A 288,358-nucleotide genomic window follows, 5' to 3' on the forward strand; every position below is an offset into this window, starting at 1 on the left:
CATTGGTGCTAGGCAGCCTAGTGTGCGCCAGCACAAAGGAAAGCACAGCGATGTGTAGCATTGTTGTAAATATGACGCATCCCTGCACTTTCCTAATGGCGCAGCTCAGCGCAGCAAGCAGTAATGGCCAGCATGGATTGGGGTGGTGGGGCGAGTGTCAAATGGGGGGGCGGGATTATAAATTTACCGCCGCGTCTCTTTGTCATCTCTCCTTGGAACAGGGAGCAGACAGCTAGGCTCCCCTGACCAATCACAATGCTGCAATGATAATGACGGTATACAGTCAAAATATCGAGGTTTTTTTATCGACTAGACACAATATCGAGTAAAAAATATTGAATGGACATAATATCGACTAGGCATAATATAGACAACAAAAATATCGACTAGAACATTTTTATATCGAATAGAATGGACATAATATTGAATCAAAAACATAGAATGGACATAATATCGACTAGACATAATATAGACAACAAAAATATCGAATTTAAGGTAAGTTAATATTATTTATTATTTTTTGTATAATATAATTCTGGAGCGGTTGTGGGTTTAAATGGGAATAGGGTGGGAAGTAATTTAATTATAATTAATTAAATATGTTAATATATTTATTGTTATTTATTTAGAAATAATTGTTAATTAATTAATAATTAGTAATTAATTAAAATAAAATTGGTAATTAATTTTAATTGATTAATTGATAAATATTTTAATTTTAGTAATATTATTTTCTGTAGCGGGTTGTGGGTGTATAGGGGAATAGGGTGGGAAGTAATTTAATTATAATTAATTAAATATGTTAATATATTTATTGTTATTTATTTAGAATTAATTGGTAATTAATTATTAATTGGTAATTAATTTAAATATAATTGGTAATTAATTTTAATTGATTAATTGATAAATATGTTAATTGTAGTAATTTATTTTCTGTAGGGGGTTGTGGGTTTATAGGGGAATAGGGTGGGAAGTAATTTAATTATATTTAATTAAATATGGTAATTTATTTATTGTTATTTATTTAGAATTAATTGTTAATTAATTATTAATTGGTGATTAATTAAAATAAAATTGGTAATTAATTTTAATTGATTAATTGATAAATATTTAAATTTTAGTAATATTATTTTCTGTAGCGGGTTGTGGGTGTATAGGGGAATAGGGTGGGAAGTAATTTAATTATAATTAATTAAATATGTTAATGTGTTTCTTGTTATTTATTTAGAATTAATTGTTAATTATTAATTGGTAATTAAGTAAAATATAATTGGTAATTAATTTTAATGGATTAATTGATAAATATGTCAATTTTAGTAATTTATTTTCTGTAGCGGGTTGTGGGTTTATAGGGGAATAGGGTGGGAAGTAATTTGATTGTAAGTAATTATATTAATTAAATAGTTTGTTTGTGTATACTTTTTTTATATTGTATATTAATTTATTGGTAATTGCTGAATAATTATTATTTGTAGGTAATTATTATTATTAGTTAATATTAATTTGTAATTTTAATTGAATAATTAATATATTATACAATTTGAACATATTTAATTATTTTCTAATTGAAATTTATATTTATGTTATTGATATTTATATATGAAGTATTTACTTTCCCTACTATTGCACTCACTGGAGTGGGCACAGTAATTTTTACCCATACGCTATCCAACGCTTTCCCTACTGTTGCACTCACTGGAGTTTGAATAGTAATTTTTACCTCTACGCTATCCAACGTTTTCCCTACTGTTGCACTCTCTGGAGTTGGAATAGTAATTTTTACTTCTACGCAATCCAACGCTTTCCCTACTGTTGCACTCTCAGGAGTAGGAATAGTAATTTGTACCCCTACGCTATCCAACGCTTTCCATACTGTTGCACTCACTGGAGTGGGAATAGTAATTTTTACTCCTATGCTATCCAACACTTTCCCTACTGTTGCACTCTCTGTAGTGGGAATAGTTATTTAAACCCCTACGCTATCCAATGCTTTCCCTACTGTTGCACTCTCTGGAGTGGGAATAGTAATTTTTACCCCTACGCTATCCAACGCTTTCCCAACACTGTTGCACTCCATGGAGTGGGAATAGTAATTTTTACCTCTACGCTATCCAACGCTTTCCCTACTGTTGCACTCCCTGGAGTGGGAATAGTAATTTGTACCCCTACGCTATCCAATGCTTTCCCTACTGTTGCAATCTCTGGAGTTGGAATAGTAATTTTTACCCCTACGCTATCTAACGTTTTCCCTACTGTTGCACTCTCTGGAGTTGGAATAGTAATTTTTACCCCTACGCTATCCAATGTGTTCCCTACTGTTGCACTCTCTGGAGTTGGAATAGTAATTTTTATCCCTACGCTATCCAATGCTTTCCCTACTGTTGCACTCACTGGAGTGGGAATAGTAATTTTTACTCCTACGCTATCCAACGCTTTCCCTACTGTTGCACTCTCTGGAGTTGGAATAGTAATTTTTACCCCAACACTATCCAACGCTTTCCCTACTGTTGCACTCAGCGGAGTGGGAATAGTAATTTTTACTCCTACGCTGTCCAACACTTTCCCTACTGTTGCACTCTCTGGAGTGGGAATAGTTATTTAAACCCCTACGCTATCCAATGCTTTCCCTATTGTTGCACTCTCTGGAGTGGGAATAGTAATTTTTACCCTTTCGCTATCCAACGCTTTCCCTACTGTTGCACTCTATGGAGTGGGAATAGTAATTTTGTACCCCTACGCTATCCAACGCTTTCCCTACTGTTGCACTCCCTGGAGTGGGAATAGTAATTTTTACCCCTACACTATCCAACGCTTTCCCTACTGTTGCACTCTCTGGAGTTGGAATAGTAATTTTTACCCCTACGCTATCTAACGTTTTCCCTACTGTTGCACTCTCTGGAGTTGGAATAGTAATTTTTACCCCTACGCTATCCAATGTGTTCCCTACTGTTGCACTCTCTGGAGTTGGAATAGTAATTTTTATCCCTACGCTATCCAATGCTTTCCCTACTGTTGCACTCACTGGAGTGGGAATAGTAATTTTTACTCCTACGCTATCCAACGCTTTCCCTACTGTTGCTCTCTCTGGAGTTGGAATAGTAATTTTTACCCCAACACTATCCAACGCTTTCCCTACTGTTGCACTCAGCGGAGTGGGAATAGTAATTTTTACTCCTACACTGCCCAACACTTTCCCTACTGTTGCACTCTCTGGAGTGGGAATAGTTATTTAAACCCCTACGCTATCAAATGCTTTCCCTACTGTTGCACTCTCTGGAGTGGGAATAGTAATTTCTACCTCTACGCTATCCAACAATTTCCCTACTGTTGCACTCACTGGAGTGGGAATAGTAATTTTTACTCCTACGCTATCCAACGCTTTCCCTACTGTTGCACTCTCTGGAGTGGGAATAGTTATTTAAACCCCTACGCTATACAATGCTTTCCTTACTGTTGCACTCTCTGGAGTTGGAATAGTAATTTTTACCTCTACGCTATCCAACGCTTTCCCTACTGTTGCGCTCACTGGAGTGGGAATAGTAATTTTTAACCTTTACGCTATCCAACGCTTTCCCTACTGTTGTGCTCTCTGGAGTGGGAATAGTAATCTTTATCCCTACGCTATCCAACGTTTTCCCTACTGTTGCACTCTCTGGAGTGTGAATAGTAAATTTAACCTTCTCGCTATCCAACGAAAAAAATATTGTATATGTTTTGTTAATAATATGTATATATATATATATATGTTTTAACATTTTCTTTTTTTATTAAAGTTACATTAATTATTTATTAATTTTAAGTTTATTTAAGTATTTTAAGTATGTTTAAATTAATTATATTTATTAATATATTACTCTATAATTACTTTTAAGATATTAAAAAAATCGATATTTTGATAGTCCATATTTTTTCCTATCGATATTTTGGAGTCGATATTTTTGTACTTACCTGTTTTTAGATAGGAAGTCGATATTCTGTCATTCTATATTTTGACCTCGATATTTTTGCAAGTCGATATTTTGACAGTCGATATTCTGTCAGGGATTCGATAATGACAAAGCACTAAGCCGGGGGCTGTAGGGATGGGAATGTTCTCCACGCAGGCTTTAAAGCAGCCTGTATGGAGAACACACGAAGTGGGCATGACAGTTTTGGGCGGCCGAGAGACTGGCTAAACAGTCATTACGCTTTTAGGAGGGTGCTGATTCTCGTCCTGGGCCCTCTCAGCAGAGTGGCCTCACCCCGTCAAGCAAAGCAGCTGCAGAGAGACAACATGAAATGATAATAACATTATGCTATTATCATTTTATTTTTCCTTTCTTGCACTGCTTCAAAGTAGTGGCGTGATGCTACTCCGCCATAGTGGAGGGGTCGCCCCTTGCAGCAAAATGGCTTGTAATGCCGCGCGGTGTCATTATCTTGTAAATATGCCTCTCAGTTTATATTTTCACTGTCCTTTATGTTGAGGTCTCTGCAGATTTTAGCGCAGCAAACAGAGGTGCTTATTCACAAATCCAATACGCTGCCGGAATGTCACTTTTAATGATTTTCCAGTGGTGCACTGGTCTTACCCATATCTATGAACCTGTGTAGCTTTTTATGACCTCATAGATATAGTGTGAGTCAATGCAGCACAAGTGTCTGCGTTGCCTCACCCTGCGATGAGAGGCGTGCCATGGGCATTACGGTGGGGGTTTCCACATATCGTGTCAAAAACAATTTGGGAGAGAGTTAAGGGATTTTATCCACCTCGAAGTGGACGGAATAATACTCCTGGTCCCCTAGGTTAGGTATCTTAATTAACAAAAATAATAAGGAGTATCACCAGAAAAAAATGCTCAGAGAGCGATTTTCTACGGGATGATTCGTTAACAGGAAGAAGAAAGTCCTTCTTTTATTAGGAACCCCTCACTCACCGACCTGGTCGGTGACATGCTTCATCATCGGGGCCACCCTGATGGCCGAGTGCCATCAAGGTGTGCTGCGACACCTGAACTACAGTGGAGCTGGTATGTGGGTGATGAATGCAAAAAGAAAAAATAGTGGGTGAGTTAAAAATTGTCCTGGTATGACTTATGTGAAAAAATTTTTATTCTTAAAGCTACTGGACAATGTTAAAATATAGATGGCGATACTGTTAGTGGTGTGATTATGACCAAAAGTATCTGGATATATGTGTGGTGGGTCTACATGTTTCAAACCGTGTTTGGGATTACCGGTTTTTCTTCAGGACCAAAATCAGGGAAATGGGTGGTCAGGGTACACTAACACCCTGTCGTGCCTACAGATCCCTGTGCCTTTGCAACAAAATTAGTGGTGCTAGGCGAAGAAATAAATAATAATAACCCAAAAGTGGTTATACAAGACAAAAAAAACCTGTGAAGAGAAAATACAGTAATCACAATCAAACTAGTTACAAGCCTGCAACGTAGTGAAGTGACAGGTTTCTCGTGTCCTCGTATTTCTTGAATCATCCCATGCTGAATTATAGATGGTCTCTATGGTGCAGGAATTCCGAAGTGCACAGTGTGGCTTTATCAGTAGGTAAAACTGATCTATAGCGCAAATAAGCCTTCAGTTGAAACCAATCACACCTATCAATCGTGGCGTGTTTTCGTGGTTTTTAGGCGTACGTATAATGTTTAATTCACAGGCATCAAGAACTACTCGTGCGTGGCTATGCAACACTCGTATCAAATTGAGGTGGAGGGCATAGCAAGGTGATAGCTATCTATCGTCTAAACAAATGACAATACCAAACACACAACATAGAACACACAGAATTACACAAGATAAAACCATGCTTACTCCAATTGGAGAATCACAGGGCAGCACGGGATTTGGGAGGGGCGGCCAGGTTAAGAAACATATTCTAAAAAGAAGAGAGGAAATCAATGGAGTCAGGAAAGGTTGCCCAATGACGAGGTGAATGGCTGTGCCATAGCGCGAGGCACAGGGTCCTTTCCGCTGGTCTGTACTTACAGTTTCACCGGCTAGCGGTAGCAATGCACCTACGTGGTCCCTCCACGAGCCCGTGAATGAAACCGGGTGACTGCCGGAGATAAGGAAAATGCTAGCGCGGTAACAGGGGGCGTGGCTAGGCAGACGCGCTGACGTAGTGACGTCATTCTGAAGCGCTACGGAGGTCTGTCAGGGACAAAGTTCCCAAACGAGTCGGTGTGCCTCATAGTTACAGTTGCTAGGAGGGGGTAGCATTACGAGGGAAACACAAGAAAGCGAAAGGGCTTGAGAAATATTAATAGCGCGAGCCCGTTGCATGCATTAATCACTATAGATACTGCAAAGCAGTGTCAGTGTTACTTGAGAGAAAGGATTTTCACTGTGGTCAATTGCATATTTTTATGAATGACTGGTCAAGAATAACCATCAAAAAATATAAAGAGTTATTAAATATTTAAATGCTGAATCCCAGATCAATGGGGTTGTTTTAACAGGGATGGTCAGTTTAAGGGTAGATGCTAGGGACTGGGACATAGCCCGGGATGGGAGAGGCAGAAGGAGATCACAACACATTGGCCCATTGTATATTATCGTTCAGACCATTAATGTGTGTGGACAGTCTGTACACCCATCTTTGCTCTTTTTCATATAGGCGTTTCTGTAGATTTGGCCCTGTTGGTAGTTGTTCTATGACCGTCCACACCATATCATTTGGTGTGTGATTTTCTTCCAGGAAGTGATCGGTAAGTCTCGTTGCACTTTTCTTGCAGCGGATGGTGCTCCGATGCTCGCAGATCCGTTGTTTGATCTTCCTAGTGGTCATTCCGATATAACGTTTCTTGCAAGTGCATTCAATTAAGTAGACAACATTGCAGCTGTTGCAGTTTGTATGAGCAATTTGTCTCCATTCTTTACCTACTTCCAGTTCAAGTGTTTTTGTGTTTCTGGTGAGGTGACACACGCTGCAATTGCCACAGCGATAGTGACCTGTCACGGTCGGGAGTCCCCAGGCTGCAGTAATAGATGGAGTTGCCGGTGCTGTCTTTACCTTTGGTCTGGTTTTTACCAGAGTGTCCTTCAGACTTTGAGATTTCTTGAAGGAGAAAAGTGGTTTCTCCCAGTGGAGGTTTCCAGAGTTGATGATTGCCCAATGTTTGTTTATACTCTTGGTCACCTGGTTAGATATAGCGCTGTATGTTGTCACGCAGGTCAACGGTATGGGGTTGTCAGCTTTTTGCCTTTCTTCCAGGAGTACGTCTCTTGGCTGATTTCTAGCCCTTTTCTGGCATTTATTTATGATCTTATTGGGGTAGCCACGACTCTGTAGCTTCTCTGTTAGATCAGTAGCTTGTTCCTTGTACTCTGCCAGTTTGCTGCAGTTCCTTCTTAACCTGAGGAACTGTCCATATGGAAGATTTTCCCTCAATGGACGTGGGTGGAAACTCTCAAACCTTAAAAGGTTGTTTTTTGCAGTTGGCTTGTAATGAGTACGGGTCTCCAGTTTGTTGTTCTCTTTGCTAATCACAACATCAAGGAACACAATTTGTTCACTGTCATAGCAATGGGTGAATCTCAAGTTGTCATCGCAGGTGTTTATCCAGGCAATGAACAGGTCCAATTGATCAGTGGGTCCTTGCCAGATTGCAAGGACGTCGTCAATATAACGCTTCCAAAAGATCAAGTTATTGCGGAAGGGGTTTGTGTCTTTTAGAATGAATCTCTGCTCAAAATCATGGACATAGAGTCCGGCCACGCTGGGAGCAAAGACACTTCCCATAGATGTCCCCCCAGTTTGTAAATAGAGAGTGTCTTCAAATGCAAAGTAATTGCATTTCAGAGCCAAGCGTGCACATTCCAAGATAAACGATTTGGGGGTATTATGTGGCCAATCTGTGTTTGCCAGGGTTTCTTCAAGAACTCGAATGGTGTCATCCTGGGGTATATTTGTATAAAGGCTTTCTATGTCAAAGCTCAATAATATAGATTGGTCATCCACCCTCAGGTTTTGTAATAGGTTAAGAAGGCTTTTAGTATCTTGTAAATAGGTTGTTGTACTTTGTACTATAGTCTTCAGAAAGAAATCGCAGAATCTCGATAGAGGTTCCAAAAGAGACCCAATTCCGGATACAATAGGGCGTCCAGGTGGTGGTAGTCTGCCTTTATGCATTTTCGGAAGGATATAAAAATAGGGAATTTTCTCTTCAGTTTTACAGAGATAATCAGCTTCCTGCTTTGAGATTTTCCCAATTGCTTCAGCAGATTCCACTAGTTGTATGATTTCTGATTTTAGATCACTTGTGGGGTCCATTTCCAACCTTTGGTAATGTCTTTCATTACTTAGCAGTCTGAGGCATTCTTCACGGTATGTGGTCATATCCATGACCACCAAACCTCCACCCTTATCTGCAGGTTTTATAATGATGTTTTCATAGCTACGTAAGTCGCTAAGGGCTCTGTTTTCGACATTGCTCATGTTTTGAAACTTAGTAGTGTTCTGCATTTTTTCAACATCATTGAACACAGCTTGTTCAAACGTGATCAATTCCACTGGTGTAGTATGGGTGGGTGGCGTGAATGTAGATTTGGTCCTTAGTCCAGTCTCATTTTCCACCTCATTTTCTTTTGGGGGGCCTTGTTTTTCAAAGAAAGATTTTAGTCGTAATTTTCTAAAGAATCCGGCCAGCTCACAATGTAATTGGAACTTGTCCATACGAGCTGTCGGGACGTAACCTAGACCTTTGTTCAGAACCCTCTCCTCAATAGTTGTCAGAGGTCTGGAGGATAAATTGGTAACTAAGGTTTCATGTTGCTTGGGCCGGCTTTGCTCTTTGTCCGGTTGCTGACTGGGTCTTCCTCTTCCCAATGTACTTGGTTTGGTTGTCTGTTTCTTCCTCTCCCCCGTCGACCCCTGGGAAAAAAAGGAATCTGAAACTGATTTTGTTGAAAAGGCGGAGGTTGGAAGTGTGGCTGAAATGGTGGCTGCCATCCGTACATGGGAAAATTAGATGGATGGTTGAAGGGGTCTGGAAACATAGCAGGATTGAAGGTGAGCCAATTATTTTTACCTCTTCTCCCCCCTCTGCTTCGTTGTCTATTGTTGCCAGTGTTTGACCCACTACTATTGCTTGAAGAGTTGCTGGAAACATCTGAATCAGACTGAGTTTTCTCCGGTTGTTTGTATTCTGGATCTGAGTAGGGATAAGTGTTCTTGAACGTGAATCTTTTCAAGTCTTTTTTAAATTTTGTGACTTTTTGTTGAGTTAGATTTTCTTTATATTCATTGATTTCCTTATTCACTTCTTCAAGCTTCTTTTTATATCCAGTGATGCTGGTCTTGATGTGCGATTCTGTCTTTTGGATTTCGATTTGGATTGCCTCAGATAATCTCAAGGCTGTTTTTAGGATTAACACAATCCAATCGTGGGTACAATGCCAAGCTATTAGTGCCCAATCTTTCCGGAAAACGGGGTCATTAAGAAATATCCGCGGAGCGTTTGTCACCAGCAGTCCTTTAGGTGCCATATCGTTCGTTAGATATTCTTTTAGGATGGTGCCATGTAGAATTGTTCTAATGCGTTCTCTCTTCATTTCTGACAGTTTTTCCCAATCATCTGTCTGTGATATAGTTTGTGAAATGCTAGCGTCTGAGAAACCTGAGATTTCGCCCATGATGGCGTCTATCTCTTCAGTAGAATATGTGAGGCCTTGGTTTTCTCCCATGGTGTCTAATGTGTGTTCAGTGTGAGGTGAGGAATTACAAAGTTAGAAAGAAGGACAGTGCAAACTCTCGCAGCTGTGCGCTGCCAAGGTATGTCAAAAACAATTTGGGAGAGAGTTAAGGGATTTTATCCACCTCGAAGTGGACGGAATAATACTCCTGGTCCCCTAGGTTAGGTATCTTAATTAACAAAAATAATAAGGAGTATCACCAGAAAAAAATGCTCAGAGAGCGATTTTCTACGGGATGATTCGTTAACAGGAAGAAGAAAGTCCTTCTTTTATTAGGAACCCCTCACTCACCGACCTGGTCGGTGACATGCTTCATCATCGGGGCCACCCTGATGGCCGAGTGCCATCAAGGTGTGCTGCGACACCTGAACTACAGTGGAGCTGGTATGTGGGTGATGAATGCAAAAAGAAAAAATAGTGGGTGAGTTAAAAATTGTCCTGGTATGACTTATGTGAAAAAAAAATTATTCTTAAAGCTACTGGACAATGTTAAAATATAGATGGCGATACTGTTAGTGGTGTGATTATGACCAAAAGTATCTGGATATATGTGTGGTGGGTCTACATGTTTCAAACCGTGTTTGGGATTACCGGTTTTTCTTCAGGACCAAAATCAGGGAAATGGGTGGTCAGGGTACACTAACACCCTGCCGTGCCTACAGATCCCTGTGCCTTTGCAACAAAATTAGTGGTGCTAGGCGAAGAAATAAATAATAATAACCCAAAAGTGGTTATACAAGACAAAAAAAACCTGTGAAGAGAAAATACAGTAATCACAATCAAACTAGTTACAAGCCTGCAACGTAGTGAAGTGACAGGTTTCTCGTGTCCTCGTATTTCTTGAATCATCCCATGCTGAATTATAGATGGTCTCTATGGTGCAGGAATTCCGAAGTGCACAGTGTGGCTTTATCAGTAGGTAAAACTGATCTATAGCGCAAATAAGCCTTCAGTTGAAACCAATCACACCTATCAATCGTGGCGTGTTTTCGTGGTTTTTAGGCGTACGTATAATGTTTAATTCACAGGCATCAAGAACTACTCGTGCGTGGCTATGCAACACTCGTATCAAATTGAGGTGGAGGGCATAGCAAGGTGATAGCTATCTATCGTCTAAACAAATGACAATACCAAACACACAACATAGAACACACAGAATTACACAAGATAAAACCATGCTTACTCCAATTGGAGAATCACAGGGCAGCACGGGATTTGGGAGGGGCGGCCAGGTTAAGAAACATATTCTAAAAAGAAGAGAGGAAATCAATGGAGTCAGGAAAGGTCGCCCAATGACGAGGTGAATGGCTGTGCCATAGCGCGAGGCACATGGTCCTTTCCGCTGGTCTGTACTTACAGTTTCACCGGCTAGCGGTAGCAATGCACCTACGTGGTCCCTCCACGAGCCCGTGAATGAAAACGGGTGACTGCCGGAGATAAGGAAAATGCTAGCGCGGTAACAGGGGGCGTGGCTAGGCAGACGCGCTGACGTAGTGACGTCATTCTGAAGCGCTACGGAGGTCTGTCAGGGACAAAGTTCCCAAACGAGTCGGTGTGCCTCATGGTTACAGTTGCTAGGAGGGGGTAGCATTACGAGGGAAACACAAGAAAGGGAAAGGGCTTGAGAAATATTAATAGCGCGAGCCCGTTGCATGCATTAATCACTATAGATACTGCAAAGCAGTGTCAGTGTTACTTGAGAGAAAGGATTTTCACTGTGGTCAATTGCATATTTTTATGAATGACTGGTCAAGAATAACCATCAAAAAATATAAAGAGTTATTAAATATTTAAATGCTGAATCCCAGATCAATGGGGTTGTTTTAACAGGGATGGTCAGTTTAAGGGTAGATGCTAGGGACTGGGACATAGCCCGGGATGGGAGAGGCAGAAGGAGATCACAACACATTGGCCCATTGTATATTATCGTTCAGACCATTAATGTGTGTGGACAGTCTGTACACCCATCTTTGCTCTTTTCCATATAGGCGTTTCTGTAGATTTGGCCCTGTTGGTAGTTGTTCTATGACCGTCCACACCATATCATTTGGTGTGTGATTTTCTTCCAGGAAGTGATCGGTAAGTCTCGTTGCACTTTTCTTGCAGCGGATGGTGCTCCGATGCTCGCAGATCCGTTGTTTGATCTTCCTAGTGGTCATTCCGATATAACGTTTCTTGCAAGTGCATTCAATTAAGTAGACAACATTGCAGCTGTTGCAGTTTGTATGAGCAATTTGTCTCCATTCTTTACCTACTTCCAGTTAAAGTGTTTTTGTGTTTCTGGTGAGGTGACACACGCTGCAATTGCCACAGCGATAGTGACCTGTCACGGTCGGGAGTCCCCAGGCTGCAGTAATAGATGGAGTTGCCGGTGCTGTCTTTACCTTTGGTCTGGTTTTTACCAGAGTGTCCTTCAGACTTTGAGATTTCTTGAAGGAGAAAAGTGGTTTCTCCCAGTGGAGGTTTCCAGAGTTGATGATTGCCCAATGTTTGTTTATACTCTTGGTCACCTGGTTAGATATAGCGCTGTATGTTGTCACGCAGGTCAACGGTATGGGGTTGTCAGCTTTTTGCCTTTCTTCCAGGAGTACGTCTCTTGGCTGATTTCTAGCCCTTTTCTGGCATTTATTTATGATCTTATTGGGGTAGCCACGACTCTGTAGCTTCTCTGTTAGATCAGTAGCTTGTTCCTTGTACTCTGCCAGTTTGCTGCAGTTCCTTCTTAACCTGAGGAACTGTCCATATGGAAGATTTTCCCTCAATGGACGTGGGTGGAAACTCTCAAACCTTAAAAGGTTGTTTTTTGCAGTTGGCTTGTAATGAGTACGGGTCTCCAGTTTGTTGTTCTCTTTGCTAATCACAACATCAAGGAACACAATTTGTTCACTGTCATAGCAATGGGTGAATCTCAAGTTGTCATCGCAGGTGTTTATCCAGGCAATGAACAGGTCCAATTGATCAGTGGGTCCTTGCCAGATTGCAAGGACGTCGTCAATATAACGCTTCCAAAAGATCAAGTTATTGCGGAAGGGGTTTGTGTCTTTTAGAATGAATCTCTGCTCAAAATCATGGACATAGAGTCCGGCCACGCTGGGAGCAAAGACACTTCCCATAGATGTCCCCCCAGTTTGTAAATAGAGAGTGTCTTCAAATGCAAAGTAATTGCATTTCAGAGCCAAGCGTGCACATTCCAAGATAAACGATTTGGGGGTATTATGTGGCCAATCTGTGTTTGCCAGGGTTTCTTCAAGAACTCGAATGGTGTCATCCTGGGGTATATTTGTATAAAGGCTTTCTATGTCAAAGCTCAATAATATAGATTGGTCATCCACCCTCAGGTTTTGTAATAGGTTAAGAAGGCTTTTAGTATCTTGTAAATAGGTTGTTGTACTTTGTACTATAGTCTTCAGAAAGAAATCGCAGAATCTCGATAGAGGTTCCAAAAGAGACCCAATTCCGGATACAATAGGGCGTCCAGGTGGTGGTAGTCTGCCTTTATGCATTTTCGGAAGGATATAAAAATAGGGAATTTTCTCTTCAGTTTTACAGAGATAATCAGCTTCCTGCTTTGAGATTTTCCCAATTGCTTCAGCAGATTCCACTAGTTGTATGATTTCTGATTTTAGATCACTTGTGGGGTCCATTTCCAACCTTTGGTAATGTCTTTCATTACTTAGCAGTCTGAGGCATTCTTCACGGTATGTGGTCATATCCATGACCACCAAACCTCCACCCTTATCTGCAGGTTTTATAATGATGTTTTCATAGCTACGTAAGTCGCTAAGGGCTCTGTTTTCGACATTGAACAAGCTGTGTTCAATGATGTTGAAAAAATGCAGAACACTACTAAGTTTCAAAACATGAGCAATGTCGAAAGCAGAGCCCTTAGCGACTTACGTAGCTATGAAAACATCATTATAAAACCTGCAGATAAGGGTGGAGGTTTGGTGGTCATGGATATGACCACATACCGTGAAGAATGCCTCAGACTGCTAAGTATTGAAAGACATTACCAAAGGTTGGAAATGGACCCCACAAGTGATCTAAAATCAGAAATCATACAACTAGTGGAATCTGCTGAAGCAATTGGGAAAATCTCAAAGCAGGAAGCTGATTATCTCTGTAAAACTGAAGAGAAAATTCCCTATTTTTATATCCTTCCGAAAATGCATAAAGGCAGACTACCACCACCTGGACGCCCTATTGTATCCGGAATTGGGTCTCTTTTGGAACCTCTATCGAGATTCTGCGATTTCTTTCTGAAGACTATAGTACAAAGTACAACAACCTATTTACAAGATACTAAAAGCCTTCTTAACCTATTACAAAACCTGAGGGTGGATGACCAATCTATATTATTGAGCTTTGACATAGAAAGCCTTTATACAAATATACCCCAGGATGACACCATTCGAGTTCTTGAAGAAACCCTGGCAAACACAGATTGGCCACATAATACCCCCAAATCGTTTATCTTGGAATGTGCACGCTTGGCTCTGAAATGCAATTACTTTGCATTTGAAGACACTCTCTATTTACAAACTGGGGGGACATCTATGGGAAGTGTCTTTGCTCCCAGCGTGGCCGGACTCTATGTCCATGATTTTGAGCAGAGATTCATTCTAAAAGACACAAACCCCTTCCGCAATAAGTTGATCTTTTGGAAGCGTTATATTGACGACGTCCTTGCAATCTGGCAAGGACCCACTGATCAATTGGACCTGTTCATTGCCTGGATAAACACCTGCGATGACAACTTGAGATTCACCCATTGCTATGACAGTGAACAAATTGTGTTCCTTGATGTTGTGATTAGCAAAGAGAACAACAAACTGGAGACCCGTACTCATTACAAGCCAACTGCAAAAAACAACCTTTTAAGGTTTGAGAGTTTCCCCCCACGTCCATTGAGGGAAAATCTTCCATATGGACAGTTCCTCAGGTTAAGAAGGAACTGCAGCAAACTGGCAGAGTACAAGGAACAAGCTACTGATCTAACAGAGAAGCTACAGAGTCGTGGCTACCCCAATAAGATCATAAATAAATGCCAGAAAAGGGCTAGAAATCAGCCAAGAGACGTACTCCTGGAAGAAAGGCAAAAAGCTGACAACCCCATACCGTTGACCTGCGTGACAACATACAGCGCTATATCTAACCAGGTGACCAAGAGTATAAACAAACATTGGGCAATCATCAACTCTGGAAACCTCCACTGGGAGAAACCACTTTTCTCCTTCAAGAAATCTCAAAGTCTGAAGGACACTCTGGTAAAAACCAGACCAAAGGTAAAGACAGCACCGGCAACTCCATCTATTACTGCAGCCTGGGGACTCCCGACCGTGACAGGTCACTATCGCTGTGGCAATTGCAGCGTGTGTCACCTCACCAGAAACACAAAAACACTTGAACTGGAAGTAGGTAAAGAATGGAGACAAATTGCTCATACAAACTGCAACAGCTGCAATGTTGTCTACTTAATTGAATGCACTTGCAAGAAACGTTATATCGGAATGACCACTAGGAAGATCAAACAACGGATCTGCGAGCATCGGAGCACCATCCGCTGCAAGAAAAGTGCAACGAGACTTACCGATCACTTCCTGGAAGAAAATCACACACCAAATGATATGGAGTGGACGGTCATAGAACAACTACCAACAGGGCCAAATCTACAGAAACGCCTATATGAAAAAGAGCAAAGATGGGTGTACAGACTGTCCACACACATTAATGGTCTGAACGATAATATACAATGGGCCAATGTGTTGTGATCTCCTTCTGCCTCTCCCATCCCGCGCTATGTCCCAGTCCCTAGCATCTACCCTTAAACTGACCATCCCTGTTAAAACAACCCCATTGATCTGGGATTCAGCATTTAAATATTTAATAACTCTTTATATTTTTTGATGGTTATTCTTGACCAGTCATTCATAAAAATATGCAATTGACCACAGTGAAAATCCTTTCTCTCAAGTAACACTGACACTGCTTTGCAGTATCTATAGTGATTAATGCATGCAACGGGCTCGCGCTATTAATATTTCTCAAGCCCTTTCCCTTTCTTGTGTTTCCCTCGTAATGCTACCCCCTCCTAGCAACTGTAACCATGAGGCACACCGACTCGTTTGGGAACTTTGTCCCTGACAGACCTCCGTAGCGCTTCAGAATGACGTCACTACGTCAGCGCGTCTGCCTAGCCACGCCCCCTGTTACCGCGCTAGCATTTTCCTTATCTCCGGCAGTCACCCGGTTTCATTCACGGGCTCGTGGAGGGACCACGTAGGTGCATTGCTACCGCTAGCCGGTGAAACTGTAAGTACAGACCAGCGGAAAGGACCCTGTGCCTCGCGCTATGGCACAGCCATTCACCTCGTCATTGGGCGACCTTTCCTGACTCCATTGATTTCCTCTCTTCTTTTTAGAATATGTTTCTTAACCTGGCCGCCCCTCCCAAATCCCGTGCTGCCCTGTGATTCTCCAATTGGAGTAAGCATGGTTTTATCTTGTGTAATTCTGTGTGTTCTATGTTGTGTGTTTGGTATTGTCATTTGTTTAGACGATAGATAGCTATCACCTTGCTATGCCCTCCACCTCAATTTGATACGAGTGTTGCATAGCCACGCACGAGTAGTTCTTGATGCCTGTGAATTAAACATTATACGTACGCCTAAAAACCACGAAAACACGCCACGATTGATAGGTGTGATTGGTTTCAACTGAAGGCTTATTTGCGCTATAGATCAGTTTTACCTACTAATAAAGCCACACTGTGCACTTCGGAATTCCTGCACCATAGAGACCATCTATAATTCAGCATGGGATGATTCAAGAAATACGAGGACACGAGAAACCTGTCACTTCACTACGTTGCAGGCTTGTAACTAGTTTGATTGTGATTACTGTATTTTCTCTTCACAGGTTTTTTTTGTCTTGTATAACCACTTTTGGGTTATTATTATTTATTTCTTCGCCTAGCACCACTAATTTTGTTGCAAAGGCACAGGGATCTGTAGGCACGGCAGGGTGTTAGTGTACCCTGACCACCCATTTCCCTGATTTTGGTCCTGAAGAAAAACCGGTAATCCCAAACACGGTTTGAAACATGTAGACCCACCACACATATATCCAGATACTTTTGGTCATAATCACACCACTAACAGTATCGCCATCTATATTTTAACATTGTCCAGTAGCTTTAAGAATAAAAAAAATTTCACATAAGTCATACCAGGACAATTTTTAACTCACCCACTATTTTTTCTTTTTGCATTCATCACCCACATACCAGCTCCACTGTAGTTCAGGTGTCGCAGCACACCTTGATGGCACTCGGCCATCAGGGTGGCCCCGATGATGAAGCATGTCACCGACCAGGTCGGTGAGTGAGGGGTTCCTAATAAAAGAAGGACTTTCTTCTTCCTGTTAACGAATCATCCCGTAGAAAATCGCTCTCTGAGCATTTTTTTCTGGTGATACTCCTTATTATTTTTGTTAATTAAGATACCTAACCTAGGGGACCAGGAGTATTATTCCGTCCACTTCGAGGTGGATAAAATCCCTTAACTCTCTCCCAAATTGTTTTTGACATACCTTGGCAGCGCACAGCTGCGAGAGTTTGCACTGTCCTTCTTTCTAACTTTGTAATTCCTCACCTCACACTGAACACACATTAGACACCATGGGAGAAAACCAAGGCCTCACATATTCTACTGAAGAGATAGACGCCATCATGGGCGAAATCTCAGGTTTCTCAGACGCTAGCATTTCACAAACTATATCACAGACAGATGATTGGGAAACACTGTCAGAAATGAAGAGAGAACGCATTAGAACAATTCTACATGGCACCATCCTAAAAGAATATCTAACGAACGATATGGCACCTAAAGGACTGCTGGTGACAAACGCTCCGCGGATATTTCTTAATGACCCCGTTTTCCGGAAAGATTGGGCACTAATAGCTTGGCATTGTACCCACGATTGGATTGTGTTAATCCTAAAAACAGCCTTGAGATTATCTGAGGCAATCCAAATCGAAATCCAAAAGACAGAATCGCACATCAAGACCAGCATCACTGGATATAAAAAGAAGCTTGAAGAAGTGAATAAGGAAATCAATGAATATAAAGAAAATCTAACTCAACAAAAAGTCACAAAATTTAAAAAAGACTTGAAAAGATTCACGTTCAAGAACACTTATCCCTACTCAGATCCAGAATACAAACAACCGGAGAAAACTCAGTCTGATTCAGATGTTTCCAGCAACTCTTCAAGCAATAGTAGTGGGTCAAACACTGGCAACAATAGACAACGAAGCAGAGGGGGGAGAAGAGGTAAAAATAATTGGCCCACCTTCAATCCTGCTATGTTTCCAGACCCCTTCAACCATCCATCTAATTTTCCCATGTACGGATGGCAGCCACCATTTCAGCCACACTTCCAAACTCCGCCTTTTCAACAAAATCAGTTTCAGATTCCTTTTTTTCCCAGGGGTCGACGGGGGAGAGGAAGAAACAGACAACCAAACCAAGTACATTGGGAAGAGGAAGACCCAGTCAGCAACCGGACAAAGAGCAAAGCCGGCCCAAGCAACATGAAACCTTAGTTACCAATTTATCCTCCAGACCTCTGACAACTATTGAGGAGAGGGTTCTGAACAAAGGTCTAGGTTACGTCCCGACAGCTCGTGTGGACAAGTTCCAATTACATTGTGAGCTGGCCGGATTCTTTAGAAAATTACGACTAAAATCTTTATTTGAAAAACAAGGCCCCCCAAAAGAAAATGAGGTGGAAAATGAGACTGGACTAAGGACCAAATCTACATTCACGCCACCCACCCATACTACACCAGTGGAATTGATCACGTTTGAACAAGCTGTGTTCAATGATGTTGAAAAAATGCAGAACACTACTAAGTTTCAAAACATGAGCAATGTCGAAAACAGAGCCCTTAGCGACTTACGTAGCTATGAAAACATCATTATAAAACCTGCAGATAAGGGTGGAGGTTTGGTGGTCATGGATATGACCACATACCGTGAAGAATGCCTCAGACTGCTAAGTAATGAAAGACATTACCAAAGGTTGGAAATGGACCCCACAAGTGATCTAAAATCAGAAATCATACAACTAGTGGAATCTGCTGAAGCAATTGGGAAAATCTCAAAGCAGGAAGCTGATTATCTCTGTGAAACTGAAGAGAAAATTCCCTATTTTTATATCCTTCCGAAAATGCATAAAGGCAGACTACCACCACCTGGACGCCCTATTGTATCCGGAATTGGGTCTCTTTTGGAACCTCTATCGAGATTCTGCGATTTCTTTCTGAAGACTATAGTACAAAGTACAACAACCTATTTACAAGATACTAAAAGCCTTCTTAACCTATTACAAAACCTAAGGGTGGATGACCAATCTATATTATTGAGCTTTGACATAGAAAGCCTTTATACAAATATACCCCAGGATGACACCATTCGAGTTCTTGAAGAAACCCTGGCAAACACAGATTGGGCACATAATACCCCCAAATCGTTTATCTTGGAATGTGCACGCTTGGCTCTGAAATGCAATTACTTTGCATTTGAAGACACTCTCTATTTACAAACTGGGGGGACATCTATGGGAAGTGTCTTTGCTCCCAGCGTGGCCGGACTCTATGTCCATGATTTTGAGCAGAGATTCATTCTAAAAGACACAAACCCCTTCCGCAATAACTTGATCTTTTGGAAGCGTTATATTGACGACGTCCTTGCAATCTGGCAAGGACCCACTGATCAATTGGACCTGTTCATTGCCTGGATAAACACCTGCGATGACAACTTGAGATTCACCCATTGCTATGACAGTGAACAAATTGTGTTCCTTGATGTTGTGATTAGCAAAGAGAACAACAAACTGGAGACCCGTACTCATTACAAGCCAACTGCAAAAAACAACCTTTTAAGGTTTGAGAGTTTCCACCCACGTCCATTGAGGGACAATCTTCCATATGGACAGTTCCTCAGGTTAAGAAGGAACTGCAGCAAACTGGCAGAGTACAAGGAACAAGCTACTGATCTAACAGAGAAGCTACAGAGTCGTGGCTACCCCAATAAGATCATAAATAAACGCCAGAAAAGGGCTAGAAATCAGCCAAGAGACGTACTCCTGGAAGAAAGGCAAAAAGCTGACAACCCCATACCGTTGACCTGCGTGACAACATACAGCGCTATATCTAACCAGGTGACCAAGAGTATAAACAAACATTGGGCAATCATCAACTCTGGAAACCTCCACTGGGAGAAACCACTTTTCTCCTTCAAGAAATCTCAAAGTCTGAAGGACACTCTGGTAAAAACCAGACCAAAGGTAAAGACAGCACCGGCAACTCCATCTATTACTGCAGCCTGGGGACTCCCGACCGTGACAGGTCACTATCGCTATGGCAATTGCAGCGTGTGTCACCTCACCAGAAACACAAAAACACTTGAACTGGAAGTAGGTAAAGAATGGAGACAAATTGCTCATACAAACTGCAACAGCTGCAATGTTGTCTACTTAATTGAATGCACTTGCAAGAAACGTTATATCGGAATGACCACTAGGAAGATCAAACAACGGATCTGCGCGCATCGGAGCACCATCCGCTGCAAGAAAAGTGCAACGAGACTTACCGATCACTTCCTGGAAGAAAATCACACACCAAATGATATGGTGTGGACGGTCATAGAACAACTACCAACAGGGCCAAATCTACAGAAACGCCTATATGAAAAAGAGCAAAGATGGGTGTACAGACTGTCCACACACATTAATGGTCTGAACGATAATATACAATGGGCCAATGTGTTGTGATCTCCTTCTGCCTCTCCCATCCCGGGCTATGTCCCAGTCCCTAGCATCTACCCTTAAACTGACCATCCCTGTTAAAACAACCCCATTGATCTGGGATTCAGCATTTAAATATTTAATAACTCTTTATATTTTTTGATGGTTATTCTTGACCAGTCATTCATAAAAATATGCAATTGACCACAGTGAAAATCCTTTCTCTCAAGTAACACTGACACTGCTTTGCAGTATCTATAGTGATTAATGCATGCAACGGGCTCGCGCTATTAATATTTCTCAAGCCCTTTCCCTTTCTTGTGTTTCCCTCGTAATGCTACCCCCTCCTAGCAACTGTAACCATGAGGCACACCGACTCGTTTGGGAACTTTGTCCCTGACAGACCTCCGTAGCGCTTCAGAATGACGTCACTACGTCAGCGCGTCTGCCTAGCCACGCCCCCTGTTACCGCGCTAGCATTTTCCTTATCTCCGGCAGTCACCCGGGTTCATTCACGGGCTCGTGGAGGGACCACGTAGGTGCATTGCTACCGCTAGCCGGTGAAACTGTAAGTACAGACCAGCGGAAAGGACCCTGTGCCTCGCGCTATGGCACAGCCATTCACCTCGTCATTGGGCGACCTTTCCTGACTCCATTGATTTCCTCTCTTCTTTTTAGAATATGTTTCTTAACCTGGCCGCCCCTCCCAAATCCCGTGCTGCCCTGTGATTCTCCAATTGGAGTAAGCATGGTTTTATCTTGTGTAATTCTGTGTGTTCTATGTTGTGTGTTTGGTATTGTCATTTGTTTAGACGATAGATAGCTATCACCTTGCTATGCCCTCCACCTCAATTTGATACGAGTGTTGCATAGCCACGCACGAGTAGTTCTTGATGCCTGTGAATTAAACATTATACGTACGCCTAAAAACCACGAAAACACGCCACGATTGATAGGTGTGATTGGTTTCAACTGAAGGCTTATTTGCGCTATAGATCAGTTTTACCTACTGATAAAGCCACACTGTGCACTTCGGAATTCCTGCACCATAGAGACCATCTATAATTCAGCATGGGATGATTCAAGAAATACGAGGACACGAGAAACCTGTCACTTCACTACGTTGCAGGCTTGTAACTAGTTTGATTGTGATTACTGTATTTTCTCTTCACAGGTTTTTTTTGTCTTGTATAACCACTTTTGGGTTATTATTATTTATTTCTTCGCCTAGCACCACTAATTTTGTTGCAAAGGCACAGGGATCTGTAGGCACGGCAGGGTGTTAGTGTACCCTGACCACCCATTTCCCTGATTTTGGTCCTGAAGAAAAACCGGTAATCCCAAACACGGTTTGAAACATGTAGACCCACCACACATATATCCAGATACTTTTGGTCATAATCACACCACTAACAGTATCGCCATCTATATTTTAACATTGTCCAGTAGCTTTAAGAATAACATTTTTTTCACATAAGTCATACCAGGACAATTTTTAACTCACCCACTATTTTTTCTTTTTGCATTCATCACCCACATACCAGCTCCACTGTAGTTCAGGTGTCGCAGCACACCTTGATGGCACTCGGCCATCAGGGTGGCCCCGATGATGAAGCATGTCACCGACCAGGTCGGTGAGTGAGGGGTTCCTAATAAAAGAAGGACTTTCTTCTTCCTGTTAACGAATCATCCCGTAGAAAATCGCTCTCTGAGCATTTTTTTCTGGTGATACTCCTTATTATTTTTGTTAATTAAGGTTTCCACATATCACCAATGGGATTTGAAACATTTCTAGATTTACAACAAGCTGTAAGCCTGTGAATGCATCAAAAACCTACGCCTCCCCAGGGGTGGCATGAGGGTTGTTTTTGTGGAATAAGGTGTCCCTTCCCCCACAAAAACAACCTGATTTCAATGCAGACACCCTTGCACCATGGTGCAAGGGTGCCTGCGTTGGTGCATATTACCCATTTGCGCGCCTGCAATGTGGAAGAGAACAGGAATGTGTCGTATTTCATAGATACAGAACATTCCTGCCCTTTTCTTTTGAGTAGGCAAGCACAGCAGAAAGGCTTACGGCGCTGCCCTGTGCCAAAATATTGTAAATGAAGCCCAGAGGGTATAGAAAGAAACTTTGCAATGCACAAAACACCACTCTTCCGCTTCCATACTTCGGAAATAAGTGAACCAGGGTTAACATGGCAGTGGTGAAACCTTTTGCAGCAGTGTATTTCTTATAAATATTTCCAAAGGAGTCACAGAGATTGCAAAAAAAATCCTAACTTATGAGTAACTATTAGGTAAAAGACAGCTGTCTTATTTTTCAGAAAAAAAAGCTTAAACTCTTAACTTAAGCTCTTTACTCGATAAATCGTCTTCTCGGTGTATTTCTGGTGTTGTTATGAACAAATACATTTGCTGAAAACTACCTACATTTTGAGCTTGCAAGCCCACTGGCATACTGCGCGAAACTCACATAATGTTAACAAGAGCCTCTGAAAGGTAGAATAGAACAACAGACTACCCAGGCGACAACGTGAGAAATCAATAAAGCCTCCAATGAATTAGAGTAAGGCACATCAATAGTGTTTTAGGGTATTCTCAGTGCTTAAACTTGTGCTTTGACTTTACTGGGGCAAATGTGATTTACTCTATTGCAAACTTTTATTTGCTATGTGAAATGTAGGGAAAATGAGGATTAGGCCTCTATGCGGCAACAAAAAGCAAACAAAGTCCGTTCTTTCAGTAAGACGTGAGAACCTAACACAAACGTAGCCTTTATGCTTCTTCGCTGGCCGTGATGCAACAACAAACAGAGATGAGAGCTGAGTGACTGGCCGTCATCTGTTTTAATTAACAGCTGTCCCTCGTCGTGCTGTTGTTATGGGCAGTACTACGCCTCTGGAGTTTGAACACGATTTCTTTTTCACCAGGGTGAAGGAGGAACAATCCCAGAAAGAAAAGTGGGGGCTCAAATAAAAGACACAATTTCAGTGGCTTGAAAAGGCATACGAAATTTAAACTAACGGGGGCAATAAAAAACACTAGTACTTTCCTATGACTCAACAGACTTTCATTCATTAACCTTCCCTTTCAGAAGCAGGAGCATGTTTGAGCTCTTTAGATAGACATAAATAAAAACATTCTAGGGACTGTTAAATATTTAATTAAACAAACATTATGATATAATGTATTAAAAATACCAGCAAGTATGAAAAAGAAGGACGACTTCGATTTAAGAAGGTTAGTCATGTTAAATATGGGGAAGACCTTTTATTAAGGACACTATTTGAGGGACTGTGATGCAAAAGACGTGCAAAGCTATTTTTTCTGAAATGCTTGGAAGCAAGCTCATGCCAGAGGAAACATCGTTGTTTTTTTTCAATAAAAAGAAAAAATATATGTGAAAACAAAATTAGCCGATATTAATACGGGAAAATGTACATACAACAATGCAGTGCAGGACATTGTAAGTCAACGAGGAGATTTGAGACCATGTAGAGCCATAGGCAAAGGGCATTTATAAGGTGACATCCCTTGAGGTTACATCCTTTTCATATGGGGTGGGGTTTATTATTTCTCATAATATATGGCCCTGCAGCTTTACCTGCTGCCCCTCACACCCATCATAGCTGCCAAGTTAATCAAGTCAAAATTGACACCCTTAACCTGTCAAAACCTTTTAGCCAAGTGTAATTTGCATGATGGAATTTATTGTGTAAACATATAAACCACAACTCTCAGAATGCAGTGTGTTGGTTACTACAAAATCGGCACTGGCTCAAGGCATCAACTTCGCCTTGGATCAGCAATTGAACAGAGCCTTTGTAAATCTCTTGTATCCAGAATGTAATGAACTGTAAACATTGCATATCTGATTCAGCAGGGACTCAGCCTTCACCATGTGCTGCTTTCCTGATCTTCTTAGCTCAGCTCGATATGCAGCTGGTTTTGTGTACTAAGCAAGCCAAGGCTTGGTCTTTTCTTTCATTGTGGAAAGGCGCCCATGCTGACAGGCAGAAAGACTGCTGTGGAACATGAGGAGGCAGACAGATGCATCTTATTCCCGTAGAAAGTGTCAAGGGGCAGTGCACAGCACAGAGTTCGCCTGTGAGACAAAAGAGGTAAGAGTTTGTGTTGTAACCCCTGTTTTAAGCATACACAGACTATGATTTGGCAGTGCACACTGAAGAAAGACGTCAGTTTGTGCTGCTCTGAAAGACGGGGCATTCTGACTTCTCTTCGTGTTTATAATAAGTTTTAACAAGCGAGACGAGATGTGCAATTATTTTATTGTGTATCATAAATTGATGATCCTACCTCTGAGAGGAGTAAGTCATTTTGTTCTTCGAAGATATGTCCTTCTACATAGCAGAAATACTGAGTCACCCTAATATTAATATCGCTCATTCTTTATTATAGGCACAACTTGACTTCAGAACCCGCCTGTAATAATTTCTCAGGAAAATAAAAGTCTAACTTCTGTTTAGGAAGTCTTTGTATTATTGAAAAGAGACATTAAGAAACATTTTGAAGAAGTATAAGGGCTTGATTTAAATGCTGGCGGAGCGGGGAGTCAGTCGCAACGGCAATTGAATCTTTGTACCAATGGTGGAGACTTCTCCATCTTTGCAGTGGGACACCCTTCAGTTGGCCTGAAGGAGTAAGGACCGTTATAGCTGAAGCTGTGTGTCTACCCAACTAATTTAGATGATTGGGCAGTCAAACGATTTTCAAAGCCTGTCACTGCCAGGAAAAACCTGGTGGTAAAGGGCATTGAAAAGTGGTCAATGCCCGCCTCACAATGCGAGGAACCTACCGTGGTGAGGAGGTCATTATTTTGTATTAAAAAACATAATCTGCTCTGGGATTTTCATTTTGAAAATAAAAAACACAGCTTCGTCATGTTGGCAAAACCGTTGGTCAATCTTGCAATGCATTGACAGGAACAGTAGTGGCAGGAGTTACTGCCAAAACTATAAATATCCACTGGGTTGACTGACATTTTTAAATTTGGCGGATGGCACCTCCGTCAGGGTGTCAGATAATTTACTCCTCGCTGAGATGGAGAAACGGGTCGCCTAGCAAGATTTTGATTAGGCCGCACATTTCTTTCTACAGTAACACCACAGAACCCATTTCCCACTGGCTAATGGGCCAGATCTGGGTTTAGTTTGGGTAATCACATCCAACAGCAGCATATCACAGAGCTGTATCTGTAACTCTTGGAATGTTTTCAGCTGATGTCAGTTTATGACTATGCCACGTGAAATCGAGCTTATATTTATAGACATGCTCAACAATGTAATTGAATGTAGGTTCAATGCAAAGAATGATTTTACTTGCCAAGATTTGTGCATTTGAAAGTAAAACAGCCGCTTTTCCTAGAAATAATACTGGTATTATTAAGATTTTTATTAAAGACAAGGAAGTGATTGTAAAATGGAAATACCTATATTAATGGCATCCCATGAGCAATTATAAAAGAAACTAAAAGAATTACAGCATCATGGTAACAAATCTCATCAATTACACCAGCTCCCTCATGACAGCCATTTTATTGCCCTGTGACATCTAGTAAGGAAACCCCATGGAATAACCTCAAAGAAAAAGCCCCTCCAGTAAGAATAAAAAGGAAGGATATTGACAGCGGATTCCAAAGGACCAACCAGCATCTAAGAAGAGCCAGCAGGGAAGAGTAATAAGAAATAAGAAATCCACAATTTAATGCAAGACAAGGCTGTCAAACAAAATGTCTGTGTAAAGCACTTTGAGGTTTCTGTTATACGTGCTACTAGCTCAAATCTTGTAGAACATCTAGAAGGTAGCTTCAAAAGTTCAATCCACTTTCCTGAGAATAACTTTCAACCTTGTGGCACTGCAGAAGGCTTTTGAGGTCATAAGATCAATAGATATGAATCCCACTAGATACCATTACTTCAAATACCCAAGAGCTAGATTCAGGAAGAAAACTGACTAGTGCAGCTTTCTCATGGTGAATGTTAACTAATTGGAGAAGGGGACTCTTATGGGGTTGAGGGAAAGAAGGAAATAGAGGATTACAATGTGGATCCATAAGGGGTAAAATGTTGGCCAGAATTGGTCAGAGAGCTAACATTTCAATTCCTCCTGTAAGAGACAAGACAGGGGACAAGACAGGGGAGCAGCATGAGTTTAAGAGAAAGATTCTTAGGAGAGAGACAGAGAGAGAGATAAGAATGAAGGGATCTCCTGAACATGAAAGATAGACCTAGAGAAATGTCACAGGTAAAGGAGCACAGGAAAATGGGAGCCGCGTTCAGGTGAATTCCTTCCATAATGCTGCATACCTGAGTATCTTTTTTACTTGAGATGAAATTCCAGAGGAAGAGGTATGTACAAATGGCTGAGTAATTGCAGCGAAGCCAAATCTTCTACAAAAAATTCCAAAAAGGAGTGATGAAGGAGAAAATACAAGGAGCTGCAAACCCCACCTAATTCACCAACGAAGCTAAGCTGATCAGGCAGGTTTATATGGAAGCCTGGAGCTTAGAAGTCATCACCAAGTCAACGACAAGTCACGAAAGGCAGCTGTTTTCTTGAAAGAGCAAGTTGAGATGAAGACCTGCAGAATTCAGAAATCAAAAAGAGCAAGAAAGTCAACCACAAGGTACATATTATATGGAAACTATGCTTGCAAAGTCCGCCTGAGTTGAGCAGAAAAAATCCTTCTCCTCATAAAGAGGAGGAAGACCAGAAAGAGGAAACAAGCATTTTCAATTCAATAGGTCTCGCATTTTAAAAACTTTGACCTATTGGCACAGTAAATGACAATGCCTTTTATTATTGAAGTTTTTTTAAACACATAAATAAAAGGCATTGTCATTTACAATGCTAATAGCTCAAATCGCACAATTGCGAGACGTAATGCATTGCAAATGCTTGTTTTGTTTGGACCTTCGGAATGTTGGGGAGATTTCTGAAGATGGGAGTTGCAATGGGATTTCGAACTGAAAGAACATGCTGGCCTTCCTCCTTGAAATAAAAGAGTTAACATTTACCTCTGCTTCCCTGCCGTTACTACAGCATGAAACTTCACGATATAGAAACTAACAAGTAAAAGACCAATTTCAATATTACAAAAATTATAAAAATCTGATCAAGAGTTATGCGTTTTAAAGGAAAATGCTCGCTTCCAAGAAGCCTTTCACCGATTGTTATCCAGAGTGGCTGCTGGAAACAGGTCCTGCAACAAGTCACTAGCGAGCTGCTTGATCTTACATAGTCAAGGAGGTCTAGGACAGAGTCAATTGCCTTGTTGGATGGTGTCCTCTTCCTTCTGAGAAACGGAAATACAGGCAATGTCTTCGTCCTAGTAAGCAAACAGCAGGCTTTTTGGTTCTGCTGAATCTTGTTGCCTGCAGAAATGGGTGGGGTGTCTGCAGTGCCACAGATCCTTGCAGCATCTAATGGATGTTCCACACTAGAAACAAGAGCATGTAGTCCACCACAGTCCTTACTATCTTACTATAGTTCTAAGCTCTCTTAGTCTGATAGGAAACTCACTCTTCATGGAAACAGTTTTCCAGGGTACCAGAATTCATCCAGGTTTCCAGGGCTAAGCAGCCTCTTCACGAGGGTGGGGAGCACATGCTTCGCAAAAGAGGATTCTTCCACGGCCTGGCACAGCAAACTATCTCCAAGTGTGCTGCAAGTCCGCCTCTCATTTTACATCGAGGATGGACAGGGGGTTGCTGCTGTTAATCCTGGGTAGAGAGCTCAAGTCAAGCTGAGAGTTACAAACGAGAAGAAGGAACTTGCACTAGTCCTCCTGACATGGATCAAGAGCCAGGCAATTCCATCTATTAGCTTCCAAAGACTCCTAAATCATTATCTGCCCCCTTCCTCAAAGTGCAAAATGTCTCCTCCCAATTGCTGCGTATCCCTAGTTTTAGGGTAACGATGGTGATACTTCAGAGCCTTAAACATAAATCCACCTGATCCGTCCCATCTCTACACTCTCCACTTTCAGCACTGAACACTCACCTGTGCCTAGGTATTAGAATATAAGTGGCAAATGTCAGCTCATATTGCCAGTTTTAGGACATCTTCGCTAACTAAGCTGTTCTACAGACCTAATTCAACCTCTTTGAGTCCAAAGTTCTGAGTTTAGAGGAAGGGTACAGACCATTCCTACAACAGGGTACCAGCTGCTTGAACCTGAGTACTAAGGATGATTTCTGAATTCTCTTACTGATCGACACGGCAGCCTCATTTTGGTATAACACACATGAATGTTAAGCACCCACACGTGGTTTTATCTTAGAGAAACTTCAGGAGACTTAATATTGGCAGATATAAATAGTAAAGATTTATTCTGAAATGTTCTAGCTACAGCAGTGTAGGTTGCAGCGTTTGGGACAGATTCTCGGCTGTCCTGCAGTTCCCCTAGGGCACAAGCAGGCATCCACTTCTGCCATTACAGCTGATCGCAGCAAAAAGACAGCAGTGGATGCCTGCTTGTGCCCCGGGGGGACTTACACGTGCTGACATCAGGGTGCCCCTGGCTTCCTCCCGCAAGGGAATAGCTCAAACGTACATGCGTTGCATTCAAAGCAATGCAACGCATGCACATTTTTGCCTCAAAAAGGGAATCGACAGCTAGAGGTCTTTCTCCTATTCAGCACATGCGCCCTGCGTAGGCGAGACCTAAAGAGGAAGGGAGGCCAGGCATAGAGTTGAGCCCCTATCAGTGTAAGAGAAAGGCATACTACCCCTAGACATCAGGATCTGGTCACTAACACATTAACATTAAAAGCTCCCGGTTTAGATGTGGCCCAAGTGTATGTGGTCCAAGAGATCAGAAAAGGCCAGAAACACCAGAAGGCGTAAACTCCAGTCACTCCAACTCTACAAGAATAGTGTGCTCATCTTCTAGGCAGTATGCTACCCTCCCCGTCTTCCATAAAAGTTTCTGCTTTAACCCAGAAGCAATGCACAAGATATACATTTTTTTTACGGAGTTTTATAAAGCGCAAATTTGACCCGTAGGTATCGGATATCAGAGCGCTTCACATAGCATCAGTTGCGTTACATGAGGACACATTCAGTTTTGTTAGGCACGGGGAGATTAAGTGATTTGCCCAGAGTCACAGGATGTTCAGCGTCATTGCCGAGATTTGAAACCAGTTCCCCAGATCTGAGGTTGACCGCCCTAGCCGTTAGGCCAACTCCTCACCCCAATTTGTGTCCCTAACTAGAAGTGCACACTATATATATACTCCCTGTACCATACAACCATTCTTGAAGACTCGAGATATTCACTTCTTTTTGTAGTCTATATTGACTTAGATAAGATACATCCTGCAATGGGACTTCAATGTTTATAGAATACATTTTACTATTGCCACAGGCAGATTTAGTGCTCTTGATTTAGTACCTCGAATTCCTAAACATCATTCACAGGGAAATAAAGCCTCAGTGTCCTAAGGATAACAGAGTAGTTGAGAGAACCATGAGGACGCTAAACAAGCCATCAGAATTTGTTTGAGCAACAAGAGGGAGTTGAAAATGACATTTCACAGGCTCCTGGGGGCCGAAAGAATATCACCCCCACTGTATCACAAAAGGGATCCCTGCTGTCATCATGTTTAGACATGCCACTCACAGTGTCATTCCCATGCTGAATCCTGGTCTCCACTTCCAGTGGATGAGCATGTGAGTTATCAGAGAAGCAGATCCAACAATAGAAAGGCCAGGAGAAACTGGAGATGTAGATAATCTAATATCTGGGTTAGTGATTGGGTCCTTGTGTGCAACAGGGTGAGGGCAAATTCCATTGAGGTTCAGGAGATGTAGATAGTCTGATATCACGGTTAGTGATTGGGTCCTTGTGTGTGACATGGTGAAGGCAAATTCCATTCCCATTTTGAAAGATACCCTCTTCTCATGACAGACAGGAAAAGAACTATGGTGATTGTCAGCAGAGATGGTGTCTCAGACACTTGGACCAACTTGATTTTTTCAGGAAGTAGCAGTCCCATCATGGGTAGAAAGCATTGTCCTAGAACCTGACATTGCACCTGTTGATCTGATATGTAGGGTCAACTTCCCAGAAGAGTTGAAGACCTAGTTGAAAATCCACCCCCACATGCTGAAATTAGACCGAGTGCTGTCTCATATAGAGGAGAAGGGAATACCAGTGATACCGTCATCAAAGCACAGCAGACACTCACCCAACTTGAGCCCCAGGAAAAGGATGCTGATAAGATTTGATGACTTTGAAGTTTGACACTTCAAAGTATCAGTGGAAGTGATCTAACCCAAAGGGGGGAAGAGCTACACATTGAAAGGCTGGTGTTTGATTTTTTTGTTTGTGTTTAGGTTAAAATAAAATTAGGGAGGAATATGGTGTGTCATATAACACCCAGGGGTGATGTCAGCGTGCCCAAAGTTTTCCTTAAAACAAAGGCCTGCTGCTGCGGTCATCCTTGCTGCCATTGATCACCACTATAGAAAGATCATGGTGTCCCTTTTGCTTGATTCATGGGCAAGGAAAACCCCATCAAAGCTGCAGGTCGATCCCTGGCCTTAACTCAGAAGTTGAAGGCTCAGTTCAGGATCTGAGGATGGAGAGCATTTCTTTTTCATTACAGCAGGATTGAGTTGGTGATAGCAGGACAGGAATTGAGACATTTGTGAGCAAGGTCAGTCTTTCCTTACAAAGAGGATTACTTCAGCATATCCTGTGACTGCTCATGATGTCAATCAATCAATCAATCATGCCATTTGTATAGCGCACTACTCACCCGGGAGGGTCTCAAGGTGCTTGGGGGGAGGGGTATGCTACTGCTCGAACAGCCAGGTCTTGAGCTGTTTCCTGAAGGCGAGATGGTCCTGGGTCAGCCGAAGGTGGATGGGGAGGGAGTTCCAAGTCTTGGCAGCCAGGTAAGAGAAGGATCTTCCGCCGGCGGTGGCTCTTCGGATGCGTGGTACGGCTGCGAGGGCGAGGCTGGTGGACCGTAGCTGGCGGGTGGGCGTGTAGAAGGTCAGGCGGTCGTTGAGGTACTTGGGGCCCAGGTCGTGGAGAGACTTGTGTGCGTGGGTGAGGAGCCGGAACGTGATCCTCTTGTCGATGGGGAGCCAGTGCAGGTTCCTCAGGTGGCTGGAGATGTCGCTGCATCGGGGGACATCCAGGATGAGTCGGGGGGAGGCGTTCTGGATGCGCTGGAGTCTTTTCTGTAGCTTGGCTGTGGTTCCGGCGTAGAGGGCGTTTCCGTAGTCCAGTCGGCTGGTGACGAGTGCCTGGGTGACAGTCTTCCTGGTCTCGGTCGGGATCCAGCGGAAGATCTTGCGAAGCATACGCAGGGTGTTGAAGCACGATGAGGAGACGGCGTTGACTTGTCTGGTCATCAAGAGGGAGGGATCCAGGATGAAGCCCAGGTTGCGTGCGTGGTCGGTTGGCTTGGGTGCGGTGCCCAGGGCTGGGGGCCACCAGGAGTCGTCCCAGGCGGAGGGCGAAGATCCCAGGATGAGGACTTCCGTCTTGTCCGAGTTCAGTTTCAGGCGGCTGTCCTTCATCCACTCGGCGACGTCTTTCATCCCTTCGTGTAGGCAGGTTCTGGCGGTGTCGGGGTCTCTGGTGAGGGAGAGGATCAGCTGGGTGTCGTCGGCGTAAGAGATGATGTTGAGGTTGTGCTGGCATGCGATGGCTGCGAGAGGTTTCATGTAGATGTTGAAGAGGGTGGGGCTGAGTGAAGATCCTTGCGGGACGCCGCAGATGACTTCGGTGGCCTCGGAGCGAAACAGGGGGAGGCGGACTCTTTGTGTTCTTCCGGCGAGGAACGAGATGATCCACTCCAGTGCCTTCTCTTGGATACCAATGTTGCTGAGGCGCTGGACAAGGGTGCGGTGGCAGACCGTGTCGAACGCAGCGGAGAGGTCCAGGAGCGTGAGGGCCACTGTTTCCCCCTTGTCGAGCAGGGTCCGGATGTCGTCGGTGGCTGCGATGAGGGCGGTCTTGGTGCTGTGGATGTATCTCACTTAGAAGCCTCTGTTACCTACTGACACCTCTCAAGTCTCTTCTGTGCAGTCTGCCATGCAGCTTGTGTGCAGCTAGTAACTTTCTGACCCTCTGTAAGACGGTCATTGTACAATGCGTATTGCTGCTGCTCAGTTTAGTGCACATCATTAGTGGGCAACATTCACTGTTAGGGTACATTCTGCTAGTGAGTACACCTGCACCACTGCACCAACTCTAGAATCTGAGGTGGGGGGGAGGAGGTCTGAGTTTGCCTGGCTCAAAGTTGGCCGCAAACTGAGCGAGCTCCAGAGACCATTTTACCGATCCGTCAAAATCCAACATATTCCCTCATAAATTCAGGTGCTTAATAGAATGCTTTTGATGTGTGGACCCCTCAGGTGTTGAGTGGAACTATCGGTGAGTAAAATGGCCCACCGGTGATGAAGATCTACAAAGGTGTGTAGCTGCTACGAGAACGGCCTGCTCGGTGGTGGGAGTTGTTGTTCCTGATCGAGGGAGTCACGCACCTTGGCCGGAGGAGCCAACCTTGACTTGCTGGCTGTGTGGACTGCAGTGGCATAGGCTGGGGCCCTGTGCATCATTGGGCTTGACTTCAGGATTGCCACCTGAGCTTCACTGAACACGGCTCACCCACAACGGCTTGGGATTGTTGGGGGCCTTCCTATACGGGCATAACCGGATGCCGCTGCGTTCCGTGCCGTGACTGAACTGCTTCCCTGTTGGTGTGGCAACCTGCCTGGAGGGCCAGTGCCGCCACTGGGATTCAAACCATGCCCCTCAACGAGACTGCACCCAGGTGAGAGGGAGTGTGGGGGAGATTGTGACATGGGAGCTCACTGCATAGCAGGACTCCCATTACGATCTCGCATTTTGTGTGACAGACTCACAGATAAGATCGTGCAGTGACATTTTGGTGCATCTGGCCACAGCATACTGTTGAGGACTACTGCAAATACTACTGCCATTGTTGGACACATCATAATAATAATAATAATAATAATAGGGAGTCTTGTAGAGCGCAATGGTGACGCACAACGGCGTGTCCACGCGCTGAGATGTGAGCGTGTTCAGAGGGTGTTCAGAGGGGACGGCCCGCTATCTGGCATAGAGAAATGTTTTCAACTTGGCTCTGAAGATAGCCTCTGATGGTTCCAAACGCAACGCTACCGGAAGTTTATTCCAGCAGGATGCGGCGAGGTACCTGAAGGATCTGCCACCCATCCTTGCTCTGGACACCTTTGGAATAGTCAGGCGCCCTGAGCCAGAGGATCTTAGCGCACGGGATGGCTCGTATTGTGTCAAGAGACCCTGAAGTGGAAGGGGTGCCCTGCCATTAATGATCCGATGACAGGTGCAGAGGGCCTTGAAGTCTACCCTGCTCCTGACCGGAAGCCAGTGCAAGGCCTGGAGCGCGGCTTTGGAGGCTGATCTTCTAGGTAGTCTGAGAACTAGCCGGGCAGCGGCATTTTGCAAGACCTGTAGGCGGCTCAGATTCTTCTCAGGGGTTCCTAGATAGAGAAGGTTGCCATAGTCCATCTTGGACGTGACTAAAGCATGCACTAGTGTTCGGCGGGCTTTGGTGGGAAGGAGCTCCAAAACCTTCCTGAGGGTCTTAAGGATCCCGAAACAGGTGCCGACCACCCGGTTGACCTGGGGGCCAAAGGTGAGATCGGAGTCGAACCAGACACCTAAATTCCTCGCCTCAAGGCAGGGGGTAGGTGCTGGTCCCAAGCAAGGAGGCCACCACGCTGACGTCCACGCCGCCCGGTCACCCCCTACCACCAGCACCTCAGTCTTGTTGCCGTTAAGTTTAATGCAGTTGGCCGACATCCAGGCAGCAAGATCTTGCATGCATGCTCTGAAGATGTCTGCCGCAAGGCCGGGTGCGCGCGACAGGGAGATGACCAGCTGCGTGTCGTCAGCGTAGGACACCATGCGCAGACCGTAGCTCTCCACTATGGAGGCAACCGGGGCCACATATAGATTAAAAAGCGTCGGGCTTAGGGCCGAGCCCTGTGGTACCCCCTGGTCCAATGCCATTCGCCTGGAATAGCAATCGCCCTGCCTGACTTGGAAACCTCGGCCCGATAGGAACGACTGGATCCATTTAAGCGCTGCCTCACCCATCCCTGCTTTGTTCAGACACTGTAGCAAGATGGAATGTGCTACAGTGTCGAACGCAGCGCTGAGGTCCAGCAGGATCAGGGCCATAGTGTGGCCCTCGTCGCCCCCCTGCCTGATGGATTCGGAAGCCATGAGGAGTGCCGACTCAGTCGAATGTCGAGGTCTGAATCCAAACTGGGTGGGATGAAGGAGATTTGACTCTTCCACAAACTGCATTAGCTGCCGATTCACCAGCTTCTCAGCCACTTTCGAGAAGTAGGGAAGGAGGGAGATGGGACGCAGATTTTCCAGCTTTTCGAAGCTGATATTGGGCTTCTTGCGGAGGGGGAGCACAACTGCTTGTTTCCATTCCCAAGGCACAGTGCTGGACCTGAAGGAAATGTCCAACAGGTGTCTGATATATGGCTCTAGTGTCGTCAGGCTGTCCCCCAGCCGTTTAGGAGATGCTGGGTCCCGTGGGGAACCTGATTTCACTGATCTACATATGTTGATCAGGTCTTCAGCTGGCGGGGTAAGGAAATTGAGCAGCAGATTGTGACCATCTTCTTCTCTAACTGATTCCTCGACCTTTCCATCTGCCGCTGGTTGGGCAGGGAAGGCGGAATAAATTTTGGACACTTTGTCGCTGAAGTAGTCGGCAATGCGATTGCAGGCAGCCATAGAACAGTCCTCTGAACCCGCTGAGGTTTTAGGGACAGCAAGAGATTTGTATACACAGAACAGTTCTTTCGCTGAGTTCTCTGCATCCAAAATTCTTTCGGCATAGTGGGCAGTTTTCGTTATCCTAATAAGATTATGATATGCTCGTCTATGGATGAGATATCTCTCTCTCGCCTGACTGTCATAGGCTTCCCTCCACTGCCTTTCCGCTCGCTTACACTCCCTCTTGGCACCACGCAGTTCCTCGTTAAACCAAGGTGCCGATCTCTGTTTACGACCACCCTTCTTTGGATGGTCTAACGGGGCCGTTTGGTCCAGCGCAGCCGTGATGCGGTCGTTAAGTAATTTGTTTACCGAATCCGCATCATCGCCTCCAGGGGGGCCATTGGCTGTAAGAGCCTCATTAAATTTGGGCAGAGAAAACCTAGCCCATTTGCGCCTGGGATGGTTAAGGGGAGTGGGAGCGGTGACCTTGTTCTTAGGGAGAGAGATTTCAAAAGGCACCAAGAAATGGTCAGTCCACGGGAGAGGCACTGGGGGCGCCACCCTAACTTCCTCCCAGTTCGCAAAAACTGGGTCAAGCAGATGACCATGTTGGTGTGTTGGAAGGTGGCCCTTTAGCTCTAATTGTAGTGCTTGAAGATCCTGCCGGAACTCCATCGCTCCCTTGTCTAGTGAGTCTTCGAGGTGCATGTTGAAGTCTCCGAGTAGCAGAAACTTGTCTCTCCGCAGCGCCATCTCTGTGGCACACTCTATGAGAGTGCCCTTAAACCTTGCCAGGGGGCCAGGCGGGCGGTAAACCAAATAACCCTTCATAGTTGTACCCCCATTTATTTTTATCGTGAACATCCCCACCTCACTTGCCGCCAGCTGGACTGCTTCAATTTGACAGGCCAGGTAGTGTTTAAATGCAAGCGCTATGCCTCCTCCTCTGCCCTCGGGTCTATCCAGTCTTACCATCAGATAATCATCCGGTAGTGCTTGAATGATGTCAGGGTCAGAGTGTATATCCAGCCATGTTTCTGTAAGAAACAACAGGTCAAATTGTCTGTCCACGAGTAAGTCGTGGATGTCGAACTTATGGCAGCGCAGCGACCTCACATTAAGCAAGCCGCACGAAAGGGGGGGGCTGTCCTGGGTATCTGCCATTGCAGTGCAGAACCGGAATTGGCAGAATCTGCAGCCTGTGTCCACCCCTGTATGCATGATGTGGAGGCCGTGACTGCATGTGGCGGAGGACAGATTCAACAACTCGTCCCTACTCCACCGGATCCGGTTAACAGGACCAGGGGCTTTGGCCCTGGGCCGTGTCCGGTCGCGGACGGGCGCAGACGGGCTTGGCTTTGGCGCGGCTTCGGCGCACGCCCAGCGAGCCCGCTGCGCTCGTCCGCTGCGCTTCCTAGGCCAGGGTACCATTTTGTAGAGTCAAGGGCGGGCGGGTCTGAGCACTAGAGTGCTCGCCCAGCTCGTCCCCCTCACCCAAGATGGCGGGACCGGTGAGGAGGGAACGGGGGTTCGCGCCCTGCTTTCTACAGTGTAAGTTTATAAAACACAGTGGAGCAGTTTATCATACAGCATTCTGTATAAAACCAATGGCAGCAATTTAAAATAATAGCAGCAATTTTTGTGAACATAAAATAGTCCCGGCTTTCCGCCTCAGGACAGCACTCTTACCGCGCTAACAATCAGCGAGGGTAGGGTGCGTGGAGCTTTTGTAGAGTCAAGGGCGGGCCGGTCTGAGCACTAGAGTGCTCGCCCAGCTCGTCCCCCTCACCCAAGATGGCGGGACCGGTGAGGAGGGACGGGGGTTCGCGCCCTGCTTTCTACAGTGTAAGTTTATAAAACACAGTGGAGCAGTTTATCATACAAGCATTCTGTATAAAACCAATGGCAGCAATTTAAAATAATAGCAGCAATTTTTGTGAACATAAAATAGTCCCGGCTTTCCGCCTCAGGACAGCACTCTTACCGCGCTAACAATCAGCGAGGGTAGGGTGCGTGGAGCTTTTGTAGAGTCAAGGGCGGGCCGGTCTGAGCACTAGAGTGCTCGCCCAGCTCGTCCCCCTCACCCAAGATGGCGGGACCGGTGAGGAGGGAACGGGGGTTCGCGCCCTGCTTTCTACAGTGTAAGTTTATAAAACACAGTGGAGCAGTTATCATACAAGCATTCTGTATAAAACCAATGGCAGCAATTTAAAATAATAGCAGCAATTTTTGTGAACATAAAATAGTCCCGGCTTTCCGCCTCAGGACAGCACTCTTACCGCGCTAACAATCAGCGAGGGTAGGGTGCGTGGAGCTTTTGTAGAGTCAAGGGCGGGCCGGTCTGAGCACTAGAGTGCTCGCCCAGCTCGTCCCCCTCACCCAAGATGGCGGGACCGGTGAGGAGGGAACGGGGGTTCGCGCCCTGCTTTCTACAGTGTAAGTTTATAAAACACAGTGGAGCAGTTTATCATACAAGCATTCTGTATAAAACCAATGGCAGCAATTTAAAATAATAGCAGCAATTTTTGTGAACATAAAATAGTCCCGGCTTTCCGCCTCAGGACAGCACTCTTACCGCGCTAACAATCCCTCTGGGACATCAGGGTCTGACATTCATTTATCAAAAGCATGCTACCAACATTCTTCTACCTCTTTCACACTATCCACAGCGCTATGGGGAAACCAGACAAGCTTCAGCCCAAACTGCAATTTGAGCAACGCAAGTCCACCAGGTCCAGGGATGAGGACAGAGAGGTGGTGCCCTTGAAGCAGGGTGCCCTGAGCACTGATATTGGCAGAGATCTGAAAGCCATACTCACTACCATGCAGCAATGCCTCACAATCATAGATGGCAAAATCGACTCCCTCACACACCGCATGTACCGCATGTCCGAAAGAATGGACAAGCAGGCTGAAAGAATCGACATGGTAGATAGAAGAGTGTCTGATGCTGAAGATCAGCAAATTGCAATCTGAGGCTAAAGATCAGCAAAGTGCAACCACAGGAGTGCAGAAAACATATGGAAACACTGATGGTGCTGCTGAAAAATAAGGCTATGGACTTAGAAGTGCGTTTAAGGTGTAACAATCTGCGTATAGTTGTGTTACCCGAATCCTCAGACACTGGGAACATGAAACAATTAATTGAACATTTTCTCATAACCTTGCTGGGTCATGATTCATTCTCACCTGTGTTTGTGGTGGAGTGGGTGCACCGTTCACTGGCCCAGGGCCTCCTCTCCCCGGTTCCCTCCCTCGCCCAATAATCGCTAGGGTAATAAACTACAGGGACAGCGATGCAGCACAGTGGAGTGCCAGGGAGCTCCGAACACTATGCTGTGAGGGCTCTGAACTATCCATGTACCCATATTTTACTTTGCAGGTCCAGGAAGCGTGGAAACAATATGCTCCCCTGAAGCGAAAACTGAGAAAACTTAATTTGGAATATGATATCCTTTCTCCTGCGAGACTCAGAGTTTATGTGGAGAAGCGTGGCTCAGTGGTTAGAGGCGGCAGACCCGGAAGCTGAGATCAGCGGTGGACCAGGGTTCGATTCCCGGGTCTCGGGCTCAAAAATTCCACGGACTCGACAATTCTCGCTCCGGTGCCTAACGGGGTCACACTCTGCGACTCCGGGCAATAGCTTGCTTAATCTCCACTACGGCCCCTCGCGGCGGGATGCCTGGCTTTCACCTTGTGAATACCCTGCCGGGGTATCTCACAGGGGAATACCAGGACGGGTTCCCTAAGCAAGCGCCTTGAGACCCCTGGGTGATTAGTGCGCTATATAAATCGAAATACATTTACAAATAGATGGCATAACTAAGATTTAGACTAATGCAAATAGTCTACAATGGGCACTCAAAAAACATCACAATGCCAAATCTCAGAAACTTTCTCACGGCTTGGAAATAGAGGATGGTACCCCCTGCAGTGATTTGGACTGCCAGGATTAACAATCTTGTTCATAGATTGAAGAGTGCACCACATAGGTGCCCGGGATGCTGATTGCCAACGCTACTAGTGCTAAGACATATGATGTATCACTTATAATAGTCATATGTGCAACCTGACATGTCTAGTATACTATCTACTTATTACAGTTCTTGCATACTCGTATTGGCACCAACAGTTTAGCGTGCTATCTTTTGCTTAGAAGTTGGAGGTTTACATTTGAAAAGAATTGGTCGCAAACTCATACAAAATGGTGTACAGTACAGGGGTACTCATCACCTCGGTGTGTATCACACACAACAGTAGGCCTACAAGGGTGGGAGGTGCTATGGGGGGACTCAGAAGCAGTGTCATGGGGAAGTAGACATGGCATGGGAGGAGGTGAGGGGTGTCATATATTATAGTTTATTGTCCTTAAGTAGCCAAATGAAGAAGTCCAGTTTGGAAACTAGTTTTAAGTTTACTGTTATAGGACAAGAGAAGCAGGCTGCGTGACAATCATGCTCAAAGTGCTCCATCAAACCCAAATGATATTAATGTAAGTTTTTAAAATGAAATGTCAGGGGTTTGCACAATCAATGTAAAATCTGAAAAAATTGTCCTTTATCTGTAGAGACATAATGTTGATGTTGCTATACTGCAAGAGACATATCTAGCACCTAAATGAGGACGGCTTACACAACGTAGAATGAAGGGCACCTTTGTAGCAGCTGGTTTCACATTGCATGCGAGGGGGTTCTGATATGGGCCCGTCGTGTTGCAGGCATACAAATCCAAGCGGTATATGTTGACCCTGGTGGGAGATACGCAGTGGTGCGCTGACGTAAAGATAGTCTTGATGTGCTTCTGGTGAGGGTTTGCGGTTCCATTATTATGATCCCCAATTTTATCGATCCCTCAATGAGAAACTCACTACATATATTAATATTTCGCAGTTATGGGGGTATTATAACTGTGTTTTATCACTTGGATTAGATAGATCTTGAGGACCCCCCCAGGCGACCTTCTGCTGCGGCAAAGACAATCACCGTCCTTGCAGAGATTGGTAGGCTGATCGATGTCTAGCGATATCTATCACTACAAGGCATGGAGTATACCCACTTCTCCTCGATACACGACGTATATACACAAATAGATATTGGCTCATCTAAAAAAGCCTATTCCCATATATAAAAGAGTGTTCACATCTGCCCAGTACATTCTCCGACCACTCTCCTGTTCAGGTCATCCTCGCACTCAAAGGTATGCAACCTAGGTCCCTGGCTTGGTGATTCTAGCAATATTCTTTGTGGGATGCAGTGTTTCGCGAGGAACTGAAGCAAGCAATAGACGAATACTTCCACACTAATATTGGAAGTTCACTTCGAATGGCCACCATCTGGGATGCATTCAAGGTTAATATTCATGGGGTGGCAATCTCGAAACAAGCCGGGGTTCTCCGGTCCATATAGGACCGAATGCTAAAACTTGAAAAAGAACTAGCGGTGCTGGAGTGTGAAATTCCCAAAATGTTAGAACCTGAGAGATTAGCACAGATTACACGCAAAATCGACAAATACACGTTAGCGGCCCTGTCTTGACCAGCCAGGAGAGTCAGTGAACTGTTGTCTCTTCAAGATAGTGTTGGTACGCAGGTGTAGAGTGCCCCACAAATAGTTAAGCACTTTTGAGTGTACTATGCAGAGCTCTATAGCTTGAACGAGCTAAATACTGACGAATCAGTTGAAGAATACCTAGCACACATTGCTATGAAATGGCTGACCAGTTCACATAGGAATCACTAATGGCACCTCTTCGCCCCACTGAAATCACTGCTACAGTTAAAGAAATGCAGAATAATAAAGTGCCGGCTCGGATGGCCTCACTGTGGCCTTTTATAAGGCCTATCAAGATAGGCTGGTCCCTCACTTGGTTAATGTATACGAGGAAATGTCTAAGGATGGGATAATGCCCCCAACAATGCAAAAGGCCAACTGGTTACACTGCTGAAGCCTGGTAAGGCATACACACAGTGTTCCTCATACAGACCATTGTCTTTGCTCAACACGGACACCAAGAGTTTTGCGAACATTTTAGCCAATAGGATCTCACCACTGTTTCCGGGATTGGCGGCACTGGAGCAGTCTGGCTTTTTCCTAGGCTGTTCCCTCACAAGCACTTTACGTACTCTATTCTGTTGAATTGCGCAACTAGACCCACATGTTCGTGCAGAAGCTGCCTTCATGGATGCAGAGAAGACGTTTGATTCGGTTAAGTGGAGCTTCCTCATGGCAGTGTTGAGACGGGTCAGAGTGGGTGAGGTATTCATAAAGTTGGTGGAAGTGTTGTTCGCAAGGCCACTAGCCCAAGTATGTGTTATTGGTATGCTATGTGCCCCAATAGCAATCGCAAGGGGCACCAGGCCAGGGTGCCCACTCTCTCCATTACTAAATGCACTGGTGGTCAAACCCTTGGCTTGTGCGATGCAAGAGTACAATTCACACTGAGGCACATGGTTCCCACAATACAATCTCGCATATGCAGATGACACTATATCATATGTGAGAAATCCAGAGCACAACCTAACTCCAATACTACAGGAAGTAAAGAGATTTGGCAGTCATTCTGGATTGAGCATTAATTGGAGCAAATCACTTATATTTTCCACTAACCCAGTGGAAATGGTCTTCCCATTAGGGGGACCACCAAAACTGTTCGGTATCTAGGTATCCAAGTGCATACAGATTTGGAGATAGTTATTCTTGAGAATCATGGCAGAGCAATACAGCACCTCACAGAAATTATAGAGAGACGGATCAAGTTACCATTATCACTGATAGGACGCATAGCCCTTATGAAGATGATAGTGTTGCCTTGGTTTTTATTTTTCTTCCTCAATAATCCCATCATGTTACCTAAGTCATTGTTCCACACTCTCCACACCTTATATATCAGGTTGGCATGGGCGTGTAAGCAAACCAGGTCACAATGGGCCATATTGAGGAGACCATACAACACAGGTGGACTCAATGCCCCCGCCCTTGAACAACATTATAGTGCTGCACAACAAGCCAACGCTTATGCCTGGATACACGGGCCATCGAATTTGCCACACTTATCCTTAGAAAGAGTTGAGGTCAAGCCACTCAGTCTCTACCAATATCTGCTCACTAAACCACAGAGGCGATACCATGTTTTTGATCACTGGGGGTTACTAGGTACCACATATATGAAACTGCATGCAGGTAGGGAACCACACTCCCCTATTCCCAAAAACTTTCTGTGGAATGGTGCAGGTAAGGATACTCGTGAGGTATCACTATTATCGAGTTAGACAAGCTCTCTGCACCTAGTTAGGTAAGAATATGTTGGAGGCTAAGAAATTTACATTACTGACATATCTATTACAGACTTAAACCTCACGAAGGGGAATGTCAATTTTATTACACTCTTGCTAGGTCCGAGGGCAACCTTAACCAGACGAAATTGTGTCAGGAGTGGCAGAATGAACAAGGCATTGTTATAGCTGAGGCCCAGTGGTTATATTGTTGTTCCGTCACAAAGTCCATTTCACAGAATGATAGACACCGTCTATTACATGTTAAATATTTTCACAGAATCTACTACACTCCAGTGCTTTGTATGGATATGGTTTGAGGGAGGATGACAACTGTATGATGTGCAGAATATGAGGTGCCAATTTCACTCACTTAGAATGAGACTGCCCAGGTGTTCATGTGTTTTGGTCGGAAGTGATCAAGGTGCTTCAGGACATAACATAAATACCATCACTTATCACCCCTTTAGTTGCTCTTCTGGGTTACGATCAAGAAGTTCCCAAAGCATACTGCAGACTGGTTGCACTTGTTATGCTACTTGCAAAACAGAGAGTGGCCATGCGCTGGATGAAAGGTCCTCTGCCAACATTGGATGAATGGCTTAAAGGTTTGTCATACTGCAACACACAGTCTGATAACTAAGATGCCCTAAGGCCATTAACATGTAGACCAATTGATATTTGAGCCGTACCAGGCGTATTTAAGGCATAAGGCAGCAAAGGATATGGCTGGGGCAGATAGTGTAGACAGCAATTTAGGCTAAACCCTTATGATGTCTCCGACCACATGTGAGTCTCCGACTAAATGGTGGGAAGAGGAAAGTCGGAACTCAAAAGAGTGTGAGATGTACAAATGTCAAAGATTGCTGTCAAACTATTGTGATTTTACTCGTATAGGCCCATTTTATTTGAATGATCATCTCTCTGACATTTATTTATAGTATGCTGCTCAATGAGCTCTGGTAATATCACTGTGCATGTTATCACCTTTTTGTTTCCAGATGTTTCTTCACATTATATATATCAAGATACTGCAATTCGGCTACTGTAATAGATAAAATTGCGATACAATGATAAATAAAGTTTAAAAAAAAGCAAAAACCTCTGCAATATGGGCAGCGTTTAGCTCTGGCTCCATCTATAGATCTCCACAGTTCATTGGCTTTCCTATGTAACAATATAGTGGTTGGGAAAGTTGTACCCGACTCCTAAAATGAGATTGTGACGATATACCAATTCGGTACTTGAAAGATGTGTATTTTGGGTGTCCTTTCTAAATACCAAATCTGAGCATTATGTGTCAATGGTTTGCAACTTTAATTTCAGTTGCACACCCATTGAAAAGTTACCGGCCCCCGGGTTGGGGTGGTAAAGGATTTGGAAATGGGAAGGGGTCCCCTTTGCGAATTATGGAAAACGTTTTAGGAGGAAAAGGCAATGGGAATGGGAATAGACAATGGAACTACTGCTAAATCTCAGAGAAACTTTTACAAAATACAACTTTTTAAATAAAAGCAGCCCTTTAAGGAAAGTGGGCGTCTTTCATTTTTAAAATGTTTCTGTTTTTTAAATGCAGTCACAGCCATGGTTTGCTGACCCTGGCAGTCCATCATGTCTGCGATTCTATTCCATCAGATTGAGCTGCAATTTGGACCTAGTTAATGTATAAAAATTATATAGGTCAGATTGCACACCACTCCATTTCAGAATTTTATGAAACAAAATATTTTAACTTTAAAAAAAAAAAAATTCTGTCCGTATTAAGCCATTTACATTTTTTGCCCATTTTATCTGTATTTATCCATATTTATGTTATGTTTTGCAAATAAATGTAGTAAAATTAAACATTTCCATATTTATTTAACTGATAGACACACACTAATACGTTGATGTCTGTCACGTTTTAGCTATTTAAGCTGCCAAATATTACATGCAATACATTCACCTGTAAATATTAGCAATATACAACATATACATGCTGACATATGCTGTTATTTAAAGACATTTCAACCTGTTTTCTTTAATTTGCCATGCTGTCCATCTGCTTAGCTGTTGACCTGTAGTTCCTGACAGACAGCACAGAGAGTCACTTAAACAGTTTTCTGTATTTATCCACTTTCAAAAACAAATGCAGACCGAATACATTTTTCTGTCTGTTTTCTTTTTTCTAAATCAGTAAAAACAGAAAACTGAAACCTTATTCACGATTTCCTACCCTGAAGATGATGAGGGAGATTTTCAAATGACTCTAAACCATCATGCCCAAACTCGTCACAAGCAAGTAGGGCTACGGGAACACCCTCTATGCTGGAATGAATACAAAGCTCAACAGAAGGCTGCAAACCATTCGGAACTCAGCGGCTAGAATCATTTTCAATCTCCTACGGCTCGCTCACATCACACCATAACTAAAGGGGCTCCACTCACTCCCCATACCCAACAAGCACAATTCAGACTCTTCACTCACACTTTCAAGGCACAAACCTTCCAGACATCTCAGCTTGTCCCATCTGCCCACATCTCACGCATACCGAAAAACAGATCTGGCAGGCGATCCTTCTCCTACCTCACTCTGGAAGCGTGGAATGACCTGCCACTACACATGAGAGCCTCCTCCTACCTGTTTCCATTCCGCAAGAAGCTGAAAACCTGTTTTTTCGAGTAGTCTACGAGGCCCAAGGTTTGACTAAACTCACACATGCACTGCACCAGGACCCCCTCCTGAGTGTGTTCTAAAAATCTGTATACCAACATATGATGCAAAGGGTCCTCTTATCAGAAAATGTTGATTTTATCCTATCTTGGAACTCTTGCATCAATCAGCACACTAGAATTGTTCTCGTCGCTACTGGTGATAGAGCGCAAGCTCACCTGCTCAACATACTCACCTGGTCCCATAAAACTATATATATATATTTAAACAGGTAAACCTACACTCAATCAATTTTACATTTCACCAGAGTAACTAATTCAAAGAAAATAATGATTTGTATTCACTGCGAGTAACTCCCTTCCGTTTACTCTTCATACACTACAAGTAGATCCCTTCTGTCTACCTTTCACACAAGCATAGGAGAACCTGTTACTCCCTCGGGCTTACCCTTTTCAAGGTGATATAAGGCTGAAGTTTCACCAGCAAACCCTTTTGCTATCAATCAAGCTCAGAAGAACCTGTTACTTATTTAGTGTGACCCTTTCTAGGTGATATCACACCAAGGTTTTACTAGCGAATTCTTTGCTATCAATTATTCACACATTTATACAGAAAGTCCCTAAAACAGTGCTTCCGGTTTTACCTAACCATGCACTTACTTCCACAGACAAGAGACCTCACTACAGAGTGGCTTCCATTTACCATCTGTTCTTTTGCCCCCGGGGATTCCAAAACAAAATATATAACAGGTACGAACAAGTTTGGTTAATACATAAAAATCAAATACATTTTTATACACAATGCAATTCAATTCAACCAGCTAACTACAACTAACTACCTATCTTAACTAAACCCTAACCATCACGCTGCTACCAAATTAACTGATAGAGTGCAAGCACCATTCAGAATTTATACCATTTGACTTACCAATCCTAGTCATCGATACCTAATGTCCTAGAGGATCAAGGGAGTTAGCAAGAAAATAGGTAGTAAAATAACATTTAGCATTTTGTAAATAACCACAAACTCGGGAAAGATTTAAGATCTTTTATCTAAAATAATGTAGAAACCATTATAATTCCTTATTCTATTAAAATGAATGAAGATTGAAACAAACATGTGCACTAATTTTTGAAGAAATATCATTAAGCATTAAACACAGGGTAGGGTAGAAAAGGGAAAACAATACAATGACAAACCCACACTTTATAGTTACCTAGAATGGTGTGAAGACCAACCCTGGCCACCGGCTGAGTCAAAGGATAAGAATCCCAAAGTGCAGGTGTCAGCAAGAAAGAACAGGTGCAGACCAGAATCAGGAAAGGTTATGGACCAAAGTGGATCAGGACAGGACCACCACAGGCTAAGACCGGCACCCACAGCTAAAGTGCAACGCCAGCGTCACACCCCTCTCTGCAGCTGACAGCCGAACCCCGATTGGGTCATCAAACTCCTCTCCAGAACCCCGATTCGTTTATTGAATCTTCTGACAGAGTGCTCCGCCAGCACCTCTGCTCTCAATCACCTATTGAATGCGTTGGGTCAGTGACAGGTCAGCTATTTAGACAAGTCGGAGAATCTAACTAACTAAGCCTACCCTAGTTATACTATTTTGCAAGTCAATGTACCACCCCCCAATCTTGCAAATGTGTGAATCCCACAATTTTATTGGACAAAAGACGAGGAGAAGTCATCAAAAATATGAGGTAACTTGTCAATCATGTATTTAAATGTTCCCTCCCATGACTTTATCTTCCCATGTACTTTTATTCCACCCGGCAGTGAATGTAACAATAACATACAATATTTTAACAAATTATTCAATTCAGCTTCCTCTGGCAGGGTGAGGAAGTCACTTTTCTCACAGTTTCCCAGTTCATGTCAGATTCTGGCACTGGTTCAATGCCACAGCTTCAATAGCCTGGGATTCTTTGCACAGGCACAGTCTCTCCAAAGATGTAGTTCAGAGGTACATTTCAGGCCAAATGCGATACATGCAAAAATAGAAGAGAAACAGTTTTAGAGACCCAGAATAAATGAATGTACTGTATACCACTTATCTCCATTCTATTCCCATTATTTTATTTTAACTATTGCATTAAAAGTTAAGCAGAACGAACAGCTTAGCAAAGCAGCAATGCAAACTTCTTGCACGTTAGGACACAGAACAGCCATCTTAGTTCTAGTGCGTAGAAGCAAAAGTTTCCCACCAAGCGAAATAACACATCATGTCACGTGAGTTGTGACAGACGCATGCGCAATAGAAAATTCCCTGTAGCAGCAGCCATTTTAATGCAAGCGGAATATAGTTAGTAAAAGCACATTGTCGAGCTTCCCCTAGATACTAGAAATGTCATATAATGCAATATTAATATAATGAAACATGTTAGTTAGTACATTAATATTATTTTCGAGAGGGCTGACTACAAGCAAGTCACTTTACGTGTGCAACCTTGCTCCATCAATCCCCTCTTTGATGATATTTTATATCATCACTAATTAATGAAACAGATGCCAACTTTTACATTTCACCCAACTCAATTCCTTCAAAGTTTCTGTTAAAATTCTTTTCATTTTTCATGTGAAGGTCTTTCACTTTCTTGTACAAATGTCCATTATGCTCTTCTAATTCAATTTCATTAATATTTCTCTTATTTCCTCTCTTATTCACTGTATATGTCTTTTTAGGCTTGTGACATTTGCAAGAAGTTATTATCCTTAAAATCAGTAGGGCTATACCCACCATTGGCATCAGTATTCTACCTACAAATCTTTTTACTACGTTAAAAAACCAACTACCTATAGAGGAGAGACCATCTGTAAGTCTCTTCCATGCACTATCAACCTCCACTGGTTTGAGTTATTTTTCTAAATGTGTAATATTCCTTACATACCCATTAATTTCTACACTTTTGTCAGGTATGTAGGTGCAACAATGTTGCATTTTCAGCATTCGGCAGACTCTACCCTCTTCTGCCAACAATGTGTCAAGAGCAAGTTGATTTTGTAAAACCATTGACCTTACCGCAACTAGTTCAATATTGATCATTAAGAATCCTCCAGCAGTGTCAGTCGATAAACGATCCACCACTGTTGACAATTTGAAAATTCTTTGAGTATTCAGAACCACTCCCACTGAAGGTATCAATGCACTAAATATATCACCTACAATTTCTGCAAAACTTGCTCTTTTACTACGCATTATTCCATCAGTTTCTTCATTGCTTCCAGTGATTTTGTTTACATGATATTCCTTTGGGAGAGACAGTGGAGGAAAAACTATGACTTGGCTGGAAAAGAGGCATACAGACAAGCCATTAAGGCCTACCAATTATCATGCAAGCTAGCAAAGTCAAATTTTGTGAAAGAAAATATTCTGGCTGCACAAAATAATCCCAGACTTCTTTTTAAATTAGTAAAGAATTTAGCGGGTGCAGCACACCAACCCGAACCCCCCCACACTGTCCACCGTCCAATGCAACTTATTGGCGAATTATTTTAATGTTAAAATCTCAAAAATCTACTCTGACTTCAGGAAAACGGATGAACAAAATCAACCTTAACTTCAACATCTAGCAGATCCATTGAGCCGGGAGATTCGCTTAGGAATTGCTTATAAGTTGGAATTTAATAGATCCCACATCCTTTACGAAGATTTTAAATAGCATTAGATCTGACTCACCTAATGATCCCATCCCGGCCCATATCCTAAAACAACTTGACCCAGGCATCCTTAATGAAAGCAGAGTGCTACTCAATGCATCTCTGAAGGAAGCATCGGTACCAGGCACCTGGAAACATGCTATGGTCCTACCACTACTTAAGAAAGCGAATGGGGACCCAGAGGTTTTTGTCGAATTTTCGCCGTCTCACTCCTATCAATCTTTTCTAAAAATTATGGAAAAGCATGTGAACAACCAACTGGCAGAATTTGTTAACACCAACAATCTGCTGCACCCATCACAGTCCGGGTTCAGAGCTGGATATTCAACAGAATCCACACTACTGGGAGTGACGGAAACTATCTGTCAGACAATGGACGAGGGTGGCACGGTGGCACTCATTTTATTAGATCTAAGTGCCGCCTTCGATACCATCTCCCATGACACCCTGATCTAGACTCTGGAAAGGATAGGGGTGAGTGGCTCGGCCCTGAATTGGCTAAAAAAACTTCCTGTCCAATAGATCATTTCAGGTATTTTCTAAAAACAATAACTCGAGCACTCTGATCTCCCCTTATGGAGTGCGTCAGGGTTCGATCTTGAGCCCCTCGCTTTTTATTATTTACATAAGTCCGCTAGCGACAATAGCAGAGGAAGCAGGCCTCACAATATTTTCCTATGCTGATAACACTCAGCTTGTCTTCAACCTATCAGCAGCAGAAAAGTCGGAGGCATCTCCCTTTCTTACTGGGCTTCAAAGGATGGCGAAATGGATGCATGCCAACAAATTGAAATTGAGCGGTGACAAGACAGAGCTGCTTATTTTTGGAGAACAAAAAGAGCTGTGGGGGCCTTTGCACTGGCACACTGAAATGGGTCCTACCCCGATACCCGTGCAGTCCGCTCGCAATTTGGGCTTCGTGATCGATGACAAACTGTCTATGCGACAACAAACTGCAAAAATTGCCTCTATTTGCTTTGCCATTCTAAAATGGCTAAGAAAAATCCTTTGGCTGCTTCCTGAAGGGGCACAAAAGACAGTAATCCAGGCTCTCATTGGCTCAAAACTGGGTTACGGTAACATCCTATATTTAGGCACAAACAAAAAAGTCACGCGGCGGCTACAAATCATTCAAATTGCGTCAGCCAGGGTACATCTCCGCCTCCCCAGGCGGACACATATCTCTGACCATCTCCACAACTTACATTGGCTCAAGATGGGCAACCAATCAGATTTTATATTTTAATGTTTTATGTTCAGAATAAATACGGGGACGGCCCCCAGCTACTTATGTAAGCTGGTCCAAAAATACATCCCGACCCGCAACCTTCGCTCTTTAAATCAGGCGAAATTTGTAGTCCCTAGATTCAAGCGAGCGCGAATGGGCGGCCGCTCTTTCGCTCAGCTGGCTCCGGTCCTATGGAATTCTATCCCTCTTCCATTGTGACTGGAACCGAGCTATATAAGATTCCAGAAAGGCATCAAGACCTGTCTATTCAGTCAATAAGCCCTTTGATTTAATAGCCTAGCGACTCCTCCTGGTTGAGTACTGATCCACGGCGCAGGGAAACCCTCAGGGTAGCTGTTGCGCCATAGAAATTCAATAAATAAATAAATGATAAGGCAATTTGTAATATGCTTTGTTCCCACATATGTAATAAATTCCAGGAAATACTGCCTCAGTTCCATCTTTGAAAACCCAACCCCCAATTACCTTATAATTGTGTTCACATTCACTAAAATCATGGAGTATATTGTTATAATAACTAGTTCTATTCCAGTAGAGACAGAATTTCCCTTTCTTTTCAAAGTCCAGCAACATAGCAGCACGAGTTTTTCCATTCAAAATGTATTCTTTATTTTCTGCCCATTTAGGAATTTTTCGTTTCTGTTCTGTAGCTTTTCTCTGGGAATCCTCTCTCCTTTTCTCAACTAAATTCAAAAATATCTTTTCTTCTTCATGTAAAATGCATGTTAAATTGTTCTTGTGTGCTTCAGCTATATCTATTGTACCTATTGTTAGAAAATATTCACCCATATAACAAGTTATGTCACCCTTAGTATGTACAGGATTTAAGTTACTATGAATAGGAAGTTCAGAGAAAATCACATCTGAGTTAGAATAATAATATTGCAAGGGTCCTTTTTTATGAAATAAATTAGCTAAAATACTACATGAATTCCATAGGTCAGGGGCAAATGGTGATAAGTGACACCCTCCGCTACAGACAACGGTAGCTTCATACAAACATAGCAATCGCTTATTTCCATTGCCTCTACATAATGTACTAACAAATTTGCAAATACGTTCAAGTGTCTTCTATTTCTAACGTTATTGTAATGCAATTCTTCCTCATCTGATGCTTCTAATTCTACTTTTTGCTGCCTAAAATTACCTATTCTTCTAGATATATTTAACTTTTCAGGTGCATCTACTTTCTCATGAATATTAGTGTTATTCTTCTCAATTTTATTCATTAGGTAAGGAATATCTACTGTCAATCCTAACCATACTATGTGTATTATTACTATACTACATGTGCATATTCTACATCATGTTTTTAAGCAGTTTCCTTTTTGGTTTACCATTAACATTATAATCAGCCATTTTTTGATTAAGGAGACTTAGCCCCTCTTTGAGACTTTTCACAGAATTTTAACCTGTGAAATTTTCAAGTTGGTCTCACTTCTTCATCTGTTGGATCATTAATTAATTTGTCATCACTTTCATCACTCAGTTCTAGATTTTCAAAGTCTTCAAGGATGATATAGGTCCATTCAGGGCCTCTGAACTTATTATTCAGTCTTTTCAGCCGTGGACTCCTCCTTCTTGGTTGTTCTGTGGAAAGCCCAGTTTGACTTGATATTTCATTTACTTGCTCTGGTTCTTCATTTATTGACTTCAATCTTTTGACAAAACGAGGCCACTTATCTCCCTTTCTGAGTCTTTTAGCTGGCACTGGGCTTTGTTTTTCTTCAATTGCTCTTTTATTCTCGTTCAGTTGTGGCACAATTTGTACATCTTTATTGTCTGTATCCCTCTCTATCTGACTTGGTCCAGGTCTTGCTTCTGTTTCTTCTGGCTGGATGCTAATCTGACCTCGTTCAGGAGTGTACTGCAATTAGCTTTGATTTTGTTTGTTTTCTTCTTCCTGAACACGTTTCTCTACATCTATTAGATCCTGCTCAGGTATAACGATCTCTTGTTTTTCTTCTTCCTGAGCCGTCGCCCTATTACCTATCTGTCCCTCCTCAGACTCTGGAACTGTGACAGGTATCTGAACTGTCTGAGTGTATTGCTCTCTCCTTATATGTTTCTCCTTAGAATAACTATTGGCTTTGATTTCTGTAATCTGAGTACGTTCATCTATTCCTGTCTCATCCTCACTATCACTCTGTCTATCTAAATAAGTCTAGCTTCTGGCTCTCACAACATCTGCAGGAATGTCAATCACTGGAATCCATTCATCCTGACTGGTGCTTGGTTGTTCAACATCAACTACTTTGGAATCACTTTCCTGGGACTCCTCAGCTGCACAACCTTCAGCTTCAGTTTCATCAGGTTCAGCCACTCTTTTAGTGTGACTTGCATTTATCCAATTTGGAACTCCCCTGCACTTTACAGATGTAGTGGTGACCAATATCACTTGTTTTGGCCTTCCCCACCTTGGAGCTAGGCAAGATTCTCGAGTATGTTTCTTTATCACAACCCAGTCACCTGGAATCAGATCATGTGCTGGAGTTGAATGTCTGGTGACAGCATCTTCTCCAACCTGGTGAGAGATAAAACGCATTTGGTCAGCCAGTTCTTTGCAGTACTCTAATACTAAGTCATCAGGTATATTTATCAGCTTGTGTCGTGGCACCCATGCTTGCCTCATTGCTCTTCCCATCAGTATTTCATGAGGACTCAAGCCTGTAGTCCTGTCTGGAATGCTTCTGAGTCCCGTCAAAACAAGAGGTAAAGCATCTGGCCAATCTAACCGAGTAGATTCATATATCCATCCCAATCTTGATTTGATTGTGCCATTCAGTTGTTCTACAACTTCAGAAGCCTCCGGGCGATATGCACAGTGCAGTCTTTGCTCAATTTTGAATGCTTCACAAATTAGACCAATTATGTCATTATTAAAATGACTTCCTCGGTCTGATTCAATTGTTACTGGAAAAGCAAAACGTGGTATGAGCTCTCTGAGTAGTAGTGTTGCTACTGTGATGCTATCATTCCTGCGTGTAGGGTAAGCTTCTAACCATTTTGAAAATAGGCAGACAACGACAAGAACATACTTCATTCCTCCGCAAGGGTGTAACTGAATAAAGTCAATCTGAAGACGAACAAAAGGACCTTCTGCTTTCCCAATTTGTCCTGGCAACACTACAGTTCTCTTCCCAGGATTCATTTGCTGACAAATTAAGCACCTATGGCAAAGACTCTCTGCTACATTCCTGAGCTTTGCATTGAACCAAGTTTGTCTGAACAATCTAATCATGGCGTCCCGCCCTAGGTGAGAATCACCATGGTACATCCTAGCCATAGGAGCAAGCATACAGTCTGGTAACACAGGCCTTCCATCAAGGTAAACAATGACATCATCTCCAGCCCTTCTCTCACAACCTATTTTTGCCCATTCTTCTCTTTCCTTTTGTTCTGCATCATTTTGCAAGTCTCCCACTTCTTCCCACGTTTTCACTCTTTCAAGCAACATAAGTTGGCAGCTGTTTCCATTTGTTTCAATTTTTCTTTTTTTATTGCCATTTTATTTTTGGCACTATATTGAGCTAATTGGTCAGCATATCGGTTACCTGCTGTCACTCTGTCATTGCCAGATTGGTGAGCAGCACACTTGACCACAGCCACTGTTTCTAGTAATTGGATTGCTTTTAGTAAATCTTTAACATAATTTCCATTCTTAATAGGAGTGCCTGATGAAGTCAGAAACTCCCTCTGCATCCAGAGTTGGCCAACATCATGCACAACTCCATAGCCATATTGGCTATCAGTATAAATAGTCACTTTTACATTTTTTCCAATTTTACAAGCCTTTGCCAATGCAATTAATTTGGCTACTTGTGCAGATTTGACTCCAGGTAAATAGGATGCTTCAACTGGACCCCATAGAGTACATACAGCATAAGCAGCACTCAAACCTCCTTCCTCATGTCGCATGCATGAACCATCTACAAATAGCTTATGTTCTGAGTTTATTAGTGGCTCTTCTCTTATATCTGGGCGAGGTTTAGTACAGTATTCTATAAGATTAATACAATTGTGTTCGACTTCATTTTTAACTTCTGAAAAGTGTGAATCAGGCAACAATGTTGCTGGGTTCAGAATATTACACCTCTAGCAATAGTCACGTTTTCAGTACCTACAACATTCGTCCATACTTAGCCAGCCGACTAGGAGTTAGGTACTGAGTTTTAGTCCTGGTCAACAAAATCACAACTGCATGTGGGACATATACGTTTTCTGGATATCCCATAATAATGGACTCACTTTGCTCAAGACTCATGCAAGTTGCTGCTACTGCTTTCAGACATCCTGGCAATTCAGCTGCCACTAGATCTAGTGTAGAGGAAAAATATGCAACAGGACGTCTCATCAGACCATGAGTCTGAGTCAGAACTGAAAGTGCCCAATTGTCTTGTGTATCACAAAACAATGCTAAATCTTATGAATAGTCAGGTATCCCTAATGCTGGAGCTGAACACAGACAATCTCATAATTTTAGGAAAGATGACATGCTTTCATCATCCCATCCTACTGGGTTCTTTTGCTCTTTTCTTTGTCATTTGTATCAATGGTTTTGCTAGGACTGCAAATCCCACAATCCATTGCCTACAGTAACCTACAACTCCAAGAAACATTCTGATTTCTTTCTGCGTTAGAGGTAGATTCATGTTTTGAATTATTCTGATTCTTTCAGAAGTAACCCTTCTGACACCTCTCTCTATCTGGTGCCACAAATATTTTACTGATGTAGTATAAAATTGCAGTTTCTCAGGTGATACTTTGTGTCCCCCTTTACCTAAATGATTCAGTAAGGCGATGGTTTCAGTAACACAATCATTTCGATTTTCAGGCGCCACCAGTAGGTCATCTATATATTGCATCAGGACTGATTGCCCAGACAATATGAGAGATTCAAGGCACTTTTTCAAGATCTGATTAAAAATCGATGGACTTTCCGTGTACCCCTGAGGGACACGATTCCAAACATAGATATGGTCGTCGATCTTGAATGAGAAAAGATACTTGCAATCTGGATGCAATGGTATAGAAAAAAATTGCATGGCACAGATCTATCACAGTAAACCAACCTGCTGCCCACGGTATTTGATACAAAATCACAGCAGGATTTGGCACAACTGGACAACATTGGACTACAATTTTATTAATTTTGCGGAGGTCTTGTACGATCCTGTACCTTCCGCTCGGTTTCTTTATGCCAATTATGGGTTAATTACATGGACTGCTCATCATTTCTTGCAAAATACCTGCTTCAACTAGACATTATATTTCTGGGCTGATTTTATAGTGTCGAATATTGGGGTAAAATGCACCTTCTTTTACTGTCACTTTTACTGCATGGACATCTGCCATTAATCCTACATCTTTTCCCGTGACATCCCACACTTTATGATTCACCGTATGTTGTAATTCTTTTGGCAAATCTTCTAAGGTAAACTTTTTATGTTCAGTTCCTTGTTTTGCTAACAAAATTTCATAAATTCCATCTTCATCTGGGGTTTGAATTTCAACACCATTTGGTTTTCAAAAAACATGGTGCAATTCATTTTGCACAGCAAATCCCTACCTAACATGTTTACTGGACTGGAGTCACATACAACAAACTTGTGCATTTCTTAAAAATTGCCTATTTTGACTTCCATTGGTTCTGTAACTGGGGTACTAATTTGTTTATTAGAAATGCCCACTACTTGGATCGCTTCTCCCGAGAGCGGTAGGTTTGGAACGTCTGCTGTTCTCACAGTAGAATGGGTAGCGCCAGTATCCAACAGAAATGTAACATCATTTCCTTCAACCTTTCCCTCAATGGACGGACCTGACTGATCTACCTGCAAGGATGCGCCACTTACGCACTCCTCGTCCTCCCCTCTCAGGCACCGTCAGAAACTGTCTTCATCAAAATATGAGTCACTCAAAAGAAATTGGGGTGTTACTGTGTCCCTTTTACCACTTCCTTCCCAACTTGTGGTATCCACACATGTAGTGTAAAATTGCAGTTTCTCAGGTGATACTTTGTGTCCCCCTTTACCTAAATGATTCAGTAAGGCGATGGTTTCAGTAACACAAATATTTCGATTTTCAGACGCCACCAGTAGGTCATCTATATATTGCACCAGGACTGTTTGCCCAGACAATATGAGAGATTCAAGGCACTTTTTCAAGATCTGATTAAAAATCGATGGACTTTCCGTGTACCCCAGAGGGACACGATTCCAAACATAGATATGGTCGTCGATCTTGAATGAGAAAATATACTTGCAATCTGGATGCAATGGTATAGAAAAAAATTGCATGGCACAGATCTATCACAGTAAACCAACCTGCTGCCCACGGTATTTGATACAAAATCACAGCAGGATTTGGCACAACTGGACAACATTGGACAACAATTTTATTATTTTGCGGAGGTCTTGTACGACCCTGTACCTTCCGCTCGGTTTCTTTATGCCAATTATGGGTTAATTACATGGACTGCTCATCATTTCTTGCAAAATACCTGCTTCAACTAGACGTTATATTTCTGGACTGATTTTATACTGTCGAATATTGGGGTAAAATGCACCTTCTTTTACTGTCACTTTTACTGCATGGACATCTGCCATTAATCCTACATCTTTTCCCGTGAAATCCCACACTTTATGATTCACCGTATGTTGTAATTCTTTTGGCAAATCTTCTAAGGTAAACTTTTTATTTTCAGTTCCTTGTTTTGCTAACAACATTTTATAAATTCCATCTTCATCTGGGGTTTGAATTTCAACACCATTTGGTTTTCAAAAAACATGGTGCAATTCATTTTGCACAGCAAATCCCTACCTAACATGTTTACTGGACTGGAGTCACATACAACAAACTTGTGCATTTCTTAAAAATTGCCTATTTTGACTTCCATTGGTTCTGTAACTGTGGTACTAATTTGTTTATTAGAAATGCCCACTACTTGGATCGCTTCTCCCGAGAGCGGTAGGTTTGGAACGTCTGCTGTTCTCACAGTAGAACGGGTAGCGCCAGTATCCAACAGAAATGTAACATCATTTCCTTCAACCTTTCCCTCAATGTACGGACCTGACTGATCTACCTGCAAGGATGCGCCACTTACGCACTCCTCGTCCTCCCCTCTCAGGCACCGTCAGAAACTGTCTTCATCAAAATATGAGTCACTCAAAAGAAATTGGGGTGTTACTGTGTCCCTTTTACCACTTCCTTCACAACTTGTGGTATCCACACTGTATGTGGGATGACTCCCAGGATGTGGCATAGGAGCCAATGGTAACTGGTTTTGTATTACCTGTTGTTGCTGCCTTTTCGATACTTCATTCTGCATCTGTGAATTCAAATTGTTAGTTTGCATGTTAATATTTAATACAGCCTTACACTTGTTTTTCTAATGCCCCAACTTGCCGCACCCATGACAAGGAAATTTCTTTTTAGCTTTATCTCGGTTATACTTTCCCCTAGGTTTATTTCCATTTCCATCTCCTTGGGTCTAAATATTTTTCATTTGAAGTTCTTGTTGCTCTGCTAATTTTACTTGTGCCCACATTATTTTTTATTCTAAATTCATTCGCTTATTGTCCAATTCATCTTCACAATATTTTGCATATTTGAGTATTTCATCAATAGGTTTGGCCTGCCAACAGATCTTATGATCTTTAATCCATTGCAAAATTTCTGGTCTTAGCCCAGAAACAAACCGATAGATGAAATGCGTCATGTCTTTGGCATCAATGTTTTCTAAACCACTATACTGTTTAAAAACATGTAAGAGGCGTTCATAATATGCATGCACAGATTTAGCTTTATTCTGTGTAGTTCTGTCCATCCTAATCCAGTCAGTCTCTTTTGGAGGTACCTTCCCTTTCAAGTACAGTATTACCTGATTATATTTTTTCATGACTTCATCTGATGGGGCTCCTGTTTTTGGGTTTCTGGGATACTCATCACTTGGCCAGTCTACAGCGAATTTACATTCTGTCTATAAATCGACAGGAACAACAATATCAAATAACCCATCTAGATCTTTTAACAACACTTTTGAAACTTTTACAAATCTTTCGACTTGTCTGTACCACTCTACAGGTTTTTCTCGTAATTTAGGGAAATCATTTGTAAATGACAAAATATCCTGTCGGGACCATGGGACATGAACATAACCTCCACCTGGCACTTCTCTCATTGGACACAACCTTTCCACTTTTTCTGTTTCTTTCAACATATACTCTAATGCAGTGCTTTTCGCTTTTCGCTTCTTCCTTTTTCTTTATCCATCTAGGTTTCCATCTGTCTAAATCACCCCATTTTTGCAATAGTGATAACAACTCTTTGATCTGCAATTTACGTCCTGACACATTCATGTTTTCAAAATCGTTGTCAGAAAATTCAACTCGATATGGTTTCTGTAACACTTTTGACTTATCAATCTCAATTCCCATTTCATTTGCCAAACTTGTTAACTTTTCATGAAATGTTTTTGTATTTCAAGTGATACTTCGACATATAAACAACAATTCATCCTCATTTAATGCATTTAATCGGTCTAACCCCACATTTCCAGCAAGCAGTTCTTCCAATTCAACTCTTAATTTAAAAATATCCAATGTCTTTGGCTGTGATTTTGGTTTTTCTATTTCCCAAAACCATCTTTCAATTTCTTCTGGGGTAACTACAGTAGCATTCATCGTATCTGAGGTGGTTTCCATTTGTCCCTCTCTAGAATTTACAGGTGTAGTTTTTCTAACTGAGCTACTTACTGGTTCTCTTATAGGTAAATCCATCAGTGAAATTTCTGATTCACATTCACATGCTTGGTCATCCACTATTAATGTTTCTTTCCTTGGCTGCACCACAGGTGTAGTTAGAACAGGAGGTCTAGGACTGTTTTGCTTATCTCCATGTAAAGGAACAACAGGACCTATAGTTACTGGAATTGTTAAGGCTTCAGGACTTATATTTAACTGTGTAATGTTCTGAATTAACTCATTTCTTTGTTTATTTATTGCTTCTCGTTCCTTTTCCTGTAACTCTTTTTCTAATGATGCCTCATGTATTACATGCAGAACAAAAGGCGGCTTTAAGAACGGAGCACTAGGATTAACTTGATTTTGCTCCTCATTATAAGGTGGCAGAATTTTCATTAGTAAATCCTCCAAGTAATGATCTTCTGGATCAACATTTGTCATTAGATGTTTAGTTTTCTCTGTACTTTTACTTCCTGTTGGTTCTTCTTAAGCTAGGACAGGATATAATCCTTCCACTAACATGGACTGCCTCCATTGTTTCATCTCTTTATCTCTTGTCTCTTTAGGAAATTTTGGATAAAATGTATTTAAATTCTTATCACTTCTAGATCTATCTCGCTCAAAAGCCTCTGTTTCCAATTCCTCTAATGCCTCATATTGGGTCAATCTAGATCTAGGATCTAATTCATTCATGCTTGCTCTTAAATTGTATAAAACTCTACAATTGAAGGTACCATTTTCTGGAAATGCCAAAATTCCATCGTCTTTTGTCTACTCTATCCAGTTTTCTAACCATATGCAAGTGTGATAGCCCCTTTCAACCATCATGTATGATGCGGGCGTATTTGGTGGTGGAATAATAATCCCTTCTCTGTTTTTTATCGGCTTATACTTTTTAAAGAAATTTTTAACTTTCTTGACGAATGACATTTTTCTTTTATCTCCGTACAGGATATGAGGTCTTTCTCTAATCATCTGTTCCTTAGAAAAACCTAGATATTTTCAATCTGGTCTATTTCCTATGAATCCTGGATCTAAATGCCACATATATTTTATGCCGCTATACTTTTGTGATGACACTCAGTTCTTTAAGAAAAACCTCTAATACCAATGTGTCCCTTATTTTCAATAACCAATCAACAATTTGAATTCAAATAAATTCAGCCAATAATTCTCGTGAGACGAGTTCTCACGCTCCTTTACTCACCCCTCCTTTACAATATTACCTCAGCTACACACCCGCTGTCTCAACCAATACCAGCGAGGTTCTGAGTGGCGTTAGTGCAACTCCGCAACTGACTCCCTCCTTTGCAAGGTAATACGAGAACTTCTTTTTATTCACTTTAAATGTTCATTTTCATTCATTAACAACTTAAAAACATTCGCCACTGTGCCTGAGTAACTAATTCAAAGAAAAGAATGATTTGTATTCACTGCGAGTAACTCCCTTCCGTTTACTCTTCATACACTACAAGTAGATCCCTTCTGTCTACCTTTCACACAGCATAAGAGAACCTGTTACTCCCTCGGGCTTACCCTTTTCAAGGTTATATAAGGCTGAAGTTTCACCAGCAAACCCTTTTGCTATCAATCAAGCTCAGAAGAACCTGTTACTTATTTAGTGTGACCCTTTCTAGGTGATATCACACCAAGGTTTTACTAGCGAATTCTTTGCTATCAATTATTCACACATTTTTACAGAAAGTCCCTAAAACAGTGCTTCTGGTTTTACCTAACCATGCACTTACTTCCACAGACAAGAGACCTCACTACAGAGTGGCTTCCATTTACCATCTGCTATTTTGCAACCGGGGATTCCAAAACAAAATATATAACAGGTACGAACAAGTTTGGTTAATACATAAAAAGCAAATACATTTTTATACACAATCCAATTCAATTCAACCAGCTAACTACAACTAACTACCTATCTTAACTAAACTCTAACCATCACGCTGTTACCAAATTAACTGATAGAGTGCAAGCTCACCTGCTCAACATACTCACCTGGGCCCATAAAACTATGTATATATTTAAACAGGTAAACCTACACCCAATCAATTTTAAATTTCACCATTCAGAATTTATACCATTTGACTTACCAATCCGAGTCACCGATACCTAATGTCCTAGAGGATCAAGCGAGTTAGCAAGAAAATAGGTAGTAAAATAACATTTAGCATTTTGTAAATAACCACAAACTCGGGAAAGATTTAAGTTCTTTTATCTAAAATAATGTAGAAACCATTATAATTTCTTATTCTATTAAAATAAATGAAGATTGAAACAAACATGTGCAATCATTTTTGAAGAAATATCGTTAAGCATTAAAGACAGGGTAGGGCCGAAAAGGGAAAACAATACAATGACAAACCCACACTTTATAGTTACCTAGAATGGTGTGAAGACCAACCCTGGCCACGGGCTGAGTCAAAGGATAAGAATCCCAAAGTGCAGGTGCCAGCAAGAAAGAAAAGATGCACACCAGAATCAGGAGAGGTTATGGACCAAATTGGATCAGGACAGGACCACCACAGGCTAAGACCAGCACCCACAGCTAAAGTGCAACGCCAGCGTCACACCCCTCTCTGCAGCAAACAGCCGAACCTCGATTGGGTCATCGAACTCCTCTCCAGAACCCCGATTGGGTTAATGAATCTTCTGACAGAGTGCTCCGCCAGCAACTCTGCTCTCGATCACCTATTGAGTGCGTTGGGTCAGTGACAGGGCAGCTATTCGGACAAGTCGGACAATCTAACTAACTAAGCCTACCCTAGTTATACTATTTGGCAGGTCAATGTACCACCCCCCCAATGTTGTAAATGTGTGAATAGATATAGCAAGACTCTATTCGGCTTGTCTCCGTGGGCACAAGTATATGCTGGCACTCCAGCAATTAATTCAATACAAAATCGTTCGTTTTTCAAAAAGATTTTTGGTTTTTATTTTCAATTCAAATAATGTTCTTTGATGTTAATGCACATCGTTGTAATGATTTTCCATGATCACATCACAAAAAAAATTTCATATTCATTTCATTGAGTAACCTCCCAATGCATTTCGGCGCGATAGCGCCTTTATCAAGGGATCTGTAAATCAGAAATACATTTCATTAGTACTACCTTCTAATAAGCCACCCACAGTGTTTTTCTAAAAAAACAATCCTTCAAATGTAACTATTAACGTGTAATACATTTGCCCCATAAATGCTTTTCAATACAAATAGGCTAACGAATAATTTGTAACTATTGCATTTTAAATTGTTCAAAAAAACAAAATCAGAAATCACCTATGCGCCGGTTCGTGACGCGTTATTGACCTCACAATCCTAAAGACAATTGCTCTGTTAGTCTCACAGCTAAGGAGGTGGTTTTCGTGTGGTGATTATATTAGAACTCGCAAGGTCTTAAGAGAATGCGGTATGCTTAGTTGTAAAAATTCCGCCCTCCCGTTTTATGGATGCCCAGATTTAAAATCCCCAGCCCGGTTAGGTGCTAGGTGCCGCTGTTAAAACTCCCGCTTACCGCTAATCAAAGTTGGATGGTGTGCTCTGGTTACCGCTGCAATGAACTCCGTTTCCTTACGGCGGAGTTCTGGGCGGGAAACTAAATGCAAAAGTGAGGTGGACGCGCTGTGGGATACGCCTATGGGCAAAGGATGTTGGGACATGTATTCCCTAAGGAGTTAAAGGGCAAGTTACATGAATTGGAACAACCAGGTCAAAACATGATAAGCATTTCATAAATTGTATTCATAAAGTATCATGAACGGGTTATAAGTAACACAAAAGTTCCACTCTTTCATTGAGCCCCCCAGGTTTCAGTGAATGCAAACGGTAAATCCATTGATTTTCTCTTTTTAGGAGTTGCGTTTTATTGTTGATTCCTTCATGTCTCTCCACAATCTCCAAAATACATGCTCTCAGTTGAGTAATGTCATGCTTGGCTTCCATGAAATGTGTGGCCACTGTAGATTTGAGCATTTTCGTCCTTATGTTGCTTTTGTGCTCGTTTAATCTTACTTTCAACTTACGCTCTGTGTGACCTACATAGTGCTTATGGCAAGGGCAACTCAACAGGTAAATGACATTCATAGTGTCCCATTGACCTTTAGATCTATTTTTTCCTTGTATTCAGGAGGCAGTAACGTGTTACCTTTAGTGATGTTGGCACAATTGTGACAATTTAAACACGGTTGTGTTCCCTTATATATCGTGGTGCTTAGACTTTTGTTGGTGGGTTTAAGCAATTGTCCTATGTTTCTAGATCTTGTGTGTGCGAACAGAGGATATTCCACGAATGCTCCTTTGAAATCAGGTTCTGCCCGTAGGATTGACCAGTGCTTTCTGATGATTTTTTTAAAGATTGGCTCGATGTGGAAAATTTATTCACACATGTAATGCGTGATTCTTTTGTAGAGGGTGTGGTGGATAGTAGTTCTTCCCTTGTTACATTCGCAACCCTACGTTTTGCTTCCTCTAGTATGGGCTTGGGGTAGCCCCTTCTTTGAAATCGTGAAACCATTTCATTCATTTGTTCTTCAGCCTTATCTGGTTCTGAGACGACTCTCTTAACCCTCATGAGTTGCGAATAAGGCAGGTGCCTCTTTAGTGATGGCGGGTGATGGCTGTCATACCTAAGTACGTTGTTACGATCAGTGTTTTTTCGAAACAATGCGGTGGTAAATTTGTCTCCTTGTCTAGTGATTACTACATCCAGAAAGTTAATAGTGTTTTCATTTATTTCCCAAGTGAACTGAATCCTGTCGTTGATTAAGTTGAGTTTCATTATTTCTGGTAGCAGTTGTTCCTGTGTGCCTCCCCAGGCTATGAAAATATCATCTATGAATCTCACATAGAGTTTGATGTGCTCCTTCCAAGTGATTTGACTCAAGATGTGGGTGTCCTCAAAATCTCTCATGAAGATATTAGCATATGTGGGAGCAGCCGCATTTCCCATAGATGTTCCACTCATCTGTGTGTACCATTCCTGGCCATACTTGAAATAACTGTGCATTAAGGTGAAATGCAAAAGTTCCATAATAAAAACTTTCATCTGGTCATCATGATTGCTATTTAAAAGAACTTTTTCCACTGCTTCCATGCCTGATTGGTGGGGAATTGACGTATAAAGAGCCCTCACGTCAATGGTTGCCAAAGTTATTAGTTCATCTTCCTTCATCACAATCCTGGATAATTTATTCAAAAAGTCAGTAGTGTCTTTTATATAAGATTGAGCTTCCTTGGCAAAAGGTTGTAGGTATCTATCCAAGAACTTACCGATCGGTTCATGGATGCTGTTACAGGTAGACACAATGGGTCTACATGGAGGCTTCATCAAGACACAATGGGTCTACATGGAGGCTTCATCAAGACTTGATGAAGCCTCCATGTAGACCCATTGTGTCTACCTGTAACAGCATCCATGAACCGATCGGTAAGTTCTTGGATAGATACCTACAACCTTTTGCCAAGGAAGCTCAATCTTATATAAAAGACACTACTGACTTTTTGAATAAATTATCCAGGATTGTGATGAAGGAAGATGAACTAATAACTTTGGCAACCATCGACGTGAGGGCTCTTTATACGTCAATTCCCCACCAATCAGGCATGGAAGCAGTGGAAAAAGTTCTTTTAAATAGCAATCATGATGACCAGATGAAAGTTTTTATTATGGAACTTTTGCATTTCACCTTAATGCACAGTTATTTCAAGTATGGCCAGGAATGGTACACACAGATGAGTGGAACATCTATGGGAAATGCGGCTGCTCCCACATATGCTAATATCTTCATGAGAGATTTTGAGGACACCCACATCTTGAGTCAAATCACTTGGAAGGAGCACATCAAACTCTATGTGAGATTCATAGATGATATTTTCATAGCCTGGGGAGGCACACAGGAACAACTGCTACCAGAAATAATGAAACTCAACGTAATCAACGACAGGATTCAGTTCACTTGGGAAATAAATGAAAACTCTATTAACTTTCTGGATGTAGTAATCACTAGACAAGGAGACAAATTTACCACCGCATTGTTTCGAAAAAACACTGATCGTAACAACTTACTTAGGTATGACAGCCATCACCCGCCATCACTAAAGAGGCACCTGCCTTATTCGCAACTCATGAGGGTTAAGAGAGTCGTCTCAGAACCAGATAAGGCTGAAGAACAAATGAATGAAATGGTTTCACGATTTCAAAGAAGGGGCTACCCCAAGCCCATACTAGAGGAAGCAAAACGTAGGGTTGCGAATGTAACAAGGGAAGAACTACTATCCACCACACCCTCTACAAAAGAATCACGCATTACATGTGTGAGTAAATTTTCCACATCGAGCTAATCTTTTAAAAAAATCATCAGAAAGCACTGGTCAATCCTACGGGCAGAACCTGATTTCAAAGGAGCATTCGTGGAATATCCTCTGTTCGCACACACAAGATCTAGAAACATAGGACAATTGCTTAAACCCACCAACAAAAGTCTAAGCACCACGATATATAAGGGAACACAACCGTGTTTAAATTGTCACAATTGTGCCAACATCACTAAAGGTAACACGTTACTGCCTCCTGAATTCAAGGAAAAAATAGATCTAAAAGTCAATGGGACATGCGACACTATGAATGTCATTTACCTGTTGAGTTGCCCTTGCCATAAGCACTATGTAGGTCACACAGAGCGTAAGTTGAAAGTAAGATTAAACGAGCACAAAAGCAACATAAGGACGAAAATGCTCAAATCTACAGTGGCCACACATTTCATGGAAGCCAAGCATGACATTACTCAACTGAGAGCATGTATTTTGGAGATTGTGGAGAGACATGAAGGAATCAACAATAAAACGCAACTCCTAAAAAGAGAAAATCAATGGATTTACCGTTTGCATTCACTGAAACCTGGGGGGCTCAATGAAAGAGTGGAACTTTTGTGTTACTTATAACCCGTTCATGATACTTTATGAATACAATTTATGAAATGCTTATCATGTTTTGACCTGGTTGTTCCAATTCATGTAACTTGCCCTTTAACTCCTTAGGGAATACATGTCCCAACATCCTTTGCGCATAGGCGTATCCCACAGCGTGTCCACCTCACTTTTGCATTTAGTTTCCCACCCAGAACTCCGCCGTAAGGAAACGGAGTTCATTGCAGCGGTAACCAGAGCACACCATCCAACTTTGATTAGCGTTAAGCGGGAGTTTTAACAGCGGCACCTAGCACCTAACCGGGCTGGGGATTTTAAATCTGGGCATCCATAAAACGGGAGGGCGGAATTTTTACAACTAAGCATACCGCATTCTCTTAAGACCTTGCGAGTTCTAATATAATCACCACACGAAACCCACCTCCTTAGCTGTGAGACTAACAGAGCAATTGTCTTTAGGATTGTGAGGTCAATAACGCGTCACGAACCGGCGCATAGGTGATTTCTGATTTTGTTTTTTTGAACAATTTATAATGCAATAGTTACGAATTATTCGTTAGCCTATTTGTATTGAAAAGCATTTATGGGGCAAATGTATTACACGTTAATAGTTACATTTGAAGGATTGTTTTTTTAGAAAAACACTGTGGGTGGCTTATTAGAAGGTAGTACTAATGAAATGTATTTCTGATTTACAGATCCCTTGATAAAGGCGCTATCGCGCCGAAATGCATTGGGAGGTTACTCAATGAAATGAATATGAAAATTGTTTTGTGATGTGATCATGGAAAATCATTACAACGATGTGCATTAACATCAAAGAACATTATTTGAATTGAAAATAAAAACCAAAAATCTTTTTGAAAAACGAACGATTTTGTATTGAATTAATTGCTGGAGTGCCAGCATATACTTGTGCCCACGGAGACAAGCCGAATAGAGTCTTGCTATATCTGTTTGAATATTTCACTCCTGGGTAGGGAGTTAACCTTGGAGCACAGTGAACCAGACTACACAGGCATTACACGAGCAGTGCTCAAACTTACTTATTTTTTGGGTAAATGTGTGAATCCCACAATTTTATTGGACAAAAGACGAGGAGAAGTCATTAAACCATACTAATATGAGGTAACTTGTCAATCATGTATTTAAATGTTCCCTCCCATGACTTTATCTTCCCATATACTTTTATTCCACCCGGCAGTGAATGTAACAATAACATACAATATTTTAACAAATTATTCAATTCAGCTTCCTCTGGCAGGGTGAGGAGGTCACTTTTCTCATAGTTTCTCAGTCCATGTCAGATTCTGGCACTGGTTCAATGCCACAGCTTCAATAGCCTGGGATTCTTTGCACAGGCGCAATCTCTCCAAAGATGGAGTTCAGAGGTACATTGAAGGCTAAATGCGATACATGCAAAAAGAGAAGAAAAACAGTTTTAGAGAAACAGAATAAATGAATGCACTGTATACCACTTATCTCTATTCTATTCCCATTATTTTATTTTAACTATTGCATTAAAGGTTAAGCAGAATGAACTGCTTAGCAAAGCAGCGATGCAAGCTTCTTGCACGTTAGGACACAGAACAGCCATCTTAGTTCTAGTGCGCAGAAGCAAAAGTTTCCCACCAAGCGAAATAACACGGCATGTCACGTGAGTTGTGACAGACGCATGGGCAATAGAAAATCCCGCATAGCAGCAACCCATTTTAATGCAAGCAGATTATAGTTAGTAAAAGCATATTATCGAGCTTCCCCTAGATACTAGAAATCTCGTATAATGCAATATTAATATAACAAAACATGTTAGTTAGTACATTAATCTTATTTTCGAGAGGGCTGAATACAAGCAAGTCACTTTACGTGTGCAACCTTGCTCCATCACTGGCACCAACCTATCATGGTTGTTCTGGGCTTGAAATAATCGGGGCAGGGCAAGACTGGTCCACAGTAACCCCATTCTAGTTCCAAAAAGGCAGCAAGAACTTATTTCTTCTCCTAAACAGGGCTATTCTGTTACTGGGCTTTGTATCTGTATTTTGAGACCTGGAAAAAGTGAAAATGTTTCTTTCTATTGACTGTTTCTGAGTAGCAGTTGGATCTGTCGAGTCTTAACTAGGCCTGGGCGGTAAATTCCGTTCCGCTCACGAAATTTAGGTAATTTTGCATTCCGCAGAGAACGCAAAATTGCACAAAATTCTGCGTCCCATGACTTTGTGAAATTTTTTGCTTGTTCCCGTTCTCAAAATGAGTGTTCGCAAGATATTTCCCCCCAAACACACAAACAGCAATTGCAAACAGGAAAAAAGCATCGCGAACAAGCAATTCCGTGTGTTCGCGGAGATTTTTTACCGTTTCGTGGAGATTTGCGTAACGCGATTACGCAAATTCCACCCACCCCTAGTCTTAACTCCGTTTTGGTTTTTAGGTAGGTGTCCCTGTCATGAGTGTGGCTTTCTGTCACTCCTGGATTTTAAGCATGTACCCTTAGCATGCTGGGACTTTCAGGTCTATTCTTATACTTGGGAAAATGAAGCTACAATTTCAAACATGCTTAATGCTGTTGGAAAAAACATCATGGCTGCCTTAAGGTATCCTTAATGACATGAGCCACAAGAAAGCCATGAACCGCGAAGAGACACCATTAAAGTCACATAGCACCCTTTCAATCTGTACAACCAACAGAAGCAAATGCCCTGAATCGGAGGCTGCATCTGATTTAATACGGGCATATAATAAAAAGGAAAACAACATGTCACTTAATTAATGCATTTTCTTTCACAAGCTCAAGGCGGAGCAGGCTGGCTATGGAAAAGGATAGTAAAAAACGACGAGGCAATTCCATTTAATATCAGCCGTTTTAAGGCGCACATCTCAATTTGCAATAAAACAAATGCCAGCAAAAAAAATAGAGCGAAAAATAGATTAGACCAATAGGTTGTTGAAACAAACAATTTGTTGGTTCGCCCTCAGGAGTGCTGGGACAAAGAGCCATCTCCTGCACTGGTGATCGTGTTTACCTGCCTTGATCTCCTCATTACAAGGCTACGGTCAATTCACTGGGCTACACTGGAATGACAGCGGTGGAAGTAACATGATTGTAGTTGCAAGAAGGGCCTTTCTTTCAGGCCATGCCAGATTAAGTCAATAAACTTGTCTGCCATTGCCCTGCGACCGGATGCTTATCCCCATAGCCTCTCTTGAATCCATTTTATCTTACAAAAAAGTGGAACATGAGATGGAGGTAAAGAGAACAGCACTCTGCAGTCAGAATTGCAGGGCTCTTTCAGGATTCTAGAGATCGTTTGTAGTGGGAGGGTGCAGAAGAGAGATGACGGGCCCATCCCATTTGATGCGCAGTGAGTTTCCCACCAAGAGGTAAACGGGTAGTCAAGTGGAAAAGAACCCCCTATCTCTCTCTTGTACCCTTAGTTTTGGTCCCCCCTGACAGAACACTCCACCTCCACCACATATTCCTGCTGGCACTTAAAAACAAAGGCTGTGGCAGGACTGGTCTGAGTTGAATAGGTAAACTTCAGGAACTGTCCAGAAATGGTGGAATACACAAACGCTGTCTACAACTTTAGTATGAATATTGGACAACAACTTATCTGATTTTCAGGAGTGGCTCCTCCATGTAGGTGGGGGAGTGCCACCACACTGCAAAATATAAATATAAATATATTTTATGTTTCTGCGTCTTGACCTGCAAGAAGCAGAAGGGTTTAGTTGGGGGCAGGCGGTCCTGACCTAGGGCAGAGGGGGAGAAGCTTGCCTACTCTGAGGGCGCTTACTGTTGGGTTGGCCCCAGGGCAGACCAAACCCGTCAAATGCACTCTGCCCGTTTCTCAATGCAGGCTGCATGCGGCCCACATGGAGAATATTGCCTCCCCATAGATGCTGGTGTGGTCGGCGTCCCAGCCAATCACAATGCTGCCATTGCAGAGATGTGATTGCCCTAGGGGAAGGGAGGCTGCCTGCTTCCTGTGTGGAGCAGAGGATGCGGTATGATGCAGGATCAGACCGGGCGCAAAAGTAAGTTAACATTTTTAAAATTCATTTAAAATTAAAATCCCCACCCTCCCCCCGTGTGACCCCCTGATCCCTCACCCGCAAGTCATGCTAGCCGCAACTACTGACTTTATCGAATAAAATCTGTGTTCCAGAGGTGGAGCTAGTTAACTTCTTTTGCTAGGTTTGGGGCCAGAAACCTGGGGACTTTTATGAGCCTGACAGGATATGCTACCTTAAGAGTGCTTCAAAGGAGAGAACTGATGAGCGGCTCAGGAAGGGGATTGGATATACCTTTGCATGTAGAAGAAGTTACTCAGAAGAAAAGAAGCTGCAAAGGAGCTGAGGATGAATAAACTAAAGTCATCCTCAGTAAATCTGGGAAAGGACTTGCACCATCCTCCCATGGATGAGGGCTGAAGCTTGGAGTGACCCGCAGTGTGAACTGAGGCATGTGCCCCTGGGACCTGATGATGCTGCAGTGCGCAACCCTCTGTGACTGCAGAATTGATCACAAAATGGGAAGCTTCATGTCTTCTTTTAAAAAAAAAATATTAGCCATAGTATAATTCAGTACATCACAAACAAGTACTTAGGTAATTAGAATTAACACATTCCAACATAAATACGAAGGAGCTCAAGGGGCAAAAGCTTACAATACACAATCAATAAAAAGTAAACACAAAATAAAATTTGCTAATATAAGCACAAACATGAATCCCATTGAAGACAAGACCACACTCGTTTACATTTTAACCAAGAGTGTGGGCCTCTAGCTTTGGCGAGTGCCATCTCCATTTCATATATATTTCTCAGCAGGACCCAGAAATCCTTCATACTAGGGCTTATTGTTTCAATCCAAACTCGAGCAATACACAAACGAGCACATACAATAATAGTTGAAACAGATAATCCAGTAAGACAACCCCGTTCTTCAATTGTCCCCAATATTATTTCCCTTTCAGTCATCTGGATTGATGACCTACTAACATAGAAAAAACATGGTTAATACCAAACCAAAAAGTGCACAGGCTTGGGCAACTAATAAACATGTGTCTTAAGTCGGCAGCGAACTCCTGACATTTCAGACAATATGATTTAGGTGATAGTGACTGGTTCATAGCCCATTTAGAGATAACTTCAGGAGTGTAGTATAGCATGAATATAACCCGATGTTTCTGCAACTTCAAATTCACGGATGCAACTGCTAAATCTATAGTCTCCAATGATCCCTGTAAATCTTATTTGGTTATAACTGTATTAAACATCCGACTTAGCTTTAATGCAGTCTGCATCCCATCATCACTTACGTTAGCTAGCAGTGCCTGGAATATTTTACCTATTTGTTCTCGTCCTATAATCTGAAGAATGCGGACAAAACCTCAGATAAAAAGTGCATGTGTAATAAACCAAGTCCCCGAATAAAGTAGTCTCTAATTTGCAAATACTTAAAAAATGTATTGTTCAGAATTCCAAACTCTTCTTTTAAAGCAGCGAACGTGCGGAACCCTTACCCATCATACAACTGCCCTAGCTATGCTAAACCTTTACTTTGCCATCTTTTCTCAACAGAGTCATGGAATATCTCCGGTAATATAGCGTTCCCCCGAAGCCTAATATACACATGTATCTTTGGAAAGGAATATGCCATAGCAACATCCTGCCATATCCTAACAATGTCCCTAACCACCTTGAAACAAACCCTCTTATAGTAGTTAGGGTCAGCCATTTTATATAACAAAAACCCTGTGTTAGGGCTACAAGCCACCTGATACGAGAACCTATTTGTCCCAAAATCCGGTCCTTGAAGTAGGCTTTGAATTCAACCAGCAAATGCAGCCCAAAAATATAATTTTAAGTCTGGTAGATTAAAACCGCCCTGCTTATATGACAGCTTAATATACCATAGTGGTCTCCTTCCACGTCGATAACTCTAAATCAAACAACCTACTGCACTATCTAAACGTTTAAAAAATGTCAACGGTACCCTCAGCGGGATTGAACGACATAAATGCAAAAATGTTGGAATATTCATTTTTATGACTTTACACCTACCAATTATACTAAGAGGGAGGAGATGCCAACTACTCAATTTAGCAACCACCCTCTTAAGTAACGATTCATAATTTAATTTTATCACTTCCCCTACTCGACTGCTGATAAATACACCTAAGTAAGTTGCTGTTTGTGTAATGCCTAATGCAACTGGAGCCATATCAGTTTGGCCACTCAAAATTGTCTGAGTTTTAAATAAGTTTAGTTTATAACCTGAGAAGAGCCCAAAACGTTGTGCTTCTAGTGTAATCTCGTTAATAGGGTCTTCAGGCTTAGAAGTGTAAACTGCTATGTCGTCTGCATATGCGGTTAATTTCAAATCCAGCCCATTCATAGAAACCTGAGGAATCCTAATGTTTTGCAACAGATGTTGTATAAAAGGCTCTATGAATAGGGCAAAGAATAACAGAGATAAAGGACAACCTTGACGCATGCCCCTGAGAGAGCACAAGTCTGAAAAATGTATAAGTGCACCATATTTACAAGCACGTAGTTGGTTTAAACATGCGCTGCACACGAGTGTTTTATATCTAGAAGTGAAATACACAGAGTGCCTTATATTCAGTAGTGAAATGTATAGAATGTTTAAGTAGAGTAACAATAATCATAACTGTGTGAGATTAATGTAGAAATGTTTGGGATGAATATGAAAACCTCACGTTCTCATGTTAAAGGAATCATGTAAGAGTTGAATGGAACTCTGAAAACCAGTATATTGTGTAGGCCTCATGGCAATTCACAGCAAATCTAAACGTGCTGCTAAAATAATGTGAGATGGGGTTAACATGGATCTTCCAAAATGTATTATCGAATTTAGTTTGGAATATATGCTTTATAGATGTGTTGTTTTAGAAACGTATGCTAGTTAAGAAGGCTGTTTAAATCAAGTTAATGTTTTAGAGTGCAGGGACCCGTTTCATGTAAATCAAGTAGGCCTGAACTGATAATGTCATCTCCTTTGATGTGCCATGTGCTCGTTAGAAGAGAAGTCGAGAGGCGTCCAGTACAGAGCTTCGCGTGTGCTTTACGACCTATAGATATGGTGGAGTCTGGAATTTGAGGCCCACTGCAGGACGGACTGTATGCAGGTGCGAGGGTCCTAATCAGCTAGAATGAAAGGGGCTTTGTTCAGTGGCGCTTGGCGCAGGCCTGTAGGAGTTTCCAGGAATTTCAGGGGGTATCGGCGCACTGGAGAAGAAGCCTGGGAACCAAGGTCAACTTTAACGAGGGTCTTGAAGAGTACCATCATGGAGTTTACCGCGCAAAGATGTACCACGTGAGGGGCGTCCCAAGGGGCGTTTCTATTGGAAATGTGATTTGGTATTAGGGAAAGCGACCCGGGAGGAGAGTAGAGCAGATGATTTTGGGAGCCTAAGGAAGCGGATGGGTAGGCAGATAGACTGATCAGGAGAGACCCATTATCAGAGAAGAGACAAAGAGAAGTGCGTGATCTTCTTAGGAAGTCACCACGGCTGACACCTAGAGGGGTAAAGATCTTGTTAAGTAGGGATGTCACTTAATATAGTGTAGGGACAGACTAATCTTAATTTTCTTTTCTGTAATGACTTTGAGGTTGCAACTTGTATCCATTTTGGCAAGTATAACAAGGGTCATGCGTGAACAGATTGCGGTGTTTTGTGTTGTATTTGTATTGTAATGTCTTGCGGAGTTGAATGCCTGTAGTGTGAATGAGAGAAGGTTGTGAGCGCGCGCAACCTGGTAAACTGGTTACCTGGTAAACGGGTGAACTGGTGAAATCTTAAGTTCAGGCCAGAGCTTAAGTGGTTTTGGGTGTATCGAACATCCAGAGTAGTTGTCGACCATAGTACGGAGGTCACGAGGTACCATTGACCGCCGTGGAACCGAGATAGGGGGAGTGTAAGAGTGAGCGTATGAGTAACGGACGCTGGTCGGAAGTTACTGTGTGTGAGTAACCTATCAGTGAAGGCGATTGTCTGGAAGTAAACGGAAAGACATTTCGTCAAGTTAAGGTGACAACTACAGAAAGACTGTGGGCGTACAGTCAAGAAAGGTGATCGCTTGGACGGAAGTAATCATTTTTCAGAGTATGAATGGGACGCGTGCATGACCGAGGAGACGAGCTGAGAAAGGAGGGGAACTGCTGCGAAGGGGGACGGGTGACGTCGGCTAGAGCCACGCTGTGATTGAGCGGTTGGTGTGACGTTAGCTAGAGCCGCGCTCTGGTTGGGCGGCTAGAGTGACGTCGGAGGAAAGTCGCGTACGGATAGGCCAGTTAGTGAGAACTGGGCTGAGATTGGTGGAATATCATCAGGAAGTAAACAAACGCGGAGAAAGAGAGAAATCATGAAGTGTTTTAAGTGTTTAAAAGGGATTTTTAAACGAAAACGAAGTGAACATTATTATGGGGAAGAGGCTCCGCCGGAGGGTACACCAGCTCATTATATGGCAACGAATGTTGGGCTGCATACCATATTATGGATTGGGGCTTGGAATAAGCTTACGGAAGGGAATGAGGAAATGCAGTTCCCGAGGTACGGGACGTTTAAGTTAGAGGTGTTACATCGGCTAAAAGCAACTATGTCCTCATTGAAACCCTCACCTAGACCTACACAGTTTGAGGCCCTTAATGCATGGATTAGGGCGGCACACGACAGAAATTTGAACAGGCGTCAACAAAGACTGACGCGATCGGTAAGAGCAGTGCGAGATTCTAAATGGGATGAGGAAGCAAAGCGATGGAGGGTACAGGCTATTGAGGTGGAAAAAATGTATCCGATGAGGGAGGTGGCAGGAGGAGGAAACCTCATGGAGGAAGACGAGGAAAGCGAGTCGGAAGACAATCTGATAAACAGATTGTTAATGGACAGACCACCTCCGAGAGTGGGGGTGATAGAGGATAGGGGGCTCGCAAGGGAAGATGGGAATGCCATAGAGGGGTATACACCACTCCCTATATCGGAATGGACACCTATCAAAGGTGGGGAGACACCTCAACCTAGTACAGTACAGAGTGTAGTGGGAAGGTTTGTGGTGCAGAAAACGCCAGCCACCGAAAGGGTTGAGTCCTTTGGATTGCCAGACGCTCTTCAAGTGCCTGTTACCATAGGACCTATAGTATCGATCTATAACCCAGAGAGGGATAGAGAGGAAGAACAGAGGCAATTGGATAGAGAAAGGATCGAGATGGAAAAGAGGAATAACGTGACAAATGCATGGAAGCAATTGCCAGGTTCGGTAACGTGGAACACCCCATTAGATACATCTGTAGGTCCCAACACAGGACAGGGAGGTCAGAGAGGACCGATGGACCTAAGGGGACCGCGGCCAAAGTCCTATACAGAATTAAGAGCTGATTTGAGGGAATGGGATGGGTCCGCAGTAACCCCGAGTAACAGGTCAAGAACAGAACCAGAATGGGAAAGCAGAGGTAACGGGACTGTATCTCATTGTGGGGCCAGCGAAAGCAGTCAGGGGCGGGAAGGCCAAAGTCAGGAGAATAGAGGAGTTACACGTCCTACGGATGAGAGGGAACAGCAGGAACAAAATAGTAGGAGTGTAGAGTGTGAGGAGATGTCCCGTCTCTCGGAGAAAGGTGGAGACCAAATGGTACATGCTTTTCAGAATAGGTTTAGGTGCCTTCATCATGTACTCGGAGAGGACGTTCAACATTGGAGAAAGGAGAACAGTGATAGGTCCCGCCACGCCTCGAATAATCAGGAATCACAGGGAAGTAGTGAAGAAAGAGGGAGTAATGGAATATCTTACCATGCATCCCGCGAAACTAGCCAGGATGGGGAGAGAGGGGCTATGAGGCGTGAAGGAGTGTTTCACCATCCACCCCGAGAAGATGGAAAGGCATGGGACCTAGAGAGATGGGAACAGGGGAGGACTCCCTATAACTCACCAGTACCTAAACGTAGATCTCGGAGCTGGGATGGGAGAGATGCGGATGGAGCAACTAAATTTAGTGTGTTGAAAGCTGAAATTAAGGCAAAGAGACTTGATGTCACTAGTTTAAAATCAGATGTTGATGAGATAATTGATGGAACATTGCCTTTGGAAAGGATAGAATTGTATGAACAGGATGAGTTATTGTTCATGGCAAAGGATATTACTAGGAAAGCTAGAGCGTTTCATGAGAAACTGACTGATTTGGCAGACAGGTATGCCGTGGATTTATCTAGGACAAGGGCATTGCAGAGTAACCACAGATTGCAGTACGCAGACCAAGACCTAGATGAGAAGAGAACTACTGGATTAAAAACACAAATAAGAGAGCTGGTATCAGGGATAAGGGTGTGGAGAGAACTGGACAAATGGGAAGAGAGGTGGTCAAAAAAGGGCACAGTTAGACGAAGTACAAATGTGATGACCCCCGAGGGAAGGGTAATGCATATGGAGGCATTCCCTTTGCGAGAAATATCAAACGGAAATTATGTACATGTGCCCTGGAGTAGAGGAGACTTAGCTGCATTTACCAACTCATTTCCGAAGTTGAGGGACAATCCAGTAGAGTGGTATAAGCAGGTAGAAAGGTTTGTAAAAATCTCGAAAGTATTGTGGATTGATTTGAACACGTTGTTTGACATCGTGGTCCCATCTGATTTGTGGACCCCGTGCAAGACTAGTGTTGAATGGCCAAATACTGAACCAGTGAGGGATGCTCGGACTAATGGACCGTCCGAGATTGTCATGCGAAAGTATGAAAGGGTAATAGCATGGCTGAAAGATAAGGTACCACCACAGGATATAGATTGGGTGAAAATAGACCGAACGAGGCAGGAACCCAAGGAGACAGTTCACGAGTTTTATGAGAGATTATTGAAAACATTCAAACAATACAGTGGACTCGATGTAATGGATCCCAAAGATATAGGGCAGTTTGTGTCAAAGTTTGTCTTGGGGTTGAGACCTGATATTTGCTTGATGATACAGCAACATTTAATCTGTTGGCAGAACAAACCACTCGATGAGATCTTACGTTATGCAAGATACTGTAGTGACGAGATAGATTCTAAAGCCAAGAATCTAAAGGAGAAATTGATGGTGGTGCAAATGCAGTCCGCTGGGAAGGGTGGCCAGCAGAAGCAGGGGATGGGACGAAAACCAAACGGTCAGAACAAAGATAATGAAGAAGGGCAGAGACCTAGGGTAGACTTTGCCACTTTAAAGAAAACGACAAAGTGCCATTTGTGTCACCAGGTGGGACATTGGCGACGCGAGTGTCCCTTTAACCCTGAAAATGTAGAGCTAGAAGTAGAAGAGCAGGTTCAAGAAGTCCCAACTCAAAAGGTGACAGTTCCAGGAAGCAAGGTGGCCAAAGGGGGGACTTCGGCTCCACGGGCCCAGTTCCCACAGCCACCGAAGGTAGCGACAGGGGGAAAGGTCTTTAAACAAATGCCTCTCTTCATCGAGGAAGAAAAGTGTTATTACATTGATCCATTGACAGGACAATGTGTGAGCAGTGAAGAGGACTGTACCCTCGGGGCAGTCCTAGAGGTGGATCAAAGAGGGCCATTTGTTGAGGCAGAAGTGGCAGGGTGTCCCACAACGTTCTTAGTGGATACTGGGGCTACCCGATCAACTCTGAGGTCAGCGGTGGTTCCTGACTTGCCGATGTCAGGGGAAACAATTCAGGTGGTAGGAGTCGCAAATAAAAGGCTGACTAGTCCATTGACAGAACCAGTGTCTGTGAAGATAGGAAACCATATGAACGAACATCAGTTTGTGGTTTGTGATTCGAGTCCGGTATGTCTGTTAGGAAGGGATTTGTTGTGCAAATTGAACTGCACAATATACTGCACCCCGCAAGGAGTGGAGGTACAGACTACAGACGATGATGCTACTTTCAAGGTAGCAAACTCAAAATCCTGTGTAGAATTATATCCTACTCTGACAGTAGAAAATCTTCCCCAAGACTTAAGAGATGCAGTGGCGTCAGAGGTATGGGATTTCACAGGAGAAGAAATAGGATTGATTAAAGGGGTAGAACCGGTAAAAATACTAGTAAAACCAAATGCCGAGTTTCCAAGAACGCCTCAATACAAATTGTCCCAGGAAACGATTGCAGGGATAAAACCTGTGATCGAGTCAATGATACAGCAGGGAATACTGGAAGAAATTGTGGGTAGTCCTTGTAACTCCCCGATTATGGGTTTGCAGAAACCTAGTGGGAAATTCAGGATAGTGCAGGATTTACGAAAAATTAACAACATAGTCGTTTCATGTTGTCCCGTGGTACCGAATCCATCAGTGATACTGTTTCAAATACCATGTCAAGCAGAATGGTTCACAGTGATAGATCTTTGCCAGGCTTTCTTTTCAATCCCATTGGATGAAGAGAGCAGATATCTTTTCGCTTTTAAAATGGAAGATCGCGTTTTAACATGGTGTCGAATCCCACAAGGATTCACAGACAGTCCATCTATTTTCAACCAGTTGTTGAAAAAGAATCTCGAAAATCTAGTACTGCCCCAGAACTCGGTTCTGGTCCAGTACATAGATGACCTACTTGTTGCGTCAGAGACAGAGGAAGCCTGTAAAGTAGACTCAATTGCCTTACTGAACCATTTAGCCGAAAATGGACATAAGGTATCTCCGAGCAAGTTGCAGTATTGTCTGACAGAAGTACAGTATCTAGGGCACCGATTAGAGAAAGGAAAACGTAAGGTGTCACCAGAGAGGATTGAGGCGATAATGAAGATGAATGCGCCTACAACACAGAGGGAAGTTAGAATGTTCCTAGGAATGGTGGGTTACTGCCGACAGTGGATAGTTAACTTTTCACTGAAAGCAAAGCCCTTACAGAAACTGACGCACAAGGAGGTGAGTGATCCGGTACCATGGGACGAAGAATGCTTGGTGGCGTTCTTGCACCTGAGAGACGATTTGTGTCGTGCTCCGGCTCTGGGAATGCCTGATTACGAGAAATCATTTTCACTCTATTGTTGTGAGAGAGAGGGATGTGCTTTGTCAGTCTTGGCACAGACCCACGGAAATGCCCGTAGACCAGTTGCATATTTTTCGGCTACATTAGATCCAGTAGCCGCAGCGTTGCCCGGATGTCTCAAATCCGTTTCTGCAACGGGTGTCAGCATTGAAAGGAGCGAGAGTATTGTGATGGGACATCCAGTGGTGGTGTATGTACCGCATTCAGTTGAGTTGCTAATGACCAGGACGAAGACGCAGCATCTGACTAATAGTAGGCTCACGCGCTACGAGCAAGTTATTCTTGCCGCGGAGAACGTGACACTCAGGAGATGCTCTGTCTTGAATCCTGCTACTTTGATGCCATTACCTACTGTAATAGAAGGCGAAGGATGTGAAGACCACGATTGCCTTGATGTGACTGAACTATGCACGAAACCCAGACCAGATATTGTGGATGAGCCGTTGTCTGACCCCGATGAAATTTATTTTGTTGATGGCTCATGTTTAAGAGACGATACTGGTCGGTTGAGAGCAGCTTATGCTGTTTGTACCATTACTGGAGTTGTGGAAGCCGCTTGCCTGGAAGGAGTACACTCCGCACAGGTAGCAGAAATCATTGCCCTAACCCGTGCCTGCATAGCAGGAAACGGAAAGAGAGTCACCATATACACTGACAGCCAATATGGTTTCGGTGTGGTTCATGATTTCGGGCAGTTGTGGTCTCAGAGAGGTTACATGACCTCCTCTGGTTCGCCCATTCGAAATGGAGAATTTGTGCGATTGTTGTTAGAAGCATTACAAGGTCCAGTTGACATTGCAATAGTAAAGTGTGTAGCTCATACTAAGAATACAGATTTTGTGTCACAAGGCAACAGATACGCTGATGAAGTCGCACGCTATTGTGCGGAACAAGATTATTCTTTTTCAAAAGTGGAAATAGATGGTGCTGAAGAAAAGACAGAATTAAGTATGATGTTAGAAACTGTAGACACTTGGGAGGATTTAAGAATGATGCAGGAGAACGCACCTGAAACAGAGAAAAAGGCATGGGAAATAGCAGGTTGCGTGCGAAGTGAAATGGATTTTTGGGTTTCAGCAGATGGGAGGGCTGTGTTACCTGAAGAATTAGCAAATCCCATGGCGAGAGAAATACATGGTCCAGTACATCTAGGAAGGGATGCTATGATGAGAGTGTTTAGGCAAACTTGGTATTGCCCTAAATTTAGAATAGCAGCAGAATCAGTATGTAAGCGATGTGTTACCTGCCAACAACTGAACGTAGGCAAACGAACACCAGTCACACTGAGTCACATTGGGAGGTCGGGGGGGCCTTTCAATAGGATGCAACTAGATTTCATCGAAATGCCAAGAGTTAATCGCCTTCGGTATGTGTTGGTGATTGTATGCGTATTTTCCAGATGGGTTGAAGCGTACCCTACACGTAGGTGCGATACACTCACAGTGGCTAAATTGTTGCTCAGGGAGTTGATACCGCGCTTCGGGGTGCCTGCCTCTCTGGAATCGGACAGAGGAAAACATTTTAACAGCGAAATAGTGAAGCTGTTGTGCTCCACATTAAAGATCGATCAAAAACTGCATTGTAGCTATCGACCAGAAGCTTCAGGAATTGTGGAACAAGTGAACGGCACTTTGAAGAATAGATTGGCTAAAGTAGTGGCATCCACATCTTTGAGTTGGCCAGATGCTCTTCCTTTAGTGCTTATCAGCATGCGCAGCACCCCTGACAGGAGGACAGGTCTCTCTCCACACGAGATTCTGATGGGGAGGGCCATGAGACTTCCCACGGTTCCAACTGCTGCCCTATTGAATATTACAGATGATCTGATCTTGGATTATTGTAAAGGACTGTCTGACGCCATCCATTCTGTGTCCCTTCAGGTGCATGCGGCTGAAGTTCCAGCATCGAGGAACCTGTGTCATGACCTGAACCCAGGGGACTGGGTGTTGGTCAAAAAGCACGTCCGGAAGAACTGCCTAGATGTTCGCTGGCGTGGGCCCTTTCAGGTAATCCTGATCACGAACACCGCGGTGAAGTGCGGGGGGCTGCCAAATTGGATCCACGCATCCCATACTCGAAGAGTTCCAGCACCTCTAGAAGAAACAGCTCCTATCCCAGACAAAAGCCCAGAAGTGGAAGAAGAGTCGCAAGAAGGGATCGAAGCAGCTGAGGGGGTGTCGGAAGAAGTTGGGAACGCATCGGATCCAGACGAAGAGCGAAGGCAGGACGGCAGTGAGACTGAAGACGCAACTGAGGGAGAGAGCAGCAGTGAATACGATTCAGACACAGATCAGTACCAGAGTGATCAAGAACCGAGTGTGAGGACGAGACATAGGAGAACAAGGTGTGAGGCTGCCACTTGGCCGGGAAGAAACAGGAGGCTAAGTTTGAGGTCGGCCCAAGAAGAAACGCTTGCTCCTATATCCGAAGACTCGGATCAGGAAGAAGATACCCAGGATCAGGCCGAGGAGGGTCTTAGAAGGTCAAGGAGGGTGCGGGTGCCTAGTAGAAGATACTCTACTCCTGATTGGACCTACCTCGTTGCAGATGTCGGTGGGGCACAGAACCGGGAGGGTCAGGGAAGTGAACCTGATCAGAACTGATCCGATAATCACAGTACAAATACTGTTCCTGCTACCGGGGGCGGAGACCGAAAGGTTGCTGACACTCAACATCGTCTATCCTCCTCTCCTAAGCGGAATAAGAAAATTGATTTTAGAAACAGTTGAATTTCCAGTTTGCTGTTCACGATATCCAGTGTTGGAGGGAACTCTCCTTCGGTTAGAAATGCTTGAGCGAGTAGTGGAAGTTCTTGGAATGCTCATTGTTTTGGACTAACACTTTGTTGTAAAAAGACTTTTTGAAAGTACTTTGAAAAATTACTGCAAGATAACCTAGCGCCGAGTGGAAGAAGAAAAATGGTAGGGGTTTCCTTTTAGCGGATGGAGAAGGGCTAGGGTTGTCTGTTTTCTACAGGACTTTAAACTGTTTGCGGAGAAAATTGTCAGCTTCTCAGAGTCCAAATGGAGAGAGAGAGAGACATTGTTAAAAGAAAGACTTTGTTCAAAGAGAAGAAGAAGCGAATGCCGGAAGAACGACAAGAGCTGCACTGTTTGAGAACATGGAGGCTGGCAACCCGAACCGCAGGGCAAAATGTATAGTTGGCACACTGTTGGGAGTGGTGATTTCCCTGATAGTTTTAGTGGTTACTGTCTCATACATAGTGGGACACGAGAGAGATGTAACGGCAGTCAAAGAAGTCAAGGGAGTGTCAACACCGAGAACTACTACTGTTAATGATAAGGGAAACATCAATGATAAAGACAAAGCGTTGTTAGATGCAGAAATAAAAAGGTTACACACAGATGAGTCACAGGGAAATTTCAGGTCAAATGCTTATGCTAAATTGCTTTATGAGTACATTGATGTCATGGAGGCGAAGAATTGCTACGTTTGTATGCAGTTACCAGCTTCTGTGGATGAGGGTATCAGATACCATCATCTTCCATTGACATATGGAATCACATGCAGTTTGTTGTTGAGCATATTTTATGGACGAGAAGGATTTGAGTATTATTTCTCGAATTTCGACTCGACATTGCCAGAGGTCCCAAATTACAAGCATTTGAACAAGTGGGACTATTACAAGAGCGAAGATAGATTACACAAATGGTTCATTCCATGGAAAACGTTAGATACTTCACATGCCCGAAGGAATAATTTGACTTGTCAAGTGTCAGAAATAGAGAAAAAGTTTATAGGGCAGGTAGATACTAGATACAGGAGGCAGAAGATTCTAAAGGCCTCAGGACAATGGGAAACAGATTGGACCAAGGAGGAAAGGATACATCAAAGAAAGGGTAGCTTTGGTCCAATTGCTTTAGACAAGGAGAAATGGGGGAAACTGTGCATTCACAGGAGTTACTCCTATTATGAGAATCTGTATGTAGGTCAAGTCAGTTGTGAACATGCTTTTCAATTGGAGTACTACTCCAAGGATTTCCTGAAAGAGATGCAAGCAATTCCAAATGTATATTTTGTATGCGGAAGAAATGCCTATGTGAAGCTACCAGATAATTGGTACGGATCATGCTATCTGGCTATTGTCTTCCCTAAAATATATCATGTTGAGAATTTAGAAACGACGAAGAAAGGAATACCAACTAGAGGGAAAAGAGGGCTAGGAGCAGCAGAAGTAATTGGGGATGTATTCGGTGCTGCATTTCCTATCCTAGGAGTGATACTGAATGACATCAAAATTAGGAGATTGGCTACAGTCGTAGATAGGTTATCTGCCAGTACTGCTAGATCATTAATGCTGGTGGAGGGGGAGATGCAATCGATAAGGGCAATGGTTCTTCAGAACCGACTTGCTTTAGATGTTCTGTTAGCCAAAGAGGGCGGAGTCTGTAAGGCTTTGAAGGTCCAGGAATGCTGCACTTACATTCCGGACAATTCAAAACCTCTAGAAAAATACATACGAAACATCACTGCAATACACCACGAAATTGAGGATCTGACAAAGATAAACGTGTGGGAAAAAGTAGGTCATGGAATGGGTAAAGTTGGAGGTTGGTTTGCCAACCTAGGAAAGGGTATCGTTTGGTACATACTGAAACCCATCATCATAATTGTGATTTGTGTAATCACTTTATGGGGACTGGTGCGTTTGTATCAATGGTATAGAGCAAATAGGTTGCAGAGATCTATGAGGAAACAGGAGAAAAAGTTGACAGCGATGCAGGACACTCAATACAGGAGTCTGAAAGCATTGGAGACAATGAAAAGAGGTGGCACTGCCACGACTTCACTTTGAAGGGTTCCACATTTTTGTGATGATGTCTTGATGGTGATGACCCCTGAAGGTCATCAAAGGGGGGATTGAGAGAGCACAAGTCTGAAAAATGTATAAGTGCACCATATTTACAAGCACGTAGTTGGTTTAAACATGCGCTGCACACGAGTGTTTTATATCTAGAAGTGAAATACACAGAGTGCCTTATATTCAGTAGTGAAATGTATAGAATGTTTAAGTAGAGTAACAATAATCATAACTGTGTGAGATTAATGTAGAAATGTTTGGGATGAATATGAAAACCTCACGTTCTCATGTTAAAGGAATCATGTAAGAGTTGAATGGAACTCTGAAAACCAGTATATTGTGTAGGCCTCATGGCAATTCACAGCAAATCTAAACGTGCTGCTAAAATATTGTGAGATGGGGTTAACATGGATCTTCCAAAATGTATTATCGAATTTAGTTTGGAATATATGCTTTATAGATGTGTTGTTTTAGAAACGTATGCTAGTTAAGAAGGCTGTTTAAATCAAGTTAATGTTTTAGAGTGCAGGGACCCGTTTCATGTAAATCAAGTAGGCCTGAACTGATAATGTCATCTCCTTTGATGTGCCATGTGCTCGTTAGAAGAGAAGTCGAGAGGCGTCCAGTACAGAGCTTCGCGTGTGCTTTACGACCTATAGATATGGTGGAGTCTGGAATTTGAGGCCCACTGCAGGACGGACTGTATGCAGGTGCGAGGGTCCTAATCAGCTAGAATGAAAGGGGCTTTGTTCAGTGGCGCTTGGCGCAGGCCTGTAGGAGTTTCCAGGAATTTCAGGGGGTATCGGCGCACTGGAGAAGAAGCCTGGGAACCAAGGTCAACTTTAACGAGGGTCTTGAAGAGTACCATCATGGAGTTTACCGCGCAAAGATGTACCACGTGAGGGGCGTCCCAAGGGGCGTTTCTATTGGAAATGTGATTTGGCATTAGGGAAAGCGACCCGGGAGGAGAGTAGAGCAGATGATTTTGGTAGCCTAAGGAAGCGGATGGGTAGGCAGATAGACTGATCAGGAGAGACCCATTATCAGAGAAGAGACAAAGAGAAGTGCGTGATCTTCTTAGGAAGTCACCACGGCTGACACCTAGAGGGGTAAAGATCTTGTTAAGTAGGGATGTCACTTAATATAGTGTAGGGACAGACTAATCTTAATTTTCTTTTCTGTAATGACTTTGAGGTTGCAACTTGTATCCATTTTGGCAACGCTCATGATATTCGAGCTTGTACTCATTATTCTGTTTTGTAGACTCAGATTGTTCAAAGAATTTATGTTCATAGTGATACCAGTTTATCTTTTGAACCTCATTTTGAGAAGTTTGTATCTTCAGTTATCTTTGACTTTATATTAAATCTTTGAAACTTAATCCTGGTCAGTGGTCATTTAGAGTGGTGTAAGTTCTTAATTGATTGACCTAATGTTAGATTGCCTTTTACTCAATGACAGGTACCAACGATCCAGTCGACTTGGTTTGGGATCTGGTAAGGTAACTAGTAACCAGAAATCCCGCGTTAACACCCCTTTGGACAGCGAAATATGATGACCAAAGACCATTGAGCTTAACAGAAGCTGTAGGGTTAATGTAGAGATTCTGTATCACTGAAATAAACCTCTGGCCTAAACTGAGTGCTGTCATTGTTAGCCATAAGCATCCCCAGACCACACGGGCGAAAGCCTTCTCGGCATCCAGCATCAACATTCCAGCACATGATTTTAACTGGTCAGCAACATCAAATATAACAATAGCTGTATGAATGTGGGCAGCTGTGTCTCTCCCAGGGATAAAACCGTGCTGGTACGTTGAAACTAGAACATGTATAACAGAAGCCAGCTGAGAGGCTAAGATTTTCAAGAAGATTTTAGCATCAGAACTAATCAATGATATTGGCCTATATGAAGTCATCTCTTCTACAGATTTCCCCTTTTTAGGAAACACAATAACATTAGTAATGTTCCAAGAAGACGGGGCATTTTCCTCTTCCATAATTGCGTTGCATAGCTCCAAAAAAATCGGTACTAGAATGTCTTTAAAGATCTTATGAAATTCCAAGGGAATTGCATCTAATCCTACAGCTTTACCAGTAGGCAATGTACTAATTGCTTCCTCAATTTCCCCTATTTCAACATCTCTTTGCAGAGGTCCAGAGAGAAATGGATTCAGACTAGGCATTGCACTTTCCTGAATATACTCCATTGCCATTTGCTGATTAAAACTCGTGGAGCTGCCATATAAACCAGCGTAATAATGTTTAAATTGTTCCACTATATCTTCGGATCTAGTATAGTCTAATCCGTCTGTCCTCTTGATTAGCTTAATATTAGATCAAGCCCTTACATCAGCTATCTGATTGGCCAGCAACCACCCAACCTTTTCCCCATACTCGTACTGTTTAGACTTAAAATTACGGTAAGTGTTTGTGACTTTGTCCCTCCTATTTCTCTTAAGTTTAGCTCTTGCTTCAATAACAGACTGATATACCTCCTGTTCGCCGGGATCTTTTGTAGCAATAGCAGAAGCATGTTTTTGCTCCAAATCTGAATAAAGCCTATGCTCCTGTTCCAGTTGACGTAACCCCAGCCGGTTCTGTTTTATAATATATTGCAATGTGACCCCTCTAACAAAGGACTTCATGCAGCCCCAAACTACTGCTACTGGTGCCATGCATACATTCTTCTCAATATATTCCCTCAATATTCCTTGCATGTGTCTCACATATTCTGGATTGCCAAGAAAGTGCCTGGGAAATGAGAATCCTCACCCTGCCCCTTTGTTTCCTGATCGAGCCCGTATTGTCAGCATCACTGGATTGTGATTGCATGTTATTTTTGGGCATATCCCAATATATGCATTTTCAAGAGCTCTATTGTTTATAAAAATCATATCTATTCTAGTATATGTCTTATGTGGGTGGGAATAAAATGTTTAACCCAGCCCCCTGGGTTTTAATTTTCTCCAAGCATCTTCCAATTGATTTATATGAAGTAGATCCATGATAGCAGCCCTAGTCCTGCCCATTCTACCACGGAACAGAGTATTAGTAGTGTCTAACTTTTTATCTAAAATGCTATTAAAATAACGCCTTGACAATCAACTCACGAGCCCAATCCAATATTTCAGAGCACAAATACACAAAACTATCAGGACAATCAATATTAGGGCATTGCACATAATGTAAACTTATGTCCATAAACCAAAAACTGTGATAGCGCCCATCTCCCTTTCGAGTGAGCCTTTGTTTGAAGCACCGTAATATGGCATTTTCCGTATTTCAAAATAGCCACCCCTCAAATGGAAGTTGATTATGAGGTACACACAATAGTGTCATATCCCAGCTGCTTTAGATACTTTCTGTTCTTAAAAGCAAGGTGTGTTTCAGATAGCCCCAATATATGAGGCTTAAATACTCGAAGCTCCTCCGCTACCAAACGGCACTTGCCTGCATTATTGAGCCCAGACACATTCCAACAGATACATTGTGAATCAGACATTTAGCCATGTTATTAAACCATACAAACAGCATCTCCCTTTTTACACATCCATTTCCCTTGTGCTCAACCTTGTGCTAAACTAGTGCTACCTTAACTATACTATGGCTATTTATACACCACCCACCCTGGCCCCTTTCCCTCAGATCACAAATAAAACAGGTGACCAGTAACAGCCAGTTAATCTCATCTGACCCTCCCCCTCCCACTCAGCCTACCCCCCTGTGCCTTTGGAAAGGAATCACCCCCTTCTCTGCTGTCCCACGGTGACAGCATAAGGAGAACGCTCCCTCCCTCCACCCCGCCAAGCCCTCAAGCCAACGTCCGTGACCCCACCAGAATTTCCCGAAAAGAGGTTTTCCCAACACTTAATAACAACAAATAACAGCACTTAAGATACCAAACTATGTAAGTAGTATACATTATACTGCTATAAAACAAACTTACATGTGCCCAACCAGGCAAAGATAAGTTTTCTCTGGAAGAGTAAGTGAAAAGAAAAAAAGAATCTTTTTGTTATATAATTCTTATTAGTGACTTCAGTCGTTCTGCCCTCTCTTGACAGCAGCTTGCCATTCTGATAGGGCTCGTTGAGCTTCATTCTCATTCAGGAAGAAGTATAGTCGGCCATCCTTTAGAATTTTTAAATGCGCAGGCTCTAGTAGAAAATTTTGCGAGCACACATCCTTAAACAGGTCCATCATTTGGCGGAGCCGCCATCTTTTATCCATTGTTTGTTCACATAGATCAGATCTCACAAATATATTGACATTGTATCCACCTTTACTGGGGCAGATGGGCTCGCCTTCAGATATATTGCTTGTCACACCAAAAAATTGCACAGAAACAACAAATTCGGCCATGCAAAGTTGGACCTATTTTGATTCGCCGGTGAGATAAAGAATGGTAGCCTGTGTGCTCGCTGAACTAAAGTGTCCATATCCCAATCAGCCAAGTCAGGAAAAGCTTTCTGAAAAAGACTCACGATGAACGCCCCTGGGTCTGAGCCTTCCTTCCCTTCAGGAATTCCAAAAACCTTTAGGTTTTTGTCGCTGTTGCCGATTTTCCAAGTCTTCAAGCTTAGCTTGTATAGTCCTCATTTGAGAGTCCTGTGATTTTGCAAGTTTAACTGTGAATGTGTTAGCCTTCTCAACTGCTGCAACTCGCCCCTGAGGCCCCGCGACCTCAGTGGAAAGCTCAGTAACCCTGGACATGACATCCCACAGTGCTTGATTTATTTCTTGGCTATCGACTTGAGCCTGTTGGTAAAACTCTTGGGCTTCCACTCTCTGAGCTGCTTATTTTAGCCAATGAAGGTTCCTCGCACACAGCCGGATCACTGATAGATTTTTCTGTTTCTGATTCTGAGGCTACACATGATAAAGATATCAAGCCGGCAGCCAAAGATATGGGTCCCAATGAGCCAGAAGGTAAACTTTCCACTGCTTGCATTATTTGTACTGTTTAAAGAACTGATTTAACCACCGATGCTGGTTTGTCTAGTAAACTTTTATTTGGGCTGTTATTCGGGCGCGAGGTGACCCATCCTGGTGGTTAGAGCCAACATGCAGGATCGCTACTACCCCTGTAGTTGCTACCAGTGGCAGTTTAACCGTGTTGGCTTATTTCGTTCTCCATCACCTGCCGTTACTGCAGTCACCGCCATGCTGTCAGTATTACCAGGGCTAGACAGCCTTTAGACAATAGCCTTTACATTTACATAAAGGACTAGCTACGGGACCAGCCTTCGCAGTGCTAACAGCCACGTCCTTCAGCCGCCCCACCGTTTTAGCTATTTGGGTCTTTGCTCCGCCGCCCTGGCCTATTCCTCCTTTGCCAGCCCTTATGACTTTAGGACCCTTTGACTTCACTCCTTTCACCTCTACTGATGGGCTGTCCCTAGGGCTACAAGTTACTCCTGTGTCATTATTGCGGCTTCTCAGAATATAGTTTAAAGAATGTGACTGTTTGGCAGGTTCCATCAGAGTGCTAGTTTGACAGTGCACCAAATCTTGAACAACATTCAATGGCTCTTTGCAAGTAAATGAACCACCATTTGTTACTAAGATAGAGTCAATACCCGGAGAACTACAATTTGAATGCTCCAACAAGTCTCTTGCTCCATTACTCACATTACAAACATTGCCCGCATTATTATCATCCTCGTTATGCAATTTTTCAGACATATGCATTGCCTGCTTAATAGTCTGTACCTGATTTTCTGATGAATCTGATGTTACCTTGGGTCCATCGCAAAACCCGAACTAGAAGCTTCAATAGCACAGGATCGGAGCAGGTCTGTAGCCTTGCCGGACTGCAGAAGCTTCAATATCGACTTCCCCAGCATTGGCCGCAAGTTGGACTTGTATCCTACGCCAGGGGAATCTCCGGGTGCCACTTCATCCCCCAACAACTTTCCAGGTATAGCAGCCTCGTCAGTACTACACATTCTTCTTTCATCTAGCCCCCCCACGGCTGTGCCAGCCTCTACTGTCATTTCCATACAGGTTCGTCCTTTAGCGGTGTGCTGTGGAGCCATTACCCCCTGGTCCCTTATGTCCTCGTCCAATTCATTGCTATGTGGAGATAACCATCTCCTGACAGAAAAAAAGATCAGAAGAATGCTGGGACAATAACCCCGCACCTCCCACCGGGAGTACATAAGGGGTACTTACCCAGCATTCTGCCTGTTCTTTTTTCTGTCTATCGACAGATTTGATTGTGGATGCTGGTGCTGCTCCTGCTGGGCTTGAGTGGCTTCTGTTCCTGTTCTGCCCCATCCGGCTACCTGGCTGTGCGGGCCGGGTAGCTGTTTCCTTGCCTCCCGGTCTGCTGGGCTTGCTGGGAGGCTTGGTTTCTCGGCCGGCTCTTTGCTTCCTGTGAGTGGAGTTTTCTGCTGCCCCTTTGCGGCTGGTGTGCCGTCCTCCCATGTCCTTCCAGGTTGCTGTAGGCTCGTATTCCTGGGGCTTGGCCGCATGGAATATGTGTAGATTTCCTGCTTCTCTTGCCTTCCTCCATTGCCTTTGCTGACAGGCGGCGGCTTCCTAGATTCCAGAAGGTGCAGGCAAGGGGGGGGAGCTTGTTGCTGGTCGCATTGTCCTCCCAGGGTGAGTTCCGCATAGCAGTGTGTTTTTCTTCCGATGTTTGTACGTAATCGCCTGGAGCAGCAGTATTGTTTTTCATGTGCCACTTTGCTACAAGTACAGTTCCCACTTGGAGTGGGGACGGCCCTCGCTACAGGGTCTTTTGCTTCTCCTCACTTGGTGCTGGTGCTGTTGTTTCACTGGGGAGCGTGCGGCACTCATGGGTTGTCCGTTGCAGTTTCTTCCATGCTGCTGAGCGGGGCTCCATTGTTTGTTCTGCAGCAAGCGCCTGCAAAGCAGAAGGGATCCTCGCAAGCGTGGATGGGAGGGGCTGGCACTAGCGGCCGCGGGCCAGCCGTTTTTTAACTTGCACCTTGCCTTGCTTCGCTATGGCCTATTGGCGTTTCTTGCTTCATCTGCATGCCCCCGGGGGCTGCAGGGACCCCCGCTCAGCTGCTGATACTCTCCCCAAACTCGGGGGGGTGGCCATCTTCTTCAACCCTCAAGCTCCGGGTGCAAGTGTCCAATTTTTGTGCGCGGACTGCTCTGCAGTGGTGTTTTTTACAACGTTGCTGTTGTGCCACGCTTCTGCTGATCCTGTGTGCAGATGCCAGGGAATGTGGCGGTGCTTCATGCCTGTGCTGTTTCTGTTCACAGGTTGTGTCAAGGGCGTTGCTCAGGTTTTATGTCCTGTGCTCCGGTTTTCTGTTTTCGGCTGCTGCTTTTCCTGTGTGGTGTGTGCTGTGTTGTGTGTTCACTGCTGTATGTGCTTACTCTTGTGGCGCACAAGGATGCGGCCTAACGTCATGCACTCAACCTTTGCACCATGGCACGCTGTTGTTCGTACTGGCCTGGAGGGTTCCTCTTTCGGCGCCACTTCCCCTTGTTCACCGAGTTTGTTTGTTGATTGTCGCTCGATCTCCCAGGTGGCGTGCTGCGCTCCGTTACTTTCTGTGTCACATGCTTGCTTCTCCTGCATTTTTGGTGACGGGGCTGCTGCTTTTCCCCCGCGTTTGGTAGGCTCATTCAGGCAGGGCTGGGGCGTGTTGTTGGGCTCTACTCCGTTCCTGTGTTATATCACCGTTGTGCCTCTGGCACAGGCTGTGTTGCGGTTGGGTTTCTTGTGCTGGGTGTATTTACACTGCATTCTTCTCCCCTTGGATATCGGGACTGTGCTCTTTCTTCTTGGCTCTGGTGTTGCCTTCATGGCTGCCTTGGGCTGTCTGTGGGGGTGGGCCCTTTTTTCCTGGTGGTGTCCCGGCCTCCTCTCCGGGTTTGCGGGGGCTGTGACCTTCCGTGTTCCGGTGAGTGCTCTGCTTTTTACCAGTTACGGATTTGCGCGGAGGGTGCTTGTTTGCGGCTACCTCTCCTCAGGTTTGCTACGTTCCTTCTCTGGTGTTTCCTTTTTGGGGAGGTCCTTTTTTGGGGGCATTTCTTGACCCTGGCCTGGACTTGGCATTCCCTGTGTTTCTGGGGTGGTGCTCTGTGGGCCTGTGCCTCTGTGGGTCTCTGCCCGTTGCTTCTCCTGGGGGATGTGCCTGTGGCTACAGTGAAAGGTATTGTCTTTGGTCTCCTGCTGCTGTTCTGCCTTTCATGGTTCCTTTCCATGTTGCCTTTGCCTGCACTTCTGCATGGTTCTTCCTGACACGCTTGTTTGTGATGCCTTTTGCCCTGATTGTCTGCTAGCCCTGTCATTTGGGCTTGGTACTGGAGCTCCTTGGCTGTGTCCTTGGCTGTGTCCTGGGCCTGGTTATTGCAGTCCTGGCCTCCGGGGTTTTTGCCTGTGGCCTTTCCTTCCTGGGGTTGGCTTTTCTCCTGGATGGGGTCACCCGCTTGGGTTTCTCGATGTGGTTGTTTTCCTTTTTTTCTGCTTCCCCAGGCTGCTGGTTTTTGGCGGGTGCTGTGGTGCTTGTCTGGCCTACTTTCGGGGTCAGTTTCCCTTGCCGGTGTCCTTTGGGATGCCCTGGTCGATCCTCGCTGCTGCGTGGAGTTCTGGGCACCTCTTTTGCTCTGGTCCTCGTGGATTTTGGCTTCCCCTGGGGTGTCTTGTGCTCAACCTGTTGACTGTGCTTCTTTCTCTGGCCTTTCCTTCCTGCTTCTTCTGGTCTTGTCTGGTGTCAGTGGTGCTGCTGGGTGGCCGCTGTTTGATGCCTGGATGGATGCTCCGTGTGCTGTGGGCCTCCGCTGGGTCTCTTCTGGCCTGCAGTGTTCTTCTCTGGTTTGGTTCACTGTGGAGGGGGGAGGGGTGGGGGGATTCCCTGCCCTTTCTGGAGGTTCTTTTTGCCGGAGTTGTGCCTCAGCTTTTCCCTGTGCTCGTGTTGTTCCAGGGGCCGTGTTTCAGTCACTCTTGGTCTGCAGGCTTGAAGTTGCTTCTGCTACGCCTTTGGCGGTGGCTTCTCGTGGTTACCAGTTGCCTTTGGCCTTCCTCCCTGTTGGATCCTGTTCTTGGCTGGTGTGCTGGTTTCTGTTTGGTACGACCTGCTCAGGGTTGCCTGGTTGCGCTCTTGCTGCGGTCCTGACCTGCATGTTGGGGCTGTGTTGGAGGTTCGTGGGTGGCCTGGCCCTTCTTTGCTGGTTTCTTTTCTGCCTGTGGGGTGGCTGGTTCCTCTGCTGTCGGGTTCCGGTCCTTGCAGGTGTGGTATGTTCCTGGTGTTGCGGCCTCTTGGTTCTGGCTGTGCTGGTTTGGGTCTGTCACCCACTCCTGTGTTCCTGCTTGCCTCCCCTTGGGTTTCATTTGGGCGACGCAGGGGCTGTTTGCTCTCTGGCCTGTGTTCTGTTGGGGCCTTCCCGCCTTGACCTTCCCTCGGTTTTGGGTTGGGCCTTCGGGTCCTTCTGGTCCTGCGATTTGCTTGGCTTTGGCTTCCCGACTGTGTCCTCAGTTGCCGTTTTTTGCCCTGGGGATTCATCCCCTGCGCGTGCCCTGCCTTGGGTCCTGCCGGGCTGTGGGATTTGCTTTGCTTGTGCGTTCCGCCCTGGCTTCTGTTTTTTCTCTGGTCTGGATGTTTTTTGTGTTTCCTCTCCCCTGGTGGGTTGGGGTTCCATGCTGTGGGGTTTGGGCCTGTCCCGCTCCTTCGGGTCCTCGTGGGGTTGTTGGCCCTTGGTCTTGCTGGCCTCTGTGTTTTTGCCATTGCCTTCTGCTTGGGCTGTTTGGGGTCGTCTCTGCCTAGCCTGTCTCTGGTTGGGCTTGTCTGTTGTTGATGTTGGCTCCCTTGGGGTTCCCTGGTTGTGGTCTTGGGTTCTCTGGGTCGTCTGACCGTCCGGTTGCACTCCTTCTCTGGTGTTCGGGGTATGCCTTCTTCTTGCTGTGGCTTCCTGCTTCGGTTTCCACCGGTTTGCAGTTGGGGTGTTTTGCTGGAACTGTGTCCTGGGGTTCTTGTGGTTCCTCCTGTTCCCTTTTTCTCTTTGTTTTCCAGGTTTATTTGTCCTGGTTGGTTGCCCTTGTGGGTTCTTGCTGCTCAGGCTTCCTGGGGGTGCTGGTTCCCTTGATGCCTTGTTCCTGGTCTCTCGGGGCCTGGTAGGTTGGCTTCTGGGGTTTGTTCTTCCTTCCCCGGAGCCTTTGTTTTCCCTTTTTCCCTGTCCGTGGGCTCTGTCTCTCCTTCCGGGCTGGGTGCTGGAGGCCTGTCAGCTGGTGCTGGCCCTTTCCTCCTGGGGTCTGTTCCTCATTTGTGCGGTTCTGGAGATTTGTCCTCTGGTCTCTCTGGGGTTGGGTTGTTTGCTTCCCTTCCCTTCAGGTTTGGTCCTGCCCTTGGTGGGCTTCTCGACCCTTTTTTCTAGGGGCGATTTTGGTTGTTTTTGATTGGGACTTCGCTTTTCTCGGGCTCCCTTCCACTGGTGTGCGTCCTCTGTGCCTGGGTTTGGCTCATGTTGCCCGGTTCTGGCTTGCTGGGCTGGTGGCTCTTGGCTTTTCTCTTTGGGTAGCCTCCTCGCTGTTGTTTTCTTCTTGCCTTGGATGGCTTGTGTGTCCCTGCTCTCCCCTTCTCTGGTTGGCCTCTGTGGTTGTCGAACTGGTCGTCTGGATGTTCTACCGTTGTTTTGTTGGGTGCGTCCAGGTTTGGTGGGGCTCTCTCCTGGCGGGGGCTCTGTCTGAGGTTTTGCCGGTTCTGCCTTTTGCTTCCTGCAGCTGCTGCCTTGGTGTGGTTTGCTGGGTGGGCTTCTGTTTTCTTTGGGAAGGCCGGCTTTTCTGCTTTGGTATTCTCCACATAGTGATGAATGGGATGAGGACTAAAGGGACCAGTGGTTAATGCTCTATTTCTTACCGGTAATCTTCATTACTCCGGGTCCCGTTGTCCTCGTCCCATTCATATGCCCTGCCTTCCCTCCCAGGACTGCCGGCCTTCCCCTTATGTACTCCCGGTGGGAGAGGCGGGGTTAGTGTCACAGCATTCCTCTGATCTATTTTTCTGTCGGGGAATGGTTATCTCCACATAGTAATGAATGGGACGAGGACAACGGGACCCGGAGTAATGAAGATTACCGGTAAGTAATAGAGCATTCTCTCGTCTAGCGCTGCAACCAAGTGTGCCGGCCTCTGACTGCTGCCTCGGCCCCTGAGACTCTCCCTGGCTCAGGTGGAAACGTTTGAGGTAGTTTCAGCGTGAGGCACCGCACCGCTCAGCCAGCGTGCATCACTTTCCATAACAGCGTGATTCGACACATTAATAGAAAGTTGTTTCTTTTTCCCCCGCCTGAATGCTCACTTTCCCTAGTGCTGTAATGTATCAAAATACGCGGAATTTCCTGTTCTTCCATTAATTTAAACATGGATGAGCATCTGGAATCGGTCAGCCCTAGAAAGCGTTCTTGAGCGCAGAGTCAATCAGCCATCTTCCTTCCCCGAGTCTCTTCCGAGAAGCTTCATGTCAAGAGAATCCTGTCTGCAACTTGGAGTCTTTATATTATTTACTAAAAAATACACACTGCTAAAGGAGGTATGAGACCAATTAAGAGTGAGATCTAACAGTCTGAAGCACTCATGGCTGTAACATTGAACCGTTTGGATGGTGGGCTTTGCAATTCAACCTAATTAAAAACTCAAGCCACAGGATCCATCAAAACATCAGCATTGTGAGCCATGCTCGATTTGTATGAATGTTGGCATGGCTTGTATCGAACAGCATTCACAAGTGCACTGGAGTCAGAACCTCAAGCACACTATTTGAACTGGCAAGAGACATCACTGTGCTGGGTCTTCAAGAGAGCCTAACAAATTGGAGCAATAGGGCCCCTGCCAATAGGCTGACACCTCAGGCACTGTCTGAAACTACAAAATGGAATGGACTAAAGGTACTGAGGAAAGGGGAGGCTACCACAAGGGCGAATGACTCATTCTATGAGGGAGGGAGTATTCACCAGCATCAGCAGCAGCCAGGCAATATCACAATGGGCAACATCTATTTGTAAATCCCCCAAGATTGTTACCTCTTTGAGTTAAGGCTACCATTGAGAACTCCCACGGTGCAGGAAGGAACCACAATTACATTACTTGAGTAGAGACTAAAACCATCTACATCCTCAGAAACGTATATAAGGTATTATGTTGGGTGTTAATAATTTTTATTTTATTTTTTATTTTAATTTTAATTTTTATTTTATGAAAAAATGACTGACTGAACATTGAGTTACTCTTTTTTATTCTGACTCTCTAACCCCATGCCACCTCTCAGTAAGATTAAAGGAGTGTACTTGGTTCTTAACTTTGAGCTCAAAACAATCGTGGTCCAAAGCAGCACCAAGTAAGGCTATATGACTTCCCCAATTTCCCTACAAATGATTAGTGTCCCCCATTGTCTTATTCACAATGCCATTCCTAAGTTCCTGAAATATGCATGAGATTCACTCCCACTCTCCTATAGCATCCTAGTGCATCCCCATTAAATCAAATACGCCACATCGTGGGTCACTACATTGGTTTCACTACAGAATGGGACAGAACATCAGGTATAACTTAAAGATAAGGATAACAATTAAATAAGTTTAGGGCAAGGAATAGTTAACTGATGAGCAGAAGCAAAGTCAATATGTTCCACTTACTGGCTTTTCAAAACCATTGTTACATTGCACATTATTTGTGGGCAATCAAGCACATGCATGGGTGGCCATCTTCAAATGGATTGTCATAAAGTATAACAAGCATTCAAGGATGGGTGCCATGCATGTGCTCATACACTTGCATGTTGTAGTAAGCTGGCTCTGTTTATACTATACCAACATGAGGTATAGTGTGTACAGAGTCCAGTGAAACCCCAAAGGTAGGCAGATGTAAAAGTAGATATCACTTTCCTCTCTATTTGTGGTAGTGTGGGCGAGCAGTAAGGCTTTATTATAGGGTAGTGTTAAGCATTTGTTGTACAAACTCAGGCAGCAAATGACTCTCACACACACACAAAGATTGTACTCAGACAAATTTGTTTGTATAACGTATTAATTAGTTAGATTTATTTTCTAGAACCAAGCAAGCCTGGTACAGGTAAATGTGAATGGTAGCTCTCAAGGGTGGTTTAACAATACAAGCAAGCTGAATGAAAATGACCTTGTTACAGGTATGTAAACACTTTGAATATAGTTGAACATACTGTTAGATTACTTTGCGTTACTTTACAGATTACTTTATAGAAATGTGGTTATTGGTTAACAGGTAAGTACTAGGTTGTGGGAGTTGGTATTATGGGGTTAGAACTAGGATTTCCCCAGGATCAAGGATGCACTTTAAAGCACCCTCAGTGGCACTAGGGCGGCCGGTTGCAGAGTGCTGAAGCCCAATGTTATCCAATGGGGTATAGGGGGCCTCCGGTTGGGGACTGCTCACAGGCAGGCCACAAGGTTGAGGGAGCAAAGCTCCTAGTGTTAGGCTCAGGGCAAAGGGGGATTCTAGTTAGTACCCAAAGTGTACCTGCAGCAGCGCAGGGGCATCTGGGTGCAGGGTGCTGTTTTGGCGTTGGGTGGCCCTGTTGATTTTAATAGGGATTCTCCGGTTGCAACAAAGACTGCAGTCTCGGAGACAAATATCTTCTAGAGGTGACCACTGGTTGGAGAGGTAAGTTGGGATGCCTTGGTATGCTGGAACACTGTTGGTTATGCCAGCCAAGGCTGTGGGACATCAGAGGCGGGGGTGACTTTAGAAGTCGAGTTTTCTTACCAGTCCCGGTCGCGATCCTCCAGAAAGAAACTGCAGGCGTCGTTTGGGGAGTCAAGCAGGACAGAGATCACCAGATTTCAGGTCGGGATCATGGGGGAGACCTCCTTGTGGTGTTGGGCCCCTCGAACTCTGGCCATGGGTGTCGGGTGCAGAGTGGTACAGACTTGCGATTTTGGTTGGGGCCAGAGTCTGTTGGTGAGCAAATACGGTCCTGACTGGAGACAATGTCTTTGGCTTGGAAGGCAGGGCAGGTCCTTTGGGTTCTTTGGCATTCTGGCTGCAGGACACACCAGGATTTTGCTGCGGCAGGTTCGAGGTGGGGTGGGGACAGTTCGATAGGGATGGGGCCATATCAGTAGGCGTCCTCCTCTTCTTAGTTTCGCACAGCTTCTTTGGTCCGTCTTCTTCTCTTCTTCTGGTCTGTTTCTGTCTTAGGAGGCAAGGTTTGAGGTTGCCCCTAACTACTAGATTTTTGGGTGTTACAGGTAAGTAAAGGTTGGGACCAATGGGTCCCTTCTTTGGGGAATAGGGTCACCCCCTATTATGCCACCCTCTAGTGGTAGGGCGGCATATGCCTCTCTCTGGTTGGCAGGGTCCCCAATATGCAAGATGGCAGGGACTGAGAGTTGTGGTTCACCTCGCCTCGCCCCCTTAGGGGTAGGGTTGGCAAATGTGGCTACACATCCCTTCCTCACTTTGTATTCCCGCTGAATCTCCCACCCAAAGTGGGGGTCAGAACCGGTGGGAGCCAATTGCTGGAAGCTGCAGAGGACTACGGTAGCTCACAAAGGTGGCAAGCCTTTGAAGCTTCCACTCTGTGGACCCTGCCCATCCTGGGGAGGAGGTTTGCCACCTCGGCCCAGGATGTGCATTGTTTCAGACCCCCAAGAGCAGCAGGCTCTCGACCCAGGGGTCCAGAAACATGTCTGGTGATGGCAGTTGGCATGCAGCCACCCAGCCTGGACACTCGAGTTAGGTTGTTTTTCAGGGGGCACCTCAAAAAGCCATCTGGGTGCATTTTTCATTAAATCCACACTGGCATTGTGGTTTTTAAATGCTGAGAAGTTTGATACCAAACGTCCCAGTTTTCAGTAAAGCCATTATGGTTCTGCAGAATTCGTAATGACAAATTCCCTACACCATATAGTCTTAATGGCATTACTGCACTTACAGTGTCTAAGAATTGCCTTAGACACTGTAGGTGTACAGGACACATGTACCTGCATCCTCCTCACTGGTATAGTGCACCAAGCTAAAAGGGTGGCTGGCCTATGCTAGGGCAGTGGGTTGAAGGCATGACACACAAGGATGTGTGCCATGTCGACTCTTCACTTTGTTCTGCACCAAAACTTGCAGCCTGCAATGGCAGTGTGTGTGTGTGTGTGTGTGTGTGTGTGTGTGTAAAGGTACAGGGCCTCTAAGGACGGCACAACAAATGCTGCAGCCCTTAGAGACCTTCCCTAGCCACAGTGCCCTTGATACTAGTAGTACCATTTACAAGGGACTGACATGTGGCCAAAGAGTGCCAATTGGGCCTTGTCTTAATGCAGTTTAGGGAAGGAACATAGGCCCTGGGTACCTGTTTGGCAGGAACCCAGGGCAGACTCTGTCAAAACGAGGCACTTTACTACACATGCCCACACACACACACACACCCACAGGCAGCCAACCTTGAATGGTTTAAAAAACATTGTGTTAGTGGTAGTGGGCAAGTGAGTCCTGGAGTAGAGTCAAATTTCAAATGATCAGAGGAGAGGACTAAAAGGGGGCATCAGGGAGACAGTAGCACAAGGGAGACTAAATGCAAGGCTCTAGAGTCAGCACTAGAAGCATACAGTGTATCCAATTAAAACACAGTGACACAGAAATGTTCTTCTGTGTGGGCCAAACATAAGAATAAGGAGGACCATCATTGAATCATGAGGACGCAGTGGATAAAAAGCCATTCAAATTATATGGGAAAGAATAGGTCCGTTGCTAACAAACAGGTACAGTTGTTTGTAGGCAATACCAAAAAATAGGGGTAACTAAATTAAATGAACACACATTGGGCATTTGAGACCGCACCTTGGTGAAAATGTAACATCCTATGAAGTAGTGGATCGATGTAGTTGACCCTGTAGTATTTATCTCTGTGCATAACTGGGAGATAGATGTGCAGAGAATGTGAAAAAATATGCATTCAGGCATGTCTATGTTCCAGTTTATCTAGTTTGTCATCTACATCTTGCAATTATATGAATGGTGAGCGCCTGTACTTTAATACGGGTGTGTGAAACACGCCTAATTTGCGAAAGCATACCTGCATGAAATTACCACAAAATTGCACAAAATGCATCTTGCATTTGAAAAATTACCTGAACGATTCATGGGATCCGTGTGAGATAAGGAACTTCTTTTCGGGGGACAATTGTTCAATCCCATGGATTACTTAATAGGTGATGGCCCTTGCTTTAAAGGTGCACCATCTTAAAATAGGAAGCAAGTGTAAGGAAATGATGCCTGTTATGATATGAGTTTGCAGTGGAAGGTTGAGAAGTTGCTTGGCAGTTCTCTGAATTCTCTGTAATTTCTGTAGAATTAGGAGGTAGGCACCGATGTATGACCTACTGGCATAGTCACAGTGAGAGACCTGTGAGGGAATGGTAGCCAAGGAAAGGAAAGGAAAAAATCACCAAGGGCATCTCATCGTGTGGAACCTTTGATTGGAGACTTGATATGGATGTTATATTCGTAAGACTGGAGATCGTAATCTCTCTGTTATGAGGCTGAAGAGTCTGTGAGTACTGGGTGCCAGAAACTCTGCTGATAATCCTCTATTCTCCCCCAACAGAAGAGACTAGGAACAGGGTGGAGAGAAAACACTGACTCTGAAACACAATCTCTCCAGAGGAAAATTAATAATAGGATATAAGGATCTTGCCTCTAGTGATAGACTATGTCCCTCAATAATATAGACTTGTATGGTTGGTATTGAGAAATACACTAGGGCAATATATGTGAATATATGCATTGAGCATACACATGCCTCAATCTCCTTTCCCGTGAGTATTTTTTAGATCTCCACAATAGCCCATTACAAATCCCAGGAGGTACCTGAAAAAGCAGCCAGACTGTGGAGCACCAGGATGCAAACGTTTAGGAACTACCAGGAATTTGAAGTTGAGTAATTCTGCTAAGAAGTTTGATTAGGCAATTACAAATAAGACATCAGAGAGTACAGGGAAAGGGTAAGAAACGAAAATGTAAGAGAGCAGGAAGGGAAACGAAAAGGGCAGGAACTGAACTAACACCAGTAGGAACCATATAACGAACAAATGTGTTCTGTAACATTTTTCGGGTACTGGCACTTCATATGCTGCCCCTGCAGTGTTGCCCTGCTAATCTTACTATTCTGATTGGTCTGATTCTCCGTCTGCCCCTAAAGACTCTCTTGCTACGCATACCCAGTCTCTAGAGGCCTGTATTTCCTGCTTTCAATGTTTTACAGCTACTCTGTTGTCTTTGAGTGAGTCTTATTTTTGTGAGCCAACCATTAGGCCTTACCTTTTTAATCATAAAACCCATATATTATTCACTTTGACCATATTTCATCGTTTGAGACAGATAGCTTAAAATAAATTTGCATTTGGTTGATTATAGGCATTGTTGTTTAATATAGGAGTCAAGACTCATTAGAATTTTAGGTTTAAGGATGATCTGTGTGTGATCAGCATAATCATAACAGTTGAATTAAATGGAAAGACAACGTCGAGTAGTGGACCTACGTGACCTCTAAACAATAGAGAAGCAATTATTGAGCTTTGAGTTTTGTTAGCTTTAGATTTTGATGTTGCTGAGGAAAAAGGCAGAAGTGGGATTATATGGTAGGTGACAGTCCATTTCATAGCATTTCTTTGAATAGCTTTGTCATAAAGTCACTCTAGAAGCATAGAGTGATCAACCCTATCAAAGGCTTATAAGAGATCAGATAGAAAGAGTACTGCTTCTCTATTGAAGATAAAAGTGGATTTAAATTCCCATGCAACTGTTAACTCTTCTCCAGTACTATTGTCAGGATGGAATCATAGACCAGCTTATTCTATTTAATAAATGAAGATATTTGAATGGGAAATTAAAAATCAGTCAGTAGTAAAACAAATCATTAGCAATGAGTACAAGTATTTTTGGAATGGGTATTATGTAAGCACCTCTGAGTTCCCTTGGACATGCTTCAGCCCTACATGAGATTCACATAGTTTTTTATAGTGAATCACTTTTGAGTCAAGACATTAAAGATTCAGGATTTCATAAATTCTCTCATTTACTAGGCAAGATATTTCTGAGATGGCATGAGTCATGAAATTGTTTCAGTTTTTGTGACAGTGGTTTCATAAACTCAATCAATCAACCAATCAGGGGGCTTGTGTAGGGCGTTACTCACCCATGAGGGCCTCAAGGTGCTGGGGGGGAGCGGCTCCAGATCAATCGAAAGGCAAGGTCTTCAGGTCTTTTCTGAACGTGTACAGGATCGGGGAGCGTCTGATGTTCATAATGAGCTTGGTCCAGGTTTGGGTTGCGATGTAGGAGAAAGCTCTCCCACCGGTTCTGTTTCTGCGGATGCGAGGGACCTCGGCCTTGGCGAGGTCAGTTGAGCGGAGGTTCCTCTTGGGTATGTGGAAGGATGCTCTCTCGTTGAGGTATTTGGGTCCGATGTTGTGGAGGGATGTGTGGGTGAGGAGTTTGAAGGTGACCCTCTTCTCGATGGGGAGCCAGTGGATGCCGCGTAGGTGTTGGGTCATATGATCATGGCGCAGTGTCCCGAGGACGAGTCTGGCTGCGGCATTCTCAATGGTCTGGAACCTATGCAGAAGAGTCTTGTTGATTCTGGCGTAGAGGGCCTTGTAGTAGTCCAGTCTGCTGGTGGTGAGTGAGTGGGTGACGGTCTTTCTGCAATCTGGGGGGATCCACTTGAAGGTCTTACGGAGCATGTGAAGGCAGTTCAAGCTAGTGGAGGAGACATGGAGGCGACGGTGTTGACCTGGTGGTTCATGGAGAGGGAGGAGTCAAGGATGATACATAGGTTCTGAGCATGGTCTGTAGTGGTGGGAGGGCTCCCGAGGGCAGAGGGCCACCTGATGTTGTTCCAGGCAGAGGTGCAGGCCGAGGATGAGTACCTCGGTCTTCTCTGAGTTTAGCTTCAGGCAGTTGTCCCTCATCCAGCCTGCCAAGTCCTTCATACCTTCCTGGAAACATAGTCTGGTGTCCTCTGGATTCTTTGTGAGTGAGAGGAGGAGCTGGGTGTCATCGGCGTAGGATACGATGCTGAGCCCATGTTGTCTGACGATGGAGGCGAGGGGCGCTATTTAGATGTTGAAGAGCGTGGGGCTGAGTGATGATCCCTCGGGTACCCCGCAGTTGATTTCCGTGGGTTTGGAGAGGAAGGGAGGGAGTCAAATCCTCTGGGTTCTGGCGGAGAGGAAGGACTGAATCCAGTTGAGGGGAGCTCCTCGTATTCCTGTGTCCTGAAATCTGGCTGCAAGCGTGCGATGTGAGACGGTGTTGAATGCTGCGGAGAGGTCCAAAAGGATGAGGTCCGCGGTGTGTCCCTGGTCTAGTAGCATGCAGATGTTTTCAGTGGCGGCGAGGAGGGTGATCTTGGTGCTGTGGTTGCTATGAAATCCAGACTAGGAGGCGTCCAGGATGGATTTCTCTTCTATGAAGGCGGTCAGCTGGGTGTTTACAAGTCTCTTGGTGACTTTGGCCGCAAAGGGGAGGAGAGAGATGGGCCAGTAGTTTTTCAGGTCCATTGGGTCGGCCCATGGCTCCTTGAGGATGGATTTTACCTTCCCCCATTGCCAGTCATCTGGGCAAATGCCTGATCTGAGGGAGGCGTTGATGGTGTGTCCTAGTTCGGGTGCGATGATGGTGGCGGCTCTGAGAAAGATGTGCAGTGGGCAGGGGTCCATTGGGGCTCCTGAGTGGTTTTTCTTCATGGTCGCTGTGATGAGTCCTATGGTAGCAGGCTCTCAGGAAGTGATGGACGGCTTATCGGCGGCGGTGGAAAGGGGGGTGGTGCTGGTCGTTGGTTTGCTGAAATTGTCGTAGAAGGCCTTGATCTTCAGCCATGGCCGGTAGTAGGTGTAACTGCAGGGTGGTGACGTGGGGAGGGGGAGGGGCAGGGTGGGGGGTTGTAATGTATGGATTACGGACTTTAACAGGTAAGTAAACATAAATGAATAAAACGAATTTTGTTGTGTGCACTGCATCACCAAATTCGATGCAGTGAGCGCAACAAAATTCGTTTTATTTATTTATATGTTTACTTACCTGTTAAAGTCTGTAATCCATACATTACAACCTCCCACCCTGCCCCTCCCCCTCCCTACATCACCGCCCTGCAGTTACACCTACTACCGGCCGTGGCTGTTGATCTTCAGGCGGAAGTAGGAGTTGAGTTTGTTGCAGAATTCCTGGGATGGCGTAATGTTCGTGGATTCGTTGGTGGGTTTAGCGAACTGCTGTATGACGCTGAACAGGTCCTTGGTGTTGGTCTGGATTTTGTCTCTATTAAAGGTTCTTTTGGTGGGTTTGGGTTCGCTGGTGGTGTTAACGGTGAAATGGACGCAGTGGTGATCGGTCAATAGGGGTTGGGTGGTGTGGCAGAAGCGGACGTTTGTTCCTCCTGCGAAGATAGGGTCGAGGGTGTGACCCGCTCTGTGGGTGGGTGTGTTGATAAACTGATTCAGTCCTAAATTGGTGAGGTTGTCGAGGAGAGTAGTGGAGTCGGGGTTGTTGCTGTTGCCGAGGTGGAAGTTTAGGTCCCTGAGTAGGATGTAGTCTATGGAGGTGATGGCATGGGGGCGGTGAGCTCATCGATGGTGGTTGCATAGTGGGTGCAAGGTCCTGGAGGTCTGTAGATGAGGGTGGTGCATAGGGTGGTCCTGGGGCTTGTCTGGCTCTGGAAGTGGAGGTGTTCTGTGTTGGAGTGGGGGTCACTCATGCTGGATGTGGAGAGTCGGAGGAGGGTCTTGTGTGTGATGGCGAGTCCTCCTCCTGGGTGGAATGGGCGGTTTTTCCTCTGGATCTTGTATCCATCTGGGATGGCGGTGGCGATGTCGGGACCAGAGGTTGTGTTGGTCCAGGTTTCCATGAAGAAGGCGACGTCGGGTGAGAGGGTGTCCAGCAGGTCCCAGCTCTCAATGGCGTGCCGGTGCAGGGAGCGTACTTTGAGTGGGATGCAAGTCAGGGTTTCGGTGTTGTGTGTATCGGGCGTTCCTTTGGCAGTCATGGGGGCTCTGTCGATGGTGAAGTATTTGCGGCAAGGTCTGCATGAGAACTGCCCATTGGTGGTGCTCGGCGAGGATCTTGCACAGTTGGCATGTCTTCCGGGGTTGAGTGCGTGGAGGAAGATTGAGTCATAGCGGTGAGGCCTCGGATATCCAGGGTCCCCATCAAGTAGGGGAGGGGGACGGGACAGTAGGTAGAGAGGAAGGAATGTGGGTTGAGATAGGGGTGTGGCCTCAGGGACAGTAGGGGCAGTAGAAACGCCAAGACCTAGAAGGGAATGAAATCAACACGAAGCATAAGTAACAGGGCACTTAAATACAAATATAAATACAAATGCTAGTAGGCACTAGTGACAAAGCAAATATAAGGCACTAGAGGCAAAATAAACCAAGTGAGGCACTCGATGGAAAATCATACCGCAGCGTGAGGGATGAGAGCTGCAGGCGCGAACAACGGTCTGAAGGAGGGCTCAGGACGCTGTCCTAACATGCAGAGCTGCTGGGGAGAGACGTAGAGTTCAGGTTCATCATTGCTGCCTCCTCATTAAAGTGATGTAGTGTTCTTCAAAGAGGTAAATCCTCAAATTTTTCCTAAATTGTAGCAGTTTTGGGGTGGTCCTTGTGAAGATGTGGACATTTTTAGTTTAGTTGGGATGTAACATTTTAAAAATGTACATTAGGCTGCCTTAGCCAATATTGGCCTAAAACCAGTTTTGTCACTCAATTCCTTCAGAGCCTATAATACATCCTTGGATGGGGGCATTAAAAACTCTGTCCCAGATTACAAAAGCTTGCCTCTCAATTGCAGGAAAAGTAGAATTCTGTTAACTGCTGAGAACCTGGCAAGGATTAGCTATCTGGAAATGTTGCCAAAATAAAGGACAGCTTTAGTACTACATATTTTTACTTGGAAATGCTTGGGAAGGATTCTCCTATTGATTTACAGGGTCTTCCTAGACAGCCAGGCTTCAGTCGTAGTGGAGGACAAAACCAGTTTGGACCATATCACAAGGGAGAAGCGGTCGTCTAAATAGTGGTGTTCTATGTGACTGTAGACAGGCCTTGCTGGTGACAGATGGGTTCTCTTATACTAAAACAAGCATTCCTGGGCATATTTACGGTAATTCAAAGAGGAGGTGCTAAACAAATAGGTTCACTGACACAACATCGATGTAAGAAACATTGATGTTAAAAATATTGAGTAAAAACTATAGACAACAAAAATATCGACTCCTATACTTAAACAGGTTAGTACAAAAATATTGACCAAAAAATATCAATGTAAAAAATATAGATGCATAAAATATCAACCTTCATATAAATATAAAATAAAATATTAAATATATGAAATAATAAATGTAATTTAAACAAAGTAAAATAAATGTAATACAATATAATAAATAAACGTAATTAAAAACACACCCACACATAATAATGTATACATATATATTTACTTGAAAGCAATAATAAACTATTATTTCTAATTTATGTTAAAAGATGAAAATATAAAGAATACAAATATTCGTAATGGTTTAAAATATATAATAAAATAGAATCTATAACAAATTAAAACATTAAACTATTGAAAAATATGTAAACTTAAATTTCAAAAGATAATCAGTGCAAAAGTAGGGAAAGTGTTGGATAGCAAAGGGTAAAAATAACTATTCCCACTCCAGTGAAGACATCAGCAGGGTAAGTGTTGGATAGCAGAGAAATTACATTCATAATTCCAGCTCAATTGAGAGCAACAGAAGGTAAAGTGTTAGAAAGAGGCAGGGCAAAAATTGCTGTTCCCAATCCAAAGATGCAACAGTAAGGAAAGTGTTGGATAGCAGAGGGGTAACAATTATTATTCCCACTCTGAAAAGTGCAACAATAGGGAAACTGTAGGATAGCGGATGGGTAAAAATTACTATTCCCACTCAACTTAGTTCAACAGTAGGATAAGTGTTGGATGGTGGAGGGGTAACATTTACTCCTCTCACTCCACTGAGTGCAACAGTAGGTAAAGTGTTGGATAGCGGAGGGGTAAAAAATTGTATTCCCACTCCGGTGAGTGTAACAGTAGGGAAAGTGTTGGATAGCAAAGGGGTTAAAATGACTATTCCCACTTCAATGAGTCCAACAGTAGGGAAAGTGGTGGATAGAAGAGAGATAATAGTTACTCTTCCCACTCCAGTGAGTGCAACATTAGGGGAAGTGTTGGATAATGGAGAGATAAAAATGACTATCCATACTCAGTTAACAAAATATCTATGTTAAATAATCATAAAAATAAACCAACAACATCTAAAAAATGAAAAATCAAATATATTAAATATATAAAAAGAAAACATATTATAATATTACTTATATTTAACAAAAACCTACACATACTATATAAAATAGAATAATAAAGACATGTAATTGTTTTTTAAACTAGAAAATATTTACAAACACATCAATTAATACATAAATGTATTTATTTTATTTTCTACCCTATAACACCACACTAAAAACAAAACTCTTCAACATTTTAAAATAAATTTGCTTCCATAATTAACATAAATAATAATCAATTAAAAAAAATTATATAATAACTAATAAACATTCATTGACTACACACACTTTAACACTATAATTTCCACAATGCACACCTAAATGAAACTATAAAAAATAAAACAGAATCAAAACTTGTTTTTAAAATAAAAACTATTACTAATAAAAACTAATAATAAAGAAATTAAAATGTGTTTAATACCCACCCTTTTCTCCTTTAAAAGTAAAAACAACACAAACAATTACCAAAATAAATATCAAATAATTAACATTAAGGGGCACATTAGGATGGCGGGTGGACACAGTCCGCCTGCCATCCTGTTTAAGCATGAGCGTAAAATCCGTTACGCTCGCGGATTTTGCGAATTTTCGGTAAATCCGCGATCCGCGAACTCCCGCGAATTTACCGCGAAATCGCAAATCCGCGAGCGGCGGATTCGGGGCAAAAGTTCAAGCCTTGCTGGCCTGTTGTAACTATTTTACGATGGCGCCGGCAAGCTGCCAGCGCCATCCTAAAATAGTTACTAAGTTAGCTTCAACAGGAAGCTCTAATAGATAAAATAAAGCAGGTGCTCGAGCACCTGCTTTATTTTATCTATTAGAGCTTCCTGTTGAAGCTAATTTAGTAACTATTTTAGGATGGCGCTGGCAGCTTGCCGGCGCCATCGTAAAATAGTTACAACAGGCCAGGGAGGTGAATAAATATGAAGGGCAGGGTTCATTCTGGCACGATGGTCCTGGCACAAAAATTAAACCTCAACCGGAGGCACTTACAGATATCAATAAAGCATGTGACCTAGTTGAAGCTTAAATTCAGTGACTCATTCATCAGCCCAAAAACAATCGTGAGTGTTGGCAAGGCTGGGCAGATGTGCCTTCTTCCCAAATCTACCATCGAAAATCAGCTGTGATGCTGGACAGAGGCCTTTGCATCCTTGACTGCTCTGAACGGTCTCTGACCTTTTATACACACAAGAGGCATGTGCACTCGCATGGAAGCCCCGCCCGTTTGGCCCCGCCCACACACTCGCGGTTTGCACCGTCTTCCCGCCATTTACCCACTATGATGGTCAGCTCACTCAAGAGACCCCTGCGCCCTTCGGCGCGATTGCATAGTAACACACACATGGTCGCTGGAACTAGTTGAAGCTCAAATGCAGTTACTCATTCGTCAGCCCAAAATCAATCGTGAGCGTTGTCAAGGCTGGGCAGATGTGCCTTCTTCCCAAATCTACCATCGAAAATCAGCTGTGATGCTGGACAGAGGCCTTTGCATCCTTGACTGCTCTGAACGGTCTCTGACCTTTTATACACACAAGAGGCATGTGCACTCGCATGGAAGCCCCGCCCGTTTGGCCCCGCCCACACACTCGCGGTGTGCACCGTCTTCCCGCCATTTACCCACTATGATGGTTGGTCAGCTCACTCAAGAGACCCCTGCGCCCTTCGGCGCGATTGCATAGTAACACACACATGGTCGCTGGAACTAGTTGAAGCTCAAATGCAACAGCTGAAGAGCTATGGCCTTCACTACCCTAAAATGGCAGCCGTTAGCTTTGGTTCTTCCTTAAGATGCACACAGAGGCCATCTCCTTCTCCTGACCCACACCCTTGAGTGCTCAATGCCTGCTTCCCTGGTCTGGTGACCTCCCCATCCTTCCCAGTTATCGCCCTCTTGATGTGTGGTGATGGTGAGACACATAGTCAGGGAATACTCCTAGAGACAAGCATTTCAACGGCTGGGTGGCATGAAAAGTATACCCAGCAAGTGCTGAGAGCAACCTGGCACCAGGGAGGGGAAATATTAGCTAGCCAACTGTGAGCCTGGTATCGGACATTGAGGGGAGCACAGCGCTGTGGCAGTTCGGGAGTCGGGCCTTGCGTTGGTGTATGGCGGCCTGAGATCACCAGTGCAGCCGGCACACAAGACACTGGTTCAGAGAAGTACTGCTGCCTGAAACGATCTTTGAAACCTCTCGCTACCTAATTATCGAACCAGCCACTTTGTATTTTGCACATTGCGCATTTTACCCTGCATATGGAAACTTAGAGCAACTAGGCTCTGTTTTTATACCACTTGTTTTTAGAAAAGAAACGGCTGGGCAGATGTGCTGTTCCTGTGACCAGGAGGTTCTGTCTCTTCATCTGCTGCTCTGATCGGTCTCTGACCTTTTATACACACAAGAGGCATGTGCACTCGCATGGAAGCCCCGCGACCTTTTATACACACAAGAGGCATGTGCACTCACATGGAAGCCCCGCCCCAAATCCGCGGATACGCAAATCCGCGGATTTTGCGGATCCACGATCCGTGAATACGCAAATCCGCGAATCGTGGATCCGCAAAATCCGCCCATGCTTAATCCTGTTGTACAGAGGGACCGCCTGCCATAAGGGCGGGGGTCCCGTGCCTGCCATTAGGATGCACCCGCCACTGTGGCGGGCGTATCCTGCATCCCATACATTGTGGCGGACGGTGCACTCAGCACCCCCACCACAATGTTAGGGAGGCATGTTGTACACTTCCATGCACAACATGGCAGGCACCGCGCGGTGCCTGCCATGTTTTGCATGGAAATGCAGGGGGGTACCATAGGTACCTCCATGTGCAACCCTCACCCCCCACTTGGGGGCTCGCAACAGGCCCCCCTAGCAGACTCCGCATGCCATCCCGTGGCGGCGTTGCCGTCACGGAAAGGCATTTCCAAAACCACATTGTAATATGGCTGGCGGTGTCTGAAAGACACCACCACCATATTGCAGCCTTTTCCGCCCCGGTCGCAAGTCGACCGGGGCGGAAATGCGTCGGACGGTCTTTCCGTCCGCCGCCGACCCCCCAGCCATTCTAATATGGCGGGGGGTCATTTGTGCATGGATGGCGGGCGGATTGCCTCCGCCGGGCCAGCGAGAGCAATCCACCCACCATCCTAATGGGGCCCTAAGTATTAATCCTCCTGTGATTCTGGGCAAATCAGTTAATCTCCCCGTGCCTAAAATGAATGCGTGTCCTCATGTAACGTAACTGGTGCTTTGTAAAGCGCTCTGATACCTGATTCAGTTCGGGTCTAGTTCGCGCTATATAAAACTCTGTAAAAAAAAATAAAAAAAACAAAAACAAAAAAAAAACTATATATTAATTAATTAATTAAACACAAATTACTTCCCACCCTTTACTCCTATAAATACCAAAGCACACACCTACAATTAATTAAACAATTTCCATTATAACATTTCAATTAATTTAATTAATATCAATTAACAAAAATGTAATAATAAAAAATAAATAAACTACTTAACCACCCTTTACCTCTATATGCCCCTAAACACACAACTGAAATTAATTTCACAAATACCATAATTAATTACCAATGAATTAATTAAAATTAATTAACAACCCCCTGCGAAGTCCTCCTCTCTGCACGCTGAGTGTGCGGAGATTTGCCTTCTCCGTGTTTCGCGGAGAACGTGGAGAAGGCAAATCTCTGCACACTCTGCAGTGGAGCGGAGTTGGACAGCCCCTGCCTCTAACCCCCTATTAAGAAGTAAGTTGACATCAATTGAACATCAACGGAAAACCACTTACCTGTGTACTCCGGCATCCCCGGGTTGCCCTTCTCCTCTTCTGAGCCACACTGATAATGCTTGAGAAAACTGTGCAGGCGCATGCGCCTGCACATGCACATTTCTCACAAGAAATGCGCATGCGTGGGCGTGCGCCCATGCGCAGTTTTCTCAAACATTAATGGTACAGTGATGAAGAGGAGGAGGGCAGCCCGGGGATGCCACAGTACAGAGGTAAGTGGTTTTAAGTTTATTTTTAATTAACGTTAACTTACTTCCTAATAGGGAGGATGGAGGCAGGCGGCAGAGCAGAGCGGAGTTCCAGGGATATTGTTTGCAAATCGGTAGACCTCTGCGTAGACCCGCTACACCCACTACGCTCATCAATTAAAAATAAATTACTTCATCCCCTTTACACCTATAAACACCACCACACACCTAAAATGAATTACACAATTACCATAATTAATGACCAATTAATTAAAATGACTTAACAATCAATTATTAATTCATAAAATAAAAATAAATTAATATCCACCCTTTGCGCCTATAAACACCACAACACACACATAACATTCATTACACAATTAGCATAATTAATTAGCAATTCATTCATTAAAATTAATTAACATCCAATTATTAATTAATTAATATTACATTACTTTACACATTTAAAACTATAAAATATCAACTAAACAAATATGAATAAATAAAAGATAATCAATTAATTTAATATAATTAAATACTTTCCACCCTATTCTCCTATAAACCCACAACATGCTATGGAACTAAAAACACAAAATTTCAAAAAAATAATAATAACTGCAAAACATTTAACACATATATTCAAAATACAAACAATTCTTATAAAAATAAATACCAATAAAAAATATACTAAAATACATAGAATTAATTCAAAAAGGATATTTTTACAACTATATTTTTGCAAACGATATTAAACACTTTGATATTTTTAAAATCGATATTACTTACCTTTAGTCGATATTCTTGACCATGATAGTCTTCCTGTCAATATTTCTGAACCATGATATTTATCACTCAATATTTGTGCAACTCGATATTTTTTACTCTATGCTCTGTCTGCACACCATAAAAAGAGATTGGAGGACTATGAAAAAACAGTTAAGATTGGTGGCAGAATTTCACAAGTCACTGGTTAGTGTAAAGGATAAATATAGCACCTTAGCCCACCATATCCTCATAACATTCCTGAACAAGGGAAACTGAAGAAGAAGACCTGCTTGAAAAAGACTGCTCTTGAAGTGTTAAGTGGTTGTCCTCCCATTTGATTCCTTCATGGATACAAATAAAAGAAATAGATATGTGACTCCATTAGGGTTCAGCTGGCCACAGACTGACTGTGCAGGAGACCTAGCCAGAGAATGTACATTACCAGCTGGTATATCCTCACTAAAATTTAGCCATTACAAGTTTATTCCAAAAATGCCAAATGTAGGTATTGAAATGGGGGTATTATTGGGTGTGAAGAGAAATGGACTAGATTTTGGATTTCTTTTCCAAATTGGAATTATAGGGCTGGGTACATACTGGAAGCAGAAATAGGAGGTGGGAAATAGTGTGAGAGTATAATAGATCAGGGAGTAATGGGAGGAGTGCTGGGAGCATGGGTATGGATGTGGACAAGGGTGGTTAAAGGGGGTGTGAGAGGGATGTAAAACAGGAACATTGCTCAAAAATTTAAAGTTTTAAAAATGTCTAATATATATCTCCCTTTATGTTGTGCAAATAAGCTTGAGGTTTGTACTGATTATCAAAAGTGTAAAATGTGCTTTCGGGAAGTTCAGAACATGCAGATTATCCCAATCCTAAATTGTTGTTGGTTACACCTACCGTAGAAACCACACAATATTTTGTCACTGTTAGCACAGATTTAATTTGATTGATTTAATTTAAGAATTTTTATTGCACACAAATTTCCAAGGGCGTCTAGGCGCTGAGCAGTAAGGTGCCAGAGAAGGAGTGAGAGTGGAGATTTAGTTGATGAAGAGACAAGTTTTTAGTGCCTGTCTGAAAGGGAGCAGTGTTGGGCTGTTTTTTATATCTGTAAGAGAGTAAGTTCCAAGATTTCACTATTGCCAGAATGAAGCTTCTTCTGCCCCAACAAGCTTTGATGAATTTGGGTGTTTGCAGGAGTTTGATCTATGATGATCTTAGCTTGTTGGCAGGTAAATACCAGGTTAGCTGTTGTTTCAGGTACTGAGGCCCATTCCCATGCAATGCTTTGAACGCTAGGCACAAGAATTTGAAGTTTATCCTTTTTTCCACTGGGAGCCAGTACAGCTTTCTCAGTCCATGGGAGATTGATTGAAATTTAGGAAATCTTCACCAGAAATCTAACGGCTGTATTTTGCAAACATTACAGTTTACGTAGATGTTGCTTTTGCAAGCCCATATAAAGGGCTTTTCCATAATCAAGTCTGGACAGAGCTAATACTGTCACTAGTGTTTTCACAGAACTCTGCGGTATAAAGATACAAACTTTCCTAATCATCTTTAAAATAAAGAAGATAGTAGAGGAAAGATTGCTGATCTGGTGTTTAAAGGTTAGACTGTCATCGAATATGATGCCCAGATTCTTAACCTTCTTGACTGTGACCGGAAATTTTCCCAAACCAGCTGGCCACCACCTGTGCGACCAAAGGGAAGTGTCAGAACCCAGCACAAGTACCTCTGTCTTTCCCCCATTCAACTTTAGGCAGTTCAAGCTTATCCACCTGTTCGCCTGGGTCATACAGCATTTGACCGGTCTGCTCTTTCCTCCATATTGTTAGAGATTGATACCACTAGCTGGGTATCGCCAGTGTAGTATATCACAGAGAAAGAAAACTGCCTGAATATTTCAGCCAAGGGGGTCACATAAAGGTTAAACAACATAGGCCTCAAAGAAGCACCCTATGGAAGACCACAGGGCAGCATTAAATGGTCCAAGGATGCTGTTCCGCACTGAACATACTGAACCCTGTTGCTCAGAGAGAACTTATTCAATTTGAGAGCTGAATCCTTTCCCCCTGCCTCTGAAAGCCTCTTGATCAATATATCATGATTCACAGTGTCAAAAGCCGCGGATGGATCCAATAAAATTAATGCAGCCTTGCCACCCATGTCCAGGATTGCCCTAAACTCTTCAGCTGCCATGACCAAGGCTGTTTCCGTGTTGTGCTATTTTGGAAACAATATTGCAAGGGATCTAGCAGATCCGCAGATGATATGAAGGTTGTGAGTTGGAAGTTTAATATTTTTTCTAGGACCTTAGCTGGAAAAGGTATCCTGGAAATTGGTCTGTAGCTGCTGGGATCACTTGGATCCAGATTGGTTTTTTTTCAAGAGAGGTAGGATCAAGACTGTATTCCAAGGATCAGGGAAGATACCAGAACTGATGACTCTTTGAATATTATCTCCAGTTGTTCACCAATCAGATCTTTAACAAGACGAAATATTTTAGGGGGGCATGGATCGGAAGGGGCTCCAGAATTTGACGTTCCAACCACCTAAGATATCTGATCTATATTAGGTGGGAAACAAACCAATTAGATGGTGTGGAGGATGCAACATCTGACGTATTCCTAATTGAATCTGTGTCTCTGTCAGTAAGGGACCTGTACACGGTTTCCACCTTATCTTTGAAGAACTGTGCTTGAGAGATACAGAATTCCTCACTGCTCTCCATGCTGATTGGTTCTGGTATGTTGGCTCGGCTTTTGTCAGTTGCAAAGAGTTCTTTACTAGAGTTTTTAGCCTGCAGAATTTTTGTTGAGAAATACTTGCTTTTTAGGTCGAACATTTGAGATCTCTTGTATATACTTTAGTAGATACTTATATGGGTATGTACTTTGTGGCTTCTGGAGATCAGCCCTAGGACTTGTCTGCTTGCGCTTAGGGACTTTCTTTCTATTCAACTTCCTCTATTTAACTGTCTTGATAAAAAACGATCAGCAGTGGTCAATAAAATACCAGGATTGCTTTCTGCTGAGGGACTTTCTGTTTTTTAAAAATGATCTGGCAACTGCCCTTTATTTAACTTTCGTGATAGAAAACAACCAGCAGAAGTCAGTAAAATACCTGAATCACTTTAGCATTCTCTAGATTCCAGTCCTTAAAAATTGTCTTCCACAATTGTTTTTCAAATCTTATATTTTCAGTGATATGACCACCAAAAGCCCAGATTTAATATTAAAAACAGAGCTTTGGACTATACCATTTACCGCTGTAAGGCAATATTTCTCTTCATGTGTTCCCACACCTGGCATGTCACGCAGTTTGGTGCTTACTTTCCCTCCATGTTAAAGAACAGTAGATGTTTCAGCACCCAGGCCAATGTGCTGCACAGTTAAAAACATATGAGGTCCCAAAGGCGAGACTGATTGCATTGCAAATGCTTGTTTCTTCTACAATCATTTTCTTATAGTCAGACAGCCCTTGGGGATATTTAGTCGTTTCCGATAGGCCATAGTTCCTTCTCCATCCAGCATTAAAGGGTTCATCTTGAGTATCTTGGGAGTTTGCACCAGAATCAGGGTTCCAAGAACTGCAGTCAGTACCACAACCTTAGGATTTTACATCCCTGTACAACCCAGACAATATTATTTGAGCCTGGTCCTACAAATCTGGTAGGATTTGAGTGGGAAAAGCTGCATCATTCCGAGTTTGTGCACATTGTAATGGGAGAAATGTGTGATATTACTGCGGATCCATTATGAAATTTAGAACTCAGAATGATGTGGTAATAGTTCATTATCTAAATACTGCACTTCCAGAGATATCAGTATTTACTGGATGAGGTATGAGAGAACCCAAATTCCATGAGGCACGAGCCCCATAGCATCAACTAGCTACATACTTAAGGCCCTTTCACAATGAGGCTCGGAAAGCCTCTCAACATAGTTCAGACGCTTTCCAAACTTTATAGCGGTTTCAAAACCAACTGCCTTATTACAAGGGAGTCTGTTGGTTTTGAAACCGGCTGGACATTCCAGCTGGCTTCCAATGGGCTCAAGGAGCCCGTCTGCCAGTGCGAACCAGCATGAATCCCTATGGACGGGGTTTGATAGCATCCGGATTACGATGCTGGATTCCGGCAGGGTTTACATGCCAGGCTTTCTGACATGGAAACCCTGTCAGAAAGACACTTTGGGGCCCTTAGCAGGGCCCCTGTCAGCCAGCGGCCTCCGGTTGGAGGCCAAGGGAGCCCTTTTCATCCCTGCCTGTAATGAGGTACCTGCCTTGTGATGCAGGGAGAAAGACAAACTCCCTTTTCTGTATGAGAGATTGTGCTGTGGCCAGTTTCCGACCGCAGTATAAGCTGCCATGCAGAAAAGGGAGCTTACGACCGCACCATGGGGCCGATTAGGATGGAGTATTTTCCGCCTCCTCCGGGCCGGCGGAAGCCACCTCCGGCCCGGAGGAGGCGGAAAATCCTCTGCGGAGTCACCAAAGACCCACCGCCGCATTACGATGGCTGGTGGGTCTTGGTTTCTGTCCGCTGCTTTTCCGCCGCGGTCGGATTACAACCGCGGCGGAAAAGCTCTCATTTGGCTGGCAGTGTCTATCAGACACCGCCAGCCAAATTAGGATGCATTTTTAAACATGCTTTTCCGCGGCGTTTTTTCCGCCGTGGAAAAGCATGTGTACTTTTGATTTTGGGGGCCCGTTGTGGGCCCCCAGGGTGTAGGCGGGTGGGCGGTGCACATGGGGGGTACCAATGGTACCCCCCAGTATTTACATGCACAAAGCGGCAGGCACCGCGCGGTGCCTGCCGCTTTGTGCATGTAAATGTAAAACATGCACTTTTAACATTGCGGCGGGTGCTGCTTGAAGCAGCACCCGCCGCAATGTTAAATATGCAGGATGTGACCGCCAGGGTGGCGGTCACATCCTAATTTGCACAGAGGGACCGCCGCAGCCCATGCGGACGGTCCCTCCACCTCGGGGATGGCAGACGGACGCAAGTCCGTCCGCCATTCTAATCGGCCCCCATGTGCGGTCACATCAAAATCCAGAGGTTGGGACTGCTGACTAGGCCGTTGTGGATTTGGTCGAACCTGTATCCACAACGGTGTCAGGCGGACACATGTCCACCCGACATTAAAATAGGACCCATAGTATTAGTACACATTACTATCATTCAATGATTGGAATAGCCTGGCGCTTTGCACAGAACAATAAGAATGTTCTTACTTTTATAAGTTTGAACGAACATTATCAGGCTTGCAAAATACCTTCCTATATAGGAAAATTATTTTTTCTTAAGGGTTTTTAATACAGTGTTCTTATTGCGAGATTCGTATTTTATGTAGCTTGGATGATTTTAAGTAATCACACAATAAACTTTGACGTGTCTTGACTTCAAAAAGTAATAACTGTTACTCCCCCAGTACCCAACTATTAAAAAAAGATTCTGAAGTGTGAAGAAAAACATAAGGATTTTCCACTGGGGGCAGAAACCTGCATACATTTAAACAAGCAGCATTAGTAGTCAGTCACAAGTATAAACTTTCTTCTACCAAGTTATAAACATTCTTTAAAAAAAAATCATGATCGTGATTCTTGTTTTCAGGTTTGTCGTGCATTACAACAAAAAGGCAAATGTTCCTACCGCATACAAATATATACATATAGATATATTGTCAATTATGTTTACCGCAGCTAGGTTCCCTCCATTGAATCAACAGGGAGTAGAACTAACTTATCTTCAGGGCAACAATAAATGCATTGTGTTGAAAAGTATAGAACAATCAACCTGGAATATCACTTGCAATATAGCTTGGGGTATTTCTGAGTAATCATTTGAAAAACATTCAAGCTAATAATTTTCCTCTGCCACTGGTATATACTTAAAACTGTTGTTTAAATGAACCCAGAAAAGTGTTTATTTTTTCATAATAGTTAAAAACCCTTCCAAAAACAAATATATTATTTTTTCTATTAATTTGTTAGCATCTATCGAATGAACATTTTTGTTATCTAAGAATGAAGGAATAATGTGATTTGTTAACAGTTCTTTAAACCTTAACAAAAATAACAATACTGTCGATTTCAAACGTTACCTACGTGAATTTTTCTCACAGGATCTATTTCACAACCTTGACTACATCCTCGGAAAGCTGGTTGAGCCTGGCCATGCAGATTATATTAAAAAAAAGGTTTATAGGAATGCCAGAAAGACTATTGAAGGGGCGCATAGATAGAGAAAGTTTAAAAACACATTTTGCACAGTTAACACTAGGTGGCAAAAATGTTTTACGCATATTTATTTAAACCCGGTCCTTCAAACCTAATATATCATAGCTCTCATTGGTGGAATCTGTGAATCCATATTTTGAAATTCAGAAGGGGACAAGTGGACAATGATGCTTTTGGAAGCTATGTCACAGCGTTCACGACACTATGGCACAGCTTTCACAACACTGCAATCAGTATCTACTCACGAGGCAAATAGAAAGGCTCATTAAGTTATAATAAGCTCATCATTGGGTAATGTTGACCTCCATCAATTCTTAAGTCCTCATTCTGTGAAGCAAATAGTTCTCGATTCAACGGATAACAGGAACACAAACGTTGCAAATCAAACGGAAAATTACAATAAATGCATTTAAAATGCTTAATCTTATGTTGTTGCTAAGGGATCAACAACTTAAAAATCAGTACAGCTAAAGGAATTCATATAGAATAGGATGTTATGCTTGATTGATTATCAACATCGTCTTCTTCAGCCTATCCTTCTTCAAGAAAAAGAAGGCCAGCTCTTCAACTTCTCTAAATCGCCTTCCAGATGTTGGTGGCAAGGAGTGGGCCTTGACCACCACTGTGGGAGTTATGAAAAGACAGGCTTTACAAAACAGAAAGGACAGTTGCTAGCTGTCAAAGCGAGGAAGATTAGCAAGCTAGAATTCAGTGGGCATTGAGGAAGGTTAAATCACATCTATTCTACCTCCTACAGTACTGCTACCTGTCTCCATCATATGAAATTTTTTTTTTTTTAAAACAACAACCCTCACGGTAATTCCAGCCTACCTAACCCCACTAAGAATGGTTCCACAACTAGTTCTGGGTTGTTGCATTACCTCAAACATTGTTTGGGATTACTTCAAATTTAGGAAGACCTGTAATCCTTTGCAGATGGTGAGCCTCCTATGTAGTTTTCAGAGCTAGATTATCAGGGTATACTAATATTGAGAACAAAATATTGAATACAAAATATCAAAAAGTAATTATAGAATTGCTATTACAAACTCCACATATATGTACCATCACAATATGCATATCTTCAAGAAACATAGGGGGTCATTATGATGGCAGAAGCTCATTACCCACCGCCAAATTAGGATGGTGGTGGGTATCACGGCGGACGCAAAGTTTGTCCGCTGCTTGGTGCCAAAGGCAATCGCACCGATTGCTTAGCGAACGGTGCAGGGCCACTGAAATGGTGGCGCTGCATAGCAGGCACCGTCCACCAGATCAGTATGTGGGTTCAGGAAGGCATCACTGCCATGTAAAGGCTGGCGGGGATTGGGTTTGGGTCCCGTTGTGTCCCCCCCTTGTTTGGGGGGGTGTCACTGCACTGGGAAGTACCCATGGTACCCCCCTCATTTCCATGCACCAAGTGGCAGGCACTGCGTGGTGCCTGCCACGTACTGCAGGAAAATGCTTTGCACGCAGCAGCACTGCCTGCAATTTGAAAAGCCCAGGATGCGCCCTCCAGTATGGCGGGCGCATCCTAATCTCAGTGGTGACACCGCCACATGTCTGGCGGGCAGTCCCATAGATATGGAGTTAGGATTAGTAAATCTATATTTTCTCAATATGCACGTACCTTTCAGTATTTCGAGCTTCAATATTTTGTCCACAATATTCTTGTATCATGATATTCATAACCTTGATATTTAGTAGCACAATGATTGCAGCTTAGACAAAGTGTGATTCAATATGCATTGGGGAAACCAGGAAGACATTGAAAGCAAGGCCCAGTGGGTCATTTGGGAACACAACATTGTTTGGGCAGGACATGAAAGAAAGGTGGTTGCAGGTACAACTCCAGAATCCAGTGTAGTCAGAGAAGATGATGATTATGATGGTGATGTAGACAGTGGTGTATCATCCACCCAGCCAGAGATATCTCTGGACATGTAGCCCTGCTACTCATGGCCTTTATTCAGCGTAAGTAACTTCTAGTTGGCACAATGAAAATGAAATTTTAGTGATCACCCTAAAGCACCAAAGCAATGCACCTACACAGAAATCAAGGAGGAACACTCATAAAACTTACAAAGCATCATCATGGCTCTGTTATTCAAGAAAACAGCACACCCAGAAACCACTGACTTTCTACAATGAGAAATTGGCATCAATGTTGGTGCCTTTTCTTCTCCCCATTTTTTAATGGAAGGACAAGGGATCCTGCTATTTGTGGCAAACATTTGTATAAAATAGAAGACATGTAGCTGGACCAATTTTACACCTCTCAACGTGCTATGCCTGCACAATTGTAGTAGTGTTGTCTGTGCCATGCAACATGATGGTTAGTTCCTGATTTTCAGTTTTGTCCATTGCGTCTAAGACTTCCTCAAAAGGAAAGAAAACAATCCATGGATTTCCAATAGCTGCGTATCTTTCAGTAAAATTAATTAATTCTAGGTACATGTCATCATACAGGAGCTTCTCACCCACTGAAATCCCACTTTTTGCATGCTGCAACACCAGCTTGAGCAGCACAAGACTTGCTATGTGACAAAAAAGAAAAGGAGCCTAGTTACTCGAGAGCAACATGCTTCAGGGAAGCTTACCACTTTGAAGCATGGACTCTATTTTTAGTGTATGCTTGGAGGGATCCTGCTGGGGGAAAGGGCTTTGGGAATGATGCTGCACGGAAGAATTTAGAAATAAGTAGACATGCATTGTTAATATGCTTGTTCCTATCTTCTCAAAGTTTAGATAGAATACATTAGTAAATTATTGTGCATTATCAAATCAGACTTCCATTTCCACTGCTGCAAGATGAAAATGCAATGTTGAACAAGCTTTAATCAAACTGTGCATTCACAAGCACAGCTCGCTAAAAATATAAATAGGAAGACCCGTGTGAGGAAGAGCTTAGCTAAACAGAAATAAGTATTCAGTGTACCAAAAATGCAAGTCCTGTTTCTAAACCTGCCTAGAATTCACTAAGGGTTTCATGGCAGGCATCCGCCATTCATGGGAAAGTAGATTTTCCCAACAAGTGTAGAGAAACCTGCCAAGAGTGCGAAGAACTCTGCAGCCATAAATCTCACTTAGAGGATGGAATTGGATGTTTCAAAAAGTCGTTTGAGAAGAGATGGAATGTCTACAACCATATACATTTGTGGGCATTCCCAAATTCCATATTGAGCATTTCTAATCTGGGAAATGGCCACAAATTTATTCTAGCGCAGGGCTTACTTAATGTTCCTTTCAGGGTGGAAATGGGAATGGATCACCCTCAGTGTTGGTACGGGAATGGGAAAAGAGAATTTTCCAAGGGGAAACATTTTTTCCCAGTAAAATAAGGGATTTGTACACGATATCCTATACTCCCTGTGCAAAATTCTCCACCATGGACAACTCTGCAGTGGGAATACGAACCTGCTGGGAAAATCAGCTGAATTTTCCAGGAAAAACCTGTGTCTGTTACAGCTTTCAAGGCATACATCAGGGAATAAAGGTGAATAGCAAAAAGCCAAAAAAGTATGTTCAGGCAGAGACAGAGCTCTCCACCCATACTGATGATTAAGACACCAGGAATACAAATCTAATTTACAGGTATGTGAAGAATTGTATTGAGGTTGATTGCTTTGACCTAGTCTGAAGTATTTAAAGTACTCAATCAGTCTGTAAATGAAGTGAAATTCTGGAATCTAACTCAACATTTGTAATATACATCCTTATATGTCCTTGCTCCAAAGTATATGTGGGCAGTACGATAAGGCCACTTAAAACCTGTATCCAAGAACACTACAGAAAATATCAACAAACCTGAGCCAGGCCCACCTTAAACAAAACATTACAACCAGATTCATCCTCACAAAAAGAAATTCCAATTATTTGGATTAGAACATATGAAAGTACATTCAAGAGGAGGCAACTGAGAATCAAGTATGAGGAAACAGGAAAGCGAACTAATCCTCAAACTGGATAACACCAATAAGGGACTCAACAAAGATGCTGAGATGCGTAACTGGTTACAAGATAAAGAAAATCAATTTCTGAAAAACTCAATTCACTCCCAGAAACCAATAAATAAAAGACTATTGTATTTTCTATTACCTTGACATACACTTATGAACCTTTACTCTACCATCACCTAAGGAGCAATTTTATTTATTCAAATTGGTTTCTGATTTTAGGTATTTTTTTTTTTAAACAGATTTTATTTGTCATAGGTCACATATATTGCATAGCTCCGGAATCCGGAGTCTGCTGCACACATCAATAAATCAGTAATAACATCTTAGACTTTTGTAGATAAACTAACAACCCCCCTTCCCCTCCCCCCGTTTGGGCCGATGCTGCCACTAATTCACAATAAGAAGTCTTAAGAAAGCATACTAAGTCCATCGAGTCACTCTATCCTCCCCACCAACCAACCACCTGTCAAATCATCGGGAGAGCGGCCCCCTCTGGCGGCGGGTCCACGTCCAGCCCGCGATAGTCCACCCATCTCTTCCAAATCTTAAAGTGTTTACGGGGGCACCCCCTAGCTATAAATATAAGCAGTTCGAGTCCCATACAAAAGTACATACCATTTTTCCATGCAGTCAATGGCGGAGCTCGAGGCGCCTTCCATGCCTTGGCTATGTCTCTCTTTGCCAGTGTGAGGCCCAACAATAGCAGGTGATGCTTGTATCTATTGCCCCCAATCCCTTCCATCACATGCAGCAAAGCCAATTTCGGCGTGCGCGGGAGCGCCCATGCCAAAACCTCAGATAAACAAGCAAACACCCCACTCCAAAATCTATGCAACACCAAACACCCCCATACAGTATGTAAAAGTGTACCCTCATCTGTTCCGCAGCGGAGACAATCAGGGGAGTCAATCATTCCCGCTCTCCACAGGCGCTCTCGGGTAAAGTATGTGCGATGTAAGTATTTGAACTGTACCAGGCGCAGGCGGGTGGAAACAGCCGCCCTCGCGGGCTCGCCAATGCTTTGGCCCAGTCCTCTTCCTCCAAGTACCCTACGTCCCCCCCACGCTGTCCTAAGTCTGTGTAGGTCAGTGGAGCACTGATGAACTAACGTTTGGTAGATACGCGAAATTTTCCTATCGGGTAGTTCACCCATAAACACCTTGGCCTCTAATGGACTAAAATCAGGAAGGGACCCTAAATCAGTCAGGTGGGGCGTCAAAGCATGCCTAAACTGTAGGTATTTAAAGAACTGAGACCGTGGCATCCCATACTCATCTTGCAGGTTCTGAAAGGACTTCAGGGTAAGAACTGACATTACATCACCCAGGGAGGAGATTCCTATGGCGTCCCAGCCCCGGAAGCCCTGCAGCGCATCTAGACGGTGGAGACGCCCATTCCGCCAGAGAGGAGTCTCTCGGATCAGCACGTTCCACCACCCCATCCTGCTTAGCGCACGCTTCCAGACATAGAATACCACCTGCGTGGCGGAAGGAAGGCGCCTTCGAAGCGATCCGGAGTACAGCAGCGTATGCGCGGTCGCTGAGCCCATCAGGTGCCGCTCAACTGCGTAGGCCGGGTCTCCCCTATCGCCGTATCACTATTCGTTGAGAACAAGTAAGTGCGCCGCCTGATAATAGGAAAGATGTGGCCAGCCCCCCAGTGTAAGAGGATAGAAAACAAGTATGCAAAGCCACCCGTGCAATCCCCCCTCCCACAGAAACCCACCCATCGCCGAGTTGACCTGTGGGAACCAGCGGGGCGAAATTTGGTACGGGTGATTTTGTAGTTGGTACAATAGGCGGGGGAGCGCCACCATTTTAAAGATGGCCGACCTGCCAGGAATCTTCAGGGGCATGCAGGACCAAACCTTCAAGTCCTCGCGCATGCGGTCTCATACCGCGGTCAGGTTATGATCTCGTGAGGCGGCTGCCGCTTCCGACAGATACACCCCCAGGTATTTCATTCCTCAAGACGCCAGTTGAAGGCCAGAGGCCCAGGCTCCCACCCGTCGCACTCCATCCAGAACCCACAACGTGGATATGGCCGGATTCTTATAGAGTCCAGAGGTCTCACTGTGGATCTGCATAATACGTAGCAGCCGCGGCCCTGACCAATCCAAGTCGGTGAGCAAGAACAGGACGTTGTCAGTGTATAGTGCTATTTTGTCAGTGAGGCCCGGTGTCCACCTAAAGCCCTTAAGTTGGGCATCTATGCGCACCCACGCCGCCAAGGGCTCCATGGCGAGCGCGAATAGGTAGGGGGAGAGGGGACAGCCCTGTCTTGTGCCCCGTCGGACTTGAAAGGGGCGAGAGATTGCTCACCCCACTCGTACTGACGCCGTGAGGTCTGTATATAACAACTGCAGATAGGCCATGAAGCGCGGGCCAAAGTTGAGGCGCCTCAGCAGGGCAAACAGATATACCCAGCTCAGGGAATCAATGGCCCTATCCATGTCCACTAAAAATAACGCCACCTGCTCCCCCAATCTCTAGCAGGCCGATATCGCGACGTGAGCGAGTCTAATATTGTGGCGAATCGCCCTCCGAAGCATGAACCCGGCCTGGTCGCGATGGACTACATCCACGATATGGGACTTGAGCCTATTAGCCAAGGCCTTAGCTAGGAACTTAGCCTGGATATTGAGCAGGGATATAGGGTGGTAGGACGCATGGCTCTCGGGAGGTCTCCCCGGTTTTAAGAAAACCACCATCTCTGCATGCCTCCATTCTGGGGGAAGCAGGCCACCCTCGCACCTCCTCCACGACCGGTCGAAGATGTGGGCCCAGCTGTACAAAAAATCTCCTGAAAAATGTGCACGGTAAACCATTAGGGCCGGGGGCCTTTCCGGGGTTCAGCTCTCCCAGGGCTGCACCCAGTTCATCGTCTGACAGGGGTCTATCTAATTGCTCCCACACGTCGTCTGAGACGGTCCATGGGGGAAGATCATCAATAAACCACTGGATAACATCTTCCCCAAGGCATTCCTTGGGCGCGTACATATCCTCATAGTATGCCGCGACGCTCTCCGTGATGGCCGGAGGCTCAAGAATAGGCACCCCCTCCGAATCCAAAATTTGGGGCAACGGCTGGGCGTGAAGAATACCCTGGCAAAGGCGTGGAGCATCTTGCTTGATTTATCTCCCCATTGATACACCCGACTTCGTGTGGCTAGCCAGGCCTGCCGTGCCTCCTCCAACAGTATCGTGGTGTACTGCTGCTGAGCCAGCACAAGCTGTCGTCTAGCGGGTCCGCCGCCTGCTTCCCGACCCCTGCGCTCCAGTGCCTCCATGTCAGCCTCCTGTTGCACCAAATCCCGCTGCCGCTCCCTACGCGCCGCTGCGCACCAGGAGATATCTATACACGGCAGCGTGGGTTTTAACGCCTCCTAAAGAGTAGGTGGGGATTCTACTGATCCTAAGTTAGACACTAAGGAGTTATCTATCTCTTTGGTCAAGTGTTCCCTGTACTCCTCCTTCTGCAGTTGCCACCCCGACATACGCCACCTAAATAGCTGCCTGCCCGGGCATATTCAGAACGTTAGGGCTACTGGCAAATGGTCTGACAGGGCTCTCGGCAGAATTGTAGTCGATAGTATCCTATGTGTCAGTCGCCTGGGGACAAAAATGTTGTCCAGCCTGGAAAATGAGTCATGTACCGTGGAGAAGTAGGTATACTCCCTGCGTGGGCCATGCATATGTCTCCAGACATCAGTCCAGTTGAGTCTTGTGGCCAGGGCATGAAATTTAGTCGATGGGCCCCCCGCCCCATCAGTCGCCCCGCTCCTCCACCTATCGCAGCCCAGCTCCATCACATCGTTCCTGTCCCCCCCAGTCACTGATAGGGTATCTGGCATGGCACTCCAAAGCGACATGAGTCGCTCCACCAGGGTCCATTGTAACGGCGGAGGAGCGTAAATGCTGCCCAAAGTCAACCTATCCCCCCAACCCTACCCTGCACCATAATGTATCGACCCTGCGTGTCAGACCAGAGTTTCTCGTGTGTATAGGAAACCCTGCGGTGTATCAGGATCGCAACCCCCGCGAGCCCCTTGTGAACACCGAGTGGAATACCTGGTGGAACCCAAAGCGTTGCAGGCATAGCGCCTTCGTAACTAGTAAATGGGTCTCCTGGAGCAGGAGTACGTCAGCCCCGGCCCTCTTGGCAAACTGTAGAACCGCCCGCGCTTCACCTTATCCAAAACCCCACGCACATTCCAGCTAAGTATGCGCAGGGAGCCAGGGGCTACCCGCCCTCCCCCCTCTGCTTTAAACATGGTGGAAAAACTCTACGTAAACTGCAGGTGTCTCTGTGACTCAGCATGCAAAGAGTGTGGCCAACATACAGCATCAAAACGTAATTAAACATACTCCCCAACCCCAAACCCCCTTGCCTTCCCCCCTCCCCCACCCCCACCCCCCACCCCGAACCTCACTAACATGGAAGCACCTGTCGCGGTTGGACCGTAGCCAAGTACCCAACGGGGGGACAAGAACCACCCCCTCCAATGGATCCCCAAATAACAACCCACAACTTTAGGACTTCACTCCCACCCACCCACTTCTGCGGGGCCAGGCTCCCAGCCCTTAAGAAAACTAGCCCATCTAGACATCCATATTTAACATACTTTGATATCAGTTCCAAGTCCCATGTGTCATCTCACCACTGGTTGCTGCTCCGGTGACGGATCCTTCTGCCAGAGCGTGGAGCCAGAACGAGATCTACGTCTGGACCGCGATCTCCTATTGTGTTTTTGCTGGCTCCTAAGGCCTTCGCGGGCCATCCCATTCGAAGAAGAGTCAGAATCTCTGCCCGGCGGCGTATGGACTCGCACCTTCACCGTTTCGTCTGTCCACCTAAACACTTCCTCTGGGGAGTCAAACAACATTGTGCGGGACCTGTAGATGACCCTCAGCCGAGCCGGGTATAGCAGGGCGTATTGAAGCTTGAGGCCCCGGAGGCGCGCCTTTGCTGCTAGAAAGGATTGTCGCTGCTGCTGCACTAGACGTGTATAGTCCGGGAAGATAAGGATGGTCGCGTTATCGCCAGTGAGGGAGGCCTTGACCCTCGCCTGCCTCAGGATGGTGTCACGATCCGAGTAGTTCAGAAATTTGGCGATAATCGGCCGCGGGCGTGCCCCGGGGGGGGCTTCTGCATCAGAGCCCTGTGGGCACGCTCCATCACAAAGCAGCGAGAGAGCACATCTGTGGAGAGCCAGCCCTCCGGGCCACCGGGTAAGAAAGCGCTCCACATTGTCTACCTCACAGCCCTCTGGAAATCCCACGAAGCGTAGTTTATTCCGCCGAGCCCGCCCTTCGGCATCCTCGACGCGCACGGCCAGGCCCTTCTGTATTTTCTCCATGTCCGCGACCTTCTTCTTCAGGATGGACACATCATCTTCCACCTCCGAGATGCGGGTCTCCGTTCCAGTAATACGCTCGACCGCATTCCTCAGGTCCTGACGAAGCAACATGACGACCGATCCCACCGCCCCGATCTTGGCGTCCAGCATGTCCCTGGACTGGGTTATCGCCGACAGAAGCGCCGCGTTGTCAGGGGCCTGGTTCTGCGACCCCGCCGCCCCGGCCACGAGGCCCACCTCTGTGAATTTATCAATGGTGCCCTGCTTGGTGTGGCCGCCACCCGTGCGATCCCGTGTCATTGTGAAGCAACCGGTCACCCCGATCGGTAGAGCTCCCTCCGACGGGTCAGCCGCAACCAGCAACCCAGGAGCCAGGCAGGACGTCTTTCACTCCAGTGGACGCTATCCGATGGGCCCCAGGCAGGCTGTGTCTGGCGCGGTGGGCCGCAGGGGTAAGCTCTCAGTCACTCCTGCACAAGGGCTGTGCGGCCGCACCCCACTCCACTGATGACCACTAATGCAGGAGGGTGACCCCCGTCGGGTCCTAGTTCTAACTCAAGGCCACCACACACTGTTGGCAGGTCCAGCTGCAGGTGAATGGAGGGATCCCGCAGAGCTGCCGCCCCACAATGAAGATCACGGCGGCCAGGCCCGTATCGCCGCCGCCGGTTCACCGCTGCTCAGGCTCTTCTCTGCCAGACCACCGAGCCCCTCCGTTCTCAACCACCACTGAGGCCCGACTCGGCCACCGAGCCTCCCCACCGCCGCGGTAAATGTCCACCAATGAAGTTCATGATTTTAGGTATTTTAAGGTATACCCTACACCTTGAGAGGGATTTCTTGTAACTGGACATTGTTGTTAATTACCACTACTGTAACCCCAAAAATGTGGTAGATTAAGTTACATGGTCCTGACGAATTGCCCAGATCATATCAATCAATCAGGGAATTGTAAGTGCACTACTCACCCGCAAGGGTCTCAAGGTGCTTTTCAGTCAAAGAGCCTGATGTTGATTGGAAGCTCGTTCCAGGTCTTGGCTGCGATGAAGGAGAAGGCCAAGCCGCCGTCCATTATGGGCGTGTAGGCTTGGAGCTCTGCCATGAACTTCCTTTACAGATGGCGTAATGGAGGCGTGAATGCTGATCCGACTCTCCGGGACATAGTTTTACGGTGTAGGAGTTATGGTGCGGCTCAAGGTCTGGGCGAGCGCCCAGAGTGTGGATTGTGACATGGCTCGGCGCTGAACTGCAGCTGAAGACGATGTGAGGCCTATTCTACAAGGGAAGCTGGGGCCTCAAATGATGGACTGGCTATAGTGGAGGTGCGACACCGTGGGACCACCGGGGGCCACAGACGACGGACGGAAGTGAAGCGTTGAGCGGGTGGGGGGGCAGAGCAGGGGGGCTGGCTCCATCGATAGCGGGGCACAGACATTCCAGGAAGCCCCACGGTGACAAGGGCCACGGGTGGGCTTGGGGATCGGCCATACACTGTGTGCCACTCATGCCCCTGCAGTGGACTAGCCGTCGTTCTCCTGCTCCATTTGTACTTGGCAATTGGAGGCTTCCCCTTTTTTTCTCCCAATGTCTGTGGCCCACTTAGGATGCCAACACAGGCAGTATAGTGATGGCTGGGCCGGGCAGGCCATAGTGGGCATGGAGTAGCCTACCGTATACGGCTTAATGCATCTGTTTCCCGCTCCACCTGGTGCAGACAGCCATGCTCCTGGATACAAGCTGTATGACTGTGCTAACTGGCATGGGCTGTTGATTAGCCCTAGTTAATTGGTTTTTTTTTTACTTCTGGCCTGACGTTCCCCAGCATTTAGGTGCATCCCGCGTGTATTTTGTGCATGATATAAGGCTGGCTTCTGGAACACAATCAATCTACTCTATTGGGCGCATCATCCCCTGGCAACTCCCGCACTGAGGCCTGTACCACACAGCACAGAGGTGTATCTAAATTCACGTGTGGGCCCCCTCCCACTACTGATTTCTGGGCTGACCATCGCAGGGTGTTGGAGTGCCTGGGGCCACAACTAGTTTAAGCCTTGGGGGAATGGGGCATAAGGACCGCCGACAAAGCACAATGCCATTTAAGCCCGCTGGTGATAGCACTGCCGCACACCATCCCACAACGGCAGAGGGTGGCGTCATGCTTGTGGCTCTGGGATCTAGGCCTGATGAACTAATGATGGAACTGCAGACTGGCTTTAAGGCATTAGACACTCGTATGATAGAAGGCTGGACTCAATGGGGGCCCGTTTGGACTCACATGAAGGGCGCCTAACAGTAGCGGGGGTAGAATATCTGATTTGGAGAATGGTGCAGCCCAGATAGCGAAGAGATATGAAGGATGGAAAAACTCCTTAAATCTGTAACCCTTAAGAACAAAGACTTAGAAGCACGGGGGCTGAGGAACAACATTTGAATAGTTGGTGTGCCCAAATCCACCAGCAAGGGTTGCCTAGACCACTTCGTGAAAACGCTTTTGACTGACATGCTTGGCAGTGAGTCCTTCACCAACACCTTTGTCGTCGAGCAAGCCCACTGTATTTTGCGGCCGCGAACCAACCCAGGGTGCCCGCCTAAAACAATCATTGGCCTCATCCTCAACTTCAGGGACAGGGATGCTGTACTATGTCTGTCGAGAGAAAAGGGCCAGCTGGTATGGCAGGGCTCAAATATTTCCCTGTACCCATATTTCACCGCCATGGTTCAAGAAGCCAGCAGAAAATACACTGGTGGGAAGGTGGCCCAGCGTAAATTGGGTTTGCGGTACGGGATGTTGTACCCGGCACGATTGAAGGTAGACGTCGATGGCCAGTCCAGAGTGTTTGATTCCCCGCAAGATGCTGAAGAATCTTGCCAGAAGTACTCTAACACTGCCAGGAAGAAAGGCACTCTATCGCCACAGCACACACAGGATATACCGGACTCTGGTGCTAGTGCTGATCTTTTTACTGCCTCCTAGCTGGGTTCCAACTGTTTCACTGAAGTAGTTATGCACCTTTGCCCTGCAGTTCAAGTTGTTCTCCATTTTTTGCTGTTGGGACCGCACCGATAATGTACTGTGCCTTGGCACAATAGTGCGCCGCCATGGGCGCCTCTTTTGAGAGTTTGCAGGCACCTGTGCCAATATCAGGGGATGTGGTGGGGTGTTGCCACCCCCCCAGTGCAGTTGCACATGACTCTGGACGAATGGGATTTTGATATGTTTTCCTCTTGTTTGCATGATGTTTTCTTCATGGGTACAATAGTTGGGGATTTTCCCCCAATGTTTGGTGTGGGGGATGGGTGGTGGATGGAGGGATTGTGGGTTTGTAGACGATTATTTCTATCTTGTGGTTATTGCAATTGTGCTTTACAGTGGTGCATACGAGGCCTAGTTATTAGCGTGATAAAATCTCAGATTATAGACAATTGTTAATTAGGTTGTAACGGATGCCAATGTGACGCTAATGTCTTGAAATGTTCGGGGTTTTAATAATACCGTAAGTGTAAGTAGGTGACCCATTATATGCAGCACCATAATGTGGACACTGCATTTTTACAGGAAACGCACCTTGCAGCAAATGTTGGGACATTGGTGGCATATGGATGGGGAGCTCATAGATACTTTGTGGGATACAGTTTCTATGCTAAGAGAGGGTCGCAGTGTTAATACATAAATTGGTTCCATTTAGAGGAGAGGAGGTCTATCAGGATGTGGAAGGTCGATACCTGTTGGTAAAGGGACACCTGCTTGAACACTCTGTGTTGTTTATTAATGTATATGCCCCAAATGTGGATGACCCTGGGTTCTTTGAAGTTATATACAATCACATTGTTCGTAAGGGGGCGGATTGTATCTATATTGCGTAGGATTTCAACCCATTTTTGTGCCCGAGCCAGGATAGCACAGCGCATGCAACATTTACGAAGCTGAGAGTGCGGCGTGTGGTGTGGACATTATTGACAAGTTAGGGTTAGTGGATACATGGCGATACCACTGTGCAGACAGGGCAGGGTACACACATTATTCTGCACCCCAAGACACGTGGACATGGTTGGATTACTGGTGTCTCTCCACTGGGGTGGTACTGTGGGTTAATGAAGTCGCTCATCTACCATGCACACTATCCAATCATTCTCCTGTGTTGGTTGAACTGCGTATACCTAGGGCGGGACGGATTGAGCAGCCTTGGCATTTTCCAGACATGGTTTTGAGGGATGCTGTGTTTACCACAGAACTTGGGGAAGCAACCACTGAGTATTATAATTTTAATGTCAGGTTGATGAATTCTCAGACTACACTGTGGGAGGCCTTTGAAGGCCTATGCAAGGGGTGGTATGTATTTCAAAGAATGCCGGTGTATCTAAGGCGCTGCACCGCACTCTGGCGCAGATAGAGGAACAACTCATGGAGTTAGACCATAGTGCCCTCACCACTGGCTCCCCCTCCCTGCAGAAGCGGGCAATGCTCCTGGCAGAATTTCATGAAGCTGCGGAGCGAGAGGTACATTTTCTGGGTAAATATGCCTCTGCCAGACAGTATGGTGAGGGCGAAAGGCCTGGTAGAACATTGGATAGATTGATGCAGCAAACTCGTAAGCCTACCTATATTTCAGAATTGTGCGGGGATGAGGGTGAGCAGATAACTGGCAATGTAGGGGTCCTGAGAGAGGTTCTTAAATACTATATAACACTGTACACGTCCAAAATGTTGGACCCCAATCCAGATTATAGTGACTACCTTGACAAGGTCTCCCTTGTTTGTATGGACAAAGCTTATCAGGAATTCCTGGCAGAACCCTTTTCTGAAGATGAGATAACGGATGCCATCAATGCGGTGGATGGGACTAAAGCACCTGGGCTGGATGGGTTTACAGGGTGTTTTTATACGCAATATAGGAGTCTGCTGGTGCCTCATCTTATAGATGTGTACCAGGAGGCCATTGAGGTTGGAAAGCTCCCACCCAGTCTAAGAGAAGCGATCATAATTTTGATGCCCAAACGCGGGAAAGATGTCCTGAAATGTAGTTTGTATCGACCCCTGTCCCTTTTGAATTTTGATAAAAAGGCTTTAGCCAAGGTACTAGCTGTGAGACTTGCCTTGATTGTGGAGAAATTGATTTCTCCTGCGCAATCGGGGATAATTCCCCTGAAATCCACGGCCCTCAATACCCACACATTGGTCTCCACCCTGAACAGGATCTCCCCGTTGGTCCCTGCAGCCGCTCTACTCTTGGACGCTGAAAAAGCATTTGATTCCCTGGAATGGCCCTTTCTATATGCAATGATGGCGCGGCTGGGTGCGCCGGGGCGTTTCCAGGTGGTTGTTCGGCTGCTATATATACGCTGCCCATAGCGTGCATCCGACTGAATCGCACCCTGTCCCCACTATTAATTGCGATTGTGCTTGATCTGTTAGTGCGTTATTTGCTGGAAAAGCATAGTCACAGAGGTCTGCAGTTTAATACTGGGCCCTTGTTACTCACTCTTTATGCTGATGACATAATCCTTTGTGTGCGGCAACCGGATGACAACCTAACGCCATTGCTCCGGGAGGTTACAAAATATGGCACCAAATCGAGTCTACATATTTACTGGGAGAAGTCAGAGGTGCTTCGGTTGACTGACGCTACCTGAACCAGAACGGTGGCTACCGACTGACCTAGTGCGATGATTTAGTAAAATACCTAGGGGTTTATATTCATAGGGACAGGGATCGCGTCCTGCAGTTGAATTATCGTCCGGTTGTCGAGAAGCTGGAACGCAATATAGACAGATAGCTTCGGCTGCCCTTATCAATGGCTGCGAGAATAGCCATCATTAAAACGGTGGTGCTGCCTCAATTTCTCTACCTCTTCCTAAACATTCCCATTCCACTGTATAACAGTTTTTTCTCCAAGCTACGTACGCTGTTGATGCGCTTGGTGTGGGGCGGTAAACAGGCTCGCATTGGTTGGGATACCCTAATACTCCCATATGAGAGAGGGGGCTTGGTGTACCTAATTTGCAGATGTATTACTTGGTGACACAGGCGAGCTTTGCACGACATTGGTATTGTAAGTACAAAATGCTCCCATACTATATGCCTGAGGCCGACTTAGTGTTACCCTCTCAGCTCAGTGCTCTACTACCTCTGGGGTTCCCCTGAGACCCGAAGGACATTCAGACGGTGTCCACGCATGGCATAACGTGTAACGGGTGAATGTTTGCTGTACTCCCCTGTGTTACCACTTGCCGGCAACAGCTGGGTCCCTCTCCTACAGGAGATGTTGGTGAAGCGCACGTTGGCCAAGTTTCAGCAGTTTACATTTAGCAATCTGTTTACTGCGGGGACACATCTTCCCGCGCACTGAGGATCCGTGTTTTCGAACTGTGACTGCGATGGACCATTTTTTGCTGCTGAGGGTGCAGCATGTGCTGCACACCACTGTGGCTAGCTACCCCTTGCAACCCCCTGGGTTTACAATCTTAACTGGGGTTATCAAGTGTGGGGACGGGAGCCATTTGTTGGCTCGGATGTACAGGGGTGTGATGGCCCTGCTTCCGAGTCACGATGAGGGTGTGCGGGCAGCCTGGGGGCGGGGTCTCAGCTACCCCCTCATGGACGTACAGTGGGGTCGATGCTGCTTGCAGACGCGACGAGTGTCCCTTAACCATAGGCACAAGTTGCTCCATTTTAAGTTTTTGTGGAGGGCATACATGACTCCATGTAGGTTGCATCGTATGGACCCATCCCGGCCGCACACATGCCCCAGGTGTAGTTCTCCTGAAGCCAACTTTGCACATATGACGTGGACATGCATTAAAATAGAAAATTACTGGAGATCTGTCTTCAGGGAGCTGTCCAAGATGGTGGAGGCCATGATTGTCTCATTACCACTTTTGGTGCTGTTGGGTTATGTTCATGACCTTCCAAAGTCCAAACGCTGCTTTTTAGCCACAGCGCTCCTCCTTGCTAAGCATTTTCAAACTATTTATTGGCAACTCAAATCAACACCGGTTCTCCCTCCCAGAAAGGCCATGAACGTACAGCTCGTGCTATACCGTAGACCATTCACAATTCACGCCCCTCTTCCTTTCTCAAACATATATGTATTCATTGGCTGGTATGTGGCTATTAATGAGCTGCATATGTCTTTGTTGCTGTTTTGTATAACTATGTTGGTACTACAGCTTGCTGTATACACCATTGCACAACATACTTGTATGTATTGCTCCACTGTGTTGCATTGTTCCTGATTTTGTTTTTCTTTATTGTTTTTGTGTTTTTGGAAAATCAATAAATAAAGTTGAAAAAAAAGGAGAAAGATCTTCCTCCCGTTCTAGCGCTGCAGATGCATGGGGTTTCGGCAAGGGCCAGGTTAGTGGATCGGAGAGTTCTTTTGGGTACGTGGAAAGAAATTCTCTCATTGAGGTATTGGGGTCTGGTGTGCAGGCATTTGCAGGTGTAGGTGAGTATCTTGAAAGTGACTCTCTTCTCGACGGCGAGCCACTGGAGGTCCCTTAGGTGTTGGCTGATGTGTTCGTGTCGAGGGATACCAAGGACGAGTCTGGCTGCGGTGTTCTGTATTGTCTGGAGCTTGCAGAGTAGAGACTTGTTGATCCCGGCGTAGAGAGCATTTCCGTAGTCCAGTATGCTGGTTATGAGTGCGTGGTTGACGGTCTTACTGTACTCGGGTGGGAAATCCATTTGAAAGTCTGCCTGGGGGATGCGTTGACCGGTTGGTTCATGGAGGGAGGAGTTAAGCATGATGCCAAGATTTTGGGCATGGTCTGTGGGTGTCGGGGGGTTGCTGAGGGCGGTGGGCCACCAGGTGTTGTTCCATGCTGACAGGGAGGTTCCGAGGAGGAGGACTTCTGTCTTCTCCGAGTTTGAGCTTCAGGCAACTGTTGCTCATCCAAGATGCGACACCTTACATTTCTTCCTGGAATTTGAGTATGGTGGTTGTGGGGTCTTTGGTGAGGGAAAGGATGAGCTGTGTGGGATACTATGTTGAGTCCGTGCTGGCTGATGATGGCGCTGAGGTGGGCCATGTAGATGTTAAAGAGGATTGGACTGAGCAATGATCCCATGCGTATTCCACAGATGATTTCTGTGGGTTTGGAGAGGAAAGGTGGCAGTTTGATTCTTTGGGTTCTTCCAGAGAGGAAAGAGCGGATACAGTCAAGGGTGGTTTCTTGTATGCCGGCATCGTGGAGTCTGGTGCCGAGTGTGTGGGGGGAGACGGTGTTGAATGCTTCTGAGGGGTTGACCAGGATCAGGGCCACAGTGTGTCCTTGGTCAAGGAGGGAGTGGATGTCATCTATAACGGTGAGTTGGGCAGCCTAAGTGCTGATTGCTGCAAAATCTGGATTGGGAGGGGTCAAGGATGGAGTTGTCTTCGATGAACCTTGTTAGTTGTGCGTTGATGGTCTTCTCAGCGACCTTTGCCGTGAATGTGAGGAGTGAGATGGGCCGGTAGTTCTTGAGGTCTGTGGGATCTCCTGAGGGCTCCTTGAGCAGGGGTCTGACTTTTGAGTGTTTCCGCTCATCGGGAAAGGTGCCAGTCTTCAAAGTGGTGCTGATGGTGCATTGTAATTCTGGCGCGATGGTTCTGGCGGCTCTGTGGTAGATGTGTGGTGGGCAGGGGTCTGTGGGGGCCCATGAATGGATGTCTTTCATGGTCGAGGCAGTCTCTTTGGTCATAGCCAGTGTCCAGGTGGAGATGGTGGGCTGGCTGGCATTGTCAGTGGAGGGAGTGGCTGCGTAGTCAAGTGTCCAGTTATTGAAGTTGTCCTAGAGGGTCTTGATTTTCAGATGGAAGTAAACTCCAAACTTGTCGCAAAGTTCCTGGGAGGAGGTGATGTCCGTGGCCTTGCTGGGGGGCTTGGTGAATTCCTGGATGACGCTGAAGAGTTCCTTGGAGTTGCTGGAGTTGGCGAGGATTTTGTTGTGGATGAAGGTCCATTTGGTGGTACTGATGCGTTGGTAGTTTTACGTCATGGCGTTCCTGTAGGTGGTGTGGTCTTCAGGCCTTTTGCTGTTTCTCCAGTTCTTCTCAAGACATGTGTCCTGCCTTGTGGGTAGGCATGCTGACAAGCTGTTTCAGTCCGAAGTTGGTGAGGTTGTCCTGGAGCGTGGTGGAGTTGGGGTCACTGGGCTTGTTGATGTGGTAGTACAGTTCTCTGATGAGTATGTATTTCCTGGAGGGGATGGTGTGGGATGCGATGAGGTCAGTGATGGTGGTGGCGAAAGGAGTGTAGTGGCCGGTGGGTCTGTAAACGAGGGTGTGGCAAAGTGCGATTATATGGCTTGTCTGGACATGGAAGTGCAGGTGTTCGGTGGTGGAGAAGGCGTCACTTGACATAGAGAGGTGGAGGGAGCTCTCGTGTGCGATGGCGAGTCTTCCTCCTGGATGGTCCTCCCTCTGGATCTTGTATTATTCAGGGATGGCGATGGCGATGTCGGGGGTGAAGGAGTTGGTCCAGGTTTCCGTAAAGAAGGCAACGTCTGGTGCGAGGGTGTCAAGGAGGTTCCAGATCTCTATGGCGTGTCTGTGCAGGGAGCACATGTTGACAAGAAACATGTTGAATGACTTCTTCACTTTCCTGTGAGCTCTACCAGATCATTCTCTCCAACTTACCCACCCCTTGCTTTTAATTATAACAGAAAGTCGCACTTATTAAAACATTAGGGTCTCTCTTAGTTATTTTTATATCACACATACCAACCTACACTCAGCACCTTCACTCATGATTCATTACAGCATCTTAATTCAAAAGAACTCCTGCAAAGATCCCCCTCGCTGGGCCCGTTGGGCAGTGCAGCGCCGGCCAAACAAGTAGCGGCCCGATGATGAAGCATGATAGTTTGCTTCTGAGCAATCAGATCCCCCAATCTGATTGCCCGGCCATCTCCTGATCTTCTACTTTATCTGCTCTCATTAATTTAAGGAACTGTTTGCAATTCAAAGAGTTCGGGGAGGGGAAATTAATTACCAAGTTTGAACATAAGATCATACCTAATTTAACAATTTACTGAAATTGTATGTACTATGAATTATTTTTAGCTGGTTAACCATTCTACTAATCCTCAGATCATGCATCTAAATTAATCTGTTTCATAATTTTAACTATACCTTTAATTGCAAAATTTTAATCATGATGTAAGTGATTGTATTTTAATGAGTGGGCAGTTAATATTGTTTGTATATCCATGATACTAAACACTTTTTTGGCAAATATGCCGAAATGAAGTATTTTTAATGAAGGTGGACTACTTACTCCGGTTGTATACACACAAACACTTCACTAAAATATATGCTCATATTTTTATGACCATCACTGAAACCTCTATGCTTTCTCTCTACTACTTTCTCTCCCACAGATGTTTCATCTGACCGCTCCTGAAAACCTTGTCCACATGACATTTCTAATATAGTCTATTCCCTATGACATCTTACTGGTATGTTTTCCACTACTCTTATAATATATTCCCTGATATCTACTGATCATCCAAGATACCAGATAGCTTATTTACTTCTAATTGCATAGTACGCTTAAATGTCTGTTACACTTAGTATCCTTGGTGTGGTTCTCCGCTAATTTTTTTACTTCAATCTTCTTGTCTTGCTGACTTTGTCTTTGCTGGCTTTAGGACTACTGAGTGCTAAAGTGCTTGTGCTCGCTCCTTATAACATGGTAGAATTGGCTTGCACCCAATAGGCACATTTTATTTACCTCTAAGTACCTAGTAAAGTGGTCCTGCCTGTACCCATGGGCAGCAAGTTATTTGCTACTAGTGGCCCATGCATCACTGATTGTGTCACCCACTTAAGTAGTCATTTAAACAGGTCTCAGGCCTGCCAGTGGAGCCTGTGTGTGCAATTTTAAACTGACAATTTAACTTGGCAAAATAAACCTTTTGATAGGCCCATGCCTTCCTTTTTAATGCTTACAAATCACCCCTAAAGTGGGCCCTAAATAGCCCAGATGGCAGTGTTCAGTGCACTTAAAAGGTTGGACTTGTAGATGTAGGTTTAACATGTTCTTCTGCAAGGCCTACAGCTTCAGTACGATAATATTGGATTTATCTTGTTATATTTAAGGAGTGGTAGCTTCCATTTGGAAGCAGGTGGACAGGTCGAGTTTGGTGTCTAAATAATTGTAATTAAAAGTGATCTATAATGGTAATGTGGGAATATAAGTCATATAAGTCACAATTCTAAACATACCACTTTTAGAAAGTTGCCATTTTCTTGTCTCAACCATTTTGTGTCTGCTTCCTGTTTCCTGGAACAATATGCAAAGACCAACTGGCAGCTGCACCGTATCATGTTACATGATAAAGTGTAGCTGGCTGTTGGTCTTTATACATTGCTCCCAGGCAGTGAGAAAACGAGCATATGTGTTAGCAGGATGGACCATCCATGACTTGATGAGGGGGAGGAGCTGCCACCTACCTCACTTGTACATCACAAAGAATCTGCTTGAGCACATTCTCAAAGGGTTTGACACTAGTGTATTGTGACCCCATGCAAACTGGGACCAGGGCAGGGATGTAGGGAATTCCAAACACCCCTAGGGTGGAAACCTCCAAAACATTTACCCACTGTATACCAGGTATAAGTAATGGACCTTGAGACCCAGTTCTTCAGTACACCTCTAAGCCTGTGGAAGACTCAGAAGGGCTGCTCTGCTGCTCTGTTGCAAGGACTGCTGCTCTGTTACTCTGCTGCTTTGCTGCTTTTGTAAAAGAACTGTCCCTGCATCTTGAACGCAGGACCACCCAAGTGACACCTAAGGCTAGTTGGCTAGCGTCCTCATTAGAGCCTCTGGAACAGAAAAAGCTCCAACTACCTTGAACCCAGGTACTAGCCTTTGTCTGCTGTGAGTCCTACCCCACAAGTGGTGCCATCACAGTCTTGGACCCTTAGAAATTGGCCCGAAGGTGCTCAGCCAGCCCAGCTGTGGCCCTGTGAGCAGAACGCATGCAGCATGATGCATCTCCTCCTTGCAGCTCCTTCTGGACTGCTGATGCCTAATGTATCCCTGATGCAGGACCTCACCTTACAGCCTGCAGCGTCCTTGCAACAGCGCGCTGTGCAAAGCATCCGTGGTGCATCCTTGACGTTGGCCTTCACATTGCAAAGCCCTCATCAATGGCATCCTCGGCAATGGGGGACTCGGCATCGTAGCCCCTCAGCTTCTTCAGAACCACCTGTGCACCACGCATCTTCAAATTAGGAGTTCACATCACAAGTTCCTCATCAAAAGCATCCTTGATGACAATGCAGGACTCCCCCACAGCCCTTCATCTCCTGGAAATGCTGCTGCATGACGCATCCTCAACACAACATATCGCAAACCAGGATTTTAGATATTTTTGTTAATGGGGCCTAGCCAGTCCAAGCTCCATGATGGTCAGCCGGGACTTTTGGCTTTCTCTTGTCCAGCATGAACAGATACTCACACAGAGCATTTCACTTTCAGGCACTTTGTTAACATAAAATTTGAACTTGAATATCTTGGGTTCTACTTACTGGATTTGTGTTGTTTTGGTCTCAGATAATTTATCAAATTGTAATATATGTTTCTAAATTGGTGAGGGATTTTTCTTGTGTTGTGTGTTTACTTTATTACTGTTGAAATGCTGCATAAATACTTTACACATTGCCTGTAAGTTAAGCTTGACTTCTTTGTACGAAGCTACTAGAGTGTTATGCACAAGTTAATTTGGGGTGTACTTGTGTTTCACCTTGGCAGAGATTGTGTTTGCTGCTTTAGTAGGGCTTCACGCCCCTTAAGTAGTAACCCAATTTCAAACAATGGTATTGAACTAAGAGATTTGGACTTGTGTTTGTACAGTACCATACGGTGATATTGTGTTACACTATAATCTCAAATAAATAATATGTCACCAATTAAATTTGTTTAAATTCTCCTTGAATGGCTCTTCTGCTTTTTCCAAATCTACTCTCATTGATATTTGAGTGTCTGTGACCATACCTGGAGTAATGGAATTTGAGCTGACCAACCTGAATAACTACACTGTGGATGTATTCAAACAGTTCTGTAAGGAATGGGGACTGCAACTCAAGAATGGCATGAATTGGAGCTTCAGAAAGCACTGAGGGCCAAGATGGAGGTCCACAAGTTGTTGACCGCAGCAGTTGATGGCATTGAAGATGATGATATGAATGAGTAAGAGCAGAGCCTGGAAATCAGCCCTGAGATGCAGCACTCAGAGTAGGGGGTTTACTCAGCCCTTGAGTTGGAGCTCTCTGCCAGAGTAGGAAGCAGTCTATCTTTGCAGGACTTATCCCCAGAATATCTGGTGGATAGGAAGATAGAGAGGGAGTTTCATTTGCAGATAGCTGAACTCAACATGGAGGTGAGACTAGCTTTCGAGTGACTGGCTCATGAAAGGAGCCCCAGAGAGCTGGACCATAAAGCCAGAGAAGCAGAGCCCAACAACCATGGGGGCAGAATACCCACAATGTCTAAAGCAGAAAAGAAAGTTTGCATGCCCAAAAATCTGATGCTTAACTATGTAGTAGGGGATGGAATAGATAGGAGTTATTTTGCCTATGAAGTGGCTCTTAAGATATACAGGATGCCGAAAGGGTTTTGGAGAGCATCACTTTGGAAACAAATGCCTCCAGTGGGGAGGGATATCTTGCTTACACTAGCAGTGGCGGACCAGATCAAGTACTTCCCAATGAAAAGCAAACTAATCACCAAGTTTGAACTACTTCAGAAAAGTCCCTCATTAGCTTCAGGGATAGCCATGAGATGTGGACCTAGTCTTGGGAGGATTTTCTGGAATAGCCATCAAGATAATGAAGGGGTGGGTACGGGCAGCAAAGTTGATGATTTTACTGGGTTGTTTGATCTGATAGACACAAGTTCAATATTTGTATTACAGAGCTGTACCTGGTTGATAATAAACTCCCTGACCCCAGAGTGTCTAAAAAGGTATCTGGGACAATCACCAGAACGGTGGTCAGGTCAGTGGCCAGAGGAAAGATGGGGCGAACCTAAAAATAAGGTGCTCTCTAAAGACCCCCAAACAATTCCAAAGGGTACAATAGTAACCAGTCCTAGTTTGCACCTAAAATAACTTTTTTTTCTGCTTAACCGAAAGGGAGGATTGTCCCTTAGGACTGGACCTGCCTTTTGAATCCAGGACCATCAGAAAGTATGAATCCAAGAACTAGTTGTCAGGGCTCTGGATTAGAGCCTATTGGTATGGAAGAGGCTCCAACCACCTTTAGCCCAGCACCTGGACTCTGTCTGCTATGATTCATACCCCCCAAGTTGTGCCATCCCAGTCATGGACCTTTGGAAGTGAACCTGAAGGGAGGATTGTCCCTTAGGACTGGACCTGCCTTTTGAATCCAGGACCATCAGAATGAATCCAAGAACTAGTTGTCAGAGCTCTGGATTAGAGCCTATTGGGATGGAAGAGGCACCAACCACCTTCAACCCAGCACCTGGACTCTGTCTTCTATGATTCATACCCCCCACGTTGTGCCATCCCAGTCATGGACCTTTGGAAGTGAACCTGAAGGTGCTCTGTCAGCTCAGCTGTAGCCCAGTGAGCAAAACCGACGCAACGCGACGCAGCTCCACACAGACATCTCGGAACAACCACTGAGCGACACATTCCAAATGCAGAAACCTTGCCTCACAGCCTGCACCTTCCTCTCAACCTCTGCTGCACAATGCATCTTTAGTGCAGGACTTCGCATCACAAGCCTCTGGACGATTTTACAGTACTCCACATCGCTCCCCGAAACAACTGCTTCGGAATGCATCCTCAACGTAGGATCTCACAACACTCTGGAACCAGGATTTCAGGTACTTTTGTTCAGCTGGCCTCAACTGGTCCCTGCAGCCCGTCCATGCTTCATGGTGGTTGGCCTGAACCTATGACTTTGTCCCGGTCAGGCACTACCAGATAACCACAGCTAGCAGTTTGTGTTTTTTGCACACTATTTTTACCTAAAATTGTGAAATTGCAAATCTCCAGTTCTACTGAGGAATTTGTTGTTTTGGTCTTAAAACATTGATGAGGTGTGAATCTATTTTTCTAAATTGGTGTGGGATTTCACTTTATTACTGTGTGAAGTGTTGCCTAATACTTTACATATTGCCTCTAAATTGTGCCTGAATTGTTGGTGCCAAGCTGCCAGAGGGTTAATCACAGGTTAATTTGGGTTTGCTTGCATTTCAACCTGACAGAGTTAGGTGTTGCTGCTTGAATAGGGTTTCACCCCCCTCAACCAGTAACCCAATTTCCAACAGTTCCATTGGAGCAGGGTCAAGACTGATTTGCATATGGCTGGGTTAAAACTTCAGTGGCATGTTGTGCAAAATAATGATAAACTGAGATGCGGCCAAAGTAATTGCCAGTAGTTCAGATTAATTCAGACTTCAACCCAGATCTCTCATTCCTTTATTTCCCCAGGTTCCACTGACAGGTGTATTGTTTCCAGATTTCTCCACCCAAAGATTTAATCACAGCAACGGTTTTTGATTGGTCTGAGCATACAGAAAATTGCTAGAATAAAGGGAAATCACACAAAGACCAGCAGAAAGGAAAGTTAAACCTAAGCCTTCTTAGATCACCCCTGCCTCTAAATAGCTATTGAAGCACCTTTCTTCTTTAATTTGATAGAGCAGAGTCATGCTATTAGCAACGTTTTTCTCATTGTGCTAAAATATTCAGCGATAGCGGCGAAATGCGTGAATGTCACTGAGAATACAACGATATTCATGCATTAGCGACGAAATGCTCTTAGCCATGTTATCCACCTCCGAACAAAAAAAATGGCGGATTTGCATAAGACAATCAGCACATCGTAAAATATCCCCTTATTTTTATCAATCTCATCTGTATTAATTGAATTACTCTCTTGGAGTGCAAACTGATATTGTGCTCATCCACCTATAGCACTAATCTATGATCATCCACACACACCAGGTATGGCAGAAAATCATAATACATTCAACAAAAAAATACCAGTGCACATCCTATTCTTAATAGCTGTTATCCAATGGGCATCTAGCCACAGACATTTAATATATCCAATTTCCGTCAATCCGTAATTCAGGCACACAAATTTCGTCAATATTCAATGTTCTTTTATTTTCTTATCACAGCCAGCCGACGCGCGTTTCGCCCTTCCCGGGCTTTTTCAAGGCAAATAGTTGTTCAGTTGGGCCCTCTGTATTTTTCTGCATTAATTTGTCACTACAAGCTTGGCAATATTATTGCTCCTGGCTTCTTATTTTCAAAACGTGAGGTTGCTGTGAGTAATTATGTTATCAATTCCCATATGGCTATTATAAGTTCAAAGATCTGGTCTTGGAGCCTTGATAAGTTCCATCGCCATTACGCGTGTAAAGTTTTGGGAATGGTGCCTTCTTTCCGCGAAAGAGAGACACGGAAAGAAGGCAAAGGATGTGCACTGGTATTTTTTTGTTGAATGTTATCCACCTCCCATTGGATAACATGGCTAAGAACTGGTCTGAGCAGGCGTTAGTTTTTGGCGATAGCGGGAATATTTCCATCGCTACGTCTGCCTTGCTAAAAGGCGATAGCGACGTTAGCGACTGCTTTCAGTCGCTAACAGGTTAGATACGCCCACTTTGCATGTCATTAGCGATAAATATCGCTGACATGCAAAGCTGGCCCCAAACCGCTGGCTATCGCCTAAAATCTGTCGCTAACATCAGTTAGCGACAGCTTGCTAATAGAGCGATAGAACTATCGCCGCTTAGCGGCCGAAAATGGCTGCTAAACCAGCGATAATTGCCTATCGCCACCCTTGGTAATATGCCCCTCAATTACTCCAAAGCACATTCTGGAACAGGGAAGCTTGAGAATTTTCAGCCTGTTTGCCGAAGTGTCATTGCCAATATCAGACTGAAGTCACCCTATGAAATACCATGTTTGAGAATCCCTGGATCAGATAAAGATAATAACATTTCCCTGATTATAGTTTTAAAGAATTCCTGCTTGTTTAATAAGGACTGGCAACACGTTTCCTTCTGAACTTACATGGCTAAAAAAGGTAATGGCCCTATCAGAAAAGCCTGCATGCCCTTGTATCAGAGGATGTCGTTATGTACCTACTGAAAAACTAGTTGACGTTCCACTTAGTTTCCTCTGTGGAATGTCTGTCCTCTGGGTCGAAGGTTTAGACATTGATACCCAATGAGTAGAAACTGAGGGGTGGATTAACAAGCCCCTTGCGAGACTTTTATGCCCTTGTAGCGTCACTTTTGTGAGCTTCAGTGGCGTAAACCATGCGCCATGTTGGACCTTATTTACAACATGACGCATCTAGGCAGATGCATCACGTTGGAAGGCACTGGGCCACATGAAACCTGCATCAGGTTTTGATTCTTTTATGGATTTGCAGCATTTTACTCAGCAGATGTTCTCCTTTTATTTAACTTGATATTTATCTAAGGAACATCTTTCTGCTTCATACCAATAGTGAGCCAGGGATTTCTCAGAGAGACAAGTATAGCTTATGGTGGGGTGGTCGGATTGATTAGGTCCTGTGGGAACGTTGTTATAACTCACACAAAGATTATAGAGTCTCTCGCTCACAGCTGAACAGTCTGGTTTCCCACAATTCCATAACACCTGTTGGCTACATAAATTTAGCCAAAAAGTTTGCACTTTTCCTGTTGAAATTTATGTTTCAGGATACGTTGTAAATTATTGACTGAAGGAGGTTGAAATATTACTTAGTATTAGTATTAGGATATCTTAAAAGATCGCTTAACCTGGAAGTAGGAAAGGACTATGAGAACATTGTTTTTGGGGATATGATAATATCACATCGACTGAAGTGGTTCTTGTTTAAATGTTGCCTAAAAACGATTTGTTTTGTATATACAACATAATGGGCTGTGGACTGACACCTATGGATTGAGCAGCTTTGTTTAGAGCTCCTCATCAGTACCATCCTGCCATTACAGGGCCAGCCTAGCGATCTCAGAAACTTCCCTCCCCAAGACCGCTGGCTGGGGAAACTGGCACATGCATTGCTGTTGAGGGCTGAACCGACTTCACTTGATTTCTGCCTTTTCTATGGCCGAGCCATGAGGCAGAGGCCCACGATGGCACCGAGTGCCTTGTAATGAACAAAAATTAACAATTTCACCCATCAGGTTCGTGGAGACTCAGTAGTTCTATGTCTCCCCTTGACCCAGATGTGTATGATGGTTTGGGTTATGTATGAGTGTGTTAGGTTTCGACTGAGTGAGTTTGAGAATTGGTAATTGTTTGAATTATTTATTTCATTTAGGGGTCCAGAGCATAGTGTTGCATTTTAATTGTATTACCCTTTAATATGTTGGCTGGTGTACAATTATGTAAAAAAAAAAAACATTTATTAGAAATAATAAATGAAAATGTATACTGTTTTATAAAAAAAATGGATTTTGATACAACTGTTTTGAACAATAAACTATGAAAAATACAATATTTTGTTGATCTGTTTTGACATTGTTCATACAAATGTTTAATCCATACTAGATTTTGTCTACAAGGTCAAATAAATACTGGTAGTGAGAGAGTTCTTTTTGTTCATTATATCTTTTGTCGTTTTCCCTCTTCTCCCTGACCTCAATCTCGCCTAGAGAGGGTCCCCTTTGCAGCATTACCGAGTGCCTTGTAGCTATAAAGAAGCATAGTGACATGCCCCTGATGACTGTGGTCCCAAGGCAAATGCGCGGATGGACTCTGCATCACAATGCTGCCTGAAACCCTCGAGTTCCACATGAACCTGCTGCTGCTCTGCTTGCTGTCGCCTAGTCTTGAGAGGGTGACAGTCTGCCCGAGACTGGAGGGGTAGATGATGGGCCTGCGGAGATGTACTGCCCCGCAGAGATGTACTACCCCCTGGACTGCGCTGATTCTACTTGCGGTGGAGCAGTATCTTCGGTGATCCCTTTGCGGACAGGAGGGAATGGTGCGGCGCCCAAGCCCGGAGAAGAAGGGCTGCAGAATGACAGCCTCTGAGCCCCTAACTACTGTGCCTGTAGTCCCACTCTGCCTACACCTACAGGAACATGGCGTGTTATGGGAACCTCCACCCATGAGCAAGGACCTACAAATACGTGATGGGAAGACCCGTATAGCACCGCCTCATGGCGAGTGCGGCAAGGATCTAACTGAAGGGCTGGGAATATCGGCCCATATGTTGGTATGAACGAGGACCTACAATAAGTGGTGGGGGAGGTCTGGACATCACTGCCCAACAAACAGAGCAACAGGGGCAGACTATCGGCCCGTATATCGGCGGGCGCTCTTACTGACCTAGGCTTGGTGGCCGTGACCCGCTCTGTCTGCTGTGGGCCCAGTTTGAGTGAGGGCAACTGGAGAGAGTTGAGCTGTGAGTGCACCTAACACCCTGAGCTCTCAAGGAGACCAGCGATTTGACCATTGATTATGGGGGCCCACAGATGTGCTCCCTCTGCACTGCCTTGCCTGGAGTGACTTGGGTCCACTACTCTGCCCTGAACACTGACAATACTTGCTCATCAGCAGGAATCCTAGGGTGGCCCATTCATCTGGATTGTGTCCGGGGACCACCGACTGCTCTGCTTGCCTGACTGTGGGAGACGGTGTGGGCATCATCACCTAATGAGAGGCATGCGGGGGAAGCCTTGAAGACTTGGCCTATCGGCCCATGTATTGGCGAACAACCTTGCTGCTTTTAGATCAATGATAGGGACCTGCCTTGCTACTTCTGGGCTCACTTTGTATGAGGGGGATTGAGAGGGGTAGAGCTGGTGGCATGCCTGATACCCTGCTTCCCCCCTTCCCCTCTGAACTTGTGGAGATCAGCGCCTTTGGCCCTTGTCTCTTGGAACCCACTGACACAATGCATCTACTCTGCCTTGACCAAAGTGACAGGAGCTTCCTACCCTGGCCCACATGCTGGGGGAATCCGTACATCAGCAGAGACCCTATGGGAATCCACACGCCCAGCTTGGAATTGGGGGGGTTAACTGATACCCCTGAGTGGGCTTGGAAGCTACTGCCTGATCTGTTTGCCTACCTGATGAAAACTGCAAGAGGTAATGAGATATGAGCTGAAAGTGGGCACTGATCTGTATCTGACCAGCTCCGTGGACAAGCTGTGAGGCGGCCCATTCTAGACTGGTTGAGAAGTAAACATTCCCCTTATTTGGGGCCCTCTGTGCTCCGAAACGGCTGGCTCTATCATCCTAGCCCTCGACTCATAGGGGCATCCTGACACTGACCTCTATCCTGCTCTACTAAAAAACTTAAGTGTATTTTGCTAATGGTGCATAGTGCTGCAGACTACGTGGCCAACCCTGACCCATGAAGATCATGGTGACAGAGTGCGGGTTCACCTGCCCAGAAATGTTACCATACTCACCTTTGGCCCATAAACACATACACACTTTGAACAGGTAAACCTACGCTATACCAGTTATTTAATTTTAACCTTTAGGACCTATACCTTGACTTACCAATCCTTGTCACCGGTACCTAAAGTTCTAAGGGATCAAGGGAGTTAGCAAGAAAATAGGTAGCATTAAACATTTGCACAATGACATACCCTTACGACTTTTATATTTACCTAGAATGGAGTGAAGACCAACCCTGGCCACGGGCTGGATAAAAGATAGGACCCCCGATAATGCAGGTGCCAGCAGGATAGAACAGGCGCAGACCAGAATCAGGATAAGTACGGACCAAATTGGATCAGGACAGGTCCTCCGCAGGTCAGGACTGGCACCCACATCTAAAGTGCAACGCCTGCGTCACACCCCTCACTGCAGCTAACAGTCGGACCCCGATTGGGTTAACAAATCTTCTCCCCAGGAACCCCAATTGGGTTATCGATTCGTCTGACGGAGTGCTTCACGCCTGCGTCACACCCCTCACTGCAGCTAACAGTCGGACCCCGATTGGGTTAACAAATCTTCTCCCCAGGAACCCCGATTGGGTTATCGAACTCCTTACCAGAACCCCGATTGGGTTATCGATTCTTCTGACAGAGTGCTTCACCATCACCTCTGCTCCTGAATATTCTGACAGAGTGCTCCGCTAGCACCTCTGTTCTCGATCGCCTATTGAGTGCGTTGGGTCAGTGACAGGTCAGCTAGTCGGACAAGTCGGGACAAACTAACTAGCTAAGCCTACTTTAGATATACCATTTTCCAGGGCCGTGTACCACCCCCCAATGTTGCAAATGTGTGAATTCCCTCAACTTGAGAGGTCATCACACTATACCAGTTATGAGGTCATGCTCTTCAGTATTCAGATTTATGTTCCCGCCCAATATTTTATTTTCCCATGCACTTTTATTCCACCCGGCAATGAATGTTTCAATAACAAACACAATGTATAATTTGACATCCTCTTGGAGGTTCAGGAGGTCGAGTTCTCAGAAACATCTTGTAGCAAGACAGGACTTGGCAGTATTTCAATGTCAGTGCTTCAAGAATTTGTGCTTCTCTGCACAGGTGCAGTTTTTCCCAAGATGGAGTTCAGAAGTACATGTCAGGCCCAAAATACGATACATGTAAAAGTAGAAAAGAAACAGTTTTAGAACAAGAAATAAATGAATGCACTGTGTACCACATATCTCTACCCTATTCCCATTACTTTATTTTAACTAAAGCATTAGTCGTTATGCAGAACGAACAACTTAGTAAAAGCAATTGTGCAAGCGTTAGCATATGTGAAAATAGAGCAGCCATCTTTAGTTCTATTGCGCAGAAGCAACAATTCCCACCATGCAGAGAGAATACGTCATGTTACGTGAGTGTGACAGACGCATGCGCAGAAAAGTCCCCCCCGTTCCGGGGCCACATTAGACCACTCGAGTTACTGTTAGTAAAAGCACATAGACAAGCTTCCCCAGCTTACTAGAAATGTCGTGTTTTGCATTGTTAATAAGACAAAACATGTTTATTAGTGTATTACAGTTTATTTCGAGAGGTCTGAGTCCATGCAAGGCACTTTACGTGCGAAACCTTGCTCCATCAATGGGCAAAACTACCTGGAGAAAAGACCAAGACCTTGGAGGTACAATGGGACCCCTGAGTGATGCTGAAAGAGCATCACAGGGACTTGGGGCAGCTGAGAGTCTAACAATGCAAGATGGTATACTGATTCTCACATCCTCCCGAGAGCCATTGGAGACTAAAATAAATGACCTATGATCTGATCTAGCCCTATTGCATTATGAACACAGGCGCCTCATGAGGAGAATCACTGCAACTAAGCGAACATTAGCAGACCTACCATTAACTCTCACCTCAGCCACTGAGAGGATGACTAAAATAGAGTTTAAAATTCGCACACTTGAACTGCGGGCAGACGATGCCAAAAATTGCTTCCGATGTCACAATATTAAGGTGGTGGGTTTGCCAGAAAAACCTGAAGGCTCCCGCATGGTAGATTATCGGGAAACATGGTCAAGGGAGGAGGTCCACTGGAAGAGCTTCCCACCTTCTTCACTCTCAAACAAGCCCACAGAGAACCAACCAACGAACCATCAGGAGTCGTATTTAGCTACCTTAGAATGTCTGCAGTACACATGAGGGTGTTGGAGGAGCGGGGGTAAATGGAAAGTGAATACACAGCTTAGCACTTCTGATCTATACCACAGATGACAACCCCAACAACCTATAAGTGCCTCTCCTGGAACATTTGCAGAATCCATATTATTTCAAAGTGCTAAAAAGTACTTTCTATTATGAACAGGAGGTGTATTCGAATTGCACTACTACTCAAAATGCACCTAATGGCTACAGAGGGAAGGGTGCTCCAGTGCTGCCTGAGAGATCAAGTATATTACATCACATACTTGGCTATGCGGGGGGAGTCCCAATATGGATGAGGGTGGGGTACTGTTTCAGTGCCTTAGCACCCTGATACATCTGGAGCGTAGGTACGTGGTTGTATGGGGATATCTGGAGGGCAGAAAAGCCTGGAAAGCTTACATCAGATCGCACAGCGTATAGGCCATTCTCAGTGGTAAACATTGATTGTAAAATTCTCAGTCGGATACTAGTGACCAGTCTGCAAGCTTTAATGCCAAAATTAAAACACCCGGTCCAGGCAGGATTTATACCTAGGTGTAATACTGCCACCAATATCAGGAGGCTTCTGGCTATTCAAGAAGCCGGAGGATACAATCGAGCCAGGTTTGCAATGTTCTCAGTTCGCAAAGAAAAGTCATTTAACATCCAGGAGTGACATTATCTATATGAGGTGATGCTGCATATGAGGCTGGGCAGGAATTTCGTTGCCTGGGCGATATTGCTCTATACAAATGTGACTGCTAGAATCTGCACAGGAAAGCTTATATTGGGGAGATACCTAGTGGGTCGTAGTATGAGGCAGGGCTGCCCCTTGTCCCCCCAGGCTTTTTGCATTGGCCATAGAACCTTTGACCGGCTATGCAAGAATGGGTGCTGTGAATCAGAGACACTCCATTCAGGGCCATCATCACCACATAGCACTGTACGCAGATGATCTTTGATCTACCTCCCTGATACAGAGGAGAATCTGAATGAAGTCAGGTCCATGTTAGACTACTTTGGCTTCTATATGGCTTAAAGGTGAATTGGCAAAAATCCAAGCTCTTCCCTGCAGTCCCGCGTGGCGCCCCACCTGGGAGACTAGAGTGGCTGTATTGAGAGTCTCGTTGTTTGGCCGATCTGGGGGGTCAGGATCTATCATGATTGCCAGGATCTCCTGGAGGACAATGTAGGATAGACCATCTGATCCCTCCGTTCTCACATAGACTTTTGGAAGTCCTTATTGCTCTCAGTGGCAGGCCAAATAGCTCTACTAAAGATTGTGGCAGTGCCTCGCCTTTTGTACTTCTTCAGTTCACTCCAGATTTGGATCCTGCGGGCACTATTCCAAGACATTGACTCCTTAATATTTACCTGCATATGGGGGAGAGCTGCAGACTGTTGGCATTGGCCAAAATGCAGTGTTCAATGGTGATTGGTGGACTGGTGGTTCCCAACTTTGAGGCGTATTACATATTAGCCAAACTTCAATGGTTAGAGCAATGGATGGCCACTAGGCGAGACCCGACCAGGCTTCGAAACCCATCTGCACCAACCCTCACTGATCTCACTAGGGTGTTCCTCAAGGTGAGATGCTCCATCACCGGAGAAACACAAGGACTCCAGGTAATTATTACATATTGTAACTGTTGCTTGCAAGAAATACATAGCAAAGTTCCATACTCTCCCAACATTCCCCTCACTATGCTGAAAAAGCTACCCCATGGCGGGTGCTGGGGGGGACTGTCTAACTGGGTGGGGGCAGGGGTGACGAGGATGGGGGACTGGTTTAGGGACTTAAAATGACCCCGTTTGAGGAGTTCCGTGTGGAATTTTAACTACTGCAGGGCCATTTCCTCCTCCACTTGGCCAAAACAACAGCACAGAGGAAATATTGGGGCACTGGCCCCTCTAAACGAAGCGCACTTTGAAGCTGGCACTATGAGGTCCTATCTGCAGGAACCATAAAGCCAGTCTCATGCTTGTACAAAGCAATACGGGAGAATCTTCAGCTACTACTAGAACACCTGTGCTTACGATTGGAGGAAGACCTAGGAATCCTTATTGAGGCTAAATATTGGGACACTATTCTAGAGAGAACTCTGAAAATATCCAGAAATGCGCACTTTAAGCTCATCAATTATTACATCCACCATGGATTGTATTTAACCCCAGAGCGCATCATGAGATATTTCCACTTGGCTGATGCAGCTTGCCCAGGATATGGAGAACTGGAAGCCCCGTTTTTACATATGTTCTAAATATGCCCCTCACTTAGCACGTTCTGTCACTGCTGTGACTAGTATAGAGAGAGGTTCCTAACTCCCTAGGCCTTTGCCTTCTAGAATGGTTTCCACACTCATCTAAAACCAAGGTCACAAGCAAATTCCAAGACTTGGAATTCATCCTGACCAAGTGAGAAATCATGAGGAATTGAAAGGCATCTGGAGGGCCCCGAATAACAACGTGGGGAAGGGAGGTGGAGAAATGGGAGGGTTACAAAGGGAGTTTGCTTCTATGGGAAGTCAGGCACGGGGTGGGCATATTAGAAGGAGCCCGAGCCAGGTACACACTAGTGGCCAGCTTCACAAATCCCAAATCCGACACTCCCATAACCTCGCCTATAGGATCACCAGCATTAGCTTTACATTGAAACCCTACACGAAGATATGGGTATATCCTGGGGACCAGGATGTCGTAGCAAGCCTCAGCCTGACCCGCTAGTGCAAGGGGTTCGCCCTTCTCTGCACAAAGTCCTCAGACCAATAGGAAGAAGTTGGCACAGAAACTGGAATAGAAAATGTAACATTTATTACACCTCATGAGGTGGTGCTACGGTTCAAACAGTACCCTTCAGTATTGCAATAAGTAGCACCACGAGCTAAGAAAGCATGGTTTATTTATACCCACACAGGGGCTCAAAAGAAGGCGGTACAAGCACAAGAGCACAACTTATGTACATATAAGGTAATATCAAGAAGCACAATCGATCAGTGGGAGGAGCTAACAGTCTTGGGGGCTGACAAACACATTCCTATCTGGAACTAATCACTAACAGATGTGGACCCTAACAGACATGAGCAAAGTGGGGGATGCTAAATATTTCAAGCACCGTGAACAGGTAGATAGGACAAAGCACATGGTCGGCACGAGGCAGCATGTAGCAAGTAAAATGGCCGCCACAAATACAAAATGGAGTCCGCTAAATGTTAAGATAACGGCTAGAACTAAGAGGTCTTCTGCTAATGCTTAATCTAATCGCTGTCAAATTACAACAGACAACCCTTTCAGCATTAGCTGAAGACATACGCTTTTCTGGGATAATCTAAATATTCGTCCTGTATATTTATACGCATCATGTCAGCTATTTCCTTATCTAGCATGTGTTGTGCCTTCATTTCCACAGTATTTTTCTTGGATGGTATACAAGCTGTAATTCACATAGAGCATAGCATTGGGCCACAATGGATACACATACAACCGGTGAAAATCACTGCAATTACAATACAGAGAACAGTCAGTAATTTCCAACCCCAGGCAGAGACTAGAGCCCAAAAACATCCAGCAAAAGACCAGGTGCCATTCTTAGTGTGAATGTCTATAGCTATCTTATGCAGTTTAAAAATTGCATCATATACTGAGGGCGAATTATCAGGAACAGCTTCTACAACCCTAGTTGTAGAAGCTTTCCTGCTATTCAATGCAGCACCCACAATAGAAAACAGACTCAAATTAAAATCAACATATTGCTGTAGGCTAGTATCTGTCTGGACTACTTCATCAGTACTTATTGTCCTTTTGTTTCGATTTAATGAAATATTTTTGAACAGTTTAAAATCTCGATGGTATGATGCAGGTGCCAGGAAAACCGGAGGCAACAAAAAAGATACATAACATACACCTGACCACCCAACTGGTAGTCGATGATATCCATGACTGCCACATACTAGATATGTGTTATGCGGAGCTAAAAATGAACTTTCATGTATTCCATCTATATTTAAAACTGTAAAGCAATTGCTTACTCCAACTGGGATTCGTCCAATACTTTGTACACATAAATCTGCTTTAGTCCTTGTAACAGTAATTACAGATTGTTCACTTGTGGCAAAGTCTCTTGTGTGGGTGAAAACATATGGCGTAGAAATATTGTCCTGTTTGTATTCCTCCCATTCTGATATAGTTCCATTTGCTTGAGGATACCCATCTTTGTCCTGATAACACTCCTTATTCAAACAGAAAAGGAGTCCACCTACTGCAGGTTTTCTAGTCGCAAACAAAAGAGTGTACCAGGCTCGACAAGAGCCATTATCCGAGAAAGGAAGTGGGATAAAAGGCGTTCCTCCTTTCTTGTGATGCGCTGGAAGCATTCCACGTACCCAACAGTTAGTGGTACTCGTAGCGTTGTGAGTATGGTGCAGCATCTGAACAAACGTGTTATTAAGATAAGATTGACTGTGTTTCTGCTCATGATACAGAAGAGTGAAATGCTGATGCTCTTCTGGGACTGGAGTAGTAACCACAGAAAACTCATGAGCAGTAGCCATTATTTCAACAGACCAGGTGATTACTGCTATAATTGTCAAAACAGCAAAAACACCTATAACACCTAAAATTTTCTTTTGTTTATTCATTGTAGCAACAAAATCAACTCTCTCTAAAAGCAAAAACAAAAACAAAAATAATCGTGGGAGCTCTTCTCCCGTGGGTAGACGTTGGTTTCTTCACTGAATATCAAGACGGGTGTCACTACACTATGCAGGGCTTAACCCCTCCTCCCCCCCTTGTCATATCGGCATTCCGTTTCCACTACCCATGGCGATTGCTCAACCAGTCTCTCTCAAAATTGTAGATTCTTTCCTCGGTCTCAAGTTGTATAGCGATGCTCCAGGGCTCATATGATCCGGGAAGAGCTCCGTAGATTCGTCAGGTGATACAGCATGGCCTTTCTCCATAGTCAAGATCTCTCGATGATCAGTCAGCACAGCAGGTTCCACCAAGGTCAACAAAACCTTTCGGCAATGGGTACTATGCACCCAGTTTTTCTTGTTGGTGACTCAAACCGCTGTTCTCGTGGCAAGGCGTACCTGTTCCGGTCCACGCCACCTCGGCTCCAAGCTGCTTGACCTCTCAAACGCTTTTATCATCACCAGATCACCAGGTCGGAGCTCATGGCCTTCACCCGTAGATCTGTCAGGAAGTGCTTCTCGAACCTGTTGATGAATAGAAACCAAGCTGTGAGTTAACTGTGCCAAATAGTCATTCATCAAGACGCAAGGTACATCATACACAGAACTCGGTTTCGGAACTCCCCAAATATTCATTGGTCTCCCAAATACAACTTCATAAGGAGTAAGACCTGTTCTAGAGTGTGGTACTGATCTAATAGACAACAATGCCAGTGGCAACGTGTCTGGCCAAGTCAAGTGTGTGGAAGCTTGAATTTTCGCTATTTTCAGCTTCAGAGTAGCATTATACCTTTCCACCAATCCTGCTGATTGTGGATGGAACACTGCATGGAACTTCTGTTTAATTCCTAATCCCTTCAGGACATATTTGATAACTTCCCCAACAAAAGGAGGTCTGTTATCATTCCATAGGAGTCTGCAAACACCAACCCTCGGGAAGAATTCCTTCAATAACACCTTTGCAGTAGTGATAGCAGTATTGTCCTTTGTGGGGTGCGCCTCAATCCATTTACTGAAGGCACAGACCACCACTAAGACATACTTCAAGTTGTTACAAAGCTCAAGTTGGATATAATCCATTTGCAAGACTTCGAAAGGTGCAGTTGGTGTAGCAAAACCTCCAGCTGGAACTCGCGTCCCTTTTCCAGGATTATATTATAAACCGATCAAACAAGACTGTACTACTCTCTTAGCTGTGCTAGCAATTTCTGGATGCTCCCAAACTTGCGTAAGCAATCTCATTATTGCTGAAGCTCCAACATGTGCTAACCCATGTGCCATCTGAACCATGGGTTGTACAAAGGCTATAGGCAGCTTCCATCTATCCATCTGCTTATTCAGCCAACAACCTTCATCATCCAACTCTCCTTCCTCTGACCATTGTTCACGTTCTTTTACAGAAGCAGATTTCTGTATCTCTCGTTCTTCTTGCCTAGCATCATGCCAACGCTCAGCTTGTGACTTCACTACATACATGGAAGTAGTGCTTCTTTGCGTCGCAGTTTCACGTGCCACGTGATCTGCAAAGGGATTACCTTGTCCAATCTTATCTGTCACTTTCTTGTGCGCACTACACTTCACTGCAGCTACATTCTTTGGGTATGTCAATGCAATCAAAAGATTATGCACTAAGTCTCCGTGCATTATTTGCATTCCGTGAGATGTAAGAAAGCCTCTTTCCTTCCAGAGCAGGCCATGCGCCACTCCGAAAGCATAGCGGCTATCTGTATAAATATTCACACATAAATCAGTACTAAGCTCACACGCTCGTGTCAAGGCTATCAATTCAACTGCTTGAGCCAATTTCTGTGGTATGCGAGCTGTCTCTACTATTGTCTCAAGCGTGGTGATTGCATATGCGGCTGAGGTCATACCATCTGGTAATTTCAAACAAGAGCCATCAACCCACAATTCACCATCCACAGCTGGAAGGGGCGTATCTTTCAAATCAATGCGACCCTTTATCTGTTCCTCAGTCAGGAATATAAATCATGTGTTTCTTGCGACTGAGGCTGAGTCGCCGGATACGGAAACAAAGTAGCTGGGTTTAAAGTTGCACATCTCTTCAATGTAATGTGAGGAGCTAGCAATGTCAGTTCATATCCTGTCAGACGAGCGCTAGTTAAGTGCTGCGTCTTTGTTTGATTTAAAAGGGCATCAACCACATGGGGTACCAACACTAACAGCTTATGTGACAAAACTATTCCCTCACTCTGTCGTATTGACACAGCCGTCGCCGCAACTGAGCGAAAACACCCAGGTAATGCTTGGGTAACAGGATCAAGGACTGTTGAAAAATAAGCACATGGACGTTGCTTATCACCATGTAACTGGACTAAAACTGACAATGCACATCCATCTTTCTCATGCACGTAAAGTGTAAAAGGCTTTGTGTAATCTGGTGTACCTAACACTGGTGCGGAACAAAGGGCTTGTCGAAACTGTCGAAAAGCAGTTTCACATTCATCTGTCCATGGAAGGGGTATTGGAGTGTCTTTAGTCAAAAGTGCTAGCAAAGGCTTAACAATGTATGAAAACCCCAAAATCCATTGCCTGCAAAAAGAAGTAAGACCAAGAAATGCATGCACTTCTTTCTTTGTAGTAGGTACTGGGGTGTCTAAAATTGCTTGTATACGATCTGATGTCAATGCACATCCCTCCTTAGACAAAAGGTGACCTAAGTAGGTTACCTTTGGTCTACAATATTGCAATTTCTTTCGTGACACTTTATGATGATGTTTAGCAAGAAAAGAAAGCAAAGAGAAAGTGCACGTTTCACATTGTTCTGGGGTATCAGCTGCCAACAAGATATCATCGACATATTGTATGAGAGCCACACCTTCCGGCAAAACAAAAGAAACAGGTTGTCTTTTCAATGCTTGACTGTAAATACTCGGACTCTCGGTATAGCCTTGAGGAATCCTACAAAATCCACACGATCGATTATTCAAAGTGAAACCGAACAAATATCTGCTGTCAGGATGAATAGGGATCGAAAAGAGAGCATTCTTCAAGTCTATAGCAGAGAACGTGGTTACAGTTGGGGGAACCAAAGTAAGAAGTGTCGTAATGTCAGAAACCACAGGATACTGTGGTACAATAATCTTGTTTACCTCTCTCAGGTCTTTGATAAACCTATAAACTCTAGTGTCAGTGTCTCTTTTGAAAATCTGAAGAATCGGGCTGTTACAAACATTAAATGGGACTTCCTCAACAACCCCAACTTGAATGAGATCATGTACAATTCGTATGAGTGCTTCTTCACCCTCCTGGAAATCCTATATTGAGGCAAGCGTGGTAACACAGCTCCCTCCTTGACACTAATATGTATCGGTGGGATAACCATTTGACCCACATCAGTGTCTGAGGTAGCCCACAAAGTTTTAGGAAGTGAAGCCAATGCAATATCCTCTTTAACAAGACAAGCTCTTTCAGGTACGGAATGATTATCATTCAAAATGACACGCACTCCTTCAGGAGAACATCGTATTGTGGCTCTGAAATACTTGAGCATATCAAGACCCACAATATTATCTGGTGTGTTTGGAGAAAGCAGAAACGGACATGGAGCACAAAATTTATCAACATGGAATGCAAGTGGTTGTGACAATGGGCTAAGGAAAGGTGTTCCATCGAAACCTATCGCAGTAATAGTTACGCAAGACAGAGGAGCCCTTGAAACCAATTGTTTAGACAAAGCGCTACGAGTAGCTCCTGTATCAACCATAAACCGATCAGTAGAACCCAAAACATGTGCTGTAACATAGGGACCCGCCTGATCTACTGGAACTTCAACTGATTCCTTACCCCATCCTAGGCAATCCTATGCATAAACAGAATCGTAAAGGTCAGGCTGAACATAATCAGACATTTGATACTGATTTCGTCTATCAAAAGTATTGAACCCATCCTGTGTTTGTACATTAGTATCAAATCGAGCACGATCATTCGTATTTCCCCTAGGCCCTGAATAACCTGAACGATTTCTCTTTTGTCCCCGCCCTCGTGAATTCTGTTGGGCACGCAACACTGGACAATCGGCCATCCAATGACCAAATTTCTTACAATACGCACATTGATTAATGGACAGATTCGTATGAGTATGAGGGGGATTAAAAGATCCACGTCCGCCTCTTTCATAGCCTCTAGAGGGCGGACCATAAACTTGGGCTAACATAACTTTCGTTTTCAAATCTTTAGATTTCTTTTCTTCGTTATCTTTTGCTTCTAATTCTTGACGTTCATAATATTGAGCCATCGTTAAAACAGATGCTGGAGAAGATGTAGTCCAAGAACTTTCACTGGCTTTCAAACGGCTAGCTATCCCTGGTAACAGATTCGTAACATATTTGTTGACAAAAATATGTCTGCCTGTATCATCTGTCAAAGACTCTTCCATTCGGCGCCAAAAATAACACGATCATCAATTTTACGGACAGTCCTCCACATATCTGGTGGTAATATTAATCCGAAAAAGAAATCAATATCGCACATAGTCATGGTACAATAATTTATAGCGCCTTCAACTTCCTCATAGAAAGCGGCTGGATTTTTACGCGGATCGGGTAATGCTGCTTTAAGCGCCATTACATCTGCCCTATTCCAAGGAGTATACACCCAATTATGAATGAAATATCCTTTAGCATCAACAGAATTTTTATCATCACTGACACCCGCTCCTTTAGGAGGAACATACAAGGGTGCGGCTTCCCGCATCGGCCTCATATCGACTGTCATTGTCTTATCTGTTCCGAAGATAAAAGACTGCGACTCTCCGGACGGATTGTTCTGCGCGGCTGCATCTGCAAGCTTTTTCTTCTCCTTCAAGTGAACCGCATCATTTCGCAATTTAACCATCCGTCTAATCGTGTCAGCCACCTGAGAGAAAACAAAAAGACCATCAAGTTTCTTTTTACAATCAGCTGCTACATCATTATGTTCTAATGTTGGCGAGAATTTCCGAATTAATTTCACAAATTCTGAAGCAAATGTCTCAGTGAAATATATCTGCTCTTTTTCCGGCCACCCCTGTATACTAGCTAGAAGATCGGGAGCAGAATCAACTTCACGTAATGCTTTACGAGCAGCCTGTCTGATATCGGCCGCACGCTAAACAGACAGCATAGATCGAGTGCCCCGCGCTTTTCGTTGATCTGGGTCAGAATCCTCATCGCCTTCGGCCGGAGCGGACGGAACAGCATACGGAGGTGGAGGTCGATCTAATAGCAAAAAATCATCTTGTGGTTTATTAAGGACAGGATAGAGAGGTTGTCGGACAGGATATTGGCCAGATACCTGCAATCTATATTCTTTCTCCTCTCTTTCTTTCAACTCTTTCACTTGCTTTCTTTCTCAACTCCAACACTTTCTCATACACATTCTTCCGCTGCTCTGTCTCAATCAATGCTTGCTCACGCTTCGCTCGTTGACGCACTTCTTTCTCCCACATACGCACACATTCAAACATAGCACGTCTAGACTTCCGCTCAAACATACATTGCTCCACATACTCAATCTTTCGTATATCAATTGACCCATGTATAGGCCATCGTAATTCAGGATCCTTGCAAGTGTATTTGTGCCATAATGTGCTGTACATTATGGGAGAAATACCAAACTTCACGTACATGTATCTATTAGGCGTCCCCTCTGGGGGAGCCGGTTGCGATTCCTCGAGTCGTAGACTGGTACCATTACAAAAGCAACACATCCTTCGAAGTGCGCTAAAAAAAGGCATGCCAAAAATAATGCAAAATATGCAGTATTATACACAAAGTAGCACTTAAAGTACCTTTAGTACGTTGCGCCGTTCAAATTCGACTCATTAAAGAAAAAATCTCCACATTGCCTGCCTATATGAGTTGCAACCCATATAACTACTAAATTCCCAATACAAATTAGACTAGTCTTTTCCAAATCCAAATATGCCACAGTAAGTGTTCCTAAAACTACCTTACCATACAAGGGCATCCAAAACCCATAGTAGGTGCCGCAAAACGGCTCTTACCAATCATAGGGTGTCCAGATTCCAACTGCCAAGTTCTAAATTTGACCAAACGGCCACTGCACAGCGAATCGACAGAAGAGATCTCAGTCGAAGACCGGCGCCGCCTGGATGGTCAGATCGGAAAGAAGGGAAAAAACGCCTTGGGTGCCAAGACTCGGGTCTCTTCTGGCAGCGGTCGCGTCCACAGCGAAATTTTAAACCTTCGTCACGACCAATCCTTGGGCATCCGAGTCGCCGATGAGCCCCACGTGTCGGGCGCCAATTTGTCGTAGCTAGCCTCAGCCAGGCCCGCTAGTGCAAGGGGTTGGCCCTTCTCTGCACAAAGTCCTCAGACCAATAGGAAGAAGTTGGCACAGAAACTGGAATAGAAAACGTAACATTTATTACACCTCATGAGGTGGTACTACGGTTCAAACAGTACCCTTCGGTATTGAAAGAAGTAGCACCACGAGCTAAGAAAGCATGGTTTATTTATACCCGCACAGGGGCTCAAATAAAGGCTGTACAAGCACAAGAGCACAACTTATGTACATATAAGGTAATATCGAGAAGCACAATCGATCAGTGGGAGGAGCTAACAGTCTTGGGGGCTGACAAACACATTCCTATCTGGAACTAATCACTAACAGATGTAGACCCTAACGGACATGAGCAAAGTGGGGGATGCTAAATATAACTTGTTGCCGGGCAGATTTCAACCGCCATGAACAGGAAGATAGGACAAAGCACATGGTCGGCATGAGGCAGCATGTAGCAAGTAAAATGGCCACCACGAATACAAAATGGAGTCCGCTAAATGTTAAGATAACGGCTAGAACTAAGATGTCTTCTGCTAATGCTTAATCTAATCGCTGTCAAATTACAACACGGAGTGCTGGAGTGGTGGTTTGGTCCCTTTCATAAATAAACAAGACCTGCCTCCTACAACCCTATATCAGAGCACTCAGATAAGGTGCACATTAAAGTTACGTGAATTACTCTGTACTGACTCATGGCGGGAGGAGCGGATGGGAATGTTTTTTACTCTGGGGGGTCTGAACATGAACCTAAGCGTTGTTGACTGAAGGATGATATCTCAAGGATAATGCTTATCTGGCTTATCTGTAACTGTGATGCATGCTTTGAAAAACCCCAATAAAGTTGTTTAAAAAAAAATGTATACAATATGAAATTGTAGTCTCAATAACATGTCCTATGTTTCACAATGTTTCTTCATTATGGGAGGATTCAAGCACATCACCTAAAATAATGTGAATGTTTGATCTTAAGAAATATCAGCACATTATGAAGTTCATTATAAAGAGGTTCTTCTGACAATGCTGAGAGAATGTGGATTACATCAGTGGGCACTGTGTTGTGTTTAAATATGTTCGAATTAGAAGCTTTTGAAAAGTATTAGATGGTAGTGATCATTTCCTTTTTTGATAGAAAGACTGTTGCATAATTCATGCAAAAAATATAAACCCCAGAACAATACTGTTCTGGGGTTTATATTTTTTCATATGATGGACCAAGCTAACAAACAGGGTTTAAGAGCCCAATGGTCAGTGCACTCTACTAACACCATACATTTAGAAGAGTGGAACAAAGTACAAGTGTCAGGCCCTGTTCATGGGGGCACAGGGGAGATGACCTACTGGGTAACAACCATGGTAGTTGAGGTTGTTAGTCACTGATGTCCTGTGACCCAGCTTACTATGGCTCTGTAAACTGGGCCGATTACAAGCTTTTCCATGCTTGACTTTCTGGTTAGCGAGTGCCAGCAGTCACAGCCTCTCTGGAAGGTAGTGATGTGGCCAATAGCTCACAACTCAGCAATCAACCAACAGACAGAATAAGATATTTCCCAGCCCAGTGCTTGTCTTAATGGAAAAAAGTATTCTTAATCCTATAGCAGAACTCAATGCTATACAGTTCAATGAATAGAGGTTTGCAAAATGCTACATTCTATAATGAGGAGCTGCAACCCCTTCCTCTCTCCATAATCATGCTATTTTCCTGCTACGGCAAAGATTTTCATACTACCGTCCTGATCCTCTTATAGAAAGAAGTACCAGGATTATTCTCGGTGCGGTTAGTTTAAATGTTGTCACTGGTTTCTAGCATGTCAGTTCAACAAATTATTGTTTCTTTATTGCACAATCATTTTGTGTAGGGGAGCAGTGCTTGCAAACTTTCACAACTCATACCCCCAGGCAGGCTAAGCTCTGTGGCTTAACAACAATAATGATCTTGACAGTCTAGGTGTGAAGCTGATACATCCACAACACCCGTCGAACTATACTTTGATTTTTCAATGCAGGACTGAAGCAGTGACCCTCCGATGGCATCTAAGGACAGACTCGGTGAGACAGCTCTTTATGGCAGCATCCAGATCAGCAGCAGCAGGTCTCAAAATTGGCAGAAGGCAAGTGCTCTGTAGCGGTAGTTGTGACATCCATGTTGAAACCTCCAATGGTGACCTCTTAGGTAGGGCCAGCCTGTAGACAGATTGGGCTCTCCACTCTTCACTGACACAGTCCTTTTCTCTTCTGAGGCTGGGCGGCTAGAGATGATTGAACCTACAAATGCATGTCAGGTGATCTGCAATTGGTATAAACCTGGCTCAGCTCACTTCAGCAACTACACAGAGAGGTTGGGGAGATCCTTTGATAGCATGGGGCCTCTCCTACCACACCCTCCGCAGTTGTCAGCTTTCTCAGGGTTCCCCTCACCGATAACACTAGTGCCTCTCAACATGGACAATCTCTCCTCCTGTAGGGCCAGGAATTCTCTTTCCTTCTCTCTCAGCAAACAAGATGGCTTCCAGGCTGTTCTGGCAGATTCTCATCTTCTCCAGCAAAAAGTCCTAACTTGAGGTGATGTTCGCTCATGGCTGGGAGACTAGCAGTCAGCCAAACACTGCCTGGTTATGCAGCAACTCTTCAAGTACTCTGCAGAGCACTCTCTTCCTAAGTCAAGAAGAACTGGAGGCTGGAACAAAGTGAATGGTTTGCTTCCCTCTTTCATAAACATTTTCCTAAAAGAGATGTTAATCTATTGTCTCAAGCTTCAGAACCAGTGTGGGTTGGCTTTCTTTCAAGAGTCCAAGAGTTTCAAGAGGTTTTCTTTCCAGAGACAGCCTTTGTGTAAACTGATGCCTTTCACAGCAGATAAAACTGATGCTAGCTCCAATTAGGAGTACCTACAATATGGACACAAAGAAGTGTGCATATTGTACACCTTGCTGTCATCAGCCTTCCTGTAGCACCATATATATATATATATATACATTTAAAATGGCAGGCCCAGCCTAGAAACTTCCTCACATTGAAAAACAGTAACTGCCATCTACCAACTTGTAATGGTCAGGAATACCTTATCAGCATCTGTTAGAAATTGGTTTTCTGGTTGGCTAGGGTATGCACCTAAGCCAGGCAGAACCCACCAATCTTTTCAAGGTAAGGGAGTTACACACTGAAAATAACCCCTGCTCACCCCCTTGGTAGCTTGGCGGAGCAGTACGGCTTATCCCAGTGGCAATGTATGAAACATTTGAGCAACACACTCACACAGCAGTGACACACTCAGCACACCACAAAAGAAACTCCACACAAGGTTATATAAAAATATCCTATGTATTATCCATAAAACACATTAGAACCCAATACCATATATTACTGTGCCACTAGACACTTGTCATGACTTTACAGGGATTACATAAATCACTTGGCCAATCGGACCTCTGTCATAAACATTACAGTCAGGGTAACCAGTAACTACTGGCAGGATTGCACTCAGCATAAAACATTATGCACAAACATCATCAGCAGTGCACTATAGTAACTAGTGAGCGTGCTCATATCATCACCACATCATTCCCTCCTTAGGCATACGTAGATCACCATTACTAAACACATAGGTGCCCTGCCTGACAATTGCAAGTTATGAGCAATGACATCCCATCAGGATACAGATACTGGAAGCCAAAACAACATATATTACAGTATCAGGACACAAATGCAGCCGGTAGGTGGGGAGGAAAAACACATATCTCCCTCATGACTGACTAAGAATGTCCCAGGTGCCTAGCACACCAAGTAAGGGGCAGGGGTGGAGCACACCAGGTCCCTGCCAATAAAGAGTGCCCCCGGTGCCCAGTGCACCAAGTCGGGAGTCAGCAGCAACTTACTTGTTGATTATGGTCCGCGCTGTTCTGTCGGCGAGATGGGCCAGAATGTAGCAGAGACCTCATCAATGTCTCACCCCCGTTGGTAGAGCCAAATAGGGCACACAAAGATTTGACAGTGTGGCGGGGAGGTCTCACTTGGTCCTCTCGCATGCCAGACCGGGTCTCTGCAAAGCAGCTTGCTCTCATGTTTCTGGGGAGAGCGTGAATGGCCGTACTCCGGGCCGGCCTTTGCAGGTAAAAAACTGAGTTCTCCGTGCTGATCTTCCCTTCTAGAACAGGGAGCTGGGGCCCTCTCAGGAGGATCCCTGGTGGCCAGCATCGCTGCTCCCAGCCACCTGGCGATGCAGCGGGACACCACCTGTCACTCTGTAGATGTAGGTCATGGCCCCTTTTACCACGGGGGCTGTAGGCGAAAATCAAGCCACCGCATCCCAGGAGCAATTTTGGAGCTCCCAAAGTGTGATCTCCTCTGCTGAGAAAAGGGCCGTGCAGAACCACTCAGGCAGGGCAGCGCTGCACGAGCTGTTGATGCCCTGGAGAGCTCTTCACGTGGTTTCTCCTAGCAGCAGGAAAAGAGACTGCGCTCCACAAGTGTTCTTGTTCACCAAAGTCTCCCCTCCAGCTATGCCTCCACAAGACAAGGGGCACACCAGCAAGGTTCCAGATGGCAGGCCAGCACAAGGGTTCCTCAGGGCAGTGTCTTCTCTTCTCTCAGATGGGGTCACAGCCCCTTTACTTATAGTCCTAGTGTCTTTGTTCTGGGGGCACTTTAATACATACTTACAAGTGCCCAACACCCCCCATTCACAGTGTAGGCCCCATCCCCAGACACACTACAGTGAGCCAGAGCCAGCATTGTAGAAGGCAGGCACAGCCCGATTCAGGTGCTGGTGCAACTCCTCCCACCACTCCAAATGCAGACCAGGCCTATTCAGGTGTAAGGAAAAACTCCTCTCACTACTCTAAATTCAGCCAAGTCTATTCAGCCTAGCGCTGAGTCACCCAGGCAGGCAGGACACACCTCACCCCCCCCAGGGAATGGCTTAAGTGAATGCTTATCTCCGTTTCCCTGTCAGACCAGATGGTCAATACACCTCCAGCCAGGGCACAAAGACACATCAGCACACAAAAATGTCCCCTTCAAAAGTGGCATTTCTAAAATAGTAATAATAAATCCACTTTCACCAATAAGCGGGATTTTTCACTACTATTCCAAAAATATCAAACTCTGTCATGCTATCTTTCTCATGTCAGGAATCACCACTGAAGAACATATCAAGGAATCCTCAATTCAAACATATGAAAAGGCAACCTCACAGCAGTGAGAAACCAAATAGGCTGTTTGTTGCTACCAGGACATGCCACACAGTTAGGGCACATACATGTCCTACCTTTTACCTACACTGCACCCTGCCCATAGGGCTAGCTAGGGCCTAACTTAGGGGTGACGGATATGTAGTAAAAGGGAAGATGCAGATGTCGAACCACGTTATATGCTACGTCAAAGTGGCAGTAAACTGTGCAAGCAGGCCCTGCAAGGCAGAAGCCTGAGACAGGTTTGAAAGGCTACTTAGGTGGGTGGCACAAGCAGCTCTGCAAGCCCACTGGTAGCATTTAATTTACAGACCCTGGGTATATGGGATACCACTGTACAAGGTACTTTCAGCCGAGATTATAGCCACCAAACAGGTGTAGACCAAGCGTACAAGAGAGAGAGCACATGCACTTTCGCACTGATCAGCAGTGATAAAGTGCTCAAAGTCATAAAATCACCAACAACAGGTCAGAAAAAATGCAGGCAGAAGGCAAAAGGTTCTGGGATGACCCTGCAACAAGGGCCAAGTCCAACAGCATCCCTTTGCTAACGTAGTACTCATGAAATTTCTAAAGGTACCTGTGTTTCATTTCAAAGTCTAGATCTCTACACCCATTTACCTAAATGCAAGCAATATACTTCCATTGTCTGGGGAAGCACCCCTCATCTTCCATCTTGTTCCATGTATGACCATGGGTATTCAAAATGAGTCCCATTGGCTCCAGTTCTCAGACTTACACATACAGAGTGCTACTACCAGCTATGCCATAAGCTTACTCCAAACACTCACAACATTTGACATGCACACAGAATGTCAGTGCAAGATTGTGGATTTCACGTAACAGCAAAACTTTTCATGAGAGGGATCAGTAGGCCACACCCTCTCATTGACACAGATAAAAAATGTCTGGTTACACTAAAGATTTACAAACCATAGCATGCTGCTACCACTGCGTTGTGGTATACCTAGAACTGGGACAGTATTTTACTTTTAACTTGGAGGACTCACCTAGTCACAGCTAGGTTAGCATACTGCCAAGGCATAATTAAGGCCTACATGGATACCAGGTTCACATGTAGTCTGGCACTTATGGAAGGGATACACACCTGTATACCAATGCTGGGACAGTTCCATTCCAACTACAGCTACAAGTGTGAAATTATATAGTGATTTAGAAGGCCATTTTTAGGTCACATACATTATTATCGTGTATTTCAGATTTCATAAGGCCCGGATTTCTACATAAAAAGTCTAGAGCTCCAAACATAGTTATCCAGAATCACATTTCATGGGTATGCCCCAAGCTGGAAGGTTTTAGTAGGGTGTTCAAGTGAATGTCTCAATTGAGGAAGATGAATTTGAAGCCAGACCCTCAGCTACTAAAGTTGAGAATTTGGCAAGAAGTTGGGGAAAAGGAATATGCAAAGCAGGGTTTTTTTTAAAAGAAAATACTGCCAATGATTGCAGACTTTCAAAAAGTAAAACCCTCATTAAACTTCAAACCCTTGTGAATTTAATCAAATGCATACCTTGACTGGTCTGACGTCATAAGGTTTGCCTGGATAACATAAGTGTTCCTATCGGGTTGCATTCACTAACTACATTTATACATACAGTTTCCTGCCGTTAAAACTGCGATAATTTTAACGAGGTTCTTGCTAATATGCCCCTTAGTTTTTTGGAGTAATTTTAGGTGCCCAAGGGGCATATTATCAAGGAACGGAGCTAACATTATCCCCGCTTTAACAGCAGGAACCACCGCTAAAGCAGCAATAATGGGCTTGATAATATGCCCTTGTGAATTCCCATAGAAGCCCACGTTCTGGTGTGAACATGGGCTTCTATTGGAATTCTCAAGGGCATATTATCAAGCCCATTATCGCCGCTTTAGCGGCAGTTTCCTGCAGCTAAAGCGACAATAATTTTAACGCCGTTCTTGATAATATGCCCCCAAATTGGGTGGATTTTTGTCACTATCCACAATAGTATGCCTTTGTTTATATTTACAGCATGTCCAATCTGGACTCAGATCCCTTTGTAAAGGAAATCCAAGATCTGCACTGACATCTGTTATTGCTAAATGAGGAAATGCGTGAGCAACCCTTACAGAAACACCAGCCTGTCCCAATCATTTCCAGTCCCTATAGCAGGGGTGGTGACGTAAAAGCGCGGTGTATGTAGTCTAATGTTAGTTAAGGCTAAACAGGGTACTTATATACTCACACAGATTAGTGGCTGTGAAGTGGCAACCAAAAAGGATGTTGCGATCGACTCCTCGCAATGTTCGTGTCTCTCTCATGGGCAATTACAAGTTGTACAGAAGAGAGGGGTTATTTTTAACTGAGAACCAGCACCCAGGTTAGAGACCGTCCTATTTCAGGGAAACAGAGCTAAATTTGTAAAAAAAAAAAAAGGAAAAAAAGAGATCTATTCCGAGGCTCAACGTTTTGCTCTGAAACCCTAAGCCAAGGCAATCAAAGATCGAGGCACTGAATACAAACGGTTGCGTAGTCTTGATTTCACGTCATACCCTTTTAAACCACCCCAGACTCCTTGCCCCTTTATCTCACTCTTGCTGGTTGGTTTTCATCCCTGCTTCATCTAATTATTACTGTTTTTCTGTCTTTCTCTTTCACCTTCTTTCCCCTTTTGTACTTTTCTCTCTTACTCTGGACCGAAGTCTGTTGAGAAAAAATAAGTGGCAGTCTCCAAAAGTGAGTGCTGGTGGGCCCCACCTGCAACCACTGGCTCAAATTAAGCACTGGGCAAACAGATCTATCTCAGGTACAGTGTGAGGGGTGGGCCCATTTAAGTCCAACAATCATGAGGAGAAAGGCGTGAGAGTAGTGAGTGGGAGCAACCTAAACCAGGGCACATTTCATGAAATTTTGCTGTGTGCGTGTTATGTTAAAATTCCATTTTATGCGATTTCCCCCATGTCAGGTAATTACCTGCAGGTTGCGCAAAATGTTATTGTGAGCATACAGGAAGAAATCAAATGCTCAAAAGACGAGCGGCTGTTGCTTATGCCACTTGCGGTTCTTGCACTATTTTTTTTTACTATCATGAAAGGCATCCTCGTACCAAGTACTGAAGCAAGATGCGTTCCATAGCAAAATATAGAGTTAAACGATGGATTTGCCTTGCGCATAATTATGTGTAATTTCACATAAGGGTTCCTGCCATTTTCCATGAATTACGTGAAAGCCAATTATGCGAATTTCACAAACCCCTGGGGCAAAGCTCAGTCTAGCCTTGTATAAATCAGCATCTCCAGGCAGAGGGGAACTGGGGAAGATGCTCTTAAGATGGAGATCAACACACTTAGGTCTCCTTCGTGTCTCACCAGGATTCGATTCTATCCCTTCATCCAGGATGTGACAGCAATGCCTAACCACAGCGGCTGTGACCCACAGGTAGATTGTGTAAACTGAATGACACTATGCCATAGTTCACACCATGGAGGTAGTTCATCATTGTACATCTCCTCCTATGAAGAGACTACCTAGCAGAACACATACATCATGAACTAATAATTTATATTTAACTTCTATCCCAATAAAAAGAAAGATATCCCCCACGAATGAGGATAATGAGGAATTACTGAGTGGGAGGATTAAACACTGTCTGGACGGCCAAAGTGTCTAGCATTTTTTCAGTTAGATTTACTGGCCTGAAAGAAATGGGTGTGGACTTCACACCACCAAGAAAAACAGGTGTGGAGAAACCTATCACGTAATAATTAGGCCAAGCCGATTTCCATGCATTCATTACGCTCCCCCTGACTTGTAATTAGTGTTCATGTGTACAAAACAGGACAGGCACCTGAGTCTTTAGTGAAGGGACATATGAATGTGTCTTCGATTACATTACCATGATATTGTGGCACCATTTTTACATTTAATGATATTGATAATGTAATTTATAAATAGAGTGCTACAAATCCACCTAATGCCTCCAATCTGTTAATGCGTGATTGTGTTTGCCTCTGAGGCGGAAGACCGAATATCATAAGTTCAATGCTACTAACATTAAAGTTTGCAAATAATTTGTTGGTTTTTTTTCGGGAGGGGGGGTGGTTATTCCTTAAAAGGAATGTGCCAGTCTATGGAATATTGCTGGAAAACATAACAGCTGAAAATGTTGATTTCAAACTGATGTTAAAGTCCGTTATACCCAAAACGTGCCTTAATATTTGATTGTCATCACATAAGGTATACGATTATGTAAGTCGTATCTGAAATCTTTTCATTTTCATTTCGAGTGCAATTGAATTTTCGGAAAATGCAGAATTCTCAAAAGGTTTGGAGTAAATATCATTAGGAAAGTAGTTCTTAGTTGAACAATCTAATATACATGCAAGCAAAAATTATTAAGGTTTGTGATAAATGGAACGTCACAAAGCAAGGGGCGTACATTTATGCTGAGAAATGGTTTAAGGCTTTTTAGACAAAAATTCAACTAATGCCTTCAAGACACTGCTAAATCAGTTTACTTAACCTTACTTGGTCACATCATTTTCGTTCTCTGGTTTCTGTACTTTTAAGAAAATCCTAATCGTTTTGTTGGCACCACACGAAAAACTGCGTGATTTGAGGGATGTAACAGGGGCGGCTCTAGGCTCATGGTGGCCCTGGGCAGGGAGCGTAGGTAGGGGGCCCCGGAAGAGGGGGTCCGGGTGGGGCAGAGCGAGAGGCCAGTGAAGAGGGGGGGGGTCAGGGTGTTTGGAAGTGGAACAGAGCTGGAGACCGCCAAATCCCTGCCAGGGGCCACCACGCAAATATGTATCCATCCTCAGAGGATTATTATATTAAGGATATATATTGGCAAGGTTGCCCCTGGGGTTTGGCGGCCCTGTGCAGGTACACAGCTTGCACATGCCTAAGGCCGCCCCTGGATATAATTAGGAAACATCTTTAGCCTACTACTTACCAACAGAGAACGAAACACTGTGTTCTTCATTTAAGTGTACATGAGCAAAATTTGTTTGCTTTATATCCTCGTAAATCCTCACGTCCAAAGAGTGAGTACATGTTGGGGAAAAAGGGAGCCACACTATCACTTTAAATTAAAAACAATATTTTTGTTAGCCTGTGGCTTGAGGACTTCTCTAACTGACCTTTCTCTGGCAACTTCTATTTGTCTGTTTTATTGAGATTCGAGAAGTTCACTGGAAACTAGATTGTACCGTCTGTTCCAGATAGGTTATGGGAAATCTGCAATATCAGCATGGCTTTTTAGTGCGGCATGCAATTTTAATTATTATTGCAGCAATTTTATGGACAATCTTGTTAATGTAAAATAAATAGCTCAATGAATTACTCTATACCAAAAGTCCCTCTCCTTACACGATGTTGGCCCAATCCTTCTCAAAAGATCCATATACCTGGATTCCTGCTTTTCCTCCCTCCCACAAATCTTAAAGGTGTTGCATTGAATGTAAAAGCAGGGCTGTCAGGGTCGGTCTATTGTTTTCTAGCTCTAAAATGTTTCATAATGAAATGCGTCATTGTGTACAATCCTCGCGTTTTAGTTGGAAAAAAATATATATACATTAGCCCACAATATTGATCAAATGCCTAATGATGTTATTTCCTATGAGACTCAGTAGTGCTACTAACATGGAGAACCCATGGCTAATCAAAATAACCACTTGATTAATCAATAACCTTGGGTTCCGGAGTAGTGTGCTACTCACTGTAAAATGCTTCAATGCCTCATCAGGGGTGGTAGGCTCTATATAATACAATTACAATTATAAGTAGGTACACGTTTTAGTAGTAAATGTTGGAGGAATGGGATTGACTGGAAAATAGGGATTTTTTTAGGAATGAATGGGAATGGTTTTTCAAGGGATAAGGACAGGTCAAGAGTGGAATATTGAAGTGTTTACGGAGGGTCATGTTTTGACTTTTAAAGTTACTATAGCCAAAAAATATCTAAACCAGTTGTAAATGTACTCCAATTCAGAACTGGACAAATTTCAGCAGCACACATGGACAACCACTGATACTGCAACACCGTACAAACAGAAAACAATGGAGGTAGTGTTTGAAAATAGAACCCCTAATGGAAAAATGTTAAAATAAATTACTTAATTTTCTACACTTTTTGAGTAATTTTACATTTTCAAATGGTGAATATCCAAAGGTAATAAAGTTATTAAAAAGTGTAAGAATAAAATTACAAGTAGAGATTTTTTAACATGAAAGTTTATCTTTCTGAATAGCCTCCTTATTTTGGGCATTACTTGTGACAGCAGAAGCAGCTGTAGCCCCTTCCTGTGGCTGGGACACAAACAGACCCAGAAGCAGAATGATTCCCTACCACACAACCAGATATAGCTTACTATATCAATGTCAAAATGCCTACCTTGAGAAATATATATCTTTGTTTGTTATAGCACAAGACTGCTAAAAATGTATCTTGTGTGAATATGCTGAGGTGATGTACTCATCATACCAGATGGATAGATGGATAGCAGAACCTGTTAAGTAATCCTCCATGTCAAATAATTGTGAATTGTCTATGCATATCATTCTCTGTATAAATGTGAAGATAGTTAAACTGCAATTCAGTAACACAATAAGGGCTCCATGTGCAGCATGCCTGACTAGCAGTTGTGCTGGTTGAATGTATAGGACTGATACCACTGTGTCACAATATTTTACAGTAGCTAGCACAGTCTCACTTCACATATATCTGGGGAGATGCTACCTTAATTTAAGAGGGCCAAAAAACATATAAAAGAGGATTTATATTCATGGATCACTTTTCCTGCAGTGGATGCCAACACCAGTGTATTTAATAAATACACAGAAGCAGTCATACCAGAACAATACAGAGCCTATGAAGATTTAGATATATCATTAACATTTCAGGAACACATAAACTGGTTCCAAGACACCCTACCAAAGCCACTAGAGTTTGTGAGACTGAGTCCCCTGAGCAACGATGGGGCAACATAGCCAGTCTAAGCCGGGGACATGCCATATTTACAATTGGGAGCACTCACAGAGCTTCATACCCTTAACACAAGTCTAGTTAGACTAAATAAATGTTTAACAAAGTTTGTTATAGGAACAGTAATGACAGACCCAGAGAGGGCTGTTCAAGCTGATCAGCCACATTTAGCAATGCCTGGAATTAGTCCAGATCCTATCAATGTGAATACGGGTAAAAATCCCACCAGACTGGAGGAAATTCCGTTCTGTATTGCACAAAGCACAAACCAGCTTGAGTACTTCCCGATACAGGACCCCAAGATAAACAAAGAGTTCTCACATTGAGCCTACATTAATCTGCGGAGGGATGCCTTCCCCGTAGATGAATGTTCCACTTGGAGCACTGGTTTGCTGCAAAATATTAAGCTCTAGATCGATTCATTTTACAAACACATTTTGGTTCGATTCTGAAGAGCTTTTTTCACTACATCTTAACCAACTTTGTCTCAATGTTATGGCGGCCATTTGAGGTTGCCATCTCTTACATGCTCAAACGAATAGTGCCTAGGTTTTAGCGGTTTTTCTTCTAGTGAAATTTGAACATGGACATGACCTTAACGGGCATCCATTTATATTTATTTTCACATATAGAGCGGGGCCTCCATCCCTGAGCAGTGGCCAGGTGAGGTGAGGCTTTCTCCCAAACAAATTTGGGTGAGTATAAAAGATGTAAGTTTAGCTGCTATTATTTTGAAAAATCACCCCTAGGTGAATAATGTGGTGCAATAATAAGAATAAACAATTTGTGCGTATGTCTCCTCCATTTTCTTGTTGTTTCTGTGTGTATTTTTCTTTGTAGGAAAGAATCCTTTGATTTATGAAGCTGATATCCCCCGTATGGAATACTAACGTACAGTAGGATGTATGTTATCACTTATATGTCCTAGTTTTTGATAAACTTTATTGCAGTAGTGTTTAAGAGGTCCTGATGAAAGCTTAGTAGGTCCAATATTCCCTACAATAGCTGAAACATGTTGACCAGATATCATCCTTAACTGCCTCACACTTAGTTTTAATATTGACACCATGATTTCGCCCTAATAAAATGTCCCTTTGGTCATGGTAGCAAATTTTATATCTCACTTTTTTCACATAAAATCATTATTTTTTTCACTGCATTTAATAACCCACACCATTACATACTTTTGGCCTTTGGTATGATTCATCACTGCTGGTCCTTTTGGTTTGGAGAAGCACACAATACCAATAGGTGTGTCACTCGTTAACCGGATCACCTCTGACCTTAACCCAGATGATGATGCTCTGCCATATGGTTGGGCTGATGGAAATCATTTTTCCTTTTTTTGTACACACTCCTTAGGTAGACACAGATTCTCCTTTTGTCTTCGCCCACATTAGCTGTGGAGACCATTGACAGTTTTGTTGTGTATAGTTGTATTGTGAATAGGGGGGTCAATCTGTCTTTTTGGTCTTTAAATATTTTTCCCCTTAGACCCTCCACCAACCTCATTTGACGTTGCTGAAAAATATACCTGCCTGAGGTGCTAAAGCAGATCCAAAATGAATATGGGGCTGCCCCTGCCTTGGATTTGGGGATGAAACTCATTGGCAACTATGCCACAGTAGCCTCACTGATTTTAAATACCATAAAAGGGATGCAGCAATCTTAACAGTACCCAAGTGCCTCATGCAAGTTCCTTTTAGCAGGTTCAGGAGTGCGAACTACCATAAATTATTCCTGACACCTATACTCCAATAGGTCAAAATAATTTAGGAGCCAGGTCTAAAAACCCACAACTTAAGGGTAATTCAGATAAGAATAAATAAAAACAGTCACCAGAGTCTTTTAAATAATGCTGTAAGAAAGAAAAAATATTAAGAAAAAACGAATTCAGAGGGGGGAGCTACTGAACTGGAGTCACCTGCGAAAATGCTATAATTTGCATAACCATGAAAGAACTATACAGCCTGATAGGTATCAGTATACTGATACATGGCCTTCTTGTCCCTTTCAGGAAACATCTGAAATTCGCTCAGAGGGAGGAGGACAATCAGAGTGCAGATTAGAAGAATACGTGAACCTGAAAGAGGACTCACAAAGATCATGGAACTCCCTCCCCGCACACCTACGACTGACCCAGGACCATCTCACCTTCAGGAAAGACCTCATTACCTGGCTATACGAGCAGTAGCGCCCCCCCCTTCCCTTCAGCACCTTGAGACCCTCACGGGTGAGTAGCACGCTCTATAAATGTATTGATTGATTGATTGATTGATCTGACATCATCATAACAAAGGAAGATAAACTTCCACAATGGAAGCCTCAATTCAAAAGAAGAAAATGGCTGGTATTTCCCTTAAATATGCCACACATGTTGAGGACACTGCTTTGGAACAAGGAGTGGGCACTGCCATTGCTATATAATGCAGCAGAGGTCACAAAAGTTTGTGAGAATCTTTTAGAGTTTCTGCTGCTGAGAACAACTAATGATTTTGTTCAGGTGGAAACGTTGGATCAGAGAGTTAGCTCTCCAGGAAGATTATATCATTTGGAAAATCCAAATAGAGGGTGATATACCCCACACTATTAACGTCCTTTTTTGGGAAAAGGTGACAGTAACATATGACAAACTCTTGGCTGAGAAGAATTGGCCACTTGAATTTGTTAGGAAAGTCACACATGGGGGACATAATAATACCATCTTTCTCCATCCTAGTTCCTGAAGGAGGTAAACATGCGTCTCAATCAATCAGTCAATTGGCATTTGTATAGCACAGCACTGTGATCCCTAGTGGTGTCTGGGAGCTGAGGGTGCCATGTATCAGGGTGTCAACAGTTGATAGGCTTACACAGGAGTAGAATGCTGAGTTTTCCTAATGTCCCTCTACGAACACTCAAGGTTTAAAGTGATTACATCAAGCCTGAGGTATTCCAAGGTGAGAAAAGTGGACGTGGATTAATGGAGACCACCCACAACAATGGTTTCTTCTAAAGAAGATTTTGTCTTCTTACCGTTAGTGTATACCACAGCGTAACCTTCCTTATATAAAAGAAACTGCAAAGAAAAAACATAACAGTCATGCATTCCTACAATATTCTATCAAATAGCTACTCTATTATCGCTAATCTATGCATTGGTAAACATACTCAAAACTGTATAGGTTATTGTTTCTCTGTTCTGTTGTAATTATGAATTATTCCCATGTAATTTTCTTATTTCACTCTACATAGACTATTCCTTTTTCTAAATGTTTTTTCCAAATAAATATAATTCACAATATGTATTATTCTTTTTCTTCCAGAGGAATTGCTTGCATGACCAACTCTGCACAAAGAAGACTGGTGGGAACTGCTTGCTCGGGTAAGTATTTGTTCATTCTTCTTTAATGCTCGCCTTAATGTTTTTCCAAATCTTCTTTACTAAATGTGACTTTTCCTCAGTGATAATAAACAAGCCCCTATTTTAAACTGTAACTGTGTTGTTTCTTTGTTTTTCTGCTCTGATATTGTTTGGTGCTTAGGAATGTTGGTAAACCTAAGGGAAACCCATAGGTTTGAAGACCACTAGCTCTGATGCTGAGACACTACAAAACTCGATAGAGTTCATAAACGCAGTGGACATGCTCGTGGAAGAGACACTAGTCACTATATTGACAGGCTCAATGGCGATACACTACTCCAGGGAACACCAAGTCACGTAACCGCAGGATGTAAATGAAGAAATCCAAGATGCACCTACCCTGACTGAACTAACTCGAAGAAGAGCTTAGGAAATAGTGCTGCTTCAGAAATTTCCTAAAATGAATTGTGCTTCAGTTTGATAGCATGTCCCACATTCTTTTCAGGGTTGAGGAAGGAAAAGGGAGGGGAACAAACTAATGTGCTTCAGGAAAGGCTGAGCTGACAGACATGTTGAGTTTCTAGCGCTGCTAGCTAAGTCTCCAATTGTTGCTCTGGGTAATCTTTGGCCCCCGCTTTCTTGGTTTACTGGTGGACACTCTGGACAGTATTGTGTGGTTGTCAGGAATACTCTTACCCATCCTACCAGTACCCCCTCTCAAGCAGGATTCCTCCAATTAGGGTTTGGTGGGGGGATTTCCTAAGAAAGGCCTTGAGCAAATGCGGAGCATGAATATTGCTGTGTTCCTCCCAGGTTCTTTCCTGCAGGCCATAGCTTCCTATCTGTCAGGTAGGAAAGCTAATTATTTAACCTTTTTGAAATAATAATTATTTTTACCTCATACTACGCCCCATCTTCAGTTAAATAATGGTGCAGGAGGAACAGAGTCTCAAACCCAGTTAAACTCTTTTTAATATAGATACATGAAAAACTGGATATATCGTTTGTGTTCGGCAGAAGTGTTAAATGGAATGTCACTGGATTTATTACTTTTCTAAGGGGTTCAGACTGACAAAATGTGGTTAGAACTTTTGATCTCCTTTTAGCTTCAATTTTTTTGTGCTCGGCCAGACCTTATCCCCAGTCTAGAACATTGTTTCTTTCCTTCTTTTCTTGTCAGCAAAATATTTATAGTGCTCTCTTGCGTGTATTAGATTTAGTACTGCAGATTGATGAACTTGGGCCAAATGTTGAACTATATCCTTAACTACTGGCACTCCTATTTCTCCACATTCGATCAAGAAATGATATTGTCTGCCGTAATTCATAAACAGATGGAGTAACCAGTAGATAAATTTTTTGCATTGTTGTGAGCAAATTCTGAGGTCCATAAATATTCTGGCCAGTCATCTTCCTGGTATAGTAAAAATAGTCAGAGATACTGCTCTGTCTCTGGGTTGGTTCTCTCAGTCTGTCCATCAGTCTCTGGGTGAAAGATGGTAAAGTCCCCTGTCTCTATTCTTAACCCACCAGTGAAGTCTCTTTAGAACTTAGATACAAACTGGGCCCCTCTGTCAGTGATGATAATATTGGGCAGGCCATGCATTTGAATTATGTGTTGCCTGAAATGCTGTGTCAATTGTTTAGCCGAGGGTATGCCCTTCATAGCAACAAAATGTGTTATTTTAGTGAAAGTGTCTACACAAACAAGAATTGTATTAGAGGGTAAGTCTACTATTAGGTCTACTCTTAGGTCTAGGGACACTGTGTGCCAAGGAAACAGTGGGGTTAGTAAAGGTCACAGTAACCCCTTGGGGGCCTGTCTTTCTGATTATCCCTGAGCACAGATCTCACAGCCAATCCCTCACTGAGGAATGCCCCTATTCATTTGTGTCCTTCAAAACTTTCGTTCAATCAAATCTTCAGTTTTTGAAATTCCTTTATGCACAACCAAGGGACTGTCATGGCATTCACATCATTTTCAAGTTTGTAGTTCTTTAGTGGGTAAATATAAGGCTCCATCTTGGTAGGGTAGCTGATTTGAAATCTCTCTTTTTGAATCTTGATCTGCCCATTTCTTGATCTCCTTAGGATTCAAATATCAAACTATTTGCTCCTCAAATGTTTCTTAGGAGATTGTGCCTATTATTCTTTCTGGCGGAATTATCTTCTGATCTTCAATTGAGTTTTTCAGATTTTCAGTATCCAATCTCGATAAGGCATCTGCTTTCGGATTCTTGCTCCCATTAAATAATGCCTCCACTCCTTGAAAGCATCCTTTATGGCTAGCAATTCTTTTTCGCTTATTGTATAATTCACCTCGGCTAGATTACATATTCCAGAGAAATAGGACACAGGGTGCAATTGTCCGGTAACCTTGTGCCTTTGAGACAAGATTTCTCCAATAGCCAATTCGGATGCATAGGTCTCTAGATGGAATGGTTCGGATCAGCATGTAGCAAAATGGGAGTAGTACTAAAACTCATCTTCAGGCAGTTGACTTGAAGGCTTCTTCTGCTTCCTCCAACAATTTGAAAGGCACTACTTTCTTCAACAACTGCATGAGAAGAATTATCTTTTGAAAGGATTCATGAATAAATCTCCAATATAAATTGGAAAAGACAATGAAGCTTCGGACTTCCTTTACAGTGGTTACTGATTTCCAATCTGTTACAGCCTTCACCTTTTGCTCATCCATAGTTATACCTGAATGTAAGAGGACGCACCCTAGAAATTCTACCATAGTTGTATTAAAAATGCATTTTTCCAATTTTTTTAAGTACTGCCTTGACTTGCTTCTGATGTTCCTCCTCTGTAGCTGAGTACATTAATATATCATCAATATAGACAATTGCACATTTATCATTGAATTATTTTAAAACATAATTAACGAAATACTGCAGCAGTAGCGTTGCATAGCCCTTATGGCATTACTTGGTACTCGAGTAAACCATAATTTTTCCTGAATGCCATCTTCCACTCATCCCCCTGTCATAGTCTACTTAGGTGATAGGCACCTCTGAGATCTAATTTGGTGTAAGTACACGCCCCTTTTACTTTATCCAAAAGCACCGAATTGAGGGGTAGTGGATAGCGATTTTTGAAGGCGATCCGCTTGTTGGCTGTAAATCTATGCAAGTCCTGAGATCGCCTCCTTTCTCTGGCACAAAAAAAGTGGTGACGATACTGGAGACTGTAATGGCCTGATGAATCTGTTGTCCAAATTCTTTTTAAATAATCTTTTAGATGTTGGTTCTCCTTTTCAGTCAGGGAATACATCCGACTAGAGGGTAAATAGTAGCTTGATTCAAAATACATTTTACAGTCATATGATCTATGAGGAGGAAGTTTCTTTGCATCCACCTTATTAAAGGCATCTGTATAATCTGTATACTCATCTGGAATCTCATTAGTTTGTATCACACAAACTGAGGCTCCAATCTAGCAAAGCTGAGTCACCGTATTTGATTCTTGATGTGGTTCACCTTTGTAAAATATTCTCCAGACAATATTCCAAATTCATTTCAATAGTCCTAGCTCTCCAATTTATAGTGGGGTTTTGTTCTGTCAGCCAAGGAAGTCCAAGAATAAGTTGAAATTGTGGTGCATCAATCAGATTAAGCTGTATAATTTCCAGATGACCTTTGGGGGTTAGTAATTGCACTGGTTCAGTGTGACTTAAAATCTGTCCCGTGAAAGATTGTTGCCATCTGCAGCACTGACAGCTTCACTTTTTTTTTCTTAATGGACTTCAATCCAATGTGATCCCCAAACGATAGGTCGCAAAAGTTCCCTGTAGCCCCAGAGTCAATCATCACTTAAATGTTCATCGACAAATGAGATACAGCTGCAGAGGAAGCAGATTATACTTTCTGATTATCAGAGACATTGTCAATCAAAATTGCACAACAGTACACAGTAGTGATATTTCTTTAAGTTCAACTTGTTGAAATTACAACATCACTATAAGGACTAAATGAGATGAACATGCTTGCAAAGTATTTTCAACCTGATGCTTGGTTGGAGTTACTTCCTGATCTGCATTCACCAATCCAACCCCTTTTACTGGTGGTGCTGCAAGTTTTCCTTCTTCTGAACTTTATATTTCCTTGGAAAAGTCCTTACAAAGCATCCATTAGCTCCACAGTAAAGACACAATTTATTCTGCCTTCTTTTTCTGTTTCTTCGTTGGATGGTGGACCTCTAATTTTACCAATTTTCATTGGTTCTATTCCTGACTGACCTTGTGTGGCTCTTACCGGTTCTGTTTTGAATCTATCAAACCTAGGCACACTAGCTCAGAATTATTTTTTCTTTTGTACTTTTCTTTCATTCTGATGAAAACCCATCTCCAATACCAGGTTCCCCAATACTGAAATCTATGTCCGCCAATTTGAAATTTATGCTAAAGCATTCTTCAATTTGTCCTTTAAACCTCAATAGAAGACTGTTGCTTTCTTATTTTTAGGCCAATCGGTTTTTACTATTAGTTTTTAAACTGAGTCAGATAGGTGATCAGTTCTCGATTTCCTTGTCTTAACTCTAATATTTCAATATTGGTTTCCTGGGATGTCTTCCTTCTATATAATATTTGAAGAAATTCTTTCTTGAATTCCTCAAAGTCATATAGAATCAGATCATCTTTCATTATGAGAGGCATTGAACATGGTGCCACATCGCCAGTAATGTAGGACAAAATAAATGCTATTCGAGACTGTGGATCAGGAAAACCATTGGATGGCACATAAAGTTTAGGGAGTATTGTATCAGAAAAACTTGAGTCTTATGAGGGTCCCCACTAAATTGTTCTAGGGATGCTAGGGGAATTACTGGGGATAGAGTGAATGACTTGAGTAGATACGAAAGATACTGATTCTGTAGTAGGATTAAGGTTGTCTGAACCTTTTGCCCTAAACCCTGTCGCTATCTCACTCACACGCGTGAGTAAATCTGAGGTTTCTATTCTTGAATTCACAATTTTTTTCTCCTCCCGCACTGCTACTAGCTCCTTTTGGCTACAACCCAAGATACCTCTACTCAGGTGCAAGTAATAACTTAGGGACTTCATTCTGTCAGGATGTCAATAGTTGTCAGACTTACACAGGCATAGAATGCTGAGCTCTCCCAATGCCCCTCCAAGAACACTCAAGCTCTATAGTGATTACTTCAAGCTCAAGGTATTAAAAGGGGGGAAAGGGGATGGGTAGTAAGAAGAGAGAGCCCACAACAATGGTTTGTTCTTAAGAATATTTCTTCTTCCTGCCGTTAGTGTATACCACAGCGTAACCGTCCTTAGGTTAAAAAAATAAAATAAAATTTATATATATACATAAAGAAGTAAGGGCTTCAGGAAATGCGCCATCTGTAAAGCATGCAAGCATAGCGTTAGCAAAACGGAGTTTACCACACCATTTTCTGACATTCCTCAAACCATTGGCAAACAGTTGACTTGCAAGACTGAGTTTGCGGTCTATGTGCTGGAGTGTCCGTGTGGCCTGCAATATGTTGGGAGTACCAAGTTGCAGGTCCACAAGCGGATACTCCAGCACATTAGGGCTATCAACACCAATGATGCCGCGTACCCAGTCGCTAGTCATTTTAAAGAAAAGCATGACAACAAAAGTCAGCTATTGCAGTACTTTGTGATAGATGCTGTTCCCCCCCCTGAGAAGGGGTGGTAATAGGGAGGCGATTCTGCGAGCACTGGAAACCAAATACATCATGGAATTGGATTCTAAGACCCCCTTAGGCCTCAATGCGACTGAAGATTTTTATACATGTCTGTAATCCCCAGCATTGTGATCCACTTCACCATTGAGATTATGATATGAGCATTATTAGTTAGTTAATGCCTTCCCAGCACCCTGTTAACCATCTGACCCTGGGAAGTCTCTTGGTTTGAGGTTTCTCCCCTTACGTTTACTATTCTGGTTCCGCTTTTGAAGTAGTATGTACATATTAAGTATGAGTTTTTATCTTTTTGAAATATTTATTCACGTACACATGCCTTGCACTTTTTTGCACATGTTTTTGCACTTTCATATCAGCCAGGCATTTATGCCATTATAATTGTATAATGGGGACACTCTTGCAAAGTATGTCATTTGGGTAGCCCTGTATTGCACTCTGCTCTATTTTGCACACCAATATTATAATCGTATTAGTAGGACCTACTTTTAAACAAGGAATTATTTTTCCATGTATTTTATTTTGTATGATATTCTATATAAATAGGGCTTTTTTAACTTTTTCCCTGTTTTGTATATGTACATACTCATTTCTAATTGTGCAAAGATTCTGCATCTTCATGGAGGTCTCAGATATTTTGACCACATGAACATTAATCCCCCTTGGGAGATATGCCAGTTTCCAGCGTCATTTGCACAGGTGCCCTGTTTATTGCACGAGTAAAAATGTTGGTGCTAGATACATAATGAATGTATTCATGTATATATTGATTTTAGATATGCATTATGCTGTCTTTGATTATTATTTATGGTCCTATGCATATATCCATTGTAACTGTACATATAGTTATATCGGGTTCTTTTTGCAAGTCTGTTTTCACTGCCTATTACGCTGTGTGCTATGACAACCAATCATGTGTAAGCTCTTTACTGCACTATGCACTTTAGAAAGACGTTTGCTTCGAGTTTGGCGTTGTGTGACCAAGGCCTCTGGGCGGGCCGAAACGTTATGCTGGCAGGCTGCTCTAATACTGAATTAAACATCTAATTGCTCACCTGCATTCCTGGGTCGTCTCTCGTTTCTTTCTCCGCGACAAACCCCATTTACGAGTGGTTTGGTGATTTGGATCGAGTCCTGTGGCATATATATATATATATATATATATATATATATATATATATATATATATATATATATATATATATATATATATATATATATGAAACAGTCAAGCATTCCTACCTTATTGTATCAATACCTACTCTATTATCAAATGAAGGCAAAAGCTTAGCACCCCAATTCCTAGTGAAATACGGACTCTTAAAAACACACAATACAATAAAAAAGCTAAAATCACTTTTTGGTTTTCTCAAATTGGTAGAACATACATACCAAATTATGCACAGTGGGTGAAACCATTTTACAGTAGTCACCCCCAACTTAAAGTGGAAGGATGGCAGCGGGAAGGAGCCGGGGGGGGGAGGGGTAGGAGAATAATAATAGTAATTTAATAAAAAGACATTGCTGTCGCTGTTGCTGCTGGCAACCTTGGTGCTCCTCTTCAGGCCTCTTCCTGAAAGTCTATGGGCCACAGCACAGGCTTCCCACCCAATCAGGACGATGCTCTCATATTATCCTAGAATGAAAGAAATACGTATATTGGAATAAGCAAGCTGATCTGATGCTCACTCAGGCACTGGGCTTTTCTCCAAGCCGGCTGTGCAACACAGCTCGGTTGGAGAAATATAAGTGCACATGTCTGTTTGGTGGCCTAAGACAGCTAGCCAAACTGACATGCTCACTTATAAGTGCCCCTCATTCCTCCTCCCTGCCAATGCCTGGCCCTGCCCCACCTATGACTCCATGGCCCAGTCCAGCTGCTCAGTAAGTGATAAATAAAATGCTAATAAAACTGTTTTATTATCATTTTATCTTTCACCTGCTGGCAGTGGGGCACACATTGTTCACACTTCCCAAGCGACATTGGACTCCAGAACATACACAGATTCTGTGATCAGTGCAAACTGACATGCTTGGTTCAACACACTTACATACATGTGTTAATACCACAAATCTGATGGTCCACGTAATTGTGGGGGCAACAGGCTACACATGTCACTTTAAAAAAAATTATGCTGTACCAATTGCAAATAAATTCCATTTATATTCCAATGCAGAAATGTGTTTAGCACCTACAGAAAAAATACTGACTGCTGTTCAGATGGCAGTTGTAAAGGAAAGATCAATGGCTCGGGGGAAAAGCATAAGTGTTGTGACTCCCATCCCAGCCTCTGAGGCTGTCACAAAGGGCAACATTTCAAACGCAAAAACCTCACATCCTAGAAGGATACAGTGGGTTACCTCCTTAGTAGCTACTGGCGTAGAAGAAGGTGTCTATTTATTAACATTAAACACTGTGTTTGCATCACAAAAGTGACAAAGTAACCAATGCTAAACCCCTTTTTCTGGAAAACACTCAAAAATAGTGCATTTTGCTAAGCGCTAAGTGGGGGTATCATGGGTGGTGCATGGGCGTTTCCATGCAACTACCCACGATTTCTGATGCATGAGAAATTAGCTCACATTTCAAATAGGCTATGAAGGAGAAATGCTTTCATTTATCCTTTATTTTCTAACTTTGTATGTGTGCTGCACTGCACAGCACTCATACAAAGTCGGAAAAGCTTTCAAGTTAGTCTAAAAATTGTATTTTATACTGGAAGGGTTCCCTTCTAATAAAAACCCTATGCTCGACCCACGCACTGTAGTGCAAAGGTGTGGCTGTGATGCACAGCATTTCTGCACCGGTGCTAGGGAGAGGGGAGTAAAGTGCCTATTAACTAGTAAATCTGCCCTGATGTTTTTGACCCTACACTACTAATAGAACGATATCTACATTATGGCCAAAAATACTCTGTGCCCAATTCCATTTTGCCTCTTGACCAGTGCGACTTCATTGTCCATAGTGATGCTTTTGTCCAGCCCGCAGTTGGAACTAAACAATACTCTGCAGTGGTAAGGGAAAGATGAGGGATGGAGGCTTCTTAAAATATGTATATAATCCTTAGGTGATTGCACTGCACAGCTGGCTGAACTCAAAATCAGACTGCTGTTGTAGCTACAATAATGAGAGTGGATGGAGACATCATGATAGCTGTTACAACTTCATGATGTAGCACTCCATAACCCAAAAAATATACAGCAAAACACTCCTACCTTCTTAGTGTGCAAAACATACAATTTGCTTGTACACCTGGAGTCGGTGGTCAAGTGATCCCCCAAATCAGACCACTGATGAGAATTAATCATAGATGCTCATGAGGGATTAGCATCTACCCATGCAGGTGTGGTTGTACAGTTTTACTACTACAGCAATGCTATTGGTAGCCAGGTATATACAAACAGAAAAAGCAATGTGTCCTTAGCTGTGACATTTGTTAACAAATAAAGGCTCCCCTTGCAACATGCACACTGCAGACATTTTACAAACATCCTATTGGCAGTGGATTTGTGTTTTAGATTCGTATCGGTATGACCACAGCGATCGGGTGTCGCTCAAACTGCTGTAAAAGATCTGCAATTCTTCATCAGGACATATGCAATAACTGCATTCCACTCAAACCAGGGTCCATCGTTTGTCTCTAGAGCTTACCGGGATAACATTGGCACCCTGTGGCAGCTTGTGCATTATTCTTCCCTATAACATCCTGCGGGAAATTCAATTGTGGAGAGGAAAAACCATGAATTAAAGCAGTCTTTAACAGCTAAATATTAGCTTCAAGTGACAGTTGGATCCATCAACTCTATGGAGTCCACAGAGGATGAAATAATCTGACTTGAAGATCCTTAAGCATCCAGATACCGTGTGAGGTCCTGTTCAGTTTCCAGATGTGGGTTCCAGACCTTGATAATCCTGGTACAGTGGAGGTGGATATGCCTTTTAACATCAATGAATGTTTGGTTGACTTACACAAACTCAAAGACTTCCGAGATGACTGTATATTTATTTATTTTAAACTTTATTTACCAATTTTGAAATATAACATCACATATCAATATCTTGTACAGTTATGCGTGGCAGAGTCTATATACCAGGTGACTAAGTAATTTGCCCGCTCCACCAAAATAACAATCATATCACTATTCAACACAAAGTGAACAATTAAGTCAGCAATCTCATAAACACCTCTTCAGCTTGTAAACAATGCATGCCACCTACATGGATTCAGCAGAATAAATTAACATTTAAACATGATTACTAATTTCCTTTTTCATTCCCAATGAACAATGCTCCCTCCCCCCCCGCTCAGCCCAGTGGGTACCAGGCCATGTTCAATTTGTGTGGCAGGTTGTGACTCTGCAGCTGTTGTTTCAACGGGCCCCAAATGTCCCTAGGGCGGGATGTTCTGGGAAGTGTAGTGGAGTATAGATCATAGTTGGTGTTGCAATACGTGAGACTGTTTAGCCAGCCCTTTAGTCTCAGAGCAGTTTTTCACCTCCATTTGAGTGCTATGTCCCTCTTAGCCAGAAGTAACCCTATTGCGGTAAATTTCCAGCAAGCCTTCGGGATGTTTCTTACATATCCAGGCAGTGCAACCTCCGGTGTATGTTCGATGTCCAAATCTGTCATTTCCCCTAATGTCTGAAAAGTTGTGGTCCAAAATGCTTTAATTCTGCCACAATTCCAAGAGAGATGGGCAAAATCAGTGTGTGGTGATTTACATTTTAAACAGCAGTGGGATCATGGGGGTAATGTAGATTCTGCGCAAAAATTTAAAGTGAATCAGCTTGTGGGGACTGTTCAGGGACACCTCCCTGGTCTGGCTGCAACACACAGCCCACTGGTCATCCTGGATAGGGTGTCCCAGATCCGCCTCCCAGGATCAGATCTGCACATGACCTGTACATTTTGGAGACTAGGGCCCCCATTATGGATGGCAGGCGGACTTTGCACGCCCACCATCCCATCGTGGAAAGGGACCACCCGCCATAACGGTGGGGGTCCCGTGGGGGAAATTAGGATGAGCCCGCCACAGTGGCAGGCGTATCCTGTATTTTTAACATTGCCGTGGCACCGCCCGCCGCAATGTTAAAAATACATGTAGTGCATTTCAAAGCACAACGTGACAGGCACCGCGCGGTGCCTGCCACGTTGTTCTTTGAAATGCTGGGGGTACCATAGGTACCTCCCATGTGCACACCCCATCCCCCTGAGTCCCTGGGGGCCAACAACAGGCCCCCAAAGCAGACTCCGCATGCCTTTCCGTGACGGCAATGCCACCACAGAAAGGCATTGGAAAATGCCCGTACTAATATGGCTGGCGGTGTCTGATAGACACCGCCACCATAGAGAACCCTTTTGGAATAGGGATGTTTTTAAAGAGATATAGGAACTTAGGCAATACAATCATTTTGATCAAAACCACCCGTCCTGCAATTGAAAGTGGGAGTCATAGCCACTTTTCAACCTGCATTTCTAGTTGGTGAATAGCCTTACCATAAATTAGTTGAATGATTTCAGAGGTGTCTAGGTGAATGTTAAACCCCAATGTATTTGACCGAGTCTGTGTTCCAGGCAAGTGAGAATTCGCAATCCCATCTTACCATGCTTGAAGTGAGGGGAAATATTACTGACTTATGCCAGTTTATTTCCAGGCCAGAAAATCCATCAAATCTAATAATCTCTCTGATAAGCAGGTCTAGAATGCTCTGTGGGTCCCTAACATAAAGAATGATGTCAACTACATATAGCGACATCAGAAGGGGCCCTGTGTTAAACTGAATTCCTCTCTGCACTTTGTGTTCCTGAAACTGTGGGAATAGGGGATCCATTGCTAATATGAAAAGTAAAGGCAATAGAGGGCAACTCTGCCTGCTACCTCAAGATAATTTGAAAGACGAGGAGAGTGTGCCATTTAGTCGGATCGGGGCAGTGGGGGCGGAATAGAGAAGGGCTGTGAGATCAATGAACCCCTTGGGCATACCTAGCCTGTGCATTACAAACATTAAAAAGGGCTGCTCCAAGGACTCAAATTCTTTCTCTGTGTCCAACAGGACTGCTGCTGCTGGTACAGTCCGGTTAATTCTGTGTATGACAGCAAACAGCGTACGCAGGTTCAAGGAGGTAGACCTTTGGGGAACAAATCCAGATTGGACTGGGGTTATTATTGTGTTAAGCAGTAAGGCAAACCGCATAGCGATCATTTTCGCCAATATCTTGTAATATAAGTTTAATAGCCAAAGTGGTCAATAAGATCCGCAGAGCAGGGGGTCTTTACCAGGCTTGGGTAACAACACAATTACTGCCTCTTTGAGAGTGGGAGGCAGTTGTCGTCATTCTAGGGCTTCATGGTAGACCTCAAGGAGCTAAGGGGCCAATATATCTTTATACCTTTTGTAAAGATCACCTGTAAAGCCTTTGAAGCCAGGAGCAGTGGAGCCATTTAGCGTGTCTATTGCGCTGATGATGTTGTCTAAAGAGAAAGGTTCAGCAAGGAAGTCTTGCATGTATTTCTACATGTAGACCAAAGCTTTTTCTGAAAAACAGTCTTCCAATTACGCCAATGTGTGTACGATTTTTGACGCATAGAAGGTCTCGTAATATTTAAGGAATTCCGCACAAATATCAGGCATGTCAGTTATGTGTTCTTCCGTCTGTGTAAGCTCTGTGATGTACGATTTGGCATATGGGAGTCGTAGTAACCGTGCTAAGGTGCAGCCTGGTCTCTCGACCTACCCATACCTGCGTGCTGTGGCATATTTGCTCAGGAACTGAGCTTCTCTGTCTGCTTCTTCTCAGAATTCAGCCAGTAGTGCTAACCTGCATTTTGAACCCTCTGAGTCAAGGGAGAGCAGCAGTGTAGCATCTATTGAGGTATGTTGCTGTTCTTTGCAGGCCAAGGTCCCTCTGAGGTCCCTTAATACTCCAGCATGTTTGGTAATTGTGATTCCCCTGATGTAGACCTTAAAGGCTTCTCAAAGAACCGCCCAGGTGTCCACAGACCCCGTGTTCAGTTTGAGTGGAAGACGTCGTCCTCCGTCATCAGGGAACATCCACTGGTGCTCGTGACCTTTCGGCCTGGGTATACATAGTTTAAGTATCATTGGGGAGTTGTCTGAGTTTGTTCTAGGAAGCGTCATAGTAGTCTTGTACCATGTAGTTGGTTGTGGGGTATTAACCAATAATCAAGTCTCCTCCACATGTCATGTTAAGCCGAATAGTGAGTGTACCCTGAGGCTGTGGGTTTGCACCTTCTCCAAGTGTCAGAGAAATGCAGTGATTCGCACAAGGACAGCAGTGCCCGCCGTGAGTGAGGTTTTGTGTCCGGTGAGGTGGATGAACAGTCAAGTGTCCTGTTTCGGAGTAGGTTGAAGTCCCCCCATTAGAATACTGTCAGTGCCCACGTGTAAAATCTTGGCATGTAGTGCCTGAAAAAAGTCAGGGCAGTCGACATTGGGGACACACAGACAGACAAGTGCCACAGCATGTCCCATCAAAGTACCCACTACTATAGTGTATCAACCTTCACCATCTGAGTGGCTTTTGTGCAATGAGAAAGGGAGTTTCTTATGAATCAGTATTGTCATGAAAAAATTTCCACACTGGCAACTGATCTGCTGTGGTAGGGGGGTAGATCCAGCACCAGCGTCGTTTGGCTGGCTGCTTAAGTTTTGTAGGATCTGCAGAATTCCTGGACTGCGGTGGGAGAGTCAAAAATGCGGGAACGCCCATTTAAGTCTACTCGTAGTCTAGCAGGATACAACATGCCATATCACAGACCCAGATTGCATAGAGTATATTTAACGCCTGAATATTTACGTCTCGCCTCCTGAACCATCATAGTAAAGTCAGGATATAGTCCAGCTGTGGAGCCCTGCAATGTAAGTGTTCCGCACTCCCTGGCTAGGCAGAGTGCAGTGTCTCTGTCCTGAAAGTTCATTATACGTGCAATGATGGGTCTTGGCGGACAACCTTGGTTAGGGCGGGGGCCCAATGACCGATGAGCACTTTGACTACAAAGCCGGGGGTGAAGGCCTCCTTCCCAAAAACATCAGTGAGCATTGATTTCACAAAATGATACATCCTTCCCGCATTCGTAGACTCCGGGACCCCAAGGATTCGAAAGTTATTGCGCCGTCTGCATGTTTCTAAATCCTCGTTGTTTATTGTGACATCTTTCAGGATTTTCTCTGTGCGTTCCAGACGTTTGGTGGACTGAGCTGCCCCATCTTCGTGATCAGAAATTCAACCTTCCACTGTGTCCAGACATCGATCCTGTATGTCCAGTTTTGCCCCCATAGAATCTAAATGTTTGCCTAATGTGTCAAACCTACTATCCAGAGACTTAAGGCCAGCTCTCAACTCCACCAACAAGGCAACTTGGGTGGCGGCAGAGTCCGTAGTGGTGGTCGCCTCCTGGCCTCCCTCTGCCATGGTGCTGCTGGATTCCTGAGCCTTATCCCCTGCTTTGTTAAATGGTAATACCCTCTGATTTGTTTTTTTTTGCCCATACTGCCCTGCATTTGGACAGGAGGAGGTATGCAGCCTGCTACTGTAGAATTACCCAGAGCAGACAGGCAGAGCAAAGGTAAAGTGCTACGTGTGTCACAGCGAGGGCATTGTGGGGTCGCAGCGTGGGGGCAGGCAACAGGGAAGAATAGTAGGTGCTCAACTGGCCTAATGAAGTCACCAGGTGCCAATCTGTGCAATCGTCCTGAGGGAATGATTATAACGTGGGCGTCAATGTATCAGGGTCGGAGTACTTTGTAAGGTTCACGTGTGTGGGCCACCTGAGTCACCAAGGAGCCAGGTGATGCAAAGTGAGGTTTGACTTAGATAGCTGGCCGTGTCGTGATCTGTGTTCCTGGCCGACTGAGTCATCACTCCGGGGGCAGTACAGTGTGGTCATTGGAGTCTTGGCCCAGTCACAGGAAGGGGGATCCGGGCGTAATGACATGATAATTGCCCAGCCCGAAGGCCACATCCCATACCCATCAGACCCGAAAGCGCAACCGGGTGGCTGCCGCCCAGGCTCTCCCGAGGACCCTCTCACCTCAGGGCCTACAGGAGCTTTAATGGTGGCACGCGCCCCAAGTGAAACCAGGGAGGAGGGTGTGTAGAAACGGCAATATCGGGTCTGAAAGGGAGGGGGGTAAGGCCCTTCAAGCGAGGCACTCACCGCAGAGTGATGAACAAAAGTGGTTCTGCTACCTCTTTCGAGATGACAAAGATTCAGACTCTGGCTGGAGAGGCCATTTCCAGCCATGTTGGTACGCCGGCAAAGAGCCGATTACTTTGGGCTGCCAACTGCTACGGAGAATCAGAAATGCATCACAGCTGCACCATTGCATGAGGATTCAGTAGGGCGAACTAAGATGCCATAGCAGTCAATTTTTTTGGAGACATGCTGTTAACCGGGGCAGCCAGATGGAGCTTCAGAGCCGTGCAGCCATCTTGGTCTGCGGCTTGGCCACGCCCATTCCGAGATGATTGTTCAAAAGAAAACATAAAACATTCTGCCACTGAAGAAGTGAAGTTGTAATCAGCAACTCTTGTCAGGATTCTAATTATTAGGAATCTAGTTCAAGAGAAGATTGTCACAGGAAGGAATTTGGACCATCCTACAGAGCACCAGTGCCAGTCCTGGCAGTTTAAGGTACCAGAACAGTACTTTTGTCACCCCTTGCTGGTTGTAAAGACAAGCGATTTGTCTTCCTACATCTTATAAAACCACATCATGTGCCAAGTCCTACACAGTAGGCCATGAGGGCTCCTGGGTATTTACCTAGCTCCACTCACGTGCATACAGGAAACTCCTTAACAATCATTAGATAATACAGAAATATTTACTATCTGGTGGGGGATATCAGGCACTAAAGTTGTATTACTTCTCTTTACAACTACCAACACAAATTACACACCTTATGTGAATTCATGGTCTATGATTGCCACTCCAAGCATCCAAGTTGGTTATTATGATCCACCTTTAGAGGTATCTACCAGTTCTATACTGCACTCTGAGATCCCTGTTTCTGACAGACTGCCTCTGGCTGTTTTGCGGATGTTGATGACTTTCCTCAGATTTGTCAGATACACTATTGCATGGGTTTTGCACATATTAATTTGTGGCTAAAACAGATTTACCTTGTTCAATCTTGGATTTCTATTTGGATTGCCATTTCATTGCTTTTTCTTTTTCTTTGGATTGGATTGGATTTGTGACAGTTTTGTTTCAGCTCCTAAATGGATGTTATCTCCAAGAATACTCTGCTGTTGAACTTCTAGCTGAGATATTGAAGCCTCATTATTCATTACATATAGTGTGAAGAAATCTGCCTTTTGTGAAAATGTTTGCAGTTCCTGTCCTTGATGGCATTGTTTGGAATAAGGTCCCATTAGATATTTTTGGTCCTACAGAGACTTTACAGACACCTTATGGTTTTAAAATTCCATTGAGTGGTAATAAAACTCCTGGCAGCTAATCTGATAATTGGGATATAAATAATGTAATTTCTATGCTTTATGAGCTAGTATATGATACTGTGTTTGAAACGTAAAGATGTGTGTAGTGTCGTATGAGTTTGGAATGAAGAGAACCTTTTGGTTTTCGACACACTCCCTAGAAGTGTGACGTAAGTGTTCAGTTGTGGCTAATAGAATTCATGATTTAGAATGTTGACATCACAGTTATACGCTCAGAAATAAAGACGTGTAATACCAAGCGCTGTGTGTGGTGTAATTATTTACATGTACCAAGGATGGGGAGGATGCTGCAATATATATAGTGAAATAACTAATTATGGTGAAATGGTCTTTTGGCATCACTATGCACACCATTATGTACACAGTGCTAGCACTCCACATGCATTTTTTAATCAAACACAATAGAGCTTTGCCTCACATCACCAGAGAGTAGCTCAAAAATATACCTGCAAAAGTTTGCATATATTTCTAGCAACTATTCCGAAGACCCAGTGACTTATTATTTCCATCCTTCCCATTCCTCTGCAAAGAAAAACAAAATATGCTGACTGAAACTAAAATGATTTCTTTGTCTTCCTTTATTTCTCAGTTGTCCATCTGGGGTACTATGTAGGCCTGGGCAGTGAACTTTGCTCCATTCGCAGAGTTTGCAGAGTTTTCTGCACTCCGCACTCTGCGGAGCTTGAGGAGTACAGACAACTCTGCTTTGCGATGTGCAGCGGAGTTTTATCCCCGCTTGCTAACGGTAAATTTGCAAACTGTAAGTTCATGAGCACGAGCAGCCGCTCGGGTCGAATTTTTACCCGAGTGGCAGGAAAACTATCACAAACTGCAGTTCGCACTCCACTCTGCCATTAGTGGAACTTCGCAGAGTTTTTTTTGCAACTTTGCAGAGTTCCCGTAGCAAAACTCTGCGAACAACGCCGAGAGCTAGTACTATGTTTGGAAAGGCAATATTGATTTAAAATCAGTTGAAGAACAAGGACAGGAAAGTCCATAGCAATGAGGCTTTGTTTAGAGCCTGTCTGATACCAAGACAAATTACTTTTCTGGGAAAAACAAACAGAACAGCAAACATCAGGCCTAGGCTTGGCTAAAGTAAAGGAATAAATACACCAAACACTTCTGCATTTGCATATTTGGATAATTGCCAAAAGTTTACAAATCACAGTGTAGAACAGCTCAACAACATGATACAGACTGTCAAATACAATTCTTCACATTCCAGCTCAGGTGGGTGGTTAGTGTGGCCATTAGATACTTATGGTTTTATGTACATTTTTCAAACAACGCAAATCGTTTCAAAACAAATAGCCCAGGCCCATGTCATGTGCAGACACAACACAACTTTAGATAAGGTGAAAGAAAACTTGACTCTCCTTTCTGATGACATGGATTTACAGGATTTTTGTTAGGTCTTAGAGCACCATGTCCTAAACGCTTTTAGTATTCCATATATAACGAGCTTTAGAAAGTTTCTCAGCAGGAACCTTCTGAGCTCCTATGAGAAATTGACCAGGCTAATTTGGAAAAGGCATTGGCTGTTGTCGATAACAACATGACCACCTTATCAACTAAGATGTATTCTCTGAATAATTGTGTCCTCAGCAATTGACATCATACAAAGTGACATGTCCCCCTTACAACATGGGCAAAGTCAGCTTAGACTAATTATGTGATTAAGCTGGACATTTATATGTGCCTTAGAAATAGCCAAATGTGACTGACTTATATTTACATTATCATTTAACATGCTCACAAAAAATAATGGTGAAGGAGGATGCAATTTCCAAAATGTTAAATGTAGAGCATTTAGATAAATTGCCATTTACATTACAATAGCCGAAACACCATCTGTCAAATGGTTAATACACAGGTTTATTTCACTGCCAATTTCTACATTTCATTTCACATCATGTTTGAAACATTTTCAAGTAGGCAGATACGAGGCATGTACACATGAGGCATGGATGTACACATGAGGCATGGATTCTGGCTTTTGATTGCAGATGTTGGAATGGAGAAACTGAAGTAGTTCTCTGTGGAAACAAATACAAAATTGGCATTCTCTCATTTGCAAAGAGGTCACACTTTATGTGATTTGTAATGCATCTATGGAAAACTTAGCATGTTATCTGAAAGGTGCCCCCACTAGGGGTTTTTAACATTAAGGAAGATCTTATTACCAAAAGTAAATATGTCACTTTAACTATTGTTTTTACAGTAAATTTCTTTGTATTTGTTTATCATATTTAGCCAACTCTTCTGACGGAATGAAAAGTTAAACTTGTACTCATATGCCAAAATTCTTCATTGTTATACAGGTATCCAAAAACATCAACGCATATCAGTTCCAATAGGAATTTTGTTCACAGTAATGAATGGGAGTCCTTTTACAATTTTTAAAATAAAACCCATTATAAGGAGAGTAAGGGTTGGGCATCCTCAAAAACAAACTTCAAGAACTACTGTACAACATGCTGAGGATTTTAAAGGTGCCAATGGATTTATGATTCCCCTGGAGGGCACCAAGAAAATAGCCAAAATATAGGTCCCTTTAGTTTTTATTGGGAAAACTGGGAATAAACTGCCAGACAATAAAATATGCTTTTCCCCTAAAAAAAGCACCAGCGGAAAGAATGTTGGGTTTATTCTCAGGTGGGGGTACAGCCTGATGCCTGGGCATGCGGTACTCAAACCTTCCTTATTTAGACAATTTGTTCTCTGGTGCCCAGTGGGCTTTCTATTAACATTAGGGCTAATCCCAAATTGTTTTAAACCTATCAAACCCTGGGGGGGACAGAAATACTGTATTGCTCCTTTTCGGGTGAAGTGCCAAAGTGAACTGACCCCATCTTGTTTGTCACCACTTTGAAATTGCTGGTGTCTTGTGGGCTTTCTGCTCCCCAGGGGGCCAAAATTAGGTAAACCCTGTTTATGTCTCTCAGGAGGTAGTATGGGCATCAGCACTAAAGAGCTTAAACAGAAATATACTCTGTGTACAGTTCAAGGCAAACATCAGTAAAATCAGTTCCAAATGTCTTAACATAAGACTAGCTAACAAAGAATGAAAACTAACTACTTACTTTTTTCACAAATTAACTGCGGACTGCATTTTGCACCATGGTACCAATAGTCACCTAATATCAAAATGGAGTATCTCCTATGAGAAATTACTTCGAGCTAAAATGAATTGCAGTAATTGTATAGATTGTTGAGAAGCACCAAAACCATGTTGCTTAGATTCAAGGAGCCAGATATCATTGTGGTACAGAAAAAAGCTGTCAAACTAATCAGGATGAAATCTAGGGAAAATCTCATTTTCAATCAAGGAAATTGATCAAACAGCATTGGATATATCAGAATCATTTCAGCATAGAACAAGTGTGAGAAGCAGATCAGAAAAAATTATTTTGAGTAATTGGGAGATTATTAAATCATATACAATGACTGAGTATGTATCCCAAGATTACATATAGAAAAAGTTGGCCTGTGAGAGAAAAACAGTTCTTAGTTTCTTTAAAAAAAAAAGTGAAATTAAAAGCTTTTTTGTGTTTGAAATGTAAATCTTGTAAATTCAGTGAAATCACTGAGACCTATAAAGTACTACACACTAGCAGAAAGAGAGCCATCAATACATGTATTACCTGTAGCTTAGATGGTGTGCAATACATGCTGATCATTCTATGCTGCAAGAAGTATATTGAGAGCCCTAAATTATGGAGGTTTATCCATAGGGTATGATATATTTCAGTGGCAAATGTATACCAGGGAGCCTCTTGACCTAAAATTGTGGGTCATGTGAAATCATTAAGCGGTTAAACTTATTAAGGTGAATGGAAAAATAGCCACAGGCGTAGTGTGTTGAATTACTTTAAGACCACAAACCCTAGATGATGGAGTCACAATGAATGTGTGATGTCATCAGTGATGTCATTAACCTGTGTTTTTCTCAGAGTATAATTTTACATACATCGATAATGGTGGTAACAATAGCAGTTACATTGAAAAGGCATTTTTTGCTCTCATAATAAAATTTGCGTTGCTCAATAAATCAGCCCAAATCTACACAAAATGTTACAAAAAAGTGCACCCACTTTGGCTTCTTCATGGTAATGTTTGTGTTGATCTGTCAAATGCGGACCTGATAACTGGTTGGAAGGGGCAGAAGTATAATTTCCTATTTTACGTCTTATTGGATTCATTGCTCTTCAAAACAGAAAATATAGTAAAACCAGATTACAACAAACTTCACAGGTAAAATTTAACTTTAAGTAACTCCCTCTGCTTGGTTTGGTGTAAATCAAAAATGTGCATTTTATAAGTGCTCTGGTCTGGACAAGAAGAGGTTACGTTTTAAATATCTGAACAGGTAATTTGCAGATTCGCCATGGATTCATAAATCCATTGAAGAGTCTTGAATCCAATTGCAAATAGGGAGCACATTGGATGAGGAAGCTTTTTCTGAAGACTTCTATTGTGGATTGGGAATCTGCAGTCCTCTGATTCGCTGGCTGTTACTGAAAACGTTCTGTTTTGGCCACCATTATTCATCATGGGGAATCAAGCACAGTGTTGGTAAAAAGAATAGGAAAAAGAGAATGAGGGACCAGGCTGCCGTACCTTGACCCTAAGGTGATTTTTGTGGACCCATAGAAACTCTTCAGTGAATAAAATAATTATCAACAAAAATGATGTTGATTACAGAATGCAAACAATTTTTCTGTATTTCTGAATCCTTTTTCTGTCCACAGATCCTGCCTCACAGCACTAAGGATTTGTGAATCTAGCTTTTGGTGCACAAATATCATAAAAATATGGGAAAAGAAAGTAAGTGCAATACTGCTGCCCTTGACCGATGGTCACACATGCAAGTTGACTGTATAATAATAAATTTTGACAATCCTAGAGTAGTGGAACATATCTGCAACTGGAGGTACCCTAGTTTAGGCACCACTATTCGTCCTTTTCAGCTGACTTATTTCTACCCACCAGGCCACTTTTCATCTAGGGCAGATGGTTGGACAATGGTGCAGCGAAATGGTAGGGGGCCACGTGGTGGAGGCTGGCTAAAGCCGCCTCTACATCTAGATTATATTTCCACCAACAATTGCTTCAATTGCTTAGATGCAGTTGATTGACTGCAAGATACCCCTCCCCCTCCTCTTTTACTGCCACCACGTCAAGGGATTGTAGAACAGGTACCCGAATATCTTAGAGTACCCGATCTAAAAGAGGTAGGAATTAGGGACACTAATGGAGTAGTATGTCATAGTACAAATCAGGCAGTTGACCAAATGTGGATCACTGTCACTACAGACCAGCCCCCAAGTGAAGGTACAGTAGAAGAGGTCACAGTCTTAAAGACAGGAACAGCCTGTACAGACCTACTAGTAGTGGGCAGGTATGACAATTCTCGAATAGGGACAATTAGAAGCCCAGCTACACCTCCACCATCAAGTAGTAGTGGTACAAATGAAGGGTTGAGTATAGTTAAATTAGTCTCATGGAATGTAGCAGGAGTGAGTACAAAAACAAGTGACCCTGAATGGAACATTTACATGAATACCTTTGATATCTGCGTTTTGCAGGAAACTTGGGCTACAAATCAAATACACAGAGTTGGATACAAAACATATCAGATAGGCGCGGTTCCATCAACCAGAGGATGGGCCTCAGGTGGTTTATTAATATGGGTCAGTGTATCTATTAACATCGGCATAAAAAAATTAAATATTGAGTCTCTAGATCTACTTGGCCTGGAAATTACCACTGATGATAAAAGGGTGATATATCTTATTAATGTCTACAATAGACCATGTCCATCCTATAAGGAGTCACCATGCATTGATAAATTAGAAATCCTTATGGACACTTTGGGCCCAGAAGCAAGTGTAATATTATGTGGGGACATGAATTGTAATCTTGAACCTATTATAGGCATGTATAAATTGTATGAAGAAGAGGATGCTGCTAATGGAATACATTCTTTAGTTAGTAATGGGGCGGCTGCTGGGACCACCCTAGCTCTTCAGATCACAAGGTTACTCACAAGTCAAGGACTGAGGGCATGTAATGGGCGCCTGCCATCTGATAGCCCGAAAGCACCCACCTTCACGAGGGGTACATGTGAAAGTAAAATAGATTATGTTATTGTTTCATATGATCTATGGCCATATACAAAAGACTTGAAGGTTAAGGAAAGATTTGACAGCGATCACCGCCCCCTTGAAACTAGCTTCTTACAGAGTTTATTAAAGGGGCCGGAAGTAAGAGAGGGAGGTCAAAACCAAATACAATCAGCCACTATAGACAACATTATTCTTAGTAATAATAGACGGTCTGTGAAATGGGCATATATCTTGGGAAAAGAAGAGTTAATGGTTAATATTTATTGTTCCCTTGCAAATACATTTGACTCATATAACCCTGCTGAATGTGAATCAGGTGAATTTATTAGACTGCACAAAGCCTTTTTTAACAAACTATTAGAACTCATGACAAAAAAAACAAAAAAAGGGACTGGTGTAGTGAATGCAGTGCCTGTTGGCAAACCCTGGTTTAGTAAAGAGTGCCGTGTCGCAAAATCTATACTAATTGATGCACTTAAAACAAAAGGTGCTCTAGAAATAAAAGAAAAAAGGAAAGTATATAACAAAGTACTGGCAAAAGCAAAGTCTTCCTGGGACGAAGAACTCTGGTCCAATATGTTGTCAGCGGCTAAGACAAAGGACCAGAAGTTATTCTGGGAAATAGTAGCTAAGGGAAATAAAAGGGAGAAAGGCTCGAGAGAGGTCTTCCTAGATGAGGCAACGTGGATAAACCACTTTACGAACCTTTATGCAGCGCAAGGACCTGGGGGAGCAGCACAGGAAGAGGGAGTTCTACCTGTTGTAGATGATGTATACCCACAGGTAGTCTTTAACCTACAGGAGACAGAGCTAGCTATTAATTCGGTCAAACAGGGGAAAGCCCCTGGACTTGACAAAATCCCAGGTGACCTCTTTAAGCACGACTCGGCTGTTTGGGCACCATATTTAAATCATCTGTGCAACATAGTTGCGGCTGGCGAACCAATCCCGGATACATGGAATGGCGCAGAAATTATCACAATTTTTAAAAAGGGGGACAGAAGCGATCCAGCTAACTATCGCCCCATAAGTCTTTTAGATATAACCCAAAAAATATATGCCGGGCATATATTAAGCCGTATTAATACATGGTTGGAACAAGAATCAGTTTTAACAAAATATCAAGCGGGCTTCAGAGAAAAAACAGGAACCATAGATCAGGTATTAAGGCTATGCTACTTGTACTGGAAATATGTCATCATTCGCAAAGGCCACTTGTATGTGGCATTTGTTGACCTACGAGCAGCATTTGACCTTATCCCCCGAGATCTACTATGGGAATCCTTGAAATGCCAGGGACTCCCAGGGGATTTGTTAAATTTGGTGAAGGGTCTGAACAAGGAGAATTACGCTAAGGTTAGGTGGGGCCCAAATGGGGAAATTTCACAATCTATCCCTATAAAAAGGGGAGTACGCCAGGGATGCGTGCTGGCTCCTACACTCTTCTCCCTTTTTGTTAATGACATCCCGTTCTATATGGAGAAGTGTGATAAAGACTCACCTAGATTGGGGTGTGAACGGGTTCCCTCACTCCTTTTTGCGGACGACACCATCCTCATTTCACAAACACCGCGGGGTCTCCAGAATCTATTAGAAAGGTTCCAGTCATATTGCAATCTTAAAGGGTTAGAAATCAACATAAAAAAAACCAAAATATATGGCACTGAGCCCGCACGAAAGTTTTAGAAAAAACCTAATGCTAAATGGTCACAAATTAGATCATGAGCAGAATTTTACATATTTAGGTGTATTAATTGATTCAGTACTAGCATGGAGACCGCAGCTAGAAAAAACGAAAATAGTGTTCAAACAAAACTGCCTCCCAATTTTAAAAAGACATAATAAATGTCTGAATAAGGCAGTTAGCCCAGCTTTAGAGATCTTTAGGTATAAGGTCCAATCAGCAGTACTATATGGAGCAGAATTATGGGGACCAGCATGTAGGAAAACCTTTGAAACTCTTGAGAACAAGTTTTTTAGGGGATTATTAAAAGTGCCCATTAACACCCCACTGATACCACTATTTTTGGATCTGAATATTAAACGTACTGACCAACATGCAATGCTGAGACCATTATTGCTGTGGGTCAGATTATGGACAACCCCCGAACTGAAGGAATATAAAAAAGGGTTGAAAGGACTTGTGGATCTAGATAGTGGCAGCAAAATTTACTGGTTAAAGCATGTAAGATCCTGGCTAGTTAAACTAGGACTAGCCCATTTTTGGAGCGAGCCAGAATCGATGAGTGTGGGTTCAAGAAAAATTGTTAAAATGTCTTTCTGGTCCTATATAAGTTATGATTCAGCATACATAAAAATCCATGGCCCCTTAACTGAAATTTTTTTACTGGTTAAAGATGTGGCACACTTTGAGACATTTTTGGATGAGGTACAGCCGCCACTAGCTAAAACCTTGTATATAAAATACAGGTATGGAACATTGAGAACTAAAGCCCTTGAGAAAAGTTGGGTGAAGACAAACAGTGATCTCTGCACTCTATGCTCTAACAACGCAAGGGAAGATGTCTTACATATATTATTTTTCTGCCCCAGTTATGCGAAGTCAAGGAAAAAGTGGATAGTGCCGCTATGTCGCATTATTGGTTTGAATTCCAATAAGGAGGCTGGTAGAATCTTAAAAACAGACACCAATCAAGTAGTTGTGTTTGGCATCAGTAGATTTCTTCTTGCTGCTAATTTTATTAGATTAAAAATGGGTCTTCATTTCTAACTATATAAACTCATGAGGCCCTCTTAAAACTAATATTATCTTGATCATTATATATGCTATAATCAAAGGATGACCGAGTACCCAACTTTATGGTTGGGTATACCAACCATGTATTATTTTTTACCACGTCATTGTAATTTTTAATTATTATGCCATGGTGGTTACAAATTTAATTGTTCTTTTAGCTTGTAAATATGTTGATTACTTTTAATTATATATTTATTCAAAATGTGTGATGACTTTTTTGGCCTTATTACCATGACTCAAATAAGATGATGTATACCGGGATGAACTGAACTGATAATGTAATGTAATTCTGAGCAGACACCCCATATCCCACCTGTGTTTTTGATTATTACAAAATTGTATTTAATGAATTTTAATTGTATATCTTTTATGATGCAATTGCAACAAAATAAAGATTATTGAAGTTGACCGCGTGTTGGGAGCCCAGGCCATGCACCCAACTGCTCTTTGGCCATGCACAGTAGAGGGTGGTGGGTCAAATAGGGTAGTGCACAGAGCCCGGCCAAAGGCAACGCTCTGCAACCATCTCCATGTTGCACAGGGTAGAAGGCTGTGTGCAGATGGAATTGGCTTTAGATTGAGGGCTCTGCCAATCCAAGGTCTCCTGCGGAGGGTTGTGACTCAAAAACTCTTGGATGTGCCACACGATTAAAAACATTCCAAAAATAAATTAAAAAAGTTAAAATGAATTTATCATTGGCTATAACTAGTGGTATGTGAGTCTTGTAATTTGCTATTGCTTATTTACACACACAAAATATCCGAAAAAGTGTGCCAAATTGCACATAAGTATTAAAAGTAAAAACTGAGATTTGGCGCTTTATTTTAGCGTGAAATGTGTCCTCGCGGTCGACTTTGGATTCTATGATGCTTTTCATGAGAACAATTGCACAAAGAAATAAAAGGACCACAAAAAACATACTCCTGTTGTGATGTATTCCTATAGGTTCTGTATCGATCCACCTATTCCTGACCCTATTCTGGTTAACAAGTTAACTAGCAGCCATCCCATGAGGCAGAAAACCCCCATTATGCAGGAACCGTTATCTGATAAAGCCACACTACGGCACAGGAACGTGTTATCTGATTAGGTCATAACGCTTGCCATCTAATTAGACAAGCGATATTCCTCCAGCCCCTGATAAGGCATACGGAGTTCTCAAAACAAATCAAACCTATGACAGACCTGGGAAAAACCCTGCGGCCATTGTTTTGATTTCACCGAGAACTTCAGCAAAAGAATGTGCTAACGACCAGGTCGTATGACATCCTTATTGACGTATCTATGTCCATCCTTACGTCAATCTCGGCACCTTAAAGGTATAAATATTACCGATATTGCCCTATGCAAACACACGCGGTGGTGACGAGATCGGAGCAGCCAGACTTGCCGAAGCCCAGAGCAGAGCAGACCCCGCTGGCGCAGCCCCGCCTTCCTGACGCGCTGAGAACAAGACGCTGCCTTTCTCCGGCCGAGAAATCCAGCTCCGGCGCTTCCGGGTAGCCCTCGCAGGCAGCCTGGGATATCGAGACCAGAGACGAGAGATACCATCCCTCATTCATCCTAGATTCCAGGTACAGAACTGAATAACCCCTTGCAGAGAATTCTTTAGTCAGTCACTTGGCAAAACAAACTTAACTTAAACTGTAACTTTCTATTCCCGCCCACGTATTAGGCTTAGGTCAGGTACACGGGGTAGGCGTAGTTAGAAACACCAGTTGAGTACGATTAGTCAAATGTAAATGTGTATGTATTCATTTTATCCATTTTAAACCTTCATATGGCTTAGAAACCATATCAATGTTTTTACAGTATTATTTTATACTTCTGCTTTTATTGTATGCACTTTACTTAACCATAAGTATTGAAATAATATCGATCCATTTCTCTTGTATGAGAAAAGAGACTGATCAATAAATAACATCTTTTATTGAACACGCCCGTCTCTTCCTTTTCTCTACAATCTGGTGAGACTAAGAATGCACGTACTGACTGAGTAAAATAAGTCGTCTTTTGTTTTCACACGACTCTCGAGATACACTCTTGATTAGGGGAGAGCAAAGTTGTCATGTTCTATGGTTGTCAGAAACTAAATCCCTTCTTGTCTATCCAGGGAGGTTCAACTCCTCCTTGCCTATTCGAGAAAGTTTCTAGTGAACTCTGAGCTAGCTGGCAAACCCAAAACTTTAAGTCTAATATCGACAGTAGTAGACCTAGTTAACGTCTGGTCTAGGCCTATACTATTGAAGGTATTATTCCAATGCGCAGAGCCTATTGGGATAATAGGAACTACACTACATGGCGCCCAACGCGTTTGGAAGGGCGATAAAACTAACGTAAGACATTTAGAGTAACTCAGTCGTGCTTTTTCACTCAGACCCCTTTTTTCCCATAATACTCCAAAGACGTCTGGAGTGGGTAAAAGGTAATATCCACCAGACCTCGCAGGAGGAAACTCCTATGTATGGTCCTTGGTTTAGTCAACGTTGAAGGATACACTGTTCCAAAATATTGTGCATCTAATCTTTGTTTCCATAAGAAACCTGATCTGCAAACAAACTAAATAACCTTCCTGTCGGTAAAATGGTAGACAGTGATGAAGAAAGAGAGACAGTTAGAATAGCAACTGAACTCGCAGCAGCTGATAATGCACTGCAAGACACAGACCCGGATATAATACTCATCCCGGTCATCAAGAGGAAATCTATAACTTTAAAACTTATAGAAAATGGACTGACACCTAGAGGTGGCACAGTCATATTCGTAATTGAGGCACACGAATATCGGCAGACAGAGGTATATTATTCATGGATACGTTTTCCAGCAGCAAATGCTGTAACAAAGTACTTCCACTATTACAAAACAGAGGACCCTCCTAATGAGTACACTCCTTTCGAGGAGGTGGAAGTACCACTTAAATTTCAAGAGCATCTGCTCTTATTTAATGGCGCCCTAAAACATAATAATCACATCACCAGGCTCGGTCCCTTAGGGAGACCAGGAGCAACGTGGCCGGTCCTAACCGGATACACACCACATCCAGACATCGAATGAATGCCTGCACCAGAGCTTTTAACACAGCTAAAACAATTAATAAAATTACATAGACAATTAGTCCAATATGTGATGCGGACTTCAACAATTCAACCAGCAATTAAAATTCCACAGCTGACCCCTCACCAGGGGAACACAAATAAAATTACACCACAGAACATACAATCCTGCCTAGGTAAAGTGCCAGCTAAACGGGAACAAATACCATTCTGGTTAGCACAAAAAATCACCCAAATAGAGGCGGTGTTTCCAGACACCACCTCGTTAGAAAAACACAGGATTCTGACTATCTGTCTTTCAATGGGAATCGCACCACACGTGGAGGACTGTGACACTTGGGGTACAGTCTTTGCTTCCATCTACACAAAAACGCACGGTGTTCCATCCATTTCGGTAATACCAGATGTGCTAAAACAAATTCAAGACGAATACGGTCCAGAACCCGCTTTAACTCTTGGTATGAAATTACTAAAAGACTTCAAGCAGGTCTCGGCTATATTATTAGCCAACATAAAGGGAGAAGCAGCAAACGTGGCGATCCGCCAGAGGTTAAAAGAAACAGATATAGCAGACCAACCAGCTGAAATTGCCAGAATCATAGAAAAATCCTATGAGGAACTAGGTAGAGATAGTTTAGGTGGAATACCAGTAAAACCACAACTGATTGAAAGTCCTGAAAAAATATTTTTTAATAATAATTCAACATCACAAAAAAAGAGCTGGGATGGAAACAAACAATCCAATCCTAAAGAAAAGAAATTCCAGTCCAGAGGAAGGTCTCCTCGGCGGAGAGAAAAATCTCTGAACCAGAGACACAGGTCACCCCAAAGTGACCCCTCTGGGAAAAGATATAACCTTAGAAATAGGGATAATATAAAGAAGCCTGATAGATATCAAGATTTTGATACACGTCCCTCTCAATCTTTTCAGACTTCCTCGCAGAAATCGGAAAGAAGAGGACGATCAGAACAAAGAGAAGAGCACGCCAAGTCCAAAGACAAGGAACCTGCTCATCTAAAAAAGAAATTACAATTTCCAAAAAAGAAGGTAGCCAGTATCAAGGTAGTTAACAATGCCGAGAATACTGAGGACACAACTGAAAAACGGAGAATGGGCTCAGACAATGCTAGACAGCGCAGCAGAAGTGAGCATAGCTCGCAAAGTCCTTATGAATCTTCTGGAGACAGTGGACACGAATGAATATCTTCAAGTGGAAACTGCAGACACCAGAGTTAGCAAACCTCACAAAATATATGAAATAACTTTACGTATAGAAGGGGATAAGACTAGAAAAATAAGGGGACTATTTTGGGATAATCTCTCCAAGGGCTATGACATCCTTCTAGCTGAAAAAGACTGGCCACCAGAGTTTGTCAGGGAGTGCCCTCATGGCGAAGAAATAATTATGCCTGCCTTCTCAAATCATATCCCAATTCATAAAAAATACACACTTGCCAGAAAGTGGGCAGTAGCTCAAGCTCCTGCTTTATATAAAAATCATGTAGGATGGGATGAGGACTCTCCTCCTCACAAAATCCAGTTAAAATCACAACCTACTGCACAAAGACAGTACCCAATTAAGCAAGAAGCTAAAAAACAGGTAAAAGAAATCCTAGATCAACTAGAATACCAGGGGGTGATTGAAACTTGCACCTCACAAATGAACAACCCTTTGTTTCCGGTCTCCAAACCAGACAATTCATATCGTCTAGTTTTGGATTACCGACACCTTATCTCATGTTGCAAAACTTTTGCAGTGCAAAACTCGCATAGTGCTGCACTAATGAATAACATAGTGCGCAAAAAATACAAAACAACATTAGACATCTCTAATGGATTCTTTTGTCAAAACATAGCACCAGAGAGCAGATATTTGTCTGCATTCTCAATAAATGGCACTCAAAAACAATTCTGTCGGTTAGCCCAGGGGTACAAGAATAGCCCAGGGGTATTCTCAGCGAGAGTAACAGAATTACTACAAACATATGATGACGAAGCATTATCTTATGTCGACGACATATACTTAACAGATGATGACTTGGATACTCACTTGAAGAGAGTGAACACCATAATACTTGGGTTCGCAGCAGAGGGTTACAAATTCAACTTTAAAAAATCCAGAATTGCCCATCTAACAGTCCTGTTCTTAGGATATGAATTATCAAGTGAAGGCAAAAGCCTGGCTGACAATTTCCTAGAGAAATGTGCCGTACTCCAAGCACCTAGAACACTAAAAAACCTACAGTCAATTCTAGGCTTCCTAAATTTCGGAAGAACATACATTGCAAATTACGCAGAAAGGGTCAAACCCCTTTATGATCTAATTAAACCAGATTTTAAAAGAACCAATTGGACTCAAATACACACAGAAATTTTGAGATCCTTACAAACAGACATGTTAATTAAAACAAAATTAGAAACACGTGATAACACACGCAATCTTGTGATTCGAGTCATCCCAGGAAGATGCGGATTCACATACCTGACCTCTAATGAGGGAGAAAAGGTACCGATTGCATTCAAATCACACTTGTACACAGAAGCTGAAAAGAAATTCAGCATTAAAGAAAACATTGTTCATGCAGTTCAAACCGCAATAGCTAGAGAAAAAGATCAAGCGGACGGTAGACGTATCACAGTCAGAACAGCAGAATCAGCCTTTGAGGCATTAACAACACCGTGTAATTTACCAACAACAACATTGAATCCGGAATGGATACAATGGGTGAATTCAATTACAACGGACAAAGTATACTACTACTTTGATCCAGAACTAAAGGAATTGAAAAATCTAGAATATGAAAGAACATTCCCTCTGCCTATCGACATTCTGCCCTTACGACAATACGCTTGTGTAATCTATACAGACGGACATGCTCAACCCTCCGTTTGGGGAGAACAAGCATACAACCCAACATGTGAGATTACAAAAGAAGTGTGGCGCGGAGGTAAACTAAGACCTCTATTAACAAAAACACACTCAGTAGAAACTAATTCAGAACAACAGACTGAAATAATAGCATTGAAAATGGCGCTAGATAATGCGGATCGCGAATTCCCGACACTTATAGTGTCCGATTCATATTACTGCGTCAAATCATATAACAACGATTTGCAGACATGGATTCAAAACGGTTACAAAGATGACACAGGTGCAACAATAAAGCAAAAACTGCTTTGGGAACAAATAGCTCTTTTACAAAAAGAACTACCAAAGACTCACGTGACACACTCACTGAGTCATCAGCATGATGGCTTTCACGTTGCAGGGAATTCATTGGCTGAAACAGCCACAGCGGTAGAATCTAAATCGGCTTCCGTAGCTCGAAAAAAGCGTACAGTGAAGTATATTGACGGTGAAACAGTGCTGGCGGTGAAAACGTCATCAAAAGGCGACTGCTCAGCGCTACCGATCAACTATCCACTCAATTATACATACATAATCGATGCAAACTCTGTCCCCTTTGCTCGAATCCCTGGAGTGGGGGATAGAGTGATTCCAAACATGGACAGGAGAAACTTGTTAATATCAGAAGCACATATGGGCGAGGGTCTCAGACACCTCAAACTAAAAGATTCTCTGGAAGAATTACAATCAAGGTACTGGTGGCCAGGCATGAGCCTGCATCATACCATTTTTGTAAAGAACTGCCCAAACTGTAACAGAAATCGCAGTGGTGAGAGAAACGGTGTAATACCGTGTCGTTTCACTCCAGAAAAGATCAACAGTAAAAAGCAAAGCGTCCGATTAACATATACAGGCTAATTTCCACTTATAATGTAGATCACCAGCACTCGGCTGACGTCAGAACTGTTATAAAAGATTTGCGAGTCTTTATCGGCACATACGCAATTGGCATGCTGCATTCGGACCATGGTCCTGCTTTTAGCTCTAGAGCTTATAAGGAGGCCATGGTCAGCATGGGCGTTACATTGCGGTACTCTTGTCCATTTCACCCTGAGGGGAACGGAATTGTTGAAAGAAAAAACCGTGACATAAAGCAATCTATAACGGCAAAGGTATTAGGTTCGGAGCTGGGTGGGTCAAACATCTAATAAGTGTCCAACGTAGTCTAAATAACTTGCCAAGAAATTCTCTGAGGGGATTCAGTCCGTACGAATTATTGTTTGGAACTAGGATGTTAGTCTTAGATCTCGACAGTCAGACTTCAGTGGTGAAGGAAAAAAGCTTTGATATCAAAGATCGTTTGGCTGTTTTGCAGGACTTAAACGAAACAAGAAAAGACCTGAGCAACATAAAGTTGAAACAGCAGCCAACAACCACTGAAGAACCACCACCTGTCCCAGCAAGACCTGTCTGGATTCCAAAAGTCGGGGATCTAGTCAGAGAAAAGATCGCGGTAAAGAAGGAATTTGGGCCTTCTTACAGAAAAGCAGTTCCTGTCTTGTCTGTCAACGGGACAAGATCAGTTGTACTACCGCCGCTTGCTGGTAAAAAGGAGAACAGAGTTGTATCCATCGACCTGGTAAAACCACAACATGTGGCCGATAACAAATAGTAGGCCAAGTGGACTCCCGAGAAGTAGTAGAACACCAAGATTTACTACTAACACAGAGGTTCAATCTAAGAGACTAATCACATTCGAAACGCCTACAGAACTACAACAAGGACTATGCAACAATGCAATGGAACTTAGACCTCTGAAAACCCAAATAAAAACATTTAGCAGAGACACACCAATCTATAATGAAGTAACAAACGACTATGCAAGAAACAGTAATCCTGAAGCAATCGGAACAATTGACAGAACTGCATCTGGCTACTTCATAAACTTCGATGATTCCTCTGAAGGCTTCACTGAATCAAAAACACAGCCATCAACCAAAACCTTTAAAGATAAAGTTAAAGTACTTTTGAAACAACTGAAAGAAACATATCTAATTTCTCCATGGATTGAATTTTGGGTGGGTTTTGGTGCATTTATCCTCATACTTTGGCTCATCATGGTACTAACTTTGGGACGCTTCATTGAGGGAAAATATGCTAAAATGGACACAGCAAGTCAGAAAATCAACTTGATCCTCAAACCACACACATCTTCACACGTCGAGAAAAGAGAACTTTCTTCAGTCAACTTCACAGCCAACCCTATACCGGGTGGGGTAGCATGGGACAAAACTGACTACGAAATTTATGGTCCGGTTGAAATCCTGAAATATCCACACCAAATTAAGATCTCGTTGAGTGACTTTGTAAAACCAAGCTCATTTGCTGATGATTGGGACTTTGAAAGTATAAATAATATGATGTCTGATTTAGTAATGTCTGCTAAATTTACCAAACATGATTATTTGCAGGGTTCGACAAATTATGATAGTATGTACTGTTATAACCACTATGGTAACCATTTTCTACATAGATCTGCACAACCTAGAAATGTTTTAAATTATAATCAATGGGAACATTGTGCAACCCCCCCAAAAGGAAGCTCAAGAACCGTTTATGACAAATATTCATACTTTTGAGGTTTTAACACAAGTAATGCCGAAACATTTTATTTCAAATTGTCAAATAAGACAGGGACAAAGACCATGATAACAAACACGAAATTGATATATTCAGACTCATTCTTTGAACAAATGAATACTTTTGGTTTTGATTATTGGGACAAAAATGTTGAAGTAAAAAGTGTTTGGGGTACAAAAGAATGGCAAGTACAGGGTATAGAATCTTTGTTTAGAGCCTGCATGATCCCAGAACAAATTATATTTTTAAATGACACTGTTCAACAAACTACCTGTCTTGGCTTAGCCAAAATCAAAGACTTAAATAAACCGTCTATTCCAAAACCAACAATGAACAGCAATAGCTCTACAGATGAAGAGATAGACGTAAATTATGTATTAAACCAAAACAGAACACATCCTGATTGGAAACAGTGGTTGATCTGGCCCACAGATACTAATAACTGTCAAAACAGATTCCTGAACAAAACACAGGGGTTCAAAATGACCAGGCCAGACCCTAGATATTCCCAAAGACAACACCCAGGAATAATAACCACCTACAGTGTGGGTAAATTATGCCTTCAGTGGCTACAGACTTCCACACTGGCAGAAATTAAGCAACACCTAACTTTACTTACTGATGGTGCTGACTTGCGTGATTTCATTATGGGACCGCGCAAACTGCGTCAGAAACGTTTCATAGCAGCCTCTGTATATGCAGCATACAACGAGGCCTGGAAGGTGACTCAAATTGAGACAGCGGAACGAATACGGGAAATTGACCGTATTAATTTGGAAAAATCACTTTCTGTAGTGGACAATGGGTTAATGACTCTGTCCTCCAGAATTTTTTCTCTGGACAGCATTGTGTCTTCAGCAATCGACATAATATCGCAAGACTTACTGTTGTTACAACACGGTCAGTCTCAATTGCGTTCTATTGTACAGCTTGGCTGGACGTTACAAAATCTGCGTTCAGGCTATGTGCCTTGGCGTTTAATCAACACAACGTCACTATTCAATATCTTTAACCTTACTGATAAACAAATCAGTATGGCACAAAAGGGCGCTGATTATACAATCCTGAGCATTGAGAAACTCGAGAGATTACCAGTGACAATGTCAGAACGACCTGTCAGTGAATGGATAATACATGGGATAATTAATATTCCAATATCAACCTTCAGGTTTCAATACTGCCAAAAATATATACAGGCTGGCATGTACGAAAAATTGGGAAAGGGGTACATTAAAACAACATGGAACCTGCCCTATTCACATGCATGTGTCAGTAATAAAGGACAGAAAGTGTTTCTTAGTGGCAATAATTGTGCAATGTCACTGAGCGGTACACTTCTGTGTAATGGAATTAGTTTGCATGGAGCCTGTGAAGGGAACTCAAATAACCTTTCATGTCACCAGCTAGGCGCACCTGCAACAGAGATAGAACCATTCTTTCAAAGACTCTATAATGGGAGTTACATTCTAATTGTAGATCGCAGATGCTGTAGTCTTATGCCCGGGACTCCTTATCTCGTAACTACGACTGCGAAGGTCAAGTGCTGTGGACGCTTATTGTTCCCCAGCTCCCTTCCAGACAGGGAGGCAAGGGCATGGCCCAACTTGAAAATTACTTCTATTCGAATAGATACTTTAAGCAGAATAAAAACAGTGCTTCTTCAGACGCCGACCAGACTCACGTCATCAAAAGAAACGTATGATCTCCTAGTCGCAAGGACGACTGCAGAGATTCACTCCTTATTATCAACTAATTCCCCCATACATTTCGCAGAAATCCTGAATGAAATCTTAAATATTTCTGATACCAGTGGAGTCTCAAAAGTATTTAAGACAGTATTTTCAATGGCATTAACACCATTCAAAGCCATACTGGGTATTTTTCCAGATTTCGTCCATTCGATTTTTGGCGGACTTCCCCTCATTTTGGGACTAATTGCAGGAATCCTATTCCTGGTCCTTATATTTCGTTATGGCAAACCATGTCACAGACAAAACACCTGCGACAAGGGAAGAAACAATCCTAGCCATTGGATACCGGGACCGGATATCAAAAATCCTGGGACTATCCCGGCTTAGAGACCTGAACATGACTTGGTTTCTTTCATTTCGACCAATGTGGCATCGATGTGTTTTACCTGTATTAAGGTGCTTGCTATGCGGAGAAGAATGCGTGTTAGACACCTGTCTGACTCTACAATCAGATGCGCCAATGGATGCAGAAACATTGTTGAGTCCAATAAAGGCTCATACTTTGTGCTGCCCTCAACGGCTACCAATCCTGATGACGGCATTCGTGGAAGCTTCACCGCTACGATTGAGGGGTAGTGAAGTTCAAGATGAAAGCAGCATTGATCAGGTACGACCTTCTGTCAGCAATACTAATCAAAACGTCAATGGAGACAATCATGCGCACGAATGCATGGTTACATCTTTTTCCGAGTTAGTGGAACTCTCCCAGGAAGCTGTTGATAGCTTTTTCGACAGTCTAAATGATATGATGTTCTCACCAGAGCAGAAATAGAGACTTTTGAGCAAGCTCGCACACGGCGTTCCCTGAATTTGGCCTTCAACTAGAATAGCAAAATACCATGAACAATTTTCCCTCCAGTTCACGGACAGCAATTTTTTTCAGCAGCCCCAAAATATTTTTAGGAATTTTTCGGGACACTTATTTTCTGCTTAAAGTAAGAACTATTCTTAGAGAACTAAAATTTCTATTTTTAGATACTTTATAGACATTAGCTGCCCGCTGGTATGTTCATAATTATTTTATTCTGTGATGGAATGGTCTCGAAACTTTTTTCTGTATTAAGAGCCATTTCATGTGTAAATTCTCATATACAAATTAGTGATAATGTATAGATATGCGTGATTACTTTAGCATTATTCTACAGCTTGAGTGCATATATTACACGTGACTGTTTTTTGCGTATATTTGATAATTTCAAAATGCATTTATGTATTTTGGGGTGGTAAGGTATACACGATACTCTACAGTATGTTTTACTATGCATAGATTCGTAAATATGTCCATAGTTAGCGTGGAGTGGGTGTGATGTATTCCTATAGGTTCTGTATCGATCCACCTATTCCTGACCCTATTCTGGTTAACAAGTTAACTAGCAGCCATCCCATGAGGCAGAAAACCCCCATGATGCAGGAACCGTTATCTGATAAAGCCACACTATGGCACAGGAACGTGTTATCTGATTAGGTCATAACGCTTGCCATCTAATTAGACAAGCGATATTCCTCCAGCCCCTGATAAGGCATACGGAGTTCTCAAAACAAATCAAACCTATGACAGACCTGGGAAAAACCCTGCGGCCATTGTTTTGATTTCACCGAGAACTTCAGCAAAAGAATGTGCTAACGACCAGGTCATATGACATCCTTATTGACGTATCTATGTCCATCCTTACGTCAATCTCGGCACCTTAAAGGTATAAATATTACCGATATTGCCCTATGCAAACACATGCGGTGGTGACGAGATCGGAGCAGCCAGACTTGCCGAAGCCCAGAGCAGAGCAGACCCCGCTGGCGCAGCCCCGCCTTCCTGACGCGCTGAGAACGAGACGCTGCCTTTCTCTGGCCGAGAAATCCAGCTCCGGCGCTTCCGGGTAGCCCTCGCAGGCAGCCTGGGATATCGAGACCAGAGACGAGAGATACCATCCCTCATTCATCCTAGATTCCAGGTACAGAACTGAATAACCCCTTGCAGAGAATTCTTTAGTCAGTCACTTGGCAAAACAAACTTAACTTAAACTGTAACTTTCTATTCCCGCCCACGTATTAGGCTTAGGTCAGGTACACGGGGTAGGCGTAGTTAGAAACACCAGTTGAGTACGATTAGTCAAATGTAAATGTGTATGTATTCATTTTATCCATTTTAAACCTTCATATGGCTTAGAAACCATATCAATGTTTTTACAGTATTATTTTATACTTCTGCTTTTATTGTATGCACTTTACTTAACCATAAGTATTGCAATAATATCGATCCATTTCTCTTGTATGAGAAAAGAGACTGATCAATAAATAACATCTTTTATTGAACACGCCCGTCTCTTCCTTTTCTCTACAATCTGGTGAGACTAAGAATGCACGTACTGACTGAGTAAAATAAGTCGTCTTTTGTTTTCACACGACTCTCGAGATACACTCTTGATTAGGGGAGAGCAAAGTTGTCATGTTCTATTGTTGTCAGAAACTAAATCCCTTCTTGTCTATCCAGGGAGGTTCAACTCCTCCTTGCCTATTCGAGAAAGTTTCTAGTGAACTCTGAGCTAGCTGGCAAACCCAAAACTTTAAGTCTAATATCGACAGTAGTAGACCTAGTTAACGTCTGGTCTAGGCCTATACTATTGAAGGTATTATTCCAATGCGCAGAGCCTATTGGGATAATAGGAACTACACTACACTGTGTTCTGTTTTTCTCATTGGTCCGATGTTTCACCCAATCCTACTTATGACTCCTCAATATATGTTATTTAAAAACTCACAAATGCACTGAAAAAGCCAAAGTAAAAGTGCAGCTCTGGTTAGAATGTTAAACATGAAAACTAGTGAAATTTGTAAGTTGCGATCTATAACTAACAGCCATGCAAATAAAAACTGTCACAACAAATGCAATCCTTGTGATCGCACAATATTTGTATATTTGTAACAATAAATAAGAACCCCTTATAAGTGAAATGTATTTAAACAACAACACATAATGAAACAAATTATTGATACTACGTTCATAGCTGTCTCTGTTAAAGCAATTTGGGTATGTCACCTCATCTGTAAGATAATTTATCATATTCGTAATTGCATCTTGTTTATTTAAGTAAATTTAGTTTTTGCAGTCAGGACAATGTCAGTGATAAGTTTGCAATGTGATGAGTATAGGGAATATGAATGAGAGGCATCAGGTGTACTAGCAAGACGAAGTAAGTTGCTTTGAGAGCTCTACCACAACTAAAGGTAACCAAGTGGCGATTGATTATTTAATGCAGGATTACTGTTTTTCTTAATCCCTGCAGTGTGGGACTACGAGTCACCACCCCTCACCGGGACCCATGTCGTGAGGTTAATCATTTCCTCACGTAAGCCCTACCTTCAACTTTAATCTTGTGACCAAGAATTTTAAAACCCATGCATAATAAACTACAACATCTGCTGTCAGCCTGAGTCCTGCAACCACTTTTGCAACAGCAGGATAGTCAGGTTCTCCTCTTAAACCTAAATATTTACCAGTAATTTCTGCGCAAAGCGTGCATAAAAGTTAGTGCGCCTCCTGCATTTAATGTTTTAATGCTATACAATAACAGAGCACGTCTCGTAAACACATGTGTAGCATAACGTGTTAGTGCTAATTCACTTGTCACTGACACGGATGCATCATATGAATTTGCTAGCCATATGGCTGCACTCCAAGGAGCACTAAACTGCAGCACGAGCCGAAACACTTTGGCTTCATGGATAAGCATTCGAGCTATAAATTACAATTATGCCATGTGACTTGTTTTGTATGTTTGTCTGTTTCTTTCCACAGACATTATCAACTTTCAGAAGTCCTGAAGGTTCAACTAAAAAACCCTGAGTTTTAGGTTCACTCCACCAAAGGTCAGGGTGCGCCTTAGCGTGTGCATACCGCTGTGGTGAGTTGGTCCTGATGAATGCTTTGTTAATTGCATTTTGAAGCAGAAACATGTCGACTATTTTTTGATTCTTCACACAATAGGATGTACCTGGTCAATTTAGCCAGTTATCAAACATCCAACTGTTAGACCTGGCACCATTGGCGTGGGTCTCCCTTCCATTTTTGCTGTTGCCTCATGTATATTTGCTGGTGTTAGATGTTTTGGGCACTGTACCACTGCTGTCCAGTGCCACAGTGCAAGTGTTCCCTATTGTAAATTGATGTATTAATCAGTGGTTCCATGTTTGGCTATTTGGTTTACTTATCAGACCATAGTCGAGTGCACGGAGTGTGCCCAGGGTGTGTAAATCTAAATGCTGCTGGTGAGCTTGCAGCACTGGTTGTGCCACCCACAGAAGCAGCCTCATGTTTAAGTCTGCCATTGCAGAGCCTGCATGCAGTCTGGTACTGTCATGCTGACTGGGCAAGTGCACCCACTTGCCAGTCCCTAAACCTTCCCTTTTCTTCAGTCACCACCATGGTAGGCCAAGCCCTGAGTGTGTGGCATGTCCTAATAGTGAATTACGGTCATTTTTGTTTTTCACTATTGCAAGGCATTCTGTTCTCCGTAGGCCAGAATGGGCTGTTAGAATTATTACATTTTATAATCCTAACTGATTCAGAGAACATTGTAGAAATTCGAGTTTCGTATGCCTGGACTCGGAATGATAAAATGCATCTTTTAGTGAAGTTGGTTTTAACATTCTGTGTTTGCAAATATCACTTTTATAAAGTAGGTATTTGCTTGCCTAATCTTTCAAGCCTGCCTCTGCTAGGTTGTGTATTCCTTTGTCTGGTTTTGTGAGTGACAGGGCTGGGGGATTCCAAGAGACGGGATGAGTCAGCCCAGTGGGGTATAGAGAGATCTTCATATAGATGGGTGGGAGGAGTTGCACCTGAACCTTGAATAGGGCTGTGCCTGCCTTCCACAATGCTGGCTCCACCTCCTGGGGAGTGGTTGATGTCTCTGCCCTGCACACTGAAAGAAGAGAAGTGCTCCAGGACTGTACTTGCCTTCCACAATGCTGGCTCCACCTCTTGTGGGGCGTCTGATGTGCCTGCCCTGCACTGTGAGAAGTCTGGTAAACAGAGTGCTTCAGAACTGGTTTGGACTGGGCAATAAGTCAAAAGGAAATCCCTGGGGAGCACTCGATATCCTTTCATACCACTATGGGCTCACACACAAACCTGAATGTTAGGGGCCCGTTAGCCGTACTATAGAGAAAATATATCAATTTCCACAACGGAATTGAATCGGTTACAATCTGTTTTTAATAAAACCATATACATGAAAAAATATATAAGCGCTTGGACATCATACTTTAAAATTTCAACACATTTTTAAAAAAACATATAATAAAAAACAATAGATCGCAATATTTCATCACAGTGTGTAACTCAAAGTTTGAAGTTAAAAATAAAACACATAAAACATATCAACAACTCATGTATGAAGACGGTGAACACAACCTAATGCTATATAACCCCTAGTTACGTTATGGCTACTTGGTCTCTTTGCCACTACTTGTCTCTGGATCCAAAAGCTTACAATTTTTCACATCAGTTTAAGCAACAGTAACAATATTGCATGTACATCCGTTGTTTACTGAGCCTTGGTTGGATTCTCTGTATGTACAAAAATGCGTTGACGCGTTTCGGTGCAGGTCAACTGATATGTTGGCACCTTCTTCAGGACTTCTTATATTCGGGGTTTCTCACTTGTATAGGTGGTGACTAGCACCCTCTCCCTTCTATATGGAGGAAGATCCAACTTGGTGCATCTATGGAGTTCAATAAATTTCTTCCATGTTGCATCTCATGGTCCCATTGGGATACATCTCTCTTTCTTAAGGAGGACTCCTTGTATTGGATTCACTTCTCCTGTTGTTCAATCTTTTAGGTTGTTTGACTGAATATCTTAAAACTTTTTAAAACTCTCCTTGAACGGGCATACGAATTGTGATCTCCTTAGGTCAACTGGATATCTTCTCGTATTTTCAGGAGCCGCGTCTTTGCCTCGTTCCAGCACTCACAATGCTGGCTCAACCTCTTGTGGGGCGTCTGATGTGCCTGCCCTGCACTGTGAAAAAAAAGGAGAAGTCTGGTAAACAGAGTGCTTCAGAACTGGTTTGGACTGGGCAAAGCAAACTCTCCCCTCAGAGAACAAAGGATTTTGGGGTATAAATTTTGGGACCCTGATCCCATGAAATTAGATCACTTTTGGACTACAAGAAGAAACCTTTACTGAGGAGAGGGACCTGAAAAAACTGAGGAGAGATTATTCCGAAGCTGAAGTGCTGCTTGGGAGATTGGCCTGCAGTGGTTGCCTTACTGCCAAAGGAAGGAGAAAGGAACTTTGTGTACTTTGCTTTCAACTTGTGAAGTATCTCCAAGGGCTTGGAAAAGAGCTTGCCTCCTGCAGAAGTCTCAGGGACAACAGACTTCAACCCCCAGCTCCCAAGAGTTCTTTGGAAGTGCCTGCTGCTTTTTTGGGCCTTTTGAGGGACTGCGTGTCGCAAAGAACTGGAAGCGCGACTCATCGAAGAAGAAGCATGTCGCCTTCGCTGTGCCTGCCGTCGCAACTCCGAAGGATGGTGTCGCTACTGGAACTGTCGCACTGCACCGCATCGAAGAAAAGCGCCTTGCATCCTCAGCGAGATGTGGATGAGGAAGGAAGCTAGTGAGAGCAGTTCACGAACGGATTAAGTGCGTTATTAGCTGAAGGTGACGGTGCGGGCACTCCAAAGGGAATATCGGAATCGAGTCAGCATTTCAGGACATCCCACACCGAAGCGGCGTGAGGCACACAGATCAAAATACCCCATTCGAACAAACAGTTGCAAGGTCAGCCCGACAGCTACAGTCCCCTCTCTCCACGAGACTCCTGACGCTGTGCAGTTAGACGAATAACAAAGCCCTGATGAGGGTTCGAAAACTATACATTTGAACCTGAAACGCGTCGGCACATCCACAAGAGCAAGTTATATCATTGAATGATTAAGTTAAAGACGGTGGAATTTCGTCCTTGCTCTTGAGTTCACATTGCTTTGTCTTCTTTATTCGTTAAATTCATTTTTCAAAATAATGATGAAAGTGTATATTGTGTATATATTGTCTTGTGTTATTGTGACATTACTTTGATTTATTGTCGTGTTGCTAGAATTGTAAATATTGTACAAATGTGTAATTGTGTTCTTTTTTGCTAAATGATAAAATCCCTTTGAAAAAATAATTTAAAAAATAAGAATAATTGGTATAAATAAAAGTACTGTACCAAGTTTCATGAAGTTGCACTTGGTCTCCATCCAATAGATTCTTCTTTATTAAGATACGAGGGTTGGGGCATTCTTTTTGATGTTTAATATTGCATCCCAGAGAAGCACGCCGCCATTGTAGCTGCTGCCATCGCATCGTGGATGTCGCCGCTGTAGTTGCCGCATTGTGCGGAAGCTTCATGCATCGTGGGAGAAGAGTGTTGCAGTTGAAGCTGTTGCCGTCGCATCGCTAAATAAGGGTGTCGCCGGTGCAGTCCACGCATCGAACCGAGAACTTCTCACATCCCCGGAGAAGCGTGCCGCATCCGGAAGATCTTCACGTCTTTATTTCTTTGCACCTGAACTTTGCCGCATTTCCCTCGCTGCGACATTGCTTGTCGTGGAAGCGCAACGCAACCTAAGGTACATTGACGCAAAGTGTTGCATCTTAAGAACTGAACTCAACTAAGCTAAATCTACCATCTTAAAGTAACAGTATTGTGTATTTTTGTTGTTTATGGTCTTGTGGTAAATCTATATAAAGTATACTTATTTTTCATATAAAACCTTGTGTGCTGTCCATCTGTAGTGTTGTCACTGGGTTCCTGTATGTGGTCACAAATGCTTAACACATTGCCTTTGAGATAAGCCTGTCTGCTCGTGCCAAGCTACCAAGGGGTGAGCAGGGGTTATTTTAGGAGTGTAATCCACTTATCCTGACTAGAGGCAAGGGTTCCTATTTGTCATAAGTACCTACCTGTGCCAACTAGAGACCCCCAAATCTAACACCGACTCACCTGTTTTACTGTTGCCTATTTTTCCACCATTAAAGATTTTTGGCTAAAACTCAGGCATCTTTTAAAATCACATTTCGTCACTTGCGCCATTGTACTTATGTCATACACAAGAAAAAACCCTCTCTGCTGTAACCAGGCGTTGTAGCACACTGGAGAAACACTCAGCCTGTCTGGTGGGGACCCTATGATGAAGCATGTCACCAACTAGGTTGGTGAGTGAGGGTCCTTCTGAACAAGAGTGACTCCTCTTGCTTGCTCATTTTTGCTTGGGCTACACTCTTTTGTTGTTGTTTTGTACCAGCAAGACACCCATTTAGAGTAGACAAAAAGTCCCAATCTTATACCAAGCCATCTTCTTTGGTGGGGGCTTATACGATAATAAATCGTGGAGCTTTTCTTAATCAGGACGTCAGAGAAGACTGAGGCGCATGATCTTATTCCACTTCAGGAGTTGTAGGTCCTCCCGTAACTTCAGTAAAGAGGGCCTTGACATAATTTAAACCTCTAAAGGACCAAACATAATCCAACAATTTTTCTTCTGGAGTTGTTCTTGTTCTCCTCCTATATGTTTAATATGAAATTGTGTCACCTATCCATATGCCTGGTAAAGGTTCTGTTCTACTGAAAAAACTTTAGGCCACTCAGCCCAAATAATTTTGATGGAAGGCACAAGGTTTACAATTGATTAAAGAGATCCAACTTTCTGGTGCCCAGTTACTGCATGATTTCAGAATGCATAAAATGTCACAATTCTTCAAAGAAACCAAAAGATCACAGGTCACTTTACGTAGATACAGTCATTTCTGGCTTCTTCTTATCGAGATGTATCTCTAGCGTAGATGATTTGAGCAGAAGTGTCATAATGTGGCAATAAACACATCTTCTTAGATCATTGAGCAGTCACTGTATCTTTTATCTAAATAGAGCTGGGACACCACAGATTGCAGGAAAACATATGAATGATGTGTCCTGCAGTGGCAGATGGGCTTGAGTCTTGTCACCGGGAGAGTAGATGGTTGTCAACACTCAGTAGTCAAAGGTTAAGGCTCACCACATGAGAGGAAGTGAGAATAGATGTGACTACAAGGCCAAGAATACAAAAGGCAATAGCAGCTGGTGTGTGCAGAGGGCTTACACAAATATTCTCCAAGCTGCAGTTGAAGGTAGAAACACGTTTTAGCAGATAGGGGAAAGTGACAAGTGCAAAAAATAGAGCAGAAAGGGAACTAAAGGCTATGAATGTCAGTGTTACGCTGTAGCGCCATTGTGGATATTTTACATATCTCAGTGAGCACAGTAGGTAAGAGGAACACAGTCTCAGTGAGCACAGTAGGTCAGAGTGACACAAAACAACCCCTTAAGCAGCTAGGTTGCAAACATCAGGAAAATTAAATTAAGAGGGTGCATTTCAAACAACCTAATGCAATGCTCAGAGTGAACAGCGCAGGCATGATCCGGCAAAAGCAAAGAAAAACATTAAAATGTGATTGCTATGCAGCATTTATGAGGAGTACACATTGCAGGTCAGATAGCAATGTCACTGGGGTCCAATGAAGGGTATCAGTCTCTGTTTCCAAAACTGTATGCTCTTGTGCCTCCTTACCAAGAACCATCAACAAGTGCATCTGAGTCTTAAAGCTTTACTATCTTCATGTCAGAACCTGAGGACTCTTCCAATACTCATTTTTGCAATGAAGCATGAGTCCAAATGGAAGCAACGTGGCTGTAGCACAGCCTATGCTTTGCTCTGAGGCCCTTGTCCTGGCTCCACTGCCTATCTGGCAGATCTCCTCTGGGTCCAGTCTAGTACGCCAGGGTTGACAACACTCACTTTCAGGGATGGGACTAGCTGAATAGAGCATAAAAATATGCCTTATGGAAAGACTCGGGTTGTGAGCAATCAGAGCTAGAGTAGGCCTATGAGCCCCACCAAGTCCCACCACTGTCAAGTTGTAGCACTGGTAATATAGTGTATCATGTCTGGAGAGCTTAGGAGGAGGGCAGTTCAACCTAGCAGCCTGTGCAGTAACTGTGTAGGACAGACCCGGACTGGGGATCCAAAGCAGCCCTGACACTTTTGTTTGACCGGTGGGAGAAGTCAGGATTGAAGCACTGATGCTTAACAAAACCGGCCCCCAGCACTGCTGCTTTTGTTACTGAGGACTGATATTGCAGCATTGTTACAAAACCGACTCCCAGTAACAAAACTGCCCGCACCACTCCAAAACCAGCCTCCACCCTGCCACTCTCCCGGGCAAATGCCCGATGCACATTACATACAGTCTGGACCTGGTGTAGGACGTGTCCTTGAGAGAAGGAGTCACTACTCCAGATTCATTGAGCACAGATTTGCACCCAGAAGAAAAGGCAGAACAGAGCACGGACAGACTAGAGGATCAACAGAGGACTGTTCCACTTCCTACAGCTACATCACTTTGTGAACATCCTGACTTTTGTCTCTCACAATTTTGGAGCTCTCTGGGCAGGATGGCAAAATGCACTGCCGTTTACACTCTTCAAGTGGCTAGAGCAGGGCTGTCCTTGCCTACAGCAATGGTCCTATAACAATTTTCAAAGTGGGGGGTTTTACCATAAATGTTACATCACTTAATTCATAGGGATAGTGAAAAATCTCTATTACACAAAGAACAAGTGCAGCAAACCATCCATGCCCATTCAGCATGAGAGTGGTAGGGGATCAGTATGTGGCCGGAAGTTCATTGGGGCACATCCTGAACATATGATTAAACAGTGGTGTGATAGAGTAGTGCCATTTACAAAGGTCAAAATTCCCACTGAAATGGCCTCTTGAAATAACCATTAACTCAATGTCACACATGAGGTTTAGTGCAGAAAATATATGGTGCACAAACAAAGTGTGGAAAACAGGTTTCACCGCATATTTGAGATTTGTGCATCACGCAAATAAAGTGTCTTGATCTCTTTTGATTTTATGAAATGCTTTGTTTCCATCACACTTCAAAATTACAAATAAGCACAAAATGACTCTTTTTATATTTTGTTGCATACTAGAAAACATGTTCCATCCAACAGTTTCTCCTTTCACGCTCACTGTACTCCATCCAGCAAGTTTGTTGCTTTGCTCACGTAAGAACTTTCCCTCACTTTACAATTAGAGCAAAGAAATGTAAACCCAGGTTTCCATGTGAAAAGAATATTCAACAAAGACTCAGAAGACTTTGCCGAAAGTTTGACGTCTGTCTTCGAACGCACAGGAAAATCCAACATGAGAAACTCAATATGTAAAAGCATCTTTATTGCTCATTATCCCTCTCCTCCTTTAGGGCACTGTAGCACCTCCTGCGCCCTTACTTCCAGCACTCTGATAAAGACCGACCCTGTGGCTGCCACTCCTCAAGGTGCTGTGAGAGCAGGCTCAGGAATAAATTCAAGTCACTTCTTACTGACTTGGCACATGGCCGAATCAATGGACATTGTTTGTTTCAGAAGAGTACATCCATGATAAAGTTGACTGTACTTGGGAAAAATACAGGAACTTATTGACAAACCCGTTGCATCACTTTTTGTGATGCACCGGCTGTGCAATTTGGTTTCTCCATATTTATAAGGATACATAAAGCCATCCTGCGTGGCTTTTTTATGTCCTTGTAAAGACGTCCCCTTTTCATACAGCACTTTACATGAAAGAGCCTTTCTTTGGGTGTTGATATGGGTGTTCCCACGCAGCACCCTGGATTCTGTCGCATTTCTAGATTTACAAGATTTTGTAAACCTGGAAATGCGTCAGAATCCTACAACTCTCTAAGAGAGGCTAAGGAGGCGCAACAAGGAGAAATACTTTCATTTCTCCTCGTTTCTTCCTCTTACTATGCGGTTCTGCAGCATGCGTAGAAAGAGGAACATACCTCTTGTGATTGTTTTTGTGCAGAAACGTGTCCCTTCCTGCACTAAAACAATCATCCCCACAACACAGGCACCCTTGCAGCTTGGTGAGAGCACAGGAATCCATTATATTGTTGTAAATATGATGCATCCCTTTGCTCTGAAAGTAATGCAGCACGATACAGCCATATGGCTTGCAGCACCGCTCTGCATTACTTTCTCGTAAATTAAGCCCATCATAAGATCATAAGACCATTTCTATGAAGTTCGTAAAAGTACATAATGAGTAGACTACATCTATACAAATTGTTGCAGATTCAATTGGTTTCCAATACATTGTAATTTAAACTTACTTAATTTTAACTTGCATTGGATAGCGGCACACAATAAAGGTGACAAGACCGAGAAAAAACTCCCTTTAATCCAGTTCTGCATTTTGAAGAAACTGGAGCCACTATATTTATGTATTTTTTGTTTTTCTTTGCAGCTCCAACGAGGTTTTTTTATGCATTAATTCACCACTAATATTAACAGATTTCAATTCCAACATTGCTCTAGAGAGGAGGGATGGCCTTTCTATAACTGAACATCACTTTCTTTATTATTTACTCTGAAATCTGCTGATGTGAACGGAATTATTTTAAATAATATGTGAGTTAGTAAGCAAATCGTAAAAAAAACATTGCAAAGAATAAAACACAGGCATTGGTTTTCTTTTTAACCTTGTATTACTTTTATATTAAACCTTTTGGAAGGCAGGACATTTTTTATTCTAATAAAATTGAAATCATGGCGTTGCATGTTTTAAAAATCATAATATTCCACTCATACACAACAGTTCTCATGTCGCGGAATGTGAACTCCTTATGCTTTCAAAAAACAAAAAGAACTGCATTTCTTGTCAGGGAAATCACAAGCATCTTGCTGGCACATTACATTATTCTCATCTCGCATCCTTTATCTTCAGAGTAGACATTTACGGCTGGTTTCAGTTACTTCACCTCAAATGTATCAGGCCAAAAATAGCATCGGGAATGCTATCATTTTATATGCCCAGATTTCATTTTTTAGGTCAAGAGCATTCTCCTAGAAAATGAAATAGTGTATAGAGTAGAAAAAAGTACTTCTAGAACAAGACATCGTGTATTAGTAAGTAAACATTGTTTGTTTATGGCGAACAGTAAATTTAGCAGCAATAAACCATGGTCTTTCGGTGATTAATAGATCATGCCAACCACGTCAAAATATATTGCCACCCTGGCAGGCTAAAAATGAGTTTTTTGCAGGTAAATAAACTATAATGCAGTGCGTCTCTGACTTCTGGAAATACTACTTTCTCATAAACCCATTTTATGTGTGATTCCTATATTTTTTGTAGCTTTAATTTCATCATCATGTGAAAGAAAGGCAAAGTCTGCAGTGATAAAACATAATATATGTATATGGTTGATATGCGATCTGAAAGATTCCTATCTACTTAAATGGAAAGATATCTTGGATGAAAATAGTGTACAGAAGATGAATAACTAGGACAATATATAATTTATATGGTTGCTCATTCTTATGTATAAATCATTCCTTTCCTGTTATTTTGGAATGGGTTTTTTGCAATTTATTCTGTCTTTCATAATTAATCACCGAGAAGGCTCATAAAACAGAAACACTTTGAAAAGTAGGTTCGCTTATACAATCACAATGCAAAAAGAAGTAGTTAATTATTTTTAGACCACACAGCATCACAGACCACAAGTGAGCAATAAAAGCAAGTACAAAATAAAGCAGGCAAAAGATACATCCCTCATAAAAAGCTCTGATTTCCCTACAGCCCTTATGAAAGGGCTGCTTCAGATCTAAGATCCACTTAGTAAGAAGTCACACTCCCACACGACCACATTTTTTGGATCCTTTTCTAAAAATGTATAAATGAATGAATAAACAAACAGGAAAACACATAAATAAATAATTGTTCCGCCGAAGGATGAATGACAATTCATCTGCTTGATTTTCCCACCACTAAGATTACAGATGCAGAAGCAGATGGAAGCAGACTTGAAAGGTATCTACATCACCTTCGAGATGAATAAAAAGATTTTAAAAGCCCCAGGGCCAGAGGGGCTGATTTATAACATGATTTGTGTAGATGCTTCTTTAAGTGACTTTCCATCAGAAACAAAACACCAACAATTCTCGGAATGTTGCCTCTTGAATCATGACTGTGCTAAGCAAATCCAGCTGTCAACGATATTTCAAAATCATAGAAACACCACCTTCCAGGGTAATTTGAGTGGTGTACTGTGAATCTTTATCAATCCAATTCTTCCATATTGCAGTTCTTGTTTCATGGGGTTGTATTGTCCCCCAACAGGCCACATCTATCTTTCATTTAATAAAACATTTTGCTTTGCTACTTGCGGTATATCTCTAGCAGAGTCTTCACCCTCGGCTTGCCGCTATAAAGTTTGACTGCTCCCATTATAAATACCGGAGCACCCACCCATGAGAAGGGCACACCCTCTGGGGAGAGCAGATGTGAAGGTAGAATTGGAACGAGGAAGACCTGAACTCAGAGCATTGAAGCTTACAGTATGCAATCACAGCATTACATTCTCATCTATCTATTTCATCCTAGTCCTCACATCCAGAGGATACATCCAAGTCAAACACGATATAATGATCTGACATGGCGGCAGTACAAGTGAAATATCGCATGAACATTTATTTCCAGCAATCCAAAATAACACATTTAGCGGTGAACAAATCAGCATATTGCAACCAAATGCAGCTGAAAGGCTTTCACCCCTACAGGCTGTAGTGAGACAGAAAGATCTGTAAGAAGAATCCCAGTTGATAGTATTGCAAAAGCCCCTCAAGGAAATACCTCTTGAGAGGGAGATGCCTGTAGACCTAGTAAGACCATAGGAAAGTTCCAAGAGGGCCCTAGTGAGTTAACAACTGAAGATCAATACAAATATTCCTTATGATCTGGGACACCAATGATTCCACATACTGGAGCCCTAGCTGCCTAGGATTCTACAAAAGACAACCTGTTGGGTGTGAGAATTGGAATCAGCTAAGCCCAGTAGCAGATCATCTCTGAGGCAAACTAGAACTGTAGCAGGTGTGTAGGAGGTTGCCTGAATACCACTAACAGAGCATGAAGCATCAACACTGCATCAGCGGTGGGCACAAAATATAATGGTGCCAGGATGTCTGAAGCTTTGAGAACTAAAAATCAATGCAACAATGCTGAAAGTCTTATCTTCTCAAGCTCCAGATCCAGAGATGGAGGCATAGGAGTAATGTCCCTCCAAGAAGGCAGGCTATCACAGGAGAGGGACATTTGGGAAACAAACGGAGAGCAAAGGGACTGGTGGGAAGGAATTCTGGAGAAACTGGAGCTGTGGCTGAGATAATGGTTTGATTCCTCAAGCTCATGGGGATTGAATCAGAGAGTAAGTAGAGTACCAAGGTCTGATGCAAATATGTCAAGCCAGGGATGTCCAAATCACTCTGAAATGGTCTGGGATGGACACAAGAAGGAATAAACAAATGAACACAGATAGGGGAAGCCATGGCTCAAGGGATTAACCACCTGTTAGACCGGTCATCCTTAGGGTGGCCTTCCCCTAAACATTTTTCCCTCCTGACCAGTGCTAAAGTGCATGTGCTTCATCCCTAAATCTTGTGACATGGTGTACACATGATTGGCCTATTTGGTTTAATTGCAAGCCCTAAGAGCAATGTGCCACACAAGTAAAAGGTATGGCATGTACTTTTATGTTTTACCTTTCCTGGTAATGACAGCTAAATTCCTTTTTTTCCTACTGTGAGGCCTACTCCTCTCATAGACAAGCATTTGGGAATTCCTCAATACACTTTTCAGCTGTAATTCCTAATTAGAAAAGAGCAGCTGTGTCAGGTTTCATATCTTTTCAATGTTAATGATAAACTCTCTTTAATGATAAAGCTTGTTTTAACATTGCTATTTTATAGAAATGCCCTTTCATAAAGTGGGCATTTTACTGCTCTTACAGCTCTGTGTGCCTTGCAGCCTATCCCGTATACATGTCTGGGTTGGGTGACTGCTGCGCTTTGTGCATCCCCCTAGGCAATCAAAAACACAGGAAGGGTGGGATTGACAGAGTACTCATCTGCATTTGTCTTCACTCTGATAACTCTTGCAGCACAGGAAGAGGGGGGAGCTAACACTTACACCTCAATAGTCAGCCATCTGTTTCCCACACAAATGGCTGATTACCCCCTACTGATTGAAAGTCAGGGTTGGGTGCTGGGAAGAAAGGGGGCTTCAAGGGCCTGCATTGAAGTCACCTCCATTTCAACTAAGGCACAACTGATAAAAGTACTGAGGCTTTGGCCCTACCAATACAGTACACTACTTGACCTGCAAAGAACTCGGCCAGGAGTAAAGACTGCTGTGCTAAAAGGAATGCCACTCTGCTTACATGCTCCTCTGGAAAGAACTGCTTTTGTGATTTGCTATGCTGGCCTGCTTCCTGCTCATCTCTGTCCTGCTGAGGACAAGGACCTGACCCATCTCACTTGAGCCCAGGGTGACTCCAAGGGCTTGCCCTCTGTTCTGAAGTCTCAAGGTCACCAAATACTTTCTTCAAACCTGCAACAGCACCTGAACTCTGCCATCTGTGAGTCCTGCCCTGGCAAGGGGTGCCAATCCAGTCCTGGGCTCTTGAAAGGTGACTTCCGCTGAACAGCACCCTCAAAATTGACGCAGTGATGACTGTGCACTGATCATAAACGATGCATTGCCCTTCGATTCCGATGCAGGAGTTGATCATCAACATTTCTTCGACAAACTGTGAGGATCAACGATGATGGACAGTGCAGTAGGCCTGGGATTAGTACTTCGCTAGGCTCGCGTAGTTTGCGTACTTTGCGCTATGTCACTAATTACATATAGCACAGCGCAAAAACGCGTAGCATAGCGGGCATTTTTTGCTTGCTTGCGGTCCTCAACGTCAAGTTGGCAACTGCGAGTGAGCAAATGGCATCCCGGCAAGACTTTTGCCTCGTTCACTATCAGCAACTTCAAGTTGCCTATCGCGAGCGTGGAAAATAAACCAACGCGGGGAGGTCAGGTTTCTCCTTGCGAATGGTCCCGTATGCTCGCGACTGCTCACGATGAGAAACGACCAGTCCGCGTTGAGAAAGCTGCCGCTCTAGTAAAAATCTACTAGAGCGGCAGAAAACGACCGCTTGCACTGTGCAAGTTGCCGTTTGCAATGATTGCACAGTGCGGACAAGCATCGGGCACTGTGCAATCATTGAGAACAACAAACTACGCAGTTCCCGTAGTGCTACATGTAGCTTGCGGAGTGTGAAGTGCACTTCACATAGCTATGCGTGGCGCTACTACGCCCAGGGTTACAGTGCGGCTTGACAACAACGCATCACCTGCATTGTAAAGAGGTTTGTTGATGAAGCCTTCCTCGCTTGAGTGGATCGGAACCAACTCATTTAGCCTTCAACATCAACACTTGCTCCATTCAAGGTACTTTTTAAGTGGGAGCCACATGATTCCTATAGCCAGCCTGCCTTCTATCGTGGTCAACCTGAACCTTGGATTCACCCAGGTCCAGCGCGACCTCAAGTAACTCCTAAACACAATTTGTTTCTAAGCACTACTTTGTGATTTGATCTTTAACAAAAATCAAACTCCAGTTCTATTTATTGTGTTTTACTCATAAATCAATAACCTGTTTTTCTAACACTGTGTGGAGTATTTTTGTGATGTTTTTCATTGTGTTACTGTGTGTGTTGCACAAATACTTTGCACATTGCCCCTTTAATTAAGTCTGAGCCAAGCTACTAAAATGGTGGTTCCTGATTGTACAGGGTGCATACTATGACAACCAGAAACCCCATTCCTAACGCCAACCATCCTTTATCCCCCTGAAGACAAACTGCCTCCAGGGAGAGCTGATTGAGCTCTAACCAGATCCTTACACTCTTGACACAGCCACCAGCTTATGCCATGCCCTCACCCCTCTGATGTCTGACATATGCACTTGACACCATATTGTCTGTCAGGACCAGAATTGAATGACCCCAAATAATAGGAGAGACTGGATATAGGCTGTTTGTTCACTCTAGCTGGATTGGCATGCTGATTTTCTGGGAGACTATGAACCAAGTGCTCTCTCATGGTTGAATTCCTACCGTTGTGTTAGCATCTACTGTGATAATCAGAGGACTACTGAGAGCCAGAGAGATTTCCCTATCCCGATGAGCTGGAAGCAGCCACCACTTGGCATATGGAGGGGTGACGGGAATGATACTTAAATAGCACTCTAGACCAAACTCTACAATGGGACAGAAGGGAGTGGAACAGTGGCTTCATTTGGAGATGCTCCCACAGAACCACAGTGAGACAAGCATCCGTATCACCTTTTAGACAGCTCTAAATGTGTTGGTCTGCTCCAACAAGGTTTCAAGGTGAATCACCATCTTCAGTTTCCATGGAAGGCTACGCTAGGAATATTTGTCTGTTTATAACTGCACAGCCTGGGAAGGCACCAATTTGGACTTTGACGGTTGAGAGGATCATCTTGCCAACCTGATACAAGTTCTTGACCCCCTTTGAGAAAGAAGTGACACAGTCAAGTTAATCATCCAAGTAAGTCCTGAGTGCCCTTGGAATGCAGGACACCGTCAAAAGGAATAAGAATGTTGGCAAGGAAATGGGAGCAGAAGGTAGACCAAATGGAAAGACACAGGAAAGCTATTGCTTTACCAGAACACTGAAGTGTAATGTGTAGGTAGGATGTTCACCTTTTTCAGGCCCAGGATTGGAAAGACGTTTCTGGAAGGCTTTGGCACAACCAAATGATTGAGAAGCAGCCAAGGTCTCTCTGTCTCTGAAACTGGATCCACTGCTGACTTGAAAAGCTAGTCCAGATTACCCAGAAGTAGGCCTTGGTAAGAAAGGTTGAACAATGGTGCTGGTGTAGGATAAAAGAAGTCTTCCAAAACCACCTTGACTGGTATCCAAAATCTACTATCCCAAGTGACCACATGCATGAGACTTGAACTCACCAGGAATCAGACCAATCTGACCCCCTTATAGCCCCCCCAAAAAAACAGACTGGCACATCATGTTTTGAGGTTGGGCAGTGGAAATAAAGTGGGGTTGTGCTGGAAGGCTGGAACCAGTTCCATGACAATGCCCTTGGACTTAAAAGGTCTGGGACAAATGATTGGAGAACAAGAGCGATCCTCAGTGGACTTCTTGATAAGTGGCAAAAAGCTTCTCCCAGTGAAAGAAACATAACTTAACTGGGCCTTCTAGGAGTTGTCTGGGATGTATGTCGTTACAACGCATGCTTTTTCAACGCATGCCTTTACAACTCAGGTTTTACAACGCAAGTTGTTACAACGACTTGCGTTGGGGGGCGCTGGATAGTGAATAGTTTAATTTACTATTCCAACTCCAGTCCCTGTGGAAAGTAGGGAAGGTTTTGGATAGGAAATTAAACTATTCCCAATCCTACAGCACCCTCCAGCGCAAGTTGCTGTAACGACTTGCGTTGTAATTCCTGCGTTGTAATGGTACTGCGTGGAAAAAGTTTCGTTGTAAAGGATGTTTACCGTTGTCTGCCTTCTAGGTGGTGCTGTGCTGCCACAAAAGAGTCAAAAGCTGCTGCTTCAGTGTAAAGACAACGAAAATATCCGCTGAGATCCTGACCTGTACCTCCATCAAGGAAATACCTAAGGCAAAATCAGTGCCATGATGCATCTCTTTTGTCAAGGCATGAAAGTTACAAAGGAAGGACTGCACCATGTATGTACCATTGTTGGTGGGCCAGACAGCAAAATTGGTGGTAAAGTAGGCTCACTTGGCACATACCTCTATGATATGTCCACAGCATCAATCAGATCATCATCTTCATAAATGATGATCCTATAAGATTAGAGGCATCCTATGAAGGTATCTATTTTCAGCAGCAATGGGATTTCATCTTGGTACATGGTCAGAGTCAAGTGGTGTAACAGGAACCTATTGAATAACAGCTTCTTCCATTTTCTGGCCAGGTCTTTTTGACCAGACTCAGTATTGACATCTGTATTCAATATTGTGGAGAAAGAGGATATAGGCTGGGGCCACCCTCCAAGGCCAGACTTATCCTAAGAAACAAAAAGACCCAATCTTACATATGAGATGAGTTATTCCTTCACTTAGGAAAACATTAAGTTTTTCATAAAACCCTCACCCACCAGGGTTACCCCTTGGTGGCATTCTTTATCATAAGGTCCTTCTCGTTCTGCTACGGAATGGGTCATGCTGCAACCTGACAAACTACGCGGGAGCACAGATATTTTGACTGTGAAAGGCAGATGGTCCTGCAGGGGAGAAGTGAAGTAAAGGAAGGTGTTCATTAAAAATACCTGGCTAGTGGGTAATACTTTATTATGACCGCTAGTCGGTATGATCAAATACAGGAGGAAAAGATTAGGATTTTTTAAATTAATGTTCCCAAGCCTAATGGTCGACATGTTTCTAGCCTACCCCTCTCGGCTATTCTTCAGGACCTAGGGTAATAATTGTCAAATATCTAGTTCCACTCCCACAGTTGTTCCACTAATCACAACTTTCAATAAGTGCATCAATCGCATGTGCTTACACCGTGCATAAGTAATTAATACCACCTGGTACTTATATTGTCAAATTATCTGAAAGAACAATAATTACACATTCCCACGCCGGCTAAGCCGCTCTGAATGGGCATGTTCATTGTGCTCCTCATCCATGTATGCACCTCCTAGGTGAAGAGACAAACCATTAGTGATTTGCCCACTCATTCGTTTGTGGTTATCCGTGGCACATCTAATGAGTTGAAGTAGTCAACAACGAAATGTTGCTTGTCAGCACTACGACATGCAACACATATAACACTCAAAACACGTCCGTAGTTCTTGGTGTCTCATACAATGTGTGAATATTTTCACCAATGACTGTAGTATTTTTTTATCTGTGCTTGTGAAATCGAATGCATTTAATATACATCCAAAAAGGAGTTTACATCCCACCCTTGTTTTTCATTTGTTTGTGTGCTTGCCATTGACTTGTCCTTCACATAATCAATCAATCTATCAAGAGACTTGTAAAGCCTGACTGCTCTCCTGTAACGGTCTCATGGTTACTGGCGGAGGGGGGTGGGGCCGACTGGTGATCTGTCGCAGGCACTGTGATTCAGTCGAATAGCCAGGTCCTGAGGTCCTTCCTGAATTGGAGCAGTGACAGTGATTACCTTAGATGGAGAGGCAGCGTGTTCCAGGTCTTTGCTGCGAGGTAGGAGAAGGATCTTCTCCAGCTGTCATCTTGCGGATATGTGGGATGACGGACAGGGCCAGATGGGTGAGCAGAGGTCTCTGGTGGGTGGGTGGAATGCGAGGTGGTGATTGAGGTATGCAGGTGTTCTGTCGTGTAGGGCTTTGTATACCTTCGTATCTTTTGGTTGTCAAGTGCAATTTCCTGCTGTTCTTCATGTGCTTTTCTTATCAGTAGTCAAGTACTCCTATTCGTCCACTTTTGTTGAACTTTGTTTTATCCTCTGCCCTTTAACTAAACTCCTGGGGGCAGCAGGCATTTCAAAGCATGCTTGTTTGTTTGTCCAATGTCTTCCCGTGGCTGCACACATTTTAGACAAGTTTGTTGGCTGCATGTTTTTGAGGACGTGAGTTAACCGTCTAGAAAAGCGCCTAACCATATTCAGAAATATATGAGGTGTTTGTACATGTCCACTTACGGTTTCTCAAAGAAGCACAGAAATACAACCACTCCTGGGAGCACTGACAAACAGGGAAGGAAGGGTCAATAATTAGAATACTGGCCATATACCACAGGATGAACGCTAATCCATTCAGGAGAGTATGAGAGGTTTCTTCCAGGGCAGAGGCACATCTTTCTTCGGACTTTTGGTCTTCCTTTTACGTACTGGTTTGAGTGTGTTTTTTTACCTTTCTGCCAGTCCCTCTCTTCCAATTTTAGATGGAGCAATGTGTCTGCTGTCTGTCTCTCTCCACTGCATTGCTTGCTCCCCACTCTCCCTCCTCCAACTGTCCATTGCCTGTGTGACTACTTTGATATGCAGTGTTTCTTTCCACATGGAGATAGGTTACAAAGAGATGGTGCTTTTATAAATTAAATTCCCCAGGACTGGCGTCACTGTAACATTAATACAGCAGATATGAAAGCCCTGCTTCTGGACGCAACATATTCAGATTTAGGTTGAGTTTTCAATGTGCCCTTCTGTAATGTAAATTACAGCCATTTATAATTAGCCTAGATCACACTTTTAAAAATACATACCAATGCTAACTCAAAGTGCTTTCAGCCTGTGCTGCTGCCTTTCATTTGTAATGTTTGCTTTTATGTTTGCCCCTACTTGCCCAAAAGTTATCAAACAATTCCCCAAACATGCCTTTGATATGTTTGCAAACAAAAGACCAATTTGTGTTGCAAATGCTTCTATAAAGGAGAAAATTAAACCTACTTGCCCAAAAGTTATCAAACAATTCCCCAAACATGCCTTTGATATGTTTGCAAGCAAAAGACCCATTTGTGTTGCAAATGCGTCTATAAAGGAGAACATTAAACCTGGTTCCTGATCTGAACTAAGTTTTATCTCTCAATTGTATTCAATTAAATATAACATATGGTGCCTTTAGAGAGGTAAAGGTTTAAAGGTTATCTCTACTTAGTTGTTCATAGGATCATATTACTCCAGTATTATATAACTAACTGTTCCTTTTACCCCTTCCTCTTGCCCGCACACTTAACCTCCTAGTGCTTAAGGGCATATAAACCCTAATGCCTTTTTAGGTCGAGCATGACAGTGTGCATGCACTGTCGGCAAGACATGCTGTATTCACTAAATGGACTACAATCCCACCTGCTTTTATCATAGGTTAACTCCAGGTCCCATCTTCTTTCCTGCCACCTAATTGCTTTGTGCACCTAACACATCACTTCTATTTGTAGCTGTGGTGCACCGATCAACTACAGATGAATTCCTCTTGATTAGTGGTTGTCCGCTTTGTTGCAGATTCTTTTTCTTTGACCCCTCTCCCGTTCCACCTGTCCTCTTTGCCATTGTTTGCTCCTGTCAACCCTTGCAGCGTCTGCTTCCCCGTCACTCTTGTACCATGCACTTCTGTGCACCCCTGCTGCACATCGCCGTCTTGCCTGTCCCTCGCAAATCATTGGATCAGTGCAAGGGCAAAACAACTGCTGCACCTCCTCCCGGCCCCAGACTGAAATTATCTCTATTTTTGTGAGGGGTATTATATCCTTTAGTCGCTATATGCAAATTCTTTATTCTTTCATCGCGTTGATTTCTCCTGGTCCTACATGGAGTGGCCAAGTTATTTCTTGTTGTTATCACATCAAATATTTCTGAGGGTTGTTTGAGGCTCCATTCCGCTTTGTTCCACTTTCTTTTGAAAAGTGTTTTGTTTAAAAAAATAAACACAAGTCATTGCTCTTACTTTCTGGGCCCTAGCATTTGTCTCGCCGTAGCAACCCTCTTACCAACCCCACCTGTTCCTTGGCCAATCACTGGCATTTGAGCGCATCACGCATCAAGCCTTGTTTTGAACTCCTGTCGATACCATAGAAATTAAAGTTGCAGCATCTTCCCAATGATACTGGCATTATGATGAGTCTGGATCTATGCGGCCTGCCTTTTCTATACATCTGGGCATTTGGCCCCCCTTTTCTACACATCTTGGCATTTCGCCCACTTGAGCAGCATACGCGCAGTATTGATTGTTCCTGATTTCGGCCCCATGGTGGTGTCTTAGTTTGAAAACTTACAAGTTTCCATTTCAGTGTCTTGCAGTTCACATTCTTCTCAGGCACTATTACCTTATGTAGAGGTGAGTAGGTTCACTGTTTCACTCACCCATATGCATAATTAGCCTTTTCTTGTTAAAAATTGAGGCGAAAAAGAATGTTTCATATAAAGCAAGCTACCTGGCTCTAGCGTAAAAGCCACTCACTCAGTAATGTACATGACATGAGGTTCAACACATCAAATGCTTAAGCTATTTTTTTTATAAAATGGAAGGTGCATATATGATGTTTATTATGCTGGTCTCTTTCTAATAACATATCCTGCCTGCCCCTACCATTCAACATGATTTAACTGCAGTCCACAACCAGCAATTCCTGTCTGTTGTGCTTTTTAAGCGATTTGTGTATATTTAAGTTATGCCTCATCCCCAATTGATGTCCGTTACTCTCATGGGCATGGAAAGAAATGTAGGGGTCTATTAGGATGGTGGTCGTAAAATCACCCCGACCACCATGGTAGCTGAAATCAACCGCCCGCTGGTACCACGGCAAAACCGGCGGTTCAATTAAGACCTTCCGCCCAAAAAATCAGACCGCGGCAGAACGAGGCCACCAAAAGACCTCTCGTAATGGGCGGTGCAGGCTTAAATCCGTCCGTGGCGGTCGGATTTGCGGCGGAAACACACTAAACCGCCACCAGGCCAGCAGAGAACTGCACAGGAAATTAGGAATCCCCAGATGTGACAGCGGGACGTTCCGCTGTTTCGACCGCGGCGGTCACAAACAGTGATGAATGTGAGAGCCGGCGTAAGGGCTGTAGCATAGCCGTGGCTGCGGACGCTCCATGAAAAATATGGCGGTCGACAAAAATAACTCATAACAAGGCCACCAAGTGAACACAGCAAACTAGCCCTGCCCCAAAACACCTAACACATTCCAATAACACACCCCTATTGCAACTTCAAAAATACAAATCCCAGCACAACCCACACAACACACCTGACAGCAATACTCTATTTTGACACACCCACATAGCTGAGCATAACACCAGCCCCTTCCCTGACCAGAATCCTTTGCAATACTCCACAACTGAAGGGCCCAACACCAGAGCACAAAGGAGAGGCAAAACCACACACATTACACCAGCACAACAACACACACACACACACACACACACACACCACCTACACCACCCCCACCACCCTCACAACTGCACCTCAAAACATTAGCACATCACACACCATGGAACCACAGAAAATGCAAAAATTTACAGAGAGTGAGTTGTCAGTCACGGTAGATGAGATAATCAGAGTAGAACCACAAGTGTTTGGTAGCATGATCCAACAGACACCATTAGCCACAAGAGCACAAATGTGGGCAAGGACAGTCGACAAGGTCAATGTAGTAGGAACCACCCCACGCTCCAAAAATAAATCATGAACCGGTGACATGACCTGAAGAGGGTTGTGAAACAGAAGAACAAGAACCATGAGCTGGCTCAAAGGACTGTCGGTGGCCCTCCCATTCCACCAAAAACATTCACTGCATGGGAGGAGAAGGTGCTTGCCATACTGCATCCAGAGAGTCTGACAGGAATAGCCGGGGGAGTGCAGGCTGGTAAGGACAAACACATGTAAACCATTACACTGCCATGTACTGTCTTGCACAACTACAAAGCTACACCTCGTAGGCCCAAGTACATTCATATGCACCACAATACCGAACACAGGTCCCAAAGATGTAACATCCACTCCATCTAAATCACCCAAAAGGTAGCCTGCAACATTCCCAGTGTTGCATGTGTACAGGCAACCATCACTACAACTCCCACTAGGTAGCCCTGTCCCACCCCTGAGCAGGATGGAGCACTCCCGTTCCACCCAGAAGCATGTGGCAGACATTGCATTTTTCTCCTTAGGTAGCCATCTTCCCAGGTTGTGCTGTTTGGGGGTGGGAGGTCTGATCTACTATTCCCACCATGTCCCCTTGTTCTCCAGCTTAGCAAGATGGAGCAATCCCTCCCACCCAGAAGCATGTGGCAGACATTGTTTTGTTCTCCTTCACCAAACATGGATATAGCCACCTAACAGGTATGTAGCCATCATCATAGGTTGTGCTGTTTGGGGTTGGGTTGGGAGGCCTGCACTACTACTCCCACCATGAACCCTTGTTCCTCAGCTTAGCAAGATGAGGACTCCCTCCCACCCAGAAGCACGTGGCAGCCATTTTATTGTTCTCCTTCACCTAACAGGTAGGTAGCCATCTTGATAGGGAGGGGTGTGTGTGTGTGCGTGTGTGTGTGTGTGTGAGAGGCCAGCACAACTTCTCCCAACAGTCCCCCTTGTCTCACCCCTGAACAGGATGGAGCACTCCCTCCCACCCAGAAGCATGTGGCAACCATTGAATTGTTTACCTTCACCTAACAGGTATGTAGCCATCTTAACAGGTTGGGCTGTTTGGGGGTGGGAGGCCTACACTACTACTCCCACCATGTCCCCTTGTTCCCCAGCTTAGCAAGATAGAGCACTTCCTCCCACCCAGAAGCATGTGGCAGCCATTGGATTGTTCTCCTTTACCTAACAGGTAGGTAGCCATCTTCTCAGATTGTGCTGTTTGGGGGTGGGAGGCCTGCACTACTACTCCCACCATGCCCCTTTGTTCCCCAGCTTAGCAAGATGGAGCACTCCGTCTTGCTAAGCGGCCAGAAACATGTGGCAGCCATTGTATTGTTCTCCTTCAGCTAACAGCTAGGTAGCCATCTTAACAGGGAGTGGTGTGTGTGTGTGTGTGAGGCCAGCACAACAACTCACAGCAGTCCCCCTTGTCTCACCCCTGAGCCGGATGTAGCACTCCCTCCCATCAACAGCACGTGGCACCCATTTTATTGTTCACCTTCACCTAACAGGTATGTAGACATCTTAACTGGTTGGGTTGTTTGGGGTTGTGAGGCCTGCGCTACTACTCCATCCATGTCCCCTTGTCCCCCAGCTTAGCAGGATGGAGCACTCCATCCCACCCAGAAGCATGTGGTAGCCATTATATTGTGCTCCTTCACTTAACAGGTAGGTAGACATCTTAACAGGGAGGGGTGTGTGTGTGTGTGAGGCCAGCACAACAACTCCCAACAGCCCCCCCTTGTCCCACCTCTGCGCAGGATGGAGCACTCCCTTCCACCCAGAAGCATGTGGCAGCCCATGTATTGTTCACCTTCACCTCACAGGTAGGTAGCCATGTTATGCTCTCTTGTACCACCCTAAGCAGGAAGGAGCACACCACCAAACACCCAGAAAAATGAGTCACAAATTCCGACAAATTGGACAACAGAACAGGTAAGTAGACAGTGCATGCACCACACCATTTCTCTCAAAAAGCATGAAGCCAAATGACAACACTAGCCCTCATATCCCACCAAAATTTACACAGATACAATTGCCACTTACAGTGTGCAGACAGCTAAGCGTATGTAACTGTCACAGAAACAGAAATGTGAGTCACCAAATTCCATCTCAAAGCAAATGAGGGTTAAAAACATGCACAGCACTGAATGCTATCTGGAAATTTCATGGGGGGCAGAAACAAAACCAAGCATGATCTGTCAAACCTAAAAATCTAAGCCCAGGACATGACAAAGATATGCATGAGATGACAATGCCTAGTACATGCACAGATGTAACGCCTGACAGGCAGTAAAGATGCATCACATCAACTTGTATTGCCGCAAGTTGTCAGATGACAACATGTCCTCGTAATCACAGAATCTACATGTGGTGCATGGTATCCATCGACATGTTACACCATGTAAATTTAATGTATACACCTCCAAATCATGTCATGAGGAACATTACTGTGCAGACATACAATGTGTGAAATAGTCAACTGTGTGTTGCCCAACCAGTAATATAAGATACATCAAACACAAAGCTTGAGGGATGTACGTCAATGACCATTTCCCCTCTGTCCCACAGGTGACCAAGAACTGACTGCAGAGGACGACAACATCAACCTGCAAAGCCAGTCTCCACCCCCGGAACATTGACTCTCAGATGAGGACTCCCTGGATTTGGAGGATGTGGAGCTTGAAGCCGTCCCATCTAGTGTGCCAGAGAGCAACAGGTCCCAGGACCCCACTGTCCCCCCACCACCTCTGCTGCAACAACATCTATGCTGACCCCTGCTGTAAAAACCTGTGCAGCCTCCACCACCATCAGTGCTGCATGCAACACTCCCCCTGCCCCAGAGGATGACCACTCCACCCCACCAACTGAGGAGGGCAGGGAGAGTAGGCCGGTACCTACAGTGGTGAGGCTACAGGTCCGTGGCAGCAGGGCCAGTGGGAGGGCAAGGGCCACTCGAAGTCAACAAGACACAGGGACTCAAGCCATGGACAGCATCACCAGAGTCCTTGGGGCCTATGAACGAGCCCAGGGATGAACGGGCCGGGCTGAGGAAGATTCACCTGCTGTTGAGGGCCATAGACACCCGCAAGTGCCAATCTGTGGATCTCTTGGGCCAGCTAGTGGCGGTTCTGAGGGTCATCCAACATTAATCAATGGGGTTACCCAGTAACATGCAGAACCTGGAAACTATATCATTAAATGAACAGTGGTTCTGCCACAACACACTTTATGCAATTAATTCTTCTTTCCCCGAAATATCATGGGATTACATTGAATGTCCTTCAAACTATTTTGTGGGAAAGGCCTGCTACACAACCAACACCTCCACCTCCCTCCGGTATCCTGCAGGATGACAGTTCCACATCCTCCCCTGTAGGCACAGAGAGGAGGGACTCCTCATACCGCACTGGCCCTGCAGCAGAGGCCCCTCTACCAAATGACCAAGGGGTCATCTGAAGAAATCCAAGGGAGGAACCTGTGGCAAAGCACCTGCCAAACACCAGTCAAGGAGCCAGCCATAACAGAAACCCTCTTCACTATTGCATTGACTTTGTTGACTCTCCTTCCCCACACTGCCTTGGCACCCGTCTGTTGGAATGGGTCACCACATCAATGTAGTGACCACTCGATTGTCTCAGCTACCATCACTGACAACTCATAGCTTCACTAATCACCTTTTTGTAAATATTCACTCCCCTGTCACAGGTACCCATTGTAAATAAAGACTCCTTACACACACATGTTGCTGTGTCTGCTCCATGTTTATTCCAGGATGTGCAGTCTTCACCATGACTACAATGTACCTGGAGTACGGATTGGTTGTAGGCAAGGAGAGGCTGAAGGGACCTAGGAAAACATAACAGAACAATATTCACTAGTCAGGTGGTGGCATCACAGCCATCAAACAACACTTATCATCAGGGTACTCCAATCTGCACACATTACAATGAGCATAGTACCGACACCTGTATCTGTGCCAAACTACCATGTCCCAGAAACATTGTTAGCCAGCACTGAGTCAACAACGGACTGCAGTCACAAAGCTCACATACACCTTTCCAACAACAATGACATCAGCAGACAATGGCTCCATTGTACATTGTCACTCACCTTCAAGTGAAGTAGCGGTTGATGAGCTGTTGATGCAGGTCGACACCTTCCTCCTGACCACTGCTTCCCGAGCCTGCTGCCTGACACCCCTCACCACCAACTGCTCCTTTCTCCAGAGCCTGCTATCTGACACCCCTCACCACCAACTGCTGCTGCTCCTGCCTCCAGAGCCAGCTGCCTGACACCCCTCACCACCAACTGCTGCTGCTCCTGTGTCCTGGACCCTGTGAGGGGGAGGACTCAGAAGATCCGGGCACGTCCCTTCACCACAGAGGAGCTGGAGGTCCTGGTGGACAAGGTGCTCACACAGTATGCCAGGCTATATGGTGCTCCAGATGTCATGGTAAGTGTTTCAGAGTGGAAGTGAGAGTGCAGGGAGTGCACACATGAAGTTGTTCTGCTGCACTATGTGCCTGTCTGCCTGAGAGTGTGGGTTGGTGTCATACACTGTCTAGCATGCTGTCCCCAGGGGGCGGGGTGTTAAGCCTATTTTACACATTTTCCTGCCTGCACATCAGAATTGGAGGGCATGTATTGTTTTGTCAGCCATGCAGTGATGCAGCAAGTTGGTTATTCAGGAGTCAGGACAGAAATTGCCTATGTGAATGGATATGTGAGTCCCTGATGTTCATCACAGGCTCATCTGTGGCCTTCCAAGGGTTTACGTCCAGCGGGTACTTCCATTTCTACCAGCATGTGTACTGACTCACATGTGTGGGCACTGTTTACGCTCTCAATTTGTCCATTCATGTGACATTTCTGATACCCCACGTTGGACCTCAGTGTGAGCCCACCTGGCCTGCCCAGTTACTGCCTAATCTGACAAGGACAGTAAGGTCGTGTGGAGGGCCATTGCACACAAGGTGCAGGCTCTGGGTGTCTCCAACCAATGGCGCACACACTGTCAAAAGAGGTAGGATGACATCTGCCGGCTGAGCAAAAACGTGGCAGAGATGACACTGGGGCTGCTCCCTCGAACTGGCAGGTTGACGCGCAGGAGCATGATGCCACTAATGGCCCACATCTTAGCTGTGACACAGCCTGAGCTGGATGCACTTTTGAAGGAGCATTATCAGCAAGCTGGAGATGAGTAATCTGGAAAGGGTGACTTTGGTTGTGAGTGGCTGCATGTGTTTCAAGCCTGGGCCAGTGCTGAGCTCTGTGATGTTGCTAGTGTGATGCAATGGCTTGTAAATGGCCTCTGTGTTGGGTGCAGCTGTTGTGCATTTTCCCTACCTGTACTTTATCAGGTCATTGGAGTAATGGCCCTTGACATTGCATTCTGAGTTGTGGCCATCTGGCATCGTCTACATTGGGGTTGTCAGGGACATCCCATGGAAGGGAATGGCAGTGTGCCTCATCTGAGTGTGATTTAATCAATGTGTGCATTGCCTGACATCCGAATTGTGAGGACTACACATCTGACACCAATGTGCAACTGTAGTTGTGCTCCAAAGTATGACATGGTGGATGGCATGAGCTCATGGCCATTGTGGACTGATATGTTGGAGTCTGTATCTGTGTTGTCTCCTTCTGCTGCCTCTAGCTCTGACAGTGGCAACATGTTGGGAGGTACATCTTTTTTCCCCTCAGGGCTCTAGGTGTGCTCAGAGGGATCTGTGTGTCTGGTCACACGGAGCCAGCAGCAGGCTATTTGGCTGTGTGGTCATCACATGGCTCACTTATGCCAAGTTTGCATGATCATACACAAAATTTGAGTTTCAAATTGAGGTCGCACAATGTTACTGCACAGGGTGGTGTGCAACATGGGGTTGTCATCATCTTGTTCAGTGCTTTGCTTGTATATGATGTTTGTTTTAATGCCACTGAACAGACCCTAGGTCTCAGGTTCTTGCAGCATCTAATGTGGGAACAGAAGGACAGGGGACGGACACCAGTGGTGAGGCATCAAGCACGACTGCTACACACAACCACAGTGACACGATGTGACCAGCGCCTTGGAGGGGGGCAGGAGTCTGCTTGAGGAATCACAGCCAGAGACACCAACCTGAATGTCATCTGACGCCAGTGGTGACACATCTATGTTAGAAGGCACAGGGAGCGGGAACTCTGCCTATCTTCCACCACACAGCATCCAGCGCCCACACTCCCAGCTACTTCCACTAGTGTTGCCTGTGTTCGCATCAGTAAGAAGAGAAGAGTATCCTTCACCCTAGGCACCGCTGCCCCTGCGCCTGTCTTTCCTGCTGCCATCAGAGTTGAGTCTGTGGACCTTTTGCACCAGCTGTGTGTAGGCCAGAAAGCTCTCATCAATGCCTACCTATACCATGACAAAAAGTTGGCACAGGTAGTTGCTTTCATGGAGGGCCTTCATTCAGACATGGGTGGGCTACAACGGACTGTCCAGTCTTTGTCCTCCGCAGTGACGGTGGCAGCCATTCAGCTGACACAGTCACAGAGTCCAGCTCCAGTCCCTATGGCCACCCCCCTGCCAGTGGCTACTTCTGACGAAAGTGCCCACACACCACAGACCTCAGCCTCAAGATACAGAACACGCAGCACACAATAGCAGCAGCCCAGGAGGGCCAGAGCACAAACACTGTCCCCCCACAAAACCAAAGCCACCCCAGAGAGCAAACCCAAAAGCCCTTCAGGCAACAATCAGGGGCATAAAGCCAAGAAGCAGGCGTCAGGGTCACATGCCTCAGAGGCATCCCCAGCCAAGGACTCTCCTGTCCCAAAAGCATCTCACAAAGAAACGCAGTCAGTTCCCTATCTTGCTGTGGTCCACAGAAAAAGCCCGCTAAGGCAGATTCAGCCACAACCTAAACTCCCATCCAGAGCCCTGTGAAGCAGGAGAAGGAGGCCAGTGTAGGGGGTACACCTGGTAAACAGGTAGTGGAGGGGAATAGGCAAGGCAAGGCCAAGCGTGCCTCCAGATCCAGCAGGTCCCCAGAGGGAGGCCCACCAGCTGCACCTGATGCAGCTTTGGTGGTGAGGGTGCCTATAGTGCCCGCAACACTTACCACTTCTACCAAGATTTCCTATCGAGTCCCCAAGAAGTGGAAAGGCACCCCTCCACAATCTCCCACCCACAAGGTATCTCACTGCAGCATGACTCCACCTCCACGTGCCACTATACCACCTGGTCCATTCCCTGTGCAGCTTCTCATGGACCTACTCTGCACTTTGGACTGGCCACTGGCCTTGCAGTGTGTCACGGTGTTTCTCCAGTCCCTGTGCAGCTTCTCATGTACCTACTCTGCACTTTGGACTGGCCACTGGCCTTTCAGTTTGTCACTGTGTTCGCCCATTCCCTGAGCAGCTCCTCATGGACCTACTTTGCACTGTGTACTGGCCACTGGCCTTGATGTTTATTACTGAGTTTGCCCATTCCCTGTGCAGGTTCTCATGTACCTACTTTGTACTGTGTACTGGTCACTGGTCTTGCTGTTGTATCCTTTTGATGACTATCTGTGTAATATGTGAATAAAGACAGTTACTCCTGTTGTCTGCTTTGTCAGTGCCCTTGCTAAATAAAGGTTTTTTATGTATGGGTATGCTTTAATGTGACACATGCTCTGTATGCCACTTTCACATTGACAATGGCTGTTTGAACTTTTTCAGGGTTTTGCAGAGGTGACAGGCACGTCAGTTCTTATTGACTCTGAGGCTTGGGGGTGCAATGATGGTTGTTTGTGATGAGCTACTGTTATCCTAATCAATCTATGATGATGTTAGCTAAATTGTACACATGTCATGTTTGTATGCACTGTCAGCACAGAGTGGGATACTATCCACAGTGTTGCAGGCAGGCTGGCCAGGGTCAATCATGTCTAAGTGATCTTTCTTGGTGTGTGATCAGCAGTGTTGGTGTATGGTCATCTTGTGATGGGCAGTCATCACAGTCACATGGTTAGTTTCAATGTGTGCGCTTGTGTGGTCATGAAGTGTGCAGTGTGAATGGGGTGACTTTGTCAGTAGTGTTGATGTGTGTGTGTGCCCAGCGATGGAAACTGCACACATGTGTCAACCTGGAATGGAGTGCTTGTTAGTTTGATTGGTCAGCCCTGTGCTTGTGATTGTATGCACATGTGGGAGTTGTAGGTTGTGCCCTGTGCGGTGTGTTGGTGTGTCCTTGCACTTCTGGGGGACACCTACTTGTTGTTGGTGTCAATTGTGAGTATGCAGAGTGTGTGACTGGCAAGTCAGTGTTGTGTTTTGGTGATTAGCATGTGTCTTGTTACTATTTGTGCCCACTGTGCAGATCTGCTCATCCACACTGACATTGTGGGTGTGTTTTCTCATGCATTGCTGTCACTTGAGGCATTTTTGGCTCCTGTATGGCATGTGTGATGTGAAGGTATGACATCCACTATCTGTGCTTCTGATACCTACCCATTGTAAGTGAGCACTCCATCTATTTGTGTGTGGTGCACTCCAGACATGTCCCCTACTGACGTACACACCACTTCACTCTCATTGCATCTGCCCCTTGGGGTTGCCAGTGTGTGGGCCTCCCCACCACTTTATTAGTTTCACTATGCATTGTGGTGCTGATCTGTGCACAGGACCAATGTGCCACTCAGGACAGTTTCCCAATTGGTTATATGTGATTTTCTTGTACTGTTATGCAGTCATGATTGCTCATATGCAGTTCTACTGTTTGTGCTGCACAGTCCTCTGGTCATGTGGTTTTCACCTGGGTGTCCCAGACTTGGGTATCTGAGGGTAATGGGTACGCTGTATGTGTGTTTGTTGAGGCACCTCTTCACTTCCTGAGTGTGATGTTGTCTGTGTGCTATGGTGATTGGTGTTGTGGGTTTTCATGGTGTGGCACTCAAGTCGGTGTGGAATTAGTATGTTTGGTGTGCACACATTGCTTGTCGTGCATGCAGTGCTGTGAGTGTACGTTGCCTTGTCCTTGCCTGGTGTGCATCCCCTGATGTCCAGCTGTGTTTGCAATGTGATGGATTGACATGTGCATCTGTTGTGTGTATGATGTGGATGTGTGCAGTGTTTGGCCTGTGTTGTCTCTTGCAGTTGACAGATGCTCTGTGTGTGATGTTCTATTTGCATGTCATCGTGTGTGATTTGCTTGTGCATTGTGATATATTCAGATGTGTGTTGCAAGTGTAGTGTGCATTACTTGTGTGTCTGTCACATGCACTTAGGGCCATTCTTGTTCCTGAGCTTGTTTTGGGTGCATCCTTGGTGTTTTCTCCTCTTACATTTGACCTGTCACTTGTCAGGATTGTGCATGTGGTACACTATGACACCATGTTGACTTGATGGGTGGTGTGGTATGTTTGTCTGTGTTTTCTTATTGGCCCATTGCTCCCAGCTTGTGTCCATGATTGTTTTGAGATGATGCACGTCTTGTCTGTGTTGGGGTATGTTGTCTGTGCGTTGTTCCTGAGTGATGATGTTGTGTACTCCTGCTCTTTCTGGGATCCCATTGCCTTTCCACTGATTACTGCACAGGTCTGGGCTTGTGGTACTTCTGTTTTTGTTGTTAATGAGTTTTGTGTTTGGCTGTTTTTTTGTGCCAGCATTGGTTCTGGCATCCCTGAGTGTGTGTGTGTGATTTTTGTGTATGCCCCCATGGGGTGTGATTGTTTGTCAGTGTATTCTCCGGATATTATTGGCACCATTCTGTGTGTTTGACACTGGTGTTGCAGGTGTGATGTGGATGGGGGAGGGGTATGTGTGAAGGATCCAACTTGAATTCGACAGACATGGAGTGTGTCAGTGGGCCCTGTGTGTTGTGCTGATGACATACATATGCTAAGTTGTTGGATACAGATGTGTGGCAGCTCACTGTTTGACTTCAGAGACTTCCTATAATCCCTGTGCCTATACACGGGTTGCCTTGCTGACTCCCTGAGTTATTACACAGGGGTAACTGTGGTTTAATTTCACTGGCAGTGCTAGCCATGTGTGATTTGATGGCCTAAGGGTGTTGTGATATGTTCCTTCTCTTGCATGTGATGTACACATGCTTTGTGGCTATCTCCTTGGCTTTCCATTAGTGTCCACCTCACTTTGGTCTTGTCGATGTGTTGTTCTCCATTGCTGCTGCCATCTGGTCTGTGTATGTGGCTGTGTGTCAGTGTAGGTTATGTCTGTGTGACTTGACGGGCTGTGTGTCCAGTTGAGTGATTGTTCAGATTCTGTATGAGTGTTCATTTTGTGCTTGGACTTATTTTTCTTGACATGCATGTAGTATAGGTGTGGTGTGAGGGTTGCCCTGGCCACGAGCTTCTGTGCTGTGTGTTCCTCTGCAGCCCCACCTGCTGAGACTGTCTCCCTAGTTGTTTGGTGTGTGGTGTAGGGTGTGGGTTCACCTGGCTGGGTATTGTGCATGGGGGAGCACAGGAGGGGCACATAGCATGTCCCTTACTGTGTGTATTGGGAGCCTAGTGTGTGGAGGTGTGGCCCTATGTTCTTTGTGCACTGCCCATGCCTGGCGCTGGCCCTGCCTTCTACATTGTGCACATGTTTTCCTGCGTCTTCACTGCTGCAGTGTCATTACTGGACATAGCATTGATGTTGTGGTTGATGGGTGACCTGGATGCGGAGGGGTGATTTGGTGACAGGGAGGACATGGGTGGGTACACTTGTGGATGTGTTCCTGTCCCCACCAGGGTGTCTGGTGTGGACGGGAACCCTATATCAGCCCATGAGTTGTGTGTTGTGGTTGTGTGATTGTGTACCTGCGGTGGCACAGCACTGGGAAGACGTGTAAAGCTGGATCTGTTGCAGTCAAGACCGGGTGGAAAGGACCAGGAATCTGGTTTAGTGATCCGCATTCGTGCTTCCGTTGTCTCTAGTTGGGCGGTTTCTCTGCTGCGGTCCGACTGGCTGTTTGGGGCATCCTAATTTGTACGGCGTTCGGGATGTCATTCCGCACGGCGGTGGGTTTCCATTGGCTCCCACGTCACGTTGGCGGGCGCATTTTGAAGGCGGTTCATGTCACACCGCGGCGGACAGGAAATGGGCTATGTTATGCTATACTAATATGGCGGGCATGAGGACCGCTGCTGGTGTGCGGAAAATGACATTTTCCGCCCGCCATTCTAATTGGCCCCTAAGTGTATTTACTAATGTGAACAGATAATATTGGGATGTGAAGATGCCTGGTGGGTGTTTGTATTGGGCTGTGTGATGCAGTATAGCTCTCCTTAAAAATAAAACAACGCCCAGAAGGTGCAGCGGCATGAGAAGGTAAACACCGGCTTCCTTCTACCATGAACATGAAGTGGATTGTTTACATGTGCAAGGTTTGCCTCTCATTGAAAGCACTAAGTTTCTCTTGACGATTTGTTTTTATTACGCCAGCTGCCCCAGAGGAAGCTTTTTCCCCAAAGCAGCACCTTGTAATAAGTCTCCTAACTCGTATCCTTTTTTTGAATTTGAAAACATGGAACAGTGTTTAAAAAGGGTTTGGTCGCCTAAGCAGTTGAAGCATTCTGGTTTCTGTGTGCTGACATCACAACAGTTTTCTATCATAAATTATTTTATTGTGGTTTTTTTGGTGTGTAAACTGGATTAATATTCTCTAGTCTATTATTTTCTACACTGTATGCTGTTTCATTCTGGCTTGCTCAATAAAGAAAGATGGTGTTGTTATATATTTCCTAGTTAAACAGGTAGATTCATGAAAGAAAATTCGGCTCGCAAAGGGTCAGAATCTGCGAATCTGGCTCTTTGCGAGTGCAATTTTTGCATTTGGTATTCATCATCCCAAATACAAAAATCGCTAATTGCGAAATCGCAAATTTGCGAGGAATTGCATTTAAGGAATCTCTATATGAGATTCCTTAAATGCAATTCATGAAACATTTAAAAATTGCGAAGTCGCAAATTTGGGCCGCTATTTACCGCGAAGTCAAACCTCGTGGTAAATAGCGGAAACTTAGAAAAATGCACTTAAGTGCATTTTTCTAAGTTGTATGTTACACACACACATGTCCCAAGGACATGTGTGTGCGTAACACCAGCATCCAATGTCATTTCAGGGGTGCAACAGGGTGTCCTTTGGACACCCCTGCACCCTTGAAATCGCAAAATCTAAATGTGAATCGCTAATAGCGATTCGCACATTGATATGTCTTCCCATTCATCCCTATGGGCCTTTAGGCCCATAGGAATGAATGGGGAGTTATTCCTTATTTGCGATTAGCAATTAGCTAATCGCAAATAAGGAAGCTGTAGGAAACGCAATATGGCTCCCTTGAGCTTTGGGCCGACGGGCTCTTGGATGACGCACCTGCGTGCTGGTTCTGGCATCGAGGCCTTTGACTGTTGTGTGGCGGCCTTCTCTTCCACCCCTAATAATCTTTCTCTACTGATGAGGGAAGTTATCCCGAAACCCGAGACATGTCTCGGGCGATATCCTAAAACCCGGGACATGTATCGGGTCTAGAGATTCATCAGTCCAACAAGTACCGACTTGCACCCACCTGGGTGATCCACTAAAGAACGACAAGTACCAGAGTCCCGAGGGGCGATCCGGAGGAGGGGCTAGCGGTGTGCGCTCCATTGATGACTAAACACAATATGGCTCCCTTGAGCTTTGGGCCGACGGGCTCTTGGATGACGCACCTGCGTGCCGGTTCTGGCATCGAGGCCTTTGACTGTTGTGTGGCGGCCTTCTCTTCCACCCCTAACGATCTTTCTCTACTGATGAGGGAAGTTATCCCGAAACCCGAGACATGTCTCGGGCGATATCCTAAAACCCGGGACATGTATCGGGTCTAGAGATTCATCAGTCCAACAAGTACCGACTTGTACCCACCTGGGTGATCCACTAAAGAACGACAAGTACCAGAGTCCCGAGGGGCGATCCGGAGGAGGGGTTAGCGGTGTGCGCTCCATTGATGACCAAACACAATATGGCTCCCTTGAGCTTTGGGCCCACGGGCTCTTGGATGACGCACCTGCGTGCCGGTTCTGGCATCGAGGCCTTTGACTGTTGTGTGGCGGCCTTCTCTTCCACCCCTAACGATCTTTCTCTACTGATGAGGGAAGTTATCCCGAAACCCGAGACATGTCTCGGGCGATATCCTAAAACCCGGGACATGTATCGGGTCTAGAGATTCATCAGTCCAACAAGTACCGACTTGCACCCACCTGGGTGATCCACTAAAGAACGACAAGTACCAGAGTCCCGAGGGGCGATCCGGAGGAGGGGCTAGCGGTGTGCGCTCCATTGATGACTAAACACAATATGGCTCCCTTGAGCTTTGGGCCGACGGGCTCTTGGATGACGCACCTGCGTGCCGGTTCTGGCATCGAGGCCTTTGACTGTTGTGTGGCGGCCTTCTCTCCCACCCCTAACGATCTTTCTCTACTGATGAGGGAAGTTATCCCGAAACCCGAGACATGTCTCGGGCGATATCCTAAAACCCGGGACATGTATCGGGTCTAGAGATTCATCAGTCCAACAAGTACCGACTTGCACCCACCGGGGTGATCCACTAAAGAACGACAAGTACCAGAGTCCCGAGGGGCGATCCGGAGGAGGGGCTAGCGGTGTGCGCTCCATTGATGACTAAACACAATATGGCTCCCTTGAGCTTTGGGCCGACGGGCTCTTGGATGATGCACCTGCGTGCCGGTTCTGGCATCGAGGCCTTTGACTGTTGTGTGGCGACCTTCTCTTCCACCCCTAACGATCTTTCTCTACTGATGAGGGAAGTTATCCGGAAACCTGAGACATGTCTCGGGCGGTATCCTAAAACCCGGGACATGTATCGGGTCTAGAGATTCATCAGTCCAACAAGTACCGACTTGCACCCACCTGGGTGATCCACTAAAGAACGACAAGTACCAGAGTCCCGAGGGGCCATCCGGAGGAGGGGCTAGCGGTGTGCGCTCCATTGATGACTAAACACAATATGGCTCCCTTGAGCTTTGGGCCGACGGGCTCTTGGATGACGCACCTGCGTACCGGTTCTGGCATCGAGGCCTTTGACTGTTGTGTGGCGGCCTTCTCTTCCACCCCTAACGATCTTTCTCTACTGATGAGGGAAGTTATCCCGAAACCCGAGACATGTCTCGGGCGATATCCTAAAACCCGGGACATGTATCGGGTCTAGAGATTCATCAGTCCAACAAGTACCGACTTGCACCCACCTGGGTGATCCACTAAAGAACGACAAGTACCAGAGTCCCGAGGGGCGATCCGGAGGAGGGGCTAGCGGTGTGCGCTCCATTGATGACTAAACACAATATGGCTCCCTTGAGCTTTGGGCCGACGGGCTCTTGGATGACGCACCTGCGTGCCGGTTCTGGCATCGAGGCCTTTGACTGTTGTGTGGCGGCCTTCTCTTCCACCCCTAACGATCTTTCTCTACTGATGAGGGAAGTTATCCCGAAACCTGAGACATGTCTCGGGCGATATCCTAAAACCCGGGACATGTATCGGGTCTAGAGATTCATCAGTCCAACAAGTACCGACTTGCACCCACCTGGGTGATCCACTAAAGAACGACAAGTACCAGAGTCCCGAGGGGCCATCCGGAGGAGGGGCTAGCGGTGTGCGCTCCATTGATGACTAAACACAATATGGCTCCCTTGAGCTTTGGGCCGACGGGCTCTTGGATGACGCACCTGCGTGCCGGTTCTGGCATTGAGGCCTTTGACTGTTGTGCGGCGGCCTTCTCTTCCACCCCTAACGATCTTTCTCTACTGATGAGGGAAGTTATCCCGAAACCCGAGACATGTCTCGGGCGATATCCTAAAACCCGGGACATTTATCGGGTCTAGAGATTCATCAGTCCAACAAGTACCGACTTGCACCCACCTGGGTTATCCACTAAAGAACGACAAGTACCAGAGTCCCGAGGGGCGATCCGGAGGAGGGGCTAGCGGTGTGCGCTCCATTGATGACTAAACACAATATGGCTCCCTTGAGCTTTGGGCCGACGGGCTCTTGGATGACGCACCTGCGTACCGGTTCTGGCATCGAGGCCTTTGACTGTTGTGTGGCGGCCTTCTCTTCCACCCCTAACGATCTTTCTCTACTGATGAGGGAAGTTATCCCGAAACCCGAGACATGTCTCGGGCGATATCCTAAAACCCGGGACATGTATCGGGTCTAGAGATTCATCAGTCCAACAAGTACCGACTTGCACCCACCTGGGTGATCCACTAAAGAACGACAAGTACCAGAGTCCCGAGGGGCCATCCGGAGGAGGGGCTAGCGGTGTGCGCTCCATTGATGACTAAACACAATATGGCTCCCTTGAGCTTTGGGCCGACGGGCTCTTGGATGACGCACCTGCGTGCCGGTTCTGGCATTGAGGCCTTTGACTGTTGTGCGGCGGCCTTCTTTTCCACCCCTAACGATCTTTCTCTACTGATGAGGGAAGTTATCCCGAAACCCGAGACATGTCTCGGGCGATATCCTAAAACCCGGGACATGTATCGGGTCTTTATCGGGTCTAGAGATTCATCAGTCCAACAAGTACCGACTTGCACCCACCTGGGTGATCCACTAAAGAACGACAAGTACCAGAGTCCCGAGGGGCGATCCGGAGGAGGGGCTAGCGGTGTGCGCTCCATTGATGACTAAACACAATATGGCTCCCTTGAGCTTTGGGCCGACGGGCTCTTGGATGATGCACCTGCGTGCCGGTTCTGGCATCGAGGCCTTTGACTGTTGTGTGGCGGCCTTCTCTTCCACCCCTAACGATCTTTCTCTACTGATGAGGGAAGTTATCCGGAAACCTGAGACATGTCTCGGGCGGTATCCTAAAACCCGGGACATGTATCGGGTCTAGAGATTCATCAGTCCAACAAGTACCGACTTGCACCCACCTGGGTGATCCACTAAAGAACGACAAGTACCAGAGTCCCGAGGGGCCATCCGGAGGAGGGGCTAGCGGTGTGCGCTCCATTGATGACTAAACACAATATGGCTCCCTTGAGCTTTGGGCCGACGGGCTCTTGGATGACGCACCTGCGTACCGGTTCTGGCATCGAGGCCTTTGACTGTTGTGTGGCGGCCTTCTCTTCCACCCCTAACGATCTTTCTCTACTGATGAGGGAAGTTATCCCGAAACCCGAGACATGTCTCGGGCGATATCCTAAAACCCGGGACATGTATCGGGTCTAGAGATTCATCAGTCCAACAAGTACCGACTTGCACCCACCTGGGTGATCCACTAAAGAACGACAAGTACCAGAGTCCCGAGGGGCGATCCGGAGGAGGGGCTAGCGGTGTGCGCTCCATTGATGACTAAACACAATATGGCTCCCTTGAGCTTTGGGCCGACGGGCTCTTGGATGACGCACCTGCGTGCCGGTTCTGGCATCGAGGCCTTTGACTGTTGTGTGGCGGCCTTCTCTTCCACCCCTAACGATCTTTCTCTACTGATGAGGGAAGTTATCCCGAAACCTGAGACATGTCTCGGGCGATATCCTAAAACCCGGGACATGTATCGGGTCTAGAGATTCATCAGTCCAACAAGTACCGACTTGCACCCACCTGGGTGATCCACTAAAGAACGACAAGTACCAGAGTCCCGAGGGGCCATCCGGAGGAGGGGCTAGCGGTGTGCGCTCCATTGATGACTAAACACAATATGGCTCCCTTGAGCTTTGGGCCGACGGGCTCTTGGATGACGCACCTGCGTGCCGGTTCTGGCATTGAGGCCTTTGACTGTTGTGCGGCGGCCTTCTCTTCCACCCCTAACGATCTTTCTCTACTGATGAGGGAAGTTATCCCGAAACCCGAGACATGTCTCGGGCGATATCCTAAAACCCGGGACATTTATCGGGTCTAGAGATTCATCAGTCCAACAAGTACCGACTTGCACCCACCTGGGTGATCCACTAAAGAACGACAAGTACCAGAGTCCCGAGGGGCGATCCGGAGGAGGGGCTAGCGGTGTGCGCTCCATTGATGACTAAACACAATATGGCTCCCTTGAGCTTTGGGCCGACGGGCTCTTGGATGACGCACCTGCGTACCGGTTCTGGCATCGAGGCCTTTGACTGTTGTGTGGCGGCCTTCTCTTCCACCCCTAACGATCTTTCTCTACTGATGAGGGAAGTTATCCCGAAACCCGAGACATGTCTCGGGCGATATCCTAAAACCCGGGACATGTATCGGGTCTAGAGATTCATCAGTCCAACAAGTACCGACTTGCACCCACCTGGGTGATCCACTAAAGAACGACAAGTACCAGAGTCCCGAGGGGCCATCCGGAGGAGGGGCTAGCGGTGTGCGCTCCATTGATGACTAAACACAATATGGCTCCCTTGAGCTTTGGGCCGACGGGCTCTTGGATGACGCACCTGCGTGCCGGTTCTGGCATTGAGGCCTTTGACTGTTGTGCGGCGGCCTTCTTTTCCACCCCTAACGATCTTTCTCTACTGATGAGGGAAGTTATCCCGAAACCCGAGACATGTCTCGGGCGATATCCTAAAACCCGGGACATTTATCGGGTCTAGAGATTCATCAGTCCAACAAGTACCGACTTGCACCCACCTGGGTGATCCACTAAAGACCGACAAGTACCAGAGTCCCGAGGGGCGATCCGGAGGAGGGGCTAGTGCTGTGCGCTCCATTGATGACTAAACACAATATGGCTCCCTTGAGCTTTGGGCCGACGGGCTCTTGGATGACGCACCTGCGTGCCGGTTCTGGCATCGAGGCCTTTGACTGTTGTGTGGCGGCCTTCTCTTCCACCCCTAACGATCTTTCTCTACTGATGAGGGAAGTTATCCCGAAACCCGAGACATGTCTCGGGCAATATCCTAAAACCCGGGACATGTATCGGGTCTAGAGATTCATCAGTCCAACAAGTACCGACTTGCACCCACCTGGGTGATCCACTAAAGAACGACAAGTACCAGAGTCCCGAGGGGCGATCCGGAGGAGGGGCTAGCGGTGTGCGCTCCATTGATGACTATTCATCCATATGTGTCCATTAGTGTTAATGTGCAGTTTAATATACCATAATACCACAGTTGATGTAAAGATAACACTTCACAACACAAAATACCATGCCACATAATTACACTTGATAAAATACAGTACCACTACACATGATTACAGTACACTCAGTACCACATAATTACATAATTACACAGCACATCATGCCACATTATTCGACTACACAAATCCATTCCACACCACACAATTCCATACCACATAATTCCACAACTAACTAATCCACTCCAACCTATATAGTTTCACTCCACTTCACACACATACTCTCCATAACAAATAGGTAAAAGACATTGCCATTTACAATGCCAATAGCTGTAAATCAAACAAATGCGAGACCTATTGCATATCTAATGCTTGTTGAGAAGCACCTCTGTGTGATACAGGAAGCCAGGGATAAGTTGGCCAGGAAGCAGTATAATATTAAATGACTGTGTTTCAATGGCCATTCTTCTGCCATCAAGCTCAAGGTCATGTGATGCGTGGTGTCAGAGAGAATTGGCCAATATACTTGTAGTAGCTGTTGCAAGGCAGGGGGCATGTTAGATCTCATCCACAAAGTTTTCTTGCTTATTTTAGCAGTCTATGAGTTAAAAACAATTGCTTACTTTCAGCTATTCAGCTATATTGATCAGAGGGGAAAAGCTATAATGGCACTGTCATGGTATGATTCTAACATGGAACAACCTTTGTGGGTGCTCTGGAGGGACGTCTAGTCATTCAAACAGGCCACTTATTCCCTTATATTAACAATAGGTTTCAAGCTCCTGCAAGGAAGTGGATTTAAAAAAATCTCATATTCAGCAGCACTAGCTTGAGTGGTGCATACCATATTTTGACTATTCTGAGCTACTTAGGAAGCCCTTCTTAACTCAGAGCAATAATACAACAAACAACTTGCCAATTTCATAACAAATGTCCTCAACATGTCTAAAAAAATGGTACATTCAGAGTGAGCTTATATCTAGATACACTCCCAGCATAACCTATAAAGTATAATATAGGGACTTGAGAGAAATAAGTATATCAGCATCAAGTACATATCCCACCATATCTCACTTCTTACTGTCTAAATTTCCTGGAGGTTTTCCTATTATTCTTAACGTGGGTATTCAGTATTCTACATGAGCATATTAAATGTTTTATTTTGTGCCCACCCAAGTGTCCATATGGACACACATAGTCACCTCCGTTTCTCCTGCATGGATGCCATCTTTGTGTATCTGCGTATATTCCACTCAACCTTGCCCATTACCTGATACTACTTTACAATGCAACTATTATTATTTCATAATGTAACAATATCTAAGATTGCTATTTTATTGTTACTACAAAAAAAGCATTATCTTAGGTCCTTACTGTACAATAATAGGTGGTGCGTGGAGTTGGATGTACACCATCACATACTAATCCATTGATATGGGGAATGCAAGTCATACCATTAAATTCATACACTCAGTCAAGGCCAAATTCTTAATACAATACATATCCTGACAAAAGGTTTTTTACAGGACATACCCAGTTACAAGGTTGTTGTGGACATCCTGTCCATTCGCTTTAATTAAATATTCATCGCTCACTCCCCCAATGCAGCAACTTTATTTAGCAAGCATATCTGTTCAAGCATCATCTAAATATGAGCATGTCTGCTAAAATAGAAAATAAACTCCTATAATCTAATCTACGATTGTACACTATATCCTCATCTCATTCTACTTCAACCAGCATACTCTTTATTTTTATTAGACCAGTAACAACCTTCTACTCACCTCAGTTCAATCAATAGCCAAAATCTACTAATTTTGATATTTCTTTCTGTTTCATATCAATCACTATTTCAGAATCCACTATCTATAATATTCTCATACAATTCCAAGTCCCTGGCATACACCTCTTTTTGCTCCTTGTTTTGCTTATTATGTCACTTACACTGTATACTGATTGTCAAGCTCTGGTGATCAGCTTCAGATTGTATAAACTGGTTATATGTCCAACATTACATTACATTGATTGTTATTTATACCCTTTATCAGAACCTAGTTTCCTGAGAAATATTGTAACTCGTGGTCTATATTCAAGCCCATATCAACTGCTTTTAATTTTGTTATCCAAGGTGCTTCTAACTGGCATAAACTCAACTCCATCCCTCCCCTCAAGTCTGAGCACATCACCTCAATACAATAAAATCAAAATGCCAGATGGGGTATCCTTTGTTTATGTACTAAGTGCATCATTACGATAGCGGGCGGACAAAGTCCGCCCGCCACTGTAAAGGTATGCGGGACCGTCCGCCAGGGGTTCGGCGGTCCTGCACCTGCAATTATGATGCCACCGCCACGGTGGCATCCCCTATCCCCAGCATTGTGGTGGGTGGTGCTCACAGCATCGCCCGCCACAATGCTGGGAATGCACGTTGTGCATTGGCATGCACAAGGTGACAGGCACCGTGCGGTGCCTGCCACCTTGTCCATGCCAATATAGGGAGGTACCACAGGTACCCCCCAAGTGCACCCCCCACCACCAAACACCCTGTGGGCCCGCAACGGGTCCCCAATGGCAGAAACTGCATGCCTTTCCATTGCTGCCATTGAAAGGATGCTCACAGCCAGGATCATAATATGGATGGTGGTGTCTTGCAGACCCCCCCACCATATTAAACACGTTTTCCGCCCGGTCGACAAGTTGACCGGTGGAAAAGCGGCAGACGGTCTTTCTGTCCACTGCGGACTCACCAGCCATCCTAAATTGGTGGGGGGTCATTCATGGCAGGATGGCTGGTGGATCGCCCCCGCCGGGCAGGCGGCTGCTACTGCCAGCCCGGCGGAGGCGATCCACCCGCCATCCTAATGGTCCCTAATATATGTGCCACAGTAGGGTATATTTAATCCCTAGTCTTCAATGTTCTTAAATGTTCCATTACTCTTTCATTAAAGGCCTGATGGTTCTCCCAGCAGATGTGTGTTAGTTGTACCTCAGTTTGCAAGGTAAGAAGCCTTGAGTAATATTGTGGGTTGTGGCTGACCATGCTTGGGCGAGAGCAAGTCGTTGTTTCTCAATTCACAGAGAAAGTCAGCAGTGGTTTACCTTTCGTCTGTTTGGAGCTGTCGAGTTTAACTGGCCAAGCTTTATTGTGATCTGAGCCCTGATTCCCTTTGTACATGCAGACAGCATCACATGTTGTGTGTGCATTGACTTGTGAGTAGCCTCTTTAAAGGAGCCCAAGGATTAAGATTATGCATGCCAATACTGTATATTCAAATCTTCATTCAGGCAAACCACTGGCCTGTCCTTTTTTAAGGGTTCTTTCTTTGCACATTTCCTGGTGACTAATGACTTTTATCATTTATAAGGATTCATCTCTAGGCATGTATTAGTGACAACTGGCTCCTGCTAGAAAAGGGAACCTTCATGGAGCTGTCTTTCAGAATGTACTCCTTCTTGTTTCATTAGTCTTTCATGTTCTATAAGGGTTCTGCACTGTTGTTTGTCTGAACATGTAGTAGTAATTGCCGTTTATGATTTAGGATGGGGCTTGCATGGGTTCGACTTTTGAATGAGTGCCTTATGTTTTTTTAAAACCCTGTACCTGAACATTGCCTATAAATAGGCTCTTGTGTGTTGTGAGGGATTGTTTCTAAGCAGATTCTGGAACTGAGTGTTCCATGTTTTGTAAGGCTGTCTGTGGATGTGTGGGGGACTCTACTTGGTACACATGCTAATTAAACGTAATTGTATTTAATTTTATGAGCCCGAAAATAAGTATATGTTATTAGGATTCTCCCTCATATTACATCCACCAGCCCAGCTGAAGTGTCTAAATTGTCTTATGTGTTGTCAAATGTTGGCATGAGTGGCATGGTGCTATCTGATATTTTCAGTGAAAGCACAGATTGGGGTGCTTTTACAAATAAAAGCATTTGTTTTTCAAGTTGACAAACAAATGCTTTTTTTAATAGAAGCACCCCATTGAGCGCTTTCAATTTAATAACTGCTGCGCACGTTTGTTTAGACGAGCCCAGTCTAAAGAAAGTAGCGTGCCACCATTAAAGATAAAGCGCGGAATAGGGCTCTTGTTAAAAAAAAAAGTATTCCATGAATAACTACATAAAGCTCTACAGTGTAAGGAAACTGTAGTTGGCTGGTGCTCCTGGCTTACAAACAGAAGTGATATATCTGGAGCACCGCCAACAAGGATACAGGAAACAAAATCGATGGAGCTATGAACCAATAGCAGGCAGCAGCTGAAATTACACTCTGTGGAGTGTTTACAAGAGGTCTTGCAGACAGCGCATGTGCGCTGATGCTTGACCTAAAAAAGCATGTCTTGCACATTTTTATCTAAGTGTCATATCCCCTCCGCACAACCCTGCTTTTCACAATATTTTTAACATTGGTGTAGTTTTATATACCAACAGCACCACCCAAAGCTTATAAAATGTTTTACTTTACTATCAGTTACTAGAAATCATAAAAATCGGTAAATCACCAATTCTACACATAGCTGCCTGTATTTTTTATATGTTGCATGTCTAACTCCTGTATTTAATATTATTACACAATGGGCATATACAGCAATTGTTAAGTACAGGTTTGATTTTAATTTTTTCCATTAACCTAACAAATGTACTCTATGTTGGCCGTCGAACTCCGAGACGTTAGATAATTTTATTTATGGATGCATATGATTGTATTTTTGGCACTGCTCATCTATTCTTCCCATGGTGGAACACATTTACAGTCTCTTGGATTTGCACCTCACGCAGAACGCTAGTTCCTATTGCCAAAATAGCATTGGACACATCCTTTCCAACCCCCAGATCGCAAGTGCACAAAAACATGCTTTGCTGACATGTATTGAAGGGCCATGATGTGGTCGGGAAACATTGTCGCTGCATCTGATTTTTTCTCACCAAGCTAAAAAAATTAACTTATTATTCACATAGGCGAAATATATTGCATTTGCTAATGCTTGTTGGCAACTTTTGCACAAGCTTCAATATTATCAAGAGAGGGATACCCTATAGGTGGGTATACCTGTCGATGTTAAAAATATCCTTTTTTTTATATCAAAGTATAAAATATCGAATCAAAAATATCGTATTTAAAAATGTAGTTTTTTTAGCGTTGTGCAAAATATCGGGAAAAAATATAGAATGTATAAAATATTGTTTTTTGAAAATATCGTTATCGTATTAGTTTATAATAAAATATTGTAGTTTTTATGTAATAATAGTTGTTTATTATTGTAAAACATATTTTCTGTAATATACATTTTAGGAGGGGGATGTTGGGATTTTAGGACATAAGGGTGGGGAGTGTTTTAAAATAATAATTTTTTATTTTTTTATTTCAAACATTTGATAATTTAAATTATGAAATATCGCTATAGGAGCAGGATGTTGGGTTTTTAGGGGATAAGGCTGGGGAGTGTTTTAAACTAATGAAAAATGAATTCTTTAAATTTTAACTATTTGATCTTTTAAATTATGAAACATTGTTTTAGGAGCGGGATGTTGTGTTTGTAGGGGATAAGGATGTGGAGATAAAACATTTTTTTATAAATAATATTTAAAAATGTAAAAAAAATTACATTGAATTAAAATTTTGTTTTATCAGTGGGCTGTTGGGTTTATAGGGGATGAGGTTGGGGAGAACTTTAAAATTGTAAAATAAATTTAAAACAAATTGAAATTTAAAATTTTGAATTCAAATATTTTATTTATGAGTGCAAAATTAAGAGGGCTGGGGAGTGTATTTAAATAAAATGTAAAATGTTATCAATGTAATATTTAAAAAAAAAATAGAAATATTTATTTAATTTACATAATAATAATAATCTTTATTTAGATATAACACAGATATCTTTAAAAGAAGAGTACAAAATTCACATTGTATGCCAAATGTTAAATAAGTATAAAAGAAAACAATCGGTTATTGGCAATCGTAATTAAAATAGAGATCATCCACGTCTTAAGCCTCCTTATTTCGTAAAATTTTAAAATGAGATATAAAAAACACAGGAATGTAGTGAACCAAAAAGAGAGGGGGTGGGTTGACACATAATATACACAGCACTTCACCCCTTTTATAACACTCTCACAGTCGGTGGTATTATACATATTAGAGGAACCCAATACACTTAGGGATGTCGCTCCTACCCTTTTCATTTTGTCATCCTTAGAGATTGAAGTATGTTTTAAAATGTATTAAGTTGTTAAAGCGAATCAGGGAAGAGCTTTATTGGACCTCATTTGCTTAAAATTATGGTATGCTTGCTGAATGAAATTTGCTAGTCTTATATTTAAGCCGTATTTTCAGAATTCAAAGTCACAATAATGGCTTGCCTACAGGTCTGGGCACCCAGCCTATTCCATTCAGCTTTAAGTTTGCACCTGCGTTGGAAATTAAAAAGTGGGCAAAGGCAGACCACATGCAACAGAGTTTCAGCTGTTTTTCCGCACCCTCTGCAGATTGGGTCTTCCACCGTGCGTCGCCAGGAAGGCAGGTCTTGTAAAAAACTCCAGTCACCCATTCTTATGGCTATAAGGCTACGTTTTAGGTACAATAATTATGTACAAGACAGGTGAGGGGTGGGGGCTACCCGTCTGTACGAATTTATGAGGGCCCAAGCGTGGCTACGTTTCGCAAAAAGTGCTTTATCTGTGATAAGTGATCTCATTCTCAAACATTTTTAATGGCCAGTTTAAATGCTGTCTGGCTGGGGTTAAGGGCCCATAGATCACTTGCTGACATTTGATGCATGGCGTCCTTAAAGAGGCAGCCAAATGCACCCCCTGGATTTTTTTGGGTGATTTCTTGCCAGACTAGGAATTCTAATGTGCCTGTGCCTGGGCCTGCTTGTCTCAATTTATGACAGCAGTTAAGGTAGGTGCCTACATTTGAGGCCTCATAATTGAGTAACCCCATCTCTAATCTTATCTGTGCTGCGGATGCTGATTTTGGCAGCTGGAGTACTCTTTTATATATTCTGGTCGTGTGTTGGTTTAAAACTATATTCAATTTGCCCCTGAATATCTCTGTGCCATATGATAGGGTGGGGCCGATTTTTGCTCTCATAACTTCCAAAAGGGGCATTAGTGTTGGGCCTGAGAGATTTTTGGAAAGTTTACCTAGTGTTACCGCAAGGGTCGTTGCTTTAACTGCGATCTCATGGCACTGTTTTATGAAGTTACATCTGGAATCCAGGTGGACGCCTAGATATTTATACGACTGGCCTATAGCGAGACTTGTGTTGTTAAAGGACCACCCGCCACCAGCATGTCGTTTTTTTCCAAAGAGGACAACTTGCGTTTTCTTAAGATTGACCTCTAATTGGTTCGAAGTCATATAACTAAGCAGTTTGTCGAGGAGTCTTTGCAGCCCGACCCTGGTGAGACTGAGGAGAACGAGGTCATCGGCATACAGAAGATTGCTTAAAACAGTGCCTCCCACCTTTGGAGAGTGACTGTTTGTGTCGTCCAAGGTGCTTGACAGGTCTGATATGAACAGGTTAAAGAGAAGAGGGGCCAGCACACATCCCTGCTTCACGCTTCTGGTTGTCATAATTTTCCGCGAGAGATGTGTGCCGGACCCCAGCTTCACCCGAAACCAGGTACGGGAGTGAAGTTGGATGATTGCCTCCAGTAGTTTATCGGGGATCCCCCACTTCTATAATTTTTCCCATAGGGCCGCCCTGGGGACCCTGTCAAATGCTGCTTTGAAATCAACAAAGCAGCAAAAGACTGACCTAGATGTTGAAAATGCTTTGTCCACTATCGATGAAACTGCTAGTAGATTGGTCTTGGTCCCTGAGTTAGCAATAAACCCTGTCTGGTTCATCGGTATCAGATTGTATTCCTTTACCCATAGCCTCAGGTCCTCCAAGAGGAGGCTTGCGTAGTACTTAGCCTCAATATCCAAGAGGGCAATGAGTCTGTAATTGTTCGGCAAAGTGTGGGATCCTGATTTGTAGATTGGGTGAATTATGGCTCCCCGCCATGAATCAGGAATTGTTGCAGTTTTCAATGCGTAATTTAAGAGGTTTGTTAATATTCCTGACCAGAAGGCTGTGTCAGATTTAAACAGGCTCTGTGGCAGGCCATTTGGGCCTGGAGCTCCATCTGATCTTGCTTTATTCACTGCTATAGTAACCCTTTCTTGAGTCACCTCAAGATCCTCGGGGACAGAGTGTGCACGCCCAGACACTCTTGGGGGGCTATTTCCTGTTGATCCTGGGTGTTCTGAAGACCTGAAGTGGTCAGTGAGGAATGTTGCCCAATCCGATTCTTGGATATTTGCTGAGCCAAATCGCGATAGGCTCGAGTTTGTGTGGTTGATTAAGGCCCAAAATTTTCTTGAGTTTTTACTCTTACTCTCCCACACCAATTTCCACCAGAATTGGTTTTCATGCAACTGTTTATCTTTAGTCATCGCCAACCTGAAAGACTTTTGGGCCGCGTGGTAAAGGTTTAAGCATTCGCTGTTCCCCGAAGATTTTGCAAGTGCCCGCAGAGCGTTGTTTCTGGCTTTCTTAAGTGACTTTGTCTGTATTGACAATGAAAACTTGCGAGACTGGCTTGGCCTTTGGGCCTGCTGTTTTGCTGGAAAGAGGTTGGTCAAGTAGGAGCAGAGCATTGGCCATATTACAGTCAGCGAGGCATCTTGATCGATTCCGCCTCTTATGAAGTCCTTACTTTCTTGTAGGATGCTCAGACTGATGTCTTCGCTCCACTTGAGACGCTTTAGGTTCTCCGTGTATATTCCCCGGCAGGTTAAGGGCGCAGGTTGGTGTTTCAGTGGTTTTATATTGAAAGATATGACCTGGAGCCTATGGTCACTTTCGATTCGTGGGTGAATACAAAAACTGTCCAGACAATGAAGCAGGGCTGAGTTACAGATGGTGTAGTCCAAGTAGGATTGCTTGCTGCCATTTGTCCAAGACCAGTTTGGAGGGGTGTCACCCGCCAACCTGCCGTTAATTACCAAGTAACCTGCACTATAAATTCGCATCACACAGAGATCGCCCAGTCCACAATAAGCTTGATTGGGTGGTTTGATTTGTGTCACAGCCTCAGTGATCGAGAATAGATGGGGCCCTTTGATGTCTGATGGGTTTCCTTGAAATAGTTTGGTGTTAAAATCACCCGTGACAATGCAATCTGAGCTGGGGTGTTCCACAGCAATGTCGCTCAATATTTCTGTTAGACGAGCCAAGTGATCTTTTTTTGTGTGCGTGTTTGGGTTAATATACACGTTTAGAATGAAAAGTGAGCGCTGATTCCACCATGAGTTGATTTTAGCCCCTAGTAGCCAGTCTTCCTCAAGAGATAGTTGTGAAATTGGGCCTTTTAAGTTATTTGATATGTATATTGGCAGGCCCCCTTTAGAGTGACCGTAACGACTGTCCCTGAGTGCTGGTTTCCATAGTTCAGTGAAACCGATGATAGGACATCCTTGTGAGGCCCAGGTTTCCTGCATGACTATTACTGCATGCTCGCATAAAAAAGAAAAAGTTTCAGGGTTCATGATTTTCTGATGGAGTCCACTTATGTTCCAGGAACACATTAAAAAGGTGGTTTCTACTAATGAGTTGGGCACAATTGCTGGTGGGGCTGCTATGGAGATTGAGTTTGCCAGGGTTTTGTTCTTGAGACCCCTGGACTCTGCTTCGAATGGTCATTCTGTCCATTTGGTTGATAGGATGGCTGGGAGCCACTCCCATCCTTGACTTGTGCCGACATAAGAGACCACTGTTGAAAAAGTTTTAAGCTGTTCTTCAGGACCTGAAGCATTTTTCAAGATCGATTATGGTCTGGGATGTTCTTCTGGTCTGATGGATCCAGGTTTTTTAGGTGTGGTTGACTGGATTAGTAGGGCAGAGGGGTAGCCTGGAGTAGAATATGGGTACACTCGGATGCCCCAATCCCGCAGGGTGGCCTTGTGATCCAAAAAAGCTCCTGCCCAGCTGGCCGATTTAAGCGACACCAGGGTTACCTCAGATGGTTGGGTGCCTCTTGGTGGTAGGAATTCGATGGATTCAATATCTTCCGATGTCAGACCTGCAAGCCCCGGAATGCCGTCCACTAGTTTTATTATATTCGACCTGTAAAGGATGTCTTGCCGACCCTTTGATTTATATTCCGGTGCCAGTAGAATGTGAAAATATGATGGATCATTTTTGTTCTCATTATTTTTTCCAATTGAGGCCGTCTTTTTAAGTTTGTTAGGTGACAGGCCTGCGTCTGGTTCCTGCTTCTGTTGCGTTGAGCTCTGGGGACCTTCCACAAGCGATAACTTTCTTTGGGTAAAGTTATTTTTTGATTATAAATTGTTTTTGTAAGGGTTATTCTTGTTGTTGTAGGGTCCACCACAGGCGTAATTGCGGCTGAAACTGATTTAGATATCACTTGAGTCGCTGTGTGCCCAGGTAAGCTTGGTTCGTCAGTTTTCATCCTTAGCTTTTCTGTGGCTGTACTGGGCTCGTCTGTTGTTGTTTGCGCCGCTCGTTCGGTTAAATCGTATGGACTCCCCACAGTTGGGTGAATGGTTGGTGCTAGTGGATCCCCTTTTGGATTGTTAACACTAGGGTTTTCTCGGGGCAATGGAACAGCTGCCTCGCTTAAAGCTTTTTTGTTGACTGCCATTTCACAGAGGGGAAAAAATCCTGAATGGGCAGCTGTTTTTTTTGCCCTTCTTTTATTTCTATGTTTACGCAAGCGTTTGCGCTCTCTCTTACTGCAAAGTGGTGGAGGAGCGGAAGACACTTCCTATTTAGAGGGGGCCGAAGTCACTGAACTGTCCGTTGGTCCTATCACTCGGCAGTCCGTGCGGATTGTGCACCCACTTGGGGACCCTGCATTTTCAGTTGTCGCATTAGTCGGGGCGATACTCATTAGTCCTGGTTGTGGTTGGTCAGAATTTAACTGCTCACTCGGCTGGTTTGGACAGGGAGGAGTTCCCCCGCTTGACTTGGTGCCTTTGTTTGCGATGGTCCACGGATTAACTCGATCTTGGGTCGTAACTGGCATTTTTTTCATTTGCGAACAGGGGGTTATGGGTGAATTTCCTCCCTTCAACTGCTTAACTTCTTTTATTACATTAGTTAAAAAGTCTGGAAGCGAAGAAAGTGAATCGATAATTGGGGAGCAGCAATAGACCGACTGTATAAGCTTAGTCGAGGCCTGCGCTCCTAATATTAGGTTGTTCAATTTGTCAAGTTTGTTATCGATCCCTGCCGTGAACAGTGCTAAGGTGTTTAGAAGATCGACCTGCACATCCAGTTTGTGCGAATGGTAATTTGATGCGTTAACTGTTTGTTGAAAGGTTTGAAGGAGTTGAGGCCAAACCCCGGGTGCTGTGGGCTCTTCTTAATTAGTGTTTGGATTTGGCGTATGATTAACAGGGGTTTGATTGTTTTTAAAGAAAAATGATAGGTCCGCTAAGAGCTGGTCATTACAATCAGGTTTTTTGGGCGATTTCTGTGATGATATCGTTAGTGCAGCTGATGGTGAGAAAGCAATATGCTGAGGGCTTGGGACATCCAAGTGCTCCTTCGGTTGGGGCGTATTGTTGTATGCATGCGAATTTTGCACGTGGATTTGTGCAAGGGTTAGTTGACAATGGGGCACCATTATAGTGGTATCCTTTGGCGCGACAAAGTCTTGTCGAGGAGATGTTATTAGTGTTTCCGGTTTCTGAATTTGGTCTTTGGGAGTACTTGGATTATGCTGGGGGCTCACCGGAGAGGGCTGCAGCGGGCATACTCCTTGCATGTCCTCTGCGATGAGTGCAAGTTGCTGACCCGGTTGCAACTTTAAGTGGTAGCTAAAAGGGTTTTGTTTAAAGCTTGTGCCACCCAGCCGGGCCGGGGTCAGATCGTTAGGTGCTGATCCAAAAAAGTAAACTCCCGGGAGTTGAGCTAACTTTTTGGTTTCCATTGGCCACTGCGGTGGAGATGACGGTTGTAGGGAGGGCGTGCTTGTTTCGGCCTGCTGATCCGAGGCTACAAAGTTGATTGACTCCTGGTGCTGGGACTTGGTAAAAACGTTAATTCGAGGGGGAGTTTTTTTAAAGTAGTCCAACAAGTTTGAAGATTCTAGGGCAATTAACGTGTCCGTACTCTTGCCTTTAGGACTAGGGTAACAGCATCCATCTGGCATCAAATTAACCGCAGTCGCCATTTCCTGGCAAGCCCGGGCAGACTTATGGCTGCCCGGATGGAGTTCTTCATTAGGCGCCGGCTGTTTCGATTTCCGCCGTTTTAGTGGCGCTGTAGACTTTCTTACTTTCCCAGATCTCATGGCTTTGGGTACTTTTGAAGCAGGTGCTGTGCTGGGTAGCTGTGGTGGCTAAGATGACTAGGATGTCTCTGCCAAAGCTATCGATAGTCTAAAAGGAATTGGGATGCCTTTAACACTCTGATGGTCCTGAAGGCTCTGGTTACTCAGATGCTCTAATGGAGCTGGGAATTCTCCCAGTTCTGACGTCACTGATGTCACTGACTTGCTAACTGATGTTGTGCTATTGGTTCTGCGCTGTCGAAGGGCACTGTCAGAAGCACTGTCAGAGGGCTTTTGGTTGCCCTGTCTTCTTGTTGATGGTTAGCTGGTTAGCTGGGGAGCTCTTTTAGCGCTTTTGTGGGCGTGTGCCTTGTCGTTAGCAGAGTCGGGGTACCCCCCGCTCTTCTTTGGCTTTTCCCGACCCCAGTCCGCTTGTCAGCGACCATCCGAACGCCCACCATACCACTTGAACCTAGACTAGGCTAGACTGGACTAGACTGGGCTAGACTGGGAGTCAAGACCTCGCCTCTGTGTTAACCCCCCCACCAGATGGGATCGCGGGTGGGGTCGCGTAGTTGGTGAAAAAAAGAGGGGGGTCAGTCGACTCAACCAGTCCGCCAATCTGCAAATCAGCCTGTCGACGGCCCCAGCAGGCAGTGAGGGCGACTGTTAATTACCAGACTCGAAGACTCGGGAGAGGGGAGCGAGGGGAGCAGCCCCAGAGCTGGAAGGGGCAGCTGAGTGCACCGTACGGCCGGCTGGCTAAGCAGGCGGGAAATGGTAGTGCAGGGGCGGACGCTGGTCGGCGCAAGGAAGAGCTGTCCTACGGGTACATTGAGGCAGACACGGCAGACACGCAGACACAACGGGCACAGGGAGAAACCAGGGAGTGCAGTGGGATAGATTAGCCTGCAGCTCCGTGCGTGCGGTTCCGGGGGGGGGGCTGAACAGGAGGATGCGTTTTGGCTGACCAACCGGCCAGGTGCCCTGCCGGCCCGCTATCAGCAGCGGGGACGCGGAAATGCCGCAAACTCTCCACGCCCTCTCTCCCCTCGCACGTGTCTAGCCGACTTACCGGTTTTCTGCCCCTGCCCTTGAAGATCCCGACCCTGAGCCTGGCCGGTCCTGGTCACAGTTTCGGTCTCGGTCTCGGTCCTAGAGTGCAAACAATGCTCCACAGGAGAAACCGCGCCAGCTTCACGGCCGCAGCGGCTCACCTCTCCTTTATCCGGCTGCACGGCCACCGTCAGCTCCGCCCACCTCACCTCACCACGATGGCAAGTCGGACAGACAGCCACAGCTTCCATTAGTGGGGCGCGGCCGTCAGTACATTTACAGTACATTTACATTTTAATAATTGATGTGTGTAAAATGTATTAATGTATGGAATTTTCATTATAACATAATAAATAATTTTTGTTTTTTAAGTAATATGAAAGGTAGAAAGATGTGTGAAAAAAAATATTTGAAATGTGTAATTATTAACTATATTTAGTGAATATATTTGAGTTTATTATTAGATCAAACTATTTAATTTGATCTAATTTATATAATAAAAATAATAACAACACAGTTGTTTTGTTTTATAATAATTATTTATTATATATTCTTATAATAGTTTATTTTAAGAAATATTTAACCAATTGTGAAAAAAATAGAAATTGAGAATAGTGGTTTTATCAATTATGTATAATATGTTATAATTACATTTATTAATGTGTAGTGTCCAGCACCTTCCCCTATTTTGTAGTAACTGGAGTGGTAATAGTAAATTATATAGCTTTATTAAACAGAATTTTTCTTTATTTAATACTAACTGTAGTGGTAATAGTTAATAATATATGTTTAGTGTCCAGCACCTTCCCTGAGTATTTAGTAACTGAAGTGGGCATAGTTAATTATGTATGTTTACTGTCCTGCACCTTCCCTGTGTACATATGTACTGGAGTGTGAATATTGTATTATATATGTTTCGTGTCCAGCACCTTTTCTGACTTAATACTAACTTGAGTGGGAATAGTAAATTATATATTTTTAGTGTCCAGTACTTTTCCTGGCTTAATTAGAATTGAAGTGGGAATAATACATTATATATCATTAGTGTCCAGCACCTTCCCTGATTTAATTCTAACTGGAGTGGAAATAGCAAATTATATATATTTATGTGCAGCACCTTCTGTGAGTTAATACAAATTGAAGTGGGAATAGTACATTTTATATTGTTAATGTCCAGCACCATCCCTGAGTACATATTAGCTGGAGTGGGAATCGTAAATTATATATGTTTGGTGCCCAGCACTTTTCCCTGACTGAATACTAACTGGAGTGGGAATAGTAAATTATATATGTTGAGTGTCAAGCACCTTCCCTGATTTCATTCTAACTGGAGTGGGAATAGCAAATTATATATATTTACTGGACAGCACCTTCTGTGAGTTAATACTAATTTGAGTGGAAATAGTAAATGATATATCTTTAACATCCAGTACCTTCCCTGAGTATATATTAACTGGAGTGGGAATACTAAATTATATATGTTTAGTGCCCAGCACTTTTCTCTGACTGACTACTAACTGGAGTGGGAATAGTAAATTATATATCTTTAGGGTTCATTAGCATGGCGGTCGGAAAACCACCCGACTGCCATGGTAGCGGAAAACAATAGCCCGCCGGTACAGCCGAAAAAATGGCGGTACAATTAGGATCAACCGCCCAAGAAAATGACAGCGGCAGAATGAGGTAAAGAAAAAACGCCTGGAGCGGGTGGAGAAGGCCAAAAAACATCCGTGGCGGTCAGATTTGCAGGAGAAAATCACCAAACCGCTGCCAGAACAGCGGAGACTCTGCACAGAAAATTAGGATATCCCCGATGTGACTGCGGTACGCTCTGTTGTTTCCGACCGCCGCCGTCGCAAACAGTGATGAATGGGAGAGCCGGCGGAAGAGCTGCAGCATAGCCACTGTTGTGGACGTCCGTGATAAATATGGCGTTCGACAGAAAAAACACAACAAGGCCACATAGTGCACACGGCAAGCTAGCCCTGCCCCCCAAAACACCTATAACACCCCAATGATGCACCCACATGGCAACTACAAAAATACAAATCCCAGGACAACCCACACAACACACCTGACAGCAATACTCCATCTTGACACGCCCACATAGCTGAGGATAAAACCAGCCCCTTCCCTGACCACACTGACTTGCAATACTACACAACTGAAGGGACAAACACCACAGCTGAAAGGAGAGGCAAATCAACACACCATCACTACTCACACAGCACCACCACCACTTCTACACCTGCACCTCTAACCCCTTTGCACATCACACACCATACACATCACCACCACCCCCACCACTTACACCTCTGCACCTGTAACCCCTTTGCACATCACATACCATGGCACCACAGAAAATGCATACATTCACAGATAGGGAGCTGACAGTCATGGTAGATGAGATAATCAGAGTAGAACCACAACTGTTTGGGAACCTGGTCCAACTGACACCCTTAACCCACATGAGCACAAATCTGGGTAAGGATAGTCAACAAGGTCAATGCAGTAGGAAACCCAATGTGCAACAGACAGGAAATCATGAAGCTGTGGCATGATCTGAAGAGTGTTGTCAAAAGGAAGAGGACCAAGAACCGTGAGCTGGCTCAGCAGACTGGTGGTGGCCCTCCCATTCCACCAAGAACATTCACTGCAAGGGAGAAGGGGCTTGCCATACTGCATCCAGAGAGTCTCACAGGAATAGCCGTGGGAGTGCAGACTGGTAAGTACAAACAAATGTAGACCATTACACATTTATGTACTGTCCAACCCAACTACAAAGCTACATCTTAGAGGCCCAAGTATATCCATATGCACCACAATATCTAACACATGTCCATCTATATCACCCCAAAGGTAGCCAACTATTTTCAGGGTTGTATGTGTCCAGACAAACAGCACTACAACTCCCACCATGCCCCCCGTCCCACCCCTGAGCAGGATGGAGCACTCCACACCAACCAAGAAGAAGTTGGAAGCCATTGTATGGTACACCCTCACCTAACAGGTAGATAGCCATCTTCCCTGGGAGTGCTGTCTTAGGGTGGGAGGCCTGCATAACATTTCCCACCAGGCTCCCTGTCCCCCACTTGAGCAGGATGGAGCACTCCCCCCTGAAGCAGTTGGAAGCCATTGTATCACTACAAACAAATATACAGGTAGGTAGACCCCTTCCCTGGAAGGGCTGTTTGGGGGTGGTAGGCCTGCACAACAATTCACACCAGCCCCCTGACCCATCCCTGAGAAGGTTGTAGAACTCGCCCCCCCACCAAGAAGCATATGGCAGCCATTTTATGGTTCACCCTCACCTAACAGGTAGATAGCCATCTTCCCCTGGAAGACTGTTTGGGGGTGGGAAGACTGCACCACTACTCCCAACATGCCCCCAGGCACACACCTGAGCAGGATGGAGCACTCCACACACAGAAGCAGTTGAAAGCCATTGTCTCACTACAAACAAACTAACAGGTAGGTAGCCATCTTCACAGGGAGGGGTGTATGTGGGTGGGAAGACTGCACTACAACACCCACCATGCCCCCTTATTCACCAGCTCATCAAGATGGAGCACTCCCTCCCACTCAGATGCATGTGGCCGCCATTGCATTGCTCACTTCAAACTGACAGGTAGGTAGCCATTTACCAAGGTTGTTCTGTTTGTAAGTGGGAGGCCTTTACTACTACTCCCAAAATGCCCCTGTTTTCCCCAGCCCATCAAGATGGAGCACTACCCCCACCCAGAAGCATGTGGCAGCTATTACATTCCCCTCATCAAACTAACAGGTAGGTAGCCATCTTCCCTGGGAGGTCTGTTTGTGGGTAGGAATACTGCATTACAACTCCCACCTGGCCCCCTGTCCCACCCCTGAGCAGGATGGAGCGCTCCACACACAGAAGCAGTTGGAAGCCATTGTCTCACTACAAACAAACTAACAGGTAGGTAGCCATCTTCACAGGGAGGGGTGTATGTGGGTGGGAAGACTGCACTACAACACCTACCATGCCCCTTTGTTCCCCAGCTCATCAAGATGAAGCACTCCCTCCCACCCAGATGCATGTGGCAGCCATTGCATTGTTCACTTCAAACTAACAGGTAGGTAGCCATTTACCACGGTTGTTATGTTTGTGTGTGGGAGGCCTGCAATACAACTCCCACTAGGGCCCTTGTCCCACCCTGAGCAAGATGGAGCACTGCCTCCCCACCCAGAAGCATGTGGCAGCTATTACATTACCCTCATGAAACTAACAGGTAGGTAGACATATTATGCCATCTTGGCTCACCCCTGAGCAAGATAGAAGCCTCCACCGCACACACACACAGATCTGTCACAAATCCAACCCAAATGTGGAAACAGAGCAGGTAAGTAGCCAGTACATGCACCCAGCCATTCATCCCAAAAAGCATGGTGCCATATGACAACAGCAGCCCTCTCATTACACAAAAATACACACAGATCCTATTGCCACTCGCAGTGTGCAGATAGCTAAGCAAATGTAACTGTCATAGCAACCAAAGTGTGACACACCAAATCACATGTACAAGAAAGTCTGGGCACAATCGTGCACAACACTGAATGCCATGTGTAAGTGCCATGTGGGTAGAGCAGCAAGGACCATATAAAAACAAAGAAAGAATGGTTGGTGGTACAAATAAAGATTTGCAAATGATATGATAAAAGTATGCATGAGATGACAATGGCCAATTCATGCTCAGATGTAACGTCTGCCAAGGCAGAGTAATCAACCAAGAGGCGTCACAGAAGAGCTTTGTTGTGCTAGTCCCTAGATGGCAACATGTCCCTGTAATCACAAATCATGCACGTGGCACATGGTATGTTTTGACACCTCACACCATAGACAAGTAATGAATGTACCTCAACGTCATGTCAGGAGGCACAGTATGACTCATATAAACAATATGATGATTAATCAACTGTGTAGTGTACTAACAGTGAATAATATATAGCTAACACAGAGTTTCGGGGTGCACTGCAATGACCATTTCCCATCTGTCCAATAACTGACTGCAGAGGACAACACCAGCAACCTGCAGAGCCAGTCACTCCCCCCCCCGGAAATTGGACTCTTGGATGTTGACTCCCAGGATTCTTTGGATGAGGAGCTCGAAGCGGCCCATCTGGTGTGCCATGGCGTAACAGGTCCCAGGACCCCATCATCCCCCCACCACATCTGCTGCAACACCAACCTCTCGGCAGATCCCTGCTGTTAAGGCCTGTGCGTCCTCCACCATCACCACCACCAGTGCTGCCTGCAAAACTCTCCCTGTCCCAGAGAATGACCACCCTCACCACCAACTGAGGAGGGCAAGAAGAGGATGTGGGCACCCACAGTGGTGGTGAGGCAACAGGTCCGTGGTAGCCAAGCAGGTGGGAAGGGCAGGGTGAGGCACAGAAAACCAGATCCTGGGACCAAGACCCTGGACAACATAAACAGAGTCCTTGGGGCATTTGAACGGGCCCATGGACAAACGGGCCGGTAAGAAAAAGATTCCTGTGAGCTCCTCCTGCTGATGAGGTCCATGGACAGCAGCATGGGACAAATTGTGGAGCTCTTGGGTCAGCTAGTGGCAGTACTGAGGGGCAGGCCTGTGCCACAACCCACATCTCCAGCTCCCCCTGCTGTGCCCCAGGATGACAGTTCAACATCCTCCCCTGCGGCCACAGAGAGGGGTGAGTCCTCAGACCCCACTGGCCCTACAGCAGAGGCCCCCCCTGCCAAGCACCGAAGAGGCCATCCCAAGAAATCTCTGGGAGTATTGTGGGGCAAAGCACCTGCTGAACGTCAGACATGGAGCCAGCCATGATGGCAACACTCTTCACCACTGCATTGACTGTGGGAGACTGCCCTTACCCACATTGCCTTGTGAATGGCATCTGTCTGTTGGACTGGGTCACCATTTAAATGTGGTGACTACTCAATTCTCTCATCCATACTAATATTATAAAGAGAGAGCCCAGACATTTGAGGCCGGTAATCTCAGTAACCACAGCACCAATCACAACACCCAATAAAGCGTTGGAAAGGGAAGTTGCAGTAGAAGGACATAGGCTATGCAGACGGCCACCATATACATTTTTGTTTTTTTAAATTGTTTTTATTAACTTTTCAAGAAACAGTGGTGTTCATCACAATCATACAGTGCAAGACATACAATTGTACCGTAGGACACCATATACATTTAAAAGGTAGAAGAACCGTGCCAGCAAAGTAATCCCTTGTGGGTGTGTCTGCGTTGTGCTGTGGGCGTGGGCTGGGGGCGTGACTAACGCTGGGGGCGTGTGGTACGGCCATCACATTGTGAGCTGTGGGCGTGTGCTGGGGGCGTGACAAACGCTGGGGGCGTGTGAGCGCCCTTCATGCCATGTGAGTCGTACATACAAGCGCCAATTACGTTGCTGTGCAGCATCAAGGGGCACGCTGGGGGTGTGAGAAACGCTGGGGGCGTGTGTCCGGCCTTCATGCCATGTGAACGCAATTGCGCCACATCAAGGGGCACGCTGGGGGTGTGTGCTACGTTCTGCCCTTCATGCCATGTGGGTCGTACAATAATCAGAAGATCGTCTGCTGTGACCGTGTGCTGGGGGCATGACAAACGCGTTCAGCTGGAGGCCTGGTAAATAACATTACTGCAGCCTCTCCTGCGCGCTGTTACTGAACTCTCTCATTCAACGAAATTAGACGCACCTGCTACCATCAACTAGGGCTCTAGCCGGGCTCAGGCGGCGGATCAGTGCACTAATTACACGCGCCTGATACCATCAACCAGGGCTGCAGCTGGGCCTCAAGCGGGGGAACACGCACCTGCTAACATCAAACAGGCCTGCATCTGGGCCTCAAGCGGGGAACATGCAAATGAGCGTGTCTGCGGGAACAATTACTGCAGCCTCTCCTACTCGCTGTCACTGAACTCTCTCATTAAACGGATTTACCCGCGGCTGATAACTCTCTCATTCAACGACATTACACGCGCCTGCTAACATCAACCAGGGCTGTAGCCGGGCTCATGCGGCGGATCACTACACCAATTACACGCGCCTGCTAACATCAACCAGGGCTGCAGCTGGCCCTTCTCCGTCCCTATTCTAATGAAACAAAAACAAATTTCTGCCGCGAGATTTTAAAATAAATTGCCCTTGCCAAATACACCTATTACACACATTACACACATTCTATTTCATACCCGGACAGCGTCGGGACGGGCTGCTAGTTTAACATAACTGTCAACTCACTGCTTCACTAATCACCCCAATGTAAATATACCCCACCCCTCACATCTCACCATTGTAAATAAATACCCCTTACACACATGTTGTTGTTTCTGCTCTGTCTTTATTCCAGGATGTGCAGTCTTCACCATGATCACAATGTACCAGGAGCATGGAATGTATGTAGGCAAGGAGAGCCCGAAGGCTCCTAGGAAAACACAACAGAACAACATTCACCAATCTGGGTGTGACATCACAGACATCACAAAACACTTACTATCAAGCTAATCCAACATGCACACATCACAATGAGCAACAAGCACCAACATACACATCCTGTAGAAGTTCAAAACTACCATGTCCCAGAAACATTGTCAGCCACCACTGAGTCAACAACCGGCTGCAGTCACAAAGCTCACATACACCTACACAACAACAGCAACATCATCAGACAATGGGTCAGTTGTACATTGTCACTCACCTTCAAGTGAAGTAGCGGTTGATGAGCTGTTGACGCAGGTCGACACCTTCCTCCTCTCCACTGTCCTCATCACTAAACACGGGTTGGTTTGCAGGCGGACCTTGGCTGCTCAGCAGCATCCAGGAGCAGGGGGATCTCCTTGCAAATGGCTAGGTTGTGGAACAGGAAGCATGCCACTACAATCTGAAGAACTATGGGAACTTGTGCTGGCTATGCAGAGTTGGGAACGAGGACATTGAACATATGATATGCTACTGCATCAAACTAAAAGAAGAAAGGGTAGCCCTCCTAAAAACTCATTTTAATGAACGTGGCATACATACCCTGAGACAAGCAGTACTCGCATACTTTAACCCAAGAGATCTACAACTAAATGGGAAGCTTGTCAAGTTCCTGCTTCAAGTTGCATCTAAGCAAAGGATCAGCGGTACTGTAACCTGCGTATAGACTCCTGAGGCTCTGAGTAAAACGAACCATGGACACTCTGCTCTTTCATATTATTCATGCATGGCTTGGTACATAACTTTTTTAACAGAGTATTGATTGGAAAGGTTTTTAACCAAAATGTTTTATCAGAATGTATTGTTGTAATGGTTTTAATTAACCAAAAACAAAACATTTGTACTTACTTACACTACAATCAACACACCTTCCTGGGGGAGTACATCAGTGCACCTCTGGTCTTGTCCAGGCAGCAAAGCCTTGACTTCAGGGGACCAAAAGTACGCTCTACCGCACGACGTGTCCTCCAATGGGCATAATTGTAGCGGACATCAGCTTGTGTCCTGGGATTCCGCAGAGGGCTCAGCACGGTTGGGATATGCAGAGTCACCTAGGTGTGAGGTACACAGAGAAACCTTGTAATGTCTCTGTGGCAGAGGACAGCATGTCACACACACACAACACGCTATCTGACTATGCATACTCACCCACAATCCATGCACGTTCAGTAAGCAGATTAGCTATCAGCTGTGATACAATGCTGTTGCACATGATGTATGAATCATGGGCCGGGCCTGGAAATTTGGCTCTCACATACAAGATGATCATATCCGCCTGGCACACCACTTGCCCTTTTATGGAGTGGAAATGTTTATGATTCCTGTAGATGTGCTCAGGTGCCTTTGGTGAAACCAGGTGTAGTCAATGGCACCAACAACATGGAAGATGTGTCCAAGGGCATAACAATCTCCCTTCACAGCCGCCAATTCAGGCCCCCTGGGGAAATGGATATATCTCTCCTTGTAGATCATCATAGCGAAAAGGACATCATGCAGCACCATGCTGAACATAGGTTGAGGGGGCATGGGGGAGTCACGATGTTTTACACGAACATAGGTTGAGACATCCCACCTGCACTGGACACTGTGTACTGGAATGATCCATAAGCATAAAAATGCAGGGCCACCATCACCTTAGACGTTGGTGTGAAAGCACCCGGATATGTCCTGCGAGGCTGCAGATGGGGCTCCAACAGAGCACATAGGTATTTCAGGGTGTCTCTATCCAGATAGAATTTCTGTATGACATCCTCATCCTCTATGTCTGCCAGCACTGTGAAGGGACGATGCATATTTGGTCTCCTCCTAGGTGAGATGAGAGAGGGCACATGTCAATGGAATCCACAAAGGGATGTGTCTGACATCTTACGTTTTGACTGACACAACCCCAACAATGACTGGCATCATAGTTAATCTTACAGCACACCTTACATGTAGGGACACCTTCAGCTACACTAGTCGTACACTTGTCCACCTTTCACACAGCAAGTGCCTCAAAAACAATATCAGATGATGAGATTGCCAAAAGGGATATGGCCACATCTTGCATGACCAGCCTTGAGAGTACCTCACACAGCATATGTGTGAAACAGCAACATCTATCTACAGTACCTGCCACACCCTCAGGCATAAGTCAGACAGGGCACACATCAAGAACACAATGAGCACAGTCTGTGCAAGATAAACAGGTGTGTGCATAAGCCAGGAAAAGTAGACACTCAAATCAGCATATTATTCAGTAAGACAATCATCATTGTTAATTGCTCGGCACTTACACAAATTGCCATGTGTGCCCATTGGAGAGTCCATCACAACACTGCTCTGAGGGCATGCCCAGCAATATCACAAATGACATGTGAGGGAGTACATGCCAATGTTCCAAAGCATAGACAAAAACATTGCATGTGTAGTCAGCAGTGAGGTAAACGTGACATTGGCATTGTGTGCACAATCATGTGCCATTGATCATGTGGCTACTGAACATTGGCCTTTCACACCTGTCCATAGGTGCTGTCAAAGTGCTACACCACCCAAATCACAGTCAGATTAGCAATGTATGGCACACATATCGTGGTAGCCGCAGCCTGGCACCTGCAGTGTGTCACTGCCAATGCCCAAAACCCAATTGCGGTAGTGATAGGCAGATACACATGGTCAAATGGCAGTTGGCATGCTCCGCCACCCAAATCACGGGCATTTATAGCAATGTATGGCACACATATCGCGGTAGCTACCGCCTGGCACCGGCAGTGTGTCACCAACATGGACCATGCCCTTACAGCCAATGGGACCCACAATCGCAGTAGACTAATGCAAAATTGGAAATTGCGGTAGGCATGCTCCGTCACTGCGTGCCGGTCATTGCATGCATTTGAAAGATGCACCACCGCGGTCACGCCCGCCTGGCCCCTGCAGTGTGCCACTGCCATGGACCATGCCCTTACAGCCAATGGGAGCCGCAATCGCGGTAGACTATGCAATTTTGAAAATCGTGGTAGTCGTGCTCCACTACCTCAGGCCAGTCATTGGATTCATTTGAAAGATGCACCACCGCAGTAGCGCCCTCCTGTCCCCTGCGGTGTGTCACCGCCATGGACCATGCCCTTACAGCCAATGGGAACCGCAATTGCAGTAGACTAATGCATTGTTGAAAATCGTGGTAGGCGTGCTCCGCCACCGCGGGGCCGGTCATTGGATGCATCTGAAAGATGCACCACTGCGGTAGTGCACACCTGGCCCCTGTGGCGTGTCACCGCCAATGCCAAAGACACAATCTTGGTAGTGTTGGGTATACATATATTGCCAAATTGCGGTTGGCATGCTCCACCACCCAAATCCTGGTCATGGGCACCAATTTATGGCACCCACATCACGGTAGCTGCCGCCTGGGACCAGCTGTGTGTCACCACCAATGCCCAAGACACAATTGCGGTAGTGATGGGTATGCATGTATTGCCAAATGGCAGTTGGCATGCCCCGCCACCCAAAACCCAGTCAATTATGTCAATGTATGGCACCCAAATCGCGGTAGCTACCGCCTGGCACCAGCGGTGTGTCACCACCAATGCCCAAGACACAATTGCAGTAGTGATAGGTATACATATATTGCCAAATGGCAGTTGGCAAGCTCAGCCACCCAAATCCCAGTCATGGGACCAATGTATGGCACCCAAATCGCGGAAGCTATCGTCTGGCCCCAGCGGCGTGTCACCGCCATGGATCATGCCCTTACAGCCAATGGGAACTGCATTCGCGGTAACATAACACAATTTTGAAAATCGCTGTAGGCGTGCTCCTCCACCGTGGGCCGGTCATTGGATACAACTGAAAGATGCACCACCACGGTAGCGCCCGCCTGGCCCCTGCAGTGTGTCATCGCCATGGACTAATACCCTTACAGTCAATGGGAACCACAATCTAAGTAGCATAATGCAATTTTGAAAATCGCGGTAGGCGTAGTCTGCCTCTGCGGGGTCGGTCATTGGATGCATTTGAAAGATGCACACCCACAATAACGCACGCTTGGCCCCTGTGGTGTGTCACTGCCATGAACCATGCCCTTACAGCCAATGGGAACTGCAATCGTGGTAGACTAATGTAATTTTGAAAATCGCGGCAGGCGTGCTCTGCCACCGCCGGCCGGTCATTGTATGCATTTGAAAGATGCACCACCATGGTAGCGCACGCCAGGCCCCTGTGGAGTGCCACCGCCAATGCCCAAGACACAATTGCGGTAGTGATATGTATACATATATTGCCAAATGGCGGTTGGCATGCTCCACCACTCATGTCAATGTATGGCACCCAATCGTGGTTGCTACCACCTGGCACCAGCAGTGTGTTACCACCAATGCCCAAGACACAATTGCAGTAGTGATAGGTATATATGTATTGGCAAATGGCGGTTGGCATGCTCCACCACCCAGATCCCGGTCACTCATGTCAATGTATGCCACCCAAATCGCGGTAGCTACCGCCTGGCACCAGCGGTGTGTCATCACCAATGCCCAAGACACAATCGCTGTAGTGATAGGTATACATAAATTGCCAAATGGTGGTTGGCTTGCTCCACCACTCAAATCCTGGTCATGGGCACCAATGTATGCCACCTAAATCGCGGTAGCTACCGCCTGGCCCCAGCAGTGTGTCACGGCCATGGACCATGCCCTTACAGCCAATGGGAAGCGCAATCGCGGTAACATAATGCAATTTTGAAAATCGCGGTAGGCGTGCTCCACCACAGCGGGGCAGGTCATTGCATGCAATTGAAAGATGCACCACCGTGGTAGTGCCCGCCGGGCCCCTCGGTGTATCACCGCTATGGACCATGACCTTACAGCCAACGGGAACCGCAATTGTGGTAGCATAATGCAATTTTTAAAATCGTGCTAGGCGTGCTCCACCACCGCAGAGCCGGTCATTGAATCCATTTGTAAAAGGCAGACATGGAGCACCAATTGCAACAGCTTAGAACCACTGAAACAACCCCAGGGGGCTATATATGTGTGGGAGAGAGCCTCACATTTCCTCTGCTCCCAGGGACTGCTGCCTGAGACCCCTCACCTGCTGCTGCCTCCAGGGACTGCTGCCTGAGAGCCCTCACCTGCTGCTGCCTACAGGGACTGGTGCCTGAGATCCCTCACCACCCACTGCCACTGCTGCTGCCTCCAGGGACTGCTGCCCGAGACCCCTCACCTGCTGCTGCCTTCAGGGACTGCTGCCTGAGACCCCTCACCTGCTGCTGCCTTCAAGGACTGCTGCCTGAGACCCCTGACCATCTACTGCCGCTGCCTCTAGGGACTGCTACCTGAGACCCCTCACCATCCATTGCCGCTGCTTCTGCCTCCAGGGACTGCTGCCTGAGACCCCTCAACACCCACTGCTGCTGCTGCTGTCACCTGGCCACAGTGATGGCGAGGACAGAGAAGATCCGTGCCAGTCCCTTCACCAGCGAGGAGCTGGAGGTCCTGGTGGATGAGGTGCTCACACATTATCCAATGCTATATGGTGCTCTAAATGTCGTGGTAAATCTTCCAGAAAGGGAGTGGGAGTGAGAGTACTGTGGGGGGGGGGGGACATATGAAGTTGAACTGCTGCAGTATGTGCCTAAGGGTGTTGGGTTGTGCCATGCACTGCCTAACATGCTGTTTCCAGTGGTAAGCGGTGTGTAGCCTATTTCCCATGTTTCCCTGCCTGCACATCAAGATGTGAGGGACATGCACTGTCTTGTCAGCCATACAGCAAGTATGGCTGCAGCAAGTTGGTAATGCAGGAGTCAGGACAGTGATTGCTTGAGTGAATAGCTGGGTGGGTCCCTGTTGTCCATCTCAGTGTGAGCCCACCTGGCCTGCACAATCACCGCCCAAAATGACAAGGACACATCACTGAATGTACAGTGTTGCATGTGTCTTTTTTCATTACTCTTCATCAATGAGCCATCTCAGCCCTTTAGATTGCACATAACAGGCCTGTGAGAAGGGTGTGGGTATGTGAGATAATGTCCCTCAATGCGACATTCACAGGCCAAGGACATTGAGGGCTGCGCAGTGTTGGACACAGTGAGTCTACCCCCAAACATATGTTGATATGTAATATATGTTTTGCTCTCCCTGAAAATGGACAGTAGATGTGGGCAAGCTACTCATGGCTTTCTGTGCTGGCATCCTGCATGTATATGAGATGGGCAGGTACTGTGTCCACCCTTACACCTGCATGCATTTACGTGTGGTTCTCCCATGATGATGTACCATGTGAGATGCTGTATTGTCTCTGCTAGACACATCTGTGAAGTTGTGCTGAGTCAGTATCATGCTACTGTACTGAGATATTTTGGTACATAACACTGTGTCACTGATGTTTGCCCCCTCTTGTCTACCATGCCTGCATCTCAAAGTACCCCAGCGTAACGCCGTGTGGAGGGCCATTGCATGCAAGGTGCGGGCTCTGGGTATCTCCGACCGACGGCGCACCCACTGTCACAAGAGGTGGGATGACATCTGCCGACTGAGCAAGAACGTGGCGGAAATGACAATGGGCCTCCTCCCTCGCACTGGCAGGTTGGCGCAGCACAGCATGACACCACTAATTGCCTGCATCTTGGCCATGACACATCCTGAGCTGGATGCACGATTGAAGGAGCATCAGCAGCAACCTAGGGGTGATTATTCTGGGAAGGGTGACTTTGGCTGTTAGTATCTGCATGTGTTCACAGCGTGGGCCAGTGCTGGGCCATGTGATGTTGGTAGTGTGATGCAGTGGCTTGTAAGTGGCCTCTGTGCTGGGTGCAGCTATCATGCATTAGCTGTACCTGTACTTCCTAATTAACTATGAGCACTGGGCATTTACATAGCATTCTGAGTCGTGGTCTTCAGGTATTGTCTGCATTGGGGTAGTCTAGGAAATCACATGGGAGGGAAAAGCAGTGTGCCCAATCTGAGTGTGCTTTCTTCAATGCATGCATTGCCTGACCTCAGATTTGTGAGGCTTAGACATCTGACGCCAATGTGCAACAGTAGTTGTGCCCCAAAGTACAACATGGTTGATGGCATGGGCTCATGGCCATTGGGGGATGTCATGTTGGAATCTATATCTGTGTGGTCCCCTTCTGCTCCATCCAGATCTGACAGTGGCAACATGTTGTTGAGTACATCCTTGCCCCCATCAGGGCCCTAGGTGTGTTCTGAGCTATTTGTGTGTCTGTTTGAACTGAGCCACCACCAGGATACTGTGCTGTGTGGTCATCACACGGATCACTTATGCCTGGTTTTCCTGTTTACATGCACTGTTCAAGTTAAAAATTGAGGTTGCTCAATGTTATTGCACAGGGTGGTGTGCAACATGTAGAATTCTTCATCTTCTGTGATGTTTTGCTTGCATATGTTTGTCCTGTTGCTGCCACTGAACTGACCCAACATCTCTCTCTCTCATGCATCATCTCCAGTGGGCATGGAGGGACAGGGGACAGACACAAGTGGTGAGGCATCATGCACATCCGCTGTACAGGCGCACAGTGACACAGATGTTATCAGCGCCTCGGAGGGGGACAGGAGTCTGTTGGAGGAATCACAGCCAGAGACACAAAGCTCAACGTCATCTGACACCAGCGGTGATGCATCCATGTTGACGGGCACAGGGAACGGGGACTCTGCCTCCTCTTCCACCACACAGCTTCCAGTGCCCATCCTCCCATCTACTTCCACTGTTGCTGCCCGTGTTCGCACCAGTAAGAAGGGAAGAGTGTCCTTCACCCCAGGCACGGCTGCCCCTGTGCCTGTCCTCCCTGCTGCCATCAGTATTGAGTCTGTGGACCTTTTGTGCCAGCTGTGTGTGGGCCAGACAGCTCTCCTCAATGCCTTCATAGACCACGACAGAAAGTTGTCACAGGTGCTTACTTTCATGGAGGGCATACATTCAGGCGTGGTTGGGCTACACCGGACTGTCCAGTCTTTGTCCTCTGCAGTGATGGCAGCCCTTCAACTGGCACAATCTCGTAGTCCAGCTCCAGTCCCTTTGTCCACCCCCCTGCCAGTGGCCACATCTAACAATAGTGACCACGCACAACAGACCTCAAGGTCAAGATACAGCACACACAGCACATAGCAGCAGCAACCCAAGCGGTCCAGTGCGCAGACACCATCCCCACAGAAAAATAAAGCCACCCCAGAGCCCAAAGACAAAATCCCATCAGGCGAAACCAAGGGCCACAAAGCCAGGAGGCAGACCGCAGGGTCACATGCCTCAGAGGCATCCCCAGCCAAGGACTCTCCAGTCCCAAAAGCATCTCGTAAAGACATGCAAACAGTTTCCGTGCCCACGGAGAAGGTTGTGCCTGCTAAGAGTACTCATAAGAAGAACTCCAAGGCACATTCACCCACACCCTCGACTCCCATTCAAAGCCCAGTGAAGCAGGGAAAGGAGGGCATTGTAGGGGGTACACCTGGTAAAGAGGAAATGAAGGGGCAAAGGCAAGGCCAGGCCAAGCACACCGCTGGATCCAGCATGTCCCCAGAGGGAGGGCCACCGGCTGCACCTAATGCAGCTTTGGTGGAGAGTGTGCCTGTTGTGGACGAACCACTTACCACTCCTCTCAAGACAGGGAAGACATTTCAAATCCCCAAAAAGTGGAAAGGCACCCCTCCACATTCTTCCAGTCACACTGTGTCTCACGGCAGCATGACTCCACCTCCACGTGCCACTATACCACCTGGTCCAAGCAGCCCTCCGTCTTCCCAAGCCACTAATGCCTCTACCTCAGCAGGGTCTCTCGCTCCCCAGTCACGTCCAACTGTCCCCAACACACAGCCAGCTCCCAGTGCGACAGCTAGCCAATCCTGAGTGGTAGTCCCCATCACACACCTGTCTCTCCCACAGCGGTGCCTATACTGCCCATTGTTACCGCCTAACTGTGTTACTGACCATGGCAGGGTACAGTCGCACACATTCCCTGTGCAGCTTCTCATGTACATACGCTGCACTTTGTGAAGGCCACTGGCCTTGTTGTTCCCTGATGTTTCCCCCTGCCTGTGCAGCTTCTCATGGACTTCCTCTGCACATTGGACTGGCCACTGGCCTTGTTGTTCCCTGATGTGTGCCCATTGCCTGTGCAGCTTCTCATTTACATTCTCTGCACTTTATGATGGCCACTGGCCTAGTTGTTCCCTGATGTTTGCCCGTTGACTGTGCAGCTTCTCATGGACTTACTCTGCATATTGGACTGACCACTGGCGTTGTTGTTCCCTAATGTTTGCCCCTTGCCTGTGCAGCTTTACATGTACTTACTCTGCATTTGTGCTGGCCATTGGCCTTGCTCTTGACTGATGTTGTTGCCTATCTGTGCAATATGTGAAGAAAGACAGTTGCTCCTGTTGTCTGTTTTGTCAGTGTCCTTACTGAATAAAGCTTTTTCTGTGTTTATATGGTTTACTGTGTCACATGCTCTGTATGCCATTTCAATATTGCCAATGGCTTGTCTAACTTTTTCTAGTTTTTACAGGGGTGAGAGGGACTTCAGTTCTACCTGACTCTGATACTTGTTGGTGAAATGATGCTGGTTTTAGATAAAATACTGTTGTCATTATCATTCCTTGTTCATGTTTGGTATATTGCACACATGTCAGGTTTGGGGGCACTGTCAGCACAGAGTGGGATTCTATCCACAGGATTGCAAGCAGGCTGGCAAGGGTCATCATGTATGTGTGTTCTTACTTTATGTGTGCCCAGCAGTGAAGGTGTATAGTCATCTTGTGAGGGTCAGTCATCCTACTCACTTGGCTTGCTTTCAATGTGTGCACTTGGGTGGTCAAGAAGTGTGCAGTGTGAAGGGGGTGAATTTGTCGGGAGTTTTGATGTGTGTGTGCCCCTGCAATGTCAATTACACACATGTGTCACCCAAGACTGGAGTGCCTGTTTGTGTGATTGTTCAGCCTGTGAATGTGATTGTGTGCACATGTGTGTGTTGTGTGTTGTGCACTGTGCAGTGTATTGGTGTGTCCTTGCAGTTCTGGCTGACTCCTACTTGTTGTTTGTGGCAAATGTGAGTATGCAGAGTATGTGACTGGCAAGTCAGTGTTGTGTTTTGTTGATCATCCCTGTGTCTTGATACTGTTTGTGGTGATTGTGTAGACCTGCTCAGCCACACTGACATTGTGGGTGTGTATTCTCATGCATTTCTGTCACATGAGACTTTATTGCCTCCAGTATGGCATGTGGTGTGTGGTTTTATACAATCCCCTATCTGTGCTTCTGATGACTAGCCTTTGTGAGTCTGCACTTCATCTATTTATGTATGGAACACTTCTGTCATGTCCACTAGTAACGTACACACCACTTCACTTTCATGTCAGCTACCCCCTTGTGTTGCCTGTGTGTGTACCTCCCCATCACTTCAATTGTGACACTGTGCTTTGTGGTGCAGATCTTTGCACGTGTGCAATGGGCCACTCACGACATTTTCCCAATTGGTTATATGTGATTTTCTTGTATTGTTCATCAGTCATGGTTGCTCATATGCACTTCAACTGTTTGTGCTGCACAGTCCTCTGGTCTGGTTGTTTCCACTTTTGTGTCCCAGACTTGTGCATCTATATGTGCTGGGTTAGGTGTATGTGTGTTACTGAGGTACTCCTTCACTTCCTGAGTGTGATGTTGTCAGTGTGCTGCATTGATTGTTGGTGTGTGTGTTCATGGTGTGGCACTCATATCTGTGTGGAACTGGTATGTTTGGTGTGCACACACTGTATGTTGTTCATGCAGTGTTGTGAGTGTATGTTGGCTTGTCCTTGCCTGATGTACATCCCCTGATGTCCTGCTGTGTTTGCTATGTGAATTATTGGCATGTGCATCTGTTGTGTGTTTGATGTGGCTGTGTGCAGTGTTTGGGCTGTGTTGTCTCTTGCAACTGACAGATGCTCTGTGTGTGGTGTTTTATTTGCATGTCAGTGTGTGTGTTTTGTTGGTGTGGTGTGTTTCATTCAGAGGTGTGTTGCCAGTGAGGTGTGCCTTACTTTTGTGTCTGTCACATGAACTTAGGTCTATTCTAGCTCCTGTGCTTGTGTTAGGTGCATCATTGGTGTTTTCTACTCTCATGTTTGAGCTGACTCTTGTCATTCATGTGCATGTTCAGGCATGTGGTACACTGTGACACCATGTAGACTTCATGGGCGGTGTGGTATGTCTGTCTGTGTGTCATTGTAGGGCCATTTCTCCCAGTTTGTGTCCATGATTTATTTGTGATGATGCACTTCTTGTCTTTGTTGGGGTATGTTTTCTGTGAATTGTTCCTGACTGATGAAATTGTGCACTCCTGTTCTGTCTATGCTCCAATTGCCTTTCCACAGTTTGGCTGCACTAGTCATGTCTGGTCTTGTGCTTCTGTGAGTGTTTTTATTGAGTTATATGTTTGGCTGTGTTTTTTGTGCAGACATTGTTTCTGGCATCCCTGTGTATATGTGATGTTTGTAGATACCCCCAGGGAGGGTGATTGTTTGTCTGTGTATTGACTGGACCTTATTGGCACCCTTCTTTGTGTCTGACACTGGTGTTGTGAGTAACCCTGGGCGTAGTTCACATAGTAGAGCTGCGCGTAGCTACGTGAAGTGGACTTCGCGAGCTACGCATAGCACTATGCGAACTGCGTAGTGCGGTAGGGAAATGCTGTTCGCAATGATTGCACAGTGTCGGCTGCTTGTTCGCACTGTGCAATCATTCCAAACGACATCTTGCACAGTGCAAGCGGTCGTTTTCTGCCGCTGGAGAAACCTGACCTCCCCGCTTTGAGAATCTCGCTGGGAGGTATATTATCCAGACTCGCGATCAGTTGATGTTGCTGATCGCGAACGAGGAAAAAGTCTTGCTGGGATCTCATTTTGCTCGCTTGCGGTCACCAACTTGACGTTGAGGACTGCGAGCAAGCAAAAAATGCCCGCTATGCTAAGCATTTTTGCACTGTGCTACGTGCAATCTGCTTAGCGCGTAGTTGTGTAAACTACGTGAGCGTAGCATAGTTTTCCGCCCAGGCCTAGTTGTGTGCTGCAGGTGTGATGGGGGGTATGTGTGAAGATTCCTAGTTGTGTTTGACAGTCATGGAGTGTGTCAATGGGCCCGGTGTGTGGTGCTGCTGACATACGTCTGTCAGGAATTTGGATACATATGTGTGGCTGTTGACTTCAGGGACTTCATTTCATCCCCGTGCCTATACATGGGTTGCCTTGCTGTTTCCCTGAGTTGTTGCACTGAGGTGACTGTGGTTTGACTTCACTCACTGTGCCAGCCATGTGTGCTTTGATGGTCTGAGGGTGTTGTGATATGTTCCTTGTCTTGCATGTGGTCTACGCATGCTTGGAAGTTGGCTTCTAGACCTTCCATTTGTGTGCACCTCACTTTAGCTTTCCTATATGCTGTCCTTTATTGCTGCTGGCATGTGGTCTGTGTTTGTGGCTGTGTATCAGTGTGGGGTATATCTGTGTGACTTGGCAGGCTGTGTGTCCAGTGGACTGATTGTTCATTATCTGTGTGTGTGTTAATTGTGTGCTTGGACTCAGTTTTTGTGCCATGTGTGTGGTGTTGTGGTGGTGTTTTGGTTTCCCTGGGCCTGTGCTTCTGTACTGTGTGTGCCTCTTCAGCCAATCCTGGTGTGGCTGTCTCCCTAGTTGTTTGGTGTGTGGTGCAGGGTGTGGGTTCACCTGGCTTGTTGTTGTGCATGGGGGCAAAGGAAGAGCACAAGGCATGTCCCTTCATGTTGGGGGGGCTAGTGTGTGGAGTGTGGAT

Source organism: Lissotriton helveticus, chromosome 3_1, assembly GCF_964261635.1.
Source record: "Lissotriton helveticus chromosome 3_1, aLisHel1.1, whole genome shotgun sequence".
In the NCBI taxonomy this organism is placed as follows: domain Eukaryota; kingdom Metazoa; phylum Chordata; class Amphibia; order Caudata; family Salamandridae; genus Lissotriton; species Lissotriton helveticus.